The 288,358-nt window shown below is 40.8% G+C and overlaps 1 protein-coding gene across 3 annotated transcripts; it reads left to right on the top strand.

Moving 5' to 3' along the window:
- Positions 1–76,784: 76,784 nt before the first annotated feature.
- On the top strand, positions 76,785–204,330 carry hectd2 (HECT domain containing 2). 3 transcript variants are annotated; one of them, XM_048551157.2, is made up of 21 exons: positions 76,785–77,333; positions 90,437–90,566; positions 114,159–114,297; positions 119,453–119,555; positions 121,802–121,891; positions 122,953–123,017; positions 132,711–132,756; positions 133,113–133,222; positions 136,003–136,151; positions 137,767–137,890; positions 147,196–147,292; positions 147,897–148,004; positions 153,229–153,361; positions 163,441–163,529; positions 164,603–164,761; positions 166,119–166,193; positions 171,178–171,265; positions 171,732–171,838; positions 181,949–182,064; positions 190,667–190,810; positions 194,275–204,330. In XM_048551157.2, the coding sequence occupies exons 1-21, from the start codon at positions 77,214–77,216 to the stop codon at positions 194,393–194,395; spliced, it is 2,313 nt and encodes a 770-aa protein (XP_048407114.1). In that variant the 5' UTR covers positions 76,785–77,213; the 3' UTR covers positions 194,396–204,330. The 3 variants fall into 3 exon arrangements, with proteins under 3 accessions (XP_048407114.1, XP_059509121.1, XP_059509122.1); XM_059653138.1 differs by lacking the exon at positions 76,785–77,333 and adding an exon at positions 93,778–93,816 and having other exon boundaries at positions 90,471–90,566; XM_059653139.1 differs by lacking the exons at positions 76,785–77,333; positions 90,437–90,566 and adding an exon at positions 110,097–110,209.
- Positions 204,331–288,358: the final 84,028 nt, after the last annotated feature.

The following is a 288,358-nucleotide window of genomic DNA, read 5'->3' as shown; positions in this document are numbered from 1 at the left end:
ACTGGAGCACCCTCTTATCTGATTTATCATTTAACTCACTGCTTTCACTATTTCATGTCATTCTAACAATGCTTGTCCTTGTTTATCTCTTTTGCAATCCAAAGCAGTCTCCCACTTGTTGATTTCCATGCCCATACATAAGCTGCCCCCTGACTGCTGTGTGTCAGTTGTGTTTGGAGTTGACTCAATGTGTCAGTCTGCTTGAGGCTAAAACAGCTTGTGCCCGTTTGCAGTAAGAGTTGGACAACATCAGGCTCGAGATCATAATTGGCAATTAATGCTCGTTAACGATCAGCATCTCCAACAAGGGAATCACTAACCATCACCCCTTGACGTTCAGTGGGAAGGCTGTCACCATCCTGACCTGGAAATGTATCATCATTCCTTCAATGTCATTGGGTCAATATCCTGCAAATTCCCCACACGATGGTAACGTGGGTGTCACCAATTTTACACCATTATGTCAGTAATTGATTTTTTAAAATTACAATACATGGTCCACCTTCTCTCACTCTCCCCTTTCACTGGGAGTGAGTGTGTAGAGAGGTCTCAGAAGCCCTCAGGTGGGGGGGAGGGCAGTTCCTGTTTGCTGCAAGCAAAATTATTTCACATCCATTTCAGCCTGTCTAAAATCACATAAAAGGAGACGAAGTCCCAAGACCAGATTTTTATTGCAGCATTTGAAAATATTGCTGCCAGACATCTGGGGTGAAAACATCCGAAAATAAACATTCTGGCAAAAAAAACCTCACATATTGCACAAATCAACTCTCACAACCCAAAGGTACACTTTCACACATGCTTTCAATAAAAATACAGCCGCTGCAAAATTGCATAGACTCTCGCAAGGAGACCCCACAGTCTTTGCTACCTTGCAGGTTGCTTGTCATGTTTTCTCATAACAGCAAAAGGCTGTGGTATTCAGACAAAACCTTCTTTCGATAGTGATCTCCTTGGAATTCAAACTCTCACAGCCAGTAGTTGAGGAATCAAAGAATTCTACAGCACGAAAGAGAGGCCAATTGGCCCCATTTTACAAACAGCAATTCATTGGAAGAGCCAGAAACAATTCAGCCCACTCTTCTGCTCTCACATCAAACCACTGCAAGCAGTTACTTTTCATCTAGTTATCCAATTGGTTTTGGAAGTTAATATTCAGTCTGCTTCCACCCCCCTGACAGATAGAGCCTTCCAAATCTTAACAACTCACTGTGGAATTGTTTTTTTACTTTCATCAACCCCATGGTTATGTTAGATCTGTGTCCTCTGGCTATCACCGTGGAAAATCTATATCCTGGAAGGAAGTGGACTAGTTTGACAATTAATAGAAAGATAGCCATTCCACCCTCTAACAATCTGACCCTGTTTCTGATTTATCCAGTACCCTGCCTTCAGATTGACAAATCCCAGAATGTAATTCCCAATACTGTGCACTGCTGCCTTATAGCACCAAGGGCCCAGGTTCAATTCCACCATCAGGCGACTGTCTATGTGGACTTTGCACATTCTCCCCGTCTGCATCGGTTTCCTCCAGGTGCTCTGATTTCCTTCCATAGTCCAAAGGTATGCAGTTTAGACGGTTTAGCCATGTTAAATTGCCCATAGTGCCCAGGGATGTTTAGGTTAGGTGGGCTATAGGGGGATGGGTCTGGGTGGGATGCTGTGAGGGATGGTGTGGACTTGTTGTGCCGAAGGACTGTAATCACACTGTAGGGATTGTATGATATCCAGCCTCTCCTTATAACTCAAACCTTCCAGTCTTAGTGACATCCTTATAAATATTTTTTGCATCCTTTCCAGATTAATAACATCCTTCCTACAGCAAGCTGACCAGAATTATTTGCAATACCCCAAATGTGGCCTGTACTCAAAATGTTTTGTATAGCTGTCACATTATGTCTCCAACTCCGATAATCAATGCTCTGACCAATGAAAGCAAATGTGCCAAGCGCCGTCTTCACCACCCTGTCCACCTGTGCAACTATTTTCGAGGAACTACGTACCTGAACTCCTCGTCTATTCGACAACACTCCCCATGGCCCGGCCGTTAACTGTGTAAGTCCTGCACTGGTTTGTCTTACCAAAATGCAACACTTTGCATTTACCTATATTAAATTCCATCTGCCATTCCTCAGCTGACTGGCCCAGTTGATCAAGATCCTGTTGCACTCTTAGGTAACTTTCTTCACTATCCACTATACCACCAATTTTAGTGTCATCCACAAACTTACCAGCCACATCTCCTTTGTTCACATCCAAATTGTTTATATGAATGATGAACAACAGTGGACACAGCACTGATGCTTATGATGTAGCGTTAGTCACAGGCCTCCCATTAAACAATAGCTCTCTACCACCAACCCCCTACTCTCAAGCCAATTTTGTTTTGAATTGGCTCACTCTCCCTGGATCCCATGTGACCTAACCTTACTAATTGGTCTACCGTGCAGAACCTTGTTGAAGGCCTTGCTAAAGTCCATGTAGATGACATCTATCACTCTGCCTTCAGTTATCTTCTTGATCGTCTCTTCAAAAAATCTCAAACAAGTTTGCAAGGCACAACTTCCCACACACAAAGCCACACAGACTCCCTAATCAGTTATTGACTTTTCAAATTCATGTAGATCATGCCTTTCAGAATCTTTTCCAGAATCCTACCCACCACTGATGTCAGGCTCACTCATCTACAGTTCCTTAGCTTTTCTTGCAGTCTTACTTAAATAATGGCACCACATTAGCCACCCTCCAGTCTTCTGGCACCTCATCCATGGCTGCCAATGATACAAATATCTCTGCTATGGACCTCACAATTTCCTCCCTAGTTTTCCACAATGTCCTGGGATAGGTGATTTATCTACCTTTACATATGTTGAGACCTCTAGCACGTCGTCTTCTATAAAGTGGACTCTTTCCAAGACATCAGTATTTATTTCACAGAATTCCCTTGCTTTTACACTTTTCTCCCAGTAAATACTGACGCAAAATATTTGTTTAGAATCTCACCCACTTCCTTGGTTCCACACATAAATGGTCTTGTTGATCTCTAAGGGGCCTCTCACTTGCCAGATCTGTGAACAGCCTCCTACCATCATTTTTCAAAAGTTCCTGTCTAATACCATCAAAATTGGCCATGCCCCAATTTAGAACTTTACCTTGTAGACCAGGCCTATCCTTCTCCATAACTTTTAAAACTAAGAGAATTATGGTCACTAGTCCCAAAGTGCTCCCCCACTAACATCGCAATCACTCGCCCTGCCTTATCTCCCAAGAGTAGGACAGGGTTTATCCCTTCTCCAGTAGGGCTATCTACATACTAATTGAGAAAGTTTTCTTGAACATGCTTAACAAATCTGTCTCCATCTAAGCCCTAACACTACGGCAGTCCCAGCCTATGTTTGGAAAGTTAAAATCTTCTCCTATTACAACCTTATTATTCTTCCAGCTATCCGCGATCTCCCTATAAGTTTTCTCCTCAATTGCCTGCTGACTATTAGAAGGGCCTAATGTACAACCCCATCAAAGTGATCACCCTCTTCTTATTTCTCACTTCCACTCATAAAGCTTCACTGGGTGATCCACTGGGAATATCGTCTCTCAGTGCTGCCATGGTGTTTTCCCAAATCAAAAACGGAACTTGCCCTCCTCTCTTGCCTGCTTTTCTATCCCTCCTAGACAATCTATTCCTCAGAAGATTGAGCCGCCAGTCCTGTTTCTCCTTCAGCCATGTTTTATAATAGCTTTGATATCCCAATCCCATGTCCCGATTCATGCCTTGAGTTCTTCTGCCTCACCTGTCACACCCGTTTCCTTTGAAATAAATGCAGTTTAATTCATCAGTCTTCCTTTATTCTCTGCTGTGCTCATGCCTGCCTTGTCTCTTTAACTTGGTCGCTTCAACTTCAATACCAGCCTCAACCTTCTCTTTTGTCTCACTACTGCTTGGGGTCCCACCTCCCCTAGCCAGACCCTCCCAAGTAGCAAATCTCCCCAGCAGGGTATTTAGCTCCTTCTATTCAGGTGCAACAAGTCTCTCTTGAACTGGCCACTTATGCCACAAAAGAGATCCTAATGTCTGAACCCCTGCCCCCTGCACCAGATCTCCAGCATCAAGCCATGCTTTAATCACTCATCTGAAAACCTAAATCACCTAAAAACTGAAGATTTTGTCGAATGCACCCTCACACCAATTTGCACAGGAAATCTACAACCTGAACACAACCAACTTGCTTTGACCAGCTCCAACCTGTTTCAAGGAGAATCTCAGCATTTACCCTCAAAACTTTACCCGAACACTATTGAAACCCTACAAATAATTACATTAGTAGCACTGGAAAGCACACCAGGGTCTGCGTCAGGGTCATTGGAATGGAGGCTGATCACTATCAAGGGAATTGGGTTAGGGGGTGGCTGTGCTCACTGTCAGCTTTGGGGAAGGTTGGTCAACTGCTCGGAGCTGATCTTTTCTTCTAGATGCTGAGTTTCAAACCGAAAATAAATAACCTCTCAGAAGGTTCTCTCTGCGTGATATTACGATACAAAATTTTGGATCTGTTGAAATCCCCTGTCCTTCTTGTTATATTTTCTCAATGTATTCTGGCAAATAGATACCTCAGGTAAGTGCCAACTGTGCTTTCTCCAAAAACTAAAATGGCCTGAATTCCAGTATGCCACTGGTCCTGAGGATTTTAGATAAAGCATACCCAACCTGTACACGCACATTGAGAGTAAAAACATTTAAATACAATGATATATGTCAGATTTAACCATGAAAGACTCCATCACAGCTAGCAGAAAAATGATGTACCTCAATGTCGAAATGGAGACAACATTTATGTGCTATTAATTAAGTTTGTGCTCAGCACAGACAAACAAAGGCCTGGAAAGACACATGGTAACATCACACTTGGGCCTGAAAGTAAAAATTAATTACAGAAGAAATAGTAGAACCTTCCAACTGGTGCAAAGTGACAAATTTCCTTAACACGTAAATACCATCAGAAACTATAAGACAACACTGATTAGGAGAGAGAAAGGCCTCATCTTTAATAATAAGCATTTAACAAAGGATTTTTCTAAACTGGAAGAGTAAGGGAGAGATGAAAGGAATATCCAGATACAAAAAAAAAGTCTTTATTGATAAACCTTCAATGAAGGATTCTTTTAAGCCTGAAAGTATAAGGATGAATTGCTATTTCAGAAAATGTGCCGAAGTGGGACACAGTTTCAGTAAAGTAATAAATCAAAAAATCATCCACAAAACAAGATAGAATTGTCCACAACAAAATAAAATCTAAAGTATTCCAAGTGGAGATCAGTGCTGTGGGTTTTACAATTTGGCCAACTGGTATTTATGTCAAGTGTCATCTTATACATTTCAAACTAGTTGTTTGGTTGGACGTCACTATAATATCAGAGAGTGAGCCACATTAAAAGGACTTTGGCCCACTTACTGCTGTTAACAGTAGTGAAACTACATGGCCCAGGAAGCATTTGACTTGAGATTAAAGTTATGTTACAATCAATAGTGTAGTGGACAATGAAGGGAATCATCTAGGTTACAGAGATCTTGATCATTTGGGTCAATGGGCTGAAGAGTAGCAGATGAAGAAGAAATCAGAATCCCTGTAAAATTTTAATGAGATTTGATGATCGACAGTGTGACTGACATCTGTACAGTTTCTGAGGAATCTGTGTGATCTGTGGGTTCTGACTGATTTTGGTTTTTGATATTCTTAGTGGGGTGTTCAACCATTGTGTGACTGTTAATCTCAGGTTAATTTTGGATGTTGGAATAGAACTTGTGGGTGCATATATAATAGGTCACTTAACTATGCTAACTTTGTATAATAATGTTTATTGCTGTTTGTTCAAAACCTTGGAGGTTTGTAGCTTTATTTGCTATGTAAGTATCTGAGAATCTTCTTAGGGTTATCTCTAAAACAATCCGCTGTCCTCCTGGGATTCTCCTTCCGACTAGAACAGTTGCTGTGGGATTCTAGTGGCAGACATATAAATAACTTGTCCCACCCACAGGAGTGATCTGTTGGGAGAGAGCGCATTGCTCTTAGACTGCTTCTTTTGCCACTGGATTTGGAGAAATAGCTTAATTGATGTAAGTGGGCCAAAGTCCTATATTCCTCCAGGTTTAAGGGAGGAACTTTGTTGAAGAAATGTTTTTCTCTGTCACAAAGAGGCACAATTTTCACTGGTTATTCAAATAAAAGAATCTTCAAGCTTTTAGCGTGCACTATTGGTCTGATGAACTCTTGAGAAAAGTTCAAATGTTTGATTCATCAGTCACTAACATAGACTTGAACATGAAATTATAAATACTGTTGTGAAGGCTATTGAGAGAGATGTCCCTTTAAGAAGGCTGAAAGCATCAATCACTACCACACGTGAGAGATTACAAAAGCACACGTTAAAAATAAGCCTCAAATATAAATCTTTTTTGGAAAAGTTGAAGATGACATAATGGGGAGGCAATGGCCTAGTGGTATTATCACTGGACAGTTAATCCAGAGACCCAGATAATGTTCTGGGGACTTGAGTTTGAATCCTGCCATGGTAGTTGGTGGAATTTGAATTCAATAAATATCTCGGCTTGAAAGTTTAATGACAATTATGAGTCGATTGTTGGGAAAAACCCATCTGATTCACTAATGCCCTTAAGGGAAGGAAACTGCCATCCTTAGCTGTTCTGGTCTATGTGTGACTCCAGACCCACAGAAATGTGGTTGACTCTTAACTACAATTAGGGATGGGCAATAAAAAGAAGAGCTGCCTAGCCAGTGATGCCCTCATCCCATGAATGAATTAAAGCAAAAATGATCTCTGATTTAGGTAAATAATTGTATAGGACTTGAATGTCTTCCCCATGTTTTGTAAGCAGCTTACAGTGCACATAGCTGCCACCCTGCCTTGTCATCACTTGGAGCACCAAGTGGAATTGGGGTTTCTATATCTCATTTAATTTGACATGTTCCTGCCATCTCACCCTGCTTCCATCAAAATGATCTGCTCTGTGACATTGGAATGAGCTGAAATTGGGAAGTCCATATGGTGATTGTACTGAGAGGCCATGGGAGAGAATAACTTGCGAGTTAACACGATCTCTTTCTATTGGGCAATGGGCTTAATTCTGAGGTAAGAAAAGAACAACCTGTAATTTCTCCTGAATATGGTGTAACTGTCAAGTTAGACGATATACCTGGTGAAACTATATTCAAAGAAATGATTGAGACTTCCAAAACTCTGTAACTTTTCATAACTGGAATGATTTCAGGAGACAAAACGTTCAATGTATCAATGTCATTTAAATCCATTTGCTTGGTGTGCTCCTAATAAAACTGAGCTTGTTGATGCAGCAGTTTTAGAGAGCATGCCTGTGACAACACACAGATTGCACCAAACTCAGTTGTTAGGAAATAGCTTAAGGGTATAAGAGCACTGTAGCATTTATAGGCCTAATGCATTCAGGTATTAACATAAGCATTGAAATTGCATTGTCTCCTGCTGTATCCTATTGTTCTGTCCCTATTCCTGTTCCATGTACATCACTTGTACTTGATCTGTTCAAATGCAATATCATGCACAAAGGGAATGGTAATGTGCTTTTATTCCTTATCTTAGAAATGTTTCAAAAACAAACATGAGAAACTTGCCAGTTTAACAACTGAGCTGGCATATATTATGAGAATGGTAGTTCAAATAGCCTAGTAATTCAAAACAAAAGGAAGAAGATGGACTGAGGGACAAAACTATACAGAAGATCAACAACTACATTGTATGTTTTATGTTTTTAACAGATCTTATGTCTAAACTTCCTGTAGCCCTCTGGGATATTCTCTCTCTCCAGAACTGCAACATTCTCTTTAATCATTACTGCTACCTTTTCTGTCATCATTTCCTTTGTATCCTTTTGGAACGCTCCATGTCTAGGAATATCTTACACCCAGTCTTGGCCTTCCTTGGGCTAGATCTTTTCTAATGTCACAACTTCACATTGCCATGTGACCATCTGTGCCTGTTACTCACCAATTTTATTTACCACAGTCCATCAATCATTTCTGTGCAATCTAATCCTAACGCATACTTTATTGCATTCCTCTTTACGTTGAAATTTTACTATTTCCCACTCTAGTATTACCTGGCTCGCACAGTATCCTGTGCATTTTCAATTCCTTTCTGATATTACCTCCTGGTTTCCACACTTCTGCCAACTTAGTTTTCACAATCCCTCACAGAAATTGGTCCCTCCACTGTTTAGATGCAACCCACCCATCCTGCGCAGATCCATCTCCCCCAGGAATGTTCAAGTGCTGCGGGAATCTAAAGATCTCCCTCTTGCAATATCTTTCCATCCTTGCATTTGTTCTGCTTTGTCTTCCTATTTCTATACTCATTTGTGCCTGGTTTTGGAAATAATTTGGAGATTATGCCTTTTAAGATGTTGCTTCCTATTTCTTACCTAACTCCCCAAATTCTGTTTGCAGAACCATATCATTCTTTCTCCATAAGTCATTGGTATCAAAGTGGACCATAATCATTAACTGTTTACCATACCACTCAAGGGGGTGTCATGCCTGTTAAATCTGTTAGAATCTATTGAGGAGGTAGCAAGCAAATTAGGTAAAGGAGGCCAGCGGATACAATCTAATTAAATTTCAAGAAGGCTTTTGGCAAGGTGCTGCACAGGAGGCTGCCATATAAGTTAAGAGTCCACAGTGTTAGGGGCAAGGTACTGGCATGAATAGAGGATTGGCTTACTGGCAGAAAGCAGAGAGTAGGGATAAAGGAGTCTTTTTCTTTGTCTTTGTCTTTGTCTAGTGGAATTCAGCAGGAGTCATGGTAGGATCACAATTATTCATGTTATACATAATGATCTGGACATAAGAATTGAGGGTGTTGTTGCTAAATTTGCAGATGACACAAAGATAGGTGGAGGGACAGGTAGAGTTGAGAAAATGGGGAGGCAGACTAGGAGAGTGGGTAAAGAAGTGTCAGATAGAATACAATGTGTGAAAGTGTGAGATTATGCTCTTTCTTGGGAAGAGTAGAGGCACAGGATATTTTCTAAATGGGGAAAGGCTTTGGAAATCTGAAGCACAAAGGGACTTAGCAGTTCAATTTCAGGATTCTCTTAAGGTTAACACATAGGTTCAGTTGGCAATTACAAAGGCAAATGCAATGTTAGCATTAATTTGAAAGTAAGAGAGACTTAGGGCGAGAATGTAAGAGCAGAAATGTAGTGCTGGGGCTGTATAAGGCTCTGGTCAGAATACTTTTGGAATACTGTGAGCAGTTTTGGGCTTTGTATCTAAGGGATGACTTGCTAGTGTTAGAGGGGTTCCAGATGAAGTTTACAAGAATGATTCCGGGACAAATGGCTTGTGATATGAGGAGCAGTTGAGGCCTCTGGATCTGAGCTCAATGGAGTTAAAAGGATGAGGGGGAATCTGACTGAAACTTACAGAATACTGAGAGGCCTGGATAGAGTGGACATGGAGAAGATGTTTCCACTGGTAGGAGAGACTAGGATCCACCTCAGAATGAAGGGTGACCAATTAGAACTGAGATGAGGAAGAATTTCTTTAGCCAGACGGTGGTGAACTGTGGAACTCATTGCTACTGAAGTCTGTGGAGTCCACGTCATTAAGAGTATTTAAGACAGTGATCAGTAGGTTCTGATTAGTAAGAGAATCAATGATTATGGGGAGTAGGCAGGAGAATGGGATTGAGAAGCACATCAGCCATAATCAAATGTGGAATAGACTAGATGAGCTGAATATCCAAATTCTGCTCCTATATCTATGGTCTTATGATGTGTTACTTCCCCCACCCTAGCTCACTTGCTCCTTCTCTCCCTTTCATCTACTGCTGCGACAGATCAGTGCTTTTCTCCTACATTCTCTTTCTCTCTCTTATCCTACCCAACTGTTGCTGCCTTTAATCAGGGCTCGGCATTTTCCCTGTGCTTTTGCTCTCCTTTATCCTCCCTTGCTGCTGCTGTCTGCTTTTTTTCTCCCTTATTCAATCAAAGTATTGCAGAAGAAAAACATTGAAACGTCGAAAATAAGGGCTGGAGCAGGCCATTTCAGCCTTTAAGTCTGCCCTGCCATTCAATATGATCACGGCTGATTGTCCAACTCAATACTCTGTTCCTGCTTTCTCCCCACGCCCTTTGATCCCTTTAGCTCTAAGAACTATATCTAATCCTTTGAAAATATTCAATGTTTTGACCTCAACCATTTTTTGTGGCATGCAATAAAATATATTTTAAAGTGTGACAATTGTTTATTACAAACACTTTTTTTCTGAAATGTTAACAATGCTCTCATACTCTGCATCAATTTCTCTTAAAAAATCTTTCAAAGAAAATTCTGCCAAATTCAGCTTTTTTAAAGGCAGCACTCGATTTGACTTATGATTGTTTCAAATTTTTGATTAAAACAGAGCTTCATTAAATTTAACAAAAGTGCATGTTTGATTTTATTTAAAGGCTGTATCAACCCTTTGCTGGTTGTTTGCCGATGCCGGCAGTAAGTTTAATACCACCAGACCCTTACATCAGAGAGATTATAGGAAACCCAATGAATGTAGGGGTTTCCTAAACTACATAAGTGAACCAATTAGCATCGTGTTTTATTACTTTGCTGAACTAATAAAACTTTTCGGATTGTTGAATTAAAAAATAGTTAATGCCTCATTTGAAAACTCCAAACATAGAAAATAGAGTGACCAAATAGTGTTAAATTATTAACTTAATGGCACTTTTGTTGACGCAAATTTTACTAAGATAACAAAACAAGATTATCTAATACATAAGTTAATTTCTTTTCCAAGATTCGTGTTTTCTTTCTCTAGTGTGTGTATTTCTCTGTTCCTTAGATTGTAGTGGGATTGGTAGCATTAGCTTGAAACAGTTATATGTAGTAAATAGATATGAGATGCAGTAAGTGAAGTTATATTTTGCTGTAAGACAGAACACAGTCCACATTAGATATCTGAGATATTTAAGGTTGTAAGACATATTTTCAATAAGCATCAGTTGTTCAAATCCAAACCTTCACTGACATAATAATAAATATATACATCAATGTGGAATGGTTTGAATACCACACAGTGAGTTAGTCACAGGACAGTTTAATATCTGTGCATTCAGTCCAGCTAGATTTCAGAAAGGTTGGTATACCTCAAAGTAAATGATCACAATTCATGAACAAAAACAGAAGCTACTGGAAAAGCACAGCAGGTCTGGCAGCATTTTTTTGAAAATCACAATTCATGATTGGCTGCTATCTGCTATCGGATCTCACAAAATTAAACAGATACTGATACCAGCATTTGCAGGGGTCGTCCTACACTATGGTTGTTCAATCCTGCAAAAAAAGAATTTGTGGAGGTAAGTAGATAAGATAATCAAAGGAACCACTGCAAATAAACTGGGAAATATTTCTTCATTATTTCGAGATGGACAGAATACCAGATATGGCGCAGAAGGAGGCCAATTTACTCTTTGTGCCAATGCTAGCTCTTTCGTAACACTCCACAATTAGTCTCACTACCCTGCTCTTTCTCCACAGTCTTGTAATTCTTTTCCCTACAAATATTTAGACAATTCCCATTTGAAAGTTGCTATTAAATCTGCTTCCAGCATTTACTGAAGCAGCAGCATGTTCCAGATCATTTCAACTCACTGCATAAAGGCTGCTTCTTCACATCTCCATGTTCTATTGCCAATCAACTATAATGCTTACTACTCCGACACATCTTGTTCAAAATTACCCATCTCTTAATTTTAGCAAGATAATAAATGAATTTTATGACACAAGTCTAGATTTACAGCTTAATTTGTGCCAGTTTATATTGTTCAACAAGGTGAGAAACATTTTCTGTGCCTTCGCAAAACCTGATGTTCATTGGCAGGTATTAGGCTATGTGTGGTGATCTTCCTTCAGACTATTACAGTCTGCAGAAGGCCAAACTCTGCACGGATGTAAAGATGTACTGTCTGGAAATGGTGTTAACATTCACAATCCAAGCTTACAAATTCCTGTCAAGCTTTCTATGTTTGTACCTAATTTCTTTTCATACAGTCAGTAACAGATTGCAAATAAATAGATTAATCCTTCTGAGGAATTTGACAAAGCCAACAAGAATGTATTAAATAACATCATCCAATAATTTCCAGGTGTTATATTTTTCCTTCTTTTTCACCATAAACAAGTGACTCTTGAACATATTGGATACTAGATACCCCAGTCTAAAACCGGAAGCCATCGCACTGCTATTGTTATACAGTCTTTTAAGAAGTACTTGCACAATACAAAAATTATAGTGAGGACTCTGAGGTGCATTGCCTAACCGAGTTCACCTTCACACATCATTCAATATTTATCAAGGCTCTTTTCCGATGAAGAAGTCTACTGAACTGATAAGCCCATTGTCTAGTATAACAGGAAAGCTCTCTTTTTCAATTTGTTCATAAGTAGAAAAGGGGCACATTGAGGTATCCATTACTAGTTCTAATCAATGATCTGCAACCAAAACATTGTCTGGCATGATTTTTTTTCTCTTTTCCAGATGTTTATGAGTCTGCTGTACATTTGTAAGTTTTTTTTTCAAGCTCATTTCTCTTAATGTGCTTGTAAAAGCGTATATTGCAACCATTAGAATGTATTAGTGGAATGGTAAACATACGTCACAAGTTGCATTGAAAAGCAGGTAAGCACAGAAGCCAGGTATAAATGAACTGTCCTAACTTATCATTTCTTCTTCAATGATTCTGTAAGTTCATCCCTGACACCCTCTTCTCTTTAAGCTGGCTCTATCTGAGCATCAAATTTGTAAAATTGACAATTGCCCATAGACTTTCTATGGGCATTTAACCTGGCAAGTTACTATCAGCCAACAACCCAAATCTAATGTGACCTGTGATCAGGCAAAGATACTGCTTATCTCCTTGGCTAATCAAATTAAAGAATCATCAATAGACAGCATTGAGTTTGTTAGGTGAATTAGATTAATCAATTCATTATCAAATAGAATACTGAAGGAGAAATGAAGAGATAGAAACAGAAATAAAGAGAGGCAAAGAAGGACTGGATTAAGGTATGGAAAATGTTCAGACAGATGGAAAATCTTCTTTAAAAAATTATCTCCAACAGTAATTAAAATCTGAAGGAATGACACTTCATTACTTGTAAAAGTTAATGTTTTACATCAGAGAGGAGTTTGTTTGACAGCACTAAGATATGGAAATCAGAGAACTAAGGCATAAACTTGCTAAAAGGATATTGACACTGGAAGTGACAGGCCCTAATATCTTGGGTAGATTTGGTGTGTATCTATGAGGTACAAAAACAGGAATTTTATGTATTTCAAAGGAGAATCATGTGGAAATATGCTGTTTCCCAGAACATTTTGAAGAAGCAGCGCATCTTGACAGCAACTTTATGACTTCCACCATTAACTACTTGTGCTTGCCAGTCAATTTGCACTGAGCAATGTGAGCCTAGTGTTATGTTAACAGCAGAAGTCCAGCCAGTAAGTTGTTTCTATGTAGAATCTGCTTCAAATGGGAAAGACTGTGAGAATTTGTGCATTAAATTGTCACCTTATTTATAGGGAATATAGTTAGCAAGCAGTAGGATCACAAATTGTGCTCCAGATTTTGTGGTCAATGACAAGGGAACAACACTTGTTGCTTCCCTCATTGACAGCTATCTGCAAAGTCACCAGTGATTTTTATAGCACAGATTTCTTCTAGTCCATTGCCCTCTACAGGGCATCTACGCTGTCCATGAGAACAAGTTGAATTTTACCAGCCCTTTGACTACCAGCTAGGAGGCAAAAATGAGGCAGGGATTTAACAGGGTTGCAAGTCTAACGTCTACAAAGTAGAAGGTGAATTATACCCATTACCTTAAGATTCACTACTGGGCATGTGCAAAAGGAGATACCTCTCAATGAGATAACAAGGTGTGGAGCTGGATGAACACAGCAGGCCAAGCAGCTTCAGAGGAGCAGGAAAGCTGGTGTTTCGGGTCTGGACTCTTCTTCAGAAAATGGAGTCAGATCATATGCAAATAGAACCTGGGTCTATAAGCGTCAAGTAGAAGAATGTCCTGTCATGAAAAATGGCTATTTACAAGACTGTTTATGATCATCACAACATTGCGGCCTACATCTTCCTACAACATGTTCCTACCACCAGGCCATTTGATAACTCCAGCTAAGGAGACAGTCACATTTCCTGTGAGGAAGAATATGGTGCTGCTGCTGGCGTTGCTGAGCTGTGAGCCCACTGATTGGGCTTGCAGCTCTTGGGAGCTTACTGCGCCCTTAATACAGACAACTGTCTGAGTAGTGGGCTACTTACTTGGTGACCTTCAGGACAATATCTCTCTATGTCCTGCTCCTGGGGTGCAAAAGCAGGAAACATCCTTTAGACCTCAGCTTTGGTCACAGATACAAGATCTGTATTGATACATTCTTGCTGTGCTGTTTAGCAAAGACACAAAGGCAGGAAGCTTGTCATGGTTGTCAGTAGGACTCAACCAAGTCAAAGAGATCAGCATTTGCTCAGCAAGTTCCTACACAGCCAATCAGAGGCAACCTAGAGATATAGAGATAACAAAGTGTGGAGCTGGATGAACACAGCAGGCCAAGCAGCATCAGGAGGGGTAGGGTTAGTAGAGTTCAGGGTTACAGTGACTGAAAGTGAGTGGGGAAGATGTTGAAGATGATAGTGAGAGAGGTAGTGCAGGTGCCTTGCTGGGTTGTGGGTCAGGAGTATAAGTGACAATGAAGCTTCAGAGAGAAGATGGTAGTACTTGCCTTGGCTGAGTGGAGAAGAACACAATCTTCTTTCTACACTGCTGGACAATCTTCCAGTCAGCTGAAACTGTTTTTTTCCAGAATCTGGGTGGCATGGTCTGCAGTTGTGATCCTGAGGATGAGGAAGTCCTGCATCAGCACTACCCCCGCAGCAGGATCTCCAGGACTCTGCCCACAAAGTGGTATTGCCAAATTCCCCCCTGTCTGCCATGTCTGGGGCTAATGTCAGGACCTTGGAAGGCAACTCCAGATTCTCAATGCTTGTCCACATGGTGCACTCTTGACTTTTAAAGATGGCACCAATGCAAGGAATGCCAGTGAAATACAAAATATCCATTGAATGGCAAATCATTCCAGGAACAGTGTGTGGTAAGAAAGGTGAAAATCGGAAGTTAGAATTGCCATGGATGTGCAGTGAGGAAAATTTGGTAAGATATAGCTAGAGAGTTCACAAAGCCTCACAGTGAAAAACACACCAAAAAAACAACACAACTCAGACTTAGGGGGAAAAAAACGTAAGATAAAGCCCATAATCTTATAGGTAAATTCCCAAAATATGTCATAGATTTTCAAAATTGCTGTGCTCCATTCTTCAAGCTCAGAGCACTCATGACAGCCCAGTCTGACAGGATTAGTGCATTGCTCTTGAAAGTAATTTATCCACTGTTTGTCTCATGGTATCAGTACAGTCCTAATGATATCAAAACAAAACAGTGCTCTCTGCTCTCCCCAGTGTACTGTTCAATATTTGTTCCTCCGTCAGCATCACTGAACAAATTGTCTGATCATAACCATATTGCTGTTTTGTAGCAGTTTTCTGTACACATATTAGCTACCACATGCCTACACTACAACAATCACAACAGGCATGTCCTCAATGGGATCCATGAATCAAACATTTGTGTAGGCACATTTGTAGCCCACTTTTAGTTTCTGGATGTTGCAATTTGAAAGAAACCAGCAGCATAGTTTTATGTTTTAGGCAAGATTTTAAAGAAAGTTATTTTATTGCACCAGGCTTGCTGAAAGTTGTTGATAAAGTTATTAGTGAAAATGCAAATGCAAAACCTTAAAAGCAGATATAGATAAAAGAAAGCTGTAAAGACGAAAGTGAGATTAGTCTTGAGGATCTTAGGAATGTAAAAGAGCATTTTACTTTGGAGTGTCTAGATATAGAATCAGTTTGGGTAGAGGCTAAGGAACAGCAACCGTTTACAGGCCACCAAACTGAGGTGGAAATGTTGGATACTGAACATTCAAGTCTTAACTGAGTAGAGCATGTAATATTCAGTAAGGAATCCTCTGAGTGATTGTTATCCTCATACTATTCTTTGTTTAGTTCAGTCTTCTCCTTCTGAATGCTCAAATCCAAACTTTTGTCATGCCCTTAACACTTGGGATCATTTGCTGTTCGTTTCTGCACCCTTTCTGATGCACATTTCTCTCCTGAAACTTGGGAGCAAAGTTAAGCGACAATTTTAAGCGAGCCGGCATGGTGGGAAAATCATTGACTTCCAATGGAAAATAAGGTTTGGTGTGAAGCAAGCACTTGATCCAATCCGGGCAGGTGAAAATAGTTCAAAGTGCTCCTACATCCTGAAGTGCCCCACACCTTCCTCACTCACAGTCATACCTTTCTGTCTCTGACCACAGACCTCATGTGATGTAAGTAAACTGTGGAGTGTCAGCCTCCTGACACAGTATCCAGATAACTCTCACACTGACTGATGTATCACAGTGTCCACAGCTCAGTCTCCAGCTCACCAACTCTGAGCCAGAATGTCTTGAGTAGCCAACAATTGGTGCAGACGTCACCACATACTGAACTAGTCAGGTATTAATTGCAATTCAGGGAGATATTTTGGTTTTCAACACTTGGGAGGTAATTTAGTGATTTAAATCAAAGATATTTTTCTAAAACCAGCCTGATTTTCATTTCATTAGTTTTAAATGAAATAAAAATTAGGTGGAAATGACCAAACGTACCAACTGCTCACTCAATGCTCCACTCTGTTTGTTGGCCTTCTTACTTATTTAAATATCTGACAAAATACTGGTCCACTTACAGACAGAATAGCATGCTAACCACTAGTACTACCTGTGATCAGAGATACTGTGAACCTAGTTTGCAAAGGTGGAGATGACAAAGATCAGCATTGAAGAGAGTAGGGGCAAATCGAATGCCAGTTATACTTATTTGACTATGATGACCAAGCTGGTGAGCCAAAAAGTCTACTCATCAACATGATGACTCGTGCACCAATCTGTCGCAAACCAGACCAAGCAATCTGTGGATCTCTGCAGGAACAGAGGTTAAAAATCTACTGTATTGTTGGCTTTTCAGACATGTTTCACAGCTTTGGTGTTTTGGCTTCAAGTCATTTTCTTTGAAAATGATTTGCCTGTGGGAGTCACTTTTAAAATAGTCTAAAGAAATTCTCACTGTTTATCTTAACAATAACAAATAGCAGGGGTAGTGACAGTTCTGATATCTAAATCATTTATTTTCCAATAAAATGGAATAGGTACCTGAAGGTTAAGTGGCAATAGAATGTAACAATTTTTCCAATGATTGTAGTTATGTTCCAAGTGTCAGTCCTACCATCCGATAGTGTTGCCTAGAAACCACAATTTTTCTCCTGATCTTAAGGTTTTGATATCAAATTTCTGTAATTCTTCCTGGAGATCTGACTGTGTTAAAATTAATTTTAATCACTGCACTTATACAAAACATAACACTATGTTCTACAATTTGTTATAGTGGCAGACCCAAAAAGAAAGTACAGGGACTTCAAGCATATCACACACATTTCATTTGGCCTGAATTTGACAGGCGGTCTGGGTATCTTCAGCAGATGTGCAGGGGCAAGGATGGATAATTGCATGGGGATTTACTCCAACACTTCACTATCTTAATATGCAGCCCAATTCTTACGCTACAGGCCACCCAGTCGTATGTAGTCATAGCAGACATGAATAAAAATTATATCTCCCTGCCTTATTCCATGCTATCATTCTCATTGCAGTGTCAGATTCTGGAGGTGCCTGAGTTGTCGGTCTCCAGTGTTCAGGTTACTATGGTGTTGTAAGGTGAATTGTCACCACTGCTCCTCAAATTGTATATGAACGATCTGGCAAATAAGCAGATATCACAATAATGCCACTTCTTCCTCAAAAGTTCAGGAAATTTGGCATTTCCATAAGGACCCTCACCACCTTCTGCAGGTGCATCACTGAAAGCATACTGTCCAGGTGTATATTGGCCTGGTATGGCAACTGCTCTAGCCAGGACTACAAGAAGCTACAGAAGGTGGTGTGTGCAGCCCAGACCATCACGGATACCAACCTAAAATCCACGTTGTGGAAAGGCTACCAACATCATCAATGACCCATCACATCCCGCTAATGATCTCCTACAACCTCTCCCATTAGGCGAAAAATACAGAAGCCTGAACACACGCACCAGCAGGTTCAGGAACAGCTTCTTTCCAGCTGTCATTAGACTTGATGGATGGACTCTCTAGCTTCAAATAATGCTGATCTTGCTAACGTTGATCTCGCCTAGCGCATGCCCTGTGCAATGTAAACTATATGCCTCTGTCTAAGTTGTTTTGATCTGTACATCTTTTGCTTAATATGGCCTGCCTGTACTGCTGGTAAACAAAGCTTTTCACTGTATTTCGGTACACATGTCAATAAATCAATCAGTCAATCGTTATCATCCTCTTTCCTGATAGGGATCTACTTGGGCTGCTGCATCTAGTGTCTTAGAAATCAAGCTATTGGTAGTCTATTGAGACAGGCTTTTGACTTAAACAAAAGGTTGGTTATTGCAGGATAGAAACCAGGTACAAGTTACGTTAGTACAATAGACATCATGATACCTTTGTGATCAAAGTTGTTTTCCTACCATGTCCAAACGATATCATCATAGTGCGTGGTATTTAACGCACTCCTCAGTATTAACTCTTTCCAGACATTTACACTTTTACACGTCATCTTCTCCTAAGCGTTTTTTTCAGTTATGAACATTCGTGTATATAATTACTTTTGCCACAGCCCCAAATAATTTCACTATTCTCCGAGCATATTCCTTTTGCACTTGAAAGGTGGAGAGCTGCATAATTCAATTTACAGATTGGGCTGTGAAACTCATCATGTGATGAGCTGGAATAATATGATCAATGTTTAATGCCTGGTTCTAAACCTTGTCGTAAAATTAAGAAGTTATAAACTGTAAGTGTGTGCTGCAAACTTTGTGTCATTGAGGGGTTTGGCAACAGACTGGGATCTTTTTCTCTGCATACCTTGAAGAAAGATCTTTGCTTTTTTCACTGCACTGACTTGAGAGAGTTCAGCATGATGCTTTTCCCCCTTAACACTGCCTTAATAAAAAGTTCCTTTACCTTTAATAGTTTTACTGAAGAATACTCCACTTGAGGGTTATTAGAATGATTCCTATTCTCTTAACTGCTTTACCAAATGAATCTTGTTCTCTGTAGCTCTATAAAGTGAATCCTTTTCCTTTATCATTTTTCTTAAATGATTCCCACAGTTTGCGGCTCTAAATGAGAAATCTCAATGTTTTTGCAGTTTTTCTTCCTGGAGAGTCCTACCTGTAGTTTAAATAATTGCTTCCTGCCTTCGCTAGGGTTAAAGTAGTGGATCTCACACCTTCTCGGCAGCCTCAATAGTCTCCCAACTTTCTACTTCTGTTAAGTTTTGTCTGCTCAGAATTCAAAATTACTTCTTTGTTACTTCAATTCTGGCTTTGCACTGTCCCTAGCTCCACAGCCTTGTTTTAAATTGCTTCTAAGGCCCTCACTATAGCTGTGCCTTGCGATGCTCTCTTTGCTATGGCAGAGCACTTGATCTCAGCTGTATTTCCTTACTTCTCACTTTCTCAGTCCATAAAATATGCTGTTTGTTGAAGTTTTCCCCTTGGCCCCAGGGATTTCAACTTCACTGTAGGAGCCTCCAATTTCCATTCGCTCTTTGGCTGAACCTCAGCTTGGGTCTGTTTCTACAGACCGTTGGAGCATGATGCAATCTGTAGCAATCTGTAGCAATCTGGCTCATGGACCTGCAGTTCCTTCCAGAAGGACCAGCCATGTGGAGGATTTAAATGATCAGCCAAAACCGACTGCTATCAGGCGAGAGGGGTTAACAAATCCCAAGGCTAACAAACAAATTCAAGGGGCTGGGTCTGAATTAATTAAGGTTTTGGGCTGCAATGTAAGGCTTTGACTATGATTTCTCAACAAAACTTTTTTTCTGATAAGACATGGTACTTTTGTGTTTGAAGAATGAGAGGCAAGCTTGTTATTGTGTATTTTATTAAAGCATGCAAGATCCTTTGGGAATTTGACAGGGTTGATATAGAAAGGTTGTTTCTCTCTAGGAAGAGTCTAGGAAAAGAGGGCATGCTATGGTACTGTGACTTTAAGAAATATATCTTGACCTGGTTTCTTTTAGGGATTCAGAGACAGGTGCCAAGCAATCTATAAGAAGACAAACAACTTTTGAAGTCTTGGCTGTTTATTTTTTCAGAAGTTGGAACAATAGAAACAGCCTGAATGGGTGTGGTCAAGCTCTCATCCATAGAATCTGGGATTCTGGATTTAGCTTTCGGCAGTTGCTGTTGGGGTGTTCAAGAAGTGGAAGCTATTTCTTTTTCTCTCTCAGTTATAGCCATCAGCTGGGGGTTTCTGCTGGCTATAAGAGTTACTTGTGAGACAACCTGTTTCTGAATTCACCTTTTTCCAAGAGTATGTTTGTAGAGCAGTACCATAGGGGAGCAGTTAATTAGTAATAGTTACTTTATCTATTATTCTTTTAAGTTTTCCAATAGAGTTAAGTTATTCCAGTTCTTTTTACTCTTGTTGTATTTTGACCATGCTGGATAATAAAGTGTGCTTTGCTTTAAATCCAGTAGTTTGACCAATTAATTGCACCTGGAATGAAACACCTTACATTTACATTTAAAATAAGAAAAAATTAGGGTCCAGGCTATCTTCTGAATATTTTGAGAACGTTTGGTCTGATCCACAACAGGCATAATTTCAGAATAAGGATGCACCTGTTTAAAATAGGGGAATTTATTATTCCAGATTTTTAATCAGTAAGGGAATCGGGGATTATGGGGATATGGGTTGGAAAATTAAATTGAGGATTAGCCATGAACAGTGGAGAAGATAAGATGGGCTGAATGAACTTGTTCTGATCCTATAACGTATGACCCAACGGCCTTGGCGTGATGAGTGCTCCTACTCCATGGAGTTCGGAGTTCACTCTTACCAGGCCTGAAATTCTTTTTTTTTAACCACAGACTGTAGATCCTAGCTCGTAGAATTTTGCCATGAGGTTCTATTGAACAGTCAGCAACCTTCCTGTAAATCCTTGCTGAGGTCTCCACCCAACTAATCAATATGAGCCTACAGCTAATCACATTTCCACCAACCCAGCCCCTGAGACATGAAGTGACCATACCAGGTGGGGTCACACACTGCTCAGGATGCTCCCAATCACTGGCAGACCCCTCTCCTTCATGACACCCTTCCCATCCATGCTGTACCATATCCTCCCTCCGACCCCTGACAACTACAGTCAGCCCCTTTACCTTCATAGTTGTCATAACCACTTTGCTCTCGCCCCCAATCTTGAAGAATAGACTCCTGACTCTCCTTTCCCTGGCAGAGCCCACCCCTTTAACCCTTCCATCCTCTTAGGTTTGTGTGGGCAAGCTGATGGGCTGACTGTGCTCCACCATCATGAGTGAGCTAACCAGGCAGTCCTGTCCTGGAATAGGTTGGGAGGCTTTTGACTGTTCTGGGACCCTCTGATGGGTAGCTCAGTGGACTTTGTGGTGGACTAGCCTCCTCAGAGTTTGAGACATGGCTGTCTGCTTGCTGCATGTGCTGTGTGATTGTTGCATGAGCTGTTGATACATGGGGCAGATGGGATCCAGAACACTGCCAGACAGTAAGATGTATGGCCCCTGGACTGAGGTGTCCTAAACTGTAAGGCAGGCTGCTGGAATGAGTAACTGTGCTAATCGGTACGGCAGGCATGGATGGTGTATGCATGTGGGTGGGTGCTTAGTGAATGAGTACCAGTAGAGGAAACAAGCAGCCCTGAGATACAGCCTGGTCCACCCTGTGAGCTTGGTGCCTGCCCCTGTGCAAAATGTGTCCTTGCAGCAGCCTTTCAGTGCCGGTTGCTGGTGCGCCCTGCAATCCTTGTGTTTCCTAGGTTGTCTGCAACTGGATTGGAGAGGTGCCACGATGGTTGTGAGAGTTTAACAAATGTTGGATGGCAATTTCAGTGGGAACGGGGGCATGCGGCTGGTGCTTGCGGATCATGCTCTGGGACAACGTTGCATGGTGACCAACATGGAGGCTCCTCGCAGCCAACCTGAAGTTATCAGGTACCCGCTCTGACTTCCATGTCAAAAATTCTTGACACCCAGCTTGTTCGGCTTGTTTGGCTAGATAGGAAGCTGAAAATTATCAAGGTGAGTCAAGAAGCAATAATCCTCCAACACACAACGCCACATGGCAAAAGCATCAAAGATACAGCAAATTGCTCCCCAACATTGAAATAGGCCTCGCTGGACTTCTTGCCTGATTCTCACCAAGGCCGATGTCAGTCAGGCCCCTATAGGATTCTGCCCAACCTTCTTGATTTGTTCAAGAAAGGCAGATTTCTCTAATCTCTGTCCACTTCACAGATGCTGCTTCGTTTGATTGCCATAATATATACACAATAGGACACGAAGTCAGTCAAAACAGGAAGGGTTTTGTAAATCATTTCAAGTTGGCTGCAAACGTATTTTTAAATTGTAAATGGTTCATGGGTGAGTCAGAGCCAGCCACCATCAGATCATTTACAATTACACTGTGTTTAGCTTTTTCCACTTCAAATTCTTTGAAAGCAAGGAAGAATGTTTTTCCCTGTAACATTCCCAAGCAAGGTCCAGTAACTGCTGTAAAAATGTAGGTAATGAGTCAATTTAAATTCTGTGAAATGCAGAGGGTTAAGTGAACAGTTAATGATATTTCTGCAGAGAACCCAAGGGATTAAAAAAAACAAACCACACTCTTCCCATAATCCTCAAAGTCACCTCACTGTTTAGAATACAGTGCAGGCTTGATACTTGAAAATCCGTCATAGATTAGAAAAAAAAATTCTGTTTTAGCGGTTGATTCTCAAACCTGAAACTACTAATCATAAAGCTTCTAGAGTTGTTTAAATAACACACTATTTCATTGCAAGGTTAAATCAAAATTATTATGCTAGCTAGACAGTCAATTAGATTTTGAGATTCTTTAAGAACTATCTCCTAATGTGGAACTGACTGAGGCTCCTGCAGTTGTAGGGTTCCAGCTTTCTTCAGTGTTTTAAGCAAACATTGAAACTCCTCAAAAACATTTTGATGGGATAGAAAGTTCACACACAGCAACTGAGTTTAATACTGCCGCAGGTGGTGTCTGTGTTAAGAATCATTGGTTTTAGCTTTGTGACTGCAATGTCATGAAGTTGTGCCGAAAAAGTGAGAAATTGAGAATTGCTAGCACCTTCCCACAGGTAAAACACAGAACATACAAATGAATTAGGTACAGGGATATGCCACCTGGCCCCTCAAGTCTGTCTACTATCCCATAAGATCATGGCTGATAATTTAAAAACTCCCTATTTTAAACTGTTCCTCCGAATTCTAGTCTCTCCTATATGCGGAAATATCCCTTCCACTGCAATCTTGTCAAGTCCTGTCAGGATCTTATTTATCTCAAGAAGGTCATCGCCTCTACCCCAACCCTTTTCTGCTGAAAAGGTTCAGAGTGGCTGGGTGTAAAGCAGAATTGGCTGAGTCAATGGGCTATCCTATCAACAAGTTTGAGGTTGGTGAACATTAAAATGGTGCTGGGAAAAAGGTAAAATTAGAAAATATACGATAGAAATATATGATTATGTAATTTTTACAGTTTATCAACAAGATCCAAAGGAGTGATTTTCCTAAATATTTTAGGTACTAAACAGCCCTCAAGACAACCAAGTTGGAATCTTTAAGTTGAAGCAACAACTTAGCGCAGTGTTATCACAAAGGGCTTTCTTGGTGAAGGGTTTGGAGAATGCATCAGGAATTGATATCCAAATGATCATTAAGTCTCCATCTTATAATCAAGTTGCATATTAACCTCCACTAAGGAGGCTGCCTTGTGATTTTTGTAGGTAGCTCTTGAACCAATGCAATATGCTAACAATGACCAGCTGCTTGAGGTAAACAATTCATTGTGCTGGATTCGGAGCCCTGTTTAAAGGCATATGACTTTTGATTCATGAAGGTTTGAAGAAGACATATGAAACATGATGGATAGTTTTCTAAGACACCCTGCTAACAAGTGCAAAAAAAATGGATGCCCGTTGGTGAGTTACTTGCTACAGGATGCTGGATTTCTAGCCTCTGATGTGCTCTTGTAGTCATGGGCAGTTTTGCAGCACCAGGAACATCCAGCTTCCAACTTCCAGGCAGTAAGTTCAAAAAGGCACTTGCACAGCACTTCACTCTCTGCAGCTGGGGAACGTCAGCCTACCAAGCTGTGGGGATAACAGAGAGCAGGTCAAAAGGGGCATCATGATTCAGTGAAGCATCCCTGTAGGATCTCATGAAGGGTGTTAAGGACAGAAGAAAAGCTATTTCCCCTTGGGACGGCAATAAGTTTTCATCCTGTCTGATGAAGGAAGCCTGGTCAAAGGTGGCTGTGGAGATCAGTGGCCATTGGGTATGATGAATGATGTGCTGCTCCCTGCCAGGGTGTGAACCGTTTTCTACTCAATACTCCATGCCCCAATGAGTGCGAGTTAGTATTGTAATCTCGCTACTACATAGGACTGTTACACACTAGATTGGGTGACAGGCACCTGTATCAGATAACTCATGCACCACTCATGAAGCAAAAATCCACAGCTCCCAGGGGTCAACAAAAGGTAAAACTGTAACCAATTTGTATTTGACATGTAGTAAAATAGTGAATAAAACAAATTTGCTTACATGATGTTTTACAGTCAGTTATTAATTTATTGTGTGGTCAGCCAGCTAAAATTTTAGGACAAGCAGAACATACGTGAATGTTTATGGATGAGTTTGCATACATCTTTTCTCCCTTGAATAATTCCATTGCTTTAGTAGGTCCATCCATCTCTGTCCTTGAAAAACACATGCTGCAACCAAATCCTGCAGCACCCTCTGACCTGCTAATATTATGAGGATGCTTTCATGGAACTCCAGCTGTCGTTAACAAATACAGATGATGTCATTGCGAAAAGCAACCAGCTACAAGTTTTTCAAGCTGTCAGAACAGCTATTAATCATTTACTTAACGTGCAGAAAATAAATACTGGAATAGGTTTAAGCTTATTTTGTCAACACACTGCGGCTATATTTCAACTAAAACTAAAATCTAATTTGGGCGCAGAAGTATTATTGTTTTATAACATATTGAGTTGCATTACCAAGAGTTCACAGGTTTCCAACTATTCCCAGCCACGGTGAATTTTTAGGAAGTCTTTTTCAGTCACACAAAAAGTTTTATGCTTTTCTCCACCTCCAGATTTTTGCTAAATGGCATTCCCCTCTGCTGCAGTCCTCCAGCAAATCTAGCAGCTTATTAATTTCTTCATCATAATGACAGAGACCACCTTTCAGTTCCCTTTGACATTCCCTCCACCTTCCCCTTGCACATCACACAAAACCTACACCTTTAATATGCCCAGATCGCTGCCAGATGGTCCTATCATAGGCTGTTGCTTGACGTGGTTGTAAGACAGTTGTCCCGATATTATCACTAGCCCCACATGTTAGTAAGGAGGACTTCACAGTGTAACAGGATTGTATTTGCTGTTACTGTTTCCAATACCTAGGTTGCTGCCACTACCCATTAAATCTGAATGTGCAGCTTTCTCCACTTTCTCCCCTATCTCCCCAGATGTTCTGTTGTATTTCCATAACTATATTCCAACTATACTGTTGATCTTTCAACCTCCCTTAAGGACCTTGATGCCAATTGGCATTGTAAATGGGTCTCTGGCCTCAAACATTATCTCATTCCTTTTCATACCTCAATTTCATTATCAGTTCCCCCTCAAAATGTCCACCCTCCATCTCTCTAGGCTATCTTCAACTTCTTAGTTCTCTCAAATCTTTCAACATTGGGTCACTTCATAAATCTGTTCCTCTAATTTCACATTTAAACCCACCTAATCAAGTTTCCACCCCTGCTGCAACACCAAAATGGCCATAACCAAAGCTACTTCTAATATTTTCTGTGGCTGTTACCGTGGTACAGTATTCCCACTTAAAGTCCTCGACACTTTCATGGTCTTTGAAACAGTTGACTACTCCACCCTCCGCCATCGTAGCCTCCTCATGGCCAGGGTCAGGGGAAATGCCATCACATGGCTTTTCAATCATAGCCAGAACATCTCTTTCAATGGCTTCTCTTCTTGTGTCTGTAACATTACCTCAGGATTCTCTGAGGTTTTCTCCAAGGCCTCTTCCTCCCCTAAATGTTCCTGTCACAACAGCATCTGGTGGCATGAACATGAAGGACACTCAGACTATCGTTATCACACATTATAGGGGCGGCACAGTGGCTCAGTGGTTAGCACTGCAGCCTCACAGCACCAGGGACCTGGGTTCAATTCCAGCCTTGGGTAACCATCTTTGCAGAGTTTGTACATTCTCCCCGTGTCTGCGTTGGTTTCCTGCAGTTGCTCGGGTTTCCTCCCCCAGTCCAGAGATGTGCAGGTTAGGTGGATTGGCCATGCTAAATTGACCCTGGTGTTCAGGGGTGTGTGGGTTATAGGGGGATGGGATGCTCCAAGGGCAGTGTGGACTTGTTGGGCCAAAGGGCCTGTTTCCACACTGTAGGGAATCTAATCTAATCACCAGCCCTCTGTTTTGTTCAACATCCCGCAATGTATGAGCTGTAATTTCCTTCCAATCCATTATATTGGCTCTTTTATCCCACCTCCTGAACAGTGTTATTGCCTCAGACTGAATCAGATTTATCATATTCTCTGCAACACAATCAGCCTAACAATGGGTTTAGCACTCCACCCACTCTCCATCACAAAATACCCTTTCCTCCTGTCAATGCAGATCCAAGTCAGTCAGTGAGGCAGTTTTTTTTTAAAAGGCACTTTCCTCCATGGATAGAGTTCAGTGATTACTCAGTATTACAATTTTTTCCATCCCACAATTTTAAGGGCACCCTTGATAAATATATGTGCTAAAACCATCAGTGGTTCCTTCCAGCCTTTAAATAAATGCATTATCAAGCTTAACAATGTGTTTAACCAGATATTAATGACTCCATCTCAGTAACAATGCCCAACCTATCCCTGTCTCTGCCTCAAACCATCTCCTTTTGATAACCTCATTCAATTGTTACTTCCAGACTTCAATATTCTCGAGATCTCTTGGGCAACTTTCATCTCTCACCTTCATAAACTCTAGTTTATCTAAAACTCAGTTATTAGTATCCTATCCCTCACAAAATCCCATTAATCCCCCCAGTACTCTTATCCTTGGTCATTTACATTCTCTCTTGGTCAACCACTTAAAATTTTCATCCAGTGTTTAAAGCTTTCTGTGGACTTACTTGTTCCTACTTGTGTTATCACCTCCAATCTCTAACCCTCCACTGCTCTCTGAGCTCTCTATTTCTGTCACTCTGAACACCTGGACATTTCCCTCTTTCATACTACCTTTGGTGACAATACCATCTTGAGATACTTTTGTGTAAAAGGTACCATAAAAATACAAACTGTCATCATTCTCCTATTTTTAAACATTTTACATTTGTGTCAATTTGCAAGGTGTGACTTTGAAATTTGCTGTTGATTGATTTTATTTCTGTTTTACAGAACAAGTGATTGAATTATTTGATGCATTAGTGAGGGTTATCACTGAGGGTGATTCATTGTTGCATTCAAAAAGCTCCTCTTCCTGCAGTTCCATGACTAATTAATTTTCTATTCTAGCTGAAGGATGGAGTGGAGTGATTCAGATGTTCGGAGTGCGTTAGCAATGTCCACACAATGGTCAGGACTCTTGAAGATCCAGTCAGGCCATTCTGATGGTGGATCCATATTCAGCAAGGTAGTGTAAAATCATAGAATCCCTACGTGTGGACGCAGGCCATTCAGCCCATCAAGTCCACACTGGCCCTCTAAAGTGCAGCCCAAACACCTATCCCTATAACTTGCATATCCCTGGGTACCATGGGCAACTTAACACGGCCAATATGCCTAACATGCATATCTTTGGACTGTGGGAAGAAACCAGAGCTCCTGGAGGAAATCCACACAGTTGCTTGAGGCTGAAATCAAACCTGGGTCTCTAGCAAAGTGAGGCAGCAGCAGTGCTAACCACTGAGCCACTGTGCTGCCCCAAGACAGCGGATAGAGGGATTAGAGTATTAAAGATAGGATGGCTGAATCTTTGTGTTGCAGGTTGGGAAACAGGATCGGGAATGTTTCTGGTTCTCAAATCTAGTAGGAAAACACCTATTGACCTGGGATTTTTACAGAGGTGTACACTTAATTGGCACGGAGACAGGCTTCCAGCCTAATTAAAGGCTCTCAAAGCAGGAGAGGACCAGATGTAGCATTGGTGTTAAAATCCAGAAGAACTGCGATGCTGTAACACAGAAACAAAAACAGAAGGTGCTGGAAAACCTCATAGGTCTAGCAGCATCTGTGAAGAAAAAAATCAGTTAATGTTTTGGGTTCCTCCTGTTCCGAGGAAGGGTCATCAGACCCAAATGTTAACTCTGATCTTTTCTTCACAGATGCTGCCAGACCTGCTGAGCTTTGCCAGCAACTTCTGTTTTTGTAGCTTCAGTGTTTACCACCAGGAAGGTGGGACTGCCCCATGAAGAGAGATTAGACAAAGTAGGAGATAATAGGAACTGCAGCTGCTGGAGAATCCAAGATAACAAAGTGTGGGGCTGGATGAACACAGCAGGCCAAGCAGCATCTTAGGAGCAGGAAAGCTGACGTTTCGGGCCTCGACCCTTCATCAGAGAGTCTAAGCCGGAAATGTCAGTTTTCCTGCTCCTAAGATGCTGCTTGACCTGCTGTGTTCATCCAGCTCCACACCTTGTTATCTGAGGCAAAGTAGGCTTCTTTTCTCCAGGGCCTCAAAGAATTAAAGGCGACCTCAGTGAAACCTGGAAAAAACAGACAAGACAGGGGAGATGCAGCTATGATGTTTCTCCCAGTTGGAGAATCTAAAACCAAAGGCCACAATTTAAATGGAAAGGAGATGTCACTTAGGTCTGAGACAAGGAGAAATTATTTTTCTCAGTGAGTTGTGAATATTTGAATTCTCTACCATAGGGGGCTTAAGAGACTTGGTCTTTGTGAGGACGTTTAAGGTACAGACTGATAGATTTCTGATTACCTGCAGTGATATAGGGTTATGGTATAGAGTGAGTAAAAAGCATTGAGGTGTTTGATCAGCTGTGATCAAATTGAATGGTGTGGCAGGCTTGATGGGGTGAATGACCTTCTCCTGTTCCTATGTAACTAATGTACCTATGTACCTGTTCCACTTTGTTGTGGCTCAGTGAGCAACATTCTCTCCACTGCATTAGAAGGTTATGGGCTCAAGTCCCATTACAGAGATTTGGGATGGGATTATACAGGGCCTGAAGGAGTGGGATAGGAGGTTGGGATGGTAAAAACCCAAGAAAAAGATTGGGGGAGGATGGTACATCCTCATCTTCCCATTGCATGAGGAAAGAAGCCTGTCAGCAAAGGCCAGTTGAGCCACTGAGTGACCAGAAAGGGCCTCTTGCCATCCTCCAGCATTTTACCTGATAAACCCTCGAGGCTGCCTCACTGGCTTGGGAGGGGCCTTCCTTCTTGCAAACACTGGAATGGCAATATCTGTCCTCTGGGCCAAGCGTAAACCAACTTACTGAGGACCGACTGAGTGGTCTGAGTGCTCTGTTTCTCCAGCCTGGTGCAGTTCCAACAGCAGCCACTACTTGACAGTGGCAGCATTGGGGCTGAGGAGTTGCTGGGCCCCTCAATGCTTGAAAGCTGTGAAAAGCAGGAACCTTGCCCCATAACGGAACAGACATCACGTCAGCAGGTTATTAACTCTGTGACAGACATTAAAATCTGGCCAGGGCTTCTCAAAACAGTAGAAGTGGGGTAACCTCAATGGCTTTCCAGCTAATTGTCAGGGCCATGATTACCCAACAAAATCTAAATCTCGACCATTAAAGCTCAGGGTTGCACTCAAGTGCAGTACTGATGGTGTGCTGCACTGTCCGAGGTGTCAAATTTCAGATGGGATGTTGAGCTGAGGCCCTGTAACGTTATTGTGAACTAGCACTGCCGAGCTACCTATCTGTGTTCTGGCCAACATCTATCTGTCAATCAACATCACAAAGGAGGCACTAGTCTAGTGGTGGTATCTCTAGACTATTAATCCAGAGATCCAGGTAATGCTCTGGTGGTTTGGGGATTGATTCTGCTATGGCAGATAGTGGAATTCAAATTCAATTTGGTGACGAATATGGAACCATTGTTGAAAGTTGGAAAACTCACCCAGTTCACTAATGTCCTTTCAGAAAGGAAACTGCCATCCTTACTTGATTTGGCCGGCATGTGATTCCAGACCCACAGCAATGTTGTTGAGTCTTAACTCTTATTAGGGATGCACAATAAATTACCATCAAGTCAGTAATGGCCACATCCATGAACGAATGTTTTTTTAAAATAAACAGATTGGTTGGTCATTATCACATTGCTCTATGCAAATTGGCTCCTATGTTTCTCACATCACAACAGCAATTAAATTGCACAAGAATTTCATTGGATATGTAAAGCTTTGGGAATCCTGAAGTCATAAAAGATAGTGTACAAAGGCAAGTATCTCCGTTTTGTATTTTTAAAACGATGTGCCAATCTAATAAAGCTGTAGCACGGAACCATCTGCACAAGAACCCCAAACCCAGCAGGTAATGGACACAGAAAGTCATTCTAGAACTAAACGAGTTCAGTGAGACTATCACTCCAGCCTCTTCAGGCAGTGACCAAAGTGGTTACAACTTTGAGGGGAATACTTCATGGTGCAGCCACAGCATACGATTCCAAACAATAAGACTAAAATGTATGGCCAACAGTGATGAGTTAGAAACCTCTTCAGTCATGTCACAAGGCTAGGTTCTCACCATCCGAGGATGCTGGTTTCCAGACAGAATGCCATATGTTGCATTTGGACACAACAAAGACTAAAGGCTGGCAGCATCTTACTGTGGTTCTGGAGATCTACGTGTCAGAATTGACCTTCCACCTCTTTCCTGATACACCCCAAGTAACTTCAAAACAAATGGCAAAAGTGCTGGGGAAACTTCAGAAGTCATGTTGGATTCAAAATATTAACTTAGTTTCTCTCTATAAAGATGCTGAGTTTCTCCAGCATTCTCTGTTTGTTTCAGATTTCCAGCACATGCAGTATTTTACTTTTTATCCAAACAACTGTTTGATTACTGGAATACTTTCATGGTAAACCTCATCGAGCAGAGGAGAATTTGGGCAAGGACATTCCATAACGATCCAGTAACTACATTGTCTTGCATATGTAAATATGTATCCCAGTACTGCATGATAGTCAGTGTTCCATATGAGCATGTACCTTAATGCAGCTAAGGTGAGATCAGAAAAAAAATGACCTTAAAGAAGCTCCAGTATTTGTCTAAACATGCAGTCATAGAATGATAGAATCCCTACAGAGTGGAAGCAGGCCATTCAGCCCATCAAGTCCAAACATACCCTCCCAGAAGCATCCCACCCAGACCTACCCACCTACAATAACTCTATGTTTCCTACGGCTAACACCCCCTAACCTGTGCATCCTCGGGCACTAAGGGACAAATTAGCATGACCTATCCACCTAATCTGCACATCTTTCAACTGTGGAAAGAAACTGGAGCACCTAGAGGAACTTGTGCAAACACAAGGAGAATATGCCAGCTGCACACAGTCAGCCATGGCCACAAACAAACCCAGGTCCGTGGCAGTGTGAGGTGGCAGTGATAATCACCAAGCCACTATGCTGCCTTTGTTTTGAACTTTTGGGAGCCTCATGACATAGCTGTGTGCTAGCAGATACTTTTCAGTAAAACAAAAGCAATACAAACAAAATCAACACTGAGTTAAATTGAGAAAAGTCAACCTAAGCTACTGCTGGAAAGGGAGAAAATACGGAGTGATTTGTGCAAAAACTATATGGTCACAATCATTGCAACAAATATACAGCAAGAGCCCATGATGATTCTGGAAGCTGATGATATTTTCAAGGTGTTTGGGAAGTTTAAACAGAAGTGCAGATTAACATTCAGTAGTTTTCAAAAAGGCTATAGTGAAGTGGAAAGGATCAGCTACATCCTCAAAGAATAGAAGCAAAACGTTTTGATCTGTTCAGTAGGAGGGAAATGACTGAGAACGTAAGTAAAATCCATACAATGTTCTTGAGAAATTCAGTACATCACCAGATAGTGTGCAAAGGCAAGTATCTCCGTTTCTCCAAAGTCAAGTCATCAGAGTGATCAGTACAAGGTTCAGTGCCTGAGCCAGTAACCAGGTTGACAATATCTTAATGAGGTTAAGAAATTTAGCCAGCAAATGCACATTCAAGGAAACAGATAAATGGCTGGCAGATCAGTTCATCTTGGGCCTTGAACACCGTGATGTTCAAAGAATTGTGCTTGTAAGAGGTAAGCTCACAAGATCATGGGCCGTTGACACAGCTAGAATATACGAAGCCATGAGCAGACAGAGGAACTCACTGACTACACAAACAGCAAGCTTCAGTTCAACTGAGGAAAACACAGCAGGTCTGTTGCAGTGAAACCGTGACAAAGGGATGTCAACCAGAGAGACAACAAAACATGCAAGAGCTGTGGATCACCACATTAATTGATAAACTGAAGCAAACGGTCCTGCAAACATATGAAATGGCAGTGCCTGTGATAAGTCACTGGAAAAAGATATACATCACAAAGAAAGAAGATGTTAACAAACAATGGTGGAGAAGCTCAGCAGATCTGGCAGCATCTCCAGAGAGAGAGAAACAGAATTTACGTTTTGAGTCTGATATGACTCTTCTTCAGAACTAGAGATGGTAAGAAGAAAATGGTGAATAAATTACCGGAGACAGAGCATCAAAGTGAATGAGAAGGGAAATTAACTAAGCATCAGTGCCCTGGAAGGTAATATGAGTTTATGATTCATGAAATGTGAAGATGCAAAATTTCCCAAAGAAAGGAAATTGACATGAAACTTTCAGATCATGAAGCAGATGGGAAATATATCCACAACCATCAATCTGAAAAATGAAGATCAACGGGAAGGACCACATAGAAACACCAGCATCTGCAATTTTCCCAGCAAAATCGCACACCATTTTGGCTGGGGTTATATTTCCATTCTTTCATTGTCTCTTGTTTAAAATCATAGATCTCCATCCCTAACATCACTGGCAACTCAAGAGCTGCTCCTGCTGAACTGGAGCTCAAAGCACTCTCAAAAGACCTTTGTTGTGTAGGGCCTTCTATTGAGAACCTCCCTCTCTTCCCTCTATACACAACGTCCCCTCTCTACTGCCCTTGTTCTATCTCACTACCATGCTGCAGGCCCAGAGGAACAGCGAACATAGCCTCATGATTGAAGCAGGATTTCTCCTGGCATGCCTTTCAACTTCCTTCAGTTCCAGATCAAGATCCGGGGCCAGCTGAGTCAAACTACTTGCAAACCCCTCAATGACTTAGCACAATTCTCCACTAACTCTGCACTACAAAAACTCCTTAGTAGAAAATAACAGGGTGAACTTTTCAAATAGCACTTGGAGGAGGTGGTGGGAAAGGATATTTATGAATCTGAACACGGGCTTCGTTGGGAGTAGTTAAGGAAGGGCATTAACAGAGGACTTGCAGAGTCAAAAATGGTGGACTATCTGCCAAATAATTGTTACAAGCTATTTGACACCACAATCCATTCACTCTTCACTTCCTCAGCACACACAGAGTACATCAGCACTAATAGTTTCACAATATGGACTGACTTTACACTGAAGCAGCTGCAAAGTACACTGACAGAGTTCTTTTGATTTTCTGACGCTGGCAGCTTTGGCACCACTGGTGCTACAGAGCTGAATTCCACCAGGATTGTCCCTTTCTGAAGCACTTGTAGAAGAATTAATGCCTAGAATGTGTTGGGTGGATGTGACCTCCTTCTGTACATCACTTTATTCATTCTCTCCATCATTCAGTATTCCAAGGAAAATGCTCACTAGTACAGCCATGGACTGACAGCAACTGATTTGTATGACGCTTTGACATCAATGCTCCTTGAACACCTGCTATACTACCCCTGTTCATTTTCTCATCTTTAAACAGATACAGGAATCACATTTGTCGGCTTGGAGAAACAGCCAAAGAAATCACCCAGCAGTTAACTTGTAAGCAATTGATAATCTCTTTAAATAATAATGTTGGGATTTGGGGGAGGGGAAAGGCATTGCCCTTCTTGCTAATGGATATATGATCATCCTTATAAAGAGTAAAACTGATTTGTACTCCAAAACGGCAGCACAGGCATCAGTTGCAATTTCTAACTGGTGTTATGATTTGATTGCTATGCATTCTTCCTGCAGGCATTCACATGTGCTAATACTTTCATCCTCATCAAATTCAATGCAATTTGTCCCATACTCGTCAACAGTGTCATTTCAGAGTTGTCAGAACATTTAAGACACCCAAAAAACAGGAACAAATGTTCCCAAGCTCTGACCCAAATGGGGCTAACTAATGCCGGGTCAGCCATTTCAATTCTGAGCAAAGAATTTGCAAATGTCAGGAAGGTTGCAACTAACAAGAGGCATCTACAGGTCAATAATTCTCTCACCAGTGATTTCTTCAGTTCCTATTAGTTCCAAATCTGGTATCAGTTTTAATTCAGATACTGCAAGAGCTGAATGCCAAGGAGATAAGGGAAGCTGATGTAAAACATTAAGGTAGCATTTAACTGACAATGGCACATAGGTTAATGGGAGTTGGGAATATGTTCCTCAATCACCGAACACACGCCTGATACAAAGGAAAATAGTCATGACTATGAGAAGCCAATCTTTCACAGTTCCAAAACAACAAGACAGGAGGAGTTTCTCGGGTTAACACTTAACAATTACCTCTAGCTACCGCATAAAATAAAAGAGAGGACTCACATTTGTGACCTTTCATAACCACATGGTGTCCTAAACTACTTTACAGCCTGTGAAGTACTTTTGAAATGCAGCCAATGCTAGGAAGATGGAAAGTTGGCAGCCTATTTATGTGGCCCTGGACTATGTGCTCATGTCTCTAGAGCTGGGCTTGAATGTGTGTTTTCTGACTCAGTGATAAGATTGTTACGACTGATCTGAGACTGGCATTTTTCAATGAGAATCATAAGGTGAAGAGTGGGTTGTTACTGACAATTTAACAGTGTTCAGCTCCATTCACAACTCTTCCAATAACATTGCAATCCATGCCAGACTGCAGCAGATTTGGACAACGTCTAGAGTCAGGGTAACAAATGCAAGCCATATTGACCAATATAATTGCCAGCTAAAGACAATCTCTGACACGGAAACTCAATCACTTTCCTATGACCTTCAAGAATGTTGCCGTGTTGGAGTCATCTCAGGCCAGTAATTTAACTCGATCAGCTGTTTGAATTCCCTGGCTACAGAAGCTGGATGAAGTCTCCACTCTATGATGATGTAATCTCCTCAGCTCACAGCTTCTTCACCATGTAAAAGGAAGAGTCAACAATACACATCACTTTTTTGAATAAATATAATAGAAACCACATTCAAGAAACTCAAACATGCCTATGATCATCCTCATCAGCACCCTCACAACCCTTACATCCATCATCACCATAATCCTTACCACTATGATCCTTTCCATCACCTTTAGTTTACTGCAAAACATCACCATCACCATAATCTTTACCATCCTCCCACCATTATTACCATAATCCTCATCACCACCCTTACCATAATCCTCATCACCACCCTTACCATAATCCTCATCACCATTACCCTCAGCATAATCCTCATCATCCGTCCCCACCATTATCACCATAATCCTCACCACTACACGCCACAATCCTCAACATCACCCTCACAACACTACACCACCACTATCACCAAGGTCCTTACCACTACCCTCACCATAATCCTCAACATCCGTCCCCACCATTAACACCATAATCCTCATCACTACACGCCACAATCCTCAACATCACCTTCACAACACTACACCACCACTATCTCCAAGGTCCTTACCCTCACCATAATCTCATCATCGTTGCCTTCACAGTCCTCATCACTACTGTCACCATCACCCACACAATCTTCACCACCATTATCAATATAATCCTTCCCATCTTTATCTCACCACCCATCATTACCATAATCCTCACCATCACCATAATCCTCATTGGCATCTGACCACCATAGCATTGTCACCCTCACCAGAATCCTCAAAACCACTCTGTCACCAGTAACTTCACTGCCTTCCTCATCATCAGCCTCCCCAGCTACACTGTCACACATACCATCACGCTCATTATAATCCTCACACACCCCACAGCCCTTAGCTCCACCCATCCTCATTGTTGTCACCACCTGTCTCATCATGATTTTCACCAGAACAACCTCACCACCATGGTCATAGCCTTTACTATCACCTTTGCTACCACCTCCCCCACACCCTCACCATCATCTTTAGCACAACACTCGCCATTATCCTTGTCAGCTCACACATTGCCATCTCCACTTCTTGTGCAGAGGAAGTCTTTCATTAAATTTATAGCTTTTCCAAAGATGTGGAACACTGAATTACTACAATGTAGGTCACAGAATTTCAGATATGATTGTGGATGTTTGTCTTACTGCATTATTTATCATCCAGGAGGATTAAACCAGTTTTGTATCATGTGAAAAATATAAACCGGCTGTGTAAAGGAGCCTTTTCTGGAGAATTTCCCTAAGCTGTTTTCTTTAATTTGGCATCAGCACTAGCTGCATTGTTGCAGAGCCAGAAATAATTTGCTCATGTTTGAAAATCAGTATTAAAACAATATGATGCCAACATATTCTCCCAGCCCACCCCACTGCCTCTGCCAACCTTATCTTGGGTTGGGTAAAAGTCAGATGTGCTTGAGACCTAAACCAATCTGTATCTGTGGATTCTGCTTGTTGACAAAACTCCCCTGTTGCTCTCCTGGATGATTAATGTAGATCTGCTTTAATTTTCACACTGACTACAAACAGTTCAACATTACTACCATCCCCCCACTCCCATCAACTTTCTTGACTCCTTCACTACTGCTAAATCTAACATCCAGTACTGGATGTGATGGCATTTTCTCTGATTAAACATTATAAGGACTGAAGGCTTCATTTTTGGTCCTTTCTACAAACTCCAGTTCCCTAACCACTGAGATAACAAGGTGTAGAGCTGGATGAACACAGCAGGCCAAGCAACATCAGAGCAGCAGGAAAGCTGATGTTTCAAGTCGAGACCCTTCTTCAGTAAAGGTTTTCTGAAGAAGAGTCTTGACCCAAAACATCAGCTTTCCTGCTTCTCTGATGCTGCTTGGCCTGCTGTGTTCATCCAGCTCTGCACCTTGTTATCTCAGATTCTCCAGCATTGGCAGTTTCTACTATCTCCCTAACTAGTGACTCCATTTGTCTCCCAGGAAATAACTTGCGATCAATCCAATCTGTTCAAAACCTTGGTGCCATATTTGATCTTGAGAAGATAGTCTTACTTCATATTTGTGCCACGTCTAAGACCACCGTTATCCTCACAGTAACATTGCTCTGCCTCAGCCAATGAAACCCTCAGAAAAACCTTTATTGTCATTATATTTGATTATTCCAATACACTTCCGGCTGTTCTTCCACATTCTCTCCTCCGTGCTTTTGAGGCCATTCAAAACTCTTGCAGCAAGACACATTCCCCCATCACCAGTGTGAAGCTGGATGGACACAGCAGGCCAAGCAGCATCTTAGGAGCACAAAAGCTGACGTTTCGGGCCTAGACCCTCAAGCATCTGCAGTTCCCATTATCTCTCCCCCATCACCAGTGTCTGCGGACCTGTATTAGCTCCTGGTCAAGTAATGTTTTGATTTACAAACTGTCATTCTTGTTTTCAAATTCCTCCATGATCTTTCTATCTTTGTCATTTCTGTGGTACAAGGTAATAATTCTTAAAGTTTAATGATGGAGACTGCATTAAGTTTAATTCAATCTAATTTTGTCCTACGCTCTGAGGTAGGGAAATGTGGAGTCTAATTCAAGATCTAGATAGGGACAGATATGTCATCAGTGTTTCCTAATTGTCTTTATTAGCCAATGTAACTTTTGCCTCTTGCTGTTATGCAATAAATTAAATTTTGTTCATACAAGTACCTCTTCCCATTAAGACTCAATGATGGTTAATTTTTTACTATTATTAACCAAATAAATTCTCTGTTCCAGTGATTAAGGAGCTGGACTTAAAATCTAATGGAGTTTCATCCCACAGGTTTCAGCTCTGCCCATAATGTGCATATCTCATTGGATGTAATTTTTGGAAAGGTCAAATTTATTCTGGTTGACTAGTGAATCCACGGGGACAATTCTAACTTTAGGAGCTTCCAATAAATTTAAATGTGGGAGGTCCCGGATTCAAAATCCAAGTAAACCCTGTTATAAAGGTTTCTGACATAGTGGTAGTGTCCCTGGTTCTTGGCATAAGGTCAGGTTTAAGTCCCTGGAGGGGTGTCAAAACAGGTTGATTAAAAGTAACTAAAAAGTAGGATTTGTGGCAGCACTTACCCCAAACATTAGCTGGTAGTCATTGGCCCCCTGACACATATAACAATCTCCTCTAACTCTGCAACCCTCTGTAAAAGGTGTCCCTCTAATTCTCTGGCATCTTTTGCATTTCTAGTAATCATTACTGTACCATTGGTGGCTGTGCCTTCAGTTACCTAGGACTCATGCTTGGGAATTCCTTCCCTACACCTCTCTGATTCTCCACCTCACTTTTATCCTTTAAGGCAGTTCTTGAAACTTTGGACTTCAATCAAGCCATTGGGCTTTTGACTTAGTGATTCCTAAAGGAATTAATACTTTGTTAAATAATGGTCCTATGAAATACTTTGGGACGTTTCATTACATTAAAGGTGCTATGCAGATATATGCTGTTGTTGTTGCAAGGGGAAAATAGCCATTGGTTGAAGACATTCTGCTTGGAAGAATGCTATGTGTATACTTTAAGCCATGATGATTCGCTTTCATTAGTAATAAAGCTAATCTCTTCCAAAGTAAGGAGGTAACTGAAAGGCTTTTAGCAAACCCTGTGATGAGAAGTTCTGGGAGTGGCATTGCAAGTTCAAATACAAAAGACTAGCTGTCTTCACATCACCTATCAACCAGAAGCACAGAAGAATGCTGCAAAAAAGCTTGTTAATTTGCAATCTGAATGCTTCACCATTGTTGCACGTTGGAACTATTTCAATGTTCACTGGAGACTTTCCAGAGGCACTCTTAGATAACAGGCCGGAGGCACTGGGGGATTTTTAGCTGCTGGAGCAAGTGTTTAGGGAGCAGTTGGGGATTTAAAGCAGTGAAAAAGAGCATTAGAATATCGGCTCCAACCCATTGACTCCAGCAGGCACATCTTGCAGCCTTCTCCTCAAAGATCTGTTGCTCCATAGGAGTGAAGTATGCCTCAGAGTATTATGTTCTCATGCAAAATAAATGTATCAAACCCATAAGGATGGTTGAAACAGCAATGTGAATTCTTTATTTGAATGTGTAGAAATAATGATAACTGTGAAAATAAGTATAGTACATCAGATCTCTCACTGCTGCTGCTTGTGGGCCAATTATAAGTCATAGAATGACTACATCACATTTTGTATCAGCAGTAGTGAGTGACAGCATTTTAAGACAAGCTCCCTTAAGATGATACCACACAGGGGACGATTTCTGCAACACTTGGTGTACAGGCAGAGAATACGCTCCCTGGGTATGTCAGAACACCAATGTTTCAAGAATTTCAGATTTTTGGGTCAATTAGAAATAGATACTTGGGGTGGGATGGTGGCTCAGTGGTTAGCACTGCTGCCTCATAGCGCCAGGGACCTGGGTTCGAATCTACCCTCAGGTGACTGTCTGTGTGGAGTTTGCACATTCTCCCTGTATCTGTGTGGGTTTCCTCCAGGTGCTCTGGTTTTCTCCCACAGTCCAAAGATGATCAGGCGAGGTGGATCAGCCATGCTAAATTGCCAGTCGTGTTCAGGGATGCGTAGATTAGGTGGGTTTTAGGGGGAATGTGTCAGGGTGTGATGCTCTGACGGTTGGTGTGGACTTGTTGGGTCGAAGGGCCTTTTTCCACATTGTAGGGATTCTATGAGATATTTCCTGCTGGAAGAAGGGCTGGTGCCAAGTGGAGTTGGTGCCCATGGTTTACCAGTGACTCATAAAGTCACTACCTCCCTCAATGTCTTTGCCTCTAGCTCTTTCTAGTCGTTTGCCAGAGACATTTGTAGAATCTCATAGTCAGCTAACCATAAAGTGACTGTTGCCAAATTTGCAAATGTAGGCAATTAGGTAGAATTTACCACAATGATGCCAGTTAGAAGAAGAGCACAGTTTTGTTTGTGGTTCTGACTGGCTTCCTCTAGGTATTAGGCATGTTGATTGCATACACAGCAATGAAAGCAGACAGAACACCTGGAATTGTTCATCAACCACAACAGCTTTGACCCCGTCAATTTACAGTTGGGGAGGAGCATCTTGTGCTGTGGTGGTGTTGTCCCTTCTTTGAGGTCAGAAGGTCAGGGTTCAAGGCCCATTTGTGCCAGAGCCATGCCATAACAGGTCTAAATAAGTTAATCAAAGTTGAAGGAAACCACAAAAATGCAAGTATCCTCAAGATTCCCAAGAAGTTGCTGTGAAACTCTCCTTTGGCTGTCCAAACTTGTTGATTATTTCACACATGAAGCAGAATTACAGACTATCTATTCAGGAACAAAGAAATCTTAAAAGCTAGTTGATGATGCCTGTAAGGAACTTAATCAAGAAGGCCCAAGGGTGTTACAGTGAATTCCATATGAAATCTTTGAGCACACTACCACCATGCTGAAGATGTGTTTCAGATGCCTTATCATATCTGTAGATGTTTTTGAGAAGATTTCTAGCTCGGGTTGTGGAAGAGATTGTAGACTTGCTCGCCAAGCTGGTGTGTTTGAATGCAGACATTTCATCACCCTGCTAGATAACATCATCAGTGCACCTCTGGTGAAGCATTGGTGTTCTGTCCCGCTTGCTATTTATATGCCTTCGTTTGCCGGATGGTTGGCACCAGTTCCAGTTCTGTTCTTCAGTGGTTCGTATATCAAGTCCAGATGGAGTTCCAGTTGGAATGCCAAACCCCGATGAATTCCCTGGTATGTCTCTGTTTGGCTTGTGTTATTATGGATGTGTTGTCCCAGTTGAATTTGTGTCCTTCTTTGTCCGTGTGTATTGAGACCAGTGAGAATTGGCCATGTCTCTTGGTGGCTAGTTCATGTATCCTTATTGTCAGTTTTCTTCAAGTTTGGCCTATGTAACCTTTCTCACAGTCCTTGCATGGTGTTTTGTACATTACATTGGTTTTATTGGTTATGGGTATGGGATCCTTCACATTCGTTAGTAGCTGTCATAGTGTGGTTGTCGTTTTGTGGGCGGCCCGATGCCTAGGGATCTAAGTAGTCTTTTGGTTATCTCTAATATGTCTCAGATGTACAGTAGGGTGGCCAGTGTGTCTGGCCATTGTTGTGTCTACTTGTTGTGGTCTGTCGTGGAGGTAATGGCAGATTGTGCTTTTGGGGTATCTATTCCTTTTAAAAACTCCATATAAGTGCTCCTGTTCTAATTTGCACAGCTGCAGGTTTCTGCAGCATGTTGTGGCCTGTTTGAATAATGTCTTGATGCAACTCTGTTTATGGATGTCAGGGTGGTTGCTGGTGTAATTAAGTGTCTGGTCCATATGGGTGTTCTTTCTGTATACTCCGTCTGCTGTTCCCCATTATCCTTATGTTCCACCATTACGTCTAGGAAGGGTAGTCAGTTATTGTTCTCTTCTTCTTATGTGAATTTTATTCCAGTGAGTACATTGTTTATGTCTTGGTAGGTTTCTTCTAGTCTTGTGTGTTTGACAATCACAAAAGTATTATCTACATAATAGACCCAGAGTTTGGGTTGTACAGTGGGGAGTACTGTCTGTTCTATAGCTTGCATTACCGCTTCTGCAATCAGTCTTGATATCGGGGATCCCATTGGTGTTCTGTTGACTTGTTTGAGTACACAGACATTGAAGGTGAAGTGGGTTGTGAGGCACAGATCCAGCAGTTTTAGGATGCTGTCCTTGTCGATGCTGATTGTGTCATGGGGTGTCGGCGTTCCTGATTTATTCTATTCTTCCTGTGTCATGTCATAGATTTAGTAGACAACACTGCCCACTCAATCCCTTCCAGCCAAGAATTCTTCAACATCATGAAGATCACCAGGATAGAAAAAGATGAGGTGATGATATTCTTTGATGTAACAGCAATGTTTACATCCATAAACATCAACTGGACAAAAAAACAATTGCCACACTGCTGGATGTATCTGTAGATGCCCTCCAATGCACACCAGCCAGGTGCCAAAATGATAGTGATAATTCTGCAAAATATTGAACAGATCTGGGGCTTGGGCACTCAGGGCATGCAATGCACTGAGCACAGAGTCTAGAGGAGATGGAGGGAGAACATGTCATTGCCAAAACGCCACGAGTGTCCTCACATTAGCAATGTTCATTTTGGCTCGCCTTGCTCATTAATCTGGTAGTGACAATCTAAAACCCCTTCCCTCTTCCCAATGTAAAGCAGTCCCGAAATTAACCAACCATTCCCTTCATTGTCATCCATAATTTCATCTTAAGCCTTGCCTTCTAATTCAACAAAAATGAAAAGACTATTTGCAAGGAGCAATAGAAAGATGACATGAGGGGAAAAGGGTGGAAGCAAATAAGATTGATCTGGCTTAAAAATTAAACTGAAGCATAACAATGTAACGTTGTGTAACACATACATGTGCAAATGGTAAATCTTCCTTATCTTCGCATGTCTAGATGGTGCAGCTCATGTAGCTTCAACTAACTTGGTGACAGCCTGCACAGAAACTCTCTACTCTGACTACACAGCCTCTTGGCTGAGATCTTCTGGTTTTGGAGCTTTTCAGGATCCTGCTAAAAATTGCTCCACCTGTATCTATAAGCCATTGTCATCTTCCTGGACCACCCCCTACAAGTGGTGTGAAGGTCCTGTGGGAAGTTAAAGAAATGAATTATAGCAATAGTGTAAACTGCATCTATTTATCTTTAATTAATAAATGAAGCAATTAACATTGGTCATTATTGATGCTGGACTAAATTTCAGATTTTTAGTTAAAGGGCAGATGCAAGAGGGTTGTGATGGGCTTAAAATATACACTGACATTTCTAGTCAATATTAATTAACTCAGGCTCAAAACTACGTGTGATGACATGGTTATTTATTTTACTACAATAGATGTGTATGGGCCAGTGAGGCAGTTAGTCATTTCTTGGATGTACTGATTAAGATCGTCGAAGATTACAGCTTGTTCATTCCCTAACAGCAAAGAATCATTTTTGATAGTATCGAGGTTCCTATTACGGAGACTTTTGGAAATATTTTTGATGTGATGCAACTATCTGTCAAGTCTTTTACAGAAGTGTTTTGTTACATGATTACTGTTATTACTTCTGTAAAAATATTTACAACAACTCTGAAGTTATCCTTCCTAACACATATGTTATTATGCCAGAATGTGAGAGGAAAGGTTTGAATTCACAGTTAAGATAATGTACAAGATTGTGTAAGAAGCGACCACTTCTCATGAACTGTTTTTAGCTTGTATTTTGCAACACTGAACAGGTCTTATCCTAAGCAGAAAACTAAATAAGGCTTCACTCCCATCTGAGAATCCTCAAAAGAGGTACAGATTGTTGCCCCTGAGAAACAAGATGAGGAGTAAATAGTAAGTGTCAGGCTTATAAGAAAACAACAATACTTATTTATATAGTATTATTCGGGAGTTTCCCAGGTGTTTTGTATCAAATTGAGTACTTTTGATGTGTAGTGAAACAGTTATGCACAGCAGACCTCAAAAGAGAGATCAGATAGTAGCTAACTTGTCTGTTTCAATGATGTTGATTAAGGAATAAATATTTGCAGGATACCAGTGAGAACTCCCCTGTTTCTAGGTGTCATGAGATCTTTGACATCTACCGGAGAGGGCAGAAAGGCCTTCAACTCCAATGTGGCAGGTCTGTCACTATAGCACAACACCACCAGTGGACTGGAGGCTCAGCTTTGGTGTTTCTGATCAGGTCTCAGGAGTAGGGCTTTGGTGGGTTCAAATCCCATTCCTCAGTCCTGCACCTATAACTCACCTAACTCAGAGACAGCAAAAGTAGGAGGACCAAGGCACTAAATTATAGACAAGTAGAAGCAGAATAACTGATGACGGGCTGAGCTTCAATTTTTCCTTATGAAATGTTCTTAATCTCTAATTCCACCTCAAGAATAAACGGGCGAGCCTGACATCCATCCTGAAGCAAGGACATGTGTATAGAGAAAGCAAGCTACACAACAAATTCTCCCACCACAAGACGGCCTAATGCAAGAAAACGTCAAGCTATGAGGACTGGAACACCAAAAATGGTTAACAGTGAAGAACCTTGGATCTGATAGGTGCCTGCAACTTGTCCCTGACCAATGACCACACCACCCGCCCTCATTTCATCATATCTGCAGATGCTGAAGTGTCGCATTTGATTGAATGGCAGTTCAGAGTGAGCTGACTGCACAGGTGAGAGAAAGCTCAGCAACAGGATAATTGGTGCGTGACATAGTGGGTGCCAGAGAGAAGAGACTGGCGTCGGAGGTGCAGAATTACTGAAAATAATCTGCACATTCTCATGGATGAACGTGTAGATCAGAAGCAGATTATTTTCAGAAATGACAAGGGCATACTGTACCTTTGGTACATTGCGACATATTAATCGCGAGTGCTGAAGAAAATTTATTTTGTTAAAAAAAATGACGGTGCAGGAGGATTCTAGCATGATTCATACACAATGAGAAATCTTATACAAGCAGTCGGAGTGGCTGTGCCATCAAGCTACCATTATGGCTTGGGTGCACATTTTTGCCATTCTCATATCAGCCGCAAGATGCTTCAGCAAGTGGCTGTGCAAGTGACGGTCCTGATAAGGTAAACACTGCGTTAGAAATTTGCCAGGTTGGATCCCATCAGTAATAAATCAGCTGTCACCAACCACAGACTGACATCATATACAAATATAATGTTATGATTCATATTTTTACTATCTGTACCATTCGCACAGCTGATCGATGGATACATTCAGCACATTCTCGCAGAGTCTCGGTTCTGGTATCCATTTGAAGTAGCAACTCGACTGCAACAGCTCCGCTGCTCCCTCAATTGGAGAAATGTATTAACGGCACGCCAGAATGCTGCCCCTTTGCCCCGGGTCATTAGCAATAACTTCAACTAAAACAGAAAAAGAAATTCTCAAAAAATCTCTGGGGCTATTACATACCCTGGTCGCGGGATGTGGATGAAAGAGTTTGGGGGGCGGGGGGAGGCTCGAGGTTTCTCAGTTGTTCCTTTTGTACTTGCTTATTGAAGGAAATTGTCACCGCTGCAGCCATCCTGGAGTTAAAGGTACTGCTGTCTGGTTGACGGCTTCCCTTTACCAGAGCAAATGTTGCCTTTGGGTTAGAATCGCTGTACTCCATGAACAACTAGAACTCTCGCGTGTGCTTCAATCGGGATTGCCAAGCCCAGAAGCAATAACAGAAAGGGCTGGAAAAATTCAGGGCTTCGGCGGCATCTGTGGAGAGAAGGTTGCTAAACCCAGTAACGTGTTTTGATTTTTGTACCTCACTCGGCAGAAATAACGAGCAAAAGACTCAGCGTTAGTCTGGATTTGTTCTGGAGACACTGGCAATGTGTAGCCCGCACAATAGTAAGATCAAGATTATCTTGGGACATCTTATGCGAGAAGACATTAATAAATGCACGATTTAGAGTTGTGCAGCATGGAAACAGACCCTCCAGTCTAACCTGACTGTGCTGATCAGACATCCCAATCTGACTTAGTCCCATTTGCCAACGTTTGGCCCATATCCCTCTAAACCCTTTCTGTTCATATATCCATACAGATGTCTTTTAAATCTTGTAATTGTACCCACCTCCACCACTTCCTCTGGCAGCTGGTTCCATGCTGTTCACTACACCGTCTATTTTGTTGACATCTGCAAACTTACAAACTATGCATCCTATATTCCCATCAAAATTCCTTATATAAAACATGAAAAACAGCAGACCCAACACTGATCCTTGCAGCACACCATCTGGTCAAGAAGGTCAAGCTTTGCTCGCCCTTAGTAGGCACATTCACATATTGAACAAGAAAGTTGCTTGTACACACTGAACAAATTCCTCCACATCCAAGCCCTTAATATTATGACGTCCCAGTCTATGTTTGGAAAGTTAAAATCCCTTATCAGCACAAGCTTATTATTCATACAGATATCTAATATCTCCTTACATATTTGCTTCTCAATTTCCCACTGACTATTGGGGGCCTATAATACAATCCAATAAGATGATCATCCCTTTCTTACTTCTCAGTTCCTTTCATGCAAGTTCACTAGAATATTTCCTAGAAATATCCTCCCTAAGTCCAGATGTAATGTTGTCCCTCACCAGAAGTGTCACTCCCCCTCCCCTCTTGCCTCCCTTTCTATCCTTCTTATAGTATCTGCACTATGGAACATCAAGCTGCCAGTCCTGTCCATCCCTGAGCGACATTTCTTTAATAGCGATAATATCCCAGTCCCATATTCCCAACCATGCCATAAGTTAACCTGCCTTACCTGTCAGGCCTCTTGCACGGAAGCATATTTGGTTTAATTTATCAATCTTACCTCTTTCGCTGCCAAGCTCTTGTCTGCCTTTAATATTTGGCATGCTCCCCTTTCCTAGTGGACCAGCCTCAGCCTTTTCTCTTATCTCACTATTACTTTGGTTCCCACCCAACCCCCTTACTGATTTAAAGCCTCCCAATTAGTTCCAGCAAATCTTCCCGTCAGTTTCAGGTGTAACCTGTCCCTCTTATAAAGGTCATTTCTACCCTGAAGTGATTGAAATTGTCCAAAAATGCTAATCGCTGCCCTCTGCACCAGTTCCTCAATCACAACTTCATCTGGTTTCTCTCCTCCATTTCTACTCTCACTTGCATGTAACTGATAATATTCCAGATATTACTACCCTCAAGAACCTACTTTTAACCTCCTGCCTAGTTTGCTATATTGTCTTGCAGAACCTCATCCCTTTCCCTACCTATGTCATTGGTACCAACATGTACAACAACCTCCTGGTGGTCACTATCCCCTTTATTCTGCACCCTCTCTGAGTCATCCATGACCCTGGCACCAGGGACACAACACATCGTCTGGCCACAGAAATGTCAGCCTGGGCCCCAGACTACAGAGACACCAATTGCAGTTGATCGCTTGGAAGGACAGTGCTAATGCTGAGTTTTTCAGCAAAGTGTACTGTGTTTGTTTTTAGGTAATTTCTGGGTCTGTAGATTGTTAAAGGGGCAAAAATGGCTTATAGAATGCAAGTGTATTCATTCTGTCAGATGTGAGAGATCGGGGAGAATTTGAATGTCCCTGGAGACCATGTCTGCAGGAAATGTATTTGGTTGTAAATTCTATTGGCAGGTACAGGCAATCAGGAATTTACAAGTGCAAGAGGGTGTGATGGATAGTAGTTTCAGGAAGGTGTAGACACTGCAGACACAGTCAGGTAGATGGTTTATCGCTAAGAATGGTAGGAGACATTGCCAGAAAGTGTGCAAGTGACCTGTCGCTATCCCCATCTCAAACAGGTATGTTGTTTTGGATTCTGTAGGGGAGGGTTGGCCTCTCAGATGAGCGTAGCACTGACAGCCAGGTTTCTGGTACCTGGACTGGCTCTACTGTAACGAGGGTTGTGGCTGTTACTTAAACTGTATTCAGTTGGTTTCAGTGGTAGAATCCAGGAAACCCAAAAAAAGTACCAAAAGCAACATGAGGGGAAACATATCTCGTGTTTTGAGTTCTTGAGGTCCAGAATAATCTGAGAATGCAGTGGAGGAAAATTCAGCCTTCAAGAAAATTGTAGAATCCCTACAGTGCAGAAGAAGGCCATTTGGCTCATCGAGTTCACATTGATCCTCTGAAGAAAATCACATCCTATCCTTGTAAAACTCTGCACTTTACCACAGCACATCCCTGAACACTATAGACAATTTAGCATGGCCAATCACAAGCTTGATTGTACTTGCAGACTTTGAATGTTATAGAGTTATATAGCAAAGAAACAGACCCTTCAGTCCATCCAGTCCATGCCAACCATAATCCCAAACAAATTTTTGTTCATGTACTTATCGAAATATCTTTTAAATGTTGTAATTGTACCCGTATCCACCACTTCGACTGGAAGTCCATTCCACAGATGATCCACCCTTGTGGCCCCTTGTCATTCTAAAATCTTTTGCCTCCCACCTTGAAAAATGCCCCCCAGTCTTGAAATCCCCCACTTTAGAGAAAAGACCTTTGCTATTCACCTTGTCTATACCCCTCATTATTTTATAAAATTCCATCAGTTCACCCCTTGACTTCCCATGCTCCAGTGAAAAAAGTCCCAGCCTATCCAGCCTGTTGAAAGAATATTCTTTTACAGACAGGTCTCAACATCGAATGACATGTAGCCTGGGACTTTACATATTAGCATACCCCCAGTCTATTTCATTTGGTTGGTGTGATCACATGAAAAGTGTGCGTGATTTTGGTTAAACGAGAGTTACAACTCAACTTATCATGGGCCTCCTCCTATTGGATTTCCAGTTCTGTGGGGGAGGTGATGAATAATTTCACCATGATTCGAGTTTTGGGTTGTCCAAAGTTGGGATATTCATATCTAGTAGGGATTTGAATAAAGATTATGTCAAATGTTTCTGTCAGGGGAAGAATTCCAGAAATATTGGTATTACTAGAAAATATTGTAATCTTCACTCATGAAGAAATTTTTATTGTGATATCACATTGTACATCTGCAAAAGCTACTAAAATTAAATTTGCATCTGAGTGGAGAGTATTTTCAATCTCATGCAATAGTTAGAGTAATACTCAAAAATTGTACTGTTCCATCAAAGCAAAAATGCTTTACTATTTACGGTATAAGTTTAAAGTAATATAGGTATCAAACCTTAGGGTTACATTTAGGTAACATATTCCTCTCAAGATTTAGAGCATGGCCCCTTTAAGAATTTACCCTCCTTTCCAGACAACATTGAGCTACAGCACTGTGAACTAATGAGAGACAGTACTCAGCCCGTTGATCCTCTCTGGATAATCTGTTCTGGTTTGTTTTCAAAGTGTTTAGATTCCGATCCAAATAAAAAAAGACAGAAAATTCACAGCAGATTAATTAAAATTCAAACGAATTAAATTTAATCTGAAAATTATACATTTAATAATACAGTTAAAAGAGTAATGAGTTATGATTAATAATTACATAATTGAGGAGGTGGTTAGCTCAGTTTGCTAAACAGCTAATGTGTGCTTCAGAATAATAGCAACAGTGTAGGGTTCAATCCCCATTCTGGCTGAGATGATCTTAGGTCATAGTTCCTCACCCCACCCTGTAGTAAAAGTTTGGTATAAGCTGCTGTTCAGTGACCATTGAGGATTCTACATGAAGAAGAATTATATAACTAAACTGCAACATGTAGCAGAAATGAAGTTGGAGTGAAATATTAGTGTTTACAAATGACATAATACTGTGAAATGCCTTAGCCATCAATAAATATGTTAACAATGAGTTATCTGATCTTTATAAGGAGCAGACTTCTAATCATACAGCATACAAACAAGGCCTTCAGCCCACCTTAACTGTGCCAACAAGCAAACATCAAACTGCACTATAACCTACAATGGCCCAATATTCTGAGTCAGAAGCTTCCTAAATGTTGCAACAGTACCTGCCTTCACCACCCTCTGGGTGAAAGAACGGTTTCTCAGATCTCCCCCAAACAACTTGCTCCTCACCTTAAATGTATGCCCTCTGGTGTTAGGCATATTTGACTGAAGGAAATGGTGACATTCAGTGTACTTGTGCTCAAAAGGAACATCTTATTTTAAAAATCATTATTTAAAAGAAACATGCCTATACTTAGCTGCTGTACTGAGGCAGCCCCAAGATATTTTCTAATCAACTTGTTCAGAGATAGTATGATACATCTCTGAAGCAGGTGGGATAGCAACACAGACCTCCTGTCTCAGAGATAGGGACACTACCTCTACACTACAAGAACCTTATAGCCTTAATAACTATTCCACTCTTTAGAAACAGGGTTTTGTTTCAATGGGCGATAAGTCTAATTAATATACGCAATGGGCCTAATGTCTTTCTTAGACAGTCAGCCATGGCACCAAACTTAGTGATGGCCCACATACATGACCAGGTACAGGCTACCTCCCTCTAATACTTGTCAGCATTGTCCTTTTTTGTTTCATACATGGGAGAAATATATATCAATTTTTATTCCAAAGTCGCTCCAAAAATAGAAGGCAAATTATTTTAATATAAATACTGTTAAGCCGCAAGAAGAAAGAGAGAAGTTACTGGAAAAGCTCAGCAGGCAACATCTGTGAAGAAAAACTCAGAGTTAACGTTTTGGGTGCGGTGACACTTCCTCAGAACTGTTAAGCCTCATTTTACCTAATGTTGCATAAATATTATTTAGGAGATATGTTGACAAGAAGATGTGGAATGAGCTTGTGACGTTTGTTACCCACCTGGAGAACTGTATGTTGGGCATGCTGGACAGTTAAGAATTAAAAATCAACATTCCTTATGTTATGGAACAACAGGTTTTCCGATAGAGACAGTGTGGCTTTGAACAGTCCTGAGAAGAAAGTTTGGCCTCACTTTCTTTTTTGTGCTGCAGTATTGCATTTGAAAAATGTTCGTGCAGAAGCAAGTGACTCAGAACACATCAAACATGACTAATTAAAGTGTTACTATAATGTCTACATTAACAAATATAGGCTAAAGAATTCATTAATTGTATGTAGAAAGATAACCATTATTGAAGCTATTCTTCGTAAGTTTTGAGAAAAACAAGGTCATGAATACTTGTTTGAGAGAAGTATCTCTAAACTAAACAATTATAAATATTTATGTAATTAGGCTGTTTTCAAGGAATTCAGAAACACATTCCTATAGGTTTTATCTTTCACATGTGCTGTTTAGTGTGGTGGTCTTAATGGCTACAATTTAAACAGAAAATAATTACTCTGGAAGTCTCATAACTGTGGGAAGGCAGATTTTACAATGTGTGACTGCATTTCTCCAAGCATCCATCTTTTCATTGAAAACATTTGCATGTGCTGTAATTATAAATTGTCTACTCTACATGGTTATTAAAAAGAAAGTTATCATCTGTGATAAGTCTAAAACTGTAAATTCCTGCCTGTCCCACTTTCATTAGTGTTTGCATATCTAATTCATACATAATCTCTAAAATATTTCTGTCTTTCAGTGGCATTCATGCGAGATGTGTCTGTGAGTATCAGCTTATCCCTGGGATGATATTTCTGACTCCACAGAATGCCGTTCTTATGTATTACTGCCTTGGTTTTGAAACAAATAATTCTCCTTGAAACATGATGGCTATTCATAGTATTGTCTCATTGGCATCACACTGCAGGGTAACATCATTATTGGTGCTGTAGGACCTCAGCACAGATGTTGTTTTTACCAGAGATAATGTGAACTGCAGATGCTGGAGAATCCAAGACAACAAAGTGTGAAGCTGGATGAACACAGCAGGCCAAGCAGCATCTCAGGAGCTCAAATACTGACATTTCGGGCTTAGACCCTTCATCAGAGAGTTGTTTTTACCCGTTGTTTAATTCTGTTTAAAGCTGCTTCTTTTTTTCTATGCCCCATTATCGTTTTGTATCCTCAGCATGAATTTGCATAGAGGTGTACACTATGGCGTCAAATTAGGCAAGAAGTTTATGTATCGAACAAATTGTTGTTCGACTGACATCTGTCAGTCACTGCATCTTTGTTACAGCTCTCACTTTGTCAGGACCTGGATGAAACCTTTTAATTGTCAGTATATGAACTGTGTATTTGACTTCAGGCGTCATCAATTGCAAATGTTTTATGCTCACCTTCAGGTTCACCAAGCAAGCTCTCTTGAGCAGTTACACTAGATTCCGATTGTAATGCCAAGGCTTTGTTCATCATTATCTGTTCACCCATAGACTAACAGATCATCCACAATAGCTTTGACATAAGAAGAGCACTGACAACTCTAGTCTGGCTTTTCTGTTCCTCAATACAACTTGTAGTACTACTTTCCTCTGACAAAGAGTTGCTTCTCTTATTTGTTTAGGTTTGTTGTTTAACTTTGTAGCTCCCCCATAATTTTTCCATTGAGACTGGAAGAAGTTCCAATTCTATCTCAAAGTGTCTTTCACTTCCACAGAATCAGTGACTCTAATAGTCACAGCCATTCTGACTGACCAAATTATTCCAAATTGCAGACTGCTGTTCTGGTTCTCCTTTGTCATTTATTACACTTGCTGGGTTTCTTACGGTCCTGAAGTTTCACACAATTTCAACTGCATACTTCTGATACCCACTTTATATGGTGCATTAATGCTGCCTCTTAAACAGAAAGCAACTATATCAAAGGTCACGTGTGGCACAACAGAATGTACAATTTGAAAATGCATTTCACCAAGCATGTACTTTTGGTGTGGGCGAATATACACATATAAAGAGACATGATTTCAACAGATTTTGGAGGACTTGAAAGACAGCACAAGAAACCAAAAGTCACCTGTGCCCATATCATTAATGCTATTCCATGTATTCCTTCATGAAGCATACTGTATTTATTTGATATATATCATTGTGAATCACAAAGAGGAGGGTTTGACTAACTGCTGTCAACATTGTTTAGCTTAGGAAGAGTTTGGTGTTATTGTCAAAATACTATTTTAATGTTTATTGTGTAACAATTACATAATTTCAGGCAGCATCACAGAACTTTGACATTTACGCAACAATTGGGAGATATTAAGACATTTTGGAATGAATAGTAAAGGAGGAATGTTTAAGTGAATTGGAGAAGAAGAATAATGTGTAACAGTTGATGTTCCTGTTGTATTCTATTGTAAGGGAAATCATTCTCCAGCCATTGGCAAATACATCTTTCCTACATCGTGCCACATCTCCAGCTGCCACATCTTCATCATTCTTATTGTCTTCCTTAGCTCCTTTCTGTTTAACTAATAGTGTCCAACAAAAAGCATCTAATCCATCCTTCCCAGAATTTTGTAGCCTCAGCCAGGATACTACTTGCCAACTGTTTCATGAGCATATTGTAAAGTACTTCTTTAAATGCTGTCAACTCTGATATATGCTTTTCTCATTTAAAACATGTTCTGCATAAAAGTTTGTACAAAATAAAGGTGAACTGCCATGGGATACTGATTGATATCAGTATTAATGCTCGTGATTATTATCATGACTCACTGATGTAGCACACTAGAAATTAAACACACTATTCCCAGAGTCATTACAAAAGTTAAATATTTTAAGAAGTATGCTTATGGTCCTCAATTAACCTGACTTTCAGACTGAGATTGATAAAAAGCATGAGCCAGCTTTCTGTACTGGTCAGGAATCACTACTTTTTGCAAGTAATTAGACTCTAGCTACAGGTAAATAGTTATAAACCACTGGCACATAAAACTACTAAATAAAATTCTAATCTCCTTGTAAACTCCCTCTTACAAATAGACAAATAAATAGACAGAAGAGTTGCAGGCCGGTGACAGAAAATAGGGAAAAATTTGAAATATAGTTCAATATTCTTTGTTCCCAGGTTCTGCTGTTGACATGATCTTTCTGACTCTTCCACTGGACAGTACATTGCTTCAGTTGTCTTTCTCCAGATGCTTCCACTGGTTTGTAACAGACACAGTTGGCTGGTTCCCTTCTAAGAGGTTTCCAACTTAACAGAAGTCACAGTGATCAACAACTGCTGCAAGAAGATAAACTATCTTCAGGTTTACAGTGAGTTTTGACTACAAAGAATAGAAACACTGCTCCAGAGTTAGGGAAGAACTCAGCCCTCCTCTCTCTGTAAATAACCAATTCCAGGCTGTTTAATTACCTGAGAACCAATCACACAGTTGTTGGCAGGCAAAATGCCTCGATCATTGATAACTGGTTGCTAGTCCATAGACCAATCAACTTCTTGTTTTCAGCAAAAGCTGAATCAACACATTTTCTTGGCTATAAATGGCCCACATCTCAAACTATATTTACTGCTTGTTCAACCAGCTTTTTTAACATGACACTGGAAATGGATGTCAGCTTATTTGATTTTCAAAACAGCAACCTTTCAAACACTTATTTTAAACAGCTGCTTCTTATTTCAGCTCTCAGGTTCTTAAATAGAATTCAATCTGAAAATACATGTTCCTTACATGATAAGTCAAAAGTGAAAGAAGTAATGAAATCACTTACATTTGACAAAAGATCTCTTAGATTGCTGCATGGGTGAAATCAGTCACTCTTTGAACCTTTGGAGAACCCAGGTATATGGTAAAAGCAGTGATTTTCTCCTGAATTAATATGAAGTTGTATCAGACAATTCTGACACATTGACTTATTTTAGATGTTACTGAAGGAACCAAACATTGCCAGCAAAATGAAATCTAAGGACAACGTCAAGGTTAATTAGTACTGGAGAAGCTGGGAAAGTGTCAGTGGGTAGCTGCAATTCTGCACAGGATGGCTGCACAAAGCTCATTGCAGTTTTTTTCTGGAGCAGAGCTCCTACCATCTCGCAAGGTAGCTTTGATAATGATGGCACAGTCCCTGGGCCACAAAAGATTGTTTGCATCTCCCATAGAATCTGATCCTCTACTGCTCTCTGCAAGCTGCATATTATAGGAGGATCAGCGCTCCATTCCACCAGAAACACAATAATGGAGAAGGCTGAGGAGATATTTAACTATTTTTGACAACAGCAAGAAAATAAATATACAGCAGAAAGCAATGTCTGCTATATTTTACATGAAGAAAACAAATAATCCATCAACAAAAACTAAGGTCTCTAACAATATCACTCAACCAGCTGAATATCACTGCTCTGCCAACTTTTAGTGGGAAAGGTTTTGTGATTCTGTGATTCATAAAGCAGCAGGAGATCTCATAAAGTTTCTGCAATGGCTATTAACAAGCAATTAACAACCTCAATTAGTTTCACACAAATAACTTTTATTAATACTGAGCTTGGCAGGTCTTTTTAACATCTGATTTTTAAAAATCAAATTAACAGCCAAATTAAAGGCTATCAGTGTGACTTTGGACACAGAAACTCCCATCATAGGAATATAGCTTTTATCCATTTGTCTGTCCCATAATCACAGGAATGCATTAGTTTCCTAAATTTCACCCTATTTCTGAACTGAGCATGACAAGAGAACCATAATATCTGTTGTGCATTGCATGACATGGAATTCAATCCTGACCAACATTCCATAGGTGGCATTTCAAATATCCCAGAAGAACAATTTATGTCACTTGGAGTGTTTGTGTTGAACATCAATGGCCCTTCTTGCCTGTATAGCCTTTATAAGTTTCTGTGAGAGGGATAATTTTATAGATTGTGTCATGGCCCAGACCAAAACTCCTCAAAACATAGCGAAGTGATAGCCTAGATCCTATTTTTTTCTTATTTTAATATGTTTTTAAATTTTGGCTCTGTGGGAGCCAGGCTCCATCCACCTCTATAATTCCAACTTTAAAAAATCACCCCAGGCCTCACAAGATGTCTACTTTACTGGCTTCAAATAAACAGCTCGCTTCCTGTGGCTCAAGATCTCTCCTCAAAAAAAATTCAGGACAAAATTCTTGTCTTAAAGCCTTAGTATCATCACAATTGTGATCATAACCCCATTACCTTGGACATTTTAAAGACGGACAACATTGAATTTCAATCTTCCTCTCTTCTCATGGTTCTGGTGATGTATTGGTGTTCATTGTTTCGGCAAATATCAACACAAGTAATTTTTACTGTATACTGTAAAACACAGTTTATGAAAATTATGTATGATTACATTCATATGATGAGATTTATGTTTTGTTGAGAATATGACAACGGGGCGTCCAATTCTTGGGTTTGGGCTACAAACTTTGTGCTTCTGCAAACCAGATGTTTAATGTCCACCTGAGATGTCACGTGAAGTCTTGGTTTAACATTTAAAAGGCTGCAAATCTGACAGTGTAGCATAGAATATATAGCACTGAAGAGGTGCTTTGGTCCACCAAGTCTGTACTGCCAAAAAGATACCACTATCTGCACAAGTCCCAATTTCCAGCACTAGGCCCATAGCCTTGAATGTTATAACACTCTAAGCACCCATCCATGTACTTTTTTAAGGTTATTGAGGTTTCCCATCTCAACTACCCTCCTAGTCAGCGCATTCTAGAACCCCACCAACCTCTGGGTAAAAAAAGTTTTCCTCAGATTCTCTCTAAACCTGCAGCCTTTCACATTAAAATTATGCTCCCTTGTTATTGATCCTTCTCCAAAAGTTTCCCTACCTCTGATGTTAGACTCACTGGTCTAGAACTCCCTGGTCTATCTTTACCCTCTTCTTATAAAGTGAACCTACATTAGATGTCCTTAATTCCTCTGGCACCTCCCTCAGCCCCTAAGACAATTTAGGACAATTTGGGTCAGGGCCCTTGTAATTTCCTCCCTCAACTTCCACAGCAACTTGGGCTACAACTCATCCAAACCTGGGGATTTGTCCATTTTTAAATCATGCAAAACCTACAATATCTCTTTGCATCTTCTATCCATCAGCTCAAAACCTCACAGTCCATCTTTCTGAGTTCTGTACTTCACCTAAAGATAGAGACACAGTGCTCATTTAACACTCTATCAACGTCCTCTGGTTTCATGCACAGATTTCCTTCTTGGTCCTGAATAGGCCTTACTCTTTCCCTAGTTATTATCTTCCCCTTGATAGAATATCTTGGGATTCTCCATAACCTTGACTGCCAGAGTTTTCTCATGCTTTCTCTTTTCTCTCCTGTTTGAGTTCTTCACTGCATTTCCTATACTCCTCTCAAACGTCTGTGGTTCTAATATCTTTGTACCTGTTATATGTGCCTCCCTTTTTATCCAGCCCTGAATATTCCTGCACATCAGGGTTCCTTGGGCTTGTTGCTCCTACTTTTCAGTCTAAAGGGAACATGACAGGTCTGTACTCCTCAGAGTACCTTTTTGAATGCTCCACACTGTTCTGCATTAGATTTACCCTCAATTAACTGTTCCCAGTCTATTTAGACCAGATCCTGCCTTATTTTAATAAAAACCTTACCCCAGTCCAAAACTGTCTTTTGCAGGCCATCTTTCTCTGGTTCTATAACAAAATTAAAATGTACCTTATTGTGGTTGCTATCACTAAAATGCTCCCCCTCTTTCATCTTGAACACTTGTTCAACTTCATTCCCCAGAATTAAGTCCATTATGATACTTTTAGGACCAGCTGCATGTTGACATCAAAAGCTCTTCTGTATTCATTTCGAGAAATTTGCCCTTCTAAACCTTTTATACTATAGAGTAAGTGTCAGTTTAGATAAAGTGTGGAGGCATTTGACTCCGTGGCGATCTGTCACTGAGTAAGGAATATGTGCTACGTTAGATGACAAATGCTGTCAACCAAGCTGCCATTTTAACTTAGTCCAGTACAAATTCCTTTTACACTGATAATTAAGACATTAGTGGATAATTGAGCAGATAAGGCGTTCTTTACAAGAGCTTGACATTTGACTGTTCCTGCTCCCATTGATGTTTCAGTGGAGATTGGGTGATTCTATTCTGCCCATAGTTACAAATGAGCCTTCACCTTCATGTCCACCTACTCTATTACTAAGTCTCTAGATGATAAATGTGTGCAACATGCAGCGGACAATGATCCTGGAGATGGGGCTTATAGTCAGCATATCTGTGGCATCTTCAATAGTGATTGTGGCAACTGGCCCAGTTTATCATCACTCAGCTGTTGCTCAAGGCTAAAAAGAGGAGCCTCAATTTCCCAGAAGCCCTCCTTGCGGTCTGTCTTCTTGAATGGCTCAAAGTCAAGGGACTAACCAGGAATGACAATGTGAACAGAAACAGATATTTACTTGCACAATCTTTTATTACTGGAGTTCTGAGGAAGGGTCACCAGAATGGAAATCTTAAACTCTGATTTATCTTCACAGGGGTTGCCAGACCTGCTGAGCTTTTCCAGCACTTCTGTTTTTGTTTCTGAGTCAACCTTGCTCGTCTTCTAATGCAGACACCTGAGATGGCGAGGGGATGGAGATACATGGAGCCCTGGCCTCATGCAGGAGGGCATGACGAGGCAGTCCCAGAACATCCAAAACAATAAAAATGCTACAAAGCTAGAAAGGCAACAATAAAGCCATGAGGATGTGACAGAACTGATTGCATGAACCTTAAGCAGCTGATCCCCACACCTAGGAGCCAAATGCTGCCAGCCAAGCTGCCGTCATCTTGGAAGTCATGGTGTCACATGCATTGCAATTATAATACCTTGAACTTTAGGCAAGCTTGCACTTTGAAAATATTTTGGTAGCCTCTCATTCTGTCGTTGGATTTCCTTGGAAAAGTGGTGAAGATTTCCCTGGGAACAATGAATATTTTGATGCATCAATGAAATATTAATTAACTGATGTTCTCTGCTGCGAAGGTACAGGATCTGCACAATGCAAACTCACAGCTCTGGTGGTAATCAATAATTTGGCGATTGCTTGCAGGATACATCCCAAAATATCATATTTCTATTTGCTATGACCCTATAAAAATGAACCTATGAAAAAAGCATAGATATTCCCACGTAATTACACTCCAACTTGTACACAAAGAGGCCTGGGTAAGGATAATCTGCTGCAGTTGAAGCAACCTGTTTCTGTCTCTCCTCTGATCTCCATTGACTTGAAAAAGTTGCAAGAAAAACTTCCATAGTAATTTGCATGACTTAAAATATAACAATGAAAGCCTGCAAACTAAAATCCAATGGAAAATCCATTAAGAATGAAGTAATTCATGCTTTAATCCCAAACATCATTAAACTCTGACATATGCCAGGCAGTCATTGCTTTATATGGATGTGCTGAGTACAAAATATATGAAAAAAAACAGGAATTGCACAATCATTTGCTTTAAATAGAATTTCCAGGGACTTGCAGAAAATAAAGCTCTTATACAGAAGACTGACTGGAAAGTTATGCTTCACTCAGTTGAGCAAAAGATCACAGATAGGGATCGCTGCCAGGTTTCCCAACCCTACTCATTCCCTGCCAGTGCTAACAATCCAGCTAGCTGGAAAATGCACCCTAAGGTTAATATTTACTGAGAATAACATCAAAGTGTGTAACAAGTCCCGAAGAGTTTGCAATATATTGGATCACCACAAGAGGGTGTGGGCATATGGTTAACATTTATTTTGAAAGAGATCCCTGCTGGCATTGGTGGTGGACATCTTACATTTTTTTAGGTAGTCTTGCATGGTCTATTTGTTTGTTTTTAACAGTACTGCAACATATTACAAGTTGTGCAATGTGCTCAATCATTCGGAAGCCAGATGGTGAAGTAAAAAGCCAGATGTAACTTCCATTGAATGCTGGACTTAATTGGACTTTGTATTACTTAATTATTTACAGATTTTAATATTGCGAATGTTTGCCTCATCCATAACCAACCCACAGTGTCCCACAAGTCATTATATTTTTGTGTTCCTGATACTTAATCGATCAAAGCTTAATATTAAAAATACAATTAACTTACAATGAACAGATTTAAATCAAAACTTTATCATTAACAATGCACATTGTGAAATAAATCAAAGAAAAAGGGAAAAGAAGATGATCTTCTGTACATTGTAGACATCAATAATGCAAGAATCTTTGTGCAAGCGTTCATTTTAATAAAACAACTGATGATTTCTATCAACCCATTGAATTTGGAGATGCTTTTCTCTCTGATATCACTTTTAATACAACAACATAAATGCTTAACCATTTTCAGGCACACTGCTTGTCAAACACATGTATTCCAAAAGGAGCAATTATCCATATAATATTCAATAGATAAATCTATACTCAGAAAACTACTTGTGCAAAATTTCCCCTCAGATATTTGATGAGCAAAACCCAATATCTATGGCTTTTATGAGAATTAGTGTTTCTGCAGCTAAAATACTATTAACAGCCATTTTTATTACAGGCTTCAAGCAAAGTACATTTTCAATTTTTACCCACCAGGATTTTATTTATTATTATTGTCACAGTCCCATAATATAGTGCAAAGTATTGTTTTGTGTGCCACCCAGAGAAATCATACCTGACAGAGTACCTCAGGGTAATAGAATAGAATGCAGAATACAGATACAACTGCAGAGAAGGTGCCGAGAAAAATCAACACTAAAATACGACAGCGGAGGCTTGGGGACCGCTTTGCAGAACACCTCCGCTCAGTTCGCAACAAACAACTGCACCTCCCAGTCGCAAACCATTTCCACTCCCCCTCCCATTCTCTTGATGACATGTCCATCATGGGCCTCCTGCACTGCCACGATGATGCCACCCGAAGGTTGCAGGAACAGCAACTCATATTCCGCCTGGGAACCCTGCAGCCATATGGTATCAATGTGGACTTCACCAGTTTCAAAATCTCCCCTTCCCCTACTGCATCCCTAAACCAGCCCAGTGCATCCCCTCCCCCCACTGCACCACACAACCAGCCCAGCTCTTCCCCCCCACCCACTGCATCCCAAAACCAGTCCAACCTATCTCTGCCTCCCTAACCGGTTCTTCCTCTCACCCATCCCTTCCTCCCACCCCAAGCCGCACCCCCAGCTACCTACTAACCTCATCCCACCTCCTTGACCTGTCCGTCTTCCCTGGACTGACCTATCCCCTCCCTACCTCCCCACCTACACCCTCTCCACCTATCTTCTTTACTCTCCATCTTCGGTCCGCCTCCCCCTCTCTCCCTATTTATTCCAGTTCCCTCCCCCCATCCCCCTCTCTGATGAAGGGTCTAGGCCCGAAACGTCAGCTTTTGTGCTCCTGAGATGCTGCTTGGCCTGCTGTGTTCATCCAGCCTCACATTTTATTATCTTGGAATCTCCAGCATCTGCAGTTCCCATTATCTCTGACACTAAAATACGACAGATCCATTTATAAGTCTGATAACCGGGGGGAATAAGCTGTTCTTGAAAATAGTATTCAAGCATATTGTAAAACTAGCTGTACTCAAATACGCATCTGGGTGAATGACACGAAAAATACCAGTAAAAAGGGTTAATGATTTCATTTCTTTTGGCTTCCTCAAGACTGGAAACTTGAACATGTATTTCTTCACTATTCCTTTTTAAAAAAATTTATTTGTCTTTAAATTCTGCAATTGTACCATATTACAATATAGAAATTAATTCTAATGCACCAAAACTGGCATCTGATCTTCTCCATAGGCATTGAGTTCAACTATCCAATCAAACATCTTACCTGCTTTGTTACATTAGATACAAGTTCATTTTTCTGCTACTACCTAGCATGTTTTTTGACTGCACTTTTTAAATCAGATTTTGATTCAAAGGTTACTCCTGACCATTCTGCTTAATCTCTAAGCTATAAATACCCTCACTCTGCCCCAAGGCAGCCTTACAATCTTAAATTCCTCCTTAATCTTATCATTACAAATTACTCAGATTCCTTTATCATAGAAAATCATGACCAGGCATCATAAATGTGCATCAGAATTTTCCATTGTGGTAGGCAAAGATAGTGCTATTTCTGCTCTTAGTTGAGAACAGCCTCTTTTAATCAACACAAAGTGAACTGAGAAATAGCATAAGCTTGATGCATATACGATTCATAAATACAATTGACTAATTTCCACAACTTGCGTTCTACATCACTTTCTTCTTCTGGTGCTTTCAAAAACACTTCTGAATATTTTCTCCCTCTAAAAATGTGGAGTTTATCAACCGAACTACACTTCCACAAATATATAACCAACAGGACAAATAAATTTTCAGGTTTACTTTTCCTAAGGCATCTACTCTCGCATTTTGATCTCCAAATGTCTCTTCAAACCCCGTGTCACTGGTCTCTCTTTAAACTCTAATATCTAAGAATACCTTTCCTGTAAATATTCATCAACGCAATAATACAAAATAAAGAAATGCAGATGCTGGAGATCTGAAACGAAAGCAGAAATTGCTGAAGAAACTCAACAGCTCTAGCAGCATCTGAGGGAAGAAAGCAGAGTTAATATTTGAAGTCCAGTGACTCTTTATCATCTATGCAATAAGGTTGGTTATCCCCTACGTACCACTTTAGACAAATAAATATCCAATTATTTTGCATTTCTTTTCAAAAATTCATTCATTAACTAACCTTAATGTTGGCAACCACCAAAATTAGGGCATCTACTTCTAGTAGTATTTCAAAGTTGTTCCGTAGTCCTACTTGTAATGCATTGTCTCATCAAGCTATGGCCTGTACTTGCCCTTCCACATCTTTTTAAACTGCTATCACAGGGCGTCTGACTCTCATGATCAGAGGATCTATCACCAATACAAATAATTTCTTAGTGCAAGAATCACTCCCACACCCACTAGGAGAACTTGCACTCCATTTTCCTATTTTCCATTACTTCGCTCTATTTTGCCAGTCTATAAGATCTTACCTCATGAATCATTTTGAACACAGAGCCAATATTAGCTAGTAGCTCTCTCTCCTGTCCCTACAACTGTCATATCTCTCCATTCACAGGATTAATGTGGTAAGCACATCACCTCAGTAGTCGACGAGAATGGTCCCAGGAAAGAAAACCTTAACATATGAGGAACGTTTGAGGACTCTTGGGATTATACTCTTTGGTGTATAGAAGGCTGAGGGGGGATCTAATTGAAACTTACATAATACTGAATGGCCTGGACAGAGTGGATGCTGGGAAGATGATTCCATTGGTAGGAGAGACTAGGGCCAAGGGCACAGCTTTAGAGTAAAGGGTAGACCTTTTAGAACGGAGATAAGGAGGAACTTCCTCAGCCAGAGAGTGGTGAATCCATGGAATTCACTGCCACAGAAGGCTGTGGAGGCCAGGTCATTGAGTGCATTTAAGACTGAGATAGGTAGTTTCCTGATTATCAAGGGGATCAAGGGTTATGAAGAGAAAGCAAGAGGATGGGGTTGAGGAACTTATTAGCCATGATTGAATGACAGAGCAGACTCGATGGGCCGAATGGTCTAATTTCTGTTCCTATGTCTTATGGTTTTATGGCCTTATAGTCACTTTAGGCTGTTGTCCTGTGGATATGATGGCCGTGTTCTTATGTCAGTATCATTCAGCATATTGCTATCCAGCAGCTAAGTTTAATCTTCTGTTCCTCATTGCTGTTAAGCATGCAATTTTGTGAGGCAGAGGGTTCCACATTGTCCTCTATTAACTGTTCAAATGTTGAAATTTTGTAAGTAAGCCCACGTAATGCAAGGTTAATGGAACGTAATAGTTTTACCACCATGTTGAAGAAACACTGTATTCCCATCACCCTTTACCTGCCCTACACGTTTCAAATCTTTATCGCTCCCCCGTCTCTTATAGTAAATGAAACCCCAGTATTAGTGTTTATCTCAGATAGGCTTCTGCAATGTCTACACATTTTGTTCCAGATTTCTGCCTTGATGATTGCCCTCCCAGTTTAAATGACATTGAAGTAGTCAGAAAATATGAAAATGATTGCAGTACTTCTTTGAGCCAGGAAAACTACTGCACAACACAGAAGTATTTGGAGATTTTTCCCATAGGCCAAAGTCTATAGTGCCCACTCATTCAAAATATGTTCTTTGCGTGATGGGCAGTTGTTAACCTGCTGCGTAGTTGATCAATCCATTGCTGAAAGGAGTTTCAGCTGCACTGTTCATGACCACAACGCTCATATTTTCACAAAAGTTCCTAAACTCCTCATGGCCAAATTCTCCATCCCCCATTGTCAGTCAGAAATTTATACAATGCTCCGAGCTTGGTTTCAATCTATTACTTCATTACTTTAACTACAATCATGGTTTTGTCCTCAGTACTGTGGGAATATGGAATCTGGTTGCCTTGATTACAAAATGTAAAATGAAAATGCTTTCCCTTTGCCCCACACTTTTAAATCCACAGTTACTTCGGAACTAAAGTATCAAGCTAACAGAAGATTTACAATGGGACATGGTAGTGTCCTGATACTTTTAACTATGTCACAATTTTCACTAATCTCTCTGTCGGTGTCTAATAGGTTGTCTTTTTTTTAAATAAGTTTCATCACTGAAACTCAAAAGAAGATCCAAACCTTCACCAGTCTTCTAATAACAAGCCTTCAAGCTCACAACATAGTTTGCATTGCCTTTTAATTTTTCTCAGATGTGATAATGGTAAAGTTATACCTTGTGTTTCCTTTGTTAAGGACCAATGTCCACTAAATCCATTTCCATACATTCATGTCATAAATTTCAGGTGCAGAGAATGTCATACCCCAATAATTCAAACTTAGTTTCAGCCACTCTGCACAAGATGACTCAGTTTACAATCTTCCATCAGGAAAACATCTTTTAGTACCCAACCTTCAGCCTGAGACAACCATTCTCTGGTGTTATATTAATTAAGTCTGAAGCCATATGGTAAGCTAGAAAACTAGCTCCCAATATAATATTTTGCTTTAAACTGTACTTACTTACAGAATGTGACATTATATATGGATCCTGCTGCAACCAATGGTAATAGATTGCATGCCAGTTGGAGAGATTGAAAGCAAGACACATGCATCTTTTCTTTTGTGGAGGGAATATACTGGCTTTCTCAGTCTTATCCATCTCATTCCGCACTGAGCGCTACAGTTGCTGCATATACATACGCTCAGAAAATTATTAACCACCACCTTTTCTTCTCAACTCTAAAGATAGGAACATATTTAACAAGGCAATTACCCTGACATTAACATTTTTCTACATTACAAGTGGATTTCACATCAAAAATACTTCATTGGCTGTGAACTGCTCCATGTCACTCAGTACTAGAAAGTGTAGAATAAATGCCTCCTCCCCCTTTCTTTTGTTTAGCTTTGTGAGTTGGTTAATTGTAATAGCAATGGATCTGTTGTGATACAGAAGAATTGAGCTGATGACTCAGTGAATTTGCTGATTGGTCAGATGCCAGCATTTCTCCAATACTGATGGCTAAAGCATTGGCTACTGTCATAATTCTACATGGGGCTTGCAGAGGTGTCCGATTCTGTGACTTGCAATGTGTTCGGGGATTGTGCCAAGGTCATGCTGGCACTCTCTGGTGAAAGAGGTCAGGTGCCAAATTTGAGAGGCTTGAGGGAACCTGGAGTGAGCAAAACTTTGATAAGTGGTGCCTTGAACTAAGCTAGAATTGACAGGTGGACTACATGATATCATAAAATTCCTTCAGTGAAGACAGAGGCCACTTGGCCCATCCAGTCTGCACTAACTACCCAAAGGGCATCCCACCAGCCCCACCTCCCCACCACCCTTCCCCACAACCCTGCATTTCCTCTGGCTAATCAACCTAACCTGTACATTCCTGGAAACTGCAGAACAATTTAGCACAGCCAAACCGCCTAACCTACATATCTTTGGACATGGGAGGAAATTGGAGCAAACAGCGGAAACCCATGCGGGCACGGGGACAATGTGCAAACTCCACACAGTCACCCAGAACAGGAGTTGAACGCGGGTCCCTAGTGCTGTGCGGCAGCAGTGCTAATCACTGTGCCACTGTGCTGCCCCGTCTCAGGTAACATTGCGGTGACGGCCGGGGAAGATTGTTAAACAGTGGGCTGGTTGCTAGTGGCTTTTAGCTGCTTCTCCATCTTCAAACCTGCAGCAAGACAGTATACATTCCAGTGCTAAGAGTGTGGTAAGCCCTTCACAACTCTGTACCTTCTCCCCCTGGCATAGGGGAATGTAGTCTAAGTATAAAATCTTCTCCAAGCTGTGAAAATCTACTGAATTCAGCAGAAAAGTTCTGCAGCAGGCCCAATCTTAATCTAACAGTGGATGTAGTCTGTGAATTTTCTGGGTGAAGTAATTAAAAATCTGTCAACTAACTTACCTTGGAGCCAATGGGATTAAATTTATGTCCCACAATGTTGTACCCAGTCATCAGGCAACTGACCACTGTAGGTTCACTAGGTGGACATAGGTGCCAAGAAATCCTTCAATGTGGCATGCTGAACAGTACATTCAAGATTAAATGTGACCATCCTCCTAACCACCGAATGGGCACACCTTAACCCACAGAATGACCTGTTCATCAATGCAGATATATTGATTTAGCAGCAATTGCTTAAACTGCATGGGGTCTTCATAATCTTTAGCAGGCTTGATAGATTGGTAGAAATTTCAGCATATACTAAATTAAGAGACAGTAGGCACTGTAAAACATTGCTTTGTGAACTTTAGCATTAAGCTCCCATGGTTGTTATATTAAATTATATAGATTGCAGCAGTCAGAATTAATCTAACAATCCAACAGAAAGATCTGTAAACCACTCGGAATTTTCTACTTACATGAATTGATTAATGATACATCCCGTGCTGACTAGGTAATTTCACGCGTAATTACATTGATTATTATCTTTTTCACATTAACAAAGCCATATCATTGCATCAATAATCTTTTTTCCCAGAGCCATCAACAACAGAGAAATACTGAGAAAATGATTATGAATTGCTTGCTTTGTCCTCTATCATTTTCCCTCAGCAACTAAAACCTTATATCAGTTCAAGGCTAATTTTCTCTTACGCTGTATTCTGCTTCTCTCTGATTCAATCTTCCATAAGTCTATATCATTTATGTTTGTATTCACACTTCCATGTATGCTGAAATCAAGTTCTACCGCATCTCCAAGAAATGACCTTTTAAGAATCCCATCCTCAGCTTCAATACATTCCACCATTTTGTTTCTTGCTCCTCCAACTGTCTGTCACAATTTGCAGCCTCTGATACTGGCCTATGTTTCATTCTCCATTCCTTCAACTCTACCATTAGCAGCTAGCTGGTTAGTTTTTTTGTTAACTTGCTCTCCCATATGCCTTCTTTCAGCACTCTTGTTACTACTCTCATCTATGTCAGACTGCAAAAGTTTGTTTGTATTGTCAATGCTTGCTGAGAGAAATGTTCAAAATTCAAGCTTCACGCCATTCCCATCTCATGCTTCCTGATTTGAGTAGCTAAAGCACTAGATAGCCGCTGTGTCACTGTCTGGTGCATTTCCGGTACTAAATACCCAGACTATATTTTCAGCATACTAAACTGGAGGATTCCCTAATGAACACAACTTTTCATCTCCAGTATACACAGAAAGCAATTAATCCAAGTTCTCAAAGTGAAGGAATGGGTCCTGCCAGTGCTGTGCCGTTGGCCTCCTATATTAATACATCTCGCACTTGAACCTGCATACCTTAGTCCTGCAGGAACAAACATTGATGCTGAAAAATGAACTTCCATGATGCTACTAACTATACAGAAAACCATTGTTTTGGTTGCAATCTTGGTATGATAGAGCAAGGAATTAAATTGATTCATAGAAGTTTATAGGTGTGGATCCTTTGCAACAGATTGGCCAATGGACTCAGATAGGATCAGAAGAAATGAGTAAATGCCCAAGTGAGGAGAGAAATGCACTTAATACATGGTCGGTGAGAGGGAGAATATTATGTATTAGAATGGGGTGTAAGGGGACAAAATTATAGACCAAGGGGAGATATAGTGACAGATAAAGCAGGAAATGAATGAGGAGGAGTGAAACTATGGATGGCAGTGAAGGGGAAAAGGATGGGTGAGGACATATGCAAGAAAGCAGTTTTTTTATGTATGATTAGTAACATAGTGGAATTTAATTTTGCAGCAACAGTTGTAGATCTCTGCAGGTGAAAATTATATCGGTTCATGTCTCGGTCCGGACTGGCCCACTGCCTGTTGAGTTTCTGGGAAAGAATTACGTATGAGGCTGAGGAGTGAATGAAAATATCAGAAGACATGTTGACGCAGGCCATTGTGACACACTTCCTAGCATATGATCCACAATATAATATGGTAAAGAAGCTGAGAGAGTAATCCTGGGAAAACAGAAAGTGAGTTCCTTTTAATGACAGAGACATGCCCTCAAAAATATTCAGGAGGACAGTTTTTGCATTGAGAAAATTTGTATTATGGGTGGCCACAATGGCTAAGAATGTTGAACCCATGAAAGGACCCTGCATAGTCAACGTGTAACCAAGTCTAGGTTTTACATGGCCAATCCCACAAATGTGGGGTAGTTGCTAGCAGTGATTTTTTTCCTTGTCAGCACTCTAGCACTGCCCCACCAATGTGGCTATGTTTGCATTTAATTCTGGCCGCCTGATATAACTTTTCGCCAACATCTTCATTTTGGACACCCCTCGATGACTTTGGTGGAGTTCAGCTAATATCTGGCGGCGCCCTTTGTTCAGGACAATCACTCTTGCTCCCCATAATAAAATGTTGTCCTCTATGGTGATTCGGTCTTGCCAAGTCCAGAAATGTTTCAGCATCTGGTACCTCAGGAAAAGGTAAGCTCCTAATAACCGAAAAAACATGCGGATCCACAAGCTATCAGGAGGATTACTCATTGTTTTTCATCTGTCCCAATGTCATTTGCCTGGAAAAAATTGCATTATTTTCATATATGGGGCCCAGTCATTGACAGCAGGATCAAACTAGTCAAGCTTCCCAAATCATGGTACGATGCCAGAAATGTTTACCCCAACTCAAAGACAACTGTTGCGAGTTAATTTCTTCAGGAACGTATTTTTATCTCTTGTCATCACTGAAATAACTCCAGAGTCTTATATCAGGTCACTAAGTCACCCTTTATTCATATGTGTATGGTACTTCGTACTGATTCAGCTTCCACAGAGCCAGCTCTCAGAGTGAACAGAACCTCTGGCATTCCTGCTTACATCTGTCAGCCAGGGCTCCCTAACTGAACCAGGTTAACAGCCTAAATCAGGGAACTCATATTACTAAGAGTTCCACCTGCTGTTACAATCACTACAGGAACCTAAGGATAAATTCAGAGCAGGGAAAAGGGAGGGAGAAATTAGTGAGTGACTCTGAAAGACAGAAAAAGCAGAGTTTACAATACGCACCACAGGAACTTGTCACAATTAAAGGTATATATGTAAATGCAAGAGGTATAATAAATAAACCCAATGAGTTGTGGGCACAGATAGATAAATGGCAGTATGATGTTATTACTATAATGGCAACTTGACTGAAAGAAAGGCAAGGATGGCAGATCAATATTCTCTGACATGGAATTTTCAAGGGTGATAAAGAAGGGGATTAAAAACAAAGGTGGGGGGGGGGGCGCCGCATTATTGGTAAAAGAATCAATTGTAGTTGTAAGAAGGGATATTCTAAATAAAGCAATAAATGAGGCCGCATGGGCAGAGCTCAGAAACAGGAAAGGAGCAGCCATGTTGCTAGACATGTACTATAAATTCTCAAGTAGTGATGGAGAGCTGGAGAAGTCAATTATATATAAGTAATAGGGCAATAATGGTTGGGCAATCCCAATTACCCAAATATCAACTGAGATACAAAAAATATGAAAGGCAATGATATTCAAGATTCAACAGAACTTTGTTAGTCAGAATATAACAAGCCAAAAATAGAGGGCACAATTCTAGATTCTACTCTTTGAAAATAAAGCCGCACAGGTAGATGAAGCAGCAGCGGACGACCATTTTGAAGGAAGTGATTACAAGCAATTAGATCTAGCAACATTATGGAAAGGAGTACAAGTTTACCTAGCTCAGAGATGATATGGAAAAGATGAATTGGTTACAGCTACTTGAAGGAAAGTCAGTGGCTAATCAGTGGGAGGCACTGATTCTATGGGCACATTGTAGAAGCATGCCACACAGTGCCTTCCCTGCTAGTCTAGTGGAGGATTCGGTCCTCTCACCACCAAGGCCTGGGTTTGATTTCACATCAGGGAATGCAAGTTCTTCCCTGGATGATACAGTGGCTCAGTGGTTAGCACTGCAGCCTCACAGTGCCAGTGACCCGGGTTCAATTCCACACTTGGGTGACTGTCTGCGTGGAGTTGCACATTCCCCCCACATTTGCATGGGTTTCCTCTGGGTGTTCCAGTTTCCTCCCACAGTCCAAAGATGTGCAGACTAGGTGGATTGGCCATGCTAAAATGCCCGTGGTGTTTAGGAATGTGTAGATTAGAGGGGTTATTGGGGAATGGGTGTGGTTGGGATGCTCTGAGGATCAGTGTGGACTTGTTGGGCCGAAGGGCCTGTTTCCAGACTGTAGGGATTCTATGACAAAGCAAAAGGGTAGTACTTGAGTAGAGACACAAACCATAAAAGTAGAGCTGTAATTACATATGTAAATACAAAAAGAAGTTGGCTGATAAAATGAAAGAAAATTCAAAAATGTTCAATCACTATGTGAAAAGCAAGAGGATGACAAAGGAAATGATTGCTCCTATCTGACATGCACTTGGTAACCTGTGCATGGATGCAGAAGATATGGGTGTGGGCCTTAATGAGTATTCTGTCTCTGTCTTTACAATGGAATGTTGCAGAAATTCTAATAAAAGTGGAGGAGTGTGAATAATTTGATAAAATAAGCAGTATGAGAAAGGAAATACTGGAGACACTGGCCTTCTTGAATGTGGATAAATCAGAAGGGCTGGATGAATTGTATCCAGGTTGTAAAATGAAGTCAGGGAGGAAATTGTGGATGCCCTGAGGATCAAAAAGTAAAGACACCGTAATTTTAGCAGACCATTGGTTCCTCTCTCATTAGGGAGAGATGACTGGTTTAACCAAAGGGTTACCGTACCTCAGGAAAAGGGTGATGTTGAGAAGGTGAGACCTTCACGCTAACCTTAGGTAACATTGGTGCGGGATTTAAGCCCTCGCTGTTGGTATCATTACTCTGAGAATCGTTATCTAATCCTTACTAGATACATGGGAGCTGTCAGAGATTTTCAGGTTTGTGAACATTGTACCATTATTCACAAAGCCTGCAACACATAAAGAAAATAATAAGAGGCTGGTCAGTCTTATGTAGATGGTGGCCAACTAACTAGAATCAATACTGATTAGTATTAATTGGATTAATTTGCTCTAAGAAAGGCACAGTAACCAAATAATCAAATACGGTCAGCATGGTTTTGTTAAGGGAAGGACATGTCTTACTAACTTAATTGAATTTGATCAGGAAGTGAGAAGAAGGATTGATAATGGTGGACATTCATAAGGATTTTAGCAAGACATTTGACAAGGCCCTGCATGGGCGAGTGGTCAGAAAAGCTAAACTTCATGGGATATAGGGGAACTTGACCAAGTTAGATACAAACTTGGTTCAGCAAAAGAAAACAGAGGTTAATGGTTGACAGATGTTTTTGCATAAGATGAGCAGTTTCCAGTGGTATTCCACAGGGCTCAGTGTTGAGTCCCTTGTTACTTGTGTTGCATATGAATGATTTAGACTTAAGGTCTGGAGACATAATTTGGAAATTTGCAGACAACCATGAATTGGTTGGGTAGTTGATAGTGAGGTGGTTGGTTGTTGACTGTAGGCTGATATAAATAGTATGGTTGAATGGGCAGAAAGATGGCAAATTGAATTCCACAGGTTATGCATTGGGGGATGGAAGACAAAACAAAGAAATACACAATAAATAGGACTGTACAAATAGAGATAGTGGGAGTGAAAGATCTTGCAGGCCATGTCTATGCATCCCTGACAGTGGCAGATAGTACAAAAAATGGTAAAGCAGACATTTGAAATGCTTTTCTTCATTTGGTGAGGTATTAAGCACAACATCAGTGATGTAATGCTGGAAGTATATAAGATTCTGGTTAGGACACAGCTGGAGTTTTGTGTACTTTCTGGTCTCCATATGACAGGAAGGATGTAATTGCTCTAGAGAGAGTACAGGAGAGATTTACAAGAATGTTGCCAGGACTTGAAAAATTGCATGAATAAAGATTTAATGGGTAATATTTCTTTTTTCAGAACAAAGTAGGCTGACCGCCTACTTAAATGAGGTGTAAAAAATAATGAGCAGAAAGGCTAGTTCCGTTTCTCCAAGGCAGAGAGATCGATTATGAGGGAGCACAAATTTGGGATGATTAGAAGAAGGATTAGCAGGTTATGAGAAAAGAATTGTTTTCACCCAGCGAGTGGTGTAAGTCAGGATTTTCCTCCCAGTTTGTGGTTGAGGTGGAAACCTTGAATTCATTTATAAAGAACCTGGATCTGGACCTGAATCACTGTAACCTAGAAAGCGACAGACCAGGTACTAGGATTAGAATGGACTGCAGATACAATGAGCTGAGTTGTCTCTCTGTGGGTGAAAATATTTCTATGGCTGTTGTGATTATCTGAGTTGTGAATGAGTAAGCCTGTAGTTCTTGTTCAGAGTTTATGTTTATGACATACAACAAAACAGCAAATAGCTGTAATGGAACAGATGTCTCGCATATTAACTCTGGTAGCTCCAGCAAAATAAGATTTGGAACTTCAGCAAAGTGATGATTCACTCTGTACTTGGACTTTTGTATCCAAGGGATAAAATTACAGCCAACAATACAGCCTGGGAAAGAATTCCAAAAGTAGTAAATGTGATTTGTTAACTACTGGGATTCTGTACTGACTTCCTGGATTAGCACAGAATAATGAGATGTAGCAGCAACAGTTCGGCTGCTGTAAATATTTCAGCTGTTGGTGTATTGCCAGCTACTGCCACCCTTCTGCTCTTGATTGGGAACTGGTACACATCTCTCTGATGTTGAAAACCGATTCTAGTATTATTAAAACTACTGGCCTACACGCTTTTGAATTGCATTTTATTTCAAAACAAGAGATTATTTTTTCTCTGCAGTTTACCAAGCAAGATTATAGTGAAGCTCAGTTGTTTGGAAAAGTAAAGTTGTTGATTATGAGAATCTGGATTGTTCTCACTCTTCTTTTGTCTGTTCCAGCCAACTTTCTCATTTGTTTCCTTGGCAGAGTTAAATTCTATTTCTCATTTTAATGTGATGAATATCTGAAATTAAAAGGAGATTCACATTCTTATAGAATTTTTAAAAATGCAGTTATATAGTGGCTTTTGCAATAACCCAAAGCATTGTTCCAGCAAATGAAGTACTTTAGAAACGCAGTCACAGATGTGAGACCTATGACAGAAAATCTGCATAAGTCCCACAACAGCACGATGTGATGCTTACTAGATAACCTGTCCTGTGATGTTGATAATTATTGGGCAGGTGGAAGCCTTCCACCTTGTAAGGCAATAAATTCACCCACAGAGCTCAAATCTTTTGTTAAGTATTACCTGGAATGGCTGTCTGAGATACCATTCCAACACATTTGCTGCAGAGGTAGGCAGTGGGCTGAAATGGTGCACTACTCAGTGGCCATTGTTCTCTCTCGGCCCTCTCCCCAGCTCGTTGAGTTTATTGCTTCTGCTTGCCTTTTGCAATGCCTTTCCAAACAACCTTCATAGCTTATTGCCATCAGCAATTATCTCCCAGTTATCGGTGTTAGTATCCACAATCAAGAGGCAAAAAATGTCAAATTGACTAGTACACTGTACTTACTTTTCTTTGAAGTGAAAGATGATCTTTTAAGCTTATCTGAGAAAGGAACCCTCATCCAATGGTCCCATTTGCAGATTGTAAACTGATTTCCCACTTTCAAAATGAGAATTCAGCTATTTTATTTTGGGGTTGAACCCAGTTGACTAATTCTTTTTCCTCCAGAAAAGTCAATGGACCAGATGCATGAAACGTCAAAATTAACTATGCTACCTTTCTGATTTGGTACACAGAATCATTTCTCCTATGTCAGATGGGAGCGTTTCACCTTTGATATAACATTGGGGAGGTCTTGCGACACAGTGGGTAGCATCTCTGTCTCTGAGCCAGAAGCTCCAGGTTCAAGCCCCCCCCAGGAGCTGATTGCCAAGAATGATGTGTTCGTAACAGAGTTGGAGTATCTAATTGTAACTCTTTCCAATTCCAATGGCAGGTGGTAAGACTGAGTGAGATTCCTTAACAACGACTCCTTGTGGAGCTATTTGGCACAGTTGTTAAATGGGTGGTATGGATCAGATTGTTGCCAACAGCACAGGATTGGTTCCCTGATGTGGTTCAAGAGGATTCAATGCCTGACATCTTGCCTAACCACAATATAAGTCATAGTGCCTGGGTCACACCTGCATTTGGACAGTGAAGTCAAGAATCAGAAGACACTACCTGTCTGTGGTGGATACAGGAACACTGAATAAATTTAAGGAGTTAGGCAGATTTCTAATTAGTAACAGGTTAAAGGGTTATGGGAACGGGCAGGAAAGTGGAGTTGAGGCCAAGGTGAAAACAGCTGTAACCATTATATATGGTGGAGTAGGTTTGAGGGGCTGAATTGCCTACTCCTGCTCCTCGGTTTTTGTGCTCTTATAACGGACACTGCAAATGTTAAATTTTCCTTCCATCACTTGCATTATCTAGTGGTGGGTGAATGAAGTTTCTTGTAGAAGGTGCCAGCAAAGAGGCCAACAAAATGCATATCAACTCTTTTAGCATTGTATCTATTATTTTAGAAAGAACATGTACTTCTTCCTTTCAAAGTTCTTCAGCTGGAAATGATTATTCATTCCACGTCTCCAGGTTTTGCTTTGCTGATTAAATCTGAAATTTTCTGATCACTATTTGCTTTATTGTTTGCCTGCAGTAAAAACAAACTTGAGATTTATAATCAGATTTGATAAACAAGAAGCATGGCTCTCAGAAAAGCCTAATGGTAATTGGAGTTAATCCTGAACAAAATGCAATGTGTTTAGAATTATCACTGAAAATATCTGATGTAAATAATTACATTCACAATATACGAAAATAGCTGTTTTAAAGGTGAAATTGAAACAGATTTGTGTAAAGCAATAACAGCGAATTCTCTTTTTAAAAATATTTAGAGTTACAAAGAATACATCTCAGCTGAAATTGTATTTTTAGTGCTGTAGGCAAAGAATTGTTTCTCTTTTTGCATGTGCTGTTAATAAGTATGAAGCAAAATTCCCAATGCCAAACATTAAGAGCCAAGACATTTTATTATTTGGGAATCACTTCAAAGCATTGTGAATAGCTTTCTTCCTTCATCTAAATGAAAATTTTCCCTGAATACTCAACAATATAGATTGATTTGCAATTGATATCCACTTTGTTGTGGCACTTTTTAAGCCTTTACTGCTATTATGCTTTATTTATAAAAGAGCCATAATTTGAAAGAAATGAGTACTGTTCATTGACAGATTTAGTTCATGACTGCAGCTGGCAATATGCCACAATATGTTCGCTGATCAACTACTAAATATTGGGGAAAACGGTCTTTCATTTTGACTAAACATAAACAAATACATATTACCTGGGCTGGGCTATCTAAACGATCAACTTCAGGTAAAAACTTGTCCATTTTTTAATATTTATAAGCAACCTGTCACAGATTTCATTGCAGACCTCAGAAACAGGTGGGCCTTGAACTACAGTCTCCTGGCTTAAAGATAGGGACACTACCAGTGCACCACAAGAGCACCGTCTTTAATAGTCACACTCGTTAATTTCAGTCCCACTGGATATAAGCCCAAATAAATTTTGATCTTAAATTGGCACATAGGCAGAAAGTTGACTGCTAAAGTTATTTTTTATTTAGTATCATTGTTGGTTAAAAAGGAACTGAAATGTATACATGGAGATAGCAAGAACTGCAGATGCTGAAGTCAGAGACAACAGTGTGGAGCTGGAGGAACACAACAGGTCAGGCAGCATCAGAGGAACAAGAAAATCAACGTTTCGGGTCGGGATCCTTCAGAATGTTTTGTTGCTACACATATGCAAATAGGACCAATTTGTTTGATTGACTAATAACTTAAAGTGAACAAACTAAACTTTGGATAAAATCTTTAACAGTATAAAACAGTAATGCCCCAGGCAATGGTCGAGTATTCCAGGCAAAATTAGTTTCCGCAAAAACCGGTTTTGAGTTTAGGGCAGTATCCCCACTTGATTGTAACATTTCGAGGAAGGCTCACTGAACCGGAGACGTTAACTCTGACTTCTCTCCAAAGATGCTGCCCAGACCTGCCGAGCTTTTCCTGCAATTTCTGTTTTTGTTCTTTCCGTTTTTAAGGTGTAAAATATTTCTGTTCAGAAGTAGACGGACAAATATCATCCAGAGGGAATGTAACTTTCATTTCTTTAGAGTTCAAAATTTAAAAAACCGCTACTGAATCTCTGACAAATGTGAAAATCGTGCGAACTGTTACTTCTTTGGGTAGCTACCACAAGTTTCTGACGTTGTTATTTTGCTTGCTTCCCTCCCAGCCTGTCTTGTCTGGTCCTCCTGCTGTTGCTTTTGGACGCGCTCGCACGGAGGCGCGCATCCCCGGAGCACGAGCGCGGCGCACGGTCCATGTCCGTTAACCTGGAGCGCGAGCGCAGCCCAACGGTGAAACTAATATCCCCGAGGGGAAGGGAGAGAAAAACGAAATAAGTGCAAACTCAAGCTGATGCCAAGGTGTGAATCCTGACTGGGAGCGTGATCCTTCTGCAAATTATAAATATATGCACGCTCATGCACAGAGTACAAGTGGCTGGAGAATTCAAAGTGCGTTCCTGGGTTGCAGTGAAGGGCCAGCTCCATGCAAAATGCCTTGGTGTTTTGCAGCTTCTTTCTGACAGATTGCAGCCGCTCACCTGGTGCTGAGAGGCTGACACGGGACATTGACCCTGGAGGGGGCAGGGGCGGTGCTGCTGACGCCCCGAGAGCTGTAGCTTTCCTTACTTTTCCATGAAGCCAGCAACTTTTGCGCCTGGGGCTCGGCAAACATGAGTGAAGAGCGGTCGAGTTCCTCGGGCTGTGCCGGGGGCAGAGGGCGAGAGCGGGAGAAACTTCCAGTCATCGTGACGGCGTCGCCAAGCTCCGAGCCGCCCGCGGCAGCATTCGCGGTATGTTTTCTGAAAGAAAAGAATTAATTGTTCAGTGCTGATATTAAATTCAACTCAGTCAGTAGTTTGAATAAGTCGCGGTTTGTCACAAGACTGAAGAGTATCCTCTAGGGAAGCTTAAAAAAATGGCTGCTTGTAAACTCAGTATTTTTTTTCTGGCATTTACGTTACCTCGCCCAAAATTTCTCACTTAACTATTGACTGATTTCTTAAACGAAGGCCAGAAAATACAATGCAGTTTAATGTGCGAATTGGTACCCAAGTACCCGCCCCCAAACGGCCACTGGCTCCATCATTAATACCTTGTGACACTCCTCGACACTTAAACAATCTTTCAAGCTGTCACGGTGGAAAAAAACACAATACTGCAATATAATCGACGTAGAAATTGCATGGTAAAAGTACGTTTTCTGGGTTTTAATTTCGACCTCTCCTTAGATGACTCTTGGTCAGCTTTCAGTTATGGTTTGGCTTTTCGACTGCATACACGTTTGCACGAGAAAGTTTAATTTGCAACTTTTTAACCACTCTTTCGATGAACCTTTTGACATTTGTAACGTGGGCATAATTTATACTTGTGTAATGTCACGTGTCTTGTAGATCTTTTATTTAAAAGAGTTCAATATAGATTACTTGAACAACAGCATGTGTAACTGTTTTCTGGAAATATATTAAGCTTTTTTGCGAATAACCACGTAGAAATGTGTATTCGTCAATGGAAAAAGTTATCAGTTGTGATCATGTTTGAACAAGTCCAGTAAGATGCTGCCTTGCATTATTATGACAAATTTAGCTGACATTTATGGAGTTGTCAATTATTGCAATTTTGGTGATTAACTTTAAGAGTTACTAGTTGCATGATGAGACACAGGAATCTCTTTCATGCCACAATTTAATGAACCAACTTTCATTTATGTAATGGCTATGATATAGTAAAATGCTAAAAGAGAGTTTGATCCACACATTAGCTTTTAAGGATTGACTTAAGGATTATCTTTTTGGAGGGCTAACAAGTACAGAGGCACAAGTTTAGTAAAGGAATTCTAAAGCTCAGGCGCTTAGAAGTTTCGACAGCTGCCAGCATCGAACAAAGAGAAGTGGACAAGAACCAGAATTGAAGCTAGTTTGGAGGGCTGAGAAAATTGCAGAAACAAATACTGAGGCCATGAACGATTTGAACAAAAGGATGCAAACTTTAAAATCCATCTGTTGTTGGATTGGGAGTGAGTAAAATTCAACAAATACAGGGTGATGTGTGAGCAGGACTAAGTATAAATGTGCATGCAGACAGTAGAGATTTAGATGAACTTCAGTTGACAAAGGGTGGCAACCATGAGACCATGCAAGAAATATTTGTAACTATGGCATAAAGAACTTGTAGTCTTTTTATGGTTTTTCTGACTTCATGTTATCCAGTAGTAACAAAAGGTAAAGTCACAATTGTCCCACTCACTTATTAGAGACAGACAACTGATGGTGTTTTAACCTGAGCGTCACCATTGCCACAGACAAGGGTAGAGCTTATTAAGGAGACACCTTTGTGGTAACCTCAGCCACTGTGGAAATTGAACCTATGCTGTTGATGTCATGTGTCTCTGCATTAGAAACTAGCCATCTGGCCAACCGTATTAGCATGGACTGAGTAATAATTAGATTAAAACAGAGACACATAGCACTGATACAATTCTAATCCAATAAATGGTAAATGGAGGTGTGTGATCACCACCTGAAACATGTTAATTCATCTGTTGTGCAGTTCCATATCAACTTGCATAACAAACAAGATGTCATACAAACTTCGATTTTCCAGGCTGTTGTCCCTGACTAGAAAAGGATAAAGTCATAAAATATCACATTCTCAATTGACAAGACAACTTGGAACTAATTTTCTCAAAGTCACTTGCTCAACAAAAGTTTATGATAAACAGATTGTGAGCAAACAAAAGCACAGATGTGGTTGGATATGTATCAACCTATCAGTTAATTATTTTGACTGAAATGTTCAATGAAGTGTGAACAAGGAGGTTCCCATCAGATTTCAATTAGTATTAAAATGTAATTATCTGAATCTATGTGGGCTTGTTCAATTTGATAATGCACAATTGTTTGTATTTCTGTGGAATATTGCTAGCACATTATACACCAGTGTGGTCTTACAAAGAGAGATACTCGGGGAACAGAAAATACAAAGACACGTTTGACATTTCACCTTGGTGCTATAGTTGACAGTTATAGTCTAAAAATCAAATGAATGCCATCTTCAACTGATTCTCTAATTTTTGGTAGTTGTTCCATTGTTCAAAAGAAACAGACCGAGGTTACTGTCAGCACTTCATTTGGAAAATGTCAGCTGTGAAGCCCAAGCTATGCTAAGATGTGATATTTCTTCCTATTCAGATTCAATGACTGGAACAAATAGCCCTAATCAGTGATGTACTGCACAGAAAAATATTTCTATTGCCCAAGTTTCTGGCCTCTTCAGATCAGATTAGAGCCAATTAGAAGAAAGCAGTGTGTGCTTTAGATTTATGTTGCATTTCCATAAATTGCACTCATCAGATCGCTCAAAACCTCTTCTTAAATAATTCTGTACACCTAGGGTCCAATCAGAAAGAAAATGCAGATGTCCAAATATTTCGATCAGACATTTAAGTAAAAGTACTGAATCACAGTTGAAGCCTCAGTTTTTGATTTGTAGATCAATGAATAAGTTTAAGTATGTTTTCTGTAATTTGTGCTCTTGTTCTTACCCTTGATAAACAACTCATGCTGGGGAGATGGTGCATGACGCTAATGTCACCGGACTAGCCATCCACAATACAGTGGCTGTGAGGGGAGACTCAAATCCAACCATGGCAATTGGTGGAATGTAAATTTAATTTATGAAGAACTCGAGTATAAGGCTTGTTTCAGTAGTGGCGACCCTGAAACACTGCTCAATTGTATGTGTGACTGCAGACCACAACAATGTGGGTTGACTCTCCTAATAGCTTTGTGCAATGGCCTTGTAAGTAATAATTTCAGAGGCAATTAAGGATGGCCTTGCCAGTGATGCCTCTATCCAATGATCGAATAACTTCTCAAAAAATCATCATCTATATTACAAAGAACTATTAGAAAACACAGCCAGTACATACTAAGAATTTGATATTGAAAAGTGTTAATTTCGTTGAATGTTCTTAAAATTGGAGAAAAGAAAAATAATCTTGTGAAATACAAAACAAAAATTGAACTAGATTGATGATTTGGAGTGAAACCTGTGGATTGGAAATTTGAGTCCAAGAGTAGCATTATGGAAAATTGATTTTAATAAATCATATTCAGTTGTGATAGACTTGCAAAGCATATTACATGTTGGTTCTGCCTGTGCTTCTGAAGGTGTCTGGGATATTGGTCATCTCTGACACCATTTAAATTCACATGTCAAAAGACACACTACCCTCTGCTTATATTTCATATTGAAAACTCCTCCCTGTTGTTCCATTATGTTTCAGGTCATTAAATATGCATGTTCCACTGCCACTTCAGTAAGTGATAGCTAATTTTCTAAGAGATACTGCATTGCTCATTCTGACCATAAGCAGCAAAACAGTTCAGACTGTTACTACGTACGGGTGGTAGAGTAAGCTATATCGTGTAATTCAGAGGCTCTGAAGTGATTAATATTCGTGTTACATTTTTGCCACTCATTCTACTGATGTTACACACAGTCTGTGGGTGGAGACAAATGGTGGAACTTGCCCAGATTTGGACAATGTGGACATTTGCTTTAGTTGGGAAAGAATGGTGAGAACAAAAAATTTAGTTTCTTGACATTGAGGGATGAAATCTTCCTTAACGTTTCACCGGCTAGATGAGAATCTTGGTAGCAAGTGGCGAGGATGCTATTTTCATGGATTAACATCTCATTATTCACTAATCTCTCTTTATTTCTATTGCAGTAATGTTTTCCTAGATGTTAGTGAAAAACGTGATGGTTTCTATTCCCAACTTGAAGGTTGCTGAGCTTATCTGGTGGTTGCAGCTTGCCAGAGTCGTCTTTGGGCTTCCGTGATGGCTATTATTCCCCTATCGCAAGGCATCCTGCATGGGCAGTGGTCTTAGCACCCTCTGTCCATGCAGGTTGACATCAACAAAGCAACAGCCTGAACAAATTATCATGGCTTCTATCTGACTAACTTTAATACAGTTCTCCACTTCACTGCTGCACTTTGGAATGCACCGAGAACATGAATTGCAATGATGCTGCCAGGCTGCGTTCAGCACAGGAATACACTCACATCTGCTTTGGAACAGGGTGCATCTTGGGACTCAGTTGTTTCTCAGTGCTCACTCACTTTGTGCATACTTGGCTGTTTGCCACATATGAGTTTTTTTATTGTTGCATTTTTGCCCGTTGATGCTTTATCCAGAACTTAGAGGCTCATAGTATTCTGTCATGCCATGCATTTTCTGCAGACAGAAAGACGTGCAACTCGTCACGCTTGCAAGCATTGAAGAGCCATCAATGTTATACCTGTAGCTTTTGCAGCAAACATGCTGCATGTCGTAGAATCCCTATGGTATGGTAATAGGCCATGTGGCCCATAGAATCCGCACTGACCTTCCAAAGAGCATCAAGCCTTACCCAGAACTGTAACCCAGCATTTATCATGGGTAATCCGTCTAGCCTATGCGTCCTTGCATGCTATGGGACAATTGAGTGTGACCAGTCCTCCACCCAGACACAAGGAGAACATGCAAACTCCACACAGACAGTCACCCAAGGCTGGAACAAAACTTTTGAGTCCTTGGCACTGTGAGGCAGCAGCAGTGCTAGCCACTGAGCCACTGTGAGTCCAGTGACACAACTTGTCCTTCAATCAAATGACCATGGCTGAAAGTTTAAAGGAAGTCATCCTTAGTCCATTCAAGGATAACTTTGGTTATTCAGGCAGTACTGGCAGAGTTGCTTAAGGGTTGACAGTGATAAGTCTGATATTTGTTGTCATCAGGGTCCACGGATCTGAGTCCTTCCAGTCTGGGGATGGGCCACAATTATTCCAGAAGGTCAAGTCCAAACAGTCCAACCAATCTGGGAGCTGCATAGAAATCTGTCATTGGGCTGGGCTTTTGTTAGTTAGGGTTGTCTTCCCAAGTCAATTTGGGGTTCATAGAATGGTAGTGCTGTGTTGGGGAAAGTGGAGAAGCTCAACTATGGGGATTGGAATCACTATGCTGGGATGTAGCATAGATTATCATCATGATGGGGTAATCATAGATATAATCTTAGGAGCTGACAGAGAATGGGAGGGGCATTGTGGGTTGGAGGTCTTGGGAAATCCGTACCAAATGACTTTGCTTGGGAGAGTGGTATGTATATGGTCCCTTTTCTGTATGGGCGTCACAGTTACAGCCCTGCCTCCTTTTGAGGAAGGGTCACCTGGAGTGAGATCGAAGTTCCTTGTCCCCCTTTTCCCTTGCTGTTGATGGAGCACCTGTGGCTAAAGTGATAGAGTGTGGGTCTGTGGGCATTTGCAGCATCCATTGAATGTTTTCTTGGACCTGCCTTTTCTCTGTGAGCCAGACACATGCATGCCAGAGCCAGCATGGTACACTGGTGTTGATGGGCTCCTGCAACCTTCAGTCCAGTTCATCAAGTGCATCTGAGAAATATGTCAGCTATCATTATGACACTCTGTCTGTGCATTTGCAAGAAGTTATTAATAGCTGACACCATGGCGCTATCTCTTGCCTGGGGCTGACCACATGGCAGTCCACTGATTGCCAAGGGCTTGATGTGTTTCTTCTTTGACCAGCTGCAGAATCATGCCAATTATGCGCTCACCAGAATGTGCTACTGAGTTTAATCTACATCAAGTACCCAACTGGGTAAAAGAATGGGTGCTGGTGAAGCGTGTAGGAGAAAGCCTTGCCTGTGCACCCTCTGAAAGACCTGTAGCTTCTTTCCCCAGGTGGAGGTGAATCTGCCGATTAGAGGGCTTGTCTCTCGTGAGCAGTGATTGCCACTGATGCCTGGATAAGACAGAAGAGGGAATGAATTGCACAGTAGGGGTAGCGGCTTTGGCATGTTATAAACTTGTTCACACTAGTAATGGGGATACGGTATAGCTGCCCTTACTTGGTTGCTGGGACGTGGAAGCGTCAGCATCTCCACATGAGCAGTTACAGTCCTCCTCTGCAAGCCCAAGGATTTTCTCTTTCATAGGCTGTGAAGACCTATTTCAGCGACCCTGCCACTTGTATGTTCCTTTTTAATCCTTTACTGTGGGATGTTTTTTCTTGTATTAAGACAAAGGAAGGGATTGAGTGAGATTGAATTGGTTGGCACACCCTATATTGATGATACAGGTGGAGGAATGTTGGTGAGGTGACATAAATGAGTGAGTAGGATGACCAGAGGACAGGGTGGGTGCGAGTGACTGGGTGAAGATGCTGCTTGCAATGGTGACGTGTAGATCATTAGCCTCAGTGGAAATTTGGTATAGTGGCAGAATTCGAGTAAGTGTGAGATATGTAAAGACTATCATTTTCTGGGTTTTTTTTGATTGCAGATTAAATGGAAAGGCAAAAATAGAATTGTGGAAGGAATTGCTGCACTTTTTTAAAAAAGTAACGAGTTATTGAAGCACATTGTTTCAGGTGTTTACACTGTTGCTTTGCTCAAGTAATGAGTGAAAATCTGTTTGTAGACAGCCTCCCATTAAAGGGTTTTACAGAGTAAGACAAAAACAAACATTGCTGGACAAAGTCAGCAGATCCACAGCATTATGGAGAGAAAGCAGAATTAACATTTCAAACAGTTTTGAAGAAGGGTCGGTGGAGTTCAAAAGGTTCCTGTCTTGGTTTCACATCTTCAGCATCCATAGTTCTTTGTTGAATACAGAGTCAGATTTGGCCAGCAACAAATAACTGGTTTGTACAATTGTAACCAGTTATGGATGCCACATGCCATCAGCCTGTTGACAGTGTTGACTGGTTCCTGGGTAGCTGAACAGCTTGTATGGGTATAAAAGATGCAATTAAAAGTCTTTGGACGGTTGGAAGGGCAGGTGGGGTGATACTTTCTCTCTGCAGTAAAATATCTGAAGAAAACCAGTTAATTTCCCTTACTGGTTCCTGGAAGTTGTTGCCTTTAATTAGTAAATAAGAGATTTTGCAGTGAGTGTACCAATTGCTGTGTGCCCCGTGGAGAAATTAGGAAACCTGGGGAAAGAATCAATAAACAAAGACCTGGTGAGCCAAAAAGATCATCACAACAAACCCTTTGGACTGTTGCTATTCCCAGCTTGTTTTCCATCCACCCATAAAACCAAAGTTTGTGTTTTAATTTAATGCTGTGTGTATTTTCAAAGAGGTTTAGAACTTTAAACCATAAAGCCGTATGTTGATTGTTCATTATTTGTAATAAACAGTAGTTCCTGTTACGTACAGGATCCTGGTTAGTGTTTTCTGTTAACTTGATTCCAATGGACCGGTAAATCTGCACGTGCTTCGATAAGATCATTAACTGTTGTTTGGGTACCCAGAGTAGTGGAGTTTGAAGATCAATACACTTTCTCAAGTGGGTCGTAACAATTAGCAGAGAAATGATGTTGGTATTTACCCTTACGGTAAGCAGAAGTTCATTAATCTGCATGTGTCATTGTTACGTTTTCTTCCAGATGGTGGACACTGCACTGACTTGAGTGGCTACTTTGGTCCAGAATGGCAGCATCTAGTGCTATGGCCTCCTTTCTTTCTGGGGAAAGAGGATAGAGGATAGTCTTCTTCTCCACCACTTCTTCAGTCAGAATGTCCAAGTCCCTGCCTGCAAAGCAGGGTGCCAACTTTGCTGTCCCAACCATGCTCTTTGGAATTGTACAGAAAAACTGTATAGGTGGTTCTTGGCTAGCAGCATTTGAAATGATGTCAGCTGGGTTTAAATATGGCATCTGTGATGTGAATGTTGGAATCAGCCACCACCTCTGCCTCTGCAGATTTCACGAAGTGGATTTCTACAATTGTATAGATGCATAATTAACGAGTTAGGTAGCGGAGAGTTGTGTATGAAAAGTCCTTCAATCTCCTGGAGGGAAACCCTCCATGAAACTTGCTAAAATTGACACATCTGCAAAATATGAAGAGATTCAGCTGTAGCTTTTGGGTGGAGTAGATGTCTCTAACCAGCTCCCTGAGGTCTTGATAATTATACTTGTCCAAATGTTATTGTACGTGTAACTTATAAACTTTCTTGTTACCTAAGAACTATCTCTGTTCTGTAGAGACGCTGTAGTGGCTTATCCTCCACCAGTAGTCTCGAGATTGATATAAATCCTCCTTTTGTCTTGGGTCTGTGAATTACCTCAAACAACCCTTAACCAAATGTTGGTAGAGGTGGTAAATTCTATAAGGGTTCCAGGAATCGTCATCTGGGAAAAGGCCTCAAGCTAGATGGATCTATGAGGTGAATCATTCTGACTGGAAATAGAGGGTGCCACCCTGCTAGATGGCAGAATTATATTCTAGCTGTCAGAGAAGACTTGCCTTATGGAGAATATCATGCATTCATTCAAGTCCTCTTCATTCCTATCAGAATGAACTTTGTAATTAATTCTACTGAACACACCTATGGGAAAGCATGATCCAATTATGGAACAATTCTGGAACTGCCTCACCCGTCCCCTATTTTGGACCCTTATTTGCTCATTGCGTGTACAAAAGACACATGGTCTGATTCAATTGCTAGGCCATTCTTTGTTTTCTGTAGTTTGAGATTCATTTGAGAAGTAAATACACATGTGTCAAAACCTGCTGAATAAAAGGTAAATGCCTTGTAAACATCCTATCTCTCAGCATGCAGTGACACGTAGAACACATATGTTTGCTCCTCTGTCTGAAAGTGAGGTATAGCTTTGTTAATAAGATACTTCATCCAGTGTTGTCTTAGGGATATGAGAGTCTGGCAACTTGTAGCACTTTAACTTGCGTCATTGCTGCTGTCTCTTTTGTGAACTGTTTGATAAGTATCCATTGTAGCTGTAGCACAATATGTTGATTTGGCTTCCAGAATCTGAATTAATATAGGCTGCCTTGCAAATTTTCTCTCACCTAATTTTGATTCCACAGATTGAGGAAATACTGAAATATGGGAATTAAGACTTTTTTTCCGAAAATGTCAAAAATTGTTATGCTGTCAATGCTATCTGTTTCTTTTTACATGTGAAATTCAATGTTTCAACAATAGTGTTACCACAGAAACACAAATCCCCTTGATCTACCTTCACTTTAGAAAATTATGACATCGGCTGGGTGTGTGGTGGGGTGTGGTGGGGAGATGTGAGCGGAATAGCTTCAAGGTTCCTGGGGAATTTGTGCCATTGTAATCAACATCATCAATATTGTGAAGTCTGATTTAAGGGTGCAAAAATCACAGGAAATTCTGGCATATGTTATTTTAATCCACTAGTCATGCTATCTAATCATTTCTTGAGTTTTGTTTTGGCGCTCTGCCTCTTCCTTCACTGAAATAATTTAATTATCATAGTCCCATTTTAAATAAATAGTGAATAAGATTTGTGAATTAAAGTAACTAACTAAGATCATCACAGCCACTTGGTGACTGTAGTAAAATGGTGCTGGATTAATAGGGATTAAAGCAGGTCCACATTCATAAGAGGCTATATTGCTTCTTAAAACAGGATCTTGATCAGTGTAATGCAAGCCCACATTTCTGAAGATTTGACATACTGCAAATCCTCGAACTCATTTCCCTCTGCTGAATACTTCGGTTCAAAAATTAAACTGCTTCTCTTGAGCAATGTGGAATTGTTAATTTGGGATAAATTTTTTTTTTAACATTACCGTGAACTAACTTTCTAATATCAGCTAGAGATGATGTACAACAGGCTTCTTAAAATCTACAGCTCCCAGCCATAGCCTTCTGATAACAGTAAACATCCCAGAAAACATGTTTTTGTGGCTATTTATTTAATACTTAATTCTGTTCCATTTCTTTTTGTCCATGAACTAAATGTTGATTAGCCTTACCAGCATAAATTTGACCTTTGGAGATTCAGTCACAAAACATTTGCAGCAGTCTTCAACATATTTTGTTTGCTTATTACAATTGCATACTTGAACTTAAAAGTTGCAAGAAGACTGAAATAACTCCAGAGACTGGTATCCCATCACCAAGTCATCCTTTATTTAAACGTGGAAGGTCCTTGACACTTTTCCAGCTTCCTCAAAACCAACTCTCAAAAAACAGAACCTCTGACACTCCTGACATCTGGCAGCCAGGGGTCCCTGATTAGGGCTATTAATCTGGTCCAATCAGGGAATTAATATTCTGAGGGGTCCACCTGGCTGACCTTGTTACAATTACTATGGAAACCAGCTAGTAATTAGTTTTGGTTGCAAATCCACCAATTAGTCTTGGTAGATTGGTCAGTGACCAATCACAATATAATTGTGGCATGGTAACAATCCAGTCTGCCACAGTATCTTCACAATAATGGTCTATTATCTATTATGTGGCTGTATAGTATTTATAATGCATTTTCATGGTGGTATATTTTAAATATACATAGATTATGCTGTTTTCAGGACAGGGTTTTACTGACCACTGTTAGATAATGACAAGCACAAAGATCAAGGAGGAAAAAGTGTAGATTCCTGGGACTTCTCTAAATAAAATCTGGTAGTTTGATAGGATGAGATAACGAGGTGTAGAGCTGGATGAACACAGCAGGCCAAGCAGCATCAGAGGAACAAGAAAGCTGACGTTTCAGGTCTAGACCCTTTTTCAGAAATGGGGGCCTAGACCCGAAATGTCAGCTTTCCTGCTCCTCTGATGCTGCATGGCCTGTTGTGTTCAACGAGCTCTGCACCTTGTTGTCTCAACTGGATACAAAACTGGCTCGAGGGTAGAAGACAGAGGGTGAGCATGGAGGGTTGTTTTTCAGACTCGATGCCTGTGACCAGTGGTGTGTCACAATGATTGCTAGGTCCACCGCTTTTTGTCATTTGTATAACTTATTTGGATGTGAACATGGGAAGTTTGGTTAGTAAGTTTGGAGCTGACGCCAACATTGGAAGTGTAGTGAACATCAAAGATGGTTATCTCTGGGTACAAAGGGACCTTGATTAGATGGGCCAAAGGACTGAGGAGTGACAGGTGGAGTTTAATTTAGATAAATGAGAGATGTTGCATTTTAGAAAGGCAGATCAGGGCAGGACGCATACACTTAATGGCCAGGCCCTGGGGAGTGTCTCTGAATAGAGACCTTTGAAGTGCAAGTTCATAGGTCCCTAGTAAACAGGATAGTGAAGAAGGCATTTGGTGTGCTTGTCTTTATTGATCAGTGTGTTGTGTAAGAGGTGTGAGGTCATGTTGCAGCTATACAGGACATTGGTTAGGCCGCTGTTGAAATACTGCATGCAATTCTGCTCTCCCTGCCATAGGAAAATCATGAGGGGCATGGATGAGGTGAAAAAAACAAAGTATTATCCCTGGGATGGGAGGAGCCCAAAACTGGATGGCAGAGTTTTAAAGTGAGAAGGGAAATATTTTAAAGGGACCTAAGGCACAATGTTTTCACTCAGAGGGTGGAGGGTGTATGGAATCAGCTGCCAGAGGAATTGGTGTAGGCTGGTGTGATTACAACATCTAAAAGGCACTTGGATGGGTATTTTGAATAGGAAGGGTTTAGAGGGACTTAGGTCAAATGCTGCTAAATGGGACTAGATCAGTTGAGGATAACTGGTTGAACTCTGTTACTCAGGGACTATTCTTGGGAGTATTAGATGCCCCAGTTGAAATTTAGTTGTATATCTCTGCCAAACATTCAAAAATTAATATTGTGAATTACTATGAATAAAATTCAGCATTTATAATTACAGTTTAGTTTGCATGTAAGAAGAGAGTGTTTTACTGATTGTACGTTTTCATTGCTTTGCACTTTTCACATAATATAGTTAATAATGTGCAAAATGGCTCACATGGCATAATATTGTATTCCTATAAGTTTAGTTGATTTTATACATAATTTTATAAAATCATTAACCATTACAATAATTATTTGCTGGTTTTGGAGTGATCTGGTGATAGTTATATGGACATACAAATTTCTAAAACTATTTAAACAGCATGAGGAATATATGTTTTTTTGTGTAATGCTGCAATATAAATGCATGTAAATCTATGCCTGTCAGAGAATGCAAATGCATATTGGTGGATCTAGATGGCAGCTGCCGATTATTTGTGTAATTTCATGAATAGCTCAACCAATTTTCCCCCCCTTCAAAGTTTGCTGTTAAAGGTAATTATTTACTTTGCCTAATGGTTTCACTGGCCCTGCTATAATTCATTTAAAAAAACAATTCAAGTTGTTAGTTGAACACAGTTAGCCCTTAACAAATCCATGGTGTCTTTCTTTATGTAACTCATTCTTGTCTGAGTGCTTGTTACTTTATCCAGATTGTTATATTTAGAAGCTTTCTCATCACTGGGTTAAATAGATTGACTAGCCTAGGGGGCTACTGAGTTCATGTTGACACCACTTTTGTTTTGATTAAGGACATAATAGTTAAAATTCTCCAAACCCCCTAAGGTCACTTATAACTTAGGAAGGTTGGAAAATTACGGACAGTGTTTCTGCAATTTCCACCCTTTAATCCCACAGCACCTGTGGATGTGTTCCATAAAAATCTGGTGATTTATCAATCTTAAGTACAGCTTGACTCCTATTTTCTCTGAACCTTTGCAAATCCTCAGTTTGGATTTCAGTTGTAATCTCTCTGGCATCCATTATTTCCACTAACGGTTATTAAAATTCTACTGAAAGAAAGACACATAGACAGACAGCATAAAAGCGTGATATGGTTGTGATTAGTTTAATATTATATTGCATTTTGTGCCATACTACTTTACATTTTATTGTATTTAAACTTCTTGGATGACTGACAGTGAACGTCTTTTATGGGCCATGTGGGGAGTAACTTGATTTGTAATTTTGTGTTTTAGTTGCTTGTGAGTATTATCGATCACTTGAGTTCCTCATTGTTGACAGTTTTAAAAATAATTGAGAGATTTTAATGGGATACTTCTTGTCTTATTTCAGGGATCTGAAAGAGCACCCAAAGTCCAATTTCCAACTTTTTGCAGCTTTATCTCCACCATCAACCAGAAGCAGGAAACTATTGCTGGCATCAGTTCTCTCTCAAAACCTGCCTTGCCTAATGCCAAACATGGTAATCGGATGCCTGCTCTAAAGTAATATTAATTGCAGTTTGTTGTGAGGATATGTTCAAATATGTTTTTCTGTTTGCCAGTATTTTTGCAAATACAGCAGAAGTCTTTTTATGATGTATTCAATATATCAGAAACTTGCTAAGTGCAGGGGTCTTGCGGCTCCAAGAAGATTAGCCATGATCTAAGTGAATAGCTGATCAGGCTCACTGAATTGAATGACCTTAGCCTGTCCTTTATGTTTGTGAAGTCATGAAAAATTAGAATGAATGTGACTTGTTATCGCAGTACAATGCTTTGGTATTCCAGCTCATCCAAAATGCATGTGTTTACTCTGTTTATTAAGTAAAATTGTAATTACTCCAAGAATGGGTTCCGCAAGGATGTCCCAAAAAATAGACTGGGAGTTTATAATGTGGAAAATTTATTGAGAGGAAGTGTACACAAATGTCAAGATTTTTACCAGTGCTGTTGAATTTCCTGCCATGTAAGACGTACCTAAGTCAGCACCAAAAGCATTCTTTGTGCAAAGTCAGGTTGAAAATCAAAGATAGTTGGACTAAGGAATATGAATATAATACATTTACAACTTTGTCACATTTTGTATGCATAGATTTTTCTTCAATATTATTTATAATTAAGTAGAAAAATCTACTGTAATTTATGCATTTGGGAGACCAGGACGTAACGTACACACTAAGTGAAGAGACAACCCTTTAGAATTGAAATGAGAAGGATTTCCCTCAGCTAGAGGGTGGTTACTGATTGGAACTCATTACTGCAGAAGGCTGTGGAGGTTGAGTCATTGAGTGTTTTTAAGACAGAGAAAGATAGGCTCTTGATTACTAAGGAGGCCATGGATTACAAGGAGAAGGCAGGAAAATGAGATGAGAAACATACCAGCTGTGATCGAATGGTGGAGCAGACTTGATGGGCCCTGACCTAATTTTTCTCTTATGGAGAACCTTGAGACCCTTGTGTAAGATGTTCTTTTAAACATTCAAAAATATACTTTATTCACTGTATAGAAGTAAGTACAAGTAAAAACACCTTTCCATAACGACTTTGTAGAAAATGAAGTGAAATTTTGACATTCCTCATTAAAGTTTCAATTAAGATGTGTGATGACAACACATGGTGAATGGAAAGTGATCAAGTCTGTCAAAACTGCAGGTTGGGTGGTGTTGAATGTTTAGTGCATGCGCAGAGTCATATGATGGAGTATGCACACAGTACAGAGTAATGGAGATGTGGCTTAAACCATAGGGTGTGGATAGATCAGCAAATGCTGGGATGGGGGTTTGTGGATGGAGCAGTCCGGTCGGGGGTGACAGAAGTTTAAACTTCCTGGACAATTCCCAGTAGTTCCGAACACTAGGACTTCAACAGCGTCCCAGTGCACATTTCAGCCTGGTCTCTGGTAAACCAGAAGGTTTAACTTATTGAAACCGAAAGAATTGCAGATGCAGTAAATCAGGAACAAAAACAAAGTTGCTGGAAAAGCCCAGCGGGTCTGGCAGCATCTGTGAAGGAAAAAAGAGTTAACGTTTCAGATCCAGTGACCCTTCCTCAGAACTTGGAACCCTTTAGCCTGTTGTTTCAGTTCATTTGCAATCATAGATTCAATTCCAATGACTGTATTTGTCAAGGTTTAACTCAGGAAATTTGACATGCCCACTAGAAGCTGGTTTCAGTTTAACGTTAGTGTAGTTGGATGGTTGGGGTTATCGTTGAAGATTAGTTTTATGACAGAGAGAAGTCAATATTAGTCTTCAATTGATTGCTCTTAAAGTTGAGATTTGTCTTGAATCAGATGTATCTCTGGATGCTGTTCAAACTGTTCTGTATTAGCTGGAAGTGAGAACTGTAGTTGAAATACACTGTTCCTAAGCCTGGTTCCTTCTGCTCAACATTCTGAAATCTTTCTGAATTTCAGAGAGTTTTCTTGTAACAGTTGTAAAAAGCTTTTTGGGATGCTGGACTAGAGATTCATTTAGATGTCACAATTAGACGTACTGTGTAGCTGTGGGATCAGTAGAGGGACTTAACGTTTATTTATCATGTAAATATTTCTTACATATACAAGCACTGATTATGTATGCCCACTCAGTTGCTTTTTAGTTATTATTGGGGATTTTAATGTACTATGACAATTCAGCATTGTTTAAAGAGAAGACCCTTTTGCTTTTATCATTGTCACACTTAGCTGAGGTACTGAGCTGAAAGTCAATTCATATTATTCCCAAAGCTGTTAACATTGTTATCAAAGAATAGGAAGTCCCAATTACCTGTCAGATAGATCTACGTTTCAGTACTTAATAAGAACCACAGTTGTTTGTAAATAAATTTTTAACCACAGCTTAACAACAACTATGAACTGTCGGCAATGATAATTGGAACTGCAGATGCTGGAGAATCCAAGATAACAAAGTGTGGAGCTGGATGAACACAGCAGGCCAAGCAGCATCTCAGGAGCACAAAAGCTGACGTTTCGGGCCTAGACCCTTCATCAGAGATGCTGCTTGGCCTGCTGTGTTCATCCAGCTCCACACCTTGTTATCTATGAACTGTCAGCATTTGGCACAGGTTTTTGGAGATGACCATTTGCTTACCAGGATTTTATCCTCTTCTTCAAACTCTCCTCTCCAAATTCTTTTCACTTCTTTGCAGGAGTTACAGGCAATTATTACACTAACTACAAAGTTTCTTAGTTACTGATTTAAAAGTCAGCTCTTAGAGCAGCTGGTGAGGTGAGGTAAACTAAACTGGCTTTCTTCAGACTTCAGAGAAGAGAAAGATGTACCATGTGACCTTTCAGCAGTACGAGTATTTCTGCTAGTATTGTTCATGCCAATAAGCTGTTTAGTTACGCAGGAGCCAATCAGATTGTCAGGCTGATGGCCTTTGTCATCCACAACTCCAAAAATCAGTCAATCAATCCGTTTCTAGTTGAATCTCACTTTATGTCCACCCAGTGGCCCTGGCCTGTCTGCCAACGGCCACCCCCAATGTTTGAACAAAGCAACAGTGTAAATACAACTTGCAGTGAGTTTTGGTTTCTTCTTAAAAGTGCACCAATTTCTTCCTCAATCCTTTGTTGTAAAACATGCCTTTTCCTATTCAGTTCACAATTTAAAAATACAGAATTTTAAAAAAATGTTATTTACATCATTGCTGCGTTGCTAACTTTCCAGTTTTCTCTGCCCGTTTCAGACTACCTGCTGGAAAAAATGGTCAAGAATAATTGAAGAGGTAACAATCTCAACTGTAATTTATTAAATCTGACAATGCATATCTATTGTCACTATTTAAAAAATGGTCATAAGCATATAATTTTCAACAGTACTGATTGGTTTGTGCTGATCATGTGATCAAACTGTCCCCATTTCAATTTTGTTCTAGCAATTGATCCTACAAGAACTAGAAATAGCCTATTTTTATAATTACTGTCGTCATCATTTTTAACATTTTTCTTCTCCAATTAAAGTTCCAAACATTGTTTTCAAAATCTGATATTATGTGTTCTTCAGTATTTTGAATTTGTTGAACAGGACATTCTTTAAATCCTGCAAGCGCAATTGTGCATCAAGTCCCCAGCCTTGCAACTCTAGTGTGTAAGGCTTAATTGCTCCTTTTCTCTGAATGTGGTCAATACGATGTCATAGTATTCTCTTTCCGATCAACCAAAACTTTTTACCTTGAGCCCATTTTGAACTTTTATGAGTCAGGGATTAATCTCTGTGCCTTAGCTAGAAAGTGAACGAAACTCTGCTCCACTCACCAACCTGAGAGCAATTATCTTTTGTTCCACTGTCTCCTGGTGTGCCTTTGAAATACCGAAATTACTGTGATATTTTTAAAGCGTTCTTTAAAATTTGCAGTGCCATCTATTCAGAATTTATGCGACCATAAAAATCCTGTCTTTGGTTCTCCATGAATTACAGATGTGATTTAGCCCATATTAGGCCTAAGATATGTTAATATTATTCATGTGGTCACCAAAAATTGATCTCTGTTCTCTGGACCAGAACTATTTGTTTCCCTGAGTTTGAAAAACTCCACTACCAAGTTCTGTCTCTCTCGATCTAGCACCATGTGGGCAAAGGCAGCCAAATGAGGCACAATCAATCCCTTAGTTCTTGGAGGAAAATTTTTGGTACTTCTGAAATTGGGAACCTTAAATCTTTCTCTAGTTCTTCATGTGAGAGGAAAAAGAAAAAAGGCTCCACTAAAATTACATGCTGCATGTACGGACAATAAGTATGCAAACGATGGGAAAAATATGCAAAATACAAAACATGTACAAGTGGAAAAGGAAAACCATAGATAAATTTTGGATGGCATTTTCCCCTCTGAATTAGTGGGAATAATGGCAACCGAGAAGACTTAACCAATTCAAAACTGATTCTTGCTCTTGAGAAAAACTTGTTGAATTTTAATTCCTTAGGTGGTGAGTTCAGAGTCTTGCTGTTAGGTGATGAGAAACTTCTATCCATGTATTTGCACCTCAGTATCAGCCCAACTCATCTTATTAACGTCGAACTTCTAGTTTTCCTCTCTGCTATTGAAATGAACAGTGCAAAAAGAGTCCAGTAAAACTGGTAAAAGACACCAGGTTTCTGGCAACCTGTCTCATCAGAATACACAGCGGCTTATGGAATGCCTGTGCTGGCCATCTAGTTTCTACACAAGGTAACTTCTTGGTTAATGGACACACTCCATGCATCTTAGTGTCAGCAAATCACCAGCCTCACAACATCATACTTGGTCTTGGCTGGACATAGCATCATTTCGGGCACTTCGGCCATGTACTTTACAGTGAAGCAACAATGAGAACTTGCATGTTTCTAATAAGTCTTTTAGCACTGAGCGATGGTCAGGCATCACTTGTATCTGTACAGAATTTTTACTGCTGACATGGAGCCAGACATATGCTATATCTTTGCTGGCTTTTGAGCACACAAGATCTCAGTGCAGCTTTGGAGGATGGCAGTTTCTGTGATATAACCATTTTAGAGCAGAAGGACAGGTAGGCCTCTTGTGGCACGGGGGGAACTGAAGAGTAAGTGTTTCAGTCGGAGAGCAGATGGACCTGTAGATGCATGGCAAATTGTGGCAATATCAGAGCTACAGCATTTACCAGCAGCTTATTCAGCAAATACACTGCTTTGTATTTAGAGGGAATAATGATTTGTGAATGTAAAAAGCGATGGGTTTTAGTGAGGTGAAGATGGATTCCAATCAGTCAAGTGGCACTGCCACACTCCAAGGGCTGGTCCACTTACAGTTCAGTGTGGCAGTCCATGGGGCACTTGGTCCTTCGTGGTGTGGGAATCCATACTGTCACAGCCTGCCCTGTTGAGTCACAGTTAGCATTCATAGATTACGTATAGGCCATTCAGGATGGCTGGGAGACATTAATCCTAAAATGGGCCAGTAGTTAGACTTCTCCAAAAACCACCCTGTGATACCCTGGGGAATGCTGACAGGTGACATATCGGCATGGGAGTCATTGTACCAATTTGCTCAGAGGATGGTCATTCTGATGGAGGCAAATGCAGATTGTAAGGCAGGATGTCATACTGAATTGAACAGGACTGGAAGCTCTCAAATGAGGGTTATTCTGGCCTCTGCCCTTGTATTGGTACAGACTTTGGGACCATGAGCAAGAGGGGCTAGGGAGCCAGTATCTCTGGAGTGTCCTGAGAAGAAGCCTCCAGGAGACCTGTTTGTCACTCATTTTCCCTATGGGTGCCAGCAGCATCACCCTGCCTTTCTGATAGGAAGTGGCACCTCAAGTAAGGTTGAGATCCCTTATCCTCCTTTCACCTCACAATTTGTGCTCCACACCCATGGCTTAAGTGACTGCATGTGAATGTGTATCGGGCAACCATTGAGTGTTAATGGATCTCATCTCCTATATAGTCGCCACCCTTCTCATGGAGGAAGCCTGTCAGAGCTAGCACAGTAATGAGAATGTCATGGACTTGTCCATCATTCATTCTATCTTACTGAATGTGTTTGGAACACCTGCCTGATGTTTTTGTGCACGTCATTGCAGGTTGACCAAGCCATTAATGACAAAGTACAGCAGTTCATTTTCTGCCTGGGTTGTCTCCAGCAAAGCTCCAACTAGCAGAGAGTTCAGCATTTCTGTCTTGACCATCTGCGGATGCATTTGTAACATGATAACCAAATTGTCCCCTCAAGTCTAATCTAGATACTGTACCCATTAAAGTGGGAAGTCTTTGAGTTAGTGGAGGGTGCAGGTGAAAACTTTGCTAGTGCATCCTCTGAGGGTGTGCCGGTGTCATCCTCAGAGAGAGAGGGTGGAGCTGTTTGGCACTGACCTCTTCATTGCAAAGGTTTGGGTGCTGCTAATGCCTGCATAAAAGAAGAGAAAGGGAATTATTTCAAGAAGATGAATAAAAGTTTGTGCAAATTAGAAATGAATTGTCTCTGGTAATGGGAGAGCAACACAGTAAAGTAGAGCTTACTGGGTTGCTTGTCTCCAGCTGTCTGTCTATCAGCTGGAGTAGTCTGGTTTGTCTTATCATTCCCAGCTTGTCTAACTGAGCCTCCACTCCCACCTGTATTGGCCCCCTCAGCCTGGTTGTGGACCAGCGTAGGCTGCAGTGAAACACCCAGGAAGGATTGAGTTTGATGGAAGTGGATGCATGAGCATTTACTGGTCAAGCCTGAGCATAAACGGGATGAGGTACCCCCAGTGACTGAGTAGGAAGGCAGGGGACAAAAAGGACTAGTGATTGTAGATGATGTGATGACTATAAGCCCTTGAGAGGACATGATACATGCAGTGTTGGGGGTTCATCACTTTTGTTGAGATGCAGTGGTATAGTTAAGTGAGTAATGGTCCTGTGCATGTCAGATAGCAGAGAGAAGACAGTGCCACTGATCGAGGCGGAGCACAGGAGATTGTTGACAGTTTGCAACATTTCTTGATGTCTCTTTTATGGTGGAAACAGCCTCCCAGGTCAATGCTATCTCACTACCCAGACTGGCTGAGCCAGGTGCAAGGACGTCTTATTGCAGTCAGCTGGGAAGAGGACTGACCCTGTCCACCGATGCCTTTTTGAGAAGGTTACATTGCAGTGCATTGGCTTCAGTTATCATGGAAATGATGAATTGGCCTTGCCACTAATAGTGCTCCAGTGATGACTGGATCTCAGAAAGCGTTAGTTGCTCCAGTTGTTACGAAGCAGAGGTGGACCACTCTCTGATAACTAAAACTAAAACACTGAGAAGCTGTTCTTGCCTCATAATCTGTTTAAAGGAAGTGTGAAAAGTAGTATAATCTGCCTCTTACCTCATATTCTGTTATAAAGGAGTGGTAAAATGAAATAAAATCCTTTCACTCACTCGATAATTAACCAGTAACAATTTATTTATCAAACTCTAACAGTGAACAAGTTAGCAGAACTAATAACACACCGAACAATTAACATGGAAATGTAGAAGCAGGAGGAGATCATTTGGCCCTTCAAGCTTGCTCCACTATTCATCATGATCATGCTGAGTGTCCAACTCAGTCGCCTAATCCTGCTTTCTCCCCATAACCTTTGATCCCATTTTCCCCAAGTGCTATATCTAGCTGCCTCTTGAATATATTCAAATGTATTGGCATCAGCTACTTCCTATAATAATTAATTCCACAGGCTCACCACTCTTTGGATGAAGAAATATCTCCTCATCTTCGTCCTAAATGGACTAGCCCAAATCCTCAGACTGCGACCCTGGTCCTGGACACACCCACCATTGGAAACATCTTCCCTGCATCTTCCTACCTAGTCCTGTTAGAATTTTATAAGTCTTTATGAGAACGTGCCTCATTCATCTGAACTCCAGAGAAAACAGTCATCACCTAGTCAATCTCTCCTCATAAATCATACCTACCATCCCTGGAATCAGCCTGCTAAACTTTTGCTGCACTCCCTTGAGAGCAAAAGCATCTTTCCTCAGAAAGGGAGACCAGAACTGTACACAATAATTAAGGTGTATAACTGCAACAACACATTGTTGCTACTGTACTCGCAATCTCTCGCAATGAAGGCCAACAGACCAGTTGACTTCTTTATCACCTGCTGCACCTGCAAGCTTATCTTCAACGACTGGTGCACAAGGACACTCAAGTTCCACTGCACATGCCCCTCGCCCAATCTACAGACAGTCAGGTAGTAATCTTGCTTGTTTTTGCTTTCAAAGCGTATAACTTCGCATTTATCGAAATTATACTGCATCTGCCATTGATTTGTCCACTCACTCAATATCATGCTGAAGGATCTCTGCATCCTTGTCACAGTTCACCCTCCAAACCAAGTTGATATCACCTGCAAACTTAGATGTTACATTTTGTCCCTTCCTTCAAATCGTTAATGTATATTGTGAATAGCTTGGGTGCCAGCACTGATCCCTGAGGCACCTGATTATATAGTTGCTACTTGCCAGTTTGAAAAGGACCCATTAATTCCTACTCTCTGTTTCTTCTCTGCTAGGCAATTTTCTATCCATCTCAATAAATTTCCCCCAGCCCCATGCACTTTAATCTTGCACACTAATCTCTTGTGTGGGACATTGGACTTTCAGAGAGCTTTTGATAAATATACCACACTTTCTGGCTCCCCCTTGTCAACTCTGCATTACCTCTTTATAGAATTCTAACGGATTTGTTAAGCACGATTTCCCCTTCATAAATCCATGCTGAGTCTGTCTGATCTTGCCATTGCTTTCTGAACGCTCCACCATAAAGCCTTTATAATGGATTCAAGAATTTTCCCCATTACTGAAGTTAGGCTTACTGATCTATAAACCCCTGTTTTCTCTCTACCTCCCCTTTTGAATATTCTAGTGATTTAGCTACCCTCCAATCTGCAGGGACTGTTCAAGAGTCTGTAGAATCTTGGAAAATGACCATCATGCATTCACTGTTTCTACAGCCACTTCCTTAAGGATTCTGGGATGTAGATTATTAGGCTCTGGGGATTTATCTGTCTTCAATCCCATCAATTTTCCCAGTACCATTTCTTTACTAATATTGACCTCCCTCAATTCTTCTCTCGCACTAAAGCTTACGTTCGCCAACATTCCTAGTATCTGATTAGTTTCCTCTTGTGAAGACAGAACCAAAGTATGTATTCAATTGCTCAGCCATTTCTTTGTCCCCTATTATACATTTCCCCCATTTCTGCTTGTAGGCGACATACATTTGTCTTCACCAATCTCTCTTTCTTCATGTACCTAAACACTTAGTGCCAGTCTTTGTGTTCCCTGGAGCTAACTTTCATATTGTATTTTCCCCTTTTTAATCAATCCCTTGGACCTTCTTTGCTGAATTCTAACTCTTCCAACCCCCAGACATATTATTTTTCTTGGCCCCCTTAACTACTAACTATTCCCAAATAAAACAAAATTATAATGACATGCTGTTCCAGTAAATGAGTCCTACATGTATAAACCTAATTAGTGCAAAACACTTATATCCTGGCTGTAATTTCAAGAGACTATCTTCCAAAATGCACTGTTCCTTCTCTGCTGGTCTTTAGTCATGAAACCCTTTCTCCACCAAATGCCAATATCAAGAATATTCGCTAAGAGTGCTGCTGTACTTTCAGTCAGATGATGGTTTTCTGAGAATTGTGAGAGCTCGTGATTTTTCTCTTTCGGGCTGCTGGTTGTTAACTTGTTAACCCTAACAAATGGCAGTTGTTCTCATACCAATTTTCAAAATCTCTTTTATACCCTTAATGACCTATTCATTTCTTAAACTAGGATTGGTCCTAAGTTGTCAAAACCATCAGATTTAAATTTACTTGGTTTTCAGTCTCTCTAAGTGCTTGGATTCAATTAATTGGCTGATTTTCAAATAGTTTGCCTTAATAACAAAACAAATTACGGCCTGGGTTGCTACCTTTTGAGACAGGCGTTTCATTTTCGAGAACACTGCTCACTGCTGCTCACAGACATTTTTTTTGAAATCTCTAAGCCTAGAAAAAGCACATCATTTTTTTAAAAGGACCAAGTTGGCCCCTTAACAAATAACTTCTAACGTCCTGCCTTCCAACCCACAGGAAATATACCCAACTTTGCAATTCGTGCCCCCTTAAAAAAAGACTATGATAAAAAAATAGCTTTTCTTTCCTCTAAATCTTCTCAATTACCACTTGATACATAGGTCACTAATCTAGAGTAACACATGTACAGATATATAACATTGAACACTACCGTTTCAGTGTTATGCATACATTTGCCTTTTAAACCTCCGATAACTTATTGACAATAACATTTTCACGATCTGCAACATGTACAATCTGTAAATTAAATGCTTGTAACATAAGACTCCAACAAAATACTTTGGTGTTCTTATCTTTAAATCTTTCCAAAATGTTGAAGGGTTATGATCAGTGTGCATAACTGTCTCTGTCTCTGATATGTAACCATCAAAATACTGTAGGACCAATACCAAATTCAATAACTTTTTAAACAGTTGGATATTTTCTCTGATGTATATTGAGTTTCTTTGAGAAATAACCCATTGGCCTTTTAATTTCACAATGATCCTCCTGTAACAACACAGCTCCAACCCCTACATCACTTTAAAGGGTTTCAAGAAATTTAGCATGGCTAGAACTGGTGTGGTGGTTAATACTGCTTTTAAGTTATCAAATGCCTCGTGGCATTGTTCTGTCTATTGGAATTTCGTGATTTGCTTTGGCAAATCTGTTAGCAGTGTCGCCACGCTACCAAATTTTGGTAGAAACTTTCTGTAGAACCCTCTGTCCCAAAATTCATAGTACCTCTTTCTTAGAGGATGATCTTAGAAATTCCTTGATGGTGTTCACCGTCAAGTTCCTCAGTGTCATCTGTCCGTGTCCAGTGTTGTGCCTTAAGAACATCACTTTTGCCTTCACGAATTCCTTGCCATATTTATGACCAACTTCGCCTTCCATAATTTCTCAGAGCTCAGCCAAATGCACCATGTGATCAATCCACTTGTGCATTGCTCAATCATCTATTTAGACAGCACAATTAGTCAAACTTGCTACAACTCTGTTCATAAGTCTTTGAAATATGACTGGTGCATTCCTCATTACTAAGAGTATTACTTTAAATTGATATAACCCATTTGGGGTTTTCAAAGAAGAAACTTCTTTTGCTGTCTTCAACAAAGGTACTTGCCAGTAACCACGTAGTAAGTCCAACTCTGATATAAGTGGCTTGTCCAACTTCTTCCATACAGTCCTCCAGCCTTGGAATTGGGTACAAGTCTGATTTAGTCACAGCATTGATCTTTCAAAAATCTATGTAGGATCATCGACTACCGTCAGGTTTAGGAATCAACACGATCAGCAAACACCAGTCTCTTTGACTTAGCTCGTTGGTGTCTTCTTGGAGCATCGCTTCTACTTCCTTCTGTATCTGTGCTGCTTTTGAGAGGGATTAAACCTGTAGGGGTGTTGTTTTATCAGAACAGCATTCCCTAAGTCAACCTCATACAATGGCATTAGTCCACCCCATTCTGTTTCCACATATGTCTTCAGTACTGCAACAAGCCTTTCAGTTCAGTACTCTGTTGTTGAAACAGAGAGCTTATTACCCTATCTCATTCTTTAAGGATTTCCTCATCATTCAAGTTATTCTGAGACACACAAAAATCCAAATGATCTGGATTTGATTGCTCACTTAAAGTAACTAGTGCCTGTTTCTCTGGTTCCCTTTCCCTGTCATTGTAAGGTTTCACCATGTTCACATGACATACCAAATACATTTTTTTCCTATCTGGCATCTTTACCAGATACTTCAGCTGACTTCTGCTGAATCTGATATGGACCACTAAGTCTTGTTTTGAAGGGATCTTCTGCCATTGGTATTAACACCAGTACTTTATCCCAAGAGCGAAGGTACAAATTTTGATTTCTTTTCTGCTGTTTATTTCATTTGATGCTGTGCCACCTTCAATTATTGTCTAGCTAACTCACCTACTCTGTTTAATCTTTCTTTCACCTCACATGCGTAATCTAACTGAGAGATCTGTCTTCAGACATATCAACTTTTCCTTTAATTTTAAAAGACCCTCTTACTTCGTGTCTGAGTGTCAGTTCAAATGGAGTAAACTGAGTTGATTCATTTGGAGCATGTCTAATAACGAACAACATAAATGGGACACCTTTATCCCAATCATTTGGGTAATCCTGGCAGTAAACCTTCAACATGGTCTTTAGGGTCTGATGCCATCTTTCCAGTGCACCCTGGGATTCGGGATGGTACATACTTGACTTAACGTGTTGGATGCCTAAACTATCCATGATGTCACTAAATAATTTGTCATTAAAATTGAATTGGAATCTTGGTCTGACTGAATCTCCCTGAGTAGTCCATAATGGGTAAGGAAAGCAAGCAACTCCTCCACAACCTTTTCTTTGCCTTGACATTCCATAATGGAATTGCCTCTGGAAATCTAGTAGATACATCCATTATGGTGAGCAAATACTGGTTCTCAGTTTTGGTTTGTGCAGGTCCCCTCCCAAAATCAGTGGTTCTTCGAATGTGGGAAATGGCAGCAAAGGCAATGGTTGTATTCCTGCCTGTGGGCTTCCTAACCATTTGACACAAGTGACCAGTTTGGCAAAATTCAACCACCTCTTTATGCAATCCAGGCAAATAGAAGCGTTTCTCTATCTTAGCCTGAGTCTTCCTCACTCCTAGATGACCACTTACCAGTGATTCATGCACTATACTCGCAATGTTTCCTGTCGGTATGCTACCGGCAACACAGTCTGGTACACATCCGCCCATTTCTCTTCTGCATTAACCTGTCAAGGTCTCCATTTCTGCCTTTAGGATTCTATCCTTCAGGTAATAACATTCTGATTCCTGTTCCGAGTAGACTTTATGATATAAACTTTTCATTAACTCATCTTTTTTGTTGTAACTCCATTAGTCTTTCAGATCTAAACACCTCTGCCTGATTCTCTGCCTGCTTAGGTTTTTTGCTTTACCATTTCATCAAACAGGGTGTCAGCTAACTGAACCTCAACTTCTTGCTTTATCTTATGACTGTGGGATCTTGACACCACACAGTCTGGAAAAATTCCAGGATATTTTTCTTTTAACTCCTCAGTTCCCTGGTTTTCTTTCTGCTTCTCCACTATAATGGTCACCACTCCCACCTTTGATCCGGCTACGTCATTTCCAAAAATAAATTGTATTCCTGGGAGTAGACATTCCTTTCAATCACTCCCACTATCACTTCTCCAGTTTTGATTGGACTTTCGAACCTTATCTTACATAGGGGAACACAATAGATCTCTCTCCATACATTCCACAGATTATGACTGTCTCAGGTAAGAGTCCAGAAGGAGTGCAAATACTTTCATCTCTTAGGCTGAGCAGCTGCCATATCTCTCAATATTTTAACTTCTTTACCTTCTCCCCCTATAGTTCCAGAGTAAACCTTACCCACCAAGGTGAAGTCATGAAGAGACCGGACACTATCTTATTATTCAGACCATGACTAGGCTGTGCATTCTCCTACACCTCCTCAATTTCTCTTTGGGATTTCCTTCGCTACCTTAACTAATCCACTGGTTTAGCCTCCCTTACCACATCCTTTTTCCTAGTGCCTCTGTTAATCCTCCAACACTGTGACTTTGTGTGTCCCCTTCTATTACAGTGCATACACCCGAGGCCTTTCACTTCTTTTTCACCCTCTTGGGTTTCTTTTTTAACATGTGGTAAACTGTTCCCAGTGCAATCTACTTTCTGCTTTTCATTGAAGGATCTCCTTTTTTCTAATTTCTGTCCCTCATGGAATGAAATTGCTGTCAAAAGTTAGATTTTGATTTTATGCACTAATGTGTATTCACCTGCCATCTCTGCAACTCTTCTCATAGTTTTAACTTTGTTTCTCCGAAGGAGTTCTTATTATTTCTAGAAGTGAGTTTTTTGAACTCCTCCAGCAGAATAATTTCTCTAAGATCCTCATGTGTCTTTTCTCTCTTTTAATGCTCTCCTCCATCAATCAAAGTTGCTATGTTTAATTCTATCAAATTCGATATAAATCTGACCAGGTTCCTTTCTCATATTTATGAACAGCTGTCTATATGCTTCTGGTACCAAATTTAAACGCACTCAAAATAGCCTGCTTTACTACTACTTATTCTCTTGACACCTCATCTGACGGTGCTGCGAAGACCTCACTAGTGCTGCCTACCAACTCTGAATTAACATGACCCACACAGTCTCTGGCCAATTCACCTGGTTAGCTAATTTCTCAAAGGAAGCAAAAAGACTTCTATATCTTGTTCATCAAATTTTTATAATGTTTTGACATATTTGTATGTATCCCTCTCAGGTCTTTGGCTACAATGGGTCTGCTCATCATCACTCTCCTCCTTACTAAGCCTATCCACTATCATCATTTCCATCATTTTAAGTTGGCTATCCTGTCTAATTGTCAATTTTCGAAGTTTGAATTCTCTCTTTTTCCCTTTTGCTTTTGCTAGGAATCTTCTTTCTCTTTCTTTATTTTGTAACTCCAGTCTTCTAATTTGTAACTTAATCTTTTCTAACTCCACTGCACTTGACTGTGTTTCTCTGGTATACCTAAATACTTTACAACTTCAGTTTTCCTCTGATCCCTAGTTAAACCCAATTCTACCATGTTTACTAAGTCTAAAAGTATATCCTTCCTCTGTCTTTCTCAACTTTCTTCGCAAGTTTGTGAGGCATGCTCAAACCCCAGAACCTCTCTAGCATGTTAAGTGTCATTTCCCCCACCTTTTTTAATTTATCCTACAAGTAGCTGAAATTAAACGGATTCTCCACTTTTCATTGATGTTTTATTTAAAGATCCAGGACACTAATCCCCTAGTCTGTTTAAATCTGCAGGGAGCTTTTTGTACACCAAATCTGTTCAAATTTGTCCAGATCACTTTCACAAACAGGCTAGATCACAGATGAGCTTCCAATTCGCTGTCAAGCAGAGGTTGACACCCCCCACTGACAACTAACTAAAATCAAAACATCCAAAGAAGCTCGCCTTGCCTTGCCTCATAATTTGAAAAAGGAAGAGTGAAAAGTGGTATAACCTGCCTGTCTTCTCCCCCTCCCCCAATCTGTTACGAAGAAGTAGTTAAATGAAATGAAATCCTTTTACCCGCTCTATAATCAACAAATAACTATTTATTTATCTAACTCCAACAGTAAACAAGTTACCGGAACTAGTAACACACCGAGCAATTCCCCCTTAAAGTTTTTGAGAAGATTTGTAGCTCGAGTTGTGGATGAGGTTGTAGACGTGCTCACTGAGCGGTGTGTTTGATTGCAAAAGTTTTGTCACCCTGCTAGATAACATGGTCAGCACGCCCTACGACGGACTCACTAATCGCACGAGCCAAACAGAGACACCAGGAATTTCCTGGAGGCCTCGTATTCTAACTGGAACTCCATCAACAAGTACATTGAATTAGACCCTGTGTGCAAACCACTGAGAAATAGAACCGGAAGTGGGACCAAACACCCCAACAAACTGAGGCATATAAATAACAAGCGGGATAGAACACAAATGCTTTACCGGAGGCACACTGATGATGTTACCCAGCAGGGTGACGAAATGTTTGCAACTAAACGCGTTCACTCGGCGAGGATGTTTACAATTCTCCCCTAAGTACTAATTATTCCTGAATAAAACAAAATTTTAATGGTATGCTGCTCGAATAAATGAGTCCAACTTATATAAACCAAATTAATACAAAAAAACTTAGCCACTCAAAATTACAGCCAAGATACATCTTCTGGAATCATCTGTGTCTCCTCTGCTGATCTTCAGTCAGGAACACCTTTCTGCATTGAATTCGTGTATCAGGAATACTTGCTAAGAGTGCTGCTGTGCCTCTAGTCGGATGATGATTTTCTGAGAGCTTACAGAATTCTGAAAGAGCCAGTGATTTTCTCTTTAGGGTTTCTGGTTGTTAACCCTTAACAGATGGCAGTAGCTCTTTCACCAATTTTAAAAGTCCTCTTCTTTTATATCCTTGACCTATTAATGTTTTATGCTAGGATTTGATCCTAGGTTATCAAAACCATCAGATTCAACTTTATTTGGTTATTAGTCTCTAAGTGCCTGGATTCAATTAATTCATTGACTTTCAAACTGGTTGCCTTAATAGCAAAACAAATTACTGCCTGGGTTGCTAGCCTTTTGATACAAATGTTTTAATTCCAAGAACACTCCGTACCTGTTGCTGCTTGCAGAGATTTTTTTTTAATCTCCAAACCTAGAAAAAGCATATCATCTTTCAAAAGGACCACACACTCTCTTCCCTCTGTCATTTTACAAACAAATTCTAATGTCCTACCTTCCAATCCGCAAGTACTATACCTAATTTTGCAACACAGCCAAGAAAGAGATGGGTCTGTTCACTTGATCTGAAATAGCTGATTGTATGCCATTACTTGAGTCATCAAGAAAATCTATATATGTAATCCCTGTGTCTTGATCTCTGTAATATTGAAAGTAGTAACAACCTGAACAACCATCTGTTAAAGAGTTACTGAAAGATTTTGAATCATAATAAGAACAGAACATAAGAACTAGGAGCAGGGGTAGGCCATCTGGCCCCTCTAGCCTGCCTTGCTATTTAATAAGAACATGGCTGATCTTTTTGAGACTCCGTTCCACTTACCTGCCCACTCACCATAACCCTCAATTCCTACATTGCTCAAAAGTTTTTCTATCCTTGCCTTAAAAATGTTCAGCAAGGTAGCTTCAACTGCTTCACTGGGCATGGAATTCCACAGATTCACAACCCTTTTGGGTGAAGAAGCTCTTCCTGACCTCAGTCCTACATCTGCTTCCCTTTATTTTGAGGCGATGCCCTCTAGTGTTAGTTTCACCTGCTAGTGGAAACAACCTCCCTGCATCCACCTTATCTATTCCCTTCATAATCTTACATGTTTCCATCAGATCTCCCCTCATTCTTCTGAATTCCAATGAGTATGATCCCAGTCTACTCAGTCATTCCTCATAACCCAACCCTCTCAACTCTGGAAACAAGCGAGTGAGATTCCTCCTCACCCCCTCCAATACTAGGATAACTCTTCTCAAGTAAGGAGACCAAAACTGTACACAGTACTCCAGGTGTGACCTCGCCAGGACCCTATACAGCCACAGCATAGCCTCCCTGGTTTTAAACTCCATCCCTGTAGCAATGACAGACAAAATTCCATTTGCCTTTTTAATTACCTGCTGCACCTGCAATCCTACTTTTAGCGATTCATGCACAAGGATGCCCAAGTCCCTCTGCACGGCAGCGTGCTGCAATTTTTTACCATTTAAAACATTGCCCATTTTGTTGTTATTCCTACCAAAATGGATGACCTCACACTTATCGACATTCTATTCCATCTACCAGACCTTTGCCCACTCACTTAAACTATCTAAATCCCTCTGCAGACTTTGTCCTCTGCACACTTTGCTCTAACACTCACCTTGGTGTCATCTGCAAATTTTGACACACCACACTTAGTCCCCAACTCTAAATCATCTATGTAAATTGTAAATAATTTCAGTCCCAACACTGATCCGTGAGGCACATCACTAGCCACTGACCGCCAACCAGAAAAACACCCATTTACCCTTATTCTTTGTTTTCTACTGGTCAACCAATCTTCTATTCATGTCAATACATTACCAGTAATACCGTGCAACTTTAGCAGCCTTTGGAGTGGCACCTTGTCAAATGCCTTCTGGAAATCCCGATACACCACATCCACAGGTTCCCCCTTGTCCACCATGCAAGTAATGTCCTCAAAGATTTCCACCAAATTAGTTAAACATGACCTACCCTTCATGAGCCCATGCTGGGTGTTCCCAATGGGACAACTTATATCCAGATGTCTTGCTACTTTGTTAATCATAGATTCAAGCATTTTCCCCACTACTGAAGTTAAGCTAACTGGCCTACAGTTACCTGATTTTAATTAACATGTTGACTTAGTTTTACTTTTGTGAGCTGAGATGGTTCCAGTAGTGAAGTATGCTGATGCGGTCTTGTGAACTCAAGAAAGAAGTGAAAATTTTTGTGGAGGAATTGTGGGACCTGTGGCTGAGTGCGAGTAGCTAGATAACCTGGTATTCATGGTCGACATTATACCGTACCGGTCTGAGATCAGTATCAGATTGCAAAGGTCTAACCAGCTTCCTGGCCTCCTATTCAAGTTTACAATCATTTAAAATCAAACTAAAGCTGTGGCAAATGTAGCTGAAAAAGGTACACAGTGCATCTTCCAACCTTTGTTCAGGAACAAGAACTTACAACAACAGAGGAATATGCCCCGGCATGCTTACATTTACTTCAGAAACTTTGTGCATGGTTTCAAGACCTGACGGTGAAAGAGTCAGAATTAAATATTTTTTGCCACACTATTCAGAATTGAAGCTGCCTGGATCTTCCAACTTGATATCATTGAATTGCAAAGCAATGGTGAACTGAAGGCAAAATATAGCAACCTGCCTCAGCTGGAATCCTGCACACTGCATGCAGCTGCAGCTGGCTTTCCCAACTCAAGTGGATATGACACAGAATTGCCTGAACAGAAGTATATTTGCAACTAACAGGAGTGAGTAGCAACATCTTCATTTCCAACATACACAGGGCAAAGCAACTTCAGTAATCATGTTAAAGCTGTAGGTAGTGTTGAACATTTCTGTTTTCTTTCTGAACAAAGTAAAACCACTGTTTCTTTGTGTGTGATCCTTGATCGGCTTCATCCAAGTGTTACTAGTTAACAATAGAAAAAGATTCCTAATACTTGCCTTTTTTTATTAAAACAGGACACACCACACCCATTTTTCCTCTGGTTTGAAGCAGCCAGTTTTGTGTTCATTCTGCAGTAGACCTACCAATAAAACTCTCTGCTGGTGGTTCTCCTCTGGTGTTCCCTACGCCCTCCGGCTGTTCCCCTGTACAGCTGTTTTGCTGGCGATGGTTCTTAGGACTTCCTGGCTGCTCTGTTACAATATGCTGTGCTGCTGTCTTCGCTTTGCCATTGTCATTTGCTCCAGAATCTTGGCTGAGGGGCCACTGGACTGGATTTGGTCTTGGGCTGAAGGCTCCCAACATCTGATGTAGAGAATGTAAAGCAAGCACAAAAGAGAAAAAGAATCTCTTGGATAAGGGTATTAGTGAGTTGGACAGAAGAAGTGGAGAGACCTCCAGAAGGGAAGACTTGAGATAAGAGTGAAAGATAGGAAGAGCAAAATTTAAGTAGTACAAGCAGAATGACAGCTCTCAGAAGAGAGGCAAAGTTTTATTTGTGCATTAGCAATGTAACATGCTGATTTTAAATGCAACCTTTTTACATATCAGCTAAGTTATTTAATAACAAACTGGGAATGTAACACGCGCAGGCGCACAAAACTGTTTGCAACAAAAATATTCCCATCAATCTGGTTGGTTTTGGTTATTTTTAGCATCTTCTGTTATAGTTCAGAGATAAATGCAGATAAAATGCAGATTACTTGCTTTCAGCTGTCAGCTAGCTTTTTATCATTCTTCAGATCTTGTGTGTTCTGTGCTACTACATACCATCCTGATGCTTCACTTTTTATGATTGCAAACGATTGAAGGTAAAGTTGTTTCATGTTATAGAATAAATACCCTTTTTTGGGTGAAATGTTTTTGTCATGTATATGTTACCACATTGTATAAATATTCCACGTGAGCGGCATCTTCTGTCAGCTCATTTCTGTATTGGTGCAAGTTCAAAAATGTGATTATGCATAAGACTCTCAGGTCCAGTTTAATCTAACGTTCTGCCAGCTTTTATGGAGATGTGGATGTTAAAGGACATCTTAGTCAGAATTACATTACTGAAACAAGCCTTTCAGTACATATGGTTGATGCTGCAGAAACACATGTAGATTTTTAAAGCCTATAATTGAATTACACTTCTATGTAAATTCATAGAATGTGCAGTGTTGCCTACAAATAGCAATAAAAAAAATTGAAGTTAATGCCTATTTTCATCATTCACAAGCTTGAATTATTTCCTTGACACATGTCAAGCAAATATATTTTGAATATATTTATTGGGTTGCCAAGTAACATAGGCTTTTCCAAGAGATTAATGCCTTTGTTAATTTCATACTACACTTACTTTCTGTCCATGGACCCCATGTGTCACTTTATAAATGCATTTAGAAAAGAATTTGGTTCCAAAGCTGTCCTTAGCAACTGAGTTACAGAGACTCCATGACTGTTACCACAGCAACAAGAATTTCAGAACACGTTAAAAGCCAGCTCCAGTGAACATATTGATCCTTGTTATAATTACATTTTGCCAAGCAACATATGATTGTAACATTTCAAGAATATGCTGCAAAATTGAGGTGACGGAGTTTAGCCATTTGTAAACCTAAGTTGTATTTTAAAATAATCATTAGATTGTTTTCAATTCACATATAAAAGTAGATGAACCAAAGATACTTTGCTTGCAAACAGTAATTAAATATATTTAAAATGTTCCAAATTTCTCTCAATCTGTCATTCATGGTTTAGTTTAAACACTGCTTTTGTGTTATCATTATTTTATAGGATACTCCGACTTCACAATTTTGGTTCCTTTTGTCCTCAAATGCCTGAGCTTTATTTACTGAGAACAAAATATACAGTGATAATGGGAACTGCAGATGCTGGAGAATCCAAGATAATAAAGTGTGAGGCTGGATGAACACAGCAGGCCAAGCAGCATCTCAGGAGCACAAAAGCTGACGTTTCGGGCCTAGACCCTCAGGCCCGAAACGTCGGCTTTTGTGCTCCTGAGATGCTGCTTGGCCTGCTGTGTTCATCCAGCTTCACACTTTATTATCTTACAAAATATACAGTGTTAGTTATTAAAATATCCAGTTTTCCTTTATCAGGTGAATCATCACCATCAAAGATTTTTATGCATATCTTTGCATAATATGTTTGTTGCAAAATTTAAATTTCTATCAGTACCAAATCTGATGTTGCATATTTTTATGGATTCCTAAATTTTTTAAAACAAAAATCTAAATCTCTTTTTATTTTTACCAATTTCTAAACCATCACAGATCAATTTTATATGTGATGATGTGCCAAAGTATCAAATATTTCAGACTATTAAGGGCTAAAGCCACATCATATGATGCACTTCCTTCATTATCATTGAGAATTAAGTAACAAAGTAATTAAGCAGAAAGTACATTTACCAACAGGAAAAAGTCTGGAAAGGTTTAATGGGTTTGGAAGAGAGAGATGGTAGGCATGGAGGGAACTGTTATAAATGTGAAGCATAAAGTACAAAAAATTGGTTTAATTTCCTGCAGCTATTTAATGAACTCGGTTGAACGTAGTCATGTTGGTGATTAAGTTCAGAGTCTTTGTCACCATTTATTGAGCTGTAAAAACAGTTTTTATTAGACTGGGTAACAACAGTCCAAACAATTTAAAAAGGTTTAATATAAGGTCTTGAGGATTCCAGATTTGTAGATGTTAAAAGAGTGGCCCTCTAATGCATACACGTGCACCTTTAGCAATTTTTGTGCACCTTTGTGTGTGAGCACCTTTTGTGGTACTGAAACACACAAGCAGTGTGAAAGGATGTGTAAAATTGATTTGTTTGATTATTCTAATGTGGTTCATCTCTCCAAAACGTGATCACAGAATGATGCTGTTTGGTCAGAAAATCTTTCATAGTATTAGCTGATTGACATAAACTGTAACTTCAAGGCAGACTCATTCTTGTCCCTTTAACAATTATCATTTCTTTAAACTGTTTCCTTCCTGCATCCACCCGCTACTTTAGGAAAGTAATAAGTTACGTAATAAATATCACTTTGTACGAGATTTTAGTAGTTCTTATTTCAGGTTGTTTCAAATCTCACAGTTTGAATACAAGCCGGCTGCATTCTGCATTTACTTTGTGTTTCTCATTCAGTTCCTGTATGTCAACATTTTCTGGTAAAAATGAGCTTCTATTTGAACAAAAACCAAAAGAACTGAGGATGCTGTAAATCGGGAACAAAAACAAAGTTGCTGGAAAAGCTCAGCAGGTCTGGCAGCATCTATGAAGGAGAAAACAGAATTAATGTTTCAGGCCCAGTGACGCTTTCACAGAACATTTGCCCTGTTCGGGGTTTGCTCGTTTGAAATTTGATAAAAGTACTTCTGGCAGCCAATTTCAGATATTCATTTTCCCCCCCCCACCTTGCCATGTGAAAAATTGCACCTCTGGACCCTTTTTGTATCTCTTCTCTCTCACCTTAAAACTGTGCCCTGTAGATTTAGACTTCCCTACCATGGGGAAAAGCTGTTGGCTGTCTACCTTATCTATGCCTCATGTTTTTATAGACCTCTATAAGGTCACCCCTCAATCTGCTACTCTTCAGGGGAAAAATGTCTCAGCCTATCTAACCTCTACTTATGACTCAAATCTCCCAGCCCAGGTAGTATCTGAGTAAATCTTTTCTGCGCTTTTTTTTTCTAGTTTAATAATATCCTTTCTATAGTATGGCAACCAGAACTACACACAGTGCTCCAAATGTAGCCTCACCAATGTCTTGACAGCTGTAACAAGATGTCCCCATATTCTATATTCAGTGCTCTAATCAATGAAAGCAAGCATGCCAAAAGCCACCTTCATCATCCTGTCTATCTGTGACTCTACTTTCGAGGAGCTATGAACCTGTACTCCTGGATCTCTTTGTTCTATAACACTCCCCAGGGCCCTACCATTGACTGTGCAAGTCTTGTCCTGGTTTGAGCCTCAAAAATGCAACATTTTGCATTTATCTAAAAGCTAATATCAATAATGATCTCAGATTTACAAATGTTAGAATGGACTTGAAGGTTTTATGTATGTAGAATGTTGATAATCATGGTCGTTGAGCAAGCCGAAGTTCCAATTCATCATGATATGGAATGAAGGGATGTAGAAGTAACCAGTTGATATCCTCATCATAATTGTCAGCATTGAAAGGATTCTGAACTGAGTTCAGAAAGTTGCCAAGAAAGAAGAAAAAAGAACCTAGAGTTGCTTTTGTGAAACTTCCAAATAACTGATGGTAGTAGTGTTGAACAATAACTGGGATCAGACTGAGTGTCAACCCTACAAACTTGTATAGCAAATGACCAGGGAGAAATTACAGAAATAGGAAAATAATAAAGGAAAAGAAATTAAGAAATGTTGGAGACAGCAAGAACTGCAGACACTGGAGTCAGTCAGTACGATGTGGAACTGGAGGAAGGCAGCATCAGAAGAGCAGAAAAGTCGATGTTTCAGATTTACACCCTTCGTCAAGAGTCCTGACCTCCTGTGTTCCTTCAGCTCCACACTATTGAATTAAGAAATGTTGCCTCATTCTGGATTTAAAAACAGGCAAAGAATTGTTTCAAGTAGCATGTTCAGTGAATGTTGAATTATCAGACAAAAAGCCCAAACTATGTCATTTTCTGTAGTAAGAAGTGTAGGAGAAGTTAGGTACATTATAAAATATTTAAGACCAATTATTACATGGCAGTCGTTGTGACATAACATTATTTCTATCCTTACAGTGCGAGACCTGCCACCCGTTAATCCAGGCGTACGTCAAAAACAACGCATCTCAATAGAAATTTTGCCTCCTGAAATGAAAGCGCCCATTCCTCCTGAACCTGCAGTTCCTCTTCGGACCAAAACTGTGGAGGAATTTCTGTAAGTACATAGAACTGACTGAATTAAAGAGGTTTGACCTTTTACGATTTTGTATTGAGTTTTTAGCTGCTTAAAAATGCTAATAAGATACTTTATACTGAGTTCACAATAATATCAAAAACTGTAAATGAGTTTAAGCAAAAAACATTTTATTTGAAAATGATAATAAAGTCTGAAGCTGGATGAGCACAGCAGGCCAAGCAGCATCTCAGGAGCACAAAAGCTGATGTTTCGGGCCTAGACCCTTCATCAGAGAGGGAATGGGGAGCGGGTTCTGGAATAAATAGGGAGCGAGGGGGAGGCAGACTGAAGATGGAGAGAAAAGAAGATAGGTGGAGAGCAGAGTATAGGTGGGGAGGTAGGGAGGGGATAGGTCTGTCCAGGGAAGACGGACAGGTCAAGGAGGTGGGATGAGGTTAGTAGGTAGGAAATGGAGGTATGGTTTGAGGTGGGAGGAAGGGATGGGTGAGAGGAAGAACAGGTTGGGGAGGCAGAGACAGGCTGGGCTGGTTTTGGGATGCAGCCTCACCCCCATCCCCGGTCCCAAGATGACTTTCCATATTAAGCAGAGGTTCACCTGCATATCTGCCAATGTGGTATACTGTATCCATTGTACCCGGTGTAGCTTCCTCCTCATTGGGGAAACCAAGTGGAGGCTTGGGGGGACCGTTTTATAGAACACCTCTGCTCGGTTCGCAATAAACAACTGCACCTCCCAGTCGCGAACCATTTTAACTACCCCTCCAATTCTTTAGATGACATGCCCATCATGGGCTTCCTGCAGTGCCACAATGATGCCACCCGAAGGTTGCAGAAACAGCAACTCTCATTCCGCTTGGGAGCCCTGCAGCCCAATGGTATCGATGTGGACTTCACCAGCTTCAAAATCTCCCCTTCCCCCACCGCAACCCAAAACCAGCCCAGTTTGTCCCCTCCCCCCACTGCATCACACAACCAGCCCAGCCTGTCTCTGCCTCCCCAACCTGTTCTTCCTCTCATCCATCCCTTCCTCCCACCTCAAGCCACACCTCCATTTCCTACCTACTAACCTCATCCCACCTCCTTGACCTGTCCGTCTTCCCTGGACTGACCTATCCCCTCCCTACCTCCCCACCTATGCTCTCCTCTCCACCTACCTTCTTTTCTCTCCACCTTCGGTCCGCCTCCCCCTCTCTCCCTGTTTATTCCTGAACCCTCTCCCCATCCCCCCCCTCTGATGAAGGGTCTAGGCCTGAAACATCAGCTTTTGTGCTGCTGAGATGTTGCTTGGCCTGGTGTGCTCATCCAGCTTCACACTTTATTATCTTGGATTCTCCAGTATCTGCAGTTCCCATTATCTCTGATTCAATTATTTGAAAATGAAACTGACTACTCAAGTTAGATTGCAGACACAACTTTTTTCCGGGTAATCTACAAAACAGTCATTAACCAGGTCACTGCATGTCCCTTGTCCAAAGTAACATTGTTGGTATTGTCCTTATGAGCCTTTGTAGAACTGTTTATTTCACCTTTTTTTTGAGCAGCTGGTACATTCAAGTCACTTGAGAGATCCCCAATATGTTCTAAACTTTCCAACTAGAATGGAAAACCTTCTGAACATTTTAAAATTATCCTTGGTGTAGTGATTGTAAGGAGTTCAGCTGGTGACCTCCTAGAATATGACCTCCAGCCGGGAAGCCTTGGCTGACAGGTATAAACAAATGTTTTGGAGGTTCTGTTCACTCTGAGGAGCTGGGACCAGTGACAAATACTCTGCACGTGTAAGTAAAGTGTGACTTGATGGTGGATACTGGCCTCTGTGGAGTTATTTGACTTGGCGTGCTAGTTTTGCTAACGATTGAATTTACTGTCCAACCACAGAGGTGATATTAAGTTCTTAAACTACTGGACGTGTTTGTTTCTTGAAAGTAAATGGCCTGCATAGAGTCATAGAGCTTGGTAACAACAGATCCTTCAGCTCAACTCTCCCAAGCCTACTAGGTATCCTAACATGAATTAGTTGCATTTTCCTGTGTTTGGCCATATCCCTCTAAACCTTCCCTATTCATTGCAAGGCCAGAGGAGAGCAATTAAAACTTGACTGTGTTGGTGTGGAATTGGAGTGATGAGTGGAATTAATGGGTAAGGAAAGCCAGTAATTATTGCCAAAGGACAGTAATGAACCAGATAGATTTTTATGATTCTTAATGGCCATAATCGCTGCCAGACTTTGAATTTCATTTGTGACAGTGGCCTTTGAATTCACACTGAGATGTTTAAGTTGATTTTAATTTAATTCTAATATTGGCCCAGGCTTTAAAAATACTAGTCTAACAACATAACTACTTGCACTAACTGTATCACATAACTTAGTGATCCATATAGTACAGATTTTGCCCCACTTTCAGCATCAATTACAGGATTTTGCTGCTGTTCAATATGAACAGGAAGAAAATACGTGCCCCGTTTTGGACGTGCAAGCATTAAATGCCTCCTGAAGCCAGAGAAGTCCCATTTAGTAATCTTCCACATGATTAATCAAGCGAAGTGTTCTGTACACTATCAGCTGCTACAGATTTAGGCAATGCATGTCTTACATAATAATTTGCATAGCGAAGAATGGATTTTACCAATCCCCTCTTGGGCGAACTGGCAGGTAGAAAGGCTTGTAAAATAGTGAAGGCAGTCAGGTGGCCTGCCCATTGTCATCCACCATCAAGCCATTTTATTAAGGTAGAGGGTAGCCCTCCCACCCAGAGGTTAATTAATCCACTGAAGTGGCTACTTATGGGCCACTTCCCATTTTGCTAGCAGTGTGTGGGGCTTTCTTTTATGGAGTGACTGGCTGTGGACTCTGATAGTCTCCCTGTGGCTTCAGGGGAAGGTGGTGGGGACCCTTCTACTCAGGCACTGTGTGGTCCATGGAGGACACCTCTGGCAGCACTTGTGGCCCTGTGACATCTTCCTCCTCCCCTCCCTGTTTACCAAGTACTGCTTGACTGGCCCCAGACCCTGTTGTTTGATAGGATAATGCCATTCCGTATTCTCTTGTGTTTTTTTTTTACAGTAGTGTCCAGTGCTCCAAGTGGCGCTGATGAGACCTCTGATGCTATAATTGTTTGACTGCTCCTGGTGTCAGGCAGAAATCCTTGAAAGGGGCTGGAAGTCCTGAAAACAATTAATCTGTTGCCTGACTGTCATAAAATCTTGCCACAGGTCTCCCAAAACAGCTGAGGTGAGATCTGTCCTGACTTTCTAATTCATCATTTGGCCTTTCATTGCAACAACAAGATTTAGCCCTGCATCTATCTGATTTTGAAGGCTGGTAAATCCAGAAACAGAGCTTTTCATTGGGGCAGATATTGTTTTGGGTCTAAAATGGTGTCCACCACATATCCTGCACACCTTATCTTAGTTTGTGCCTCATGCCATTTTGGTGGAGATAGTACAGACTCTGGGAGCACTCTGCTTTGAGTTTGCAGAAGAGGCAGAATGTGATGTCAGACAGCATTTAACCTGACTTTAATTGGACTGATTCCATTTCCATCTTCTGTGCCCCAGTTAATTTACTCTTTCAAATTGTAGAGCTGAGTTTAGCAGTAAGAAGAGCCTTGTCCTCCTCCTCCTCCACTGCCACACAGGAATATGTTCAGCACTTGGCTGTTCAGTGCTCCAATTGGTTACAAACTGCTTGAGTCTCCCTCATGCTATAAAACAAATAATGCCACAGGCATCTGACATCCTGTACGTGAGCAATGAACATCCAATGTGCTGAAAGGCAGTGCAAGCCACAGAGGGTCACAGTCCCAAAGTTAACATGAAGAAATTAAGCTAAGAACCATGACGTGCACGTGTGAACCTATGCGTAAAGTGACCAGACAGGAGCATGCAAGTCATGAATGTCTCTGAACTTCAAATTGAAGTTCTGTAAGGGTTGATGTGGTGTGAAAGTTAGTCCAAAAGCAACAATGGTAACATAGTGAGGCTTGTGGTTTGGTGGTGCCAACCAGCATGGACAAAGGACCGAGGAGGACTGTGGACATAGAGTGTGCAGCAACAATTTTGTGAAGACTGTTTGCTTCTCTCAGCCCTCAGAAAACAATGAGCTGTTACGACCTGGTAACTGTTCTGACTTTAATGTTGGGAATTTTCCACCATCCAGTTTCTCAAGCTAGGAGAGCTGAATTTTAACTGCATAGAATTGAGGTGAGTTTAGCTAATAATGAGCCACAAATACATGGACGTAACATGGTTACTGCTCAATAGTGAGATTCAGAACTCGCCGTTTAAATCCTAACGGGAAAATCAGATGTGTTTTCTTGATGTCAGGAATCTGATTTTTCCCTTTTCGCTATCTTCCCAACATTCTCACCACTTCTCACACACTGTTTAAGGGAATGGAACGCCCTACCTATGTTATCTATATTATCAAGACAAGAAAAATAATGTGAAATTCCCAGAACTAGGATTTCCTGCATTGAGTTGGAATAATCGGAAGACCCATAAAGATCTTACAAAATCTGTAAGTTTGTTATTTAGAAGTCATGAACAATGCTAACTATTGCTTCTACTCAGTCAATCTGTGTGTAACAAGGTACTTCTGTACCTGTGAGTATCCTAAAACCACCCCAGTTTGTCCCCTCCTCCCTAACCTGTTCTTCCTCTCACCTATCCTCTCCTCCCACCTCAAGCCGCACCTCCATTTCCTGCCTACTAACCTCATCCCGCCCCCTTGACCTGTCCGTCCTCCCCGGACTGACTTATTCCTTCCCTGCCTCCCCACCTCTACTCTCGTCTCCACCTATCTTCTCCTCTCTCCATCTTCGGTCCACCTCCCCCTCGCTCCCTATTTATTTCAGAATCCTCTCCCCATCCCCCTTTTCTGATGAAGGCTCTGGGCCCGAAACGTCAGCTTTTGTGCTCCTAAGATGCTGCTTGGCCTGCTGTGTTCATCCAGCTCCACGCTTTGTTATCTCGGATTCTCCAGCATCTGCAGTTCCCGTTTTCTCCAAGCCAAACGAAACCTATTTTCATATGATTCAATTCTGAACCAGCAATAGACCACAATTGAGGGCTAGAGCACCATTCATCAGACAATAATATGGCTTTTTAGTTAAACTAAACCTTGTTGGTTTGATTAACAAATGTAATGGCCAAGATTCTTTTTTAATTTCAGAAAAGATGTAGAAAACGCCAAGATTTCAGGAGATTGGACAATTGTACATGATTTTTATTCAACAGCATTTGATTCTTTCCAGCAAATTAATGCAGCTTTCAAGGTAAATAGACAACACATTGTATTTTTGCTTCAGTGATAATTCCAGGCTAGCTGTTATCTATTGATTGATTAATTCTAAACACACGGAAAAGATAACCAACCTGTTCTAATTGTTGGGCATCTATTTTAAATGAGACACATTTCAGAGTAATGACTATGTTTTATTCCTACAAAACTCAGTGATTTGATGCTCAGTTGAAGAACCCAGCATCTGGAGTGTATACTGCTGCAAGCCACCCCACATCTTAGTGTTCAGTACCCTGTCCCATCCATCTCTGTGGGATATTCTCCTTGAGATCTCTGTATTTATAAAATATCTTTTGGGTTTTGCTGAATTTCACTTACCAACATTTGTCGATGCCTGTCTTTGCATTCCCAATTTCCTATTTTAATTTCTCCTTGGATTTCCAATATTCCTCCAGTCTGTCTGCAATATTGAATTCTTGTTATCTAACATGCGTTTCCCTTTTATTGTCTTATCCTGCTTTTGACATCTGGGCGTCTGGATTTGGGAGGTTCACCCTTTTCCTTTGTGGGTAATCATTTGTTTTGAACATTGCTGACCTCCACTTTGAATAATCCTCACTACAGAACTTGATTTTCATTGGAAGTGAAAATTAAATATATAACACATTTAATAATTGCCTACCTCTTTGACCATTACTTTTACTATTAACAATTTATACATTTGCCTACATGTATTTCATGTACATGTATATACATGTGAAGTTTCTACTCAATCCATATCAGTCTAAAAGCAGATATCATTGAGTCCAACAGTATGATCTTAAATTGAAATCCCTCAAGGGGTTGATGCAAGATTGTGTCCTCCTCCTTAGTTGTTAGCTTGAGGTGGGGATCGCAGCACCACTGAATCACAATTTTCCTTTGTTTTTGCTGCTCATTTCTGGGTTGTTTCTTCTTCTAACATCCAGTGTTAAAATCAAGATTCATTGCAAACCCTGTTTAAACTTATTCATTATATAGCATTTAAAAAGTTTGAACTTCCTTTCTTCCAATGCTCTCTACTTTATCCTGAATACGATAAGATTTAACATCATGCATTCGGCGTTATTTAATAATAACTTCCAGGATTATTTCATCCATCCTGTTCTCTTCAAACACAGGCTGCATCATCAGCCTCCATTGAGACCAATACCAGAGGTGGAGGGAAGATGAAAGCAGCCCTGTGGGCTCCCATGTAAGCCCCTACTCTTCCTCCCTCATGTAAACTTTTACAGAAGTGAGATTTGTAGGGCCAATTCCTTTCAGTTGGCAGATGATCCTCAATTTCAATCAGCCTCCAGGTTCCCAGAGATATTGAGTGTCAATTCAATGGCCAGGAGGTGAACCCCAGGGGCAGGCTGGGTAGGGTGCATTACTGCAAGCAGGCTCCGAGATTCTACCTGCCTGCCTAAGTAGCTACTCTCCCCACCACAGTCGTGTCCCAGCTACAAAAGCCATTCATTTGATTAAGCATTTAAAGGAGTTTGAGAGAAGGAGCCTTTTGTTTAAAGCTTCTTTAAAGCTTTTCTGTAAAGTGTGTTGTTCTGGGTTTTATTAAGATCTACTTGGTGCCCTCTCCAAACAGAAATTATACTTAAGACAAAAGACCAGGATTGTTGCAAATGTTTTGATGCAAGTGTGACTGGTGTGAAAGGATTACGGTTATATCTGTTTGACACTGTTTGACTTCTGCATTGAGACAAGTTTATAACATTGAGAAAGTACATTTTTGAAACACCCTTTTAGAGAGTTTGTTTGGTTTTAATTTATTATGTTTAAAATAGTAAATGAAGATATATTCACCCCACTTTTCAGAAATGGCATTTTTTTTTGCCATGTAAAGCCAAACAAATTTCACTGGGGCAGCTCAGTGGCTAGTACTGCTGCCTCACATCATCAGGGACCCGGGTTCAATTCCAGCCTTGTGTGACTGTGTAGAGTTTGTACATTCTCCTCATGTCTATGTAGGCTTCCTCCTACAGTCAAAAGATGTGCAAGTTAGGTGGATTTGCCATGCTAAATTGCCCATAAGGTCTAGGGTGGGAAATGCAGAGATAGGAAAGGACAGGGTAGGGGAAGGGTCTGGGTGGGACACTGTTCAGAGAGTGGATTTGGACTTTATGGGCCGAATGGTCTGCTTCCACACTGTGGGGACTCATTGAAATGTAGTTTTATCTTTTGCTGTGTTATGCTTTCGTTTTGTTTTGGCTAAGTCATGTTTTATCTTTTATTAATTCATAGCGACGTGCTAGTGCACCTTTCAACACAATAGATGATCCAGGCATTAATGTTAAATTAACAAACAGTGTCTATGACACCTTACTGAACACAGTGAGTACTTTTTTTAATCATTATTGTCAAATTTAAAAGTTAACTACTTTGTTTTAATAAATCAAACATCTTTCAGGGAAAGGCACTTATGAAATGGTGGCACAGTGGCTCAGCAGCTAGTAGTACTGCCTCACAGTGCCAGGGACTGAGGTTCAGTTCCGGCCTTGGGTAACTGTCTGTGTGGAGTTTGCACGTTCTCCGCATGACTGCATGGGTTTTCACTGAGTGCTACAGTTTCCTCCCACAGTCCAAAGATATGCAGGTTAGGTGGATTGGCCATGCTAAATTGCCCATTTTCTTTGGGGATGTAGAGGTTAGCTATGGGAAATGCAGGGTTACAGGGATGTGGTATGGGGGTGTCTCTGGGTAGGATATGCTTCAGAGGGTAAGTGTGGACTTGATGGGCTGAATAGCCTGCTTCCACTCTCTGGAGATTCTAAACCTTCAGAGAATACCACATTTACAATGCCATCACTGTATTTTTATGCCATAACATGTACACTGCTGGTGTCTGCTTAAAGTAATGAATTATATTGCTGGGACACCTTACTCTCTGGGCAGAGAAATATCTGCTTTTGTATATGTGCTTACTGTGACACAAATCTGTAAAGAGTAAATTACAAGTTTGAATTAATTCATAAATATTTCTAATATTGCATAATGTCAACTTGCTGTAAAATAATAAGGTTGTAAAACATTTCCAAATATTAAATGCCCTTAAATAATGGAAAAATGACTCCACTTAGAGCAAGCAGTTAGTTCAGGTGATGTTCGAAATTACACACATATAATTCAGAGGAGTAATCATTTTATAAAATATGGTGTTCCCCTCCTAATATGGTATACATACAACCTATCGTGACTGACACCATGGGAGACCTGGTAGTGCTTTATAAAGTTTGAGCAATACCTTCACTCGCTAAACGTTGTTTACAGTGAATACTGGCGCATTTGTATTTCATTCATTAAATTAAACAAAGAAAATGACATGTTGTTCTATTTTTCTTACAATTAAAATCGAGTAAAGATATGTAACAAACTGGTGCTATTGCTAATTTCAGCCTCAAGACATCCAGAAAACAGTTCTGAAAGGCATTATTAATAGTCTACTGAAGGAATGGAAAGGGTAAGACTGATGTATTTTTCCAAATAAAGCTAACAATTGTTTGATATTCAGTCTGCAGATTTCTTTTTGATTCTTCTTTATTAGAAAAGAAAAACAAGATTATTACTGATCGTGTTCGCAGTGATTTGATGACAGCAGGCTGTGCAAGGGCACAGAAAACATCCATTCTAGGTGTTCATCTATTTTTTCATTGTTTTCAATGGGAGAAGAGAATACCACTTGACAGTTACCCGGGAGTAGAAGTACCAAGCCAAAGGAATAAGGGGGCGAAAAGAAGCCCCTAAATACCCCTGAAATATAGTTATGTCCACTGTTACTACTACTTAAATGTTTTCTGAACATGATATCAAGTAAGCTATCATCTTTGGGGTTTTGGACATATTGCAGAAGCATAACATACATTTAGGTTATGAGCTACAAAATTCCTGGGTCTAAGAGGATAGCACTGGGGCAGAACATGAGTAGGGGTAGCATTTGATGGAGACTGGTACCAGAAGGTCACTTGTCTGATCTTACTCGTGTGAAATGTTCGCAGACATTTATTGCACCCTTCCATCCATTTATGCTGTTGCAGGAGGCAGGATTAGCATAGTGATTCATGTAATTCTGAAGAAGGGTCGCTGGACCTGAAGTGTTTACTCTGCTTTTCTGTTCACAGATGGTGCCAGACCTGCTAGGTTTCTCCAGCAATTTCTGTTTTTGTTCAGATTTCCTGCATCTACAGCTCTTTGTTTTTTATTTAGCATGGTGATGGTCCTAGTCATAAATCTGCCTGTTATTGCTTTTTAATATTTATAAGTGGATGTGGAAAACTAACGCTATTTTGACAGATTGATTACAACGCTATCAGTTACACTGTTATAAACGGCTCCTTAATTTAATGTTTTCTGGACACATAAATGTTAATTCTGAGTTAATTGTTATCTAATGTGACTTCTCTTGTAATACGTGAGTAACCTGGTTAATCAATGGTTTATTATTCCATGGAGAGCATTAATGGTGTGTACATGATAAAATATATTTACAAAAGTGTTTATGAATAATGCATATTTCTTAAATGTACAAGATTGGTATTGTTTGCAGCCATACGTGTTAATTTTCAACAAACAATATTTAAATAATCATTTTAAGAAATTCTGTAGGCTCAAGAAAAGTTTGATTTTTGAAGATGGTGACACGGCCAATGATGGGCCAAAACTGAGGCTTTTGAATTTGAGAGATTTTGACGAGCTGCACTTTAGGGATTAGATGGGCAAGATATTTAAAAGGCATGTCATTAAGTTTTAAAATCCAGTGGTCATTTCTTAGAACAATTTGAAGGGTAGTGAATGTCATGAACAGCAGACATGCACCTTCCACTCAAATGGAACACTGGTGAAAACTGTAAAGATTTAGTATCGTGTGTTTGCCTGGCTCACTTAGTCCATGCAGCTGTCCAAGTTTAGAAGGAATTGCACCAAAATAATTTCAGACGTGTGGCCGAAACTAACATAAACACCTGCACTTGCCACTTGGCTCGCTTCATCAATGTATAATTTTAAAATGCTGCATGGCCCACATAGGTAGTGGCCACCACCCTGCCTGTGTCAGGAAATGGAATGAGTTAAGAGAAGGAGCACTCCACGAACAAATTTCTTCCTTCCATGGTTTATTTATCTTTTCTGTGGCAGGAAGCTGAGTAAACGTTTGTGCCCTTACTAGCTGAAACCATGCTCTTCCGATGCTTCTCAGCTAGTTTAAAAACTCTGAGGGAGTTATTAGACGAAGCCTGAAGATGGGCCCAGAGATTGTGACATACGATTATCGCATGCCTGTTTGTTGTGGAGCATGCAGCGTGTATGTATCATTAGCAAGCCCAAGCACTACTAAACATAGACTGCACTCTTCAAAGCCAACCGGTACCACGTGGTGTATTCTGGGGCTGTTGAAGATTCTGGAAGGTTCAGATGCCACACTGGAGGCCTTGTTGCAAGAATTGGGAGGGACCAGGGAACAACTTCGCCTACAAAAGTCAAGGACGCCCTCCAGATGGGCACTAAGAAGAAGGTGTAGATAATCATTACTGTCAATATTGTCAGCAGTGTAACTCGTAGAAACCACATGTAGCACAGGAAAACTTTTTTAATGATCTCAAGTTACTTCTTCATTAAATGCAGCATTTTTATAAATCTATCAATAGCATCTCAAACAGTTCCATTCACCAACCTCATTTCACTCACCAACCAGCCTTATGAGATATAACTCCTACTAAGCATTCATAGCTTCACCTCAGTCTCATACATTTAGAGCTGCTGCAAGCATCACGTCCACATTTGCCAGCTTACACATGCTACCAGCTCTTCAAATATGACCGACACATCACCCAAATACATTGTGCCACTTTGACCAGCCCATTTTCCCCTCTGCAGCAAGATAAGATAGTCCAGAATGAGAGGCTGTCTAAGCTAAGCAGGTGGAAACCAAGTGGTTGCATCAGCGGAGGAGACTGAGGCCATGGCTAGCAGTAAGGAAAAAAACCATGGAAAGTGAGAGCATGTTCTGACCCGATCAACCATTTCACTTTGCATTTCCACATCCCGCAGTGTCTCCTGGTTTTTGCACAGTGCCAATGTTATAAATATGAAATTTCTTTAATTTCCCCCCCACCTTCGCTCATTCCAATGTGCCCTTGTGCGTGTATCATTTCAGATACCAAAATATTGTTATCAGGTCCAACAGTGTACAAATGTGTGAATTCCAAGAGGTGTAGGATACTGGTGATGAAGGAACTTAATCACTCAATCTCTCACCATAGTCATGTCTTCAGATACAAAGTGCTGTGCATGCTTTATAAGATAGCTAAGAGGTAGGATTTGAGTGTGGTGATTCACCATGCACAACGTGAGGGAAAGGATAGCCAAGATTTCAGCTCCCTGGAAGATGAAGCTGTACATGACCTCTTTTGGAGAGATCTCCTATGAGGACCATGGAATAGTGTAATGAAAAAGGCTGTTGGCATGCATAATAAAATACTATGTGCATTGAGAGGTTTGTCAGAAAGCTACTGTCAAGAAACTTGGAGGGGTCTCATTTACCACAGGACTTTGTGCAGAATTTAGAATCCATTCTTCCCAGGATGGAAGGGCCAATTCTGTAAGAACATGAACAAATATCATTGTGCATGGGATGGCAAGTATTTCAATTCTATTGCGGTACAACCAAAGTCATCCAACTGTAGTGATGGTAACGAGGTCAGCCAGCTGAATCTCATAGAACACGAGTTCCCTGATTGGAACTATTAATATGGTCCGATCAGGGATCCCTGGCTGAGAGAGATAAACAGAAGTGTCAGACATCCTGTTCGTTCTGAGAGCTGGCTCTGAGGGACTTGGATCAGTGTCAAGGACTCTGCACATGTATCTAAAGGAGGTGACAGGACAGTGGCCTCTGTGGAGTTGTTATGCCAACCACAGAGAAATCTTAGTCTAGGATCATGAAATCTCTGTTTGTTGCTATCTAAACACAGTTTGCTGCCATGTTGGCTGTGGATAGCTACGTTCAAAAGGTGTTTAAGGATCTCGCAGTAGCTTGGAAACCTGCCCTCCAAGGCACTACAAGGATCGCCAAGACAATGCTCCGATGTGCAGTGGCGACTTTGTGAAGTACAACCTGCAGACCCTTCCAATTATAGAACTCCTGTTCCCATGACTACTAATCTGTCAGTTTCTTTGCTATTGCCCATCAAAGCCAGCCCAGACTGCTGCTATCCATATAGCAGTGATTTTAGCTCAAGGCCTCCTTAGCCCAGAGCTGCTTGAGGCTGTCTACAATATCCCTGTTAGAAGTCAGCAACCTCCACCAGCTATGCTATAGCCAGTAGATTAGCATTACATAGGAGCACAAGGACAGACAAAGCCACCTTCAGAATCCGGCACTAAGGAAATCCATAGGTCCATCAATTAGCTTTCATATTCAATATTGTGTAGTTTATTTGACAAAGTTGATTTGGATTATCTATTTTGTAATGCTTTTGCTTCAGGACTGTGGGGAAGATGACAATGTACACACTGTTCCTGGCATAGGTTGAGGTAAAACTAATGCTTCGAGAAGGTTCTTAATGGGTGTAGCCTGCTGCTGGGAGTTTAATTTACCTTCCTGCTCCTCTGTTTATGAGCAGCTTGTCCTCCTCTGCTCAGTTCATGTGTTGAAGCTCTTAATAGAATGGTAACCACCAGTACCCATGACAGAGACCAATTGGTCTGAGCAGCTTCTCTGAGAACCAAGGCTTTTCAACATGCATTATGTTTTGACTGACATCATCTGCTTTAAGAAGCTGGGGAAAGTGCCAAGAACTTGAGCAAACCCAGACAGAGACAGTAGAATTTTATCAGCAATTCACCTGAGTTGGGTTTAAATAGCATTGATGGGAACATGCTGTTCCTGCTGATCAGTACATGTCCTGCTCTGCTTATTTAAGGGAGGCCATTAGCTGGAGTGATAAGGTGAAAACTGTCAAGTGCTGAGAAGGGTCACCAGACCCAAAACTTTAACTCTGATTTCTCATCACAGATGTTGCCAAAGCTGCTGGTCTTTTCCAGCAATTTCTATTTTCTTTTTTCTGATTTACAGCATCCACAGTTCTTTAGATTTTTATTGAATGAAAACTGTCAATACAGCTGTCAAACTGATGTAACATACTGACTGACCACATGATTTGCCAATTTTATGCAATTACAACATGCACTCTCCACACTTTTGCTACTGATTTGCACAAAATAGTGTCCATAGTGCCATACATGTGTGCAGCATGGAGGCCTTTAAGAATGAAATCAGCACCCATGCCATGAAAAAGACAGGTACTACAGAGTCAAATATTGCAGTCAATCAGTACCTGAGGCCCACGAGTGCATGGGCAAAGAGCTGCATATTAATCCCGAAGGAACCTGATGGTTCACAACATGCTCACTGCTGCTTTAAGGGATTAGACAAGGAAATAAAAACCTCAGCAGAGCTGTTTGAGGTCATGTTAATAAGGTAGCTTTGAGCAGTGAAAGGTGCCAAAGACCAACCTCACTCCCAATCTTGAATCCTGCTCCCAAGGCTACATTTGAAGTAATTGTGTGATTCAGTTGTAGTGGAACTCCTTGCCCTAATAAGGTCAGGAGCGTAGACAGTTGGCAGCTGTTTAAAATGACATTTACTGGGTGGAATTTAGTTGGTGATAAATCCTGAGGATTAACTGAGTTGGATTTACAGACTGCCCAATGTAGTGCAGTTACATTTACAGAACACATTCCATAGACTCTGCTCAGCAGCTGGACTCCTTTCTGTGTTTGCCACAAACAATTTTATACGGTATGATAGCTACACTTTTATGTGTTAAACTGAATCTTAAAAGGCTCCCAAAGGTTTGATAATAGAGATGTGGTTTTAAAGATTTATTATCCTTCCAAAGTTGCTTAAAACGTATTTGATTTCTTGCATTTTTTTGCATCTCCTGCCAATGTGTGTTACCTGGCAAAAATGAAAAAGATACTAATTTATATCAAATTATAAAAGGTAAATGTAGCTGTGAAATGGGACTTCTGTGGAGTTTTACCGACCACATCCATTTAAAAGCATCATTGTCTCTTGAAGCTACATTTGTTGGCAGAGCTCCTAGTATGCTTAGACTGCCTTAAAGTACTGTCGCCAGCATTGTCAGAGAGGCCAAACCTGCTGGGGAGAGAGGCTTTGTCTCCCCTAATTTGATCTTTGTCATTATTAATGTTCAAAAACTTTAATTAGTGTTGTTCCTGTAACCAAAATGAACTGCTTTGAATGAAGTACAGTTGATATCATTACTGCTTCAGCCTGCTGACTGATATGAAAGAGATCTGTGTACTTTATCAGGACCTAAGGCATTGGTTAGCTCAGTTGGCTGGATGGCTGGTTTGTGATGTAAGGTGATGTCAACACGGGTTCATTCCTGCACCAGCTGAGGTTATCATTAAGGATTCTCCTTCTCAACCTCTCCCCTCACCTGAGGCATGATGACCCTCAGGTTAAGCCCACCACTAGTCATCTCTCTTTAATGAGCCAGTAGCCGTATGGTCTAATGAGATAATGGTTACTTTATGTTTACTTTTTGGACCTGAGGTTTTCCTTTTTATACAATAGAAGTCCAATTTAAGGTGAATTCAATGAACAGAGAAAAGCAAAATGTTCAAAATCATAATTCATAATGTATCTGACTACAAGAGCGATTGATGCAAAGATAGCTACAGATATCACTGGCTCACCTTTGCTTATAGGCAACTGAAACCCTGGCATCTGGGTTTTAGAAAAGTATAGCACAGTACAGGCCCTTCGGCCCATGATGTTGTGCCGTGGAATAATCCCAATCCAAAAATAACCGAACCTAACTTACATTCCCCTCAATTCACTGCTGTCCATGTGCATGTCCAGCAGTCGCTTAAATGTCACTAATGTCTCTGCTTCCATGACTACCACTGGCAAAGTATTCCATGCGCTCACAACTCTCTGGGTGAAGAACCTCCATCTGACATCTCCTCTATACCTTCCTCCTAACACCTTAAAACTACGCCTCGTGGCAGTAAATCCTGCCCTGGGGAAAAGTCTCTGGCTATCGACTCTATCCATGCCTCTCATTACCTTGTACACCTCGATCAGGTCACCTCTCTTCCTACATCTCTCCAGAGAGAAAAGTCCGAGCTCAGTCAACCTCCTCAACCTGGTAAACCTTCTTTGCACCCTCTCCAGAGCCTCCACATCTTTCCTATAATAGGGCGACCGGAACTGGACACACTATTCCAGTGTGGTCTCACCAGGGTTTTGTAGAACTGCAGCATAACCTCGTGGGTCTAAAACTCGATCCCCCTGTTAATGAAAGCCAAAACACCATATGCTTTCTTAACAACCTTATCCACTTGTGTGGCAACTTTGAGGGAGCTATGCACTTGAACACCAAGATCCCGCTGTTCCTCCACACTGCCGAGAATCTGCCTTTCATCCTATATTCAGCATTTAAATTCGACTTTCCAAAATGCATCACTTCGCATTTATCCAGGTTGAACTCCATCTGCCATTTCTCAGCCCACCTCTGCATACTGTCAATGTCTTGCTGAAGCCTGCAATAGCCCTCGATACTATCAACGGCACCTCCAACCTTTGTGTCATCAGCAAACCTACTAACCCACCTGTCAACCTCCATATCCAAGTCATTTATAAAAACTACAAAGAGCAGAGGCCCAAGAACAGAGCCCAGCGGGTCACCACTCAGCACTGACCTCCAGGCAGAATATTTATCATCTACAACCACTCTCTGCCTCCTGTCAGCCAACCAATTCTGAATCCAGACGGCCAAGTCACCCTGATTTCCATACCTCCTGACTTTATGAAAGTGCCTGCCGTGGGGACCCTTATCAAATGCTTTGCTGAACTCCATGTACACCACATCCACTGCTCGTCCCTCGTCAAACTGTCTCATGACCTCCTCAAAGAACTCAATAAGATTTGTAAGGCATGACCCGCCCCCCTCAAACCCATGCTGACTCCCTTTAATCATGCTCTGCACGTGCAACAGCACATCCACATGAAATTTGACAGGGCAGGTCCTCGTCTTTCTGAAACAAATTTTCTGCTGTCTGGATAACTCTGGGGAGGCTTCCAGTGCTTGGCAGGGCTAGCAATTGACATAGTTGCATGATTGGGACTACAGTAGGTGAAAATAAAGGCATTACCTACTCACTAACACTCAGTTGGGTTTCTACCAGGGCCACCCAGCTTCCGGCCTCATTGATGCCCTGGTTCAAACATGGACAAAAGAGGTGAGGGAGTGAGAGCGACAGTGGTTTTCAAAGATAGTTTGTGTGTTTACATTATTGTGGGTCTGAGGGGTGGTACCATTACTGCCTCTAGTAGCATTTCTTGTTTCTAGAGGAAACTAAAATCAAATGTTCAGTTGTTAATTCATTTTGAATGAACTGCCGCTGGTGGTGTTCACATCTTTTTGCTGCCCTTGTCTTTCTAGATGGAAGTGACAGACGACTTGGAAGGTGCTATCTGAGGATCTTTGAATTTCTGCAGTGCGTCTAGTAGATAGTACACACTGTGCTACTGAGCATCAGCGATGAAAAGAGTGGATGCTTGTGGATGTAGCACCAATAAAATAGTTTGCTCTTGCCCAAGGTGATGTCAAGCTTCTTGTTGGAGCTGCACTCCTCCAGGCAACTGGGGAGTATTCCATCACACTCATGACTTGTGCCTTGTAGATGGTGGACAGGCTTTGGGGAGTCAGTAGATGAGTTACTGAGCATGGTATTCCTAGCCTCTGACTTCCTCTTGTAGCTACAATGTGTGGCGAGTCCAATTGAGTTTCTGGTCAATGATAATACCCAGGATGTTGACAGTGGGAGATTCGCTGACAGTAACACCATTGAATGTCAAGGGGTAGTGGTTAGATGGTTCTAGCCTGGCATTTATGTGGTGAGAATATTACTTGCCACTTGTCAGCCCAAGCTTGGATATTGTGCAGATCTTGTTGCATTTGAACATGGACTATTTCAGCTTGTGAAGAATTGTAAATGATGCTGAATGTTGTACAAACATTGGCAAACATCCCACTTCTGACCTTGTGATGGAGGGAAGGTCGTTGATGAAGCAGTTGAAAATGATTGGGCATAGGACACCACCCTGAGGAACTCCGGCAGAAATATCCTGGAGTCGAGATGACTGACCTTATACAACCATCGTCTTCCTATGTGCCAGATATGACTTCAACCAGCTGAGAGCTTGCTCCCTGATGTCCACTGATTCCAGTTTCACTAGGGCTCCTTGATGTGATTTGGTCGAACGCAATCTTGATGTCAGGGGCTGTCACTCTCCCCTCCCCTTACAAATTCAGCTATTTTGTCCATGTTTCAAACAAGGCTGCTTTGAAATCAGGAGAAGAGTGGCCTTGATGGAATCCAAACTGGGCGTCATTGAGAACGTTATTGCTGAGCAGGTGCTGCTTGATAGCACCATTGACGATCGAGAGTAGACTAATGTGGCGGTAATTGACCAGGTTAGATTTGTCCTCCTTTTTTTATTTACGGGACATACCTGGGCAATTTGCCACATTTTTGGATAGATGCTAGTGTTGTGACTGTGCTGGAACAGCTTAGCTAAGGGAATGGTAAGTTCTGGAGCACAAGCCTTCAGTACTATTCCTGGAATGTTGCCAGGGCCTGTAGCTTTTGCCGTATCCAGTATCTCCAACCTTTTCTTGATATCACATGGAGTGAATTGAATTGATTAAAGACTGGTATCTGTAATGCTGGGGACCACTGGAAGATGCCAGGATGGATCATCCATATAGCACTTTTGTGTGTAAGAATGCTTGTGTGTGAAGACTGAATTAGTTTCTATTTCCCCAAGGACATTTAGTCTGCCAATACCTGTTGTCTAGCACCTCAGAGGAGAGAGGAAATTTGACTTGCATTTCGAGAAATGAAAGCTGCCATGGAACTGCAGCAAAAGTCAATTCCTTTAGAAGAGAAAGGAAAGAATATTTGCAATTTGTCTGTATGGGCTCATACAGATTCCTTTTATTACTTATAAGTTTGTTGCAGTTATATCGTGTTGATATGGTCATTGGTGAAGAACGTGCATATAATTGCAAGTGTGTACCAATTATCCCATGTTGATCAGTTTTGAATTTTTTTTTCCCAGACCACGGACAAAAGATGATCTGCGAGCTTATTTTTTACTTGTGCAGGTATGAAACTGCTTTCTATGGTAATGGTTATTTTCTGATATTGTATCAGTAGTTTCAGAAGCATGGGACATAGTTGACAGTGAGCTAATGATCACTACATCCCCTAGACTGTTTCCTCAGTAGCCATTGCTGAGCGTTTTTGAAGCTAAATGATTGTTTAGCATATTAAATACTGCATTGATCACTCGGGCTTAATGGTCTGTTCCTATACTGTAACTTGTGTAAAATGTTTATAAAGCAATATTTTTCTATGTTCTGCACACTAAAACTTTTAAGTATGATCATTGTCATTTGTTTACATTCTTGGGTTTTTGATTGGAGAATCAAAACTAAGTACTATTTGTTCCTTCCTGTAGAACCCTCAGTTTACGAATACATCAACATACGTCATCTATGCTCATTTATTACGACAGACCGCCACCTTGTCTGAAGCGGACCATCACTTTCTCGTCCACTGGTTTCAAAAGTAAAAGATTTTCTGTCTTTAGAGCTCAAAATATTTTTTGAGCAGAATGGGGTAATAAATAGCTCACTTGCAAATGTCTCAATGGGAAAATTTAATTTGACTGTAAATCAAGAGATAGAGATAATAATTCTGATTTGGTTTGAAATTCCAGTGTGTCTCATCAGTGCTGTAGTGTTTAGCAGGAAATTTACAACTATAAATATCTTTGGCTATAATCCACTCAACATTACATTTGTTGCCAAATCAACTGGGACACAATGAGGAAATGATTGCCCATTTTATATTGATGGAGCCCACTCCGATACAAATGTCTGCCATCACAACTAACTTTAGGACAAATCCACTATGTAGAAATATAGGAACAAGAATTGGGCATTTGACCTTTTCAAACCTGTTCCATCATTTACTGAGATCTTGGTTGATCCAATTGTGGTCTCAGCTCCATTTTCCCATTTTCCCATCTGTCCCCTGTGGACTTCCTTGTCTATCAGTAATCTATCTGACTTGATCTTTCTTGCTACCTTCTAGGGAAAAGAATTCCACATACTAAAAATGCACTGATGGAAAAAAAAGCTCTGCATCTCTGTCTCAAAACGGACACCCCTTATTCTTAATCTATGACACCTAGTTTTCGTCTCTCCCTTCAAGAAGAAACCTCTTTCTGGTATTTTGAGCCCTGATGATCTTTTATTTTTCAATAAACTCACCTCTAACTCTTCTGAGGTCCAATGAATAAAGGCCAAACTGTTGAACCTTTCTTTGTAGGCTATATCTCAGGAATGATTTGTCTACATTCTCTGCACTGTGACTGTTATACTAATTATAGTACTTCTCTTTTTTTTCTTTCAAATAAAGAGAGAAACTGTACAGAGTACTCCCAGATGTGGTGTCACCACTACTGCAGCAACATTTTCTTCTTTTATGTTCCATTACCTTACAATAAGCAAATACCATTCTGTTTACCTACGTAATATACTTGTGTATTACCAATCTTGCCATTCTGGTTCTCCAAATTTTACATGTAGATTAAAGTCATACGTAATTATTGCAGTACATTTTTGCATGCCTTCTTTATTTCCTGTATGGTCAATCTTACCATCAATCAGTTGTTAGGGAGCTTATAAACTACTCTCTCAAAGTGCCTCTTATCGTTACTATTTCTCATCTGTACCCAAAGGTATTTTACTTTTTTTCTGTCGCATTAAGACCATCTCTGATTAATGCCACCTTTAGTAAACAAAATAATACATCATCATTTCCTAACTATGTATCATTCTGATATGTCAAAGATCTTTCCACATTTACGTCCCAGCCTTGGTCAACTTTCAACCATGTAGGAACATTGGTATGTAGAAGTAGGCCATTCAGCCCATCAAGCCTGCTCTGCCATTCATTTAGAATGGGTCGATCATCAATTTAGATATCTCTTCTCCACACTGTCTCCATATCTATCCCTGATGTCAATACTCTTTAGAAATCTATCAACTTCTGTCCTTAACACGGTCAATGATAGAGCACCTGCAGCCTGCTGGGGTAGAGTGTTCCAAAGATTTACCACACTGGGTGAAAACGCCCCTTCTTATCACAGTCTTAAATGGCCTACCTTTATTGTGAGATTATGCCCTGTGGTATAGATTCACCAGCCAGGAGCAACATCAACATCAACACTGCAAGAGTGTTAAGTTTCAACTAGGTCACCTCTCGTTCTCCAATACTCCAAGGAAAATAGACCCTGTCTCTTCAACCTCTCCTATTAACACAATCATGTCATCCCATATTAATCAGATGAACCTCCATTGAACTCCCTCATTAACAAGTATATCCTTCCCTACCCACATTATATGCATCTCTAATATTCTGATTTACACAATACCAAACATTACCATGTCAATTTGGTGATCTATAAACAATTTCCAACTGTTTGCTAGCCCTTGCTGTTTTTCAGTTCCACCCTAACTAATTCTAGATCTTAAACCTTCAATCTAAATTTCTCTCTTACGGAAGAATTGATCTCATTCCTTATTAAGAATGCGAAACCTCCCTGCCCCTTCTATTTTAATTTATGCCTATCCCTCCTTCGTGCATAATATCTTTGTATATTCAGTTCTCGGTCTTTAGCTAAGCCCATAACTGCTGGTACTCCCCCAGCAGAAACTCTTTCCTGGTTCTACGTTTGTTATTGGTATCTACTTGGAAGATCTCCTACAGACCGCAGCAGATGTCTTGAAGCCTAACACTGGATACACAGCACAACAAACCATATCAGAAAATATGAAACAATTCACCTTTTGAGAGAGAATATTATGCTGGAATCCTCTCTCTCTGGTGAGGTTTCAGAACCTACTTCTTTTCCCTCCCCAAGGTGAGGCTCATGGTGCTTTGGGTCAGACCTGCCTTTGGGGGGAAAAAAGCTCAAACATCAGTTACTATTTCTTGAGTGTGGTCCTCTACACTGGTTACATAGGTCTAATCTTCTCCACTGAAACATTCATCAATACAACTTCCAAATGAAGCCTGCTGCTTAGCAGAGAAAGAAACCTCGGTAAGCATTCTGACGTTATTCCATGCTTGCAAGAGAAGTTACAATACCTGATTTTGCTGCTCTGTCTGAAATGAGCACAGGCCAGAAATTAATCCTGTGTCACTTGTTGCCTGTGTGACTCAGTTTTTCACGAGATAGGCTCTCTGTGTCATTGCTTGAAAGCATTTTATTAATCATCTGAACATTATGACTCAACGTGATGTTGACTAACTGCAAGATTGACTTGTGTTTTCCTTAGATTGCCCTTAAGGAGATTTAAGCAATTGGTAGAGTCATTACTGCAGTTCGTATCTTTACGTCTGTTTCCGGCAAAACCAGATGACCTGCCACCAATGGCAAAGTGTACTTGGTGGATTCCTTCAGCAACAAGAGTCTTGGCTTTGCTCAGTGAGTATCTGTGAGAGGCTGTTGCGTTTTGCATTTCAAATGTAGATAATGACCCAAATGTAGATTATGATTTGCTTGTATAACAACATAAGCAATAAGCAATTTGAATAAGATAATTGTATCTGCATTTAAAACACACTGGTCAAATTTGGATTCCCTAATATGCATTCTTTGGGCAGCGTGAAACCTTTCAAACCACTGAAATGGAATCCAGCAGGAAATCTGGCAGTTACCTTGGCTGTAAAAGTTTACACTATCTTGCCATTTGCAGATCATATTTCCACACTATCATCTTAAATTATGTGCAGCATTCATTTCTGAGCTGATAGCTATGACCACCATCAAGTGGTTGTGTCTCCTTATCTTCACCGCTGCCTTGGTTATCCTCTACTGCAGAGGCATGTACCAGTTTTTGGACATTCGAAATGAAGAAAAAACAAAGCTTATGATAAAGACAAAGAAGAAAGTGAGAAATGAAGATTTGCAACATCATTAGATTGTCGGACAGCATCAGTTTGAGGGATGAGTGTGAAATGGGATGACTGGGAAAGATATACATCTAATTAACTGTCATCAAAGCAGCAGAAATGGCCCTTCCCATAATGCACAGAATCCTCTCTTCCAAGGGGCGATAAAGCATGCAGGCCGAACGAACCGTTCCTCCCACTCCCATTATTTATTGTAGCAAGGTCAAAGCTTTCAACAGCCCCCTGCTTCCAAAAGCTTAGCCCCTCACTCAGCATGAAGTTTCTGATCACGACCAGCTCTTCATAAGTTTACAGGCAAACTTTTCAGGGGTTGTTGGGCAGCCTTTGGGAGGCATGGGAGATCTGTACAAGTCTTGTTAAATCCTTGAAACACCATTCAATTCTGGGAAGGTATCAGGTAACTTGTTCATCAACCAAAATGCCATCTGCTGTTGATGGACATGATTCTTTCTTCAGGCTTTTCACTCCCATCATAATTGAGGATTGTTTTCTACACAGATTTCCAGTGTTGGGATACTTCTGCCTGTCACAATGCTGGTTTTGGCAGGTCAATTAAATTCTGCCCAATGAGTGCCACACAAAGTTTTGGATTTTGAAGCTGTCATGGTGAAATAAGATAAGGCTTGCAAAAGCAACTTAAAAACGTATGAATATTACGTATAAATCCTGACCTGAAATATCTTTAAACTGTTTTTCTGGTGAATAAAGTAATTTCTTTATAGCTGGGATTTAGTACGAAGGAGTCGCCATGTTAAAAGTTTTCACAGACTGAGAAGAAGCATTAGGAGAAATTGCAATAAATTGTTGAAGAATTGACACGACATGGCTGAAGCAGATGCCAATGTATAGTTGAAAAAAGGATAAATATTTGAAACATTAGAGGAGACCATGCTAATTGCGAAGTTTAGGCAGGGAGATAAGTTATAGATTGCTGCAGCAAAATACCGTATCACTGGCACATTGGGCTGAGTTGCTTCCTTTTTTCTTTTTAAACTTAGTATGCCACATATTAAATACTTTGTAGTAGATTTAATCGACAACACTTTATTAAATAGCTTTTAATGATTCTATGAATAGCTACTAATGCTAAAAATGTTAGATTTTTGTGCGTCTTACTGTTACCACAGATGCAGCGAACAGTCTGGCAAATCCTCCAATTATTCCTTTCACTGATTTCTATAACTCTACATTGGATCATATTGACCTCATGGAGGAGTATCGTATCTGGCAGTGTTATGGAAATTCTCATAGGTAAGAAAATGGAATTGTTCACACTAAATAAAAATAGATTTTTCCCAGCACTTGTTTTCAAAACTAGATTGTAATATACCTAGTGTCAAAATTTTGTGTGTTTTTATATCCTTCATTCTCAAACCTTTTTTGTTTGATTGAAAAATCCCTTTATAAAAGAATTAGTATTAACAAATCCTAATCTGCTGTACAATAATACTCATAATAAAAAAAAGTGCTGCATGTAAGGGTTAAGGAAATAAATTTTTTTAATTAGAGTGACAATTTCAGGTGAACTTCACTGATGTAGATAATGGTGATGTGGACTAACAATGAAGTGTTTCCACTAGCATTGTCATGCATGCCAACTGAATTATTTTTAATGTGGATAAATGTTGCCTGTCGATGGCCTGCATGACCAATCAGTTCATAAAATAGATGCAATACAAACTGCTGCTATATTTATGTAAATATTTAATAAGCTCAAAAAAGTTGACTATTAAGTTTTGAAAAAAATAATTTTGCAGAGAATATTGATGAGTTTCCACTGAGTTTGGAAACCATTGTAAAAGAGTGACATCACGGGAAAGTTGTGAGTTGATTCTGTTTCAACTTCAGTAACTTTGAAAAATGTAAACATCTAAACTAGCATAGGGAAAGCAAGATTTTGTAATACAGGAGAGTAACGTCATTTATAACTGAGGGCAAAAAAATGTCTCCTGATTTCCACTTTATGGCTAATGGAACAAAAGTAACTATAGTTAGGGCAAGTAAAATAACTAAAGTGTTGTGGGTAAATCACCACAAGCTATCTTTAATTTGACTACTTATTAAGAAATCTCAGACAAGTACTGGATTAATTATTTAAAATTCATTGCATGTAGCAACCAAAATAAGACTCGAGCAAGCTAAGCCTCACAACTCAATTTGGTTATTACCCAATTAATGGTGGAATTTAGCATGATTCCAACAAACACTGTCTGTCCCTGGCTGCATCTGGGGTTCGATCCCTATGCAGTTTTATTCTCATGAATTCTGCTATTAAAGAATCAGTGTTGAATTCTTGTAGTAATTTCTGCCCTTCAGGGTTATAGAGTCATTGAGCAATACAGCATGGAAACAGGTCCTTCAGCCCAACTGGTCCATGCTGATTGCAGTGTCCTCGTTCCATGGTGTGACATTATTGGTGATCCTTTAGATTCTTTCATCTACAATATTTCAAGTCTTCAGTTTGCCTTATGATAATAAGTAGCTTCCCTGTTCTTTGTCACACTTAGCATTGACTATCTGTTTGAAGATGCAACTTCTCTGCAACAGACTCCTTAAATTCTTCTGCATGGCAGTCATTTGTCTTTGTGGCATAAGTTATCAAGCACTTGTTAAAATGATTTTGTTTATGTAGCTTCAACTCTGCCTTTTCCCAGGCATATGTAATTGCTTTCAGTTCCTAAACAACAATTTGCCCTTGTCCCCTAACAGTTTATTCCAGACAGAGCTATTGCTGATTCTTTCAATCCATTATAGTGTAAACTTCAGCACTTTAACGACTATCACAAAAGTTTAAGATTAAGGTGTGGCAGGACAGCTTGGCTATATGGAAAGCCTGCCGTCTGGTATGTGGGGAGTTGTTGACACGTTGTGTACACCAGATAAGCCATTGTATAGGATCCTCTGTACAAGTTTGAGCTTCGGATTTCAGAATTCACGTAACAAGTCTAGAGTCAATGACGTGCATTCGTGAGGCAGAGAACTGTGGATAATGCATTAAGACGAGGTGGTCACACCACCAATTGGGGGCAAGCAGGATTTGAGGAATGGGTGACCATCAGGCAATCTAATAGATGGGTAGTACAGGAGGCCCCAGAGGTCCTGGTCACTAACCAATTTTCAGTTCTGGATCTTGGTGAGTGTGATGATTCTTAGGAGGAGAGTAGTAAGGGCTAAGCCTGTAACATTATGGATAGTCTAACCGTGCAGAAGGAGAGTCCGAAGAGGGGAAGGGCAGAACACATTAGAAATCCCTATAGTTAGGGGAACATGCAGCCATTTCTTCAGTCGTCAATGTGATTGCAGGATGGTTGTTGCGTCCCTGAAACTAGGATTAAGGTTGTCAGAGAATGGCTCCAATACAGTCTTCTGGGAGTGTGAATAGCAACAGATCATGGTCTACATTCCTACCAATGACCTAGGGAGGAAATGGGATGTGGTGCTGCAATGGCAATTTATGCAGGTAGGTAGAAAACTGACAAGCAGGACCTCTAAAATGGTAATTTCTAGATTAATCCCACTACAGTGCACAATTGAGTACAGAAATTGTAAAATAAGACAGATGAATGCATAGCTGGAAGTATGATGTACAATGATGGTCTTTGGGTTCCTGAAACTGCCTCCAGTGAGACAAGCCAGACAGGTTGCCTCTGAACAGAGCCAGAACTGAGTTCCTCGCACTGTAACTGTGATCTTGGGTGTGGGGGGGTGGGGGGGTGCTTAAAGCAATTCAGCAGCTGTGAGGGAACTTGAGACAATATTAAAAAGTAATATCAGAGTGCATAAAATACTGGGAGAGACAGATAGAGAAATAGAAAGTGAGAAGTACTGAAGTCTCATTCAGGGCCACACTGCATATATTGTATACATACATAGTATAGTCACTAAGATTGGAGAGGCACAGACATAATTTCCTTGTGGAAGAATTATGATACTTTGATGAAAATGGAGAGCTGGCTTAAGGAAAGGCTGGCCTGGGTGTTAATTCCTGGTTAAATGATGCTTAAAAGCAATAGGTGAGGGAAAAAGCTGGGGAGGCATTTTTGTTTAATTATAACTTCACAATACTGGGGAACCTAGATGTTTTAGAGGATTCAAGGACGGAATCGGTTTGGCTAGAGCAAGGGAACAAGAAGGTTGCAATTACATTGAGTGTTTCTATTTAGGTAATGTGTAGACCAGTGGGGAAAAGGTAGGAAATTTGGCACTAAGATAAACTGCTTTTAGCACAGCTAACCCATTTTCACTCTCTCTGTCTCCCACCCTGTCATCAAGACAAGTACCGGATTTTCCCAATGAAAACAAAAAATGTTGGAAATCGCAGGTCAGGCAGCATCCGTGGAAAAAGAGCAAGCTGACGTTTCAAGTCTAGATAACTCTTCTTCAGAGCTTTGACTTTGTGATTGTCGTCTTAGGCAGTTCAAGTAAAAGTGGTTCACTGTTTTAATGGAAGCTTTCACAGCCATAAAATGGGGATATCAGAACAGAAATTACTCCATTTACTTTAGTCAGCAGGCCCATTTGCAAGTTCTTTTGATAACCTGAAGAACTGAGGGACACCATACTGATGAGAAACAGTCATGGAAAGAGATTCTTAGCGAACACCAGAGATTCCAGTGTAATGCTCCAGCTATACAAAAGCCTCGTTCGGCCACATCTGCACTGTTGTGTCCAGTTCTGGCCACCTCATTATAGGAAAGATATGGAAACATTGGAAAAGGTGCAGAGGAAATTTACCAGGATGTTGCCTGGAATGGAGGGAAGGTCTTATGAGGAAAGGTTGAGGGACCTAATGCTTTTCTCTTGAGAACGACAAAGGATGAGAGGTGACTTGATAGAGGTGTACAGAGTGATCAGAGGTATAGATATGAGTGGATAGCCAGAGACGACTTCCTCAGGTGGAGGCAGCTTTTACAAGGGGATATAGTTTTAAAGTGAAAGGAGGTAGATATCAGGGTGACGTCATAGGTAGGCTCTTTACTCAAGAGTGTGGAATGCATTGCTGGAGAGGGTAGTGGAGTTGGCCTCATTAGGGACATTGAAGCGGCTATTAGATAGGCGTATAGATGATAGTATGAGGTAGCGGTGGAGGTTAGCTAGACCTTAGGTTTGGGGTAAAAGTTCGGCACAACATCATGGGCCGAAGGGCCTGTACTGTGCTGTTGTGTGTTCTAACTGGATGCTGAAAAATGAAATCGAAACACAAATTGCTGGAGAAACTCAGCAGCATCTGTGGAGAGAAAGCAGAGTCAATGTTTTTGGTCCAGTGGCCCTTCATAACTTTTACAACTTCTCTGCTTTTGAATGCAAAGCTTATTTATCTGAACATGAGCACATAAGATATGTACTGAGGACAGGTATTTCTGCATAATCCCAGACGATCGTGAATATGAGGGTGAAAATGAGTCCTCTGAACTGTTCCGAGGAAGGGCCACTCGACCTGAAATGTTTACTCTGATTTTCTGTCCACAGATGCTGTCAGACCAGCTGAGCTCTTCCAGCAACTTCTGTTTTTGTTTCTGTTTACAGATTCCACAGTTCTTTCGGGTTTTATTGAAAACTGGGTAGCTATGTTGAAAGCAGCCCGTTCTGACGGGGTCTGGAGTGCGGGCTTGGGCAAAAGACATAGAAGGAGGAGCTCAGGCTCTTAAATTATTGAACTCCTCAATACTGATTCCTGAAGGCTGCAGAGTCCCCAAGCAGAAAATGAGACACTGTTCCTCCAGCTTGTGGTGAGCTTCACTGGAGCAGTGCAGCAAATCTGAGACAGAGAGATGTTGGCCAGGAAACAACGTGATATATTGAAGTGGCACGAAACAGGCGGCAGCTCAAGGTAATTTTTTACAGGCAGCATGTAGGCATTCCACGAAGTGGTCACCTGGTGCATTTTGTCTACACCGTATAGAGAAGACCACATTATGAGCAGCAAATACAGTACACTAGATTGAAGTGAGGTGCGGGTGAAGCACAGCTTCATCAGGAAGATGCGTTTGGGTCCTTGTATAGTGAGATGAAAGGACGTTATCGGGATTCTGTGGAAAAGTGCCATGGGGGTATGGGGAAGGTGTTGGAAGAGGAGGATCACAGAGCGAACAGCCCCTGAGGAATTTTGAGAAGGGAGGAGAGGAGAATATGCGCCTGGTGGTGGCATCACACTGGTGATGGTGGAAATGCGATCTTATGATCCTTTGGATGTTGAGTGGAATTTGAGGAATGGGGAACTCTCTCATTGTTCTGGGAGTCAGCAGGGAATCTCTTTTGAGGAAAAAGGTGGCAATTTTTGTTTTAGTTTTTGTGTCCAGCATCCACAATTCTTTATTTCAGAGTCTGGGATGTTTCAAAAGGGATTTCTGAAGCTAAAGCCCTGTGCAACTGAAGACACAGATGATTAAAATTAAAATTTCAAGTGAGCAAAATTAGAGTCATGCAGCAGGGAAGTAGACTCCTTGGACCAACTCGTCCATGCCAACCAAGATTCCCAAACTAAACTAGTCCCACTTGCCTGCAGTACGAGTACCTGCATTTACTACTACCTGTGGCAGTTCATTCCACATACAAACCACCCTCTGTGTGAAAAGGTTGTCCCTTGGGTCCCTTTCTAAATCTTTTTCCCCTGACCCTTAAATTATGCCCACTGGTTTTGAACCTCTTTCACCCCAGGGGAAAGACCTTTGCTATGGTCTTTATCTGTGCCCCTCATGATTTTATAAAACCTCTAATGTCACCGGTCAACCTCCTACACTCCAGGGGAAAAAGCCCCAGCCTATCTGCCTTTCCTTATAATTCAAACCCTGCAGTCTTGGTAACATCCTTTATAAATCTTTTCTGCACCCTCTCCAATTCAAAAATATCCTTCCTATAGCAAGGCAACCAGAACGGTACACAGTACTCCAAAAGTGGCCTCACCAATGTCCTGTACAACCACAAAATAATGCCCCAACTCCTATATTCAATGGTCTGAGCTATGAAGGCAAGCGTGCCAAAAGCTACCTTTACCGGTCAACCTGTGATGCAACTTTCAATGAACCTTAATTACCTGAACCCCGAGGTCTCTCTGTTCAAACACTCCCCAGTGCCCTATCAATAACTGTATAAGCCCTGCCCTTTTTGTCTTATCAAATTGCTACGTTTCACATTTATGTAACTTTAATCGATCAAGTTCCCTTTGTAATCTTAGAGATTACCTTTTTCACTGTCTACAACGAATTTTGGTGTCGTCCACAACACACAGAAAATAACTTCATTTGGCACATTTTTAATGTGTTAGTTGTTTAGACACAATTCAACAATACCTCAAGTAATAACAACCTAGAATTAAAATTTCAATTGTTTATTATTTACAGCCAAGTCCCAATTAAGTTCTTCAACAGAACTTTACAGTTTTATTAACAATAGCGATCAATTGCCCCCTCTGGTTTCACAGCCTTAAAAAAAGCCCTATTTCTTATTTGTTTATTTATTTTCATTTGTACATTTTTTAAAAATCATGCCGAATAGATCATTAGGAAAGTGTGGGTATCTTACAGAATTATGAGTTGGAGAAGGTTACAGAGAAAAGGAGTCACAAAGACAGAAAAGGATCTGCAAACAACAATGAGAATTTTGAAAATGAAACTTCATCCAATGAAAGTTAGTGACCACAGGGTAATGGTGCAACAGAACTTGGTGTGAGTTGGGAAAACTGTATCAGAGTTTTGGGTGGTCTCAGGTTTTATAGAAAGAAATATATTGGGTGACTAGCTAGACTGTAGAGAAATAATCAAGCCGGTGAGGCAGGACCAGTGTTAGGCAGTATTCCAAAGGTAGAAATACACAACATTGACAGTGTAATAAATATTTGGTCAGAAACTCAGCTTGTGGTCAAAGAGGTATCAAAATTTGGTAAACAGAGAAGTGGAGTACTGATTATTTTGAAAGCATATAAATAACACTTTCGGTTTATTGTCCATATAGCCCAGTGTCAAAACATGCTGTTCATTTAATTCTTCGTAAAAAAAAAATAGCACGAGAGTGCCCTCTCGAGGGCATGTGGCCCATTGCAGGGCACTGGCGATTTTGGTCAGTGTGATCAGATTTTTAACCTTTAATTACAAGTGGGTAAAACAGTCTCACAATCACACTATACCTTCTGGAGTACTCAGTTAGCAACGCTTGTTCTATCTGTATTTAAACAAAAACATGTTGAGGTTTACAAATGGAGAGGATTTTAGATCATTTGGATCATTGTGATGCAAGATTTGGAAACAGAAGACTTAATGCAGTTAGCATACATTTAGAATAAATATGCGGAATTGTTGAGACAATGTAATTTTCAAGAATTGATTATTACAATTGAAAGTAATCTATAACTGAAGGAATGTCTTGCACCTGTTCTGCATCAACCTCCAACACAACACCTTGCACCATTCTGTGGTCAGTGTGCTACCAATTAGTTTTTCAACCATGGTCCCTTCATTAGCTGCAATCATTACTAGTCATTCGAGAAGGAACTAAATTTCTCAAAAACTGATAAGATCTGTAGATGAAGAAAGTTTTGCATGAGAATGACTGATGAACTAATAGGTGGGATATGTGGCTAAGTGATTAGATGGCCTAGTGGTATTATCACTGGACTGGATGTGAGTTTGCTCACTGAGCTGGAAGGTTAGTTTTCAGACGTTTCATCACCATTCTAGGTAACATCAGTGAGCCTCCGATGAAGCGCTGGTGTTATGTCTGCTTTCTATTTATCTGTTTAGGTTTCCTTGGATTGGTGATGTCATTTCATGTTCTTTTTCTCAGAGGGTGGTAGATTGGCTCCAAATCAATGTGTTTGTTGGTGTTTGTTGATGGCGTTCCGGTTGGAATGCCATGCTGCTAGGAATTCTCATGCGTGTCTCTGTTTGGCAAGTCCGAGGATGGATGTGTTGTCCCAATCAAAGTGGTGTCCTTCCTCATCTGTATGTAAGGATACGAGTGATAGTGGGTCATGTCGTTTTGTGGCTAGTTGATGTTCATGTATCCTGGTGGCTAGCTTTCTGCCTGTTTGTCCAATGTAGTGTTTGTCACAGTTCTTGCAAGGTATTTTGTAGATGACGTTCGTTTTGCTTGTTGTCTGTAGGGGGTCTTTTAAGTTCATTAGCTGCTGTTATAGTGTGTTGGTGGGTTTGTGGGCTACCCTGATGCCAAGAGGTCCGAGTAGTCTGGCGGTCATTTCGGAAATGTCTTTGATGTGGGGGAGAGTGGTTATGGTTTCTGGGCCCGTTTTGTCTGTTTGTTTGGGTTTGTTGCTGAGAAATCGGCAGACTGTTCATAGGGTACCCATTCTTTTTGAATACACTGTATAGGTGATTTTCTCTGCTCTTCGTAGTTCCTCTGTGCTGCAGTGTGTGGTGGCTCGTTGGAATAATGTTCCAATGCAGCTTCGTTTGTGGGTGTTGGGATGCTTGCTCCTGTAGTTCAGTATTTGGTCCGTATGTGTTGTTTTCCTGTAGACGCCGGTTTGAAGTTCCCCATTGACTGTTCACTCTACTGCCTTGTCAGCGACACACTCATCGCATGAATGAACAAAGAAAAGAATTTGACTATGAAAATCTGACCCGCCCATTCAGAGGGCTACCATACCTTTTAATCAGCCCGAGTATTCTGCTGCTCACTCACCTACCTGTCCTGACTGTATCTTGGCACAGCTATTGGTTCACTTGGCATGAGTACTGCATGCCAACTGGTTCTCCATCCAGTAGAATAATGTGTTAGGGATCATCAAAGTATGATTGTCTTCACTTTTTGACTCAACAAACCTGCTTGCATGGTTTGCTTCTGACTTGCTTATTTGGTTCTGTCGCGTGTCACTGCTGCATGTACCTTGACATGGATAGTTACTAAAGTGTCTGTCTGTCTGAGTCTGAAGCCATGGCTCACTTGCTAATATTCTTACCTCTGAGGTCAATAGGTTGTGGGTTCAAACCATATTAAAGTGGTTTGAGCACAAATGTCTTGGCTGACACAGTATACTGAAGTATTGGGAGAGCGCTATATTGTTGGCACAGTCTTTTAGTTGAAGCATTAAACTGGTGCCCAGTCTCCTGCCTCTGGTTGACAGTAATGATCCAAGATGTTATTTTGAAGGAGAACAAAGGTGTTGTCCTTCGTGTCCTGGCCAATATTTATCCCTAAATCAGCGTAGGAAACACAATTACCTGGGCAGTATCAAATTGCTGATGGGAGAAGCTTGCTATGTGCAATTGATTGCTGCAATTTTTACATTATCAAAGTGAGTGCACCTCAAAAATAATTAACTAGTTGTAAAACATTTTCTGAGTTCAGGGCATCCCTAAAGTTTTCCTTTTCTTTCACTGAGAGCTCTCTGGCTTGTCTTTGTTCACACCTGCATGTTAAACTGGTTCACAACTGAACATGTGCTATGCCATTAAAATATTTAGTGGTTATGTTTCGGAAAGGTGTGATACATTTCCTGCATCTAGTATATATTTGAAATTGTACAGCTAGGTTGCAACAGTATTATGCTTCTATTTCAGATGCGCATATACTTTTGAATACCTTTTTTTATTAAATTATAGGTTTTCCTTCTGCCAGTTTCCTTTCATTCTCTCCTTAACAGCGAAGAAAATTATTATTCAGAGAGACTCTGAACAGCAGATGATTACAGTAGCTAGGGTAAGTAAATGTTAGACAACATTTTGGAAACAAACTTTCAAGTTTGTAATTGGATCATTTATATAGGAAGGAACAATATTTTACTTTTAGAACTCTTGTTTATCTTTTTAAAATCTCATTCTATTATTAACAGAACATTTCCAGTTTCTTATTCCAGCTAATATTCAAATTTTAGTCTCTGCCACTGTTTGAGTTTGTCATCCTTGCCCTGCTAAACTCCCTGCCAACACTTGCAAAGAAGATCCTGTTATTACAGTTCCTGTACAATGAAGAAGAACTTGGGGATTCTCAACCTACTTTCCATTGGACATGAGTTCTAAGTGTAGCTACAGACACTTAAATCGAACAATTTTGACAAAACTGAAAACATGTAGTTCAGGTGGTTTGTAGCAAATTGAAAAAAATTAACATGTTGGAATGCTTGAGGCTAATACTAAATGTAACCTGGACAAAGTCCCCATCTCCTAACACTATTCTGCTTTTCCTTTTTATACAATAAATATAGAAATAATCCAAGTTGTGTCTTACTGTGTTTGTTTGTGTCTTTGCAAATGTTTAAAAGTTGTCACACTAGCTTCAGAATTCTCACCTTCTTCTTGTACAGCAAAGCTTGGTTGATAAAGTTTCTCGTCGACAGAAGCCAGACATGAACATGCTTTTCCTAAATGTTAAAGTGAGACGCGTGCATCTGGTTAATGATTCACTGGATGAGGTAACGTCAGTCCTTAAATCTTTTTTTTTGTAATTAAATTGACCATTCATAAGTAAATGTAAAATTTCCACTTTCTTAGGGCTGTAATAAACCAATTATTAATAGTTAAGATTTGCTGTTCAGTTTTTGTGCAAGTGTTTCTTGAAACACCAAATAATAATATTTGCATTGATGTCAGGATCTACCCATGGTGAATTATTTCTTCCGAGCTCCACCAACCGTTATATACATAGTTGAAACTTCAATGTGCTATATGTTCCAAAAAACAATAATTAACAGGGACCCAGGAGAACTCAATAGCTTCCTTCAAGTAGGACTGTGGACCCTACACAATCACGAGCTGCTAGAACGCACCCATAGTTTATTCTTAAAAATGGGATACCAACGAACCGACACAGATCAGCCTACATCCAAATGTTATAATCCCAGTTCATGTTACTATTGGACAGGTCAGATTCCAGATGGAAATGCAGCTTGATAGATCGTATTTTGCATTGTTTTGTTGAATTACATGGCGTTTCACTGAAATATAAGCGTGCAAAGCTGCAAATTTGGTTTTAACAGTCCAAGTAAAGTTGCCATAGTCTTGTCACATAACAAGGCTACGCTCTTATTTACAAAGTGGTGGTCTAATCTAAGGATCGCCATGCCTCCGGCGAATAGAGGGGTTAAGGAGAGTCCTTCATAGTGCCCTCAGTCAGTGTGGGATTTGAACCCAAACTGTTGGCATCATTCTGTAGCATAAACCAGCTATTCAGCCAACGAAGCTAACAATAAAACAAGATTTTATTTCACTAAAGAAATGTAGGTAAAATAAAATAAACCAGACTACTTGCATTTAGGTAATACCACAGTACTGCTTGGAAGAAAGTTCCCAGAATTTTATCCAGCGATACAGAAGGAACAGTGATACATTTCCAAGTCTGGCTGGTGTGTGACTTCGAGAGGAACTTGTGGGTGGTGTTGTTCCCATGTATCTCCTGCCCTTGTTCTTCTAGAAGATATAGGCCACCAGTTTGAAATATGCTGTGAAAGGAGGCTTGGTGAGTTACACCAGTTAAGATGGCTGCTTTACCCTGGTGCTGTTGAGTTTCTTGAGTGTTGTTGGAGCTGCACCTACTCAGACAAGCAATGAATATTTCATCGCACTCTTGATTTGTGCCAGGTACATAGGCTATGGGGAGACATAAGTTACTGCTAGATTCCCAGCTGCTGACATGCTCTCATAGCTACAATATTTATACAGCTGGCCAAATCCAATTTCTAATAAATGGTAACTCCTAGCCTTTTAATAACAGGGAGTTCAGCAATGGCAATGCCATGCCATTGAACATCAAGGGGTGAGGGTTAGGTTCTCCTGTTGGAGGTCCCCATTGTCTGGCATTTGTCTGGTTTCTACTTATCAGCCCATGTCTGGATATTGTACAGTCTTTCCTGATTAAGGACATGGGTTGCTTGTCAATATCTTGAGGAGTCCTGAATGGTGCTGAATATTGGGCAATCAGTAAAAGTCATTACATGTGATCTTATGGAGGGAAGATGATAAATGAAGCAACCAAAGATAGTTGAGCCTAGGACACTACTCTGAAGAACTCCTGGAGCTAAAGTGATACCAACATATGAAATAGGAACAGTAGACCATTTGAGTCCTTGATGCTGCTCCAAAATAAGGTTATGGCTGATCTTTTGTGTTTCACATTCCACGTCCCTGTCTATCCCCAATAACCTTCAATTCCTTTGCCTAATAAGAATCTGTCACCATCTTAAAAATATTAAATGACCCAGTCTCTCCCTCCTTGATTGACCTCTCAGGCACAGTCACATCTTCCTTTGTCCTATGCTGTGATGGTGTCATGTAATAGCAGCATTAGCAACCACTTCAATCACTTGGATTGAGTGTAGTCTGATCACAAAATGATTGGCTGGGCTTCATTTGTCCTGCCTTTTATGCATTGTCCATATTTGGGCAGCTTTGCATTTTGTTTGCTTGATTCCAGCATTATAACTGTACTTAACAGCTTGGCCACGGTCTTGGGTAACTTGAAGGTTGTGGTGTTCCTGTGTGTGTTGAGTGTGTCCTTCAAAGTGGTATGATTTGGAAGGTGCTGTCTAAGGGGCATGACTGTATTGGTGTTGTGCATTCTTGTTTTACCGTGATTACTCGTGCACATTTTTAAGACATGGTGCATAATTCTTTTGCTGATGATTTTAGCTTCAAACTTCTGTTTTCCTCAGTTAACCAACCTTTAGCATTTGGCTAATGCTTCAGGCTTAACATGGCCTACATTAAGGCTATAACTTGACAATGTTTCAGAAAATGGTTGAAGCGTATTAAGCATCACATATATTGTTAGAGGAATTGCCTTGGCAAAGGAATCAAAGGGATAACATGGACACATTTCAACAAAGCAACTTATGATATGAATTGCACTGCCTAAAGGAATGGAGTGAAAACTGATTCAATAGGAAGTTTAAAAGAGACTTAAACGTGTGTGAGAGAAGAGAGAATTGCAGGGCAATTAGAAAAGAGTGGATCTAATCGAAAGCTCTTTCAAACAGCCACATTGGGCCAAATGGTCTCTTTCTACGCAGTAAGGTTTTGTGACAACCTGTGTTCTGAAGTGTAAGCTAGTTACATGTGTAGTTAGATTCAACTGCCTCTCTTAATTTGATACTAAGTAGCACTTAGAAGATTTCAAAGTGAGTTAGATCAAATATTTTATCTTCCATTTATGTCTTTTTTGTATTTAGTATGGAAAAATAAACTTTGCAGAGAAAGAAAATTAATGGAATATTATGGATAATGTTGAAATATTGGAGTTGAAGTTGCGAGACTTTGTATTTTATAAGTGATAAAGATCGATATTCCTGATCACAGTGAAGCAACAGTAAACAAAATTAATAAAATGCTGAACTACAAAAGTTGGAGGGTGTTATGCCCAAATGTAAGTCTTTTGCTCAGAATATCTCTAGTTTCTTATTCAGCTCTGGTCACCAAGTTCAGAGTCTTGAGATTTTCCTCTTTGAAAGGCTCTTGAGTGATTCTGGAAAATACATGAAAGAGGAGAAAAGGTCAACAATTTCAAAAATAGTCAAAGGGAAATTTGAAATGATCACCTAAAAGATTTTCAGAAACAAACTGTTTAATCGTAGTCAAGCAGGTGCTGAAATTGTTTAGGAAAAAAATGGATGGTGAGATTTGAAGATAAGGTATCTGTAGGATTGTTCTAGATAAATAAGTTAATGTAAATTAAGTAAGCTGCAATTTTGTATTTATTTTGCTTTTATAGCATGTCACTTTTATAATGAATGACATCAATTGCATCACTAATTAAATAGTTTGACCAAAGAGACACTGCAATTTTAAAAATTATTTGTGAAATGAATGTACCGTATAAGGTGTATTCCAATTGGATTTAATATCATTATTCTCTTATGAAAAGATTTTGTTAAAAATCTGCAATATCTATAATATGTGAATGCTGACACATACCACAATCATAGGTAACAAAAAGGTAACAAAAATTTTATATCAAAATAGGTAAGAAGAAAGTGTGAATGATGACACAGTCTGCAGAGGTATATAGGTTAAGCGAGTGGACATATATAAATGGAATATGATGTAGGGAAATGTTTGGCTCTGATGAGAGGAGATGAATAATACTATATTACATTTGTTAGAGAAAGGCTGCAGAAAACTATGAACAGAGGGATTTGGAGGTTCTTGTCCATGAATCACAAAAAGCTAGGATCCAAGTTCTTCAGGCTGTTGGGAAGGCAAATGGAGTATGAAAGTAGGGAGGTTTTGTTAAAAATACACAAAGCACTTGTGAAACCACAGCTGGAATATGGTAAACAGTTTTGGATATCCTCTCTAAGGGATGGTATACAGGCATTGGCAACAGCCAAGAGAAAGTTTACTAGACTGATACCAAATATGGAGGGTCTCCCTTATGAGAAGAAATGAGTAGATTGGGACGTTACTTATTGGGACATAAAAGAATGCAGGATGACTTTATTGAAACATTGAAGATTCTTCGGGGATTTGAAAGAGTAGATACAGAAAAGATGTTTCTACTTGTGCTAGAGTTTATGACCAGAGGATATTATCTCAGTATAAGATGTCACATGGAGGATTTTCTTCTGAGGATAGATCCTTTATTGCAGAGGGCCGTTGAGATTGTGTCATTGAATATACTTAATGAGATAGACAAATTTTTAATCAGTGAGGGAATCAAGGGTTATGGGGCAAAAGGCAGGAAAGTGGGGTTGAGGCTTATCAGTTCAGCCATGATCTCATTGAATGGCAAAGCAGACTTATTGGGCGGAATGGTCTACTTCTGCTCCTACATCTTACAGTCTTATCTCTGTGTACAAGGACTCACTTGCTATGCATTAATTGATCATCTATTGCACAGCACATGAGTCAAGAACAAGTGTATAGTAATAAAGTTAAGATGTGTGATGCAAGTTGTGAGGGAGCACTAGTGATGGGGGGGAGCTTAGGAAGGGAGTTGGTGAATGTGGCAGTTTTGCAAGCCCCACAGCAAATGTAGCCTGTCACACCTGGTGTATTATTTTTGTGATATACCAGCCACAGCTTTAAGCAATAGAGAAAGGAAAAAAGACATAATTGCTGATGATCAGTGAGATGTACAATTCTGCACAACTGCTCTGATTGAATGGACTGTCAAAAATGCCACTCTAGCTGTCATCTTGTAACTGCACTAAATTATTTGACTGACAAAATGTTTTGATGGTGCTAACAGCAGACTTTGGCACGATTTAATACAGAAACTGAAGCACAAAGCTAAACAGATTATTTGTAGTTATATGGGGTGGCATGGTGGTACAGTGGTTAGCACAGGGTTTGATTCCAGCCTTCAGTGACTGTGTTTGTTTGTGTGGAGTTTGGATGATCTCCTAATGTCTGCGTGGATTTCTTCAAGATGCTCCTCTTTCTTCCCACAATCCAAAGACATGCAGGTTAGGTGGATTAGCCATGCTAAATGAAGGGGGTAGGATGGAGGGCTGTGTCTGGATGGATTGCTCTTTGGAGAGTCGGTATAGACTCTGGGTCAAATGGGATCCATTTGCACTGTAAGGACTCTATAATTTTATGTCGAGGATATATTTTCTCTTACCCACAATTCATTTTTTAAACAGTAAGTGACACATGAAATTGAATCCTCATCTTCCCTCTGAGCACCTCTTTGTGTTACAGTTAACAAGGAAACAGGCAGATTTAAAAAAGAAGTTGAAAGTCACCTTTGTTGGAGAAGCTGGATTAGATATGGGCGGTCTCACCAAAGAGTGGTTTCTTCTGCTCATTCGTCAGATCTTCCAACCTGATTATGGTAAGATTTAAAAGTAGTAAAATTAATAAATCCACTTTTCTGAAATCACTTCTATTGGGAACAAGTGAATCTGTCGAACTGAAGTAATTTAATCCTCCAATTCTCTGTACATCAACTAAAGGTTATTGTAAAACCTGTTGCCCCAGCTTTAGATTTGTAGCCCACCGTAGTTTGCTGGACCACTATTTGAAGAAGGTGCTTTGGTTCTGCTTAAGTCATTATTCATGGAGTTTTGGTCACCTGGTGATAGTGGGATGAATTGTAGTGGAGATAGAGTGCAGATACATCAGTCGCATGGGACAGCGGTTAGCACTGTTGCCTCACAGCAACACAGACCAGGGTTCAGTTCCAGCCTTGGATGACTGTGTGGAATTCATAAGTTCTCCCCATGTCTGCATTGGTTTCCTCCAGATACCCTAGTTTCCTCCCACTGTGCGAAGATGTGTAGGTTAGGTGGATTGGCCATGCTAAATTGCCCACTAGTGTTCAGGGAGTGCAAGCTGGGCGGATTAACCGTGGCAAATGTGGGGTTACGGGAATAGATGGGTATTTGGGTCTGGATGGGATGCCCTTTGGAGGGTTGGTGCAGATCGATGGCTAAATGGCCTGTTTCCGCACTGTAGAGATTCTGTAACAGGGAGTAGCAGACTTGTCTGAGCACCTCCTCATGATTCTGTTCATATACCTGGTCATGATGGCCAATGCAGCCTGTGTAGGTAACTGCCTGTCTCTCCTCCTTGGCCTTGTCCACGGCCAGAGTTATGCTCGAGTCTTTCTGCAACTGGTGGAATCACAGGGACTGATCCCATCTTGGACTCTGGTAATTTTAATTATCTTTGCAAGTTTCTTCATTTCTCCAGATTTTTTTTTTCTTGTTTGTTCTTCATTAGTTGTGCCCTTCCACAAAGGGTCACTTTAATTTACTCTTTGTTTTGTGACTTGATGTCTCCTTCCTGGATTATCTTAAAATGATAATAGTTATGTAAAAAGCTGTCCATCTAATATCTATGAATTCCGTATTATTGCAGTAGATGGCAGCACATGTCCATTTATCTGATGATAACATTGTAAAATAAATTTGTAGTCTTTTGGCTAACTTATAAAATGTACAAAAAAATTGTTGTTTCTTTTAATCTAAATATATCATACTGTACTTAGATCCCAGCATACTGAGGGATGGATGGGAGGACATTGCTGAGTCTTTGTATGAAATCTTTGTATCCTCTTTAGTCACAAGCGAGGTCCCAGATGATTGGAGTAGTGCCAATTTGTTCCTTTGCTTAAGAAAGGGAACTGGTATAATCTGGGAAATTACAGGCCAGTGAGTCTTATGTCGGTGGTAGAGAAATTATAAGGTAGGATTTGTTAGGGACAGGATTTACTTAGTTTTGGGGAAAATATGGACCTATTAGCAAAAGGCACTGAGGCTTTGTGTGGGGAACATTGTGTCTGACAAACTTGATCCATTCTTTTTCTGAGGAAGGGACCAAGATGATTGATAAGGACAGGGCAGTGGCTGTTGTGTACATTGACTTTGACAAGGCCCTCTGGCAGGCTGATAAAGAATGTAAAGTCACATGGGATTCAAGGTGAGCTATAAAATAGATACAGAACTGGCTTGGTCATAGAAGACAGAGTAGCAGTGGAAGGGTAATTTTCTGACTGGAGATCTGTGACCAGTGATGTTCTGTAGGGATCATTGCTGGCATCACTGTTGTTTGTAATATGTAGCTAAATGATTTGGAGGAAAATGTAGGTGACCAGATCAGTAAGTTTGAGGGTGGTACAAAGATTGGGGAAGGTGTGGATGGTGAGGAGTATTGCCAAAAGACACAGCAGGATATAGAAAGGCTGGAAACTTGGCAGAGAAATGGCTGATGGAATTTAATCTGGCCAAATGTAAGGTGTTGCTGGTTGTGAGTTTGCTCGCTGAGCTGGAAGGTTAGTTTTCAGACGTTTTGTCACCATTCTAGGTAACATCATCACTGAGCCTCCAACAAAGCGCTGGTGTTATGTCCCACTTTCTATTTATTTTTCCTTGGGTTGGTGATGTCATTTCCTGTTCTTTTTCTCGGAAAGTGATAGATTAGCTCCAAATCAATGTGTTTGTTGATGGAGTTCCGGTTGGAATGCCATGCTTCTAGGAATTCTCGTGCGTGTCTCTGTTTGGCTTGTACTAGGATGGATGTGTTGTCCCAATCAAAGTGGTGTCCTTCCTCATCTGTGTGTAAGGATACGAGTGATAGTGGGTCATGTCGTTTTGTGGCTAGTTGATGTTCATGTATCCTGGTGGCTAGCTTTCTGCCTGTTTGTCCAATGTAGTGTTTGTCACAGTTCTTGCAAGGTATTTTGTAGATGACATTCATTTTGCTTATTGTCTGTAGAGGGTCTTTTAAGTTCATTAGCTGCTGTTTTAGTGTGTTGGTGGGTTTGTGGGCTACCCTGATGCCAAGAGGTCCGAGTAGTCTGGCGGTCATTTCGGAAATGTCTTTGATGTAGGGGAGAGTGGTTATGGTTTCTGAGCCCGTTTTGTCTGTTTGTTTGGGTTTGTTGCTGAGAAATTGGCGGACTGTGCTCATAGGGTACCCATTCTTTTTGAATACGCTGTATGGGTGATTTTCTCTGCTCTTCGTAGTTCCTCTGTGCTGCAGTGTGTAGTGGCTCATTGGAATAATTTTCTAATGCAGCTTCGTTTGTGGGTGTTGGGATGGTTGCTCCTGTAGTTCAGTATTTGGTCCGTATGTGTTGTTTTCCTGTAGACGCTGGTTTGAAGTTCCCCATTGACTGTTTGTTCTACTGTGACATCTAGGAATTGCAGTTTGTTGTTGTTTTCCTCCTCTTTTGTGAATGTTATGCCAGTAAGGGTATTATTGATGGTCTTGAAGGTTTCCTCTAATTTGTTTTGTTTAGTGATGACAAAGGTATCATCCACGTAACGGACCCAAACTTTGGGTTGGATGATTGGCAGAGCTGTTTGTTTGTGTCTCTGCATTACTGCCTCTGCTAAGAACCCTGATATCTGAGATCCCATGGGTGTATCATTGGTTTGTCTGTAGGTTTTGTTATTGAAAGTGAAGTGCGTGGTAAGGCATAGGTCCACTAGCTTGTTGATGTCCTTGCTGATGAGGTTGGTGGTGTCTGGTGTATGTGTCTTTGGTTCTTCTAATAGTGTAGTCAGTGTTTCTTTGGCCAGGTTGATGTTGATGGATGTGAACAGGGCTTTTACGTCAAAGGAGACCATTATTTCATCCTCTTCTATCTTGGTGTCTTTGGTGTTCAGGAAATCTTGGGTGGAGCGAATGGAGTGGCGCGAGTCTTGTACTAGGTGTTTTAGTCTTTGGTGTAGTTCCTTGGCTAATCTGTAGGTTGGTGTTCCAGGTAGCAACACTATGAGTCTGAGGTGGGGGGGGTGCTCCTGGTTTGTGAATTTTTGGTAGTCCGTAGAAGCGTGGTGTGTTGGATCCACCTGGAACATCAACCTACAGATTAGCCAAGGAACTATACCAAAGAATAAAACAACTAGTAGAAGACTCCCGCCGCTCCATTTGCTCCACTCAAGATTTCCTGAACACCATCAAAGACTGCAAGATAGAAGAGGATGCAATAATGGTCTCCTTTGACGTAACAGCCCTGTTCACATCCATCAACATCAACCTGGCCAAAGAAACACTGACTACACTATTAGAAGAACCGAAGACACATACACCAGACACCACCAACCTCATCAGCAAGGACATCATCATCAAGCTAGTGGACCTATGCCTCACCACCCACTTCACTTTCAATAACAAAACCTACAGACAAACCAACGGTACACCCATGGGATCTCCGATATCAGGGTTCTTAGCAGAGGCAGTAATGCAGAGACTCAAACAAACAGCTCTGCCAATCATCCAACCCAAACTATGGGTCCGCTACGTGGATGACACCTTTGTCATCACTAAACAAAACAAATTAGAGGAAACCTTCAAGACCATCAATAATACCCTTTACTGGCATAACATTCACAAAAGAGGAGGAAAACAACAACAAACTGCCATTCCTAGATGTCACAGTAGAGCGAACAGTCAACGGGAAACTTCAAACCAGCGTCTACAGGAAAACAACACATACGGACCAAATACTGAACTACAGGAGCAACCATCCCAACACCCACAAACAAAGCTGCATTGTAACATTATTCCAAAAGCCACCACACACTGCAGCACAGAGGAACTACGAAGAGCTGAAGAAAATCACCTATACAGCGTATTCAAAAAGAATGGGTACCCTATGAGCACAGTCTGCCGATTTCTCAGCGACAAAACGGGCCCAGAAACCATAACCACTCTCCCCTACATCAGACATTTCCGAAACGACTGCCAGACTACTCGGACCTCTTGGCATCAGGGTACCCCACAAACCCACAACACACTAGAACAGCAGCTAATGAACTTAAAAGACCCTCTACAGACAATAAGCAAAATGAATGTCATCTACAAAATACCTTGCAAGAACTGTGACAAACACTACATTGGACAAACTGGCAGAAAGCTAGCCACCAGGATACATGAACATCAACTATCCACAAAACGACATGACCCACTATCACTCATATCCTTGCATACAGATGAGGAAGGACACCACTTTGATTGGGACAACACATCCATCCTAGTACAAGCCAAACAGAGACACGCACGAGAATTCCTAGAAGCATGACATTCCAACTGGAACTCCATCAACAAACATTGATTTGGAGCTAATCTACCACCCTCCGAGGAAAAAGAACAGGAAATGATATCACCAACCCAAGGAAACCTAAACAGATAAATAGAAAGCGGGACATAACACCAGCACTTAGTCGGAGGCTCAGTGATGATGTTACCTAGAATGGTGCCAAAACGTCTGAAAACTAACCTTCCAGCTCAGCGAGCAAACTCACATCCAGAACCTCAACCTGAGCTACAAATCTTCTCAAAACCCGCTAGTAAGGTGTTGCGTTTTGGAAGGTCTAATGTAGGAGGCAAGTATAGAGTAAATGGTAGAACCCTTAGAAACATCAACATACAGATGTTTCTAGGCTTAAAGGTCCACAGTTCCCTGAAAGTGGCAACATAAGTGGATAAGGCAGTCAAGAAGGCATATGGCTTGCTTGCCTTCGTTGGTCAAGGTAGAGTGTATAAAAACTGGCAAGCCATGTTGCAAGTATATAGAAATTTATTCAGGTCATGTTTGGGATATTGTGTACAGCTCTGGTGACAAAAGTACTAGAAAAATGTGAAGACTTTGGAAGAGATACAGAAAAGGTGTACCAGGATGTTACCTGGTTTGGTGGTTGTTAGCTGTAAGTGGAATTCGGACAAACCTGCTTCTTTTTACTTGATCATTAGAGACTGACGGTCAATCTGATGAAAGTTTACAAAAATGAGAGGCATAGATATAATGGATTTTGCAATTGTTTTTTTCAGGGTAGAAATGTCAGTTACTATGAGTCGTAGGTTTTAGGTAAAAGTGGCCAAGTTTAAAGATGTGATAGGCAAGTGGTAGTGCCTGGAATGCTCTGCCATAGGAGTTGGTAGAAGCAGATACAATAGCAACATTTAAGAGGCATCTTGACAGATACATGAATAGGTAGGGAACAGAGGGATACCAACCATGTAGTAGCAAAAGGATTTTAGTTTTGAAAGGTGTCATGTGTTGGCTCAAGTTTGGTGGGTCGAAGGGCCTGGCCTGTTCTTGTGCTGTACTGTTCTTGTTTTTTAGATAACTCAAGGATAAGAAACCTAAGATAATAAAATGTGAGGCTGGATGAACACAGCAGGCCAAGCAGCATCTCAGGAGCACAAAAGCTGACGTTTCGGGCCTAGACCCTTCATCAGAGAGGGGGATGGGGGGAGGGAACTGGAATAAATAGGGAGAGAGGGGGAGGCGGACCGAAGATGGAGAGTAAAGAAGATAGGTGGAGAGGGTGTAGGTGGGGAGGTAGGGAGGGGATAGGTCAGTCCAGGGAAGACGGACAGGTCAAGGAGGTGGGATGAGGTTAGTAGGTAGCTGGGGGTGCGGCTTGGGGTGGGAGGAAGGGATGGGTGAGAGGAAGAACCGGTTAGGGAGGCAGAGACAGGTTGGACTGGTTTTGGGATGCAGTGGGTGGGGGGGAAGAGCTGGGCTGGTTGTGTGGTGCAGTGGGGGGAGGGGATGAACTGGGCTGGTTTAGGGATGCAGTGGGGGAAGGGGAGATTTTGAAACTGGTGAAGTCCACATTGATACCATATGGCTGCAGGGTTCCCAGGCGGAATATGAGTTGCTGTTCCTGCAACCTTCGGGTGGCATCATTGTGGCAGTGCAGGAGGCCCATGATGGACATGTCATCAAGAGAATGGGAGGGGGTGCTGGACTGACCTATCCCCTCCCTACCTCCCCACCTACACCCTCTCCACCTATCTTCTTTACTCTCCATCTTCGGTAAACCGCCTCCCCCTCTCTCCCTATTTATTCCAGTTCCCTCCCCCCATCCCCCTCTCTGATGAAGGGCCTAGGCCCGAAACGTCAGCTTTTGTGCTCCTGAGATGCTGCTTGGCCTGCTGTGTTCATCCAGCCTCACATTTTATTATCTTGGAATCTCCAGCATCTGCAGTTCCCATTATCTCTGATAAGAAACCTAAGGTTGCAATGCTATTGTTTTGTAATACAGGGCCAGATTTCAAGTAAGAGATGGGATGATCAAGTTAGGAAAGCTCTTAACTCTACAAACCCATTTACATTGCAAGTTCCCCAGATGCAGGCCCATGGTGGCGAAGGAAGCAGGTGGATGGTGAAGCCGGCAAGCTAAAAGAACTATCTCGCTTCATGGTGATATTGGCACAGTTGTAATAGTGATTGATAAACTCTCAAACCCATTCTCCCCTTACTCCGCAACCCAACCCCATGACCATCCTGCCTCCACGATTTAGCCACTCTATGTATCTGGGTAAATATGATAACAAAAAATTCAATAATCAATATTACTTTATCATGGGAACACCACCACCTACAAGTTACCGTTCAAGCGACACACCATTCTTTTGACTTGGAAATATTTTGCTGTTTCTTCATGGTCACTGGGTCAAAATCCAGTGCTTCCTTCTGAGTGCAGAATAGCAATAACCAGATTAGATGGTCTGAATCAATTCAAGAAAGTGGCTCGCTACCATCTTCATGGCAGTGAGACCCACATGTCATGAAAGAGTAAAATAAATGTACAGATCAAAGATTAACCTAAAATTTAATTTTCAAAATCAGTTGCAGTAGTGGTTTTCCTCTTTTGCATAAATACTGTTTTAAAATACAGCATTGAGCAGATGAATGAGAACATTAATAAGTTCACCATATGGTTTCAATATGTGGTCATTTCAATACATACTTTAATATTTTAGAGCCTGTAAGGCAGACCTGTATAGGAAGGACCATTGATCTATTGCCAACCAAAACATTTAGGGGAATTAAAGTGCAAAACCATATTAGAAGATTAATGATAGCAGTCTACAGAAAGTTTGCCTTATCTATTAACAAATAAGGAAAACTGAGGTAAAGCTTAGTGGAAAGAGAATTGATATTTAATTCATTTCTCTAGTTGCATACACTTGAATTTAAATTCTTTGTTAGTATTGCATTTTCAAAAATCATTTTAAATATTAAAAAGGCCCATCTTTATGCATATTACCAAAATGAAGGTTTACCACTTAAAGCAATTTGTTATACTGTAAAATTATCCTTCTTAACTGAAGTTTAACTATATAGTTCTGATCAATCATGATTAAAGCATACTTAACTATTTTTAAACATGCTTTTTACATTGATTTTTTTTTAAGATACTGATGCATTTATTTTAGAACTCAAAAATAATCATGTAAACATCAGAAGTTCTGAAGAACTTAGATCACTGGCACAGTATCTGAAGAGTGGCAATCACAGTAGAGTTACCGTATACTGTTTATTTATCACATTAGAATAGCCACACTGATTCTTTATATTTACCTTGCCCCAGAACTTCACATTTCTGAGATAACAAAGTGTGGAGCTTGATGAACACAGCAGTATCTTAGGAGCACAAAAGCTGATGTTTCGGGCCTGTTATCTCGGATTCTCCAGCATCTGCAGCTCCCATTATCTCTGATACATTTTTAACTTCACATTTCTGGCCTGAATGTCAAATCTGGGCCACTTCTTTAGAAATGTAGCACGTATCTGATCAGGAAGCCTTCCTGTGCAGGGCTGAAGACACCCCCTTTTTACTGCAGTAACTGCTGTATCCAAGGGTATGAAGGTCCAATGGCACTTTCACAAGTTACGGAGGGAAGATGGGTAAAGAAGTAGAATGACATGGGTAGCTGAGGGGATAGTGTGTTAGATGAAAAAGTGAGTGAATCTTGACAGCTGAGGGCATGGGGTGGCAGTGAATGAATGAAGGGCTAGGAAAAATGTGTGGTGATAAGGGAAAGTGGGGCGGATAGATTGGTCATGGAGAGGTTGGTTTGATCTGTGTCTGGGCAGGTTAGAAAACAGACTGGGTGTCAGATCGCTGGGTTAGGCATTGGGTAATGGGGGATCATCAGGCAGGGTCATCAGTTCTATTGTTATTCAGCGGTTAGAGCATCCTTTTCCTGGGTAACTATTCAGGTAAGTTAGAACTCTCCGAAGTCTTGATTCCAACTCAGTATTGGGGTTCTTCTGGAGGGTTCTGGATGCTAGTAAGTGATAGTTGGAAGTTTAAACTTCCTGACCAATTATCTTGTAATTGGGGCTCCAAAGGATCCTGATACATACCAGGATACAGAGATAGTAGGAACTGCCAATGCTAGAGAATCTGAGATAACATGGTGTGAAGCTGGTTGAGCACAGCAGGAGATATGGAAACTACATGAAGATTTTCTGATTCTTGGCCTTAGTCATAGACATCCAGATTCAAGACAGGTAAGTATAAGCCGAAACTGCTGTCCCAAACATCCTACAGAAAAAGTAGGAACTGCCGACGCTGGAGAATCTGAAACAACAAGATGTAGAGCTGGATAAACACAGCAGGCCAAGCAGCATCAGAGAAGCAGGAAAGCTTTTTGATGTTTCGGGTCTAGACCCTTCTTCAGAAATGGGGGAGCGGAAGGGGATTCCGAAATAAATAGGGAGAAAGGAGTAGGTGGATAGAAGATAGGTAGAGAGGAGAAGACAGCTCAAAGAGACTGAGTTGGATCCAGTAAAGGTGAGTGTAGGTGGGAAGTTAGGGAGGAGATAGGTTGGTCCAGGGAGGACGGACAGTTAAAGGAAGCAGGATGAGGCTTATAGGTAGGAGATGGGGCTGGGGCTTGAGGTGGGAGGAGTGGATAGGTGGGAGGATGGGTTAGGGTGGCAGGTACGAGCTGGGATGCTGGTTTTGGGATGTGGTCAGGGGAGGGGAGATTTTGAAGCTTGTGAAGTCCACACCGATACCATTGGCCTCCAGGGTTTCCAAGCGAAATATGAGGTGCTGTTCTTGCAACCTTTGGGTGGCATCATTGTGGTACTGCAGGAGGCCTTTCCTGATCCTCTGATGCTGCTTGGCCGGTTGTGTTCTTCCAGCTCTACACCTTTTTGTCCCAAATATGCGTAAATTTACAAGTGTGTTATATGAGGGTACCTTTTTTTTTAAAACACTACTGATTGCGAGTGAAATACATACTATGGGATTAAATTTTATATCACCAACAGTGAGAATGGTGACAGGTGACCATCAGAAATATTGGCTGATGAGCCAATTTCCTGCTGCCATTCTCATACTGACCATTTTGAGCAGGGTATTTAAAAGGTAGACTCACAACCTCACCCACTCCATGATCAAGGCCAATATCCAAGGCTCCTACCTTGAGCCTTCTAACATATACCGGACATTGTCCAGAGCAACATGGTCTTTCCCCACTGCCAGTTGGAAATCCTGGTTATTGCAGGATATTTGAGGGGTTTCTTTGCATATTTCTTCTACACCAACTAAAATTTACTTAAGAACTAGATGCACCTGTAATGCAAAAATCATTTGTATGTATGCTTTTTTTTTTAAAACATGGTCACAAATTTCAGTTCATTTTGTTTAACAGGAATGTTTACATATCAATGGGATTCACGGTTTTATTGGTTCAGTACCCTTAAATGTGAAAGCTACTCTGAATTTCGATTAGTCGGAGCTGTATCCTTTGCCCAGTGAATTAATATAAAATTGCCATCAGTAGTAAGTACTCCAAGAGAGGTACATTGAATGGGGCACTTTAAAAGTAAATTGCTGTTTTTCAAGGACTTTCAGGGTTAGAACATAACAGAAATCTCTTTGGAATGATTAGCTCCAAGCAAAGAAAATAGAATATTTCAGGCCATTTGAATACATTCTCCAGTGAATGTTACAAAACCAGACAGCATTTAAACACAAAGCTGCACAGGTTTTCTGCAAGTGTCTAAGAATTGACCAGACTAAAATGAGAAAAATGTCCTGTGAAGTCAGAATGCAGACTTTATAAAGTTCCTGCTGGACAGGAACTGATTCTAAGCAATTCTGTTACTGAATATAGTTACTGGCTACATTTCCTAATAGCCCACAACTGAACTGGTGAGTTCTGAAGAAAGAACATCTATCTTTCCAGGGCCAACTTGTCCAATTATTTTCCCTTCTTGCTACCTCTTAGGAATGGGAAAATTCTGAACTGAAAAATGCAGAAACAAGTCTAACAGGGCATAACACTGGATACTGTTCCAACTAGCTGTGGACCAATAACTCAATCACTTTTGCTGGTCAGAAATTTCTATTTACGGTATTACTAAATACTGCTTCTAGCTGTTCAATACAGTGGCCTAGAATTAGCTGGGAAAATTAAGGTTATTAATGTGCTTATTTTAAAGAACAGTGATTTCTGAGGAGAAAGAAACTTCTTGAAATTGTAATTAAAAGTTACTAGATGATTTGCATCCCTTCATAATTAGCTGACCAAAAATAGGACTTTGCCACAAACCTCCTTGAGAATTTCAAGAATTATGACTTTTACTTTGTTACGCTATTTAAAACAGTGAGAACTAATAAATCTTTTCAAAAGATGAAGTTTTTGCCTCCTACAAAACAAAAGGGAACAGTTGACACCAATTTCACTCCACTAGGTCGTGGGTTATTCCTTGGAAATTTTAAATTTTTGCTTCTTTGAGTGAAACCCTGTTTTTTTGTTAGTAGCACTCACTTGTTTGCTGTGCTTTTATCTTAACATTTCTGTTGTGTAGTTGATGGGTCTGGCTGTGTATAATAGTATCACCCTGGACGTTCAGTTTCCACCCTGCTGCTATAAGAAGCTGCTGAGTCCTCCTGTTGTTCCATCCCATCAGAATGCTACTGTTGGTGTAGCATCACTTACGCTTGATGACCTGCGCCAACTTATGCCAGTAAGTGTCATTATAAGATGTAGAATTCTAGTGCTTTCGTTTGACCAAAGATTTTGTAGGCTGTTTCTGTTGCTCACGTATTCTTGCACACACTTTCACATCAAACATCTCACTGGTTTTAATACTTTGTTAATTAATTCCATCATTCAATAAGTTGCTTATGATCATGAGAGACCTTAGAAAATGTACAGAGGATATATTGCTCAAGTAAGGAAGGATTTTTTTCCCCCATAAAGCCTCTGTCAAAGTCACGTATCTTAGAAGTAATGAAAGCAGCAGTTATGGTGACCATTTACGCAATTAGAAGATGATGTGGTTTCTGCTGTTACAGAATTTAAAAATTCTATTGGTCAATATTTTGGAGCACAATTTGAAAGAGAACTTCTTTGCATCATTGTATGTTGTTACCAGCCACAGGTAAAATAACAACTTTTATTTTGGAATTTTTCCTTTTTTAGAGGTTTTGTAACACAGACATTTTATTTAGAGCCGCATCAGCTAAATATTCTAGATGTTACAGGCTATCACTGAACCAACTTATAATTTTGCCATGAAAATTTTGCCATAATTGTTTTAAAATGTTTTCATATTCCCCCACTTTAACATTCATCCTTTCTCTCCTATTATTGAAATTGTTGACTCCTTTGCTTAGAAGCCACATTGCAGGGGATTGCACCTTTTCCACATCTGAGCATAAGCAGCAAGCATTGGCCAGCTGTACACAGATATGTATGTTCCTCTTCCCATCTAATGTTCACTGAATCATTGCACATGAATCAGTAACGGAAATACCAATTATTTTCCCCCTTCTTTTGGCTTGACATCTCCATACTAAATGACCCAAGCACAACTTGGAATCAAAATGTAAAATTCTTCCAGTCCTTTGTTTGTTCAGTTGAGATTTCTACCACTGCGTCCAAGTACTGATATCAAAAAATCATAAAAACTTAGTTAAATTTCAGTTGCAAAGTAGATAGTGGATGGATTTAATATCAAAACAAGCACATGCTCACATAGCTCTAGAAATGGAGCATTGTGAAGGGGTTTCGTGTTCAACAGCCAGTTTAAAAATGATATTTGAATTCCCACAATGAAAGAGTTAAGTACATCTATTGATAAAAGGTAGAAGTTTAGATGGTGCCCATCTGGGCAAGGGAATAGACTACATTTTTGCCTGCAAAGTGTCCCTGCTGTTGCTGATTAGGAAACAGATCGATAGATAGTATAAGCCATGATACTCCTGGCTAAAGGACGATGTGACCTGACGATGTGACCTAAAGCTGTACTAGAATTGTAGACCATATTAATGAGTGAGCTTTATAAATGAATTATTAACAATTAAGTCTGTCATTTGAAGGACTTGGCTCATGGACTTACAGCACTTATAAATTATAAAGGCAATATTGAAGACGACTTTTGTTCCACATTTCAAGTAAGTTCTTAACTTTAATTTGGATTCAAACGTCTTTTTTGTTCTGAGGAAAAGAATAAAATAATTATTAAAATTCAGATATATATCATATATCAGAATTCTCTGTCTGTATCATTTTTAAAAATTAATTTTGTTTATTTTACTGAGTTTGCACGTTTATGTACTTCAAAGTGTGCAAGGGGTGGGGTTGGGGGGAGAATAATGACAGTTTAATTGGAGCTTTTTTAATTAGAATGAATAGTTTGAAAGATTTAGTGATGTTCAAAATTGAATGTTTTCGAAGTAACTAGGGTACATGAAGATCTCAATATTTTCCTAGATTTAAAATAAGATATTGTTAGCAAAGAGAGGAATGAGTGCAGAATCAGCACAAGTTTTAAAGGGAAAATGAATAACTTGATTGTTAAATATTTTGAAAGAGAAATGGGTATAGGATACAGCAACAACCATAGGCATCAGGCTTTCCAACAATCCCTGCACACTATGCTGTCAAATTCAAACTAGAGGCTTGCCATTAGCAGTAAGATCATAATACAAGTTGTTTCAAAAATGGTTTTGTTATCCTGTTGGAATGATACAACATTCTTGCAGTGGAGATTGTTCTGTTACACAACAATGATATTTTCCATAACAAGTGTAGAGTTATATGTCTTTAAAATTCTGCCCTTTTTACACAGATGTTTCATGTGATTGTATCAGATGTCTTTTCTATTGTAATTTGGGAGCTGCGGTAATGAAAACCAATGAGTTATTACATTAATAAATTAAATCCGTATTCAAGAGACAACAAGGTGTAGAGCGAGATGAACACAACAGGCCACGCAGCATCAGAGGAGCAGGAAAGCTGACACTTTGGGTCTAGATGATGAAATGTGAGGCTGGATGAACACAGCAGGCCCAGCAGCATCTCAGGAGCACAAAAGCTGACATTTCGGGTCTAGACCCTTCATCAGAGAGGGGGATGGGGAGAGGGAACTGGAATAAATAGGGAGAGACGGGAAGGCGGACCGAAGATGGAGAGAAAAGAAGATAAGTGGAGAGGAGAGTATAGGTCAGTCCAGGGAAGACGGACAGGTCAAGGAGTTGGGATGAGGTTAGTAGGTAGGAGATGGAGGTGCGGCTTGGGGTGGGAGGAAGGGATGGGTGAGAGGAAGAACAGGTTAGGGAGGCAGAGACAGGTTGGACTGGTTTTGGGATGCAGTGGGTGGAGGGGAAGAGCTGGGCTGGTTGTGTGGTGCAGTGGGGGGAGGGGATGAACTGGGCTGGTTTTGGGATGCGGTGGGGGAAGGGGAGATTTTGAAGCTGGTGAAGTCCACATTGATACCATCGGGCAACAGGGTTCCCAAGCGGAATATGAGTTGCTGTTCCTGCAACCTGCGGGTGGCATCATTGTGGCACTGCAGGAGGCCCATGATGGACGTGTCATCTAAAGAATGGGAGGGGGAGTGGAAATGGTTTGCGACTGGGAGGTGCAGTTATTTATTGCGAACTGAGCGGAGGTGTTCTGCAAAGCGGACCCCCAAGCCTCCGCTTGGTTTCCCCAATGTAGATGATGCCACACTGGGTACAGTGGATGCAGTATACCACATTGGCAGATGTGCAGGTGAACCTCTGCTTAATGTGGAAAGTCATCTTGGGGCCTGGGATAGGGGTGAGGGAGGAGGTGTGGGGGCAAGTGTAGCATTTCCTGCGGTGCCGGGTGTGGTGGGGTTGGAGGGCAGTGTGGAGCGAACAAGGGAGTCACGGAGAGAGTGGTCTCTCCGGAAAGCAGACAGGGGTGGAGATGGAAAAGTGTCTTGGGTGGTGGGTTCGGATTGTAGATGGCGGAAGTGTCAGAGGATGATGCGTTGTATCCGGAGGTTGGTGGGGTGGTGTGTGAGAACGTGGGGGATCCTCTTAGGGCGGTTGTGGTGGGGGCGGGGTGTGAGGGATGTGTTGCGGGAAATGTGGGAGACGCAGTCAAGGGCGTTCTCGACCACTGTGGGGGGAAAGTTGCGGTCCTTGAAGAACTTGGACATCTGGGATGTGCGGGAGTGGAATACCTCATCTTGGGAGCAGATGCGGCGGAGGCGGAGGAATTGGGAATAGGGGATGGAATTTTTGCAGGAGGGTGGGTGGGAGGAGGTGTATTCTAGGTAGCTGTGGGAGTCGGTGGGCTTGAAATGGACATCAGTTACAAGCTGGTTGCCTGAGATGGAGACCGAGAGATCCAGGAAGGTGAGGGATGTGCTGGAGATGGCCCAGGTGAACTGAAGGTTGAGGTGGAAGGTGTCGGTGATGTGGATGAACTGTTCGAGCTCCTCTGGGTCTACACCCTTCTTCAGAAATGGGGGAGGGTAAGTAGATTCTAAAATAAATACAGAGAGAGAGGGAGGTTGATAGAAGATGGATAAGGGAGAAGATAGGTGGAGAGGAGACAGGTCAAGAAGGCAGGTTGGAGCCAGTAAAGGTGAGTGTAGGTGGGGAGTTAGGGAGGGGATAGGTCGGTCCAGGGAGGACGGACAGGTCAATGAGATGGGATGAGGCTCATAGGTAGGAGATGGGGGTGGGGCTTGAGGTGGGAGGAGTGGATACGTGGGAGGACAGGTTAGGGAGGCGGGTACGAGCTGGGCTGGTTTTAGGATGCGGTCGGGGGAGGGGAGATTTTGAAGCTTAAGTCCACATTGATACCATTGGGCTGCAAAGTTCAGAAGTGAATATGAGGTGCTGTTCCTGCAACTTTCGGGTGTCATAGTTGGGGCATTGCAGGAGGCCCAGGATGGACATATTGTCCAAGGAGTTGGGGGGGGCGGGGTCGTTGTTGAAATGGTTCGCAACTGGGAGGTGCAATTTTTTTGGTGCTATCCGAGCGTAGGTGTTCCACAAAGCGGTCCCCAGGCCTCCACTTCGTTTCCCCGATTATAGAGGAGGCCACAACGGGAACAGCACATACAGTATACCACATTAGCAGATGTGCAGGTGAACATCTGTTTGATGTGGAAGGCCTTCTTGGGGCCTGGGATGGGGGTGAGGGGGGAGGTGTAGGGGCAGGTGTAGCACTTTCTGCGGTTGCAGCGAAAAGTGCCAGGGGTGGTGGGGCTAGTGGGGAGTGTGGAGCGGAAGAGGGAGTCACGGACAGAGTGGTCCCTCCGGAAAGCAGATAAGAATGGGGAGGGATAAATGTCTTTGGTAGTGGGGTCGGATTGCAGATGACAGAAGTGTCGGAGGATGATGCATTGGATCTGGAGGTTTGTGGGGTAGTACATGAGGATGAGGGCGTTCTGTTTTGGTTATTATTGCAGGGAGGGTGTGTGAGGGATGAGTTGCGGGAAATGCAAGAGACACCGGTTGAGGGCGTTTTTGACCATTGTGGACAGGAAGTTGCGGTCCTTGGAAAAACAAGGACATCTGAGATGTCCGGGAGTGGAATGTCTTATCTCGGGAGCAGATGCAGCAGAGGCGAAGGAATTAGGAATAGGGAATGGACTTTTTGCAGGAAGGTGGGTGAGAGGAGGTATACTCTAGGTAGCTGTGGGAGTTGGAAGGCTTGAAATGGATATTGCTTTCCAGGTGGTTGCCAGAGATGGAAATAGAGAGATCCAGGAACAGGACAGGGGTGTCGCAGATGGTCCAAGTGAACTTAAGGTTGGGGTGGAAGGTGTTAGTGAAGTGGATGAACTGTTCAAGCTCCTTGTGGGAGCATGAGGTGGTGCCGATACAGTCATTGATGTAATGGAGGAAGAGGTGGGGGATAGGGCCACTTTAGCTTTGGAAGAGGGATTGTTCCACGTATCCTCCAAAGAAGTAGGTACAGCTTGGGCCCATGCGGGTGCCCATGGCCACTCCCTTTGTCTGTAGGAAGTGGGAGGAATTGAAAGACAAGTTGTTGAGGGTGAGGACGAGTTCGGCTAAGCAGATGAGGGTGTCGAAGGGGACTGGTCGGGCCTGCAGGATGGCAAGAAGTGGAGGGCATTTAGGCCATCTTCATGGGGAATGCAAGTATATAGACACTGGACAACCATGGTAAAGACGAGGTGTTGGGGACCAGGGAATCGGACGTTTTAGAGGAGGTGGAGGGTGTGGGTGGTGTCATGGACGTAGGTGGGGAGTTCCTGGACCAAGGGAGAGAAAATGGAGTCGAGATAATTGGAGATGCATTCGGTAGGACTGGAGCAGGCAGAGACAATAGGTCAACCAGGGCAGTCAAGTTTGTGGATTTTGGGAAGGAGATAGAAATGGTCAGTGCGGGGTTGGGGACCGGTGAGGTTGGACGCTGTGGGTGGGAGGTCACCTGACGTGATGAGATTGTGGATGGTTTGGGAGATGATGGTTTGGTGATCGGGGGTGCGGTCATGATCAAGGGGCTGGTAGGAGGTGGTGTCGGAGAGTTGGCGCCTGGTCCTGGCAATGTAGAGGTCAGTGTGCCATACTACAATTGCACCTCCCTTGTCCACAGGTTTTATAGTGAGGTTGGGAATAGAGCGGAGGGCTGTCTGTTCTGGGCCGGGGTGGGGGGGGGGGGAGGTTGTAGTGAGTGAGGGGTGGAGAAGTTGAGGCGATCAATGTCACGACAGCAGTTGGAGATGAAGAGGTCGAGGGATGGCAGGAGGCCCTGGGGTGGTGTCGAGGAGGAGGGGGTGTGTTGGAGGTGGGAGAAGGGGTCAGTAGAGGGAGGATTAGGCCTACGATCAAAGAAGTAAGTGCAGAGGTGGAGGCGGTGAAAAACTGTTCAACGTCCAAGCATGAGTTGTATTCATTGATGTTCAGGTAGAGGGGGACAAAGGTGAGCCCTTTACTGAGGACTGATCGTTTGCTGTCAGTGAGGGGGAGGTCTGGGGGGATGGTGAAGACCTGGCAGGGCTGGATGCTATTGTCTCCAGCATCGGTAGCTCCTGTCTCTCATTCCGTATGTTCAATGCTCATATCATCTTTCAATTCTGTTCTTTAATGGAAACGTTACTCATGGTTCTGTGAGATCATGTTACCATCCTTTTATTTATTTCAGATATTTCAGGAAGAATTTGGGATCATAAAATCACACAACCTCAAACCAGGTGGTGACAAAATCCCAGTAACCAATCAGAACAGACAAGGCAAGCAAATGATGGTTCTTGTTCAACAGTCACACTTTATATTGCTAAGTTGTACAAAGGTGCACCGAATAGCTTAAAGCAATGGCAAGCAGTTACAAGCTTTATCAAAGTGTTGTAAATGTTTCTTTATTGTTCATTTTGCTGTCAGCAATCTTTATAGGAATCTATTGTCACTGTGCCCTTTTAAAGTCCATTTCTTTCAGCAAAAAATCTTGTCAGTAATGTTTGGTGAAGCAAATACCATGTTTGTGTCATTTAAGTTTGGCTTGCAGTTAAATTGCAAAATAATTAAAAGCAAAAAGGTTACAAGATTATAAACAAAACTTTAAGTTAAAATACTAAATTCTTGAATGTTGACATGCAATTTGAAAAAAATCTCAACTGAATGTAAGTCTTATTAAAGGCTAAGGGAATAATATATACAATGCTGTCTGTACAATGATATTTTACATTTCTCCCCCCCCAGAATATGTGCAGCTGTATATTGATTTTCTTCTCAACAAGTCCATATATAAACAGTTTGCAGCATTTTATTATGGGTTTCATAGTGTATGTGCCTCCAATGCTTTAATGGTAAGCATCTTCCAAACAGTTGTTCAAGTTACAAAGCTATTTGCTTCTCAGCTTCTCATTTGATTAACTCGGTTATATTATTTGTGCTGGTTTGGCTGTTTACTCACGGCTAAGCTCTAATTCCCACCAGATCATATTCATCCCTATCAGAATGTGTAAGATGAATCGACCTTATAGATTAGTCACATCTTGTTTTGAATTTTTAGTACTGCTTCAGCCTTGCTTCTTCCACCAACTAAAACATACCAGTGCTTGGGAGCAGTTGCACCATCACCAAATTCCTCTGCAGACCCATCTTGTGTTGGACACCCATCACTCTTCAATCATTGATAATGGGAACTGCAGATGCTGGAGAATCCCAGATAACAAAGTATGGAGCTGGATGAACACAGCAGGCCAAACAGCATGTTAGAAGCACAAAAGCTGACATTTCGGGCCTAGGCCCTTATCAGAAAATGTTTTCTGATGAAGGATCTAGGCCCGAAACATCGGCTTTGGTGCTCCTAAGATGCTGCTCGGCCTGCTGTGTTCATCCAGCTCCACACTTCGTTATCTCACTCATTAATCATTGTTGCTGCATTCCCATCTAATAGCCTTGTGGCAGTACCTCTTACACAGATGCGTTCCAAGAAGAAGGCCTGCTACAATCACACTGGCAACTACAGATGAGCAATAAATACCTGTCTTGTAAGCAATCCTAAGAATAAGCATAATGGGGGAAAAAAAATAACTCGACCAAGTGGAACAATGTTTGGAAATTCTTTGCTTGGCCCTAATGCTGCTTTCACTCCACTGAACTTCCTTTCTGTAGCTGATAATTAACTAATGTTATCCCAACTGGCACCAACTTAGGAATGTTATTCTGTAAGGAGGAGGAAAGAGTCATCAATTTTAGTAGCAACTAGTCACCAGTAAGCTGTTTGCCAGAACTCAGTATTGATCATATATGCTATCTGTCAGATCAAGCTCTACTTTTTTGGGGGGATAATGGGAACTGCAGATGCTGGAGAATCCAAGATAATAAAGTGTGAAGCTGGATGAACACAGCAGGCCAAGCAGCCCCTCAGGAGCACAAAAGCTGACGTTTCAGGCCTAGACCCTTCATCAGAGAGGGGGATGGGGAGAGGGTTCTGGAATAAATAGGGAGAGAGGGGGAGGCAGACCGAAGATGTAGAGAAAAGAAGATAGGCGGAGAGGAGAGTATAGGTGGGAAGGTAGGGAGGGGATAGGTCAGTCCGGGGAAGACGGACAGGTCAAGGAGGTGGGATGAAGTTAGTAGGTAGGAAATGGAGGTGTGGCTTGAGGTGGGAGGAAGGGATGGGTGAGAGGAAGAACAGGTTGGGGTGGCAGAGACAGGCTGGGCTGGTTGTGTGATGCAGTGGGTGGAGGGGACAAACTGGGCTGGTTTTGGGATGCGGTGGGGGGAAGGGGAGATTTTGAAGCTGGTGAAGTCCACATTGATACCATTGGGCTGCAGGGTTCCCAAAACCAGCCCAGCCTGTCTCTGCCTCCCCAACCTGTTCTTCCTCTCACCCATCCCTTCCTCCCACCTCAAGCCGCACCTCCATTTCCTACCTACCACCTCATCCCACCTCCTTAACCTGTCCGTCTTCCCTGGACTGACCTATCCCCTCCCTACCTCCCCACCTATACTCTCCTCTCCACCTATCATCTTTTCTGTCCATCTTCGGTCCGCCTCCCCCTCTCTCCCTATTTATTCCAGAACCCTCTCCCCATCCCCCTCTCTGATGAAGGGTCTAGGCCCGAAACGTCAGCTTTTGTGCTCCTGAGATACTGCTTGGCCTGCTGTGTTCATCCAGCTTCACACTTTATTGTCTACTTTTTTTTTGTTCTGTTTTGAAACAAATCTGCCTAACCTGTTGGATCAATTGAAAGCCTCCTTACACACCTTCAATACTGCTCATAAGTTCTGTATATTCACGGCTACATCTGTTAAGTGTACTTTTTGTTCAAAAAAGAAATTGTTACATTTCCCTGTCTCTCAGCCGTCATCCATTTTGATCCCATGCTAAAAATGTCTGTCTTGACAAAAAAAGAACAATAGAATTACGAATACTGGAAATCTGATACAAAAACAGAAAATGCTGGAAAATTTCAGGTTTGGCAGCATCTATGGAAAGAAATCAGAGTTAACATTTCGGGTCTAGTGACTATTCTTCACAACTGATGGTGGGTAGCTCTGTTCACTTCTGATGATGCCTCCCATTCCTATGCGTTTTTGTACTGGAGGTACAGTTTGTTCTAATCCAGAAAATAGTGTGGTGAGGGATGGCTAATGGAGTCTATTCTTTCCACACTTCATAATTTTTTTTATTTACATTACAACCATGCACCTGCAGTTCAATAGCCACATTTTCAGTCTGCTCATAGAAATTGGAGCACGAGTGAATCCCTAACACACTCAATAAATATAAAACTAGCACAGTTGCTAACTCTTTTAAAATAATGATATTTTAGATCATTTTTCTCTCCAACTCTAATCTCAATCTTGGTAAGGAAGTTGTCACTTTCATCCACTCAGTTTGACGATTATGAATGACATCACATTTTATCTCTGTGACGTCTTTTCCTAAGGGCTGAATTACAAAAAATCTTTCAAGATATTTCTTCCATTATTTACAATGTGTCCTGAATGTACTGGCAAAATAAAGTTAGAGAATGTCACTTTGTCCCAGTTCACATGAGTTTCTAACTCCAAAAACAGATATGTCTTTATATAAACTGTTGTTTATTCCCTTCACATTAGTACTTTATAAAGTTACGGAGGCTCAGATTTTTCCACTAGGAAGGTTATAAGTTGGGCAGACTACTCATTACTGATCTTTAATACAGGAAAGCATTGCACTGAGAAACTGTTGCAGCAGTGTCCTAGAGTTGTGATCACTGACTTTCAAAAAATGACTGGAAAGCTCTTCAGTTATTACTGCATTTTGCCATGTTGTTCATTGTAGAATACAAATGACAATAAATCATTATTCAATGATTCAATTGTATAGTTGCCTTAGGATTCCTGGGATTAATCAAAAGTTGCCTTGATGTAAAGGTTGGTTACACTAACCTCTTATCTGGTAGTCAGTTCATATATACTATTCCTGGATTAAGATTGAGATCAGGTGATAAAAGAATTGAGTTATGATAAACAGCGTATCTGTGAGTTGGTGTCACAACTAACACTATTTGAAGATTTTTCCATCTCTACTATTGTTGGAGAGGATTTTGGCTGAAAGAGAAATTTTTAAGTTATTATGACCAGATCCCAGACTAGGTTCTGCACTTTGTTACGTTTGTTACCCTAAACTGTCAAGCTCCCAAGTGAGGGAAGGTTGAACAGGCTTCCCTTGGTTATTTACTCCCCACCATGGTTGGTCATAACAAGGTTAATTTAGAAATAATCCTTTCCCTTGTGGATACCTTTCTCCCAGACCCAAGTAGACTTGTGTAGCTAATTTAACTAGATTTTATTGAATTAACAAAGAGTGAGTTAATGAATTAACAAAGAGTGAGTTAATGAATTACTAAATGCAAAAAGAATTAGAAAGGAGAAACATACACAGATTGGAAATAAGAAGTAAGCTAAAAAGTTGTGAAATTCTTTTTAAAATAAAGGTCTAAGAACCAGTTTCTAAATGTTCATGAAAAGCAGATGGATGAATATTGTGGCCATTGCACTTGAGGTTACCAGTGGCATTGACATTGGTACTTGTATCATCGCATTCATGTTTTTTTTTGTTTACAGGATGAGGGTGTTGCTGGCTGGGCCAACAGTCATTGCCCATCCCAAAAACGAGTTAAGAATCGACCACATTGTTGTGGGTCTAGAGTCCTGCAAATTGTTTGAGATTCCGTACTTTGTTTGTGAGTGAATTCCAGCAATCGGGATGAAAGAGTCAGAGATAATGGGAACTGCAGATGCTGGAGAATTCCAAGATAATAAAATGTGAGGCTGGATGAACACAGCAGGCCAAGCAGCATCTCAGGAGCACAAAAGCTGACGTTTCGGGCCTAGACCCTTCATCAGAGAGGGGGATGGGGAGAGGGAACTGGAATAAATAGGGAGAGAGGGGAAGGCGGACCGAAGATGGAGAGTAAAGAAGATAGGTGGAGAGAGTCTAGGTGGGGAGGTAGGGAGGGGATAGGTCAGTCCAGGGAAGACTGACAGGTTAAGGAGCTGGGATGAGGTTAGTAGGTAGATGGGGGTGCAGCTTGAGGTTGGAGGTAGGGATGGGTGAGAGGAAGAACCGGTTAGGGAGACAGAGACGGGTTGGACTGGTTTTGGGATGCAGTGGGTGGGGGGGAAGAGCTGGGCTGGTTGTGTGGTGCAGTGGGGGGAGGGGACGAACTGGGCTGGTTTAGGGATGCAGTAGGGGAAGGGGAGATGTTGAAACTGGTGAAGTCCACATTGATACCATATGGCTGCAGGGTTCCCAGGCGGAATATGAGTTGCTGTTCCTGCAACCTTCGGGTGGCATCATTGTGGCAGTGCAGGAGGCCCATGATGGACATGTCATCTAAAGAATGGGAGGGGGAGTGGAAATGGTTTGCGACTGGGAGGTGCAGTTGTTTGTTGCGAACTGAGCGAAGGTGTTCTGCAAAGCGGTCCCCAAGCCTCCGCTTGGTTTCCCCAATGTAGAGGAAGCCGCACCGGGTACAGTGGATGCTGTATACCACATTGGCAGATGTGTAGGTGAACCTCTGCTTAATGTGGAATGTCATCTTGGGGCCTGGGATAGGGGTGAGGGAGGAGGTGTGGGGACAAGTGTAGCATTTCCTGCGGTTGCAGGGGAAGGTGCCGGGTGTGGTGGGGTTGGAGGGCAGTGTGGAGCGAACAAGGGAGTCACGGAGAGAGTGGTCTCTCCGGAAAGCAGACGGGTGGGGATGGAAAAATGTCTTGGGTGGTGGGGTCGGATTGTAAATGGCGGAAGTGTCGGAAGATGATGCGTTGTATCCGGAGTTTGGTAGGGTGGTGTGTGAGAACGAGGGGGATCCTCTTAGGGCGGTTGTGGCGGGGGCAGGGTGTGAGGGATGTGTTGCGGGAAATACGGGAGACGCGGTCAAGGGCGTTCTCGATCACTGTGGGGGGAAAGTTGCGGTCCTTAAAGAACTTGGACATCTGGGATTTGTGGGAACAGATGCGGCGGAGGCGGAGGAATTGGGAATAGGGGATGGAATTTTTGCAGGAGGGTGGGTGGGAGGAGGTGTATTCTAGGTAGCTGTGGGAATCGGTGGGCCTGAAATGGACATCAGTTACAAGCTGGTTGCTTGAGATGGAAACTGAGAGGTCCGGGAAGGTGAGGGATGTGCTGGAGATGGCCCAGGTGAACTGAAGGTTGGGGTGGAAGGTGTTGGTGAAGTGGATGAACTGTTCGAGCTCCTCTGGGGAGCAAGAGGCGGCGCCGATACAGTCATCAATGTACCGGAGGAAGAGGTGGGGTTTGGGGCCTGTGTAGGTGCGGAAGAGGGACTGTTCCACGTAACCTGCAAAGAGGCAGGCATAGCTGGGGCCCATGCCCCTTCCCCTACTTCATCCCTAAACCAGCCCAGTTTGTCCCCTCCCCCCACTGCACCACACAACCAGCCCAGCTCTCTCTTCTCCCCCCACCCCCCACCCCCCACCCACTGCATCCCAAAACCAGTCCAACCTGTCTCTGCCTCCCTAACCGGTTCTTCCTCTCACCCATCCCTTCCTCCCACTCCAAGCCGCACCCCCAGCTACCTACTAACCTCATCCCACCTCCTTGACCTGTCCGTCTTCCCTGGACTGACCTATCCCCTCCCTACCTCCCCACCTATACCCTCCCTACCTCCCCACCTATACTGTCTCCACCTATCTTCTTTACTCTCCATCTTCGGTCCGCCTCCCCCTCTCTCCCTATTTATTCCAGATCCCTCTCCCCATCCCCCTCTCTGATGAAGGGTCTAGGCCCGAAACGTCAGCTTTTGTGCTCCTGAGATGCTGCTTGGCCTGCTGTGTTCATCCAGCCTCACATTTTATTATCTTGGGATGAAAGAGTCCTTTGCTTTTCCTCTTCCATTTTTTTTTGTCTGGTTTGTAGTATTTAGAATAAGGGAGGGATTTCTTCTCTTTTTTCTCTTGCTCTCTCTTTCTCTCGCGTTCTCTCGCTCGCGCGCTCTCTCTCACTTTCTAACATACACAGTCAGTCCTCCCATTCGTTCAGGATTGCATACTGTGTGTAATTGGATGACTGAGATGTGCTCTGACTTTTTTGTTGGACTGCTAGTTTCTACCTGTTATCTGCTGATTCTGATGTTTGGCGTGCAGATAGCCCTTTGTATTTCAGGAAGTAAATGCCCTTATTCTGATCTAGGTATACTACTGAATTTGGCACACTTCTCTGCAATCCCCACTGAACTAGGATTAGTCTCCCAGTTTAATGTAGTAGTGGAGTGAGAAATATAAGGATGCTGTGTTATTTGGTATGCATACTTCTGCTTCTGATAGTTCAGAATAATTCATGAGTAACCAATTATGTCTTTTCTCTGCCTGCTTAGCACTATGGTCAAACTACACTGCACAAAGTGAACATGTTTATTGTGTTCTAGACTTCACAAGTGCTGTACAGTGGCTGTTCCTATTAATAAATGTATCAGCAAATTATCGGAGATGGGTAGGCGCCCAGGGACAAGATCAATGTTTCTTTTGCATGTTGAGAAAGAAACAGTTAACGTTTTGAGTCTAGTATGACTCTTCCGAGTTGGCATGAACAGTTCTGAAGAAATCATAGTGGACTTGAAATGTTAACTGTTTCTCTCTTGACAGATGGTGCTAGAACTGTTGAATTTCTCGAATTTTCTGTGTTTATTTCAGATTTCCATCATCCTCACGATTTGGCCTGCCATGTAACATAAGTCTAATTTCCAGGACGTGGCAAAATCAGCCTTTGATGATTCTAGGGGTCCAATTGTGGCAGTGAATATTGAAGTCCCTATCCAAAATTCAATTGTCTGCCCTTGTTCCACTGGATACTTCCTCCAAATAATTATCAATGTAAAAAGAATATTTCTTAGATATTTCAGTGTGTATAGTAAGTGATCCATACTCAGTTATTTTTCTTGGCCTTTGGAATTTATATTGAAAACTGTCAGGACTGTGAACATATACCCACCCACTTCTGGTAATTCTATCTTACCAATGACAAAGTGTCTGTATTTTAAATAAACAACCAAAATCACACATCAAAATCTCACATCCAGTCATTCACTTTTGATACAAAATCAGTGAAGATCAAAACATTTAAAACATTACAGCTTAATAACTTGTGACCCTGTTCAATATTTCAAAACGTTAAAGTAATATTTTTTTTAAACAAATATAGGCTATTTTAAACAGCCTATAAGGCTAAGTTGATAAACAATGGAAAAAATTGATGTTTGAACTTTGCTTAGTACTATCATTTTCTTATTAACAACAGTTGTGCAACAGACCCCTTTCCTGTCGAAACCGATGTGTTATTCCACAATAACTATTGTCAATCTTCCTTGCAGCAACACTGCAACTTACTACTGACTGACTTCCCCTGATAAGAATAACTTATCACTTTGACATCATCCTCAGTCAGCTGATTGCCAAATTACAGACAACCATGTCTGTAATAGATCTACAGTATACTTATCATCTACAAGTTAATGCTTTCTCTAAAGAACTCATACACAACAGATTATTGATATCGAGTTTTGAGAAGATTTGTAGCTCAGGTTGAGTTTCTGGATGTGAGTTTGCTCGCTGAGCTGTAAGGTTAGTTTTCAGACATTTCGTCACCATTCTAGGTAACATCATCAGTGAGCCTCTGATGAAGTGCTGGTGTTATGTCCCGCTTTCTATTTATCTGTTTAGGTTTCCTTGAGTTGGTGATGTCATTTTCTGTTCTTTTTCTCAGAGGATGGTAGATGAGCTCCAAATCAATGTGTTTGTTGATGGAGTTCCGGTTGGAATGCCATGCTTCTAGGAATTCTCATGCGTGTCTCTGTTTGGCATGTCCGAGGATGGATGTGTTGTCCCAATCAAAGTGGTGTCCTTCCTCATCAGTATGTAAGGATACGAGTGATAGTGGGTCATGTCGTTTTGTGGCTAGTTGATGATCATGTATCCTGGTGGCTAGCTTTCTGCCTGTTTGTCCAATGTAGTGTTTGTCACAGTTCTTGCAAGGTATTTTGTAGATGACGTTCGTTTTAAGTTCATTAGCTGCTGTTTTAGTGTGTTGGTGTGTTTGTGGGTTACCCTGATGCCAAGAGGTCTGAGTAGTCTGGCAGTCATTTCGGAAATGTCTTTGATGTAGGGGAGAGTGGTTATGGTTTCTGGGCCTGTTTTGTCTGTTTGTTTGGGTTTGTTGCTGAGAACTCGGCGGACTATGTTCATTGTGTACCTGTTCTTTTTGAATATGCTGTATGGGTGATTTTCTTCTGCTCTTCATAGTTCTTCTGTGCTGCAGTGTGTGGTGGCTCGTTGGAATAATGTTTTAATGCAGCTTTGTTTGTGGGTGTTGGGATGGTTGCTCCTGTAGTTCAGTATTTGGTCCGTATGTGTTGTTTTCCTGTAGACGCTGGTTTGAAGTTCCCCATTGGCTGTTCGCTCTACTGTGACATCTAGGAATGGCAGTTTGTTGTTGTTTTCCTCCTCTTTTGTGAATGTTATGCCAGTAAAGGTATTATTGATGGTCTTGAAGGTTTCCTCTAATTTGTTTTGTTTAGTGATGACAAAGGTGTCATCCATGTAACGGACCCAAAGTTTAGGTTGGATGGCTGGCAGAGCTGTTTGTTTGAGTCTCTGCATTACTGCCTCTGCTAAGAACCCTGATATCGGAGATCCCATGGGTGTATCATTGGTTTGTCTGTAGGTTTTGTTATTGAGAGTGAAGTGGGTGGTAAGGCATAGGTCCACTAGCTTGTTGATGTCCTTGCTGATGAGGTTGGTGGTGTCTGGTGTATATAACTTCGGTTCTTCTAATAGTGTAGTCAGTGTTTCTTTGGCCAGGTTGATGTTGATGGATGTGAACAGGGCTGTTACGTCAAAGGAGACCATTATTTCATCCTCTTCTATCTTGGTGTCTTTGGTGTTCAGGAATTCTTGGGTGGAGCGAATGGAGTGGCGGGAGTCTTGTACTAGGTGTTTTAGTCTTTGGTGTAGTTCCTTGGCTAATCTGTAGTTTGGTGTTCCAGGTAGCAACACTATGGGTCTGAGGGGGGCTCCTGGTTTGTGAATTTTTGGTAGTCCGTAGAAGCGTAAGGACACACGTCCATCCTAGGACAAGCCAAACAGAGACATGCGCGAGAATTCGTGGAAGCATGGCATTCTAACCGGAACTCCATCAACAAACACATTGATTTGGAGCCAATCTACCATCCTCTGAGAAAAAGAACAGGAAATGACATCACCATCTCAAGTAAACCTAAACAGATAAATAGAAAGCAGGACATAACACCAGCACTTCATCGGAGGCTCACTGATGATGTTACCTAGAATGGTGACGAAATGTCTGAAAACTAACCTTCCAGCTCAGCGAGCAAACTCTCATCCAGATTATTGATACATGCACTGGACTGAGTTAACGTGGAACTGCCCTGAACCGATTGAAGTCCTTTGCAAACCTTCACCAATTGTATCAAATTCAGTACATTGAATTGAGATTCATGGTGTAGTCTTGGAAAATGTCCTGCTTCCCATATCTGGTAGTAGTATTAGAACCTTGAAGAAGAGTCTTATTTAATGTCTTATCCAGTAAATGGTGCTCTGTGCCTGGGAAATAATCATTTAGTAATTTTATTGAGTTGTTATTTTGTAATTTGTTTCAGTATAAGCATACCTGGCATTTCCATACTCTTATTTAATATGGTGATGTAATAAAGTCAAATAATATCCAAATAGAATGTTTTCTTAACCTCAGTGTTCCAGTTAGGTTTATTAATTCATTTAACCAGGACAAACTGTTTCTTTTGAAGCAGATGGAGTACATAGTAAAAATCTTTGCACTTATGAAATGTTAAAGTGAATTGATTCCTTTGTCGAGAGCAAAATTTCAATTTTGCTTTCAAATATGCAGAACAAGTGAACATCAGAGACTGATTCTTCCACAGCTACTGCTCCCAGAAGAAGTGGAAATTCTTGTGTGTGGGAGCCCTGAGCTGGACATTTATGCACTGCAGAAGATTACACAGTATGAAGGTTATTCCAAGATGGACCCCACGATACGGTAAGCAATTCAATTTTTCTCATATGAGCTCTGTTTTTGTAATAATGTCAGTTTTAATCAACATCTAGATTTGGTTTTCTTTAAACTTCTGATGTGAACGTAGGAAAATGTGTTTAAATACCACCCTTGTTTGCTAATATTCATAGATTTTGTTTGGGAGATCTGTTTCCAGACATGTCAGCCATGGCTCAGTAATGGCTTTCTCATCATTGGGTCAAGCAGTTGTGGGTTTAAATACTGTCACGTAAATTCTGTACTAGCACTTTTGTGGGATTGTCCCAATGCTGCGATGGCGTTTTACGTGAGACGTTAAGTGGAGGCTTCTTTTACCAAATTGGGTAGAAGTTAAAGATCTTGCAGCACAACTTTAGAGAATAACAGGGGAATTCTTCATGGTGGCCTAGCCAGTATTTATCCCTCAACCAACATCAGTAACACAGTTATTTTGACATTATCTTATTGCAGTTTGTGGGATGCTGCAGGCTGCTACATTTCCTACCTTAGAACAGCAACCACATTTGAAAGTATTTGGCTGTTTTAAAAAAAAATTACAGGGCATCTGGAGACCACGACGCTGCAACACAGTGCAAGACTGTCTTTCTAACTTATTCTTAAATCTTAGATCTTTGTCAATCTATCTTAATAACTGAAGATGGAGAGGTAAAGATGGGGCCAGTCTCAAAGGAGAAGGAAAGGTTGAGAAAAAAATTTGATTTGAGGATTTCAAACATTTTGAGAGGTCTGAATGGAGTAGATAGGGACTTACTTCGCAGTAGGGAAGCGGTTGCAAATTAGATTATATTAGTTGAGATGAATGACAAAAGAACCAGCAATGACCTATATAAACGCCTTTTAAATGGTGAGTGGTTAGGCCCTGGAAAGCACTGACTGAGATTGTGGAGGAAATAGCTTTGAACAGAAAATTATACCGGTGGGCTACACTGATAAGGCAAGGGGAGTAGGACTAGCTTTTCAAGAGTGCTGGCAACAGGCCTCCTTCTATGCTATAACCATTCTCTGATTTTCATCCCTAATTATAGTCCTAAAGTTTACTTATTAGATAGAAAGCTGTGCTTATCCACTATTGAGTATATTAAAGTTATAGGATTGTTTCCCCCTTTATAAATTCAGGCTTGAGATGTGGGTGTCACTGGCTGGCCAGCATTTTTTTGCCCATCTCTAGTTGTCCTTGAGAAAGTGGTATTGAGGTGCCTTCTTAAACAGTTGCAGTCCATGTATTGTAGGTAGACCTACAATTCCCTTATGGAGATAATTCCAGGATTTTTACTCAATAACACTAACAGAGCAGCGATAGATTTCCAAATCAGGATGGTGAGTGGCTTTGAGGGGAACCTGTCCTACTCCTCTTTCCTTTTCCCTGCACTGTAATTTTCCATTCCCTTTTGAAAGCTATTTCCACCACATTCTCAGATGCTGTCTAAGGAGTCTTGGTGAATTTCCACAGTGCATTTTGTGGGGATGGTCCACACCGCTGATACTGATCAGCAGTGGTGAAGGAATGTGGTCTGTGGATATGGTGCCAGTCAAATGGGTTTCTTTGTATGGGTGGTTTCAAGCTTCTAGATTGTTATTAGAGCTGCACTCATCCAGGCAAGTGGTGGGTATTCCGTCACACCCTGACTTATGTCTTGTAGATAGCGAACAGGCTTTGGGAATTCAGGAGGTGAGCTACCTGCTGCAGGATTCCTAGGTTCTGTCCTGTTCTTGTTGGCGCAGTATTTATGTGGTGAGTCTAGTTCAATTTCTAGTCAATTGTAACACCCTAGGATGTTGATAGTGGGGTTGTTTCACAATGGCAATGCCGTTGAATGTCAAGGGATGACAGTTAGATAATCTCTTAACAATAGTCAATGCCTGGCATTTGTATGGCATAAATGTTACTTGCCATTTGTCAGCCTCACCTGGATATTGTACAGCTCTTGCTGCATTTGGAAATTGTCGGTTTCAGTACCTGAGGAGTTCAGCATGGTGCTGAACATTTTGCAATCATCAGCAAACGTCCCCACTTCTGATTTTTATGATGAGGGAATGTTATTGATGAAGGAGCTGAAGATGATTGTCTCCTAGGCCAAATCATCTGTTTTTGAAAAACTCATCTGTCCTCCTGTAAAGAATTATATGTAAACACACAATTCACAACTTGCTGAAATTAATGTTGTCTGGATTGTTAGTTACAATAATAATGCAGATTTATTTTCCAGCTAAATGTAATTGATTATAGTAGGGCTGTGTGTTTATAACTTTATTATAGAGTGGATTGTTTCCTTTTTTTTTGTTTCTTCAGTTTAGAAGAATTTAAACAACATTGTTGAGGATTTACTGACTGATTCTAATTGCTTTGTGGAGTCACCAAGTGCTTTGACTAATTTTGTAGCCAGAAATTGTTACCAAGGTAATTAGACTCAACAGGAGGGACTCCAGTGAGATAGGGGCTGTTTTGTGCTGCAGGGCAACAGCTTAAATGTTGATTGTACAATTGTTGATTTAATGTAGATACCATCCCAAGATACTATACATGGGAGAAAATAGATGATGAACTGCATTGGAAGATTTAGGACAGATGGATGCATCAAATAGAAAGAAGGGCTTCCTACATTGCATGCATGAATAGTAGGGTCTAACAATTAAGACTAAGAATGATCTGTATGCAATAATTTCTGTTCACAGCTTCCTGGCAAAAATATATCCGGAATTTGGGTCCCAGGGAGAAAATGAGCAAAAAGATCAGTTTGAGACTGGTGGGCATTTGGGATAAGGAGTAAGTCAAACAGTCAGGGCTGACAGGAACAAAGCAGAGAACCAAGTAGGACTGAGAAATTAAACTGCATTCATTTCAATGCACGAGGCCTAACCAGTAAGGCAGATGAATTCAGGACGTGTTTGGGAACATGGGTCTGGAATATCATAGCAATTAGAGACGTGGCTCAGGAATAGACACGATTGGCAGCTTGTAGTTCCGCAGGGTATAGATGCAATAGAAGGATAGGAAGGGGGTGTGGTGGGGGGTGGGGGGGGTGCTGTTGTGAAGAGAAGAGGGGGAGTGGCATTTTTGATTAGAGGTGACATGAGAGCTATATTTTGGGATTCCTGGGAATACGCCCAATGAAGATATTTGGGTGGAACTGGGATACAAGAAAAGGATCATCACCTTATTAGGATTGTACTATAGTCACTCCATTGTCAGTGAGGAATTGAGAAAACAGATTTGTAAGGAGATCTCAGTTATCTGTTAAAATAATAGGGTGGTTATGGTAGGGGATTTTAACTTTCCAAGCATAGGTTGGGACTGCTATAGTGCTAAGGGCTTGGATGGAGAGGAATTTAAGTGTGTACAAGAAAATTTTCTGATTTCAGCATGTTGATGTACCTACTAGAGAAGGTGCAAAACCTGACCTCCTCTTGGGGAAATAAGGCCGCATGGGTGACTGAGGTATCAGTGGGGGAGTACTTTGGGGGTCAGTGACCATAATTCTATTAGTTTTAACATTGTGATGGAAAAGGGTAGACAGGATCTAAAAGTTAAAGCTCTAAATTGGAGGAAGGCCAAGTTTAACGGTATTAGGCAAGGACTTTCAAATGTTGACTGGGAGCAGATGTTCACAGGTAAAAGGACTGGCTGGAAAATGGAAAGCCTTCAGAAATAAGATAACGAGCGTCTAGAGATAGTATGTTCCAGTTTGGGTGAAGAGCAAGGCTGGTAGGTGTAGGGAATGCTGGATGACGAGACAAATTGAGGTTTTGGTGAAGAATAAGAAGAAAGCATAGACAGCAGGGATTGAGTGAATTCCTAGAAGAGTATAAAGACAGTAAGAGCGTACTTAAGAGGAAAATCAGGAGGACAAAAAGAGAACATGAGATAGTTTTGGAAAACTAAAGAGAACCCAAAGTGATACTATGAATATATCAAGGACAAAAGAGCATCTAGGGAGAATAGGGCTCCTTAAAAGATCAACAAGGCTGCCTATGTGTGGATCTGCAGCAGATGGAGGAGATATTAAATGAGTATTTTGTGTCAATGTTTACTGTGCAAATGGATATGGGAGATAGAGAACATGGGAAAATAAATAGTGAATTCTTGAAAAATGTCTGTTATTGAGCAGGGGGCACTGGGCATTTTAAAATGCATAAGGGTGGATAATCCCTGGGATCGGATTGGGTGGTACCCTAAAAGCTAGGGAAGTGATTGGGTCCCTTGTCGAAATAGTTGTATCAGCAATAGCCCAGGTGAGATGGCAGAAGACTGCAGGTCAGCTAACGTGGTGCCACTATTTAAGAAAGGTAACAAGGAAAAGCCAGGGAACTATATACCAATTAGCCTGACATCAGTGGTGGACAAGTTGTTGAAGGGAATTCCGAGGGACAGCATTTACATGCATTTGGAAAGGCAAGGACTGATTACGGATAGTCAACATGGCTTTGTGCATGGGAAATCATGTCTGTCTAACTTGGGTGAGTTTTTTGAAGTAACGAATAGGATTGATGAGGGCATAGCAGTGGATGTGATCAATATGGATTTCAATAAGGCATTTGACAAGGTTCCTCACTGTAGACTGACTAGCAAGGTAGATCACAAGGAATACAATAAGAACCTTTTACCTCCTAGTTCTTATTGTATTCCTTGTGATCTACCTTGCTAATCAGTCTACAATGAGGAACCTTTTTGAATACCTTATTGAAATCCATATTGATCACATCCACTGCTATGCCCTCATCAATCCTAGTCGTTACTTCAAAAAACTCAACCAAGTTAGACAGACATGATTTCCCATGCACAAAGCCATGTTGACTATCCGTAATCAGTCCTTGCCTTTCCAAATACATGTAAATGCTGTCCCTCGGAATTCCCTTCAACAACTTGTCCACCACTGATGTCAGGTGGTTGTCAAGGTTGCTTTTCAGACTGGAGGCCTGTGGCACACCACTGGTCATAGGAATCGATGCAGGGTCCATTGCTTTTTGTCATTTATATAAATGATTTGAATGTGAACATCGGATGTATCGTTAGTAAGTTTGCAGGTGACACCAAAATTGGAGGTGTAGTGGACAGTGAAGATTACCTCAGAGTACAATGGGACCTTGATCAGATGGGCCAGTGGGCTGAGGAGTGGCAGATGGAGTTTAATTTAGAAAAATATGAGGTGCTACATTTCGGAAAAACAAAAGAAGGCAGGACTTATACACTTAATGATCAGGTCCTGGGGAGTGTTGCTGAACAAAGATAACTTGGAATGCAGGTTCATGGTTCCTTGAAAGTGAAGTTATGCATAGACAGGATAGTGAAGAAGGCATTTGGTATGCTTGCTTTTATTGGCCAGTGCATTGAGTATAAGAGCTGGGAGGTCATATTGCAGCTGTACAGGACATTGGTTAGGCCATTTTTGAAATATTGCATGCAATATATGCAACATATTGCATATTGTTCTGGTCTGCCTGCCGTAGGAACGATATTGTGAAACTTGAAAGAGTTCAGAAAAGATTTACGAGGATGTTGCCAGGTTTGGAGGGTTTGAGCTATAGGGAAAGGCTGACTAGGCTAGGGCTATTTTCCCTGGTATTTCGTAGGCTGAGGGGTGATGTTAAATTGATGTATAAAATGATGAATCATTGATAGGGTGAATAGACAAGAGTCCGTTCCCTGGTGTCAGGGAGTCCAAACTAGGGACATGAGTTTAAGGTGAGAGGGGAAAGTTTTAAGAGATTCATGGGGTAACTTTATTTACACGGGGTGGTATGTGTATGAAATCAGCTGCCAGAGGAATTGATGGAGGCTGGTACAAGTGCAGCATTTATAAGGCATCTGGACGGCTTAGAGAACCATCTTTAGAAAAGAACTTTAGAAAAGTTTAGAGGGATTTAGGCCAAATGTTGGCTAATGGGAATAGATTAATTTAGGATATCTTGTTGGCATGGACGAGTTGGACTGAAGGGTCTATCATTGTTCTTTCTTTCACCGCTGGGAACTAGGTTCCAATCCAGTTCAGATAGGTGTGATGGAAATCTGCTTTACACGGCTGTAAGGTCCTATATAATATCATTTTACATGTCTGAACCAAGTTACCAAAGATGCACATCACAAAACCAGAACTCTCGAATAGTTGGTGTGATGATGGAAAATGTATTGGAGGCTGGAAGCATCTCTGCTGTAAAGTTATATCTTTGCACATTTTGGAGGCAGACAAAAGATAGATGCTAAGTAAACATAACAACAAAGTGTGGAGCTGGATGAACGCAGCAGGCCAAGCAGCATCTCAGGAGCACAAAAGCTGACGTTTCAGGCCTAGACCCTTCATCAGAGTCTAGGTCTCGGCCCGAAACGTCAGCTTTTGTGCTCCTGAGATGCTGCTTGGCCTGCTGTGTTCATCCAGCTCCACACTTTGTTATCTTGGATTCTCCAGCATCTGCAGTTCCCATTATCATAGATGCTAAGTAACTTGGCTTACATCAGAGTGAGACTGCTATTACCCATGTAACATTGGTATGGAACTAAGCACAACGACCTGGGAATTTCCAAGGAAGATTACCCTTAATGAGCTAAAACCAACCAGGGAATAAGTGACAGTTAGAATATTTGCTGGAATGTGACCTGCAGCCAATAGGACCGACATTGCCTTGGGGTGTTCAAAGGCACAACAGTCTGAAATCTCATTCCAAATTGACCCTGATCTACTTTCAGAACAGCTACCTCTTCTAAAGGTAATCTCCATCTCAGCTCTCAGGAAATAATGCAGCACATCAGTATTCAGCACACAAAAAGCAACCTGTTCTATCTGCTAAAAAGCAAGCTACCTAACATCTAAGCAATAATAAGAACTGCCAATATTGGAGTCAGAGATAACACCGTGTGGAGCTGGACGAACACAACAGGCCAGGCAGCATCAGAGGAGCAGGAAAGCTGATGTTTCGGATCGGGACCCTTCTTCAGAAATGGGCCATTTCTGAGGAAGGGTCCTGACCCAAAATGTCAGCTTTCCTGCTCCTCTGCTGCCTGGCCTGCTCTATTCGTCCAGCTCCACACTGTGTACTACCTAACTTCTAACACTGTTACACCCTTTCACAACTTGTAAGTGTGATACTTGTTCCTCCCTGAATTATTCAGTTGGAGTAATGGGTTAAGCGAACGTAATCTTACCACATCAATATTTTATTGACCTCAATCAAATAGGATAAATGGACATTTGCTGTAGAATATTGAGAGTTATGTCAGAGAATGTTGTGGGATTTGTCACTATTGTAAAAATAAGAGCAAAGTTTTTTTTGATCAGGCTGTTAGATGTGGATTGACTTTGAGCCGTGTCAAGACAGAAGCTCCAAAGAATAAGATTATTCTCTCAGCTTTTTAGTTTTAGAGCATCAACCATGTAGCCATAAACCTTCAGGAAGAGAAGTGTAACCGTAAGAATATTAACAGGGTGGTCAAGCAATGTGCTGTACTGAATTCCCTCTTGTTTTAAAGCATATCGGCATTGAAAACAACCTAGAAACTGATTTATTGGTAGGACCACAATCTGTGTACCTACGCACAATCTAATAACTTCCATGAACTACACAAGTGGTCAATTTGCCATTGTATGTGTGACAAAGAACATAGCTTTGCTGTTCAAATGAGCATGAACCTAAATGGTTTAGCTAACTGCCCTTAATGGGACCAGTCTCATCCATATCCTAGCCACGTAATCGCCTGCTTCATCTACGTGCCAAACGTGCAGAAGCTGAACATTGAGTTTAATGTATTTTGAGACTCTGAGCCTCCATTTTAAAACGTGAATATTTAAGAGTCTGCCAAGCAAAGCTTTTTCACAGGATACTGTGCAATACATATCCCTGTAACAGTCCACAGCATTTATGAACTACAAATTCAAAAGCCTATCGTACATGACTATGCAGGTGTAGTTAGTGGACTCCTCCATTGCTGTTACTGTAACTTGCAAAATTTAGGGGGAGTATAAATGACGGGCGATAACACTTTTGCCCACATAAGCAGCTGTTTATATTGGAGTCTTTCTATGCACCAAGTTAACCCTAGTTCCATATTCACTGTGCACTTACTCAATTGATAGTGTCATTGCGAGGTGAAACTTCGGACCCAATCCACAATTGTAGTGTAAAAGCACCCTTAATCGAATAGAATTTCTTTTATTTTTTCTTCGGATGAGAATGCTATTTGCTACGCCAACACTTATTCCTCTTCTTTAATGTCCTTGAGAAGGTGGTAATGTGCTACCTCTTGAATCACTGCAGTAGGGGTGCAGATACACCATAGTGCTGTTAGGAAGGGAGTTTCAGGATTTTGATTGAATGAAAGAACAGCAGTATGATTCCAAATGACTTCTAGGCAGTAGAGGTTGGGTGTGGCTGGTGCGGTCAAAGGAGTCTTGACTAATTGCTATAGTGCTGTTTGGATTTGATACACTGCTGCCACTGTGGTAGTTGAAAAATTGAATATTTAAGGTGATGCCCCATTTATCTGAGCAAATGGAGAGTGTTCCTTCACGCTCTTGACTTGAATGATAGAATGAATAAATATTTCCATACGCTATATGGTGGTTTTTGTTTTTATTATTCTTTTCATTCTTTCACGTAGGTACTTCTGGGATGTGGTTTTAGGATTCAGTCTTGAGTTCCAGAAACAACTTCTGCATTTTACTACAGGAAGTGATAGAGTTCCAGTTGGTGGACTCGCTGATCTTAGTTTTAAAATTACGAAGATTGATGTGCCCACTGATTGGTAAGATGTTTTCATTAAATGTAATTTCCATCTGTTATACATTCTTTCCAACATTTTCATCTCAGAAAATAACAATTGCTTACGGCTCCAAGTAGACAAAAAGATAATGTCTGAATAGAATCAGATTAGTCAAATGCTATTGTATAAATGTACTGTAGTTCTGTCTGCAAAATATATTTGAAAGCAATCATTCATGTTACAGTTGTACAGTAATGGAAATCATGTCCTCTTACAAATACACTAGCATTCTAAAGAATGTGTTGAATACAAAAATACAAAATATATTTTGCAAATCAGCCTCTGTCTTCTCACTTCATTTCTGAATATTGTTTCTCATGTAGCTTTTGCTTTTTATTTTGATCTGTGCCCTTTCCTTCCCCATCCTTTTCCTGAATTTCAATAGTTTCTTCCTATTTCCTCTGAGACTTCTCATGATTTTGATTTCTCCAACAAATTTGCCCTCAAACCTACTTTTCTCCAAAGAAAACAGTTCTAATTTCCCCAGTCTGTCTTTGTAACTGAATTATCTCATAGTCATAGAAGCATAGAGCTGTATGGCATGAAAATGGATCCTTTGGTCCAACTTGTTCATGCTGACCAGATATCCTAAATTAATCTAGATTCTTTTGCCAGCATTTGGCCTATATCCCTCTAAACCCTTTTTATTCACATCGTAATTGTACCAGCCTCCACCACTTCCTCTGGCAGCTCATTTTCATACATGCAGCACCCTTTGTGTGAAAAGGTTGCCTCTATTAGGTCCCTTTTTAAGTCTTTCCCCTCAAACCCTCCAAGCCAGGCAACATTGATTTTAAGTTTTTTCTGAACCCTTTCAAGGTTCAAAATGTCCTTGCGTATAGCAGGGAAACTAGAATTACATGCAGTATTCTAGAAGTGGCCTAACCAACATCCTGTACAGCCGCAACATAACTTCCCAACTCCTATCCTCAATGCACTAACCAATGAATGCAAGGGCACCAAACGCTGCCTTCACTATCTTGTCTACCTGTGACTTTACTTTCAAGGAACTATGAACCTGAACTCCAAGGTCTCTGTTCAGCTTTGCTCCCCAGAATCTGACCATTAGATCTATAAATCCTGCCGCGATTTGTCTTTCCAAAATGCAACACCTCATGTTTATCTAAATTAAACTCCTTCTGCCACTCCTCAGCCTACTAGCCCATCTGATCAAAGTCCCGGTGTATCCTGAGGTAACCTTCTTGGCTGTCCATTATACAACGAATTTTGTTGTCATCTGCAAACTTACTATCCATTTCCCCGATATTCACATTCAAATCATTTTATATAAATGACAAAAAGCAGCGGAGTCTTAGAGTCATGAAGCATGGAAACAAACCGTTGGTCCAACCAGTCCATGCCAACCGTAATCTCAGATTAAACTAGTCCCATCTACCTGCTTCTGGCACATATCTCTCCAGACCTTTCCTAAGGATCTTTTAAATCTTGTAGCTGTACTAACATAAACCACTTCTTCAGGGAGTTCATTCCATATGTGAGCCACCTTCTTGTGCAAAAAATTTGCCCCTCATGTCTTCTTCAAACCTCACTCCTCTTGCCTCAAAAATATGCCTGCTAGTCTTGAACCACCCTCCTTCCCCGCGCGCCCCCCCCCCCCCACCCCCATCCTAGGGAAAAGGCACTAACCATTAACCTCTCTGATGAAGGGTCTGGGCCCGAAACGTCAGCTTTTGTGCTCCTGAGATGCTGCTTGGCCTGCTGTGTTCATCCAGCCTCACATTTTATTATCTTGGAATCTCCAGCATCTGCAGTTCCCATTATCTCTATGCTACCACTACTGTCTCCTACCATTAAGCTTCTCATGTATCCAATTAGCAAGCTCACCCTGATTCCTTGGAACCATTCTTGTGAATCCTTACTACTTCCTCTCTGATGCCTTCATGTATTTATTAGAGACGCAGAACTGGATGCAGTACTCTAGTTTTGCCTGAAGCAGTGTCATTTACAAGTTTAACCTAACCTTTCTGCTCTTGCACTTTAATCACTATTTAGCAAAGCTTAGTATTCATCCCTGTCTCCTTCAATGACTTTCGTGCAGTGTTTCCTTGAAGTTGCACAGTGGATGCACTGATTTCGGTTTTAACATTTAGAGGATGCAAGCTTCACTGGCCACACCAGCATTTATTGCCCATCCCTAATTGCTCAGAGGGCAGTTAGAAGTCAACCAAATCGCTGCGAGGTCTAAAATCAATTGTAGACTAGACTGAGCAAGGACAGTAGTTTCCTTCCCTAAAAAGGATATTAGTGAACCAGATGGTTTGTTTCTAACAATCAGCAGTGGTTTCATGGTCAATATTAGACTCTTAAGTCCAGAATTGAATTCAGATTTCATTGTCTGCCATAGTGGGATTCCATCCTGGATCCATAGACCATTACCTGGGACTCTGGATTAACACCACTAGGCTATCTGGTTCCATAGGTTGCTGCTGTGCACAGATGGTAGGAGGTCTGTGCAACAACAGGAAATATTTAAAGAGAATGTACGTAATGTGCATTTACACCCAGCTCCCTCTGTTCCTGCACCATATAGAATTGTACCCTTTATATTCTCCCTCTACATTCTTCCCTACTATAATGAATCATTTCAAATTTATTTAATTTAAACTTCATCTGCTATCTGTCCACCCATTCAACCAACTAGCCAATGTTCTTTTGACCTCCAGTGCTGTGCTTCTCAAAGTTCACACTCTTCCACGTTTTGTAACATCTGTAAACTTTAAAATTATACTCAGTACATCATGGTCTAGGCCATCACTACACATTAGGAAAAGCAAGAGTTGCAGTACTGGCCCCTGAGGAACTCTGCTACACGCCTTCCTCCTGTCTGAAACATATCTGTCAGCCTTCGCTCATTGTTCCCTGTAACTTAGTCAGTTCCATAGCCAAGTTGCTACTGCTGTTTTATTCTTTGTCCACAAACCTGTTGTGTGTCACAGAATAATGAACTGAAAGTCACCGTAGTCCCAGACAACCATACTTGTAAACAACTAGTAGTCAGTTTAACTTGAGGCTCACCATACCTCTGGCAAATGGCAAGGCTAAAATGGGACCTTTACTGTGACCTCAGCTGATAAGGTAACTGAACCCGCTGTTAGAATCAATCTGCATCACAAACCAGCCGTCCAGTCAATTAAGCTGGTCTGTTTCTTTGGAACTGTGGTAAAGAATCAGCAGACTTGAAATGTTAACTCTTTCTTTCCACTGGTGCTGCCAAACCTCCTTCCTGAGTTTCTTCAGCAATTTGTTTTTGTTTCAAATCTCCAGCATCTGCCGTTCTTCATTTTAATCTGCCTAGAAACGTGTCTTATTTTTATAAACAGAAATATCATTGAATAGAATTAGCATGGAATAACGTTGTAAAGAAAGCTTTATTTTTAAACAGTTTATGAACTAGCTTTTCTAAACTTCATTTTGTGAATCCACAGGTTACCAGTTGCCCACACATGTTTCAATCAACTCTGCCTGCCCCCGTACAAGAATAAGAAAGAACTTAAACAGAAGTTAACAATTGCTATTTCAAATGCAGAGGGGTTTGGTCTGGAATAATAAGAAAACAACTCTACCACAACATCTGCATAGAGCTTTCAATGTAGAAAAATACGATAAGATCAGTGCAATATATTTGCAGGAAATGGTGTTTATTTTCAATGCACCTACATTTTAAGGTTGTTCTATTTAGTTTAGCTTTTTCCAGGCAAACTTCCCTTTTATGGGTGAGCTGTAGAGATCAAAACAAAAAGTGATTACGTGCTGTGGGATACTGTGATGTTGAGGTTGGTTGGCTTGCCAGGCTGGTTTGTTGTTCCGCAGACATTCTGTTACCATGCTTGGTAACATCCTCAGTGCAGCCTCTGATGAAGCGTTAGTGTGTTCTCCTGCCTGGCTTTTACACTCTGGAGTCCGATTCAGATGAGTGAGTATTAGTCATATCTTTCTGTAGCCAGTTGGTGTTCACGTACTCTTGTTGTTTGCTTCCTGTTTGTCCAAAGTAGTGTTTCACTCAACTCAATCCACATGGACAAGGAGAACCCCTACTTCGACTGGGACATCACCAAGATCCCGGGACGGACTAGGCAGAGACAAGCACAAGAACTCCTGGAAACGTGGCACTCCACAAAGCAGGCTATTAATAAATATATTGAACTTGACCCCATATACATTCCACTGTGGAGGAAACCCGGAAGTGAGGCAATCCATTGTAACGGACCCCAGAGTTTAAAAGCCAGGCCAGAAAACAGATGTTTTATTAGGGGCGGCAGTGTGGATGTTACCAAGCTTGGTAATGAAACATCTGCAGAACAACAAACCAGCTTGGCGAGCCAACCAACCTCAACACCCACAACCAGAGCTACAAATCTACTCCAAAACCTTAGATACTGTGATGTTTTGTAATGTACGTTACCCTTGTTTTACAAAACTAATGGCAATTAATATTCATTAGAAACTGTGATTGTGTTCAGTTTTAAATTTGTATTAGAATGGGCTTTGAGTGATGAGAGATCTCACCTCACGTCTTATAGCTCCAGATTTGTTGCAAACTACTTCTCAGAATTGTAAGATTTGTTTTTGAGAATGTCCTAAATTGGAATTGTGATCCATTGATCATAGCAGCTAAACCATTAAATAAACAAAATAGTGGTCCTGAACTCTGGGTGAGCTAAGGTAGTAAAATCACCTTCTGAATCTGGACAACAGTGCTATGGATTCAACATCTTAGAGTTTTCTAGCCTTTTAAAACCTAGAACAGCAGCAATGAGATAATGTAAGTGAGTTTCAGAATCCTGGAGCTGAATTTTCCCAGCCTTGTGGAAGTAGGTTTGGAAGGTGTGGGAGGGTAATGGGGCAACTAATGGTGACTGAAACTGTTTGCCTCAGGATAAATTGTCAGAGACTTACAGCCAGGGGCATCATGGAGCTGGGCAGGCAGTGTAGCCAATTAAAACCCCAATTGAGGGCCCTTTTGTATTTGACTTACAACTTTCCTGGCATTTCACCAGCACCCTGTTTGTGTTGGGATGCTTACTATGCTACGTAGGTGACCTCCGAATGAGAAGTCATGCTGACTGATGTCCCTACACCCTCACTCATTCACAATATGAAGCAAAATCTATAAATGCAGCATTCATTCTGCAAAGCCTAAGTGCACAGCAAGACTATTGATTGGTAAAGAAACAAACACCAAGTAAACTGCCAATAGCATGTTCGTTATCCTTTAAGATTTTAAGCGCTGAATGTTGCGCTACATTATCTGTCCTGTGAACCATTTCTGCTTCCCTTTGCAGGAATGACTTGAGACACAAGTAAAACTGGTCTTGGTCTCAGCAGCAACATAACCTCATTCCCACAAAGCAAGCCTACAAGGAGGTAGCGAAAAGCCAACGTCATGTATAGGTCAGGCAGCACTTGTGGAGAAATAAATGGTTAGTGGGCAATGATCATTGGGATCCCAAAGTCCAGCTCAAGTCAGGGGCAAGTAAACAGAAGTGGGCTGTGGCAGCATTTTGTTTGCCATCTTACAAGAGACAGCCAGTTAAGAAGCAGCCTCTTGGTTAAGGATGGAGGGGGAACCAGGGAATTATCATCCCCAAGAGGAAGGCCTGCAGCAATCTCTGGCCGGAGATGGGTAAGTTTAGCATGCTTGCCTTCACTGCTGAGACCTTCGAGTATTGGAGTTGCAACATCAGGTTGTCCAGGACATTGGTGAGGCCTTTTCAGGGGTACTGTGTCCAATTATAGGAAAGATATTATTAAGTTAGAGAAGGTTTGGAAGAGATTTAACAAGATATTGCTGGAAATGGAGGGTTTGAGTCATACAGGTGGATTTGGCTGGGACTGGAGCATAGGAGGTTGAGAGCTGACTTTATAGAAGTTTATAAAATCATGAGGAATATAGTTAAGGTGAATGCTTTTTCCCTAGGATGGAGGAATTTCAAGACTAACAGGTATGTTTTTAAGGTGAGCAGAAAGAGACTTGAAAAAGTTATGAGGGGCAATTCCCCCCCCCACCCCCCCGAGGGTGGTTCACATGTGGAATGAACTTCCTGAGGAAGTGGTGGATGCAGGCACAGTTACAGCGCTTAGAAGACATTTAGATGAGTACATGAATAGGGAAAGATATGAGCCAGGAGCAAGCAGGTAGGACAGATTTAGTTTGGGATTATGTTTGGCATAGACTGGTTGGACCAAAGGGTCTGTTTCCATGCTATATGACTCTGTGAACGTAAGGGCACCCCTGAGATAAAGTGCAAAAAAAAAAGTATTGCCATAACTGCCAGGCCATCGATTATAGATGGGTAATGTAAAGGAGGATTCCAGCAGTGACACCATGCAGGGAATTAATTGAGCTGAGCTGGCTACCTCTTGCTACCAGGCAGGAAGCTGGTACCAGTCAGACCCACCTCTTGTAAAATCATTTAGTGTTTTCGGGGACCTGCCCTGATACTGATTCTCTTAAATTTCCTCTTGGTACTGCTTCCAAACATGCCTCACTACTGGTGGAAAAATTCAGCCCACTGTTTCATCTGTGTTCAAGGAGGGGAATTGCAGATCTTTTTATGGAATAGACTTGTGCACTACTGACAGCAAGTTAATGACATTCTTGTCCATAACCCCTTTATTACTCAGTAATGCGGTGCTGCAATTTTCAGCTATTAGTCCTTCTCATGTACTTTACAATTGCTTTGAAAAGGGACGTAATTTTGTTGGCATATCATTGATGTTTCATTCATGTGAAAAAAACATTCATAATACATCACTGGTGCTCCATTCTGATATATCTAGATTTCTGGCTGCTGACCCATGTTGCAAAATTCGATAAGCTATTAATTAGATAATGTTGATTTGATTAGTTACTGCTGTGATTTTGGATTTAATAAGACAGTGATGAAGCAGCTAATCTAGAGTTGTTCCTATCTAAATGTTAAAATTGAAATTGATCAGTGTGATGGCAATAGTGTTAAGGGTCACATGACCAGCTCAGACTATAGTTGATTTTTATTTTAAATGGCAACACCCCGGGGGTGGTGGGGGGGTGGGGTGTGCTGGTTGTGGTTAAATAGACTTTTTTTGTTACTGTTATTTCTGGGATTGAGCTAACTGTTCTTTCTGATGGAGGCGTTAGTTTTCATCAAAATGGGGCAGCTAGCTGAAGGTAATGACAATTTTTAGTTTGGAGTAGTCCTGTAGAGTACAGAGCAAACCTTCACCACGGAGGACTTATTTTCCCTATATTTCACTTACGTTACATAAGATTTTTAACTGGAAAATTTTATAAAATTTTCTAAATGGAAGATTTATATTAAGAATCTAATGAAATTGAATTTTTTTTTAGCAAAACGCTTGTTAACTTTATATCCAACTCATGGTTGACGAATTAAATATGAAAGTTTCTCTATCTGGAAATTGGTAAACTACGTGTATTGCTGAAAGCATTTACTATTGCATTTCCTACTAGATGTACAGTATACATAATGCACTCCAGATGAAAATGTTGTTTGAGAGTAATATATACATAATACTGCATCATTATTGCTTCTCGGACCTTAAATGGTTAAGTTTTGTTTCATATCATTTTTTCATAGTGGAAACCCTTTTCAGCCCATTGTGTTTCATGCCATTTCCAGCTCTACAATATGATTCCATTTTCCTGCTATTTCCCTGCATCTTATTTTTTCCCCCACTGTTGGCTTAAATGTAAATGGTCCAGCTTCCATGATTATTCAGCTATTATGTTCCACATCAAAACGATTTTACATAAAAAAATTGCTGACCTTATTCTTCTTGCTTTCCATGCTAATCATGATTTATGCCTCCAAATTCACAAACGAGTGGAAATGTTTCTTCTTTGGCTATGATCTCAAATGCTTCCAAAATTTTATGATGTGGAGGTGTTGGTGTTGGAATGGGGTGGATAAGGTTAGAAATGACATGACACCAGGTTATAGTCCAACAGGTTTATTTGAAAATACAAGCTTTTGGAGCCTCGGTCCTCTTTCAAGTGTTTTAGTTTAAAATTTTAAACACTTTTGTAGGATCATATTTTCCTCAATCTTTGGTGTTCCTGTGATGTTGTGCTAGTTTTTCAAATGCCTCATTATAGCTAACGCTGTACATTCATAATAATATTTTAGTGAGTATATTTTTCCCAGTTTTTCATGGTTCCAATAATATATCCATAGCTCACATCTCCATAACGCTCATCTCCATGGCTCACGTCACCACCAACTGTATATGATACCCCAACTATGACCAAAACAGGACCTTAATTATAGGCATCATGTTCAGTATCTCAAGGTATGAAGTCTGAAGCCCAGATTATTTTTAAAACCACAATGAAAAGCACATTTTCCATTGTGATGAAAATGCTGGCTAAAGTCTGGAATCCCAAATCTTGCCTCACACCCCAGTATTATTCCAGAAAGTAAATGCAGGTGGGATGGTCTGTAGTTTGCACATGTGAAGTTCCCAGAAGCAGTGGCCATTTAAATGACAGCTGGTTCCAGGAAGTCGGATATTCCCTAGAGCACAGAGTGTGGAGATCAGACCAGATAAGAACAGATCTGTTCTCCACACATTTATTCTGAATAGCCAGGATATTCTGTCAAAGAGGTAAGATGTACTTTTGTATCTGGCTGTGGGACACCTTTTAGCAATGCCAGTTACCCTTGAAGACAAGGCAGCCTTTGGGAGCAGTAAAGCACATTTTTGGAAAGATAAGACAGCTTTTGAGATTGTGAAGAATAAGCATTCTTGTACATAAAAGATGCATAAACATAACGGATGTGGGCATCACTGGCAATCAGTTATTGCCCTTGAGAAAGCATTGGTAACTTCCTTTCTTGGATCTTAATACTACCCTGGAGGCAGTTCTGGGATTTTGACCCAACAACTGTGAAGGAACAGCAAAATAGTTACAAGTTGGGATGGTGTGTGACTTTGAGGGGGAATTGTAGATGGTAGTGTTGTTGTGTATGTGTGCTTCTTGCCCTTCTAGGTGGTAAAGGTTGCAGGTTTGGAAGATGCAGACATAGGAGCCTTAGTGAGTCACTGCAGTGATCTTGGAGACAGTACACACTACAGGGCACTGTGCATTTGTGGTGAAGAGAGCAATATGGTGAATGGGAAACCAATCCAGTGAACTGCTTTATCCAAAAATGTTAGCAAACTACTTGAGTGGTGTTGGAGCTGCAACTGTCAAGGTAAGTGGGGAATGTACCACAAAACTTCTGATTTGGAGACAATGGACATACATTAGGGAGACAGGAGGTTGGTATGCATTAAAGAATTTCTAGTCTCAGATTTTGTTCTTCTAGCTGCAGTATTTATATCCAAACATTTTTTTTTTTGAGAAAATTTGTAGCTTGGGTTATGGATGAGATTGTAAGCTTGCTCACTGAGCCGGTGTGTTTGTTTGCAGACCCACTTGTTATTTATATGCCTCAGTTTGCTAGAGTCGTTGGCATCACTTTCGGTTCTGTTTTAGTTCAATGGTTTGTATATTGGGTCCAGTTCAATGTGTTTTTTGATGGAGTTCCGGTTGGAATGCCAGGCCTTCAGGAATTCCCTGACGTATCTCTGTTTGGCTTGTGCTATTACAGATGTGTTGTCCTAGTCGAATTTTTGTCCTCCTTTGTCCATGTGTGTTGAGACCAGTGAGAATCGGTTGTGTCTCTTGGTGGCTAGTTCGTGTTCGTGTATCCTTATTGTCAGTTTTCTTCCAGTTTGGCCTATGTAAGGTAGTATTTACAGCTCAGTTTCTGGTAATAGTGACCACCAGACTGTTGATACTGGGGGTTCAGCAATGATAATACTATTGAACATAAAGGGGAGATGGTTAGATTCTCTCGCTAAAGATGGACGTCTGGCACTTGTGTGATACAAATGTTAAGCCTTGAAACTGTCCAGGCCTTGCTGCATATGGAAACAAATCGTATCAGTATGTGAGGAATCGCAAATGGTGCTGAATTTTGTGCCATCGTCATTCCCACATTTGATCTTATCATGAAAGGAAGATCACTGTTGAAAAGTACCTGAAAATGGTTGCGTCTGGATCATTACCTGAGGAATTTCTGCAGTGATGTCCAATGGACTATGATTATTTGTGTATAACAACCACAACCAATTTCAAAGTTGTTAGGCATGACTCCAGCAATTGGAGAGTTTTCCTCCTGAGACCCATTAACTCCAGTTTTGCTAGGGTTCCTTGATGCCATTTTCAGTTAAATGCTGTCTTGATGTCAAAGGTAGTCACTGTCACCTCATCTCTAGAGTTAAGCTCTTTTATCCATATTTGGGCCAGTACTGTAAATTAGATCAAGAGCTGACTGGCTCTGATGAAACCAAAAAGTGAGCCTGTTTCTACTGAATAGGTGCACTTTTGACAAAACCTTCTCTGGTAACTGGGATAGTGATTTGCACTACCAAAGCTGTCAACAAACAGTCCACAAAAATATGTGGTGTTTTAGGAAAATGTCTTCTCGCATTCCTGTTGACAGGAATGAACTGTCATGAAATGTGTACTGCATGACTGACTTTCCCAGACTTCACTTCCTGTCACTTTCTCAATGGAGCACCTATCAAGGGAACATTTTGATAGGATGAACATTTTGAATGTTTCTTGAAGGAATTTTAACATATTGAACATTTTTGTATCAATAGGGTCTTTTTTTCCCCCAAAATGACATCATTTAACATAACTTTATTTCTGTCAGTATGCCCATGCTGAATAATAGATAGATAAAGAGGAAAACACAAGGAGGGTGGAAAGTGGGGTGTGGAAGGGGTAGTTATGAATTAGCATGGGGCTGTAAAGGGCTGTAGGGATTATTGGGGGCATCGGGCATATGTTGAACCATGGGAGATGGGTTAATGGGCATTGGGTGTCATGGGTTATCCGAGACCATGGTGGGAAAAGGATGATGGATGATTGGCACAGGAGATAAGAGGAGCCATAGGTTTGGCTATAAGGACATAAGTTGGCACTTAGGCCATGAGGGTGTATGGAGAACATGCAGAGTGAAGGGATGAGAGCAAGATGGAAGTCATATGTTTTAATCTTTAACTTTAAACTATGAACACAGTGCTAGAACATAAGCATAGGTTCCTATCTATCCTACCTCAGAAACTAGCAGCTTTTTCCCCTTTTTGTTTGGTCACCTAGCCCGACCTTGAATGGAAAATGTAAATTGAATATGGTCATTTTACAGGTCACATTTGTGGAGCAGAGATTGTCTCCTGCTCTGCATGCTTGATCAAGAATCAAAAAATCAGGGCCTGATTGTAGATAGATAAAGTCATTACAAACTTGGATATTAAAGGGTTTAAATTTTCAGAGGAAAGATACAATGATAAGTTAGTATAAGACTAGTTAACTCGAGGCTTTGGTGCCTTGTCATAGAAAAGGCATTTACACAATTTCCTGTCTAGCTTCACTAGGGTTGAGGAACTGTAATTATGTGAAGAAACTTGAGATAACAGGATTATTTTCTCTGTTGCAAAGAAAGCTAAGAGAGGGTATTTTATCAGATATAGTATTGAGGTTTCGTTTTCATGGATGTAGGCTCTCCAGGCTTTTTAAATCAATCAACAGTGCTGTGAAAATGTTCTTTCCCCCATGTACAGATGTTGATTACTCTTTCTTATAATCTATTTTACTAACTGCTTTCTCTTGGAGAAAATATCCAAAATGCACTAAGCTTTTTATTGGATATCCAGTTTTAGCACTGTTTCACACCCATTTTCCTTCCAATATATCTTTAATATGGGCTCAACACTACACCAAGAAGAGGAATTAGCAGTAAGAAAAGACAGTTTACTTTCACTTGCCTTCAGAACAATTTGTTTACGAGCATGTATATTAACCACTTCATTGAAGATTTACAGCAGATTTACCATTAACAACTAGACTTTTCCAGTTTTTATTCAATTTTTCATATTTAAAAATTGTGATCCAGTCTGGACACCACCAGGTACGTCAAATTTAAGAAAGACAGGCCACATAACTCATGCTGCACACATTGAAAACAATCTTTTTGCAGTATTTGAATCTGGTGCAATTGCCCTAGTCTGGTTTTCACTCTACTCAAGTAATTTTGGCACTTTGTTATCAGTAGGAAAGCAGTTCATTGAGAAATGGTAACCATTCAGTATGGCACTGTGTAATAATAGAATTGTTGTTCATAATACTACAGGACTTATTGATATGCTGTTTTATTTATCACTATAGATTTTGTGAACAGATCAGATATATTTCTTTTTGCACTTGAATGCTAATTTTGTAGTGGATTTTAATAAATTGGTTTAGAAAATTGATTTTTGTTCCATAAGGTTATCTGCATTATATCATTGTCCATGTCATTTATTTTAGAAATGTTCGTTTAAGTATCTCAGTCGGAACTTCATTAGTTCAGTTAGGTTTTTACATAATAAAACATGGTCACACCACAGCAACAAGGGAGTGAATTTTCCCAAGATCAGAGACAGATTTAGTGCCATGAGGATAAAGGCTGGTAACCTGTCATCTTTCTGCCTGTTTGGATTTACTAAATGGGTGCCAATGAGGTCAAAATCTGTGGGTGAAATGTGCAGCCAGTTAGGAAGCCAATAAGAGCTATTTGACCAGTGCAATGGCTCTCTTTCCAATTGATTAGATTAGATTAGATTCCCTACAGTGTGGAAACAGGCCCTTTGGCCCAACAAGTCCACACCGACCCTTGCAGCATCCCAACCAGACCCAGACCCATCCCCCTATAACCCACACAACCCTGAACTCTACGGGCAATTTAGCATGGCCGATCCACCTAGCCTGCACATCTTTTGGACTGTGCGAGGAAACCTGAGCACCCGGAGGAAACCCACACAGACACTGGGAGAATTGCACATAAGTCTCTGTGTCTCAGAAACTCAACAGTGTGCACAGCAGGCAGTCGTTGAGGGCTCAACCTGCCATTATTACAGCACTATAACTCTGCATATTTTGCAGCAAGATAAACCTGGTGCCATTCCATGGAATTCGGCCTTCTCCCCTCTTCCTTGCTCACCCAGCCCAGTTCAGCTCTCACCCCATGCAGGCTCCATGTATTCCGAAAAGAGCACCTCCATCTATACCCTCACAGCTTTCATGTAATCTCTAGTGACAGGTCTGTGAATCATGAGGCTTCACTTGCATTTTCTGTATGTCTTCGTTCACGCGTTGCTTCAGTGAAATTGCTGTACTGTGTGATAACAGTATCTATTTAAGCAGTCATTCTGATTTAGACTCTAACTGTTCTTCCCACTCACTGCTCCCAATTGCATGCCAGTACTGGATGTGCTGTTGTAATTAGCTAGGCACATCGAGATTCAGCAGAAATGGTCCATGATTATCAGGATTGGGTTGCTGATCCAGACTTTAACCCAAATCTTTGGGACTGTTTCCTACTGACTGAACTTCTAACAATGTCTGTTTGAACAACAGTTTGATGATAGAGATGTTGAAAAATGTAACGTTAAAACAATTGCTGTTGTTGTCCAATGAATAAAGAATTCTGATATATCATGTCAAACTGTCTCGGAGATATTTATCATTAGAACCCGCACTGTATTTGAGAGTTAATAGTTTTTTTGCCACTTGTGGGACGTGGGGCATCGCTGGCTGGCCTATCCCTAGTTGCCCTGGAGAAGGTGGTGGAGGTGAATTGCCTACTTCAACTGCTCGAATCCATAGGTACAAAGCCATTAAGGAGGGAATGCTAGGATTTTGACCCAGTGACAGTGAAGAAACGGTGATATAGTTCCAGGTCAGATTGGTGAATGGCTTGTGGGAGGTAAACCTGCAGGTGTTGGTGTTCCTAGGTATTTTTTTTCTTTATTCATTCATGGAATGAGGGCATCACTGGCTAGGTATCACATTGTCTGTCCCTAATTGCCCAGAGGGCAGTTCAGAGTCAACCACGTTGCTCGGTGTCTGGAGTTACATGTAGGCTCTACCAGGTAAGGATGGCAGTTTCCTTCCCTAAAAGACATTACTGAACCATATGGGTTTTTCTCAACTATCGGCAATGGATTCATGGTCGTCATTAATTCCAGAAATTTATTGAGTTCAAATTCCACCATCTGCCATGGAAGGATTCGAATCCATGTCGCCAGAACATTCTCTGGGTCACTGGATTAACAGTCCAGTGATAATACCTCTAGGCCATGACCACCTCCCATCTGCCAGTCTTATCCTTCTAGATGGAAGTGGTCGTGGATTTGGAAGGTGCTGCCTAAAGAATCTTAGGGTATTTCTACCGTGTATCTTGTAGATAGTAGCAGCAGTGTGCACTGAGTGTCAGTGATGGACATTGTGGATGTAGTGCCAATCAAGTGGGCTACTTTATCCTGATGATGTCAGGCTTCTTGAGGGTTGTTGGAGCTGCATTCTTCCAGGCAAGTGAGGAATATTCCATCACATTCTTGCTTTGTGCCTCGTAGATGATCAGCAGGCTCTGTGGAGTCGGGTGGTGCGTTACACGCCACTATATTCCTAGCCTTTTACCTGATCTTGCAGCCACTATATTTATATGGTAAGTCTAGTCAAGTTTCTAGTGTGTGGTAACTCCCAAGATATTGATAGTTGGGGACTCAGTGATAGTAACTACAAAGAATGTCAAGATGCACAAATGTCGCCTGCCCATTGTCAGCCCAAGCCTAGATGTTGTCCATATCTGGTTGCATTTGAACATGGACTGCTTCAGTATCTGAAGTGTCACGAATGGTGTTGAACATTGCGCAGTCAATGGTGAACATCCCTATTTCTGACCTTGTGATGGAGGAAAGGTCATTGAGGAAGCAGCTGAAGATGTTTGGACCTAGGACACTACCCTGAGGAACTCCTGCAGATATTTTGGAGCTGAGGTGAGGGACTTCCAAGAACCACAACCGTCTTCCTACATACCAGGTATGATTCCAACCAGCAGAGAGTTTTACCCTCACTTCTATTGATTCTAATCTTGCTAAGGCTTCTTTGATAATACATGTTGATAATCTCTGGAATTCAACTCTCTTGTCCGTGTTTGAACAAAGGTAATGAGATCAGGAGCTGAGAGACGCTGACAAAACCCAAACTGGGCATCACTGAGCAAGTGTTGCTTGATAGTACTCATGATGAACAGCGCCCCCACCACCACCCAATCACTGTACTCATGCTTTGAAAGTAGACTGACGTGGTAGTAATTGGCAAGGTTGCATTCGCCCTGCTTTTTGTGTATAGGACATACTGGTCAATTTTCCATATTTTCAGGTAGATGCCAATGTTTTAGCTGTCTACCTACTTGTCTAGTGCATACCCATGACCAGATTTTACTGAAATAAAATTGGTAATTAAGATGTTCCATGTTTTATTCTGTGAGCTCATTATTGACTTAGGTTCAATTGTACTACCCAGACGGGTTCCCAAGATCACCAATTTAAAGATACACCAGGATCATAGTAATGTAAAACCTTTTACCAATGAGGCTGTGCTATATTTGAGGAAATTGGTCAAAAAATGGTTAAAGATTGATATGCTGATGATAGATATAGCAATCTATTACATAACAAATAGCTAGCATTATAATGGATTGATAATTGATAGTCCATATGGCTCCAGTTCGTTATTTAAATTATTCTGTATTCCAAAGAAAATATTTAATACTGCATCCACATCTGAGAATATTCACTTTGTGTTGAGCCTTTTGACGTTAGTAAAAACCCCTTCATCCCCTGTGCACCATCTCGCCATACCTCTGCCAAAGGAAAACTCATACCAACAGCCAGAAGAAATCAATTCACAATTTTGTTCTCCGGATGTAATAACCTCAATTATTAGAGTCTCTGAACTGTAGCTTCTGCATTGATCTGGAGCAGGGCAAGAAGGCAGGCCTCAAGCCTACCTCAGCCACAATAGAGATCAGACCCCATGCTGTTGGAGTTTATACTGGACCATATGCTAGCCATCTAGTCGACCAAGTTAGCTGGCAACCCAACAAGTAACTAACTAATTAACCATTTAAATTGTACTGATGAGGTTTCGTCATTTGAACATACTTGTTCACCTTAAGTATTGGTTGAAGCATTGTCGCTATTTTGTAAGCTAATCATCATTGTACAAATAATTAACAATGTTTGGCCCACTCTCTACATATTTATGAGCAACAGCTGTGCTATTGCTTGCAGGAAGGTGGCATCAAGCTCAACTCACCTGCCAAATGTGCATGTGTGCTTGAATGTCATTGTGGAGCTCTAGCATACAAACCAGGGCAGGCAGAGTAGCCTACAGTCCTTTTCTTACCTGCTTGGCTGTAGGTAGAGCCAAATGCTACCCTGCAAAGGAATTCCACAAGTCTCATTTTTGCAATCTTTCCACCCCAGCACAGTGGTGGTCTCGCTACTTTATTTTTTTATTTGAAAGTTTAAAGTTAGTGAACAACAGACTTTGTGTTGAAGTGCCCTCTCTGTTATTTGCCTTTCATTGCTGTGCATCTGAAACTGGAAATCTTAACTTTTGAGAGTCTGTCTGTCTGCCAGCCTTAAGTGGACAAAGGATCTTGTCTCCATGCCAATTACATAATTATGGGAGTGCCCCAGTTAAAGTGTCAACGTGTGACTGTTACCCCTGTGGGACTGCTCAAGACCTGACTCCTACATTCTGAATACTGAAGTGAATATTCAGTCCAATGTCTTTGTTCCTGCTTTGATGAAATGTGGTACAAACGTCACTTTTTTGAAAAAGAAGTGTTTGGATATCAAATTAGTGGCAGATGTTTGTTGTTTTATGTTTATAGAGGGTTTTAAATTAACTAGGTCAGTCTTTTCATGACCATAATTTAAATGCAGTGTCTTTCAGGGAGAGCAGGTGCCTGCAAGCCTCCTGGATTCTTAATGGAAGTTTGTTTAAATAGCAAGAGGTTCTGACCAGTTATTTGCTTTAGCAGAGTCTAGGAAGAAAACTTAGTTCAAAAGCTTTGAGTTCGGTTTGAAGGAGAGTTCACTGGGATCAGAAGTTGTATAGTATTGCTTAGAAAAGTGGATTGTTCAAAGCAGGTAAGGGAGTAAATTTCCTCCGTGAAAGAACATAGCTCATGAAAATTCTACGGCAGGGTTGTTTGGCAGAAGTCTGCATCTTATTAAAAAACTGAGAAAGTCCAAGCTCTCAGCTGTGAGTGTTCCAGGAAAAAGGCTTTACAATTCTTGGAACAAGAAATAAGCAGCAGCAGTTAATTCAAACCTACAGATTGTACTGGGAAGGAAAATTTCACTGGATTTTAATCAAAAGTAAAGTGATGGCGTTGGCACTTAGGATCGTGCATATTTTGAACGATTTTAAATCCTATTATATTGAGAACCTGGTTTTGTTTTATTTTGATTTATTCTATGTAACAAACTTCTGTTTCATGGTTAAAACCTAATCTACAGACTTGGGTGCCTTTGCTTCAGTGAAAAACTACCTTATTATATTGGAAAGAAATGCAATATGATCTGTCAAGTCAGATTTTGAGCAATGATCTCAGAGTGAATCAGAAGATTTGCAAACATAATGTTCCATTTGACCTAGAGCTTCCAACCACAAATTTACATCGAAAAAACAGCTGTTGTCCACTTTGGGAGCATCGTTTGTCTTTGTCCTTTCCTCGGCTCATTTAAGGCTGGACGTACCACTCATTCCTTTATCATCACTTGACCTAATTATTCAAATTTCTCTGGCCAGCTTCTCATCTTCCATACTTCATAAATCCCAAGCTTATCCAGTATGCTGCTGTTCTTATCATATCATACCAAGTCCTATCATATTTGGTCACTCACCTATGTCAGTTCCTGGTATGGCAATGACAAAATTCTTGCTAAGATAACAAAGTGTGGAGCTGGATGAACACAGCAGGCGAAGCAGCATCTCGGGAGCATGAAAGCTGACGTTTCAGGCCTAGACCCTTCGTCTGTGCTCCTGAGATGCTGCTTGGCCTGCTGTGTTCATCCAGCTCCACACTTTTTGTTATCTTGAATTCTCCAGCATCTGCAGTTCCCATTATCTCTGATCACAAAATTCTTGCCTTTGTTTTCAAATCCCTCCTTGGCCTCACCCCTCCATTTACTTCCAGCCCATAATTTGCACTTCCTTCATTGTATTTGCTGCCCTAATGGTGGCCATGTCTTCAGTTCACAAGGTCCTAAACACTGAAATTCTTTGCCTGAACATTCATCATCTTAAACTCTCATTAAAACCCACTCTTTTAGTCATCTGCCTTTATTTTTCTTAATATGGCTGTGTGGAATATTGTTTGATATAACTCCTATGGAAGAACCTTTAGAATATTTGCTACATTAGAACTGCTATGTGAATGCAAACTGCTATTGGTCAAAAAATCAGTATTAAAAAGATTAAAGCAATATTTTTGGTAGCTGTATATAACAATGAGAACAATTTATTCTATATAAACACTAAATTATTAATCAATAGTTTTAATAGAGCTATATGAGAAAGATGTAATTGGTATATATTTGTGCAGAGCCAAATGTAGAGTTAAAACTGTAAGAAAATAAATAGTTGGTATTAAGGAAGCAATAGAGTTGGCTCTGCTAATGGTTTTTAAAGGTCACAAGTACAAGGAAAGTATTATTTCTCCCAGATGTTCTTATTCAAGCCTTAACTGTACTGGGAAAATCAAAGGATTGTGTTTATATTTGATAGATTTCCTGGCGTGATGATATATTAATGTTTAGAATGCAATGAAAATTAGAAGTTAATTTTTAAAAAACCAGTAGCAGCTAAGGAATAATAGCAGGAAACCAAACTGATTCTCCAACACATTTAATAATTTCCAACTGTTATTAGTTTGGTTTCTGTTAGGTACAGACTTTTAACTGAAAAAATTTGCTTAAAAATATTACCAGTCAAAACAAGGATAATTTAGCAATAGACAGAACATGGTGTGTCACCATAAATCTACATTTAGTATAATGACACATGACTTGACACACGCAGTGGTTGGAAGTTTTACGGCACTTGAGTGGCATGTGGGAAAATATGGTAAGATTGAAAAATCTGAATCTGTGTTAAGGAAAAATATGTTCCAACTTCTCCCTTAAGATTTTAATGGTAAAACCTGAATCTTACTAATCAGTTAGTCAACAATCTTACTTCGATGCTTTTGCATGGTGCTATTAGCTAACCTTTCCTCATTTTTATGCAGCTGACAACTCTCCCATCCAATGCTGAGAAACTAGACAGCATCAATTCTGAATTGAATGTCAGAGTGAGAGACAGCAGATACAGCTGGCCAATTGCTTCTCCAGGCTTCCATTCTAAGATCCATTCACCAAAGCAATATCTCATCCTTTCCCTTCCTCAACAGCCTGGGACACATCTTATTCTAGCCTATGGTTTTACCAACTTTTAAGTCTGCTAAACCTACTAGTACCTATTTGCTCTCCCCATGTTAATTTCTCCAAATATTTCACAGTCCTCCACCTAATGTCTATATCTGTGATGTCCTTTTCTGTTATGAAGAACTGAAGCTTTGTGTTCATTGAGGACTAATCAGCCCTAAGCTTTCCCTAGCCCTTCACTTGCTCCTATTTGTTTTAAAAAAAAAACAGCTGTTTGGATTTTTCTTTATTTCTTTATGCTCATGCTCGTGCTCTCTCTCTTTTTACTTACCTAATTTTTTAAGCTCCCTCACCCCCATGCACTGTTTGTACTGCCATAGGAGTTCTGCTATATTAAGCGCTTAGTATCTGCCATAAATTTTTCTTTTTTTTAATCTTAATCATTAGGTCCATTGACATCAAGAGTTCTCTAGTCTTAGCCCCATCTTTTGTCTTTACAGGAATATGTTCTCCCTTTACACTTACTGTTTCCACCTTGAATGCCTCCTACTGCTCTGACATAATTAATTGCAATAGCTGCTCCCAGTCTAGTTGGGCCAATTGTATCTTGATAACATTAGCTTTTGCCCAGTTTAGAACTTTATTCTTGGCTCCTCCTCATCCATATCTAATCGAAGACTGAGCTATGGTCACTCTCTGAAATGTTCCCCTACTGATACCCCTTCCTCGTGCTCAGGCTCAATTTTGAATATTAGGTCCATAACTGCTCACTCACATATTGGACTTTCTACATATTGGCTAAATGACCTTTCCTGGATGGAATTTTAAGAATTTTCTTCCTGCCCTACCATGACAGTAAAACTGTGCCAGTTAATATTTGGGAAATTAAGATCCCCTTTTACTGCCTTAATACTTGCCTGTCTTGTACCTCACCTTGTTTGTTTTAAAATATATTCAATTTAGTCTTGCAATACTCAATCCTTTCATATCTTGCTGATGTTTCCTCTGTCTTCTATACTCGCGCATTAACATTTCAATTTCTAATTCGATCTCAGCTTCATTCCCCTCTGATTTAATTGTCAGGATCCCATTTCTCCTATCCATGTAGTTTAAAATCCATCCCAACAGCATTAGCGAACCTTCCTTCATGGATATTAGTTCCTTTCCTGTTCATTTGCGGCCTGTCCGATTTTGTACAAGTCCCATCTACCCCAGAAATGGTCCCAATGCCTCAGGAATCTACAGGCCTTCCTCTTACACCATCTATCCAGTCACACACACATCTGCTTTACTATTCCAATCCTATGTTCACCACTGAGTGGCACTAAAAGTAATCTGAAGATTACTACCTTTGAAATCATGCTTTTCAATTTCCTACCTAAATTCACAATGTCTGTCTGGATGTTTGTTGGAGACTAGTTCAGTTGAGCAATTCAAGAGGCGTAGGCTATGCACTTAAATAGAAACAATATGCAAGGTTATGGGGAAAAGGCAGGCATTTTGCACTAAATCAAAATACTCAGGCAGCCTATACAGATATGAAAGGCCAAATAGCCTCCTGTACTGTAATAATTGTGATTCTGGAGGTTAAAATTGTGAATAATTGTGCTTTTCTTTGCCTGATTTAAAATTTGTGAGGGAGGTTTTGTTTTGTGCAGTGGTTATTGTAATACTACAGGCCAATTTATAAAGAATGAATTCAGAACTTTTGTTACTTTTAGTGCAGAGAAGAAATCTTGCAATTTTTCCAATTATTACATGATACAGAGCTGAGGTTAAATTGATAAAGCTTAAATTTTTTGCTATGTCTTTTGAAAAATATTTTCAATGAGTAACTAAATCATGCATTTAGTACACAAAGATATATAGAAAAGCATTCAACTATATTCCAAATAATATCAGAAATTGCTTTTCAATTACAACTTGATAATTAAATCAATTAGTGATGCAGCAAAGAATGGTAGCAATTGCAGCAAAGGTAGATAGCAGGTTTGCTATGGGATTTTATGGCGACGCTATAACTTCACGCTGCTCAAACTCAGCAGATTATATAAAGCTTGGTTATATTGTGCCAGTGAAGAAAGTTACTTCAGCTTCATGAAATGTTTACAGCAATTTATGTCAATGTTTGGGGGGAGTTACTTTAATCTGTTTTATTAGGTAATCTGCAGATTAGATGGGAAGGATTGTATATGATTCATAGGAATAGCCAGTCAAATGAAGAAAGTGGCCTTTTTGTTTAGAGCACAGGCTTTCCATTAGCACAGTGGAACCTACCATGATTGCACATCTGCTCACCAGTGTCTCCCTGCTATTCCAATACATGTATCAGCTATCTAAATTCGGAGTGCTGCAGGAGAACGTCAGACTGGCGTCATGTTATCTCAGTTTATTGTCATGCAAGCTCAGTCTATTGGTATCGTGGTTCTGGTTCAAAGGGGCTTTTGGGGCATTTCAGAACTCCAGCCATCTGCCTCGTAAAGTTCATGAAATGCCAAGGCCCTTAGAGTAGGAGTGGCTGCATATGAATTATGAACTTGCTGTGCTCTCAGCTGACAGCATTCCTTCTCACATCCCTGCCACTCTACTAATGTCCTTACTGTTGTCTGTCAGCAAAACAGCCCAGACAGCCACAACGCAGTGCAAACTGCACAAGGTCAACCTCCAAGGTCGACTGTAATCTCCTCCACTACAAGGCAGCAGCCTCCCACTTGTTAAAAAAAACTTTACAAATGGCATTACGTTTTCAACAGTTGCAACAAAACAGGTTAAAATTGATTTGGTCAGTAATCAAAATGCAGTGTTTTCATTACTGTTGTGATTGTAATTAACATTGACAATTAAAAGCATTTTTGAAATTAGGTGTTTGTGTAGTTGTTCCTACTCAATATGGAATGTCTGTTCATTCAGTTTCTTTATCATGTATAGCACAGGGGTCATTTTATAAATTCATTAATTTTAAGCATAAGAATTTTTTCTTCTTGTAAAATAACTGAACAAACTGGCGTACACTGTAGCATTTTTCATGGTCATTGAGCACCGTAGAATTATTTGTACAATTCCTGAGAACCAGCAGTAAAAGTAAAATCAACTATCTAGTGTGTTAAAACAATGCACAGTATTTTGGAAACAGACTGATATGACCTTGGAGTGTTCGATTCATTCAGTCAATTATGTTGTTTGAGTGTTGGAACATGGACCATTTGGTGTTGATTAGGCCCACATGTGTATCACAAGTAGCCAAAGTTGTTATAATTGGCAAAGGACATAAATGTCACAAGCTATCATTCCCTCTAGCCTTTTATGTCAGCCAGTTTTCAATCATCACGTTATAAATGATCAAAAGTATTACGTCAAACTATCAATTAAATTTGAAACCCACAGAAACAGATTTTTATCCTGCAGGAGCTGTCACACAATATTTCAGTAGAATAATCAAATGCCATTCAAATCTAATATTTAAAGGTCATAAGGAAGTTAAATGGAAACTTCGATTAGAGGAATATTCTACATTCATTAGAAAACTTAGGAAATAACCAGCCTAAATAATTAATTAAAATAATTAAATTGGTATTCAGCAACTGTTTAGGTAACATTAGGTAATATTTACATTTCAAGAAGGATCTTATTCCAGTTGTTTTACTGAAGGAGGTAACATAGACTTGAAAGATCATTGAGTTCTCCATTGCACATTTCCTGCCCTTTCTTGACATGTATCTTTAATTATGTCATTTGTAAAAGAATGTGGATAATGTTTTGTTTTAAAATGTAATGTATTTGGGATAAAGTCAGAAGTTACATGACTCCAGGTTATAGTCCCTCGGGTTTATTTGAAATCATGCGCTTTCGGGGTGCTGCTCCTTCATTGACGTTACCTAATTGAAGGAGCAGTACTTCCAAAGCTTGTGATTTCAAATAACCCCGAGGGACTATAACCTGGTGTCATGTAACTTCTGACTATCCACACCAAACATCTTCACATTATGGGTATTTGGGATAGCAAAAGGATATATTAAATCATTTGTGAAACAATAAGGGTTATAATTGCCTGAACTGAGGGAATGAAGCAAGGAAGGTCTCTCTTGTTGATGCAATTATTTTAATTTTGGGGGAAGAAAAGAAGGTTGTAAAACTCAAGCTCCAACCTAGTCAAGATTCATTGCATTTATAGCTTTAAAAATGAATAAGCTTAGGGAAAGATGACAGTCTATATGTCAGCATTGTAAGCCAGGTACAATCTAGTAAATGAGAGGCAAACATCACAGTTCATAATCAGGCTATTTAATAATGAGCTTTGTCTGCATGTACAGTACAGACTGCAAAGACTTTTGAAACCCTACTATCTCCTCTACTTCAAAATAAATTTTGCATAAAGTTTCCTATTTCACAAAATCACAGCAGTGTTATGATACAGAAAGAGGTCCTTCATTGTCGCAATGGCTCCCTGAGCATTTTAAAGCAAACACCTTAAATGACATTTTGTCCATTACAAAGGAGGGCTTCAATGAGCACCCAACAAGGTCACACCATCAGAAATATTGGCAGTGATGGGATTTAAAGCCTTGCCTTCATAGAGATTAAAGCGTAAATCCTACATTTTGATAATAAAGCTTCTTGTTAGATTGCAGAGTTGAAACATTAACTAGAGAATACCAGCAAGGTTAGATATCTCTCTCTCGTGGGCCAAAACAGGGAAAAAAACAAAATAATTGATTTTTCATATGATCATCAATCTCCTGTACAAATTCAGGTAGTATTTGAGTTATTTCCCCAAAGATGGCAGTTGTGTTAGCAACTCGGTGACAGACATTTATGAGACTATAATCCTGTCTCAGAGAATATGATAAAACAGTGAAGATTTAGTCAATGGCAGAAGCAAATAGGATATGCTGTAATTATCAGAGGATAATACAGCACATAGTGGCCATTGGTCTATATTAGAGTTTCATCAGGAATGGAAATAATAACAGTGATATTATTGAAGAAACACAGCTGCTCTCGTGCTATAATAAGTTGACCAGACAAGAACAACCTCATTTGTCTCTAAATATTGACGTAGACAACTATCTTAGCTCCTCAAAGGAAGAACTTAAAAGTTTTTTTTTAAACATTCTACACATTCCTACATAAACAGTCGTTTGGTTGTAAGGAACTTAAAATGTCTTTTCACAGAAAAATTTATCAAAGCTTTCCATCTTATTCTCATCAGGACCATTATAGAAGAGTATCGATTTGCAGGAAAACAAACATTTTTACTGTATGACAGGACAATATTGATTTGTTGGCAAGTGGACTCTGAATAGTTGAGGCATTACTATGAAGAATGTACCAGTCAATAATTATTGACAGGTAACTGCCAGGTTTTGTTCAAATTTTAAACCACAGCAATTTGACCCTGATTGTTCAAGGCATTGCAGCAAGAAATGAACCAGCATTCATTGCTATGTGATCTCAAACATGAATGACTTTCTTTTGCGGTAATGGAGATGTCACCATCATGACATTACTGAGAAAACAAGCTATCAATATTTGTACCAGAATTTCAGGCACTATTTGAGATTTTGCCTAAAGATATCCGTTGTGGTAGCAGCTCAGTAGCAGACACTTACGAGACTGCAATCCTGTCTCAGAGAAAATGAGAAAGTAGCAAAGATTTATTCGATGGCCAGAAGCAAACAGGATAAGCGCTGTGATAATTAGAAAGGGAAAGTGCACTGACAAATGAGTAATCAAAAATAATGAGAAAGACTCCTGTTTTTCCTTTTGAGCTTGATCTCTTGGAGGGCAGGGACACAAAGTTGTGTGGGTAATGCCCAGTTGGGGTATTACCATCTAAGAAAAGATGATGGTCTGTCTGTCTGTCCAAACTACTGACCCAATCAGAGCCAGTGGCCCTGTTGCCTCAGCAACAACACTGATAGAAATGGCCAATGATGAGCCTTTAAGGGGAGAGAGAGGGCACCTCTGATGAAGCACCCTCAAAGGGCTGCCAAGTGAAACAAGGATGTGTCAGGTCTATAAGCTGGCTGGCAGGCAGGCCTGTGGCTATTGAAGAAGTAAGCCCTTTCAACAATGGCATCAGAGCCACTGGAGTAGCCTATTCTGCTGGATGTTTAGAGGGAAGTGTGCAGCCTAGGGCACAAAGCCTTAGATCATGACTCCAGAGTGGGAAACCCCACACTGAAAACCTCTGACATGGCACTTCAAATGGAGCCGGAGAATTATACATGCTGAAGTTTTGAAATTTAAAAGCCCAGGGGCCTGATAATAAGAAAACAGGGTAATAATTGATTAATTACACCTCCTCCAGCTGGCTGCTATTCCTGTCTAGGGTCATATCCCCAGGCAACAGGATCAAGTTACCATCTTATTGACACTTACCATCTTAATTTTACCAGTCTTTCCAGAAACCTTCAAAACAGCTGAGAAAATTTCAGCTGTTAACTCTGTTTCCCTCTTAAGTACTGAGCAGATCTTACAGAATCTTCAGGATTTCCTGTTTTTGTTGCAAGTAAAGCTGGTTCAACCATGGTGTAACAATGTACCTTGCCTCCGTGACTGAGAGAGCACTGCCAGGCCAGGTGGAGCTTTCCATGTTTTATTCCAGTGAACCATATATCTCTGGGAATAATTCTGTATTAAAAGGTCCAATAAGTACCTATGTTAAATTTTGTAGTATTCTGCTGGGTTTAGATCCAGGTTGAGATTATTTGAGCTGATTAGAGCTCAGGTCTCAGGAGGTTATTTGATAAAATTCCATCCCATCAGACCGAGACCCCTTTGTTTATTAGTTAATTAAAATCTGCACTGGACAATTATAATTCTGAATTATGTCAGACTATCAAGTAAAGGTTCACAGTATAATTATTTGTCACTCACCTAAATATTGCAAAATCTTAACTTCAGCTTGACTATTCTGCAAAGTCATTAGTTCGAGTCTAACATACCTGAAAGAGCTGCAGGTTTGAAAAGATGCAATTAACTGCAGACATAAATCACCACAGGCTAGTGTAGGGGGCTTAGATTAGTTCCCAGGTCAGCGCAACATCGAGGGCCGAAGGGCCTGTTCTGCACTGTATTGTTCTATGTTCTATACTGGGTTACTGAAGCTTTTCATTCTCAAAGCCTTGTGAGTCAACATGACTTGTTGGCTCCCCAGCAGAATTCAATGTATTCATATTGGAATATACAAAACTGGAAGAGAAGCTGCCAGTCAAGCTGGTTCTTATCTGTCTGTCTATTTGTCAATCTATCTATATATCCTGACATATCTATTTCTCACTGTAACAACAAAATAAGAGGCTTGTTAGTCTTCTGACATATTTATGGTTTGGCAGGGTGATGTGTGATTTAGGAGTCCAAATGGGAGCGCAAGCAGAATAAAGTGACTATTTTGTTTCAAAACCCTCAATGATAAAAGAAGTTTAGGAGTTTGAAATAAGTAAGCAACGTGTTCAGCAACATGGATGGAATGTTGCTATGTTACTAACCAAATAAGGAGACTGAATCATATTCAAAATTCAGCTACAAACAATAGGCATTCCAACAATTGGCTGCAGTGTTACTTGTTAAGAGTTTTTTTTAAACAGAGACATGCACGAGAATTCCTAGAAGCATGGCATTCCAACCGGAATTCCATCGACAAACACATTGGCTCCAAATCAATCTAGGAAACGTGGCCACAGAAGCCAATCTCCATTGTGAAAGGAGATCTCCTCCACGTAACGGCCTGTGATCGTGGATGTATCTCATTGACCCCATGGCTCCTGGAGGAAATTATTTAAAGGTGGTATTGATGGCCCACACACACTGCATGCAACCAAGAAGTTACTTCTGGAAAGCTGCTGGCTACACATTTACACAGCAGCATTTGTGTGAATCCAATGTAGGTAGATCCCACCTACATTTGAAAATGACTCCTTATTAGGCCCTCAGGTGAGTTGCAGCAGGCTGCCAATGTTCCTATCCACACACCACAGAGGAGGTCTGCTAGAGGCACTGATGTGCCAGGCAGCCTGCCAGCTCCGATGCTGCTTCCCATTACCTTCCTGCTACCACTCCCTCCCTTCCACATTCCCGTAGGACCAAGAAAGGTCCATCCATCCAAACCTTTACAGCTAGGTCAGTCATGATTAATTGTGCCTATTATAGCTGCAAGAATTTGAATATTGCTGAGAAAAGAACATATGCTGTTGACGCTTTTCATCTGTATTTTAATAACTATTATTCACTTATACTGCATGGGAGTATAAACTGTTGTTTCCTTTTGGTATGCTTGTGATACTGTCCTGATGAGTGCAAGATGAAAAACTTTGATATAAAAGATCTGCTGTCAATATGTCTATTGTGACGCTTTAAGACAGTCTGAAGACCAAATCATCTTATTCGCATATTTATTATGTTCAGCACAGATTGTTTTGCTTCTAATGCTGATGCGCAGACATTTCACAACACTGAAAAATGCATCAGAAAATAGCAGTCTGACAATACCCCAGTCCCTCCAAGGAAAGAAATGTCATTCCCTTACAGAGGTTTCTGAAGTTGCATCTGTAAAACAACTAATGGGTATTGGGTGGGGTTAAAGTTATGACAAGTTCATACCCCACTGGTAGTCATTGTAACTACTTTTTCATGTCCGTATATGAAGGCATTGAGTTTCAGTATATGCCAGAAAGAAACTGAATTGAGCACTATAATATAATAAAAGTCTTGTAGGAAAAAAGTAATTTAATCCAAGTGCTATGAAACAATAACCTTATTCACTAAGTCTATTTTATAGTTGCATGTTCTTCTTGATTCAACAGCATTTTGTCAGATATTTCAGCTTTTGAGTTTTTGTAGGGTTGCATTCACACGAGGGCTGTGTGAAAAGTTACTTGTCTTCATTTTATTGCATTAAAAATACAGCCTCATACCAAGCTCTTGTGTTTTTCTACTACCATAGGTTGTTCAGACAACATAAATCCACCCTCAGTCAGTCACACACAGCCTTGATAAGCAAACCACTTGAGCCTGAAATATCACATAGTTTACAGGATCATTAATCATTCAAGTGTTATTGGGTATACTTTAATTAATAAACAGTCACTAGGTTAGATCTAATTAAATTTGACATACGTCCTTTCATGCCAAACTTCTGATTTGAATCCCAACTGATAGTAATACTGAAGAATGATTAAATTGTGCTTGCCTCATACACCCACAAATAATTTGCTCTGCTTGCAGTCAATTCTGAGCAGTTGAAAAAGTGCATTAAAGTGAACATATTTTCCCCTGTTGATTTATATGGTCGCAAAACCTAGTTCAGGGTCGTTTAAAATATAAAACAAACATTCTGCTCCGCTGCAGAATCAGTATTTCAACAGTGACCTGAGACAGAATTTGCTAATCTTATTTTGTTTCACTGACTCATGCAATTGGAAACTGATCTTCCATAGCTCAAACTGAAGTGCTCACGTTCATTGGACTTGCAGCTGGCAGGGTTACTCGGTTCTTAAAAAAAAGGCATTAGCCAATGGTGGAAATGCACTCACTTCAGTATCGTGGCAATCTGTTTAAGTAAATAAAGAATTCAGTGTGGATAAGACAGTTTTATTTAATTTTCTCTTCGAACGAGACTTTAAAATATGTATCAAATTATATAATACCATAATATAGTTTAATGCTATCAATTTGATTTGTTTTTGGTAGAGTCCAAGTACCAGCTCCTTGGTTCATTTCTGAGAAACTCGGCAAGGCATAATACTGCCACTTACTGCTACAGAGCAAAATAAGGTAGGGGTGGAAGCTTGTGGAGGCCAGAGCAACATGTTGGAGGATTTGTGGCAGAACCAGAAGTCCAACAAATCCATCGCGACATCAGCAGCATCTCATTCCATCTTTTAGATATTTTAATTAACTTGGTGATACATGTTAATACATACCCATGCTGCAGTTATGACTTGAATCAAATTTTCCAGACTCAATAGGTAGGGACACTACCATTCCAACATAAGACCCTTTGCCCCATTCCATAAGTGGTGAGGTGAGAAACTAGAATTAGTTAATTAGTTTTGTTGACAGCCCAAATTGCCTCCTTAATGTTCAGCTTTCTATCTACTTGCTAAGCTATCTAGACATTGAGACAACTCAATATGGAAATTAAAGCATGGATATAGAAAATTCAGCTTTCTGCTTGTCCTGAACAACCTCCATGTTGGGCAGCATGGTGGCTCAGTGATTAGCATTGCTGCCTGTCAGCTCCAGGGACCTGGATTCAATTCCAGCCTCAAGTGACTGTCTGCACATTCTCCCATTTCTGTGAGGGTTTCTGACAGGTGCTCCCGTTTCCTCCTCTCGCCCAAAGATGTGCAGGTTACATAGATTGGTCATGTTCAATTGCCCCATAGTGTCTAGGAAAATGCAGGCTATGTTGTTTATCCATGGGAAATGCAGGCTTAGGCGACTAGGGGTCAGTGGCTTGGTCAGGGTGGACCTAATGGGTTAAATGGCCCATGCTGCACAGCAGAGACTCCATGATTCCACACCTAGGACATTGTTTTCTTTTCAATGCAGCACCTCATGGTCTGTACCAGTGACTATCATTGTAATGCTGCAGCAAAGATTCAGAGACATGCATTCAGCTCATGGTCTGGACCAGAACATGAACAGTACACATTCAATATTAGGGCCAAAATGAACAAAGTGTCTATTGATCAGAATGCAACTTAATTAACTCTGCTCACAGAATCCTATGAATTTACACAATTAAAAACTGATATAATTAAGCACAAGCGATCCTGCAGTGAAAGGCTGTGCACTGAGAGTTGAGAAACTTTCAAATTAACATATGCAAGAAGTGCTGAGTTTATAAATTAGGAGCTGGAGCATATTCACTGGCAGAACAGACCAAGCCTTACATTAGACTGATTGATTGTTCAGCCCGTTAGCATCTTAGACAAAAAGGGAAAATGCAAATCCGTGGGAGACATCATCCAAGTGATAAGAGGGGCTATCTAGCGTTGAGAAAAGCAATATACTCACTGCAGTAAGCTGAATCATTTCATGCACAAGTGTGTGACTAGAAGGAAGCACAACAAGCAGGTACAGATGGCCACTTGAGAGATCTTAATGAAAAATGTCTCACTAGTGGGACATTCACTGGGGAAGGAGCACAGTCCAGATGAACAGCCAAATGACAACACGTACGCACCCCATTAAGGAAAAAATATGATTTCAAAGATTGTATGTGCATTGTATATGCAAAGACTAATGAAAATAATGACTGCTAATGTGTATGAAAGTAATCTTTATATTGGAAAACTGGGCATTCAAAATATACGTGATTTTTTTTGTTTGAATAGGGCATGTTTAGGATAGAAACAATGCACCAATGTGCCCTCTACCATGAAGCAATGACTAGGGACTGCCAACTTACAGCCAGTTTCAGTAAACTCACTGCACAGGCCCAGTTTTGTTGGGAGCCTGAAAAAAACTCCCCTTTCCTAATGGGTATCTTTTAGAGCAATATGAAAGCACAATGGCAGTAAAAAAAAATGCTTCATTACACAGTAAGAACCAAAGGAGCAGGACTTTCTTTTTTATGAAAAAAGAATTATAGAACTTCAAATTGTACATGTTGACAAATGTTAGAAACTACTTGGCATGCAAGATACTTGTACCGATAAAATTGACCCAAAATCTCTCCTAAAGCCATATAATTATGTGTGGAGTTTCATTTCAAATGAATTAGATTTTCCACATGTTCACTGCACTGTTTCGCAAAACATACTAACAGAAATATTACTTCATCATTGAAATAATCAGTTTGTATGTGTTCAGCGCCAATTTCAGTTGGCATTGTTCTGATCCTGTTTGCAGCAACATTACAAACCAATCTAGAAACTGCATCTGGAATCACAGTCTAATTATGGATGGTGGGCAGTCTAAGGATGTAGAAAACACACTGATGTGCCCCATTGCAAGCGTGGTCAGCAGTCTTCATTCAGGGTGCAACTGAGTGAGGGAAATGGAGCAGGGACAGCAGGGATGCAGTGAAGATCTGTTCAGTCTGATTGAAAGAGCTGTCACAGCATCAACCCCAGTATTATCAGAGGCCTAACACTCCAGGAGCCTCTCATATCTTCAGAAGACATCAACCTTGCCCTTGAATTTTCACGCCACTCTGATGCCTCAGAACTTCTGAGTTGCCAAAGTGCTGATACAGCTTGGGACTCAAGTGCTGCCAAGAAAGTTTCAAAGTTGGTTAAAGATTACAGATAATTGCCTTATTCAACGTGAGAATTGACTTTCCGTCACTACAGAGTGGGTCGCTAACATGGGATTCAGCCCTCCCCTTTAGTGGAGCAATCGGAGGTAGCAGCATGTTAGCAAAGCAGCAGTTCCACAGTGTCTAAAGTATATTTTTAACATATTTTGTATGAACCACAATCTGGCACTCTGCAATGCAAATTGTCTCCTTTTATTGGTGAGGGAGGTGGAAGAGTAGAACAAGATTAGGGGCTAGTGGAATGTACGACAGACCAGACTGAAAGCAAACAAGGTTCAAGCGGGAATGTAAGATTGGAAGAATTTGCAGGGCTGGCTGGGGTGAGGTTATGGAGTTATTTTAAAATAGGGAAGCAAGTCTAAAAGATAACCTACCTGAAAGATTTGAAGTCAGTCAACCCTCGGCAGAACTGAACTAATAAATCAAGGTACACTTATTGTTGAATGAAATGTGGGTCCTATGGAAAGAGAATGTTACAGCGCTGAAACAAACTGTTCAGCCTATTGAGTCTCTTTCAGTTCGCTACATGACCCACCTGGTTTGAATCACAATATTGAGCAATAAAGTAACCTTGTTAGTATTTATTAATTATGCTACCGATGATTTCAACTTAATTCTCAAGTGATCAGGTTCAAGGAAAACAAAGCTCAGAAGAATTGTGTGTACACAAACGAGGGATCTAACGAAGCAAATAATTTTGAATGTTTCAGTATTTATACCTGTTCTAATTACAATGCCTTACATTATGTGAACTCAGTGAGGATAAGTCTTTGGGCATCAGGTCAGATTCCAGGGCCAAAATGGCTGATGGGCAAGGGGACTGGATAAGGAGGGTGAGGACACGGAGCAGTGTAATATATGGGTCTAGACGTGTTAATACTGAGGAGTGGAGGAGGTTTTAGAACATAGAACATAGAAAAGTACAGCACAGTACAGGCCCTTCGGCCCACAATGTTGTGCCAACCTGCTACTTTAAAGCAAACAAAACACTGTTACTGGGTAGTTACTGTACTTTCTAAAGACATTTGGTTCCAGCACGTTTTATAGAAGTATCAATATTCAGTTTTTAGCAAAGTTAAATGTTCTTGCATTAAATTAAACATTAAGTAACCACATGGTGCCACATTTTCCTTCAAGTCGTTTTAAAAAAACTAGGAATCCAGCCATTATTTTTCTGGTTTATATTTCCAAACAAAATAAGTGTACTCCAAGTACAGTCTTCAGCAAATCTGAATCTCACCACAACAGATAGTAACAAATGGGCCATGGCATTGGATACTGCACCCCCAGCCAAGCTGTTCCAGTATATCTACTTGGGAACTACTATATCCACGTGGAAAACTGCCCAGGTACATTCTGTGCACGTTTACAGCCAATTATCACCCCATCAGCCTAACTCTCAGTCATCTCCAAACTGGTGGAAGCAAGTATCAACAATGCTATCTAACCACACCTACAGACAATAATCTGCTCACTAATGTTCAATAAAGTAGTTATCAGGGCCACTCACCCCCTGGCCCCATCACAATCTTTATCTGAACATGGTTATATTGTTGAACTCCAGAGGGTATGTGATACTGATTACTCTTGATATCAGGACAATATTTGATTGACTGTGGAACCATGGACACCTGAAAAAAGTCAATGGGAATCAGAGGTGCACTTGGTGAGGGTTGGGGTGGGGGTGGAGGTGGGGGTGGGGGTGGGGGTGGAGGTGGAGGTGGAGGTGGGGATGACAAAACTCTCGACCGCTTGGAATTACACCTGATGGTTTTATATTGGAATTGCCCGGAGTTGGATATTTGGACTGTTGCTGTGCATGTATTAATAGCCTAGACTTGTGTGTTCACAGCACAATTTCAAAATTTTCTGATGGCGCAAAACTTGAAAGTATCATGAATTGTCAGAAGGCAGTATTAAATTTTAAAAAGAGATATCGGTTGATGTAATAGGTGGACAAGTGGCAGATTAGATTTAACAAAGAGATTTATATTGTCAGGAAGTCTGTGGAATGATGATGTAAAGCAAAGGATATAATTTTAAAGGGAGTGGAGGAGCTGGGTGTGTACGAGCATAAAACATTGAAGGTGGCAGGACAAATTGAGAGTACTGTTTATAAACAGTATGGAGGTGTGGGTTTTACCAATTAAGGCAGAGAGTACAAAAGCAAGGAAGTTATGATGAACTTGTATAAAATATTGATTAAGCCTCAGACAGACTGCAGAAAAGAAGACAGATGTTTAAAATGATGAGGGGTCTGGATAAAACTGTGAGAGAGTAACTGGGCAGAATTTTCCAGTCCTTGGGCAAAGACAAGTCAGCTCAGAAAATATGGTGAAATCGGAATTGTGTGTTTCTTGACATTCAGGGAGACGAGTCCAATTTTCACCCAATATTTTAATGTCAAAATAACATCTTAATTACAAACATTAACATCCCAACATTATCTAATCTTGGGGATGATGGGAACTGCAGATGCTGGAGATTCCAAGATAATAAAATGTGAGGCTGGACGAACACAGCAGGCCAAGCAGCATCTCAGGAGCACAAAAGCTGACATTTCGGGCCTAGACCCTTCATCAGAGAGCTAATCTTGCCTCATTTACATGCAGTTTATTATTTTCTGAAGCAATGGAGAAAATCTAGAAGATGTCATTTACCAACATGAAGTCTTGGGGCAGGTACCTGGCAGCTGCAGATTGCCAACATCTCCCCCAGGTAGCCATCTTGTGTGAGGCTGGATGAACACAGCAGGCCAAGCAGCATCTCAGGAGCACAAAAGCTGACATTTCGGGCCTAGACCCTTCATCAGAGAGGGGGATGGGGAGAGGGAACTGGAATAAATAGGGAGAGAGGGGGAGGCGGACCGAAGATGGAGAGTAAAGAAGATAGGTGGAGAGAGTGTAGGTGGGGAGGTAGGGAGGGGATAGGTCAGTCCAGGGAAGACGGACAGGTCAAGGAGGTGGGATGAGGTTAGTAGGTAGCTGGGGGTGCGGCTTGGGGTGGGAGGAAGGGATGGGTGAGAGGAAGAACCGGTTAGGGAGGCAGAGACAGGTTGGACTGGTTTTGGGATGCAGTGGGTGGGGGGGAAGAGCTGGGCTGGTTGTGTGGTGCAGTGGGGGGAGGGGACGAACTGGGCTGGTTTAGGGATGCAGTAGGGGAAGGGGAGATTTTGAAACTGGTGAAGTCCACATTGATACCATATGGCTGCAGGGTTCCCAGGCGGAATATGAGTTGCTGTTCCTGCAACCTTCGGGTGGCATCATTGTGGCAGTGCAGGAGGCACAGGTCTTCCCTGGACTGACCTATCCCCTCCCTACCTCCCCACCTATACTCTCCTCTCCACCTATCTTCTTTACTCTCCATCTTCGGTCCGCCTCCCCCTCTCTCCCTATTTATTCCAGTTCCCTCTCCCTATCCCCCTCTCTGATGAAGGGTCTAGGCCCGAAACGTCAGCTTTTGTGCTCCTGAGATGCTGCTTGGCCTGCTGTGTTCATCCAGCCTCACATTTTATTATCTTGGAATTCTCCAGCATCTGCAGTTCCCTTTATCTTTGGTTAGTATTGCTCAGGCCACACTCCACAGACAGACACTGCCTACATTCTCTGTCAGAGACTGTCATCAGCAAAGCATCAGCCTCACCAAGTCAGGACAATTTAATGCAGTTCAGCACTTCAATACTGCACTTTGAATCTCATCAACACCTGACATTGCAACACGATTGCTAAGCCACACAGAAAACAAGGTGTATCTCAGGACTCTTAGCCTACTTTCTTAGCAATCACTAATTTTGCCTATTTGGATGCTGAAAGCACCTGTTTTTGCACACAGACAGATAGCCAGGCAGTTTGTCACATTTGGCAGCAATGAACAGTCATCTGTGCCAATGCTAAGTCAGGGAGCTGGTCTGTTGTCATTCAGGAAAGATGAGTGAGTGAGTAGGAAACGTTGTGGACAGGTGTTAGTAGTTTGGGGAAATAGAGCAGGTAAGAGCCATTGAAGGAAGATGCTACAAGCAATGTTGAGAACAGTAGACAATGAGACATGTTGGGAGTTAGGCGCAATGGCAGAGTTAGAGTGAGTGTCAGGTACTATAAAGAAGATTGTGGAACCTAGATAATAAAATGTGAGGCTGGATGAACACAGCAGGCCAAGCAGCATCTCAGGAGCACAATTTATTGTGGAACCTATCCTTGTTAAGCCCAGAAGGCAATTATCATCTTTCAGCATTGCTGCTTGTTCCTCTGACTGTTAAGCCCAGAAGGCAATTATCATCTTTCAGCATTGCTGCTTGTTCCTCTGACTGCAGATCACCCTGACCCAAGTAGCTATTTCTGACCAGGTAGGCAACATTGTCATTCATTTGTGGGTTATGGCTATTGCTGGCTGGCCAGCATTTATTGCCTGTCCCTAGTTGCCCTTCAAAAGGTGATGGTGAGCTGCCTACATTGAGCTGCAGTCTACCTGCAGTAGGTAGACCCACAATGCTCACAGGAAGGAATTCCAGGATTTTTGTCCAGCAACAGTGAAGGAACAGTGATATATTTCCAAGTCAGGATGGTGAGTGACTTGGAGGGGAACTTTCAGGTGGTGGTATTCCCATGTATCTGCTGCCCTTTTCCTTCTAGATGCAAGTGATTATGGGTATGAAAGGTGTTATCTAAGGACCTTTGGTGAAATTCTGCGGTGTATCTTACAGATAGAACACACTGCTGCTGCTGAGCATTGATGGTGGAGGATGTGGATATTTGTGGATGTAGTGCCAATCAAGCAGGCTGCTTTGTCCTGGATGGTGTCAAGCTTCTTGACTGGTGTTGGGGCTGCACTCACCCAGGCAAGTGGGGAGTATTCCATCACACTCCTGACTTGTGCCTTGTAGATGGTGGACAGGCTTTGGGGAGTCGGGGGGTGAGTTAATCACCACAGTATTCCCAGCCTCTGACCTGTTCTTGCAGACACTGTGTTTACAAGACAAGTCCAGTTGAGTTTCTGGTCAATGGTAACCTTAAGGATGTTGATAGGGGGGATTCAGTGATAGTAACATCATTAAATGGATATTGTCCAGATCTTGTTGCAGCTGAACATGGACTGCTTCAGTATCTGTGGAGTCTCAAACAGTGCTGAACAATCAGTGAGCATCCCCACTTCTGATGGAGGCAAGGAATTGATGAAGCAGCTGAAGATGATTGGGCCAAGGACACTACCCTGAGGAACTTCCGCAGAGTTGTCCTGGAGCTGAGATGACTGATCCGCAACAACCAGCAGACAGGTTGCCTTCTGATACGCATTGATATCAGTTTTACTGGGGTTCCTTGATCCCACCCTCAGTCGAATGCAGCTTCGATGTCACTCCACCTCACCTCTGTAATTTGTCTCTTTGTCCATGTTTGAACGAAGCTATAATGAGGCCAGGGGCTAAGTGCCACAGTGGAATAATGAGTGAGGATAGACTGATAGGGCAGTAATTGGCAGGGTTGAATTTGTCATACAGCAAAATAAACATATGGTTAAAATATGGCACCGCAATGTGAACTCCATAAGGTGAGCACTGGTGAGCATTTTGCTGCTGATCAGCACACAGTGACATGACAGCACCATCATGGAGGCATGGTGCTGACTTCACGAGGTGAGCAGCAGAAAATTGCATGAGAATAGCCTCTCACACAGAGAAACCCTCCATGAAACTCCCTGGAATTGACACTTAGCTGACTTTCATTAACATTTAACAGACTATTCCCACTCATGGGAGGATCAAGAACCAGACAGCACAGATTTAAAACATGTGGCAAATGAAGCAATGTTAGTACAAGGAAACACATTTTTACACAGCATGCCTGAGAGTGTATCATTTAATCATGGCATTGAAAGGGTAGTGTGAGCATTATCTGAAAAGGAAACATTGAGGCTGACAAGAGAATGATGGGAAAAAGCAATTGTTCTTGCAAAAAGCCTACATGGACATGACTGATTGTTCGGCCTCTCCCTGTGCTGTAACCATTCTGCGAAGAATCAGTAACGGAAGTTATAAAAATTTTCAATATTTTTGTCAGGCAGAAGGTGGAAGAAAAATTTGTCTATAATGTCTTATAAAGGAGATAGAAAAATAGTTGAAAAAGAAGCTTTGAAGGTTAACTGGAAAGAAGGCAGGTGATAGGAAACACGCTTTAGTATGGCCTGCACTAGAATATTGGGCCAACTGGGACATTCTGTGCCATAGAATTCTGTGATTCCACATCCCAGCCAGGTTCACAGTTGGATGCTTAATTCTGCAGTGCCACTAATGCGTGATGTAATTTGATTATTACAATTTGTTTATTAAATTTTAAAGTCTACCAGTGTCTGGAACAATGCTTGAATGTTATTTAATGGCAGAAGAAACACAACAGTACCTTGCTGCACTTGCTCATGACCAAGCATTGTCAGGTATAAATAGTCTATCTTTCGGAGTTATTCTATACATTTTGCCCTGCTCCAAATCTTTCAGGTTGAAACTTCTCTCAAAGGTATTTTTGTTTTAGGTTGAAATCCTGAATTTTTATTGCAGTACCTTTGATCTCTAGCACACTCACACCAATCTGAAATTGATTTACTAATACCATTTAAAGTGTACTGTCTCCATATTTTCAAAGATTAAATCAGGTTTAAAAATCATACTGTTATTGAATCAGACCTAACGCGCATTGTCAGTAAAAAAAAATAAAATTGTTTGTGAAAGCAGCTTCTGGAATAATTATGCTTAATAGTGAATAACTTCATGGTCAAAAGCTTTACATTCCAAGAGTAGAATTTCTTTAAAAGAAAGATGTAATTATTTGTTTTTAAAACAAAAACAAAAGACGCTTATTGGTAGGGAATAACCTTTTCTCAGCAACACTGACTTGTTAAATACCACAAGGACATAAGAGTGATCGTCTGCAAAAATACCACATAGCAATGATAGTCAAGTGCCCTAACTCATACTGCAGCCTATTGCACATAAAAATCACAAGTACAGACAAAAGTTGAAAATTATATCTGTACAGTCTTTGCAGAGAAATAAAACAAACAAAACATTAGGATTTTGAAATTTCCCAGAGTTTCTCTACAGGTGCAAAAATCAGAGGTTTACCTACTTATGCAGGTAACTACCCTTATGTTGATTTTGAGGCACCGGGAAGGTCTGACAATGTAACGGACCCTCGTCATTGTTTGGAAGAAAGACTTTAGACAGCAGTCTTCCCCCTCTGCACTTTGGCAGCAGCTGTAGCTACTAAATGAAAGATACTTTCGAACACATCAAATTATTACTTCAAAGAAATGCTGCCAATGTTTACTACTTCTTTTTAAGATTATATTTACTGTGAAATCTCTGTTATACTTAGAGCCCTTGGATTTGAGTGCTGTGTTTTTTAATTTAAAATCCCCCTTGATCCTATACATTCAAGAATGCTTTTCACAAGATTTCCTTAAATGAAAACTTGAGTCTCTAAACGTTGGATTAATGCAGTAATAGCTGTGATTCTCAAGTCACTTGCTGTTGTAAAGAATTGAGATACTAGGGTGGTAATGTTATACCGACCCCAAAGAAACCCTGTAAATATGTCAGTCCCTCAACGTCTGATCAAACATCATCCATAAAACTCTGTTTACAATAAGGATTCCTTTAATTCATTGCCAGTCCACTGACACTTATTAATTTTTATGCAAATATTTTTCCCTCAAGGACACTTACAATTTGGTCACCTTCATAAAAATACATAATCTCCATTTCAACTATATTGTTATCTTGTTGTTAAACATATTTGCAGATAATATAAACATCCAGATCAAAAACATCTTCAAAAAAGAAATACATTGACTTAACTTCAGCTAATATTTTTACTTCTGCCATCTCTTTTGTAAAGCAGTTTAGACACTAATTTTTTTAAAACTGTAAATCAAATCTTAATGTAGTCGTGTCTACTTAAATTATTGAATGAGTTAATGAAAATATTACTATTTTAATCTATGGAGACAAAGCAGTTTTATGTAGGTCTTTCAAACTATAGTATTCTATTATGAAGTGAAGGAGCAAGAATCTGCTCATCTGATTTTGCAAACACCAAATTCTTATCTTCAATCTCTTCATCACAGGAAGATCAGGCATTATCTCATTTTGAAAATGGATAAGGAAGTCAAAAGAAAACTGCACCAGGCTATTTTCACAGTTTGTAGCAGCTGTCAACATTCACACAGCAGTATAAAAAAAAGGTACTGATCTGGAGACACAGTGTAACACAAACCCTACAAATATGGGATAAAAATTCTGTAACGCGAAAGACGGGGTCATACAGAGAGACAGATACTCCTAATTAAAGACACAGTAGAATGAGGGGGAAGTAATTCTCAACTGATGTTTAATCAGGTAAGAAAAATATTCCTTCATAAAGAATCATTGCTGAAAAGCATTGAACTTTTTTAAAAAATGTACGATACAGTTCAAATAAGTTAGAGTTGCCATTGTTATTTGAGGGTCATGAAATATTTGAGTCAAAAAATTTCTTTTTGTGTAGTTCTGATTTTAGCTTAGTATAGGGATGGAGAGTCATGGGGACTGAAGGAAACTGGGAAGCAACTGCCTGATCTTCCCAAAACACTTCAATTCTGAGAACAAAAGGCAAGATAAATCCTGTGCTTCTTTAGATTTTCCCAATACCACCACCTCCCAGAAGCTGAAGAAAGCAACATCACCAGAGAATTGCAATTTGAGGCAGAAATTTCATGAATAAAAATGTATTCAAAGATGAAAAAGCGTGCCTATGATGATGTTAGTAATAAATACGGTTGAGAACCAAGCTACATACAGAAGGTTAAGGGAGATGAAATTACAAAAACAAGAAACAAAGAGAATTTATGAAAGAAAGACCAGCAGCTAACATAAAGAAGAAATCCCAAAGTAGACCACAAGCACATCAGTTGTAAATGATGGCTAAATGGAGGAATAGGATGAATTAGGGATCAAAAGGGGAAATCACACTTAGAGACAAGAGGCATGGCTGACCAATTAAGTAACTACTTTGTTTCTATCTTTACTTATGAGACAGATGCTGCCCAGGCCATGCTAAGAGAGGAGGAAACTCAATCACTAGAAAGGTTTAAAATTGACAAGGTGGTGGTATTGGAAAAGCTGTCTTACTTGAAATTGATGAGGCACCCAGACTGAAAGAGATACATCCAAGAATACTGAAGGAAGTGAGAGTGGAAATTTAAGAGGCACTGGCAATAGTCTTTTAAATCTTCCCTGGATACGTGGGTGGTGACAGAGAATTCCAAAGCATTATACCCTTGTTCAAAAACGTTTGTAAAGAACTGCCCAGCATATTACAAAGCAATCGGTTTAACTTTGTCAGTGTGAGACCTTCTTAAAACAATTATTCAAGATGGAATTAATAGTCACTTCAAAAGTCTGGACTAATTCAAAAGGGTCAACAGATTGGACAAAGGAATATCATGAGTAACTAACTTACTGGCATTTACTGAAAAAGTGACAGGGAGAACTGATGAGAGTAAGGCTGTTGGTATATTGTACGTGGACTTCCAAGAGGTGTTTGAAACAGTGTCACACAACAGACTTCAGAGAAAAGCGCTAGGTTATTGGAATTAAAGGACAGTAGCAACGTGGAATTAAAATTGGTTGGGGAGAGAAACAGAACAATAGTCAATTGATTGTTTTTTGTGCTGGAGGAAGATTTGTAGATCCTCCAGTGGTCAGTATCGGGACCCTTGCTTTTCCTGATATACGTAAACGATCTACGTTTAGTTGTACAGTGGACAATTCAAAGTTTTCATACAAGATAAAACTTGGGAGAGTTTTAAATAGCAAAGAGGATAGGGTAACATTTCAAATGGACATTGACAAGTTAGTGGGCTGGACAGATAGGTTGTAGAAGAATTTCAATGCAGAAACGTGTGAGGTGATGGATTTGGTACAAAGAACATGGAGAGACAGGATGAAATGAAATGTACTGTTCTAAAGGTTGTGGAGGAGCAGAGTGACTTGGTTGGAAATAGCGTAACCCTTTAAGGTGCAGGACACGTAGAGAAATTTTTAGTAAAGCATACAATATTCGAGGCTTGATAAATAGGGGCACAGCGTGACACTGGTCAGACCTCAGTTGGAGTATTGTCTACAGTTCTAGGCACCACATTATAAGGAGGAGGTGAATACACTGGGGAGAGTGCAGAAGAGGATGGTTCTAGATATTAGACATTTCAGTTCTGAGGAAAGGTTGGAGATATCAGAGTTGTTTTCTTTAAAAAGCAGAAGGCTAAGGGAAGATTTGATAGAAGTTCTCAAAATCACAGAGGGGGCTGTATGGAGTGGATGGGGACAAATTGTTCCCACTCAAACAGATTTAGAAGAAGAGGGTACAGTTTTAATTTGCTTTGCTACAGAAGCAAATGAGAAGTTAGAAAGAAGTCAGCAGTTTGGGGTTTGGAATGCACTGACTGGAGGCTGGTTGAAATGAGACTGTCAAGAGGGCACTGGATGATTTTAAATAGAAATAATGTGTAAGGTCATGGGCAAAAGGCAGAAAATTAGCATTAAGTCAAAATGCTCAGAGAGCCAGTGTGGGTAAAATGGGCTGAGTGGCCTCCTTCTGTGCCATAACAAATTAATTCAGGAATCCAGATGCTCCCCCTCAGCAACACCATCTGAAGGAATAACATTAGTTTTCAGGTTTTCTGACAACACCCCTCTCTTCTTCGCCACCTCTAGGTAATTCTTTCACATTGCTAAATTGTCGGATTGCTTATCCAATACCCAGAATTGGAAAAGCAGGAATTTCATCATTTAAATATTGGGAAGACTGATTCCAACTCCAACTTCTGTACCCTCATTACTGACTCTCTCACTCTCCCTGGCACCAAGATGTATCTTTGATCCTAGATGAGCTTCCAACCAGTTTTGTGCCAGTTTCCATCTCCATAACAAACACCTCCATTTGTCCCTTTCTCTGCTTGTGCAAAAGCTTTAATCATGTACTTCTTACCTTAAGACTAGCTAGTCTCCCACATTCCACTTTCCATTACCTTAAGGACTTCCAAAACACTTATCTGTGTTATAACTGATAGAGTTCCTTTCACTTATCACCTTATTGACTTTTACTGGCTCCACGTCAAAGTTTTAAAAAATTCTCATTTTTGTTTTCAGATCTTTCCATGACATTGGTTCTCATGACATCTAATCTCCATAAATTCTCCAAAAAAAATCCCTTCCTATACATATCCTCTCAATCATCTTTATGCCTTAAAAGCAACAAAGCTTTTGGTCTTCTGAATATCTCTTATGTATCATATTCTGTGCTAAAATGCTTCTGCAACATGACTTGGAACATTTCCATGCATTAAACGTGCTAATTAAATAAAAATTATAACTTGCACAGATGTTTTTGACTACCTGTTTCCACTTTGAAGTCAATCTGCACAAAATGATTAGTCTAACAATTAATTGTTAAGAAAATTTTCCCAATTATTACGTTATAAAAGTAAATCTTTAAAATGGAAGTTTTAACAAGTAATTTGCAGAATTTGGCTGTTGCTTTAAGGTGTTTAAGTTCATTCTAGAAAATCTGGTTTTGCAGAATTAATCAGCACCAAGTGATAATGTGTTAGCAATGAAGGTTATCACGTTATGTGAGGACAGCTTGAAATATTGACAAAGTCTGCCTGTCTGTCACATGCTGTTTGGGTGTAGCAGTATGTAAGATGATGCTGTTAAAGATTATATTTCTAGTACTGCTGTGGTTATTTATTTTTCTAAATCAGATATCTCATTACAAACTACATCTTCCAATTCCCAAATGTTTGATTAGGTATATCTCTGCTAATGAGATGAAAAGGTGCCAAGGATTTGCTCTTGTCTGATTTGTTCCAAATGTGGTCAAACTGACAGGACTATAATTTTCCCATAGCTTTTACCATTATTTGTTCAGGGGATGTGGGCTTCGCTGGCTGTGTCAGCATTTAATGACCATCCCAAGCTGCCCTTGAGAAAGTATTGGTGATGACATTGGTAAGTAACAGAGCTCAATGATGGCCTGTCTTCATTCATCTTCATTCATCCAAACATGAGCCAAAAGAGTTGAATTCCAGAGGTGAAGACAGACTGACTGCTCTGAACATAGAGGCCACACTTGATCAAGGAGCCCTGAGCAAAATTAGAGTCAATCAGAATCTCTCTGGTGGTCGGAAATATACCTGGTGCAAAGGAAGATGCATGTGGCTGTTGGAAATCTGTCATTTCAGCTCCAGGGCATCTCTGCAGGAGTTCCACAGGGCAGTGTCCGAGGCAGAAATACTTCAGCTGCTTCATCAATAACCTTTCCTCCATTGTAAGGTCAGAGGTTGGAATGTTCTCTGATGACTGCACAGTATTCAGCACCATTTTTGACTTGTCAGATAATGAAGTATGTCCGTGTCCAAACACAGCAAAACTTAGACAATATGCAGGCTTGGATTGACAAGTGACAAATAACACTCGTACCGCACAAGTGTCAGGCAATGACTATTTCCAATAAGAAACTATCTAACCCCTGTACCTGGACATTCAATAGTGCTTCCATCACTGAATGCCCTACTAAAAACATTTTTTAGGATACCATTGATCAAGAGCTCAACTGAACTTGCCATATAAATGCAGTGGCTACAAGAGCAGAACAGAGGCTAGAAGCACTGTAGCATGTAACCCTCATCTCCTGGATCCCCAGAGATTTTCCACTGTTGACAAGGCACAAGTCAGGAGTATGATGGAATACTTCCCACCTGCCTGGATGGGCACAACTCCAACAATACTCAAGAAGCTTGACACCATTCAGGATAAAGCAGCATCACATCCACAAACGTTTAGGCCCTTCACCACTAACAATCAGCAGTGTGTACTATCTAGAAGATGCATTGCAGAAATTCAACAATGTTTCTTACATAGCACCTTCCAACCCACAAACACCACCATTTGGAAGGAAAAGGACAGCAGATATTTGGGATCACCACTATCTACAAGTTCCCTCCAAACCACTCACCATCCTAATGTGGAAACATATTGCCATCCCTTCATAGTCATCAGGTCAAAATCCTAGAACTCCCTCCTGTGGGTATACCCACACCAAATAATCTGCAATGGCTATGGAATGCAGCTCACCACCATCTTTTCAAGGGCAACCAGGGATGGGCAATAAATGCTGGCTGAGCCAACAACGTCCACATCCCATGAGTGAATGAATAAAAAGCTGCCACTCTCAGATTCCAACCCTTGGACACTTAACACCTCAATGTTGCCACTTGGAAATAGATTTCACCCATCATATTTTTCACAGCAAGTTTCCAAAAATATTCTTTGGAAAAGCCCAAATTTACTATCAAAAACAGAAATTGCTGGAAAAGCTTGGCAGGTCTGGCAGCATCTGTGGACAGAAATCAGAGTTAACGTTTTGTGTCCAGTGTAACTAGTCTGGTTTTTTAGCTCAGTTCATTGGGCTGGAAGAAAAACCACCCCAGCAAGCTTCCACTTAGTGAGAAAATCCTGTTTGACTGGTCTTTCTGAGGTGGCAGAAAGCTACTCTTCCACTGTCTGATACAGGGAATATTTCTTCTTTATTGCCTTGTTTTTCCAAGAGGCAAGTCTCTTGATTTGAGGACATTACAACCATTCTCCCTGCTGATGACTTACTGGTGAACTAATATTTGAAACAGAAAACGTAATGCAGCATTGAAACGGATTTTTCTTCACTCTCCTTTATATTTACACAATGCAACTTTGTATAACAAAGTAGACTTATAAATTCCATACATTAATGCTTGACTGCTGAAGCATCACTCCAGAAAAGAGAAGTATAGTGTTATGACATATCTGTGTTTTAGAGATGAAACAAAAAACCCAAAAGAACTGCAGATGCTGGAAATCAGAAACAGTTCTGAAGAAGGGTCAGTAGACCTGAAAAGTTAATTCTGCGTTCTCTTCACAGATGCTGTGAGACCTGATTAGTTTTTCTAACAATTTCTGATTTTGTTAAAGTTTTAGATATACTCTTTTTAAAGTAGCAAGTACAACAGATCAGTGTTGAAAGACTGGAAACTGAGGTGATTAATCTCCTCTATAGCACATAAATTATGAGAAAGCACTTATGAATGACACATCTTGAAAAATGGACTTTTTTAAGATAGACATTCTAATGTTGATGCTTAGAGAACATAAGAGAATTACCTAGCAGGATCCTTGACTTATTATCTGCAAATTACAAATGTTGGCTCATGAAATGCCTGCTATTTTAGCAGATTGACTTTTGAACTTTAGCCGGCACTAACAGAATTATGCAATGTACTGTCCACTTGATATTTGAGCAGGAGTATATTTTACTTAATTGGATGCACTCTCTGACAGATAGGTATTGCACAACATTTGGTTTGTGTTTTAGTACTTACTGAGCCTCGTTCTAGGATAAAAAATTCATTACAATGCCAAGTAGCTAAGGCTGGAAAACCCTCAGTCTTGTTAACCTATTCATAGTGCTAAACTGTTCTGGCTTAGATTGTCTGGTAAACTGTGTAACATGACAAGAGTTCATTGTAAGCCACTCTGTCCTATCAGACAAATATCTAGTAAGATGATCAGCAATAGGCCAAAAGGCTATTTCACAATCTTTGATGTCCCACATTTCTGCAAAAGTCAATATAGTTACATCTGCTGGAACAGGTATTAGACCATGTGATATAAGATTGGAATTAGGCTATTCAGTCCATTGAGTCTGCTCCACCAATTTAGTGATTTAGAAGCAATTGTATCTGAAAGCTCCAATCAAATAATGGTATTGAGTGAAATAATTCTAATTATCATCAGACCCACAATTCATTATATCCTTGTTGTAACTTAGCCATTCATCCTGAAAATTGTCAATGTCAATATCAAGATTTTGAGATTTGTAATTTGGGAGACTCTACATGAAACTAGCTTCTATGAAAGGGCTGTCTTGGGAAAAAGACTTTTTATTTTCATATTGCCTTTCCTAACTTCAGGATTTTCCAAAGCACTTTATAGCCGAACAGATACTTTTGAAATGGCATGATAATACTGTCACTGTTGTGATGTAGAAAACAGTAGGAAATTTCTACACAGTAATCTCCCACAAATTACAGTGTGGTATAAATAGCTAATCTGGTTTAGTGACATTGAAGGATACAAATCAGAAGCAAAATAGCTCCATAGGATCTTTTATATCTACACATTTTGAGTGTCTGCCCAAGTTTGTATTCTCAGGTTTTTTAATGGATCTTGCAACCACAACTCGTCAAGTCAAGGCAGGAATGTTACCACTGAGCCACCCCTGGGTTGAATGAGTTCAACTGTGTTCTGTAATATAAGGAAGATTATATAGGTGTGCACAGTTTGTAATGACTAGGGTGTGGCTATCACTGCTATGCACTTTATGAAAGCCTTCAACAGGGAGATAATAGCAAAGGGCAGACTGTTGTATGAGATATTATGAGCAAATAAATTCTTTCCTGTCACTTGAAATCAGGGAAAGCCACTGAAAGTCAGTATAATTGAGTGTTGACTTTAAACCAGATCTTAATGTATGATATTGCCCATTGCTGCACTAATTTAATCAAGTTGCTAAAATTAAGAACGTAACTAAACCTTGTGTTGTTTTAAAGACTACAAGTAATGAACTGCACATCATTCCTAAGCTTTTCACAGTTTCTGAATAGGCCAGAATCATAAAAAGCTTTTTGTTTTCCAAAAATGCGTTGCCTATAGTGATTTTTGAAGTTCTATTTGCTATTTTTTCGTCATCTGAAAGTTTATGTGCAGATGATATGATCAAAGAATAAGTCACTCAACGGTCCTTGGCCATGCAGATAGGTTTTCTTTAATTAGTACAAAGTACAAAAATGGAAATGAACCCAAATGCACGGCGAATCTCAAATTGTGTACTAAGTACAATATTTAAACCAACCTGCCAATATCAACATGTTATGGCTTACACACAAATATAACCAAATAGAAAGGTGAGTAAGGCACATTGCATCAACAAGGATTTAGAGGGGCAAAAAGAGAAAGGGAGAGTTTAACCATTGAGAATCAGAAGAATTAAACTGGATCCCTTTCAGTAGTGAGATGGATAAACAAGGTTGTTCTTCAACTTAACCTTTTCCTATTCCAGAAAATAACTAAATTTTTGCCTTTGCTCCTAAGATTTAGGGAGCAAATCAGAAAATTTTATTCCCTAACCGTTATCAGGAGTTAATTTAGTAAGGATGATATGGATAAACCTCAATCCGAAGAAATGTCTGATAGCACTTCAAGTAATGACTTACTTATTTAATGGTCCAACGTTTACATTTAGAAGTTATTATCTTGCTGATTTTGCCCATTAATATGTATTTTTTAAACTATAGTATCCAAATCATCAGTTACCCTAAATCAAAAGCCAGGCCTTATTACAGAAATCACGCAAAATATTTATAGGTTTAATATCTGTTTTGTTGTCAGGGTATAGTTAATGAGCAAAATGTACATAATTCACCAGTATGGTATTAACCAGAAGGCAGTCACAGAATATGGAGTGAAATGTGCAATGTTATAGATATTGTTTGACAACATTGAATCATTGATCAGAATATTTTATGTTATGTTAGTGACTTGCTAACTCATCATGAGTTCTTGAGTGTTGCAAGTACATCACTCTGAGGTCAGCAGCTTCTTACAAACTGTACTAGGTACAGAGATCCTTTCCCTCCATTGTCTCTCCTGAAGGGAGTTTCTTACAGTAAACTGCGGTTCCACAAACCTGGGACAAAATTACGATTTGAGAAAGTTTGAGGGTCTTTCAACTGCCATAAGATGTTGCAGTCTTGTGAGATTTGCCGCTCAGGACTGTGTCACTAGTAGATTACTGTCATCAAAACAAGACTGTAGCATTGTTTAAAATAGCTGTTATTGGAGGAACAAGAGAACTGTAATCTGAAGCATGCTAAGGTTTCTACTAGAATTGAGAGTCAGTGCTGAGTTTTCAATTGTAGAATATAAATATTGTCCTCTAAAAGAGTAAACATAAACTGGCTGAACTCCAAATAGGCTTCTGGAGGTACTTACTCTTACCTTTGAGTGCAATTTCTGGGGTCAGGTCTGATTTTTGGGCTTGAGCAAAAGCATTAAGTTGATATACATTACAGTACCTGTGGCCCATTTATGTGATGTAAAAAGTCCCATGACACTATTTCAAAAAAGGAGCAAGGAGTGATCTCTGATGTCCTGACCAATGTATATCATAAACCAGATTCATTTGACATTATCATATAGCGGTCAGTGGGAATTTGCTGAACCAAATTAGCTGCTGCATTTCATACATTACAATAGCAACTACAGATCACAAGTACTTCCTCGGCTGTAAAGCACTTTGACATCCAATGAAAAGTGCAATATAAATGCAAGTCTTTTGCTATTTCTGTTCCCCACACCCCACACTTTCCACAAAGGAGATATAGAAATGCCCTGTGCTCTCATTAGCATTGAAGCCATTCTAAACCTGTGAATAAGACATTTAGGTCACAGTCCACTGTCCTTTAATTCCTCTTAATTCACTTGGCATACCTGTACCAACAGTGTGACAGATCCAGAAAAAGGCCCATGGCATTTGAATTTTGATAACTGGCATCCTCATGACAATGGGCGTCTCTCTTACGATGTCAATGGTTCTTGAAATGAGCTGATGAATACTCTGCTTGGCCAACCTTCCCCACATTTCAACACTTTCAAAATTGATCATGGAACGTTGGATAAAAGCTCAGCCATTCCAACAAATGCCTTGCCAGGTCAACACAGGAGCCTGTCAGAACAGCTGTTCAGTTTTGGGGTCACAATACCTAGTGATGGAGCAAGCCAAGCTTTCAAACAGAAACTCTAATCACTGTTTATTAAGTCAAAAGACTGGCTGTCAGACTGGTGCATGCTGAAACATTGGAAGATGCAATCAGTGGCAAAGATGTCATTGATGTAGGCACTATAATGGGGTAACTTATAAAACTTTTCACTGTACTTTTCATGATAGAATGCACATGAGAATAAATTTCTATTCTATACTAGATAATAAAATCTTTTACAGAATACATCTATTCTTCTTTTATACAGAATGTAAAAAAACTGACTTGACTAGTTGATTATATGGTACCCTTGTAGATATTTGACCTGGAATGTTACCCTTTAATGCTAATTTTGCTTCCTCCCTATGGCCTATCCCAAAGTTTCTGCCTTTTACTTTACACCCCAAGAAGTACTCACCACTCACTGATGAATATCTCATTATTCCATGAAGTTTGATTAAGGCTGATAAGAAATCAAAAACATATATTTTTTAAAACCAATCAGTGCACATAGTTTGGTGGTCAGTTAGCCCAGTTGGTTGGATGGCTGGTTTGCATTGCAGAGTGATCCCAATGTGGATTTAATACCTGCATGTGGTGAGCCTCAGGTTAAACCATCACTAGTCAGTTCACTCTAGCGAAGAAACAGTCCTATCGTCTGGAGGATTATAGCTACTTTCTTTTTACCTTTAGTAGACAAAATAGTGAATACACAGAGAATGTTTGTAACTTTAAGACCTATCCCTGAAGTATCAGCAGAAATCACCTCTATAACAATGGTTATGCCCAAATCCAACCTCATCCGATTGCAGTTGTTTTGACAATGGAGTTTACACAGACCAAGGCAACCTTTATGTCAAATGGCTCAACTGAAAGTACACCCACACTTCTCTTTGCAAAGAACAAACTATTGTTCTGAAAGAGTGTTGATTGAATTTGAAAGGCTTGGATCTTATGAGAAAGCCATGAATCTGACCACAGTTACTTATAAATTTCAGATTGAATAACAATCATGACAATTAGCAAAATTATAGCCAGTTACATCATGGGTAGTGATAAAACAGATAGCGAGATCAGAATTGATCCAAATTCCATGTTCATCACAGAGTGATTTTTGTTTCAAACACAACATATTAACATACACAAATAGCGTGCATTCAGAATAGTTTGAACACTATTAGCAAAGGTTAGACAGCCACTCAATCATTGTGCACCTGTAAAATGTATTTTAAACAGAGACGCCCTTTACTCATTGGCAAGCAAAGTCTGTCACCGTGTACTCATCAGCAAGCTCAAGGTCACCTCACTTCTAAACAACTGCACAACTCGAGTCATTCTCAATGAATCTCTACTGCTCACTGAAGCAGCAATTTGTTAAGATTTAACAATATTTGCACATCTTTGTGACAAGTTCAATCAACAAAGTGCAATCAGAGGACATGCATGTTCTAATCGTATGGTATCACTAAATTGTTATTATTTTTAAAATTTAGAACAACAGGAAGTAATTAGTCACAGTAATTGTTCTATCTTTCCTCTAAATGTAAAAACATTTCAGATGGGTCACCCTTGCATAGAATGTGTGAATAGGATGTTCCCATAGTTTAACCTGGGTAGATTTACAGCAGATTTATAGAAACACTGTGTCCTCAAGCACGTATAATGTCACTATTCAAGAAAGGGAGACAGAAAGCAGGAAACTTCAAGCTAGATAGTCCAAAATCTGTAATTGGGAATATGTTGGACTCCATTATTAAAGTGGCAGTAATAAGACATTTAGAAAATCATAATACAATCAGCAAGAGACAACAAATATGGTGAAAGCAAAATCATGTTTGACAAATTTATTAGAGTTTTTTGACATTGCGACAAGCACAGTAGATAAAGGGGTCTACCCCTGCATGGCTGATCCCTCAGATAATTTCGGCAAGAACACGTGTATTCAAGTCACCAAGCAAAGCCCTGTGGACATTCTGCAGCTTAGTTTCCAATCAGAAGTTTCCTAAGTGGAGTTGGCCTTATACTGTAATATGGGGTAACATTTGTAAAACAATGCCTACAACCTGTTATAAATCTAACTTCTCACACAACATTGCACTGAATCCCAGGAAGGTAATTATTAATCAGGAAACTCTCAAGTAAACAGAAATGATCAAGTTTCTGTACAAGTGTACAATTCAGGCTCACTGTCACAAGTTGTCGATTTGAAGAAAAACAAATACGTAGCAGGAAGTAAAAAGTGTGTCTGTGTGTGTGTGTGTGTGTGTGTATCTGTGTGTGTGTATATGTGTGTGTGTGTGTGTCTGTGTGTGTGTCTCTGTGTGTGTGTGTGTGTGTCTGTGTGTCTGTCTGTGTGTCTATGTGTGTGTCTGTGTGTGTGTCTGTGTGTGTGTGTCTGTGTGTGTGTGTGTGTCTGTCTGTCTGTGTGTCTATGTGTGTGTCTGTCTGTGTGTCTATGTGTGTGTCTGTGTGTGTGTCTGTGTGTGTGTGTCTGTGTGTCTGTCTGTCTGTGTGTGTGTGTGTGTCTGTGTGTGTGTGTGTCTGTGTGTGTGTGTGTCTGTGTGTGTGTGTGTGTCTGTGTGTGTGTGTGTGTGTCTGTGTCTGTGTCTGTGTCTGTGTCTGTGTGTGTGTGTGTGTGTCTGTGTCTGTGTCTGTGTCTGTGTGTGTGTGTGTGTGTGTGTCTGTCTCTGTGTGTGTCTGTGTCTGTGTGTGTGTGTGTGTGTGTGTGTGTGTGTGTGTGTGTGTGTGTGTGTGTGTGTGTGTGTGTGTGTGTGGGGCCACAGGGCAGGCAGCAGAATGGTGCTGAGGCCACCGTTAGGTTAGCCATTATCTTATTGACTGACTGAACAGGCACAAGAGGTTTAGTGGCCAAATCGTATTGGAGTGATAGTGCTGGCAAGCCAACACATGACAAGCTGCATGGATGTACATGTACTTTTGCCTTTGCCCTTGTCCCCATTCAGGCCAAAAATCTTCCTCAGCATTTAGTTTTCTTCTTCTTTGCCATTTAATATTTTTAGATTGAATTTTGAAAGCAAACAGGTCCTCTTTGAGGGAAATGTAGGTAAAACAGAAAGGGCAGAAAGGAGAGAAACCGGTTGACGGTGAGGGGTCTTGTGGCCTCCTGGCATCTTCCCTTATGTCACTCTCTGGGAGTGAGGGGAATTGCTGGAGAGTTGGGGGGAAAGATGAATGACAGTGGAACAAGTCAGCAAGGAAAGATGGAAAGTTGAATAAATAGTTCAAAAGGGAACAACGTCAGAATTGTGTGGGCCTCAGAAGTTCAAATCAATGAACTAACTACAATTTTATGTTTAAATGCTGGAGCTTGTCAAATTTATTTGCACCAACTGAAATGGCTGATGAACAGATACACTCTTGTTCAGTAATCTGACTTTAGTGTAGTCATGAATAATGTGATATTTTTGCCATATATGTATATATAAAAATATAAGCATAACAACATATCTCCTAAGTCTTTTCAACTAACATAAAAATGTAACATCTCTTCTTCATTAAATAAAAATGCTGAACCTCTTATTCACAGGATGTGGGCGTTGCTGGCTGGCCAGCATTTCTTGCCCATCCCTAGTTGCCCTTGGTAAGGTGGTGGTGAGTTGCCTTCTTGAACTGCTGCAGTCTATCTGCTGTGGGTTGACCCATAATGCCATTAGGGAGGGAATTCCAGGATCTTGACCCAGTGACAGTGAAGGAACAGCAATATATTTCCAAGTCAGGGCGGTGAGTGCCTTGGAGGGGAACTTTCAAGTGGTAGAATTCCCATGTATCTGCTGCCCATGTCCTTCTAGATGGAAGTGATTGTGGGTTTACAAGGTACTGTCAGAGGATCTTCAGTGAACTTCTGCATTGTATCTTCTGGATAATACACAATGCTGCTACTGAGTGCCGGCGGTGGAGGAAGTGGATGTTTGTGGATGTGGTGCCAATCAAACGGCTGTTTTGTCCTGGATGGCGTCAAGCTTCTTCAGTGTTGTTGGGGCTGCACCCATCCAGGCAAGAGGGGAGTACTCCATCACACTCTTGACTTGTGCCTTAAAGATGATGGACAGGGTTTGGGAAGTTACTCGGTGTAGTATTCCAAGGCTCCGACCTGCTCTGGGGCAAATGTGGTTATGAGACAAGTCCAGTTGAGTTTCCGGTCAATGGTAACCACCAGAATGTTGATAGTGGGGGATTCAGTGACGGTAGCACCATTGGCTGTCAAGCAGCGGTCGTTAGATTGTCTCTTATTGATGATGGTCATTGCCTGCTATTTGTGTGGCATGAATGTAAGTTGCTAGTTGTCAGCCCAAGCCTGGATATTGTCCAGATCTTGTTGCATTTGAACATGGATTGCTTCAGTACCTGAGGAGTCGCAAATGGTGCTGAACATTGTGCAATCATCAGTGAACATCCCCAAGGAAGGTCATTGATGAAGCAGCTGAAGATGTTTGGATCTAGGACACTTTCCTGTGGAACTCCTGCAGAGATGCTCTGGAGCTGAGATGACTAACTTTCAAAAACCACAACAACCTTCCTATGTGTTAGGTATGACTTTAACCACCAGAGAGTTTGCCCCGATACCCATTGATTCCAGTTTTGCTCGGGCTCCTTGATGCCACATTCATTCAAATGCAGCTTTGATATCAAGGGCTGTCACCCTCACCTCACCTCTGGAATTCAGCTCTTTTGTCCATGTTTGAACCAAAGCTGTAATGAGGTCAGGAGCTGAGTGGCCCTGGCAGAGCCTAAACCGGGCATCACTGAGCAGGTTATTGCTGAGCAGGTCCTGCTTAATAGCACTATTGATGGCACTTTCCATCACTTTACTAATCATAAAGAGTAGACTGATAGGGCAGTAACTGGCCACTCCACATCAAGATAGCTAATTCCTGAGTGACGTACCCCAGGAGTTCAACTATTGTAAGATTAGTATTAAAAAGATGCTGCCAAAAACTTTAACCATGTGCTGATATGGTATAAAAAATATGAAACTTGACTGCCTGAGCAATCGTTTGTTGCACAACTGTAGGCATGTATATTTTCAGTTCTAAAAATATTGGGTGAGCCCAGCTTTGAATTCCACATAAATACTTTTCCAAGCAACACACAGTAACTGGTGTGGGAGTGCACTGTGCAGCTGAAAAGGCGATAGAAAGGACCTAGTCATGAAAACAGCACAACTTTTATTCTGTGCAATTAAGAAGTCAAATGTCAAGGTTTACTACCTTCTACCTGTAACGCATGGACAGAGTATTACATTATGTACCACACACTGGAAAGCTGCAGTGACAGGCTGGGGCCTTGGATTAGGAGGAGAGCAAGGAAGGGAGAATGAGAAAGAAAAGGTCAATGACCCTGAGTTTCTAGTCATTTATTTTTAACCGGCAAATGAAGAGCATCCTGAATTGGGAATGCTCACCAGTGTTCCTTTCTGATTCATGTTCCCTGTAAAGCAACATTCTGCATTGGCAGTAGTGTTTTTAAACATTATGGCCTCAGAATTTGATCATAGTTGTGGGTGGTCTTTTGGAGCAGAAAGTGCAGAGGTGAGTGCACAATGCCCTGCCCAAAGCAGATATTCAGAAAATTATATGTCACATCTCACTTTCACCCAGTATGGTGAGGTACCTAAACCACTCAGAGTCTATAATCGAGCTCTGTCACCCTCAGTGACAAGCAAAGCTCAAAAGCAGGGCATGGCTAGCAGCGCTTGTGAACATCAAGGGTCACCATGCCACTCCTTAATCTTTACACTGTGCAGCAACAGAAGATCATAATGATATCTTCCAGTTTGCTCCCCAAAATGATCTGTGACCTATGTTGATTCATAGTTGTAGACCTGTTAATTTGTTCCTCATAGTAGTTATTTTGGCAGGTTAATGACATTAAAGAGTATACTCTTGGCATTTAGTCAGTTTCATTATTGAAATATTTGTATGGGTATTATTTTCAGCATCACAATGCATTAACTGAAAATCTGTAGGAAACAATGGTCCAAGAGATTGCCTCGAGCTTAAGGTTTAAGATCACATTTTTTGCACACTGTGCAATCCAATGCATTGTACCTCGATGCAGGCCTTAAAGCCTGAAGACTATGGACTGTTAACCAGTGTTTCTGGACAACTACAAGGCATATGCTCTTTTCGAAGTTGCAACAGTAATTTAATAGATTAAACCATGTTTAAAACACTTTTAAAAAATCTATTAGGTATAGCGAGACATAAAAATTCAAATAACAATTTTTGTCTTACTGACCAGTCTATGCTACTCAGGGTCCTGAGTTTCCTGCCAGTCCATGGAAAGATGAAGGAAGGTGACACTAACTTCAGGATGGTTAACCCCCTCAGTCTGTGCTCCAACAATAATCAAGATATCTGATGCAGCAACAAATGGGGACAGGAACACTAGTAGAAAGGCTGTTAACAGACTTGAGGCAGTGCCGTACACAATTAGGTGGCCATGTAAAGAGTGCAGACAAGACATTTAAATAGGTACAAAAGGGGAAAGATTATGCCCAAACGCCAAGCTATGTCTAGTCAACTTTAATGCTGCATGTCACACCTGAACCAACCACCTTTTTAACCAATGTCAAAGCTAATGAAAGCAGAATGTCCTCTTGTACTCGGAGTATCCCTTTGTCTGCTAGTTTCTCCCACAACGGGAGTGAAAGTAAGGTGAGTTGGCGTGAGACCTGACGGAGGGTTTTGATAATGTAAACATGAAAGGAAACAGACACAGGTACAGTTGAGGACAGTGCAGCTCTTTGGTGTAGGAAGAATGGTGTAGACTGTGAGAGGGGAGGTCTTAACAAATGGTGCAGCAACACACATGGAAAGTAGAAAGCAACAAATTGGTCATGCTGGAGTTAAAATAGGATAGTTCAGGGATGTCAAGAGTATAAGGGAGATTATGCATAAAGCATTATCTTAGTAGTACTTACTGTACATGTTTTTTTTAAAAAGTCAAACAGGTCCTGGAAGCAATGCATTAGTTATTTGCTGTGCCAATAACTAATCACTACATTGTTGCTGATGTATTAGCTAAGCACCCATTCACCCATTGGAAGAGAAAGGGAGAACAAAGTGGGGAGCTGGATGAACACAGCAGGCCAAGCAGCATCTTAGGAGCACAAAAGCTGATGTTTCGGGCATAGACCCTTCATCAGAAAAGGGGGATGGGGAGAGGGTTCTGAAATAAATAGGGAGAGAGGGGGAGGCGGGCTGAAGATGGATAGAGGAGAAGATAGGTGGAGAGGAGAGTATAGGTGGGGAGGTAGGGAGGGGATAGGTCAGTCTGGGGAGGATGGACATGTCAAGGCGAGATGACGTTAGTAGGTAGGAAATGGGGGTGCGGCTTGAGGTGGGAGGAGGGGATAGGTGAGAGGAAGAACAGGTTAGGGAGGTGGTGGTTTTGGGATGCAATGGGGAGAGTGGAGATTTTGAAGCTGGTGAAATCCACATTGATACCATTGGGCTGCACAGTTCTCAAGAGGAATATGAGTTGCTGTTCTTGCAACCTAAAGATGGCATCATTATGGCACTGCAGGAGGCCTAGGATGGACATGTCGTTGAAGGAATGCGAGGGGGAGTTAAAATGATTTGCGACTGGGAGGTGCAGTTGTTTATTGTGAACCGAGTGGAGGTGTTCTGTAAAGCGGTCCCCAAGCCTCCGCTTAGTTAACCCAACATAGAGGAAGCCACAATGGGTACGGCAGATGCAGTATGCCACATTGGCAGATGTGCAGATGAACATCAGCTTGATGTGGAAAGCCATCTTGGGGCCTGGGATGGGGGTGAGGGAGGAGGAGTGGGGACAAGTGTAGCACTTCCTGCAATTGCAGGGGAAGGTGCCAGGTATGGTGGGGTTGGAGGGGAGTGTGGAGTGGACAAGGGAGTCGCGGAGAGAGTGCTCTCTCCGGAAAGCAGACAAGGGTGGGGATGGGAAAATGTCTTTCGTGGTGGAGTCAGATTGTAGATGGCGGATGTGTCAGAGGATGCTGCGTTGAATCCGGAGGTTGGTGGGGTGGTATGTGAGGACTAGGGGGATTCTCTTTTGGCGGTTATTGCGGGGGTGGGGTGTGAGGGATGAGTTGAGGGAAATGTGGGAGACACAGTCGAGGGTGTTCTTGACCACTGCAGGGGGGAAGCTGCAGTCCTTGAAGAACAAGGACATCTGGGATGTACGGGAGTGGAATGCCTCATCCTGGGAGCAGATGTGGCAGATGTGAAGGAATTGGGAATAGGGGATGGAATTTTTGCAGGTTGGTGGGTGGGAGGAGGTGTATTCTCCACGGTAGCTGTGGGAGTCAGTGAGCTTGAAATGGATATCGGTTTCTAGGTGGTTGCCTGAGATGGGAGACAGAGAGGTCCAGGAAGGTGAGGGATGTGTTCGAGATGGTCCAGGTGAACTTAAGGTTGGGGTGGAAGTTGTTGGTGAAGTGGATGAACTGTTCAAGCTCCTCTTGGGAGCACGAACAGGCGCCGATACAGTCATCAATGTAACGGAGGAAGAGGTGGGGATTTAGGGCCAATGTAGGTACGGAAGAGGAACTGTTCCACATAACCTACAAAGAGGCAGGCATAGCTTGGACCAATGCGGGTACCCATGGCCACCCCCTTTGTCTGTAGGAAGTGGGAGGAATCAAAAGAGAAGTTGTTGAGGGTGAGGACGAGTTCGGCTAGGCGGATGAGTGTGTCGGTGGAGGGGGAGCTGGTCGGGCCTGTGAGAAAGGAAGAAGCGAAGGGCCTTTAGGCCATCTGCATGGGGAATACAGGTGTATAGGGACTGGATGACCATGGTGAAAATGAGGTGTTGGGGACTGGGAAATTGGAAGTTCTGGAGGAGGTGGAGGGCGTGGCTGGTGTCACGGATGTAGGTAGGGGGTTCCTGAACCAAGGGGGAGAAAATGGAGTCTAGATAGGTGGAGATGAGTTCGGTGGGGCAGCAGCAGGCAGAGACAATAGGTCGGCCAGGGCGGGCGGGTTTGTGGATTTTGGGAAGGAGACAGAAATGGGCGGTGCGGAGTTGGGGAACAATGAGGTTGGAGGCTGTGGGTGGGAGGTCACCTGAGGTGATGAGGTTGTGAATGGTTTGGTGCTCAGGGGTGGGGTCATGATCCAGGGGGCGGTAGGAGGTTGGTGTCGGAGAGTTGGCACCTGGCCTCAGCAATGTAAAGGTCAGTGCGCCATACTACAACAGCGCCTCCCTTGTCTGCAGGTTTGATGGTGAGGTTGGGGTTGGAGCGGAGGGCTGCACGTTCTGCAAGGGAGAAGTTAGTGTGGGTGAGAGGGGTGGAGAGGTTGAGGCGATTGATATCTCGACGGCAGTTGGAGATGAAGAGGTTGAGGGAGGGTAGGAGGCCTGGAGGTGGTGTACAGGAGGTGGACTTGTGTTGGAAGCGGGTGAAGGGGTCAGTGGAGCTGGTCGCATTCTGAAGGCACTTTCACAGCTGCAGCAGAAGGGCCTCTGGATGTAATATTCTACCCCACTACCTGTGGTTAGACAGTAGACTATCTTTAATTAGCATCTGTTCCACAAAATGTTCCACTCACGTAATTAACAAGCAGTTTAGAAGGTGTATGATTGGTTTCTGTGATTTGCTCTGAATGAACCTGCCTATCCTCTAACTGTTTAAAGTGACGGCAGTGGACATCCTTCATCCTGTTTACCTAATGGACACCAGACATTTAACATTAACCCCATAGACTCCATTGAAACCCTGGCCATAATGATCATGTCAGATCCCTGTGCAGAACATCCAAAGGTTCTACAATCATATTATTACATTTGTTGAGATTATAAAATCAACAAAAGCATTCTCCATAGGGTACTTATTATCATATCTCACAGGAACTAGAGTAAAAAAGTTGTTCATTGACAAGAACTGTGCAGTCAAGAGGCTGCACTTTAACTCATAAATCATGACAAAATAATAAGTATTGTTTTTAATACTCGCCTGATTTGGTTAGGACTTATCCACCTATCAATATTATTTTGTTCTGAGGAATGGTCACCGGATCTGAAATGTTAACTCGGATTTTCTTCACAGATGCTGCCAGACCTGCTGAGCTTTTCCAGCAACTTCTGTTTTTGGGTCAATATTACTTTGCTTGATCCTTTCAAACTCATGATATGTTTGACCAGTGTACTTCCTTGGATTCTTACAATGTTGTCTGTCGGCTTCTGGCACTTGGTTGTATGGAATTAAGATGGCATTTTTCACTCATCATACACCCCAGATACATCCCCTGATAGTGATGCAAATACCTCACTAGCTCTACCAACAAACTTTCGTTTGAATCAACAATATCCACATTGTCACTAACCATTTCATTTGCTTAGCCATTTTCTCAAATGAAGTGAAAAAGCCTCTACCCCCTCTCATCAACATTAGGCAATGCTTGATCATTTGAAACAGACCATGACCTATAGCTGCAATGGGATTGCTCTCCGTCACTGTCCTCATCACCACACCTATCTTTCACTTCTACCTCTACTATTTTAAGTCAACTTTGAGTTTTCAATTCCATCCTCTGGAGTTTAAAAGTTTCTCTTTCTCCCTTTTTCTGTTAGGACCATCCGTTTTTTTTAGTTCTTCCAGGGCAATTATTTTCTTTTCATTTGATTCTGCCCGGGCTACGCTTTCCTTTACTTTCTGCCCTGCTAGAGCTATTTTCTCTTTGTGCTTTTCTTTTGCTTTCAATCGTAATTCAAATTGTTTCGTTTCCTTTTCAGTTTCAGGCTGCTTCATTAGCCATTGCCAAAGATTCCAATGGCGTTGCTAGCAATTGTAAATGTTGAACTATTGCTGTAATTATGTCCTCTTTTTGCATAGACACAGACAATCCCACCTTTAGTCTGTTTGTCAATTCCAAAAGCTTTGCCTTGCTCACTTTCTGTAAAACTCCCAAAGTGACTTCTTCCACCCCTAGGAATCTCTTAGTGATTGAAAGAGCCATTAATACATGAAGCACAGTGGAGCTGGATGAACACAGCAGGCCAAGCAGCATCTTAGGAGCACAAAAGCTGACATTTCAGGCCGAGACTCCTCATCAGAAAAGGGGGAGGGGGAGAGGGCTCTGAAATAATTAGGGAGAGAGGGGGAGGCAGATCGAAGATGGATAGAGGAGAAGATAGGTGGAGAGGAGACAGACAAGTTAAAGAAGCGGGGATGGAGCCAGTAAAGGTGAGTGTAGGTGGGGAGGTAGGGAGGGGATAGGTCAGTCCGGGAGGATGGACAGGTCAAGGGGGCGGGATGAGGTTAGTAGGTAGGAAATGGGGGTGCGGCTTGAGGTGGGAGGAGGGGATAGGTGAGAGGAAGAACAGGTTAGGGAGTCAGGGATGAGCTGGGCTGGTTTTGGGATGCAGTTGGGGGAGGGGACATTTTGAAGCTTGTGAAATCCACGTTGATATCATTGGGCTTCAGGGTTCCCAGCGGAATATAGGTTGCAGAAACAGTAACTCTTGGGTGGCATCGTTGTGGCACTGCTGGAGGCCCAGGATGGACACGTCGTCTAATGTCACCAACCATTTCAACTCCCCCTCCCATTCCTTAGACGACATATCCATCCTGGGCGTCCTGCAGTGCCACAATGATGCCACCTGAAGGTTGTAGGATCAGCAACTCATATTCCTCTTGGGAACCCTGCAGCCCAATGGTATCAATGTGGATTTCACCAGCTTCAAAATCTCCCCTCCCCCTACCACATCCCAAAACTAGCCCAGCTCGTCCCCGGCTCCCTAACCTGTTCCTCCTCTCACCTATCCCCTCCAATGGCAATCTCATTGAGCAATGCCCTTTGGGGATGAGTGACCATAAAATGATAGAATTCCTCATCAAGATGGAGAGTGCCATAGTCGATCCTGGATCTAAACAGAAGGAACAAATGAATGTATGTGGCATACGTTGTCCTTGATAGATTGGGGATTATTTCTTGAAGAGATGAAGGTGGAAAGCCAGTAGCCAACATGCAAAGAGTGTATAGGTGAACTGTAACAATTGTTCATTCCTGTCTGGCACAAAAGTAAAATGTGCAGGTTTGGTCAGATAGATGGGCTGTCAAGAGAGGCACAAAAGGTACTGCAGGAGTCTCCTGTAGCTATTCCTCTCTCAAACTGTTTTGGTCCTATTTAGGAGGGGTGGCGGCGCAGGGGTGGATAGTCTCTCAGAGGAAAATAGAAGTGGCAGCATAATTTTGGGCACCAAGAATGAATCTTCTATTAAGCAGGTTTTGTCAAGTTTCAAAAGAGTAATCATTATCAAGGTGGGTCTGAGTGGGATGGTCTTTGGAGGGTTGGTGTATATTCGATGGGCCAAATAGCCTCCTTCCACACTATGGGGATTCTATAAAATGATTGGGATCTGTTCTGGGGCAGAAGACAGCTGTTCAAAAAAGACAGGTTTGACCTGAACTGGAGGGGGACTAATATCCTGACGGGGAGATTTGCTAGTTCTATTTGGAACCTTTAAACTAGTAGAGGAGTGGAGGGATCCTAAGCAGTAATGAGAACAGAGAGACAGATGAGGATGGTTCTGAAGTTAAAGAGAGCAAATTAATTAGAAAAGGCAGGCAAGAGCAAATCAGAAAACAAAGTAACTCTGAAGAATTGAACTGTATTTATTTCAATAAAAAGGGTCTTGCAGGTAAGGCAGATGAACAGCATGTATGGGAATATCATAGGTATTACAGAAACATGGCTGAGGGAGGGTCAGGACTGATGCTCAATCTAGGGTTTAAAAGTTGCAGGAAGGATAGAAAGGGAGGCAAGAGAGGAGGAGAAGTGGTGTCTTTGATTAAGGAAAACATTCCTGCTGTATGAGAGAGGATATTTCTGAGGGATCGTCATATGGTTATAACTCAGGAATAAGAAGTGGATGATCACCTTGATTGGTTTGTACAAGAGGACCACGCAGTAGTCAGCAGGAAACAGAGAAGCAAATATGCAAAGAGATCTCAGGTATACGTAAGACTAATAGTCGTAATAGTAGGGGATTTTAACTTTCCAAACATAGACTGGGACTGCCATAGTGTTAAGGGCTTGGATGGTAAGGAATATGTTCAAATTTCTTTTCTTTATTGGTGTGCAAATGTACCTAGTTGAGAAGGAGCAAAACCCAACCTTCTCTTGGGAAATGAGACAAGGCAAGTTACTGAAGTGATAGGGGCCAGTGATCATAATTCATTTAGTTTTAAAATAGTTTATAGAAAATGCATTGAACAGAAGTTAAAGCCCTTAATTAGAGTAAGGAAAATTCTAACAGTATTAGACAGAAACTTTCAAAACTTGATTGCAGCAGACAGTTCACAGGTAAAGGGTCAACTGGCAAGTGGGAGGCTTTCAAAAGTGTGATAACAGTAGTTCAGAAGCATTATGTTCCTGTTAGAGTGAAGGGTAAGGCTGGTAAGGGGAGGAAACAATGGATGAATAAAGATATTGAGGCTCTGGTTTATGGATAAGGAGGTGGCATATGACAAGCATAAACAACTGGGATCAAATGAATCTCTTCAAGAGTATAAGGGATGTAGCAGCATTCTCAAGAGGGCAATCAAGAGGTCAAAGAGGGATATGAGGTAGCATAGGCAGATAAGGGTAAGAATAATCCAAAGAAACTCAACAAGTACATCAAGAACAAAAGAGCAACTAAGGAGAGAATAGGGCCCTTCAAGATCAATCATGTCATCTATGTGTGAAACCACAGGAAATGGGAGAGATAGTAAATGAATATTTCCGATAACAAGGTGTGGAGCTGGATGAACACAGCAGGCCAAGCAGCATCTCAGGAGCGCAAAAGCTGACGTTTCGGGCCTAGACCCTGATGAAGGGTCTAGGCCCGAAACGTCAGCTTTTGTGCTCCTGAGATGCTGCTTGGCCTGTTGTGTTCATCCAGCTCCACATTTTGTTATCTCGGATTCTCCTGCATCTGCAGTTCCCATTATTTCAAGTGAATATTTGCATCAGTTTTTACAGTGGAGAAAGAAATGGAGGCTAGGGAACTCGGGGAAATAAATATTGATGTCTTGAAAATAGTCCATATTACTGAAGAGGTGGTGCTGGAGAGCTTGAAAAAACAAAGGTAGATAAATCTCCAGGACATGTATCTCAGGACATTGTGGGAAAATATTGCGGAGCCCCTAGTAGAAAATTTGTATCTATAGCCATAGGTGAGGTGCTGGAAGGGGGCATAATATTGAGCCTTTATTTAAGAATAACAGTAAGGAGAAGCTGGAACTATAGACCGGTGAGTCTGACATCGGTGATGGGTGAGTTGTTGGAGGCAGTTCTAAGAGATAGGATTTACATGCATTTGGAAAGGCAGGGCCTGATTAGGGATCGTCAGCATGGCTTTGTGCAAAGGAAATAACGTTTCACAAAATGGATTGCATTTTTTGAGTATGTAACCATGAAGGATTGATGAGGACAGAGTGGTAGACATTGTCTGCATGGACTTTATGAAAATATTTGACAAGGTTTCACATGATAGACTGGTTAGTAAAGTCAGATCACATGGAATTCAGGAAGACCTTGTCAACTGGATACAAAATTAGCTTGATAGTAGGAGATAGAGGGTGGTGGTGGTGGTGATGGAGGGTTGTTCTTTGGACTGGAGGCCAGTGATCAGCAATGTTCCAGAGGGACCCGTACCGGGTCCACTTGTTTGTCATTTGTATGAATGCTTTGGATGAAAATTTAACAGGCATGATTAGTAAGTTTGTTGATGACCCAAACTTCGTGGTATTGTCTACAATAAATAAGGTTATTGAAGATCCTAAAGGGGTCTTGATCAATTGGACAAATGGACTGAGGAATGGTAAAAGGAGTTTAATTTGGATAAAAGCATTGTATCACATTTTGGTAAAGCGGTCAAGGGCAGGACTTATAAAGGACTTAACGGTAGGGCCCTGGGTAGTGTTGCACAACAGAGAGACCTAAGGGTTCGAGTACATGGTTTTTTGAAAGTTTTGTCACAGGTAGACAGCGTGGTTAAAAAGGTGTTTAGTACGTTTGCCTTCATTACTCAGACCACTGAGTATATGAATTGGGACATCATGTTGAGTTTGTACAGGACATTGGTGAGGCCACTTTTGGAGTAGCGTGCTGTTCCGGACACTCTGCTATAGGGAGGATATGATTAAATTGGAGAGGCTTCAGAAAAGATTTACCAGGATTTTGCCAGTACTGAAGGCTTTGAATTATAGGGAGAGTCTGGATAGGCTGGGACATTTTTCACTGAAACTAAACCTTATAGAGGTTTATAAAATTATGAAGGGCACATATAAGGTGAACAGCAAACGTCTTCTCCCTAAAGTGGAATGTTCAAAATTAGGGGATACCTTTTTAAGGCGAGAGGAGAAATAGTTAAAAGGGACCCGAGGGGCAGCTTTTTCACAGAGAGTGGTTTGTATGTGGAATGAACAGCCAGAGGAATTGATACAAGTTAAAACATTTAAAAGGCATTTGGACAGGTACATTAATAGGAAAGGTTCGAGAGACATGGGACAAATTCAGGCAAGCAGAATGAGTTTAGTTTGGGAAAGTTAGCTGGCATAGACAAGTCGGACTGAAGGGTTCATGACGCTATTTCCTGTGCCTGCTCTGTACAATGCAATTGGCTTGGATAGCATTAGGAAAGCAATGTCAATTTTATGCATTTGCCTGCCAACAAAACAAAAGGGGTGAATATGTGTAACTGAGCCCCTGAGATTGGGAGCAATTTTCAAAATATTTGCAATAATGCAACTTTTATGGTTTGGCATTATCTTTGTCTGAAACAAAATGGTTAATGTGCTGAGGCAGGAGTGTATGGTTTTACTGCACAGTTATGAAACTCAAAGTCCTTTCTTCACTTTGCACTGAAAAATACGCTCAAATAGTATCTGATGACTCTATTGCAAAAAAGATATTTTGATCCTTTTTTTTCATACCACTCCTCAATCTGCTTTGCTCCCATCTCATCACCTGTCAAAACATTTAATTTAAGTTCATGTCTAAATATACAAGGTGCATGCACATTCCTCTGGGGACTTATAGGTCTTTATCTGTCAACTGTTTTCTAACTGCATTTAAGCACAGGGAAATGCAGAGTTGTAGATATTTCATCAATCTGTTCAGAAATTTCATTACTCACCTTTGGAGCAAGTGGGACTTGAACCCAGGCTTTCTGTTCAATGCAGGTTTGCGCTGAGCTCAGTAATATAATAGGTGAGGAGTTAGTCCAACACTTTCACAGCAAGTCTCTATTATCGGTAACTGACTGATGGAATGTGACACTCCCCTTAAATGAGGGAGGAAAACATACCAGGTCAACAGTGTTAAGAACCCATTCAGCTAGGTGCATCAACAAGTTAATTTAGTAGATTTGAACATTCCAGCTTTCTCTGTCTATAAGGCAAATTATGGGTATTTAAATTCTTCTAACCACTGGTCTCAATCAAGGTAACATAGAAATTTCATTTTAAACACACCATTCAATCACAAGATAACTTGCATTCTTAAATACTAAATTAGGTTTGTTTTCATCAGATTGCTTTACAAGTAACAGACAGAGCAACTGTTCCATTTTCAATTTGGTAAGATCAATTAAGAGATTTGTCGGATTTTAAAAACTAGTTGTTTCTTTTAAAATTACAGACTTAAAAATTTTAAAATGAAATGATAATTGTGGTCAGAAATTGATATTAATATTTTAAATCCCTGTAGTAAGAATATAGAGTATCAACTGTGTGAATTTCAACTAAATCAACTACTCCTTAATAAAAGCCCAAAGAGGAAGTGCTAATCAGATACATAGTTTGTAAACATATGTGTATGGAATCACTATGGTGGAGTGTGTTACAGTTCACTCAGGCAGTCTGAGTTGCATGGTTAGTGCAGTCTGAATCTGTGAAAAACAATGGTAACAGTTCCAACCTTTTCTCCATCATATGGCTAACCAGGCATCTCTCCCTCTCTTACTACCTGCCATTGGTGTACATTGGAAGGGTTTACAGGTTGGTGTCCAAGTCTTTTGGCTCTGTTATGAATGAACTTTCATCAGTCATCAAGTCCTAGAGTGGGATTCTGACTCGTTAGGTAACCACCCAATAACTTCATGTGCCTACCCATTCAGTAGTCCTTTCACTAATTGACATGTTTGAAGGTCCTGGCCTTTGAATATCAGAAGATTGTGACAGTTCTGTCAAAAAGAGGGCAGATCCTGTTTTCCCCTGTTCAACCAAGTTCCGTGGAAAGCTGCAGCAACCATTTCTTTGACAGCTGGGATTGCCAGAGGAGATGAGCTGCAGCATCCTGTATGGAAAACCTCAGCATTGCTACTACTCAGAAGATTTCAGCCATTATTTACTTACGTAAATACCTCTGAAGCACCTTGGGACATGTTACTGCATTATAAGGTACTACATGAATGTATTTTATTGTTGCTGTACTCTAACAGGGATCAATTATCACTTACTATGCCTGGAATTATTGAAGCAGTAATAGCTCAAACTGGTCTGAATTATAAAATGTACATTTTCGGATTTTAGGACTGTCAAAGAACAAAGGAATCAATGAGGTAAGTGGAATTGAAGTCAAAGATAATCTTATTTGAAGAAGAGTCAATCAATTCAAAGTCTTAACTGTTTTCCTCCCCACAGTTACACATGGACCTCCCTAATCTTTTCCAGTGCTTCCTATTATTATTTCATGCTCTCAGAGCCAAGAAGGCTTGAAGGTCCCAACAGCTTATTCCGGCTCCTATCGCTAATGAAATGGCTCGTTATTGCCTCAGTGTTCCCAATGTTCACTGCAGACCAACATGTTATTATTGTCCAGTGTGGGACCATCATAGACAGACAAGCATTTGGACATTTCCAAAAATTTGAAGACATCAAAACTGAACACGAAAACTAATGCAGAGTCTGACAACATCTATGAAGAAAAATCAGAATTAACATTCCGGGTCCGGTCACACTTTCTCAGTTGAGCTTTTCCAGCACCTTGTTTTTGTTCCTGATTTACAGCGTTCACAATCCTCTCGGTTTTCGAACTAATAGAGGGTGCAGTTTTCCCTCACAAATAAAAAGCTAGCCTGGTGCCAATGACTATTTTGCATTATACGTTGGTCTGCTGCACCTAGATTTCACATACTGGGTGTCAATGAGGTCCTGGTTGGTGCCTTGCACAATTGAGTTCTGCCATGCACAATGAGAGCTTCATCCTCCTCAATGTCATCATTCTCCTACTGGGAAAACTGTTCCTACTCATCCACTTCCTTAGCATGCAACATGTCAGCTCCTTGCCTGCTCCAATTGTACAAAGCACTGCGTGCTAGGATGATGCAGCATATCCTGTATATTTCATGGGTTTTCCATATAGTTCAAAGCAGCAGAACTGCATCTTTAACTGCCCTATCATCTGCTCTACTACAACCCTGGTCGAAACATGGTCAGCACTGTATGTGCACCCACCCACCATCAGTCAAAGGAGTGCACAATGGTTTCATGAGCCATGGTCATGTTGGGAAGCTCTTGCCTCCCCAAGCAACCTTGTAAGGACTCATACTAAACATTGCCACTGAGTGGTCTTTAATAAAAAATGTTAGCTTCACAAGCAAATCTGGTATTTATTTTGTAAAAAATATTATTTTCCAATTTTCTGTCATTGTTTGACATAGCAATCAGCAGAAGACCAAAAGGCTTATTTCATATTAATATTGTTGACGTGCTTTTTAATGCATGCCCCCAAAAAAGGGCATATCCTACACTTCCTTAATGAGCAATATGCTCTGACCATCAATGCCTTTGTGATAAAAACTTATATCAAGGAACACAGCCAAGTTGAGTACACAGACTAACAGGAATGGTGGTAAGTAAAAAGAGGAAAATGCACGAAAAGCAACCTCCAGACTAATATCGACTCAAAACAATTTCCTTAGCCGTTTCAGTTTGATGTACAGGCACTATCATTCTAAAACATTCAACTTTCTTCCTGCAGTTTTTCTCAAATGCATGCATTCCTTTCCCATTCTATTTTGATGTCATGAAAAGCAACATGTACTATAAACTAATAGCCATTAAGTTTGTATTTTTCTGCTAACATGTAGCAAACTGCTTGAGACAACTACAGAGCAATTCCATACTTAAAATTGCCCCTCATAAATCTCTCCCTTGAAATGAAAGTTACAGAACAAGGACTCATGTACATTTTTGTTCTTCCATAGCCAGAAGTACTTTCCCTTGCAGGATCAGGAAAAAACAACAGGAAATGGTGACTTTTTTTGGCAATCAGTACAAAAAAATACAAAACATATGGAGATAATCACTTTATCATTTCCCTTGCAAGAGCTAAAGAGTTAGTTGAATGAAATTGAGTATATATTTTTACATTCACATCAAGAAACTACAGCCGTTGAAGGTTAAAAATTTTTTTTAAAAACTCTCTGAACATGTTATTTTAGTTTATTGGAAGCATCTGGGTGGTTGTTTTTCTGCTTTTAAGCTACTTTTACTGATAACAATGTAAAGAGTTGGGCTGCGCCTTTGAGCCAGCTCCCTGTCTTTCCTTTATCTTTACATCAGAATTGATTTTAGGCAATTATATGATGTCCAGTTTTTATGATTAAACTGCTCCTTCCATGTTAGGCTGTGGACTGTGATTTCTTTTTTATTTTGTTCCAAATGCACTAGAAATCTGCCTCAGTGTAAATAAAGTTAAATGGCCACTGGGGATAGATTTTGGCTATTCTTATTTCATGTACAATATGTTGCTGCTGATATCAATTGTGGCAATTTATGTGATGTCAAAAGTGTGGCTGCTATTCAACTTAACTTGTAAAATAATGTGTTTCCTTTCTTTGTTCCATTTTGAGTAAAAGTGACTTCAATGGGCTGCACTTTTCCTTTGGAGTACATGATTCCCCTAAGTGTTGGTGCTGGCCCTGCAGTACTGCCCACTCCCAAGCTGTAGTCAGACACAGCCAGAGAGACCCTGGCCGTGAACATCCCAAGCTGATGACTGACTGTGGCAAGTCCTTAGACTGTGTCCCCAAGTCCTGAGATGTAACCTTGTCCAATCTGTGGCCTGTGTGCCCTGATGTCCTTTCGGTGCCTCTGCGATGCAGATCTGTGCTTCCTGAGGTGTCCACAAGTGTACTAGAAAAGTGCTATGATGCACTGTGCCCCTGACTGATGGTTACCCCCTTGACTGGACTGAGGGCTAGCCCCTATCCAGTTACCAACACGGCCAAAAAGCAGAGAACAGCGGATGGTGGAATGAATCAAAAGGAGAAATAGCTGGATAAATCCAGCAGGCCTTGGTAGTATCTATCGAATTTTGAAGGGTCATTAGACCTGAAATGTTGACTCTGCTTCCTCTTCACAGATGCTGCCAAAGCTGCTGAGTTTCTATGGCTATTTCTGTTTTTGTAAGAATATGGCCATTTGACTGAATAAATGTACAATATATTTGCTATGCAGGCAGCGGAAACAATCTGTAGGGGGTGACATTGATGTCTCAGCAAGCCTCACAGCAAGACTTGTCCCCACCTTCCCAATCCAGGACAGAACTGTACTGACAAACATGACGAGCAGCCTGGCTGACTGTCTGTGCTAAGATCCTCAGAACAGCAGAACTGATAGGGCGACGGATCTGATTGAAGTGGCAATGCACTAGCACTAAAGGCATAACATGGATGCTCTGACACACAGGTACATACTAAGTGAGTGCTAAGGGATTCATTGAGCAGACCTGAGATGTAGCCTGATCCCATATGTAAGCTAGGTGCCCGTCCATGAGCACAAAGTCTCCCTACAGTATCCTTTCAATGCCAGTTTCTGTTGCCCCAGCAATGCAGGTATGTGCTTCCCGAGTTGTATCTAAGTGTTTCAGAGAGGTGCTATAGTGAATATGAGAGGTTGGCAAATGTCAGCTGCCAATGTCCATGGACAAGGAATGCTGCGCCCTGTTGATCATGCCATGAGGTGATGTTTTGTACTGAACAGTATGGAAGCCAACAGTGAGCTGAAATCGCCAAGTACCTGGTATGACTTCCATGTCGAGAGTTCTCAGCATCTAGCTTGTTTGGCATATTTGGTAAGATATGAAGCTAGTTGCATTAAAAGGTGTTTAACGAGATACAATTCCGTAATTGGCAGCTTAGTGTTGCCTAGCGAGAAACTCACCTTGTTAATCAGCAAAACCATAAGAGCTGCAGCAAGATCCTCCTAGCATTGAGACAGGCCTCACTGTATTTCTTGTCTAAATCTGCCATAAATCTTGACTATGTCAGTTAGTGCCCTACAAGATTGTGCTCATTTGTTTTCAGTTCCCCATTTCAAGCTTTATTCTCTAGTCACTGAATCTATCCTTTTCCCTGACAACAGTTGGAATTAGGCCAGTCCGTTCACAATATTGATACGGTATTTGATCCCAAAATGAGTTTACAACATCATACTAGTGCCAACTCCAAGATGCTTATTTCCATTTCTGCAACTTCATTCCACTTCTCCCTTCTCATCCCTTTGGCTCCTGAAACACATATTCATGCCTTTGTTAACTCTAGACTCAGCCATTCAAATGTCATTCTGATTGGTCCCCTAAATTTATCCCATGTAAACTCTGTCACCCATGTGTTAATTTACAGTGAACTCCCCTATCACCCCATGTTTGCTGGTCTATATTAGGTCATGGTCAGCCAGGATTTTGATTTAAAATTTTTATCCTTCCTTTCAAATTCTTTGATGGCCTCTCCCTTCCCTATCTATGTAAACCACTGCAGTCACATATCTCTCCAAGATAAGTACACTCTTCTCCTTCTGGCACCTTGGGCATCTTCCATTTTAATTGCTCCAACATCAGTGGCCATGTGTTGCATTCCTTTATATCTCCACACCACCCGCAACCCCACCCCCCAGATTAGTCTCCAAACTCACTTTCCTCCTGTAAAGAGACTTTGTGAAATTTGTCTCTTTGGCCAAGTATTTGGTCATCTGATCTAATATCTCATGTGGCACAGCAACATATTTTGTTATATTACTCTCATGTGAAGTGCCGTGGAACAGCACATTAAAAAGGTATTTTGAAAATATAAGTAGTTGCTGTTGCTGTTATAAAACCAGCTGATAAAAGCCCTTGAGGACATTTCTTTCTTAGCACATATAATTATGAACAGCATGAATAAATTATTGAATTATTGTAAATTTTAAAACTGATATTGAACTATTTATAGTAAATTAGCAAACTGTCTGGAAAATTGTTCACCAACTGCATGCTAATTGGTATATTTTCACACCGAGGCTCTACCAGTATTGAGAATTCAGCACAAAAGCCTTGCATAACAATACGTTCATAAACCTTCATTTTCATGGTTGCACAATGTCAGTTTCCTGCAGGATTTACATATAGGATTGCAAAAAGCAGTGACAGTTCATTAGGCCTGGAAAATAAACTTCTGCAGACAGTACAATTGGGTCACTCGCCCAATGTTCTCAATATGAGGTTAAAGCCTCATTAACATCTGATTGACGAGCAAGGAACCAGTGCTCAGAAGCAGAATGCTGGTCAGGGTGGACAGAACGTTCATTGGTACTTCAAATTCACATGGAGGCCTGGGTGACCTGAGCCTTTTGGACTACATATATCAAGCTGCAAATGAAAATGGCTCTGGCCTTCAATGGAACAGGATCAACACAATAATTGTAGCACAGCCATTCCTAGTCTGATATCACCCCATTCCTCTTGGGTGTAGGCAGTAAATTTGACCCCATTTCTGTTGGCTGTAGCATAGAAACACCCCGCAGGTGTTTTTTTTAAGTGTGCTGAGCTTGTTTAAATTAGATGGATTGCTTTCATCACTTTACATGTTATGTCAAGATCATCTGAACTGACGTGAACCCAATTATTATACGTAGCTTATTGACACAACAGAGTGACTTCACGGCAAAAATACCTTTGACTACCAATTCTATTTATATTGCAGGATACATTCTACATTAAGAGCAACAAAAAAACCCCAAATATCCATAAGATTCTACCTGCAGAGTCTATGTGAACATTAAAATTCTTAATGTTTCATTATGTCTGTCAAACATTTTCCAATAGCTCAGTGTTTCAAAAGGACATCAACAAGAGAAATTAAAAATTAACAACTGGCTGACTCCTCCTGTGATCTTTGTTATTTTTGCTAAATAGCACATACTGTATCGGGGATGTACCCTTTAACAGAAACTTGGCATTAACTACCTGTTATTAGCTCAGCACGAACTCCAGTAAATCTAACTGATTCTAAGCCTTAATTCTGTGAACACGTCTCAGATCAAGCTGATTCTTGCAAAGCAAGTGGTAAAGAAATGGAAGGAATGTAGAAATAAGAATACATGGTTAAATAAATGAAGAAGACACTACCCCATCTGTGAGGAAAGCTAATCTATATATTTTTTTCTAAATATGCATTTTCTCAACCTGGAGGCAGTGGAAGAGATATTTGTGTTGGCTGCAGAACAGATGACTTCACTCTAATATCTTCACTACTCTTCTATTTATGGGACTGTAGTTACACTGCTGCTTTGAAATGAATACAACAATTGGCAAAATATACTTGGTTTTCAGACAGCTGCTATTTTCATGTTTTAAGGGGCCACAATTTTTGATATTACTGTGGATCTCAGTGTGAGTGAATATTTGAAACTTCATTTTTTTTCCAAAAATGGGCATGGATTTATACATCAAAATATAAGATGAGGGGTTGGTCATTGTTCTGAAATGTGAAAACAAGTTATTCAAATTTAAATCAATGCCATGTTTTAATTAATGAAACATAATTCTGCAAGAGACAGATGGAACCACAGAGTGTTTTAAAAACCATCAAATTAATTGTCTTTAGATTCCACACAGTGTTAGTAGAATTTATTCCAGGTTGTTTTGGCCATGACGTTTTCTTAAAAATCCTATGCTGGATGAGAAATTGTTCCATTCTCATGGCAGATTTAGTCTTGGGCACTCTCATTTCGATGGATTTCTCCTTCTATTCTCACACCGATTTTTAACAAGCTGCAGGTTATTATTTAATGAATTAGTAAATGATACGATTTTTGGCTTGAAACCAAGTTCCTACTTCATTTCTTTTGCTATGTGATGTCCTATCATCAAATAGGACCCTTCACACTTTTTAATGATGGTTTGTATTTTAATAAATTCCCACAATTTGATGACAAAGCCACAGAAAACTTGAAATGGTTCTGTGCACATATTTTCATTTTTTATAGATGTCTTGCCTTTATCAACCATCTACCTATTCTCTTCAGTGTGGTTATGATCCTTGGGTGTTTTAAAATGTTAAATAACACATGTTAGATCCCAGATTTGGCTGCAATTTAGGTGTTATTTATTCTTAGGCTCTTGATCATATAAGCTATAAGTTATGAGATCTGAACATATTTTGCAGTATCAGATTGAGCTCTTTGTGTAGGCTACAAAGGTGTAGTTCCACACTTTATCAATTCACATTATTGTTGTGGACATACACAAAATTTCCTGCTGGGAACTTGACTTTCAACATGGTTTTGCTTTTGAAAATTACCATAATCAATCATTAATTTTGTTTCATCAGCCATGCAGATTGATGCCATTGTAAATCTCATGTACCCATGTCCTGTGATTTTCACTAAAACAAACTTTACAGTTTAGTTTCTGGATGCATCAAAATGCATTTATGCTGCTACTGTGACATAATGGGTGCTTGTGTTTTTGCCACTGTCTGATAATGGATGTCTGCAAACTAGTAATTTTGAAACACCTCTTTAGATAGTCCCCTGAGTAATAATAATCTTCTCCACAACACTAAGACATTTTCTATTCCATAAACCTGCCAAACTCATCTGCTATAACTCTGAAATCTTCACTGGACTCAGAGTTGGATGTGACCCATTTTCTTGTCTTTATTGGGATTGAATGTCTGGTAACAATGTAACTTTACAGATAATTTTCAAGGACCCATTCTGATAAATGTTTCTCAAGATCAGACCAGTGGCTGGTCCATTCTCATGGCAGATTTAGTCTTGGGCACTTTCTTTTCGATGGCTTTCTCCTTCTATTCTCACACCGATTTTTAATGAGCTGCAGGCTATTATTTAATGAATTAGTAAATGATACGATTTTTGGCTTGAAACCAAGTTCCTACTTCATTTCTTTTGCAAGAAGGCCATTTCTGTTTGTCTATTGCCGTATGTGATCTGCTCTGTGTGGGTTTGTTTTATGAGATAAGTAATCTGAAGCACGCATGACAGCTGTAAAACTGAGGCCATCTTCTAATATAATACAGCCATAAGTAAGTGTTCATTATCTTGAACTGGGGATTGTAGGCATGGACTTGTATGCCAGCTACAGTTTTAAGCATGTAATTTGGCATGATATAACAGTCATGTAATGTATCAGTTCATAATCTGAAACACATTTTATTGGCATTGTATTACATCACTGTTCAAAATGAAGCTTGACTGCTGGCTTTTCATTGGTTTTGTTTTAAATCAGCTCATATAAATTATATTTTACCTGTGAGCAGTTTGTAACAAATACCAGAAGCAAAGAAGCTTTAAAATTAAAAGCAATAGAATTCTTGTTTCTGGTTATAAATCCACCAAATGTTGGGTTTGCCATTGTCATTTCTAATGCTTGGGTCAACACCCACTGGTCCATCTAGTTCCATTCCTTTCAAACACCTCCATGGCTAGTCAGGCATTACACAGGGCATTTAAGGTTTCTATGCTCCTTGACCAGACCTGGATGCCAGATTTCCTTCTCTAAAGGGCATTAGTGAAAGAGAAAAAGGGAGAGGCAATGGCCTAGTGGTATTATCGCTGGACTATTAATCCAGAGATCTGGATAATGTTCTGCAGCCCTAGGTTTGAATTCCATCATGGCACATGGTGGAATTTGAATTCAATTTTTTAAAAATCTGGAATTAAGAGTGTAGTAATGATCCTGACTCAATTGTTCAGGAGTGTGTGGGTTATAGGGGGATGGGACTGGGTGGGATGCTTCAAGGGGCGGTGTAACTCGTTGGGCCGAAGGGCCTGTTTCCACACTGTAGGGAATCTAATCTAATGTCCTTTACGGAAGGAAACTGCCATCCTTACCTGGTCTGGCCTACATATGACCCCAGAGCCACGGCCTGTGGTTGACTGTTGACTGCCCCCAGGCAATTAGGGATGTACAGCAAACACTAGCCTAGCCAGTGATACCCTCATCCTGTGAACAAATAAAAAAAATTTGGGTATTTGCAATAATCAGTTGAACAGTTTCATGGTCACCATTAGACAAGCATTTACACTGAACATAGAACATAGATCAGTACAGCACAGTACAGGCCCTTTGGCCCATGATGTTGCGCTGACCTATTATTCTTAGTTCAATTTTCCCCTCCATACCCTACATTTTACTATCCTCCATGTGCCTATCCAAGAGTCGCTTAAAAGTCTCCAAAGTATCTGACTCCACTACCACTGCCAGCAGCGCATTCCACGCACCCACCACTCTCTGTGTGAAGAACCTACCTCTGAAATCTCCCCAATACGTTCCTCCAGTCGCCTTAAAATTATGTCCCCACATAATAGTCATTTCCGCCCTGGGAAAAAGTCTCTGACTATCCACTCTATCTATTCCACTCATCATCTTATATATGTCTATCAAATCACCTCTCATCCTTCTTCACTCCAATGAAAAAAAGCCTAAGCTCCCTCAACGTTTCCTCATAAGGCCTGCCCTCCAGTCCAAGCAGCATCCTGGTAAATTCCAGATCTATTAATTAAATTTAAATTCTGTGAGCTGCTATGGTGGGATTTGAACCATAAAACGCAGTCTCCTTAACTCTTTAGCTCTTGCAAGGGAAGTGATAAAGTGATTGTCTCCATACGTTTTGTGTTGTTTTTGCACTGATTGTCAAAAAAAGTCAACATTTCCTGTTGTTTTTTCCTGATCCTGCAAGGGAAAGTACTTCTGGCCATGGATGCAACACCACCGTCTCCCACAGAAAATATAAGGAATGACGTATTCCCATGATTTATTCATTACACAGACTATATTAGAACACTTTAGTCCTAAATTTCCAATTGTAGCTAAAGTAGAACCCTACCTCCTGTACATTCAATGTCACATCTAGGAGGAGATTCTGGCAGTATGGTAGTAAATGGGAAGCCATACAAGCATCGGCCAGATAACTTCTTCCTTGAGTTGAATAACACTGGAGAGTCACTGCCAGTTCGGTTTAAATTCTAAACTACAAAGTAAAGAAATAATTAGGTGAGATAGGCTTTAAAAGATGCTGCGAGGAGTTGGCCTTGAAGAAACCAATATCAACAGAATATAATTCTAGCAAAGTGCACACCACTCAGATAGTTGGAAAGGTTACCAGCTGGTTCAGAAGGAATTATTTACAAAAATAAAAGCACGTAGTAATTTGAATTTGACCTTTTCATTGTTCAAAACAATGGTGATCCATTTATACTGAGGTAGTTAAAAGGTGCTACATTTTCTGCAGTATGTCACATGAGTAGCTAAGTTTCTATATTAACATACTAATAAAATATGCTCATGGGATACACAGAGGTCAAGTCAAAAATCAAATACTGTCATATTAGCAATGGCTGCATGTTCTACACTTGCCTCCACGGTATTCAAGGATGTGTGCTTGTGCAATCCTCAACACAGGCACATCATCAACTGAGAATAATTTATTACAAACATGAAACAAATACAATTAAACTAACTAAATTAAAAACCATTTGAAATATAGCCAATACTAAATTTTGATTAAAAATTAAAATATAGCAGAAGTTATGTACATCTCATACTTCACTCTGGGATCTGATTCACTGGCCAGAGCAATTTTAATCCAGCGCTCATATCCACAAGCGAGAACCTGTTCTACTTAAACTAAAATCTCTTTGCATTGACAGTTGGGGCCAATGTGTATATGTAAGGAAATCACAAGCCCCGTCCAATCAGTCAATCTAGCATCTGTTCAAAATTAATAAACAGAAAAATCACAGGCAAAGTGCATATTTTCCAAAGCCACTCTTGAAACTCATCAGAAATATCAAAGTAGGAAATTTCCTTTAATTTATTTTCACTCAGGATGATTGACTGTAACCCTACTTGCCCTGCAACCACACTGCAATCATGTAGTTAAGATAACAGGGAGATATTGAGCCTACCATCCTAACTTACCTCAAGAACAGGTATTGGTAGGTTGTGGACCCTGGAGTGATAGGGGCTGAATTTTGATTTAAAATTGCTGCTAAAATCTGTGCTGCAGAACATGGGAGCAAGAGTGCAGAAAACCAATTTTGGCCTTCCAAGTTCTGTCCTCAGAACCCAGTCCCAATTTCCATGCCTGCTTATCAGCTTTAATAATCACTCAAACAAAATGTAGCCAGGAAACAGTTTAGAAGTATTCAAGTCGAGTCCACAAGTACGAATTGGTTAGGCTTCAAACTGAACTCTTCAGAGGTAAACCCTAAACTCTACCAGAATACTAATCCATCCTTAGTTGTAGGAGATAGGCATTTTGGACAGGCACTGTAAAAATCCTTCTCTGAGAATGGGCATAGTGTGTAGGGCAAGAGGGGGATGATTGCATTGAGAAGGTTGATTAAAATAAGGAAGTCCCATTCTATAGCAGTAACACCCAGCGCTCGGAGGAGCACAAAACTAATACAAAAAGCATTTTTTTTCACTATACGATTTCCCAAAGTAGAAACTTACCTAAAGCCATACAATGACATAAAATGAAAAAAACCAACAGCAGCTAGGAGAATTTTGAGCCACAATATCAGAGGGAGCTAGTTCTACTTCTCAGCAAATATCTATGACAAATCAGTAACAACGAAATAAAACAGCCCAAGAACCAAATATAACATACTGAAATGAGAGCCCCAAATTGTTTTCAGGAAGAATTCAACAGTTTTCTCATCAAAATTATTCAAGCAAAGAGTAATAATTTGCAACATTGCAATCTACAGTGTTATGAAGGACCTTTTGTGTAGAATATAATTGTATTTAATTCATTCTTCATCAATAACCCAAAGTTGCCGTAACTTGAATGAATAATACGTATAAAAATACAAACACTATGATACACTCATCAGTTCCAAATACTTCAGCTTCATTTGGACTTATGTGGTGACATCCGTTAAAACACAGAAGCAGTAGAATTTACCTTGAGATGAAAGCAGGCTACTTGCTCGACTCAGTCCACAAATCTTCATAAGGTTATTCAATATCATCTCAGCATCCATGTGGCCACAGTTTATAAATGAATTGGTAAGTAAAGTAATACCAGTGGGTGGTTTTCCTCAAGTCACTTGGCCTCAAAGTCCTTTGGGTCAGCTAACTTCTCAACTCAATTTTTACAGCCAAGATCTTGAGAATCAAGGAACATGTGCCAGGTCACTTGGTCCAACATACAGTCTGATATGGAATTATGATGTTTCACTTTGTCAATGTATACATGCCCCAAATAGGACCAGAGCATACGTGCTTCTTTGCAGAAATGCCTACTTTTCTTGACTCCTTGATGAGGGCACAAGATATTTTTCTTAGTGGGATTTTAACTGTACCCTTGAGGAGAGGGATCATGAAAAGTGCCAAGGTGAGTTCAGCAATCAAAGGGAAATTTGAGGGAATCAAGTAAGCCCTTTGATTTGGTGGACATCTGGCATAATCCCTACCCTGATCCCATTGTATTGAGTTTTGAGGCACCTGGAGTCAGTATCCAGGATTGACTGCCCTTATATTTCAAATACATATACTTCCTGATTTCCAATTGCCACCACACAGTAAATACAATTCACTGATCACAAAGTGGTGTGGGCAGAACATTTCCCACACCCCACTCAGATGGGATCAGGACACTGACACTTTAACAACCCTTCTTCTGGAGGATAAGTAGGTTTGGGATTCTTTCTGTCACTTCTGGATTGGCTAGAAAGGAAGGAGGCATCTGCTCCTTCAGACTTCAGTGGGATTTAGGCGAGATTTAGAGTCGTTAGGGATGTACAGCACAGAAACAGACCCTTTAGTCCAACTTGTTCATGCCGACCAGATATCCTCGATAAATCTAGAACCGTTTAGCAGGATGTGGCCCACATCACTCTAAACCCTTCCTATTCATATAACCATCTTAATGTCCTTTAAATGTTGTATTTGTACCAGCCTTCACTACTTCCTCTGGCAGCTCACTCCATACGTGCACCACCCTCTGCATGAAAAAGTTGCCTCTTACATTCCTTTTAAATCATTCCTCTCCTACCTTAAACCTATGCCCTCCTGTTTTGGACTCCCACACCCCAGGGAAAAGGTCTTGTCTATTTACCCTATCATGTTCCTCATGATTTTATAAACCATAATAAGGTAGTCCCTCAGCCTTCGACCCTCCAGGGAAAATAGCCCCAGCCTATTCAGCCTCTCCCTATAGCCTTCACCATCCACCCGGCAACAACCTTGTAAATCTTTTCTGAACCCTTTCAAGTTTTGCAACATCATTACATCTTGGTGTTCAGGGGTCAACAGTATGCAAAGAGGTTGACAAAGAAAGAGAAATCCAAACTTAAGGAATTGTAGAAGGAGATGGTCAATCTGGAGTCACAGCTCAGATAGTCATGTCAGAGAAGGACTGAGCCCTGCAGCGGGTGTACAAAAAAAGAGGAAGGATGCCCTTTGAGACCTGCAAACTTGTTGAATCTCAGGGTGCAGACACGAAATCACGAATCTGCCTCCTCAATGAACTAGATTGCAGCTCGCCTTCCACTTGCTGGAGAAAAGGCACTCAACCCAACAGCAATCCCTTGTGCTGCTTGCCAACAATGGATCTCTGGTCTTGGGTCTGAAATATATTAGAGCCAAAATAATTGTGTTTTCTTCAATGCTTTACCCTCTGGATCCATCAAGTGAGGATGCTTAGAAGGTTCCATGGGATGATCTGCTACAGGTCAGTGCAGAGGATATCAAAAGGTTCGATGCTCTACTGAGCTTCAAGAAACTAAATGGTACCCCGCCCCCGACAACCCCAGCCAGCTCAAGGCTCGTATCTCCAGATCTGAACAAGCTGAAGATGGAATTTTTCAGTATTCTGGTGCACCCTAGGGAATGACTGTGTAAGCCCTGGAAGAATATATGTATCCCAACTGGCGGGATACCCTTCTCTTGGCTTAGAACCATAACTGCTCTGCTTACATGGTTGTGACTGATTGCCATTTGTTAAAAAGATTTGATCCTCCACTCCCTCCTCAAATTTTTGCCAGGGTTGTCGTCTCCCCTTGGCATTGAGCTGGATACACATTGGTCTGCTAGCCCAGATCAGTCCTTAAAATTCACCTGATCCAGGAAGTAATCTATCTTTCCCTAAGGCCTGATATATCTTTTTCTCCCTTTCACCAGGAAAAGAGATTCAACAGAATGGATCATGAGTGAGTACTTACTCAGGACTAGTTAGATGCTTCTTTTTGACTGGTATAGACTTGAAAGGCCAAACAGCCCTTGTCTGTGCCGTAAATCTCTATGATATTACAAACATTCAAGTTTAGCACACGTCATTGTCTGATCCGACTTCTGTACACTGCCACACAGTGTCTAGAAATGGCGCCCTTTCATTTTGAGAGAGGAGTGTTTCAGGCTGTCCCAAGTGATCTGTTATATTCAATTTGCATGGAGCCATTACCATGCCTTCTGCAGGAATGATGGCCAGGTTGGACTCTCTGTGGGTCAGGCGTGGGGCTGGTCCTTTTGGCCTTTGCTGGTGACATGCTCATTTTCATAGATCAGGCTGAGCTGCTGAGGATCCATGAATACCAACAGGTCTAATCCAGCAGCTGGATGCTTGAGACTTGTGGTCAGCACATGGCAGATAAGCTCCTCCAGCAGCGGGCCAGATGCTGCACATGGAGTTCCTCTCACTTCCTCTATCTGGAAGTCCATTGTTGCCCTATTGAGGAATCCTGACTGGTGAATTGGCAAGAGCTGGATACCAAGGTATCACTCACTTAGGGCACTGTACAGCACTGCATTGAATGCTCTCATACAGGGATCAAGGCTTGTCATTATCCAGCAGATTGCTGCTATGTTGTGGTACTGCCTGGTCACTTAAGTCCCTCTCCTGCTGGCTGTCACAAACATACAGAGAAAACATGGTTTTTCTGGGACAGGAAGCAATGCTGGGTTGCTGGTGACATATAGAGCCTGCTGCTTCAAGAGGGTGGTCAGCTGATGTGACTCCATACAATGCACCTATCTGCTTTCAGAGCCTGTAGTGATAGGTTTACACTGAACCTCCTCCAGAGTAGTCCATCCTGATGACTTGTATTTTCTTTCAGCCATGCAGCCCCAATTAATGACATGTAGTTCCCATTTACAGAATGGACGAGCCTTCAGGTGTCCTCCCAGGAATTGCCTGTCTTATATCTGGGCTTGACCAAGATTTAGGACATGGTCTAATATCCTTTGGGAGGCTGTCATAAGGGAGCCATTGCTCAGGAAGGGGTTCCTACAACAGTGGCATTTTAGATGGATGGTGGAGGAGAGGGTTCGAGCACTGGGGTGACCAGACTTTGGATGTGTTGAATGGTGGAGTGGCAGGCTGGGTGATACCAGGGCAATTAGCCACTAAGCCGTTGGTTAATGTCCAGTACGCAGTCAAAATCACCCAAAGCCTCATTACTGGATACTCAGGTCTAAAAATACACAGGGGATCAAGGCATGCAGTGATTTTCCTGGTGATTTTTCCCCTCAACGTCTACAATTTAGCTCTTGTGCTGCAGATCGCAATCTGCTTTAGTATTATTTAGAAATACATTTAAATGAGCCTAAATGGGACTACAATTAGTGTAATTTGCTATTCTGGTAAATTAGCAACCATCTAGCGTGGGAGACTGCAGACTGGCTTATCTCCTTAATCATTTGCAGATTCAGCTCCCAGTATTTGACAAATGCATTGAGTGTGTGCCCATTGGTTTCACTCTTGAATATATAATCACAGATGGTGATATGTTTGTTCTGCCCTTGGTTCAATGATAAAGAATAATTGTTACTATGAGATTTACAGCCTTGAAATTGCACTGTAGCAACTGTAGGCTACCGTCCTACAGCGTTGACAAAATTTCTCAACTATTCTGCTCACTTAAAAATAAAATGTTTAAATACTATTTTGCCACAGTGTAATGTCAAACCTGTGTATATCAAACAAGGACTGAATTATTTATGTACAACTTTATACTCACATCAGGAACAATAGAACAGTAATTCCACTCTACAAAGCAGGGCCTCAGCAAATAGTGTGATAACAGTGTAACATATATGTGGGTTCCAACTGACTAGAAGTGCTCTCTCGTAAATATAATAGTTTTAAAAGCAAACAGTAGAACAACTTTGTGTTGCAAGTATTTGCTACCAGTCCACATATCCCTTTAATAAATTTAAAAAAGGTATGATAAGCAGTTTGCATGTGTCACCATGAATTTGTGTGTGTGTATAGCTACAGTATAGTAATGTTATGTTATCAGTGCTCTATTAGTATTACTGGACATTTAAGATCAGGAATTTAAAGCTCTGTTGGCTGAATGGCTGGTTTGGATGCAGAGTGATGCCAACAGTGTGGATTCAATTGTCACACAGGCTGATGTTACCATGAAGGCCCTGTCTTCTTAACCTCTCCCCTGACCTGAGGTGTGGTGACTCTCTGGTTAAAATCACTACCAACCGCCTTCCTAAGGGGACAGCAGCCTTATGGTCCTCTAGGACTATGGCAACTTTATCTTTATGTAGGAGGTGATCAACTATACTCAAAGTATAGCACCCATGCTTCAAGCAAAGTATTGGCATTATTTAGTTGCTATCCCCAATAAACTGTTACAGTGTTTTGTTTTGTTTTTGTTCATTCTCTCCTTCAGTTACAAATAGAGCTTCACTAACAGAGCTTGTGCACCAACTATTGAGAATGTAGTGAAAGAAAAAGGCACAATGAAACAATTAGCTGCACTCAAAGGACTGATTTTCATTTACGATCGCAATTCTGCCAGGATTGGGTCAGGAGCACACATTGGTGAGGCAACTTTTGGTGTACTGTATCCAGTTCTGGTTGCCCAATTGTAGGGAAGACATTACTAAGCTGAAGAGGGTTCAGAACAGATTCACCAGGTTGTTGCCGGGTATGGAAGGTTTCAGTTATAAACAAAGGCTGGATGGGCTGGGACCTTTTCCATGGGAGCATAGAAGGTTGAGACCTTATAGAAGTTTATAAAGTCATGAGCGGTATAGATAGAGTTAATGGTAGTTGTCTTTTCCCTAGGATGGGGATATAAAGTCATGAGGGGCACATTTTTCAGGTAATAGGAGAGAGATTTTTTAAAAAGGCACGAAAAGCAATTTTTTTTACATAGAGGATGGTTCACGTGTGAAATGGACTTCTAGAGGAAGTGGTGATGCAGGAACTGTTACAATGTTTAAAAGACATTTGGATAAGTACATGAATAGGAAAGGTTTGGAGGGATATGGGATAAGAGCAGGCAGGTGGGACTACAGGGGGTTTTCCTATAACGCGTAATGCAGCAAAGTGAATCGGCTAGAACATGATTGACAAATAAGGGAACGGTATTTCCAAAATGCGAACTTGATATGGCTATAACATGATTCCAAGGAGTAGGAATTGTACATCATAAGCCTCAAATATAATATCACAGAAAACAACCATCTTATTACGAAAAAATGTGAAGTCTTAGCTTCAAGAGTTTATGCTGAACACATTAAATGGGTCAGTATTATTTAAAAATACAGTTCATTTAAACACAAGAATGGACTCCAATGCTAAATTGATGGTATAAAAGTTTAAAAAATTCTTTAAAATGATGTGTATGCTGTTAGAACATGCACCTGTGTGTGTAGTATTAAATATGTAACAAAATCGAAGCAAAAATATGTAAGAACTTTTAGACTTGATCATGTAAATTATACCAAATTTGTCAGTGTTACAACCTGCTCTTTTCCAGCACTATTTTGAATACAATGTTACTCAGATTGATCTATCATTTTAATCCTACAATTAACTTCAATGCCAATGGGCTATATTGGAAAGAGAGATCAGATTCCTCTGCTTCACTTATCTGAAAATCTGTTCAGAAGTCTGTGCCGATGGAATGTCAGGTCAGATTAGCATTTAAATACAGGAGGGAATTTTACCAAAAATTGCCGATGCATCAATTTTAGGGGAGTTCCATGGCAGGTTACTGGCTGTGAGCTCTACCTCACACAATTTTGTACTGCTCACCTCTTTTGCATCATTTTCACACCAACATGCGGTACTGACCATTGCTGAGGTTTCCAGTGGCAGAACTTTAAGAGCCAGGTGTCACTTCATTGCAAATACAGGGTCAGATTTGTAAATGTATTGCCTCTTTGCAGCATTACTTATCTGATAAACTCTCATTATAACTGCAGCTGCAAGAATGAAACTACACAGGTGAGGAAGAATTTTGGACAATATAATTGCTCTGTGTCCTTAGAGCCCCTAACCCCGCTTTCCTCATAGGGTCATTATTTCTTGTGTGATTTTCTATAACATGTTGTGCAGGAATGCACCTATCATATTACAGCAGGAACTCACTGTAGTTTAGTTTGGGATTATGGTTGGCATAGACTGGTTGGACAGAAGGGTCTGTTTCTGTGCTGTCTGACTATATATGCCTCTGAATGCCTACTGTAAGATGTAGAGGATAGTATTTTAGAAGGTGGTTAAATAAACGGCCACTCCCATGCAACAAAGGTTAGAGGTCAGACATCCAAGGATGGAGGGCCAATAGGAGACCATTCAGCACTGACACTGCAGTCACAAAGATTGGACATGTGACGTGAGTATGTGAAGCTGATGATTCCTTACTTACATAAAAACTTTAAAAGTAAAAATCATGGGCTCGTGGTGCAATTGTAATGCCCCTGTCCCTGGACTGGGAGGCCCGGGTTCAAGTCCCACCCGCATCCAGAGGTGTGTAATAACATCTCCGAACGTGTTGATTAGAAAATGTCAAAAAACAAAAATGGCCACAGCCGCCAGACTGTCAAAGTGGGAAGAAAGCACCTGCACCGAGTTAGTCCTTGGTTGCCAATGTGGCCATCTTGCAAATATAGCTACAGGGTGTGCTTTAAAAGTAAATGGACATCTGTATCCCACTTCTACCGCCTTATATTTACTCCTTTGGACAAAATGCTCGATATCGCCAATGGTCAAATTCCTTATCTTTCTGCATTTTTGCGCCTGCCTCATGGCATGCTAAAAAAATTCAACTGCTGTATCCTCCCAATGTGTTGAGTATATGTATATACTATATCAAAGACATAACTAATGGGTGTAAGCTGATATTATTGGCCTGCCTTGTGTCTCTTGTACCACTTCCACTAAGCAATGCACTTGTGACATTTCAAAACCAAAACCAGAGGCTAGGCAAATATGAATTGGAGGATGTAGTTGGCCACTTGGTGCTTTGAGCAAGCACTGCTAAACTGATTTTCATCAGTCTCCACAGTGGAATACATCAGGAGCATACCAGAATTGCAGGAGAGTCAGGGAGAGGAGGTAAGTGAAGTGGCCATCACTAAGGAGAAGGTCTTTGCTAAACTGAAAGGTCTGAAGGTGGAGGCAATAGTGGATCTTTTAGGAATTACTGGAGTCAGGGAGGATCATAGAGGGCTGGAAAATTGTTGATACAACACCCTTGTTTCAACCAGGAAGACGGAAGATGGGAAATCATTGTTGGTAAGATTTTATTGTCCATTAAGTAAATAAGATAACAGCCCATGGTGTTAGGGGGTAAAGTATTGGTACGGATAGAGGATTGGCTGACATGCAGAAGGCACAGAGTGAGGAATCTGAAAATGTTGATTAGAAATATCTATATTAACAGTTCTTCTATTCCATATTGAAATATTTTGAAGTATTTCCTGCAAATAACTAATTTTAAAATGGAATCATAGAATGATACAGCACAGAAGGAGACGACTTGTATTGTGTCAGTACTGGCACATCTAACTAACAATTTACTCCACTGCTCATTATCCCTGCCTGTGGGCGGATTTTCTCTTCATATACTTATTTACATTTGAATCTGCTTCAGTCATGTTTTCAGTGAATTCCAGACCACAGCTATTGTAATTTCCTCATATTACCACTGTTGTGTCACCCAGGAAATGACTATAAAATAGAGAAATGCAGCAGCTATTCTGCATCAGCAACATGTCACAAACCGAAAGAGTTTTGAGTTTGGTATGGCTTTCCTTCAGACATTCTGAAGAAGTCATACTGGACACAAAATGTTAACTGTTTCTACCTCCACGGGTGCTGCCAGACCTGCTGAGTTTCTCCAGCTTTCTCTGTTTGTTTCAGATTTCCAGCATCTGCAGCATTTTGCTTTTATGTAAGTACATCAGTCTAATGTTGCCTCACCAAGTTCCTACCTGATAGGCATGTCCAGCACTGCTCCTGGTGTGCCCACCTCCATTCTTCTTTGAATCAGTATTGGTTGCAGGCTTCTTAAATGTGATGGCATGCCAGACCATGAGGTTACAGATTGATTTTAATTCTACTGCTGATAGCTCACAGTACCTCGTGGATATTTAGTTTTGAGTGGCTTCATCTGTTCAAAGCCTACCCAATCCATTGTAATGGTAGTGTCGTACAACATGAGGCAGGGCGGCACAGTGTTTAATACTGCAGCCTCTCTGCAGCAGCAACCCAGGTTCAATTCAGTCTCAGCTGACTCTCTCTGTGGAGTTTGGATGTTTTCCCCATGTCTGCATATGTTTTTTCCAGGTCCTCTGGATTCTCCCATAGTCAAAGATGTGCAGATTAGGTGGATTGGCCATGGTAAATTGCCCCATAGTGTTCAGTGGTGTGCAGGCTAGATGGATTAGCCGTGGGAAATGTAGTGTTACAAGGATAGGATGAATCTGGGTGAGTTGTATTTCAGACGATTGGTGCAGACTCAATGGGCCAAGTGGCCTCTTTCTGCACTGTAGGGATTCTGTGAAGGTATTCCAACTGCCTTCCTTATTTCATCAAGAGACCGCCTTCATCTGCTGGGATTCATCCTTTTGTGGTGTGTGATGTTGGGTGAAGGAGTTGTAGAATTGAAAAATTGCACACAGTGGACTTAGTAGGCCCATTAAGAGGCTTAATTAGTCATCTACCAGCTGCAGGTATAGGCACCAATTCCCCTTCCCCCAACACAGCCCAGAACAGAAACTGCAACAATAGCTTCAATGCCAGACTACGTTGATAAAAGTGGCACACAAGCCAGCGGTGGGAATTTCAGTCCAATCTGTCAGCCTGTTTGGCAAGACATGGAGTATGTGCACATAGGTTCCCCTATGCACATAATCACTTGATAAATTTGTTCTGCATTTCTAACAGCCCTTACAATACAATGTATTTAAAGTTTTGAGAAGATTCCTAGCTCAGGTTGTGGATGATGTTGCAGACTTGCTCGCTGAGCCAGTGGGTTTGAACACAGACATTTCATCACACTGTTAGGTAACATCATCAGTGCATGTCCAGTGAAGCATTGGTGTTCTGTCCTGCTTGTTATTAATATGCCTTGGTTTGCTGGGATGGTTGGTACTACTTCTGGTTTTGTTCTTCAGTGGTTTGTATTGAACTGGACCCAATATACAAACCGCTGAAGAACAAAACCGGAAGTAAAACCAACCAACGCATATAAATAACAAGCAAGGCGGAACACCAATGCTTCACCAGAGGCGCACCGACAATGTTACCAAGCAGGGTGATGAAACGTCTGCAATCAAACACACCAGCTCGGCGAGCAAGTCTGCAACATTAGTGCCAAGGCACTGAAACAACCATACAGCTATTTTGTTTCTAAATCTGCATACTAATTGAGCAATCAATTCTACATTTGAGCTGTAACATTCAAGTGACATCTTTAAGGCATGTGTCTTAAAAAAAATTCATGGGCTCATATCATTGTAACGTAACTCCCTGATATGATGCATGATTACATAATGCTTCCACTTCGGGAAACGCAGTACATTGCATGGTTATTTCCAGATGCTGTTGCTATTCTGCAAAGAGGTGGAACTGAACGTTGATCTGTGCATTAGTTTTCTTTGATAGATGCCCACATCCAAGGCCTAATTGACATTACAGGATTTAAATGAAAGTGTAAGATAGAGGACAAAGACACATTCCCCCCGACATACTCAATGCTTTCTACGCTCGGTTTGAGCAGAATACCACCGGTGTAGTGACGACTGCCCCAGACACACCTGTTCCCTCTGTCAGTGCTTCAGACATCGGATCAGTCTTCCTGCGAGTCAACCCAAGGAAAGTAACGGGTTCAGACGGTGTCCTCAGATGACCACTCAGATCCTGTGAGGGCCAATGGGTGGAGGTGATCACCGACAACTTCAATCTCTCCCGCCTACAAGCCAAAGTGCCCGCCTGCTTCAAGAAGACCACCATCATTCCCATACCCAAGAAAATACATGCAGTGTGCCCTAACGACGACCGTCCAATAGCTATAACTTCAGTAGTCATGAAGTGCTTTGAAAGGCTGGTCATAGCCCACTGCAACTCCAGTCTCCCAGCCTACCTCAATCCCCTAAAGTACGCCTACCGACTTAACAGGTCCACAGAGGATGCCATATCCCCAGCCCTGCCCTCATCCTTGGAACATCTGGATAACAAAGACACCTACATCAGACTCCTGCTCGTTGACTACAACTCTGCCTTCAACACCCTTGTCCCCTCCAAACTGATCTCAAAACTGCATGACCTTTGGTCTCGTCTCTGCCCTCTGCAACTGGTTCCTCAGTTTTCTGACCCATAGGCCACAATCAATGAGGATAGGTAACTGCACCTCCTCCACAATAATACAACACCTGGAGCTTCCCCTCCCCACCCCCAACCAGGAAGCATCCTCAGACCCCCACTGTACTCCCCGTACACCCACAATTGTATTGTCAAATTCTGAATGAATGCCATCTACAAGTTTGTTGACGACATCACCATAGTGGGATGGATATCTAACAACGAGTCAAAATACAGAAGGAAGATAGTGGGCTTGGTGACATGGTGCAATAAAAACATCCTCTCTTTCAATGTTGTCAAAACTAAAGAACTGATCATTGACTTCAAAAAGAAAGGAGGAAAACATGCCCCCATCTAAATCAATGGAAATAAAGCATCAAGTTCGTTGGATTCATGATAACTGACGATATGTCCTGAACTTCCCACGTAAATGTGACAGTCAAGAAGGCACAACAATGCATCTTCTTCCTCAGGAGGCTCAGGAAATTTGACATGTCCATAAGGTCCCTCACCAACTTCTGCAGACACACCATTGAAACCATACTGCCTGGGTGCATGATGGTCTGCATGGCCACTGCTCTGCCTAGGACCATAAGAAACTGCAGAAGGTGGTACGCACAGCCCAGACCATCCCAGAAGCCAACCTTCCATCCGTGGACTCTATTTATTTGGCTCACTGCCGTGCAAAGGTGGCCAACATCACCAAAGACCCATTGCACGCTGATAATGATCTCCTACTATCTCTTCCATCAGACAGAAGATACAGAAGGCTGAACATATGCACAAGCAGGTTCAGGAACAGCTTCTTTCTGACCGTTATCAGACTGTTGAGTGGACTCCAGTCTCAAATAACAAAACCTGCAATGTAACCTGCATGCCTCTAAATCTTTTTGATCTATACATCCTTTGCTTGCTGTGATCTGCATATACCGCTTGTAAACAAAGCTTTTCATTGTATCTCGGTACATGTGACAATCAATCAATATAACATTCAATGAGGCTGAACAAAAATGTGGAGAGAGGGATGGAATTTGACCATTACCAGCAATGCCAAGCTTATAATGCAAGTGAGCAGCAGATATCCTTGCAGCAGATGGCACAGATCTACAACTAAAACATTCATTTGGATAAATGCAAAGTATTGCATTTTGGTAAAACAAATAAGGGCAGGACTTGTACAATTAAAAAAAAAGGGCCTTGGGTCATGTTCTATAACAGAGATCCAGGGGTTCAGGTAAATAATTCTTTGAAATTAGAGTCACAAATGGACAGCATGGTTAAGAAGGCATTTAGCGTATTGCCTTCATTGCTCAGACCTTTTGAGCATAGGAGTTGAGATGTTATGTTGAGATTGTGCAGGACATTCATGAGCCCTTTTCTGGAGTACTGCACCCAGTTCCAGTTGCCCTATTATGGGGAGGATATTATGATATCGGAGATGGTTCAGAGAAGATTTACCGGGATATTGCTGGGTCTGGAGGCTTCGAGTTATAGGTAGAGGCTGGATAGGCTGAGAGTTTTTTCCTGGCGTGTAGGGGGTTGAGGGTGATGTTATAGAGGTTTATAAAATTGTGAGGGGCATAGAAAAGGTGAATGACAGGTGCCTGTTCCCTAGGATGGGGCATATTTTTAAGGGAGAAGAGAAAGATTTTAAAAAGACATGAAGGGCAACTTTTTCTTTAGACAGAATGGTTCTTGTGTGGAATGCACTTCCTGAGAAAGTGGTGAAAGTGGGTACAATTACAATGTTTAGAAAACATTTGGATGAATACATGAATAAGAAATGTTTGGAGGAATATGGACCAAGTGCAGACAGGTGAGACTATCTAAATTTGGAATTATTGTCAGCATGGATTCGTAGGACCGAAGGGTCTGTTTCCAAGCTGGATGACTCTATAATTCTAATAACGAATCAACAACTACCTGTGCTATTCAAAGTTGCCAGTTGGGCCTATGACTCTAACCAGCTCTCTAGTTGCCTGAAGGCAGCACAACCAATTCTTTATAATCAATGATAATTAAGTGTGCAAGGTATGACTTGTGCCAAAGGAATGAGAGGAATCTCTAGTTTTGACTGATTCTTTGGCATGTCGTACTTTCCCTTATAACACTTTGCCTAGTAAACCACCCCTTCATGCATTTTAACAGCAACTTGCTAACCACCGTGAACCACTAAGTTGACATTGAAAGCAGTTGTTTCTTTATTAAATCCATTCCTGCTCTGCTCAGTGTTCAAATGTTTTAATTACAGCCAACTTAATAATGGGTCAGGAAAGTTTGCCCAGAATCCCTATCTCAGTGACCAAAAGTGAGAGAGGGGAGAGTATTGGAACCTGGGCCTGCTTTTTGCCAATTATCTGGCTGCCACTGGATTGTCATTCTTTTCAGGATAATGGCCTGTTCCCATGAGTTGCCACGTAGATCAGAAAGCTGACAGCTCAGCAGTGCTCCTGTTACAGTGGGCGTTGCTGGGGCTGCATCTGGAGCACATGGGCATGTTGATAGACATACGGAACAACAAACCAGCTCGTCGAGCCAACCGTCCTCAACACCCACAACCCAAGCTACATATCTACTCCAAAGCCTTAATGATAGGCATACACTTTGAAAAAGACAAACAAGTGGGATCTTAGAGAACCTGTTGCTAATGAGGAATTCTTCCAGCAAAGGTGAGTGGTACCATTACAATGGACTGCCGTTGCTGGAGTGGGGGCTTCCGTCCACAGGCCAAGGAGTGTCCAAAATGGAGGGTCAGCCAGAGGCTATTAGGAATTATCTGATAGCATCCTCACAAGGTACTGCACCAACCCACTGGTAAATTGGTAACACAGAGTCAATTCTTGCTTATGGTAGAACAGCCAATTCTTACAATCTATGATAATTAAGTGTACAAGATACACAAATGGATAATTGGGCCCATCTTTTCTATTGCATAATCATAAAGCAGGAAGAAGACACTGTCCAACAACAGCCCAGGTCATTTTGCTAGCCACCCTCTTTCAGCCCATCCTGAAAGAACCGGTCAGATTCAGCCCTATGGTTCTCTTCAGAGAAAGAACTTTAGATCAGTCTAGAAAGCTTGTACTGAGTTTAGAATTAAAAATGGTGCAGGTCTAGTTACATATCACTCCCTTCACACCTGCTCCTGCATTTTAGTAACCAGCAAATATACTGTGTTTACTGACAGAGTAGGTGCAGCAGTCATCAGCTCTAATAATAACTTGTTAATATAAATGAAAAAGGATTTGGGCATTATTCTTCTGAACAAAATCTCTGAACAATATGCAGATTTTTCTGTGGGTTTGTAAACTTCATGTCTGATTGCAGAGATTAAATGAAGTAAAAGATTTCAAGGACAACGTGATTCTAGACTAAGTTTGTACCAACGTTAAAATGCCAAAATTTAAGTTGATTTTTCTTTCGCCTACACTGCCCCCAAGTTCCACCTCCTCACCCTCCCCACGTCGCCCTCCCCCAGCAGTACATCATTGGCTTTACTGTTTTATAATCAGACCATGCTCAGTGTTAAAAGCTAACAATAATTTCCCTGCAGTGAAACCCTGAATTCCCTAATGTTTTGTAAAGTAAGTTTCTATTTCAGCATGGTCTAAATCTGATCCCAATAAATTGTAAAGATTATGCAATGAGGATTGATTGCAACACCTGCTGAATCCCAAAAAGCAACTCATAACTTTGACATGACCAGAAAATACCATAGTCATTAGAGTCTTTTGTATTCTGTGATACTGTGTACATTTTCCATACTTAAGAGTATTTATTATTTGGGAGAATAGTTGTTCACATACAATAGCCCTGTAATTAAAGTGCTGACAATGAGCATACACATGATAATTGGTGCAACATTATTCTTGCAGTGAAGTAAATAAAGAAAAGAATTTTAATTGGAAACTCAAAAATAAATAACCAAATTAAACGCAACATAATGAAAGCCTGAAATACCATTTCATCAAATTAGTCTAGTCCACTTGTTTCAGACTGTGGGAAACAAGGTATTTTTCTTTTCCAATTTTTGTTTTACCCAAGTTGTTTGCACAGATGCCAGCAGCCTGGCAAAACTAGATCCAAAAGGCTATACTCATGAGTGAACTTGCAATGGTCGGTACTCATGTGCTATTTGACCATACATCTCCACTCCTCTCTCCCAAAATGTCTGTATACATCTCTCCTAGATAGGTGGATAAAGTGGCACTTGTTTCTTCCTCCTCTATAAAACAGTGGCACAGAACCCTTTGTTTTTGCATTTTGCAGGTCACGTCCCAAACTCAGAATGCCTAATACAACACAGACCAGACAACACAAACTTTGCTTTCATTTAGTGACTTAACATAATGCCAGGCAATGCACTTGCTGACCAATATTGAACCAAATTTTCTTCAATAAACATTTTTGGAAAGAAGAAACCATAGAACAGTAGGCCTGCTATTATTATGAGCTGTGTGGGTAAAGAAATCAGATCATCACCTGCCTGTGTGATGTGACTGGCATTTTGAAAGGTTATAACTTGCTGTATTATTGTAAGCAGTCACTTTATTTTCATGATGCAATTCCCTGAATGACTGACAGCTATTCGTACAAAAAGAGGTTCAGCTGGCTCACTTGGATGGACAACTGATTTGTGATGCAGAGTGATGCCAACAGTTGGCTTCATCCCATACTAGCTGAGGTTACTGTGAAGGACTCTCTTTGTCAACCTCTCCCTTCATCTAAACTATAGTGACTCTCAGGTTAATCAATACCAGTTGTTTCTCTCAAACAAGACAGCAGCTCTATAGTCTGGTCAGAGTATGGCAACTTTATATTGACATAAATTTACAAATCCAAAGTAAAAAGATAGTGAAGGTCTTAAAAGATTAAAAAAATTAAAACAGCATAATTTAACTTCATAAATAATGTTTCTTTTGGAATCCATGATTGTGTGTGAATGCTGATTAGTTCTTCCATTTTTCCTAATATTTCCTTGCTTTCTCTCCTGAAACCACTACATTCTCACTGGTATGAGTAACTAAGTCCAAAATTCACCCAATAAATTAACACAGAAAAGAGCCTAAATAAAAAACTTTTTCCAGCAGACAAATGCTTAATCCACTTCAATTACATTCCTTTGCCCTTAGGCTAATGTTACCCAAATGGGTCATGGGAAAAAGCTTTACATGTTTATATAATTACTTGCAATGGAGCATTAAACAACATTGGAAAGGTTTAGATACAGCAACAAAACATTATAAAATACAACTTTCTCCAAGTATACAGCAGCGGCTATGTGCTTTGTTCATTTAAAGACTTCAGTCTTCTCTGCTATTGCAAAGTATATAAAATGGTGAGTTTTTTCTGGCTTTTGCTAGCCAACATAACCACAAACAATTATGTGAATCAGTTGTCATTAAAAAGGATTGCACAATCTAGTCATTAGTAACGGTATCCTAATTTATATCCATCTTGTTGCATCAGGGACCAACTTTCTGCACAGCCCCATTAAGAGAAAATTAGAATAAATTGTACCTGCTAGAAATCTGAAATTAAGTCAACATTCTAGACATTCTCAGCAAATTAGGCAGCAGACTGACATTCTTCTCTGACTCTGTACAGATGTTACCTGACTTCCTGGTATCTTCAGCATTGTGAAGACTTAAAATGATCTTAAAATATGATCTGTAAATAACCTATGATTCACGTTTCTACCAATTACAGAAATCCTTTTCTACTAGAATAAAGGAGATTTCTTTAAGCATAAAGTGCACACAATGTACTTTAAGGACTCTTCCCCTTCCATATCCAGATTAAAAAGACTGCCTACATAAATATACTTTTGCATTGACTGGAGGACAAACACAGGAGTAAGCCAAGATTGATGACTCAACATAATCAAATTTCCATTCCAATGTTCTTGATTCAACTTACATTTTCGCAAATTTAAAAGATGCTCCTCCTGTTACCTGGATGTTGGCTACCAACACCACAGGGGCACTAATTAATTAGGAATAAATTACAACTTAAATTCTTAACAGATGTCTTGAACTGGGCTATTTCAGGTTAATTTTCAAATACCAAACTGTATCAAATTTAGATCATTCTGAGTCAAGGCTGCAGAGAGAAAAGTATGGGCAAGATTTTTAACTGGATAGAGTCATTGTTTCAAAATATGACACATTGAAGGATAAAACTGGAAGTTTTGAAATGGACATAAGGAATGATCATTTGGTTTAGTGTATTCTGGACCAAAATTCACTGAACTTTATAACATGTTGCTCAAGAGACACGGTGCCAAACGTAAACCCAATCAACATCACTAGTAATGCATTGATACAGTTATATTTCTGCTGAAGGGTTTTGTGGATGAATCACCAGTCACAGATTCCAGACATGCTTCTGTTATCTGTGAATGACATTGTTAATAGGACTGAGCAGACCATAAAACTTACTAGCTATACAGCAAAGACTTCTTTTTACTAGTTTTGAATTAAATCCAGATTCTACCTTTATTAAAGCAAGATGACAAGTTAACATGATTTGTGTTTTCAAATAGCCTTGATCTAATTTAATTCCAAAAACATTTCATTGAGTTTACATCCTTGAAAACTTATTTGTGTTTAAGCTGGCTTTAGATGCACTTCTGAAGTTGCGGTATTAGAAACATGTAAAAATGTCTAAATTCTAAGAATTGCACAACAGAAGCAATATGTAAAACGGTCCACAGTTTGCAGTTCATGGTGAAACTAGAGCATTTAGTACTGTTCACAAAAGTAAATCTCACTGGGAGACTGGTTAGTTTTGTCCGAGAATTTCAGTGGTATCACTGCAGTCCACTGCACAAATTATCACTAAAAGAATGTCACAAATCCCTAAATGGAAAAGTGGAAAAAAGGACTAAAATAAAAGCACTTTGAAAAAAATTCTTTTTAATCTGGGGAAAAGTCTAAATTAACATGGCTATATTAGTACAGAGTTTGAGTGTTGCAGGAAAATACATTCTGACAAAAGTATTTTCTTGTTTTGCACTCGTCAGAACAATGTGCAAACCAATTCAAGAGGAACAAGAAATACTATGTAAGCAGAGAGCTCAGTGGTTGGCAAATGGACTCTGCTTGGCAGAGAATTATCTTGGAGAATGCATGTGTCATGATGATTGACAGTTAACTGCCAATCTTTGTTCACATTTTAAACCAGGCAGGTTGATTCTGATTGCTGAGGACATCGCCCTAAGAAATGAAGAAGCAAATGGCTGTTACCTATTTGATCATGTTGAAATTGGCAGAGTGCAGTCCACTTTGGTAAAGTTTGGTAGAATTAGCCTTTCCCCAGTTTAGAACTTTTATTCTTGGCCCATCTTTATCCTTTTCCATAACTATCTTAGACATAACAACATTATCATTATCTCCTTGCAGACACAGCTTTCACTTGTCTGGGCTCATTTTTGTATATGAAGTCCAGAACTATCCAGAATCCTGTTGGGCTTTCTATGTACTGGCTGAGAACATGCTCCTGGATCCAGTTTAACAGTTTTGTACCGTCCCAACCTTGCACACTAAAACAATCCCAGTTACTATTTGGGAAGATAAAATTGCCTATTAATGTTTTATTAATCCTACAGCTCTTTGAAATTCTGATTACATATTTGATCCTCTATCTCTCCCTGATAGTTGGGAACCCCTTGTACATACCCAATAGTGTGCTTGCTCCATGTGTTTTTCACATTTACTCATATGATCTCATTTAACAATCCTTCCAAGATATCATCCTTGCTCACTGCTATAATTATTACTTAATCAATATTGCATTCCCCTTGGCTGAATATCTTATAACTAGTAATGTTATTCTTATCCATATTTAAGTAAAGTCTGTCATAGTTATATCATATTCCCTTATGCTTGTGCCCTCAACTCATTCCTCAGAAGACTTTCAATAAGGTCCACATAACAGATTAGCATATAAAATTAAAAGAACCTAAAGCTCCACTTCCTACACCATCCCTCTAGCCAAACATTGCTCTAATCCTACATTCATTTCTGCACTGTTTTCTTACCTTTAAAGTCCTACTTTTCAGTTTGCTACCTAAGGTTTGGTCTCAATATGAGCCAAGACCTCTGACTATTTGACCTCCCTACTTGAAAATTCCTTGCAGTCATTCCATGATCCCAGCACCCAAGATACTAGGGTTACATCTATGGTTGCAAAAGAGCCTGCCTAT

Source organism: Stegostoma tigrinum, chromosome 20 (assembly GCF_030684315.1).
Source record: "Stegostoma tigrinum isolate sSteTig4 chromosome 20, sSteTig4.hap1, whole genome shotgun sequence".
NCBI lineage: Eukaryota > Metazoa > Chordata > Chondrichthyes > Orectolobiformes > Stegostomatidae > Stegostoma > Stegostoma tigrinum.
Note: the sequence above shows the minus strand (reverse complement) of the source record. Positions and strands in the feature narration are given on the sequence as shown.

Coding starts and splice junctions, on each gene's coding strand:
- hectd2 (XM_048551157.2), top strand. CDS start 77,214: ATGAGTGAAGAGCGGTCGAGTTCCTCGGGCTGTGCCGGGGGCAGAGGG. Junction 137,891..147,195: donor TGTTATGGAAATTCTCATAG/GTAAGAAAATGG, acceptor ATTAAATTATAG/GTTTTCCTTCTGCCAGTTTC. Junction 190,811..194,274: donor ATTGATGTGCCCACTGATTG/GTAAGATGTTTT, acceptor GTGAATCCACAG/GTTACCAGTTGCCCACACAT.